General features: G+C 42.9%; 9 protein-coding genes and 2 long non-coding RNA genes across 46 annotated transcripts in view; 4 read left to right on the top strand and 7 right to left on the bottom strand.

Moving 5' to 3' along the window:
• Positions 1–44,340, bottom strand: part of LOC110521516 (nuclear factor 1 C-type) — a 126,615-nt gene extending 82,275 nt beyond the window's left edge. For 8 of the 27 annotated variants that reach the window (XM_036968480.2, XM_036968481.2, XM_036968483.2 and 5 more), the window contains exons 1-2: positions 41,156–41,641; positions 5,431–5,962 (exon numbers count right to left, since the gene is read on the bottom strand). In XM_036968480.2, the coding sequence (XP_036824375.1) occupies positions 5,431–5,962; positions 41,156–41,185 (562 nt within the window). In that variant the 5' untranslated portion in view covers positions 41,186–41,641. Of the gene's footprint in view, positions 1–5,430; positions 5,963–19,467; positions 19,641–36,694; positions 36,874–41,155; positions 41,642–43,683 lie in introns of those variants that run through there. The other 19 variants (XM_090231500.1, XM_090231502.1, XM_090231505.1 and 16 more) reach the window with 7 other exon arrangements.
• On the top strand, positions 935–3,138 carry LOC149983940 (uncharacterized). Its single transcript, XR_016495161.1, has 2 exons — positions 935–1,108; positions 1,217–3,138. It is a non-coding gene; the product is annotated as an uncharacterized LOC149983940 (long non-coding RNA).
• Positions 44,341–70,973: 26,633 nt separating the features above from the next.
• LOC118945755 (uncharacterized) lies at positions 70,974–79,705 on the top strand. Its single transcript, XR_005040848.2, has 2 exons — positions 70,974–71,515; positions 78,934–79,705. It is a non-coding gene; the product is annotated as an uncharacterized LOC118945755 (long non-coding RNA).
• Positions 79,706–91,838: 12,133 nt separating this feature from the next.
• LOC110521515 (casein kinase I) lies at positions 91,839–136,439 on the bottom strand. 6 transcript variants are annotated; one of them, XM_090231479.1, is made up of 12 exons: positions 135,536–136,439; positions 131,991–132,773; positions 109,189–109,258; positions 102,319–102,467; positions 101,836–102,070; positions 99,888–99,973; positions 97,146–97,230; positions 96,878–97,026; positions 96,527–96,607; positions 95,424–95,531; positions 94,079–94,185; positions 91,839–93,804 (listed from the first exon to the last, which is right to left on the bottom strand). In XM_090231479.1, the coding sequence occupies exons 2-12, from the start codon at positions 132,207–132,209 to the stop codon at positions 93,750–93,752; spliced, it is 1,344 nt and encodes a 447-aa protein (XP_090087605.1). In that variant the 5' UTR covers positions 132,210–132,773; positions 135,536–136,439; the 3' UTR covers positions 91,839–93,749. The 6 variants fall into 6 exon arrangements, with proteins under 6 accessions (XP_090087605.1, XP_036824789.1, XP_090087606.1 ...); XM_036968894.2 differs by having other exon boundaries at positions 136,273–136,414; XM_090231480.1 differs by having other exon boundaries at positions 96,878–97,023; positions 135,536–135,936.
• A 3,540-nt stretch (positions 136,440–139,979) lies between these two features.
• Positions 139,980–142,049, bottom strand: dmbx2 (diencephalon/mesencephalon homeobox 2). The gene is made up of 3 exons (XM_021599114.3): positions 141,874–142,049; positions 141,159–141,334; positions 139,980–141,000 (listed from the first exon to the last, which is right to left on the bottom strand). The coding sequence occupies exons 1-3, from the start codon at positions 142,046–142,048 to the stop codon at positions 140,542–140,544; spliced, it is 810 nt and encodes a 269-aa protein (XP_021454789.1). The 5' UTR covers position 142,049; the 3' UTR covers positions 139,980–140,541.
• A 7,854-nt stretch (positions 142,050–149,903) lies between these two features.
• LOC110521513 (RNA exonuclease 1 homolog) lies at positions 149,904–166,475 on the bottom strand. The gene is made up of 16 exons (XM_021599111.3): positions 164,343–166,475; positions 160,035–161,932; positions 158,953–159,054; positions 158,661–158,859; positions 158,249–158,406; positions 158,023–158,160; positions 157,648–157,771; positions 157,320–157,445; positions 157,085–157,222; positions 156,859–156,972; positions 156,665–156,738; positions 156,316–156,426; positions 156,081–156,196; positions 155,838–155,976; positions 155,614–155,734; positions 149,904–151,028 (listed from the first exon to the last, which is right to left on the bottom strand). The coding sequence occupies exons 1-16, from the start codon at positions 164,527–164,529 to the stop codon at positions 150,940–150,942; spliced, it is 3,834 nt and encodes a 1,277-aa protein (XP_021454786.3). The 5' UTR covers positions 164,530–166,475; the 3' UTR covers positions 149,904–150,939.
• Positions 166,476–168,663: 2,188 nt separating this feature from the next.
• Positions 168,664–171,232, top strand: LOC149983939 (uncharacterized). Its single transcript, XM_090231477.1, has one exon. The coding sequence runs from the start codon at positions 168,770–168,772 to the stop codon at positions 171,107–171,109; it is 2,340 nt and encodes a 779-aa protein (XP_090087603.1). The 5' UTR covers positions 168,664–168,769; the 3' UTR covers positions 171,110–171,232.
• Positions 171,233–171,925: 693 nt separating this feature from the next.
• On the bottom strand, positions 171,926–187,985 carry LOC110521512 (MAP kinase-interacting serine/threonine-protein kinase 2). The gene is made up of 14 exons (XM_021599110.3): positions 187,679–187,985; positions 186,939–187,148; positions 186,390–186,474; positions 186,144–186,245; positions 185,935–186,032; positions 183,702–183,781; positions 183,411–183,484; positions 182,980–183,084; positions 182,533–182,588; positions 181,941–182,036; positions 175,688–175,882; positions 175,327–175,491; positions 175,159–175,199; positions 171,926–175,003 (listed from the first exon to the last, which is right to left on the bottom strand). The coding sequence occupies exons 2-14, from the start codon at positions 186,987–186,989 to the stop codon at positions 174,739–174,741; spliced, it is 1,413 nt and encodes a 470-aa protein (XP_021454785.1). The 5' UTR covers positions 186,990–187,148; positions 187,679–187,985; the 3' UTR covers positions 171,926–174,738.
• A 5,969-nt stretch (positions 187,986–193,954) lies between these two features.
• Positions 193,955–197,317, bottom strand: LOC110521510 (MOB kinase activator 3A). Of its 2 annotated transcripts, none has more exons than XM_021599108.3 (4): positions 197,092–197,317; positions 195,531–195,990; positions 194,640–194,842; positions 193,955–194,442 (listed from the first exon to the last, which is right to left on the bottom strand). In XM_021599108.3, the coding sequence occupies exons 2-4, from the start codon at positions 195,946–195,948 to the stop codon at positions 194,413–194,415; spliced, it is 651 nt and encodes a 216-aa protein (XP_021454783.1). In that variant the 5' UTR covers positions 195,949–195,990; positions 197,092–197,317; the 3' UTR covers positions 193,955–194,412. The 2 variants fall into 2 exon arrangements, with proteins under 2 accessions (XP_021454783.1, XP_021454784.1); XM_021599109.3 differs by having other exon boundaries at positions 195,531–196,083; positions 197,092–197,286.
• A 5,740-nt stretch (positions 197,318–203,057) lies between these two features.
• LOC110521509 (tyrosine-protein kinase ZAP-70) lies at positions 203,058–213,118 on the bottom strand. 2 transcript variants are annotated; one of them, XM_021599106.3, is made up of 14 exons: positions 212,970–213,118; positions 212,785–212,861; positions 207,054–207,539; positions 206,747–206,907; positions 206,519–206,657; positions 206,326–206,407; positions 206,193–206,215; positions 206,030–206,069; positions 205,563–205,773; positions 205,108–205,314; positions 204,715–204,907; positions 204,446–204,586; positions 203,940–204,052; positions 203,058–203,815 (listed from the first exon to the last, which is right to left on the bottom strand). In XM_021599106.3, the coding sequence occupies exons 3-14, from the start codon at positions 207,456–207,458 to the stop codon at positions 203,698–203,700; spliced, it is 1,833 nt and encodes a 610-aa protein (XP_021454781.1). In that variant the 5' UTR covers positions 207,459–207,539; positions 212,785–212,861; positions 212,970–213,118; the 3' UTR covers positions 203,058–203,697. The 2 variants fall into 2 exon arrangements, with proteins under 2 accessions (XP_021454781.1, XP_021454782.1); XM_021599107.3 differs by lacking the exons at positions 212,785–212,861; positions 212,970–213,118 and adding an exon at positions 207,674–207,766.
• Positions 213,119–216,255: 3,137 nt separating this feature from the next.
• On the top strand, positions 216,256–283,637 carry LOC110521508 (A disintegrin and metalloproteinase with thrombospondin motifs 6). Of its 3 annotated transcripts, none has more exons than XM_036968614.2 (25): positions 216,256–217,098; positions 221,346–221,725; positions 231,341–231,711; positions 233,550–233,709; positions 233,965–234,167; positions 234,660–234,743; positions 236,178–236,323; positions 237,590–237,633; positions 239,886–239,991; positions 241,225–241,371; positions 241,543–241,684; positions 242,363–242,470; positions 242,594–242,739; positions 243,177–243,240; positions 243,670–243,772; positions 248,953–249,086; positions 269,174–269,297; positions 273,284–273,364; positions 274,811–274,974; positions 275,067–275,193; positions 278,082–278,211; positions 278,411–278,615; positions 278,910–279,086; positions 279,362–279,536; positions 279,653–283,637. In XM_036968614.2, exons 2-25 carry the CDS (start codon positions 221,620–221,622, stop codon positions 279,760–279,762), a joined length of 3,357 nt encoding a protein of 1,118 aa, XP_036824509.2. In that variant the 5' UTR covers positions 216,256–217,098; positions 221,346–221,619; the 3' UTR covers positions 279,763–283,637. The 3 variants fall into 3 exon arrangements, with proteins under 3 accessions (XP_036824509.2, XP_090087601.1, XP_090087602.1); XM_090231475.1 differs by having other exon boundaries at positions 216,882–217,098; positions 234,655–234,743; XM_090231476.1 differs by lacking the exons at positions 216,256–217,098; positions 221,346–221,725; positions 231,341–231,711; ... (5 more) ...; positions 239,886–239,991; positions 241,225–241,371 and having other exon boundaries at positions 241,553–241,673.
• The last annotated feature ends 4,721 nt before the right edge of the window (positions 283,638–288,358 follow it).

Here is a 288,358-nt window from a genome sequence, read left to right as displayed (position 1 = left end):
GATCCACTAGATTGATTACCATAGAGCTGCAATGACTTTCCCCCGTGACCTCCCTCTCCTTCTCTCTCTGTGTCTGTGTGCGCGTGTGTGGGTGTCTGTCGTGTGGCTCAGCTGGTAGAACATGGCGCTGGCTGTATACACTCGATACTGTTAGTGGCTCTGGATAAGATACTCTGCTAAATGACTCAAATGTATTATGAATGTGTGTGTGTGTGTGTGTGTGTGTGTGTGTGTGTGTGTAAGCCACGGTGGTAATAGGGAAGGATAGGGTTGTGAAGGTGACCACAGTGGAATCACAGCCACAAACTCCCCGCTCTACGTCATTCCATATTGACATATGGAGCCGGGGGGGTCAGTCCCATTTACAAGCAGAATGAAAGACTCCTGCCAGGATCATTCTCACCCAGGTGTTATTTCTGTCCACTGGGAATGGGAGCCCTAAGGACCCCAGGTGGTAGACAGAGAGTATCCATAACTACATTTACAGTAAACAAAAGGCAAACTCATATTTGACCATGTAGACTAATGACTTATTTAACTTTAAACATACGTGTTTGAATATTGGTCATTAACACCACTTCCCAATTGATTCATTCCTATGCTGAACCACGTAGCCTACCAATGAACGTAGCCGGGTTCAAGCCAACATTGACGTTGCTTCAATTAAATGTAAAGGCCATTTATACTTCATTTTCTTTCCATATCAGTCATACTATTGCACCTTCAAACTACTGGCAGTGATCTTTGATAATAACCAGAGGGGGAAGGCTGGATGCTGACAGTAACATTTGTAGCTGTCCAAGGTGATATAATTAGCTCAAGTGTCTATGACAATCTGTTTCATTGGCTGTTAAATAACTCCAGGTATGAGAGCAGAACACCTCCCCCCCGTCAGAGGAGAACAACACTGCTGAACTTGACCCTTTGGAGGCCCACTGCTCCTCCCATCCCTTCTAAATGTCAGTTGCCAGAGCCGCAGAGCACATTCCTCTGTGGCTGTGTTGACTGAACATGCGTGTCTGTGACTGAGCCTGAGAGAGCGGGATCTCTCTGAGTCTGAGCCTCTGCAGCAGGAAGCGGCCGCCACAGTGCAGGGTGCAGATTTACGGTATGCTGCTCAACGGTCACAGAGACAACTGTACAGTGTGGTAGTTTAGTGTGTGTGACATAACAGCATAATGTTACAGTGCACACACACAATGTGTTTTTTGTGCAGTGCCGTGGCAGCAGATGGAGGAGTCCGGAGATGGGAGGGGTTCACGGGCAGCTCGAGGCAGAGAGGCTGAGCTCAGATTCTCAGTAAGTGCTCACTTAGAACTTGGCACTGTCTCCTCACAAGAGTGTTTTGTGAAATTGGTCAAACCACCGTACCATCTATTGTGACAATTTTTATGCTATATTGAGTTTAATAAAAAGTCTTCAAACACAAGAAAATTTCAGAATGACAGAAGACAAGTAGAACCTGTTAAAAGAGTTGGCACAGTTACATTGGGTCATCATTTATTATTCTGCAATAAAAACTATTACCACAAATATGAGTAATAAGCCAAACAGGGGAGTTGTGTAAACACATTATTGCTGCAAATTAAACTCTGATTAACATAGAGGCAGAAAACAACAAGCTTTAACCCAGCATCATCCTTGGGGATCCAATGCATGCGGGAGTACTGCACTCTGCTCAATTAGTAAAGATACCAAAACACAGGCCAGCAAATGAGCAGAGACCAACACAGCCCAGCTGGTGTTGCTGTTTGATGGCTTAACACTGCTAACACTGCTCTCCCTGTCCAACCCAGAGATGAGATCAGGGAGGGAGGGAGGGAGGAGGTGGAGAGAGAGCTCTGATGAAGGAATCAGAGCACAACATATCCTTGGAACTGAAAGGGGGGTCTGTGCCTTTAAGAACAAATGCTGACTGGTTGCCTCTCTGCTCTCCCTCTCTCTCCCCCTCCTTCCTTTCCTTTCCCTCTCTCAGAACTAGCCTCCTCGCTCCCGCCCTCCCTCTTTCTTTGGTCTGAGTGAAAGTGAAAAGCTGCAGCTCCTTATCAGAGTGTTTACAGCCAGGAGTTTGTAGGCTATTAGGCAGGTCAGGTGACAGGGAGGCTGTGCTGCACCATGACCCAGACATCTCAGGGTGAAGGTTGCCTCAGGGAGGGGTGGGGGGGGTGGGGGGGGTGACAGGGTTTACTGGTGGGAGGGGCCATAGCCAGCCAGGCCAGAGGTAGATCAGTGGCAGACACACAGCCCAGCTAGTTTATTTGGTTCCATGGAAGTTGTGGGAACGTATGTTTTTGGTTCCATATAGGTTGTGGGCCAAAGCTATATGTTTCCTGACTTGTAAAACTGAAGTGAACATTTCGCCTGTTCTGGGAACGTTTATTTTTAGGTTGCAGGGAGGTTCTGAGAACATTTTACTCTGGTTTCTTTAAAGTTTCTTGGGAGGTTTAATTAACGCTCTGAGAACAGAAATTATAGGTTTTGGAATCACTTAAAACTTTCACTGAATGTTTCATTAAGACTTTTAATAACACTGCCAGCTTATTTTGTTTTAATTTTTTTAAACTCAAAATACAGATAGAACGAATGGAAATTCATTTCCTCAGGCATTAATCATGTAAACATATTTATTTATGTTTGTGACAAGGCATCAGTGAGAATTGAACATATAATATTTTGCTCTCGATCGATGGAATTAGTCCAATTCATCACCAGGATGAAGCTAGCATGACATGTTTTTTGCGCATACAAAGCTGTTCATTTTAGTCTCTTCAAACAGACCCCATTTCAAAGGAATCAAGCACTCATTAAGATCAGGTGTGGCCAATTACTGGGTGCGGCCAACACATGTGAACAAACGCAACAAGATAAAGGATAGAGCGAGTTATGTTGATGCTGAGAATGGAATGAATATGTTTTTAAATAACATTCTTAGAACATTCTCTTAACGTTACTAAAGTTTTTAACATTCTCAGAACAATTTGAGAACATTACTTTAAATAGAACCATGAGGAAACTAGTTTCCTAACCAGTTGACGAACGTTCCTAGAACATTACAAAATTGAAATGAAATGTAACCACATTTGAACTTTTAGCAAATGTTCTGTTATGGTAATGAAATAAAGTTTCATTAAAATAAAGTTTTTTTGTCAACTCCCGTAAATGTGCTGAGAATGTTCCAACGCCAAGCAACTGTCCTGCTCCATTCCCAGAAAGTTGTGGGAAGGTTGTATGCAAACTAACCATAGGTTAACCACGCTCTCATAAAGCTCTAAGAAACATATGGTTCTCAGAGCATTATGTGCTAGCTGGGATGGTTCTCATAGCATTATGTGCTAGCTGGGATGGTTCTCAGAGCATTATGTGCTAGCTGGGATGGTTCTCATAGCATTATGTGCTAGCTGGGATGGTTCTCAGAGCATTATGTGCTAGCTGGGATGGTTCTCAGAGCATTATGTGCTAGCTGGGATGGTTCTCATAGCATTATGTGCTAGCTGGGATGGTTCTCAGAGCATTATGTGCTAGCTGGGATGGTTCTCAGAGCATTATGTGCTAGCTGGGATGGTTCTCAGAGCATTATGTGCTAGCTGGGATGGTTCTCATAGCATTATGTGCTAGCTGGGATGGTTCTCAGAGCATTATGTGCTAGCTGGGATGGTTCTCAGAGCATTATGTGCTAGCTGGGATGGTTCTCAGAGCATTATGTGCTAGCTGGGAGCTCACAGCTGAGGACAGAAATAATTTCCAGCACTAGCTCAGCTATCAGGCTTCCCTCTCTTCTCGCCCTCTCTGTCATCTTCCTTTTTCTGTTCACCTCAGGAACAGCCATATTTATTCAATCTAAACAAATACAGCAGATTTTTTTACCTTTATTTAACTAGGCAAATCAGTTAAGAACAAAATGTTTATTTACAATGATGGCCTACCGGGAAACAGTGAGTTACCTGCCTTGTTCAGGGGCAGATTGACCAGCACAGAAAGGGGCAGGGGCAAATTGACCTGAGATTGACTAGCACAGAAAGGATTTCAGCTTTAGGCCTATCATATTGAGAGTCAAATGTGGACAAAATCCTAAATAAAAGATGTTAATAATTAAGAAGAAAATAAACTAAGCTAACAAGCTTGAAAAGTCTTGTAAAAAAAAGTATTCAGCTAAGAATGTATAGCAAAATGAAAGCAATTACTGATAATGTAACACAACACACACACACACACACACACACACACACACACACACACACACACACACACACACACACACACACACACACACACACACACACACACACACACACACACACAGGCCATAGAGAAGACCCTGTCTGTCTGCTCTGCTCACACACAGAAAGGCTGAGGAGGGTCTTCTGCAGTGCTGAGTCCCTGCATTCAGTATATCGTACAGCAAAATAATGATTTTACCTGCATATGGAGCCAATTGCTTCCCATAATATTTCCAAACTGTTTGCATTGTAACATAGGCTGACAATAGCAGAGGATTTATTTTTATGATCATAATTGTATTTGATGACAAGCTTTGCTCCTCCCTGCCACTAAAGAGGTCTAATAGAACAGCCAATTCGCTTAATAGTGACCTGGCAGGCTGGTTGAGACCTATGGCAGGGGCCAGGGAGGGGCTGCCTCCTCTGATGGGACAACTCCTCCTTGGCCTCTGCCATGGGTCCCAACCAGCCTGCCAGGTCACCCCACTCTGAGCCAAGTAGCAGAGGATGCAGAGAGTGGCCCTGTCTGATGGCTGCTGGCTCTAGCCCTGAGAGGCACCCTGCCTGCCTGTCTGTGCATCAGCTGGTGCCCAGCTTTCCCCTCTAACTACCAGGCTACACCCTTTTATTAAACACTGTACATTAACACAACTCTGAGGCTGGCGTTCGAAATCCATGCTCATTTAAAATGATTTACACTGTCAGGACTTGGCTCCAGTTCATTTCTCTCTTTCTACTTTCTTCTCTCTCGCTTGCCCTCTCTCGCTAACTATCTGTCTCTCTCGCTCTCCCGGGGTGGCAGGTAGCTTAGTGGTTAAGATCACTGGGCCAGTAATCTGAAATGTTTCTGGTTCAAATCCCTGAGCTGGCAAGGTGCTAAAATCTGCTGTTCTGCCCTTGAGCAAGGCAGTTAATCCCCATTCAGACAATCCCCCGCACCACTCTGATTCAGAGGGGTTGGGTTAAATGCACAAGACACTATTCAGTTGAATGCATTCAGTTGTACAACCGACTAGGTATCCCCTCACTCTCTCAAGACCAACTTCTACAGTGCTGTGTGACTCAGTAAAGTGGTTGTTCAAAAGATCCTCCACTGAGTCAACAGTTGTTCACTACGCCACAGCATCTGTGTAGACTTCCTCCACTGACATGACACTGATGCAAAAGGAACCGTTGATAAAACACTAGCGAGAATGTGAGTGCAGTGCAGTACCTCTCTCCTGTACGAAGTAGGCCAGGTAGAGGTCCAGCTCCTTGACCGAGACACTGATGTGGTGTGGCTGGACACAGAGGATGGGGTTGTTGCACGGCCCAGCCTTGACCAGGCGTTCTCCGTCCGTGCTCTCCAGCGGGATGCCCTTGAACAGGATGACCATGACCAGGTCCAGCCTCCATACCTTGTCGGCCTGACGCAGGCAGTCGATCCTCCTCATCTTGCCCTTCTGGTCAGGGTTAGAGAGGACACAGCAGGGGGGCTTCTTCCCCGTGATGGACAGCACAAAGTCCTCGCGGCACTCAGGCCGGATGTCCTTGCGCAGTTTGGCCAGCAGACGCGACGCCCACTTCTGCTTGACCTCGGGCTTCTCTCCCAGCAGCTCGTCCTTCACTGCCCGCTCTTCGTCCTTAGTCATCCTCTTCTCGTGCTTCTTGAAGTACTTGCGTTTGCGCGCCTGCAGGTTGAACCAGGTGTAGGCGAAGGCACGCACATGCGGCAGAAGGGCCTCGATGAACGGATGAAACTCATCCTGGATAAGTGGACAAGAAGAAAGGGGTAAGTACTACTTTCTACATAAATGTACCAGAAGCGACCATGCTGTATGAACCGTAACCTATAACAGTGTATACAGTACATGTGTATGGAACCAATTACTGTAAATAAAGAAAAGTGCAACCATAGTGGTTCTTTGTCTCCATGCTCAGTGGAACACCACCACCAACAGTAATCATTTATTCAATTATGTTTTGTTGATTATTTGCCTTCTTTTGGTCAGATTTTCAACAAACAAAATATACATCTGCATGACTTTGGGGCACCTCACAAGCCACAGTTGCTTTGCTGTTTAGCCCACAACGATTGAGCAATGTTCTCTTGGTATCTCTAATTACTTCCATATTTTCACTGAGCAAAAATCCCATATGCACCAGCCTGCCCTATAAAAGGCATTCAGAGATCATTTGCACATATAATTTGCAAAACGATATAGTCTAATATATAGGCATGGTGCCTACGTTCATGTGTTTGCATGTCTGCAGGTTTAGCCAAACAATGTATAGACTAAGGTTTGTTTATGAGCACATCATAGGCTATAAATGCATGCATATGTATGTATGTGTTTGTTCTTGCTCACGAAGGCCCATTAATTGAGTGATTGTGTGCAAAGGGGTAATCCATCCAAATGTAATACAATGTCATTTGCACATACAAGCTGAGTTAAAGATTTATTGCGAGTACAGTGCTCAAATCTGTACAACCCACTTCTCATGCTGCCCTTTAGGTTTTGTGTATTTGCCCTGGTGTCCATGAAGTTTAACCCTTTGTGGAATACCGGTGTCACAATATCAACTCTCCGGTGATCATCATCTCTTTCAATTAACTGTAACATTCCAAAATAGAACATTGTAGGATATCCTTCCTCAAAGGGTTAACGTGTTGGTTAATGGCGTCTCTATGGGCTTCTTGGTGTCCACACAGAGAGGTTGGAGTGGAGTGGAGTGTGAAGGTGCTTCAGAGAGCCCATACAGGCCCTAGGAGCCGGCCCAGGGAGCGTAATTGGACATGACTGTATTACACTGCAGATCTCATGCAATTAACAGTCTGCAATACTGCTCTCAGGAGCACAACATTTGAAATGCTTCCAGCTTTCTCAACCATGGCATCCTGCTCTGAGCAGACGACATCGGTTTCAGATATATCTATTGTTTTGTTTGAATCATTCCTCCCATACCAACATTACATTTGATCCAGGGATGGCTAGTGTATTATTTTACTACAGTTTGCATTAAATAAAAGATGCATCATGTCCTTGAGGGCATTCTGTATGATCAGGTTTATGCTTTTTGAAGTTTAATCGTAATAAAGCATCTGTGGTGGCAGAGACAGCATCCTTTATTCCACGTTTATTTAGTCTGGCTTCACTGTGTTCCTATTCAGGACAGTTATAAAACAAATATATTGAAAGCAGCGACTCCACTGAGAAGAGGAAACCAGTTGTATACATCCTATTTTAAACAGTAACAGCAGGACAAATTGTGTTTTCATGTCCACTTCACTTATGTCAACTTTATATCTAAACAGGGTTCAAAGAAAAGAGTCGGCTGTAATTTCGGGGTTCAGAGTCCTTTGTCTTGGCCTGCTGAACGCAGAGCGCACATACACAAGTATGTACAATCAGTGCCGGAAGAGGGATCATGGAGAAGAGATAGAGTTACTGTGTAAATGTTCCAAAGCTAACAAGTAGAGCAGAGAGAAACTCTCGTGATAGAAACCAGAGGCCTGGAAACCAGACAGACAATCTGGGGCTTTATGAATTTCCAAAAAGAGAAGGCAATTCAACACTGCCACGGGTACAACAAACTCACAGTATGTCTATTTAACAGTTACATAACGTTTGTTTTTAGTAGAGAACGTTTACAGCAGAGCTGCAGCTCTCCAGTCAAGATGAAGAGAGGTTCGCTTCCATTTCAGGCATTCATAATCATATGTGTTTTAGCCAAATGATAACACCACAAAACGTTTAGGAGGGAAAAAGACTCAAGATATTGTAACAATTTGAGTACAAGGCCAAGTCCATTTTCAATGTGTGGTATACTTCTCAATTGGGTGCCTATTTTGCCTATTTGTGTCTAGCTCGCACAGACAAGACTCCTGACCATGGATGTTCCCCTGTCTGGCCCATGGATAGAGTTCCTCTCATTAAACACATTGAGCTGGAATATGAACACCAACCACCCCTGCAGCAAAAGTAAACACTAACATACTTTCATTGAGGTTAGTTCCTATTTTTGAAATATTTCCATGACATTTAGAGTGAACTCCAAACGTGCATTTCTGGACTTTAGGGCATGTCCCTCTTTTCCACTTATCCCTGCCTCCCTTTTATGAGGTCCTTATGTTTTCATAGCTCCCTCCATCCACATACCCCCTAGCTACAGCATCCATCTGTGCAAACTAGACTTTTACAGGCCCCTAATGGTAGCCTCTAGCCACACAAACCTGTCCTTCTTTCACCTGTGCCCTACCGTCTCTCTGTCCCAACCCCACAGCAACACGGGACAGTTTCTTAACTGTACAGGTGAATAGAGGTCTGAGACCATCATTTAAAAGTACCCAATAACCTAGTGGTGAAACTAGTGTTGCCTTATCGAACGTTAAGGTAGTGAACGTTATGATAAGGGTTACTTACATGGAGAAAATCGGACCTCTCAAAATGGATGGCCCTCCCCCTAAACCCTCCCTGAAGCTTGAAAAAAAAGAGTGACCCTCACCTATGCCCAAAATAACACCTACAACAAAGTGGATAGCAGAAAACATGTCTATACCGTTTACCATCACTTCTTGGACAGACCAGAGCCTTAGATATGCAGTTTTAAAAACTGTTTTTTGTCCTGTAAGCATTGCATGGCAGCACAGGAATGTTGATAGTGTACAGGGCTGCAGGCCAGAACGTTGTGGGTTTGCAGACCACTGTGGACAAGGGTAGGGGTGGAAAGATCTCTTTTATAGTAAAAGCATTGCATGAGTCTATCATCGTATTTCATGCAATTCTATGTCATTTTACATATTAGCAGAATATTTTTTAATATCACACAAATTACAGAAATGACATGCTAAGAATGGACAGAGAGATAGGTCCATGTGTTCATCTTATCATATTTCTCCAATGCCAAATCAGTGTGACATGTTTGCAACGAAGCTCTCCCTGTTTGCAAATCATTAAATCTGAGACGTCATAAGGAATCTGAGCATGTTACTTGCATAGGTTAGGCCTACCTTTCCACTCCAGACAGATTAAGCCTACTGATGCAGAAGATTTTAAACTTAAACTGCTGGCTACTCTTCTTCCGTGGTTTAACCCAGCTAGTGTAGGTAACAAGGTAGGTAGGTGTTTCCCTAAATGCTGTCTGGGTTTAAACATCTTCTACACAGAAAGTGAATATCTCAATTCATAGTGACAGAATTAGATTACTTCCAAAGCAAAGTCAATTTTTGTCTCCTCGGCTATAGAAGGTTGTAGCTCAGCGTCTAAATGTCAAAGAACCGAACCAATTATATCCCCTTATGCACCGGAGCTACATCTTTCCCGGGCATTTTACAGCTTGTTTATAGCATACAGCATCGCGGACCTAAGCGCTGTTATAGATAACTTTATATAACCAATCCTTACATTATTCTAAATCTTAAACTAACAATGGGTAGGCCTGTGCTTTTTGCCATTTTCTGTAATTAAATGTAAGCCTATGGCATGCATACCTTCTCATACGCTCTCAATTCCAGTTTTGGTTTTAATTCATTTAACAGCCTTCACTGACACAGAGGTAGGCTATTTAAAGACTGCATGGTGGGTGAAGGAATTGACCGACAAAATCAATGTGTATAGCAGCCTAAAGCTTAATTTAGTCTGTAAAACAGGTAGGCCTACCTCTTATTTCTTAAATAGGAAGACATATCCTCTAACACAAAGCCCTCTTGTTGTTAGTAAAGTCTAATTAAAAATGAGTACGGTGTAAATTAATTACGCCTACTCGAATTTGCCTACTTTCAGCACCATGAGCTGTCCATTTCCGATTGATTGTGCCGCGGCTGCTGCTTCAAGTTCCAGCCCCACAATGTAAGTTATTCGAAACTGGCTTATTGTGAGGTCAATAACTATGACAAATACATAATGGGCAACAAATACATTGTTTTGAATAAAATATATTAGAGTAGTAGCAAACTATCAAAGTTGACCTCCGGTCCTCCTCATCTTTGCTCTATCCTTCTCAAACTGAACTGAACATAGGCTATAACAGGGATCATCAACTAGATTCAGTCGTGGGCCGATTTGTTCTTGAGCGGATGGTCGGGGGCCAAATTCGGACTTGGGCCGCCAGTTGGGGAACCCTGGGGTTATAGGCTAGTCTGTGCGCAAGATAATGCATTTTTGGACTAGGCCTATCCCCCAAAATAGGCACACTTAATATTGCGTGCCCAGAGTTGAATCAGAGATGAGGGGTGGCATCGGGCACACATCGATATATAGTCTAATAAGCAACTAATTCTACAACACTGAGAAATATAGACATTTCATCATTTACAAATTACATGACCCTCCCCTGGACTAGATTTAAACAATACTTAACCCTCCCCTTCACTGAAATTGAAGAAGCATGACCCTCCCCCATTTTCCTCCAGTTAACCATTCTGTAAATGTTGATCCATCCATAACTACAGAATTAAAGATGAGAATGAAAAAGCTGTGCAGAGTAAAGGAGTTGAGGGAAGGAGTTGAGAAGTGGACCCTCTCTCTCCTTTCCATATTGGGCAGGGACCCGCTCCAATGGAATGCTATGGTTTGCCTTGACTTCAGATTTGTTTACACTCTGACGATGAGAATGTTATTGATAAACAGAGGTGATTAATGAGTTCCCATATGGCAGACCGACTGCAGATCTTTGATCAGAGCCTGGGTCTGAAGGTAGCTCAGTGCAGAGCAGAGGCTGCTAAGATATCTGTCCTGTGCACCTATCAGTTTGGCCATTCAATAGTATTTACTGGTGGCTACTGACTGGAGTCAGAGTGGCCAGAAATAACCTGAATCCAGAGCCCTGCTCACAGAGGAAAGACATGGCCATCACAGCTGTGTTTGTGCAGTAATTGAATCATTTTGTTTTTGCAGAGCCCAGGGAGATGTGTTTTTATTCCTGCTCGTTGCTCGGATACCATTTTTATTATGTCTTAAACAGAGAATGTAATTTCTTTGCAAATCCTTTTCCGAGGAGACAGGAATCGGAGGGGGAGGTTGGTCTTTCTAGCAAATGAGAGAATGGTGGAGTTGTGGTCAGATGCACAATGTTGCCATGGTCACACTTTGTGCCAAGCACGTGCCACAACCCAAGCAAAGAAAGAGAGGGTGGAAAGTATTCTTACAGTTGATGAAATAACACATCTAAGCTATGGAACTTTCAAATGACTTCTACAGAACCTACCACCTTTGTCATCAGGAAGGTTGGTATAGCCTTACCCTATTTTGCATTGTGAATATTGTAGGTACGGTATTATAACATCAACTTAAACTGAAGAGCTGTATTTTTCCCCCCATATTCTCTTTATCGAGGCAAGTGTGATGTTGAATTCATTATGCTCAGAATTTACACCTTTCTAAGCTTTCATGACAAGAATTCCTCCCTCCACACCCCATCCTGCACTGTAACTACAGCAATCGCCAGAGGCTCTGAATCAAAATGGCAAAATCTCCTTCCCTCTCTCATTTCAATGCTAATGGTCGTAGAATACTAAAACAGCTGATTGCCAAGAAAGCCGAAAAATGCTCTCTGCTAGTACCAAAGGCCTTCTAACCACACTACCAGCCAACTACACCTACAAAAAGGCACAACACTGGAGAGGAGGGAACCAGATTTAGAAGGAAAGCGACGAGGGTGTGACTGGCTAAACACTGACCATCCATGAAAGTGTCTGCAGTGTCCATCTCCTCCAGACCATCAGCACAGTTCCACTCTTTTCCTTGGTCAGTTATGGTGTGAAAAGCATCGTTCCCGTCAAGAACAAACGATCAGTAATAACCCCAAGACTGCACCAATCTCACCACTCATCTCTATTACAGGAATGTCCCTGCGTGATACTGAATGTAGATATCTAAATAACTGTTAGCTCCGTTACTGAGTAATAAATAGTTAGGGAAAGTGTGTCGGCCTGTTTCCAGCAGGGCCGTGGTATGGCTGTGCATGTTAAGTGGGTCAAAGGGGATGTTGTGTTGACTTCCAGCAGTGAGTCATCCTGCCTAGTAGCTGCACAATCGCTGAGTCAGCCCTCAGCCACGCACAGTGACAATAGAGGGCAGGGAGGAGGGATGGGCACTGGAACAGAGGCAGCCAGCTACAGAGGAGGGAAGACTCACTGCGGTATTTGGGTTAGCTCACTCTGTCGATCTCCTTCGCTGCCCCACATGGAGGCTACAGCTTTGTGACGGTCTCACAACTATGGAGGTGCTCCGTCAACTGAAAGGGAACATTCTGACCTTTGAAATGTTGATCTAACAAACTGTATTTTGTGTTTCGTCGGTATAAGTTCAGAGTCAAACACACCATACTCACTATGCGGCAGTATGAGTTCAGAGTCAAACACACCATACTCACTATGCGGCAGTATGAGTTCAGAGTCAAACACACCATACTCACTATGCGGCAGTATGAGTTCAGAGTCAGACACACCATACTCACTATGCGGCAGTATGAGTTCAGAGTCAGACACACCATACTCACTATGCGGCAGTATGAGTTCAGAGTCAGACACGCCATACTCACTATGACTCAATTAAATACTGGGAAAAACCCATCTGCAATTTCCACGTCAAAGTTCTTTATTAGTGTTGATGAACAGAACACTCATTCTCTCCCAAAGTGAGAGAGATATGTGCATGTGGTGTATGTGGCCAGTGGTGTAAAGTACTTAAGTAAAAATACTTTAAAGTACTACTTAAGTAGTTTTGGGGGGTATCTGTACTTTACTTTAATATTTTTCACTACTTTTACTTTTACTGAACTCAATTCTTTAAGAAAATATTGTACTTTTTACTCCACAAATTTACCTTGACACCCAAAAGTACTCGTTACATTTTGAATGCTTAGCAGGACAGAAAAATGGTCCAATTCACACGCTTATCAAGAGAACATCCCTGGTCATCTCTACTATCTGTGATCTGGTGGACTCACTAAACACACAGGCTTCGTTTGTAAATGTGTGATTGTTGTAGAATGCCCCTGGCTATCCGTAAATAAAAAAAACAATAAAATGGTGCCCTTTGCTTTGCTTAATATAAGGAATTAGAAATTATTTATACTTTTACTTTTGATACTTAAGTATATTTTAGTATTTACTTTTGATACTTAAGTATATTTTAAACCAAATACTTTTAGACTTTTACTCAAGTAGTATTTTACTGGGTGATTTTACTTTTACTCGAGTCATTTTCTATTACGGTATATTTACTTTTACTCAAGTATGACAATTGGGTACTTTTTCCACCACTGGTTATGGCCATTGTCCACGGCTCTTCTTCTTCTTCTTAGAAAAGACTGAACATTGCATCTGTTTCCCACAGTCTCACTGAAAGTAGTGAGGGTGCATCATTCCTTGCCATTATTTGAGTGGCAAATAAACCTTATTAACTCCACTGCAAGCCATTAACAATACATGCTTTATGTTGACGGATCTACACTATAAATACAAAAGTATGTGGACGCCCCTATAAATAAGTGGATTCGGCTATTTCAGCCACACCCGTTGCTGACAGGTGCATAATATCGAGCACACGGCCATGCAATCTCCATAGACAAACACTGGCTGTAAAATGGACTTAAGGAAGAGCTCAGTGACTTTCAACGTGGCACCATCATAGGATGACACCTTTCCAACAAGTCAGTTCATCAAATTTCTGCCCTACTAGAGCTGCCCCGGTCAACTGTAAGTGCTCGTATTGTGAAGTGGAAATGTCTAAGAGCAACAACGGGTCAGCCGCGAAGTGGTAGGCCACACAAGCTCAAAGAACGGGACCACCGAGTACTGAAGTGCAAAATCGTCTGTCCTCGGTTGCAACACTACCGAGTTCCAAACTGCCTCTGGAAGCAATGTCAGCATAAGAACTGTTCGTCGGGAGCTTCATGAAATGGGTTTTCATGGCCGAGCAGCCACACACAAGCCTAAGATCCTCATGCGCAATGCCAAGTGTCAGCTGGAGTGGTGTAAAGCTTGCCACCATTGGACTCTGGAACAGTGTAAACGCGCTCTCTGGAGTGATGAATCACGCTTCACCATCTGGCAGTACGACGGACGAATCTGGGTTTGGCGGGTGCCAGGAGAACACTACTTGCCTCAATGCATAGTGCCAACTGTATAGTGCCAACTAATGTTTGGTGGAGGAGGAATAATGGTATGGGGCTGTTTTTCATGGTTCGGGCTAGGCCCCTTAGTTCCAGTGGAGGGAAATCTTAACGCTACAGATTCTAGACGATTCCGTGCTTCCAACTTTGTGGCAACAGTTTGAGGAAGGCCCTTTCCCATTTACGCATAACAATGCACCCGTGCAGAATGCGAGGTCCATACAGAAGTGGTTTGTTGAGATTTGTGTGGAAGAACTTGACTGGCCTGCACAGAGCACTTACCTCAACCCCATTGAAAATCTTTGGGATGAATTGGAACGACGACTGCGAGCCAGGCCTAATCACCCAACATCAGTGCCCGACCTCACTAATGCTCTTGTTGCTGAATGGAAAAAAGTCCCCAAAGCAATGTTCCAACATCTAGAGGAAAGCCTTCCCAGAAGAGTGGAGGCTAATATACCAGCAAAGGAGGGGACCAACTCCATATTAATGGCCATGATTTTGGAATGAGATGTTCGAAGAACAGGTGTCCACATACTTTTGGTCATGTAGTGTAATCCCTGCGTCTGCCTTGGGATTAAGTAGCACAAGCAGCCGTGTGTCTGGGCTGCTTTGAGACGGGTCTCTGTGGGCCTTCAACACATCCCATGAGAGCCCCTAACGTGGGAAAGGAGACTGTGAGATAATGACCATGCATGTCTGTGTGTACATAGGACGGTTGAACATGTGAGTGTCTGGCTGTCTAGGCTTGGCAAAGGGCTGTTATAGTAAAAGACATCCTGAGAGAGTAACTGATAATGTCGTCTTGCCTCGTCTTCAAAGGGCTGTTATAGTAAAAGACATCCTGAGAGAGTAACTGATAATGTCGTCTTGCCTCGTCTTCAAAGGGCTGTTATAGTAAAAGACATCCTGAGAGAGTAACTGATAATGTCGTCTTGCCTCGTCTTCAAAGGGCTGTTATAGTAAAAGACATCCTGAGAGAGTAACTGATAATGTCGTCTTGCCTCGTCTTCAAAGGGCTGTTATAGTAAAAGACATCCTGAGAGAGTAACTGATAATGTCGTCTTGCCTCGTCTTCAAAGGGCTGTTATAGTAAAAGACATCCTGAGAGAGTAACTGATAATGTCGTCTTGCCTCGTCTTCAAAACATCAAACAAAAGTCATTTCAACGTAATAAAACATCATTTAGTAGCATGGGAATGATGGGGGTAGGTTTTCTAATGACAAATCTCAAGATTTGAGAACCGTTCAAGAAATCACAGCATCTTAACCATTCCAGTAGTGAAAATAAACTGTGACATTGGGATCAAAATACAAATCTACAGATTTACTCTCTTAATTTGATCACTCTGTTATTTCAGAGAATTTTCCTGTGCGGCAGGAAATGCAAATTGTAGTGTATTGAAGGCTTCTGAAGTTTGTCATTTCCACTTTCACATGTCAGACTTGATTTGCCCTAAGAAAAAAATGATCAACCACTACAAAAATGTCCATTAATTAGAATCCACATAATAATTCACATTTTCTGTTGCTGCATGATTATTTTCCAGCTGTGAGAAACTGGTCAAATTAAGAGAGCACATTTGTGTAGGCAATTTCAATTTCAGTCATGACTGAATCTGAATATTTTAGTTTGTTTGTGGGAGGGAGAGAGTTTGGTGTTTCCTATGCCATTCTGAGATGTCATCAACCATATGTTTTAGATCCTCGGGTGACGAGAGACACCCAGTAATGTCATGACGAAAGATTCAAGAAGTGCAAATTAGGACTGGGCGATATATCAAATTAATTAGATTAATTCTAATGTATGTTTTTGCATGATATTCCAAATACCTGTATCACAAGAATCAGGCATATAAATTGTTTCATTTTATGAGCATTTATGTCCACTTCTTCTCATGTTGTCGTTTCGGTCTCATCTCCTTGGCTTTTTCTTGGTGTGCAGGGCCAGATTAATGAAACCACGGAGCCCTGGTCCATGGGGGGCCCCAAGAGGCAGCAAAAAATATACAAATATAAAATGTAAATAAAAACATTATTATACGTGCAGTATATATTTTTTCACTGCAAGTGCCAACCACAAGAAGACTCAGGAGCCTGCTCTCAATGAGTGTAGACTGCCTGCTGCTGCCTGCTGCCGCTCTGCTAATCTTCAGAAGGAGGGAGGAGAGGAGGTAGGGGCCCACGTGGGTAACTGGGGGGGGGGGGCTGCCTTGATTGGGTAACTGATTAATAAAATATAAAATAAAAACTGCATAAGAAATACATGTGACTGGTCAATTGTGTGAGTCAGGGGCTGGGCCCAAGAGGCAAAAACATTAAGTATTTTTTGTATTATTATATTTTATTATCCAACCACAGGAGCCTGCTCTCAATGTTCAAAATACACCAGAGAGCATCATTTAGCCACAGAGAATCAATAGTTTATAAAAAAAATAACTGTGGATTTAAGTTTTATCACAAGCACAAAATTAGGGAAACACCTACATTGAGCGCCACCATGAGCTGCCAGAACAGCTTCAATGCACCTTGGCATAGATTCTACAAGTGGACCTAAACCATGCCGGGCAAACGCACCTCATACCATAACATCCCTTGTTAACTCAAGTGTTTCCTTTATTTTGGCAGTTACAGGTATGTCTACAGTCGGGAACACTGTATTTTGGGCAGCATGCGAGACAAACATAGGCTACAGCTTGTTGCTTTGTGGCCATAGACATATAATCCATAGAAGGGTTTTGTAACCTCTTACCCTGGTAATTTGACTGGGTAGACTAGCAATGGATGCCAGTCTTGACTTGAATGGGAACTGCCATCTATGGGTTGTATTTCTAAGGTTGGTTGCAGCTGTCGGGGGCCTGCCACTCGCAACAACAAAGATGAGAAATCACTTTTTCCTCTCAGACAAGGGGTTTCAACTCGGGGTTTGGTCCAACAGAATAGATCGTTTGGACACAAAACACAATGCGACAATATTTGCCTAGTCTGTTTTATAAATGTGCAATAAGCATAAAACACAATTATGAATGGAATAGACAACTTGTTTTCATTCTGATGAATAAGCTGGGCCACTTGATTTCAACATCTGAACAAAGTGGACAGGCTAGCATGCTGTTCAAACAGTTGGAGACGGACAGAAGGGAGCGTTCATAACAATTTAACTGTTCTGCCCTGTTAGCTATAAAATATACTGAACAAAAACATAAACGCAACATGCAACAATTTAGTTACAGCTCAAATGAGGAAATCAGTCAAGTGAAATAAATGTATTAGGCCATAATTTATGGATTTCACATGATTAGGAATACAGATATGTATCTGTTGGTCACAGATTCCTTTAAAAAAAATGGGCCTCAGGATCTCGTCATGGTATTTTTGTGTGTTCAAATTGCCATTAATAAAATGCAATTGTGTTCGTTCTCAGTAGCTTATGCCTGCCCAACGCCACCATGGTGCACTCTGTTCACAATGTTGACATCAGCAAACTGCTCGCTCACACGACGCCATACATGTGGTCTGAGGTTGTGTGGCCGGTTGGACGTACTGCCAAATTCTCTAAAACAACGTTGGAGACGGCTTACAGTAGAGAAATTAACATTCAATTATCTGGCAACAGCTCTGGTGGATATTCTTGCAGCCAATTGCACACTCCCTCAAAACTTGAGACATCTGTGGCATTGGGTTGTGTGACAAAACTGCACATTTTAGTGGCTTTTATTGTCCCCAGCACAAGCTGCACCTGTGTAATGATCATTCTGTTTAATCAGCTTCTGATATGCCACACCTGTAAGGTGGATGGAGTATGTTGGCAAAGGAGAACTGCTTACAAACAGGGATGTAAACCAAATTTGTGCACATCATTTGAGAGAAATAAGCTTTTTGTGCATATGGAAAATTTCTGGGATCTTTTATTTCAGCTCATGAAACATGGGACCAATACTTTACATGTTGCGTTGATATTTTTGTTCAGTGTAGATCCAAGTAGGCTAAACCTGAAATATAATTATTCCAATAAAGATTCGCTGGTTACTCACAAGCACGTAGGCTTGTGCTTGAGAGATCTGTTTGAATTTTCTATTATGCCTACTACAAGAAGCGAATGTGCATTATGCATATGTAACAGTATAACTTTAGTCTCTCCCCTCGCCCCGACCCGGGCGCGATTCGGGGACACTCTGCACACGTCAACAGTCACCCTCGAAGCATCGTTACCCATCAAAAGCCACGGCCCTTGCAGCGCAAGGGGAACCACTACTTCAAGGTCTCAAAGCGAGTGAAGTCACTGATTGAAACGCTATTAGCGTGCACCACCTAGCCATTTCACATCGGTTACACATAGTTCTGGTTACATTTGTAACAAAAGGGGCATTTTCATAGACTTAAAAGCCAGATCAGTGATTACTGCAAAAAAGCAGGTTAAACTATTTTGATAAAATAATGACATTATTAGTGGGTCTTATGATTGTGGACACATAATTTCACAAGCCCTGAATTCATTAGATTATTGCTTACTGTTTTAAATACAGTGTATTTGACCTTATTGTATCACAAAGCTTATTTAGAGAAAACATTACAAAAAATGAGATATATATTTGTGAATCGCCCATAAGTTTGAAAATAATAAAGATATGATTTTTAGGCCATGTCGCCCAGCCCTAGTGCAAATACAGATTCACAATTACACAGTTTGAAGCAAAAAATCAAACGTATCTCTCCACCTCGGTCCGTGCCAGAATGATGAACCTAAGCTGAAAATACTCTGCTGATTCAAGGTGAAACCCCTGATAAGCCCACTTTCCTGGAAATGCTATATGATTAATTTTTTGTGTCCGTGTCTCACTTCTAATAACTTACTTTGCATCTGTCCTCTCCCACCCTCCCCTGGCTTTTTCATACTGAGAGAGATGAGATATGAGAGAGAGAGAGAGAGAGAGAGAGAGAGAGAGAGAGAGAAAGAGAGAGAGAGAGAGAGAGAGGAGAGATGAGAGAGAGAGAAGCGATGAGAGATGAGAGAGAGAGAGAAGCGATGACAGAGGAGAGAGAGAGAGAAAGAGAGAGAGAGAGAGAGAGAGAGAGAGAGAGAGAGAGAGAGAGAGAGAGAGAGAGAGAGAGAGAGAGAGAGAGGCAAGCTGTCAAGAAATTATCTGGTTTGTACCATGAGGTCCTCTACCCATGAGGACTGAAAGTCAAGTTCTGAGAGCAGGATGAGACTGCAGCTGAGACCACCACCACGGTTAGGTTGTTAGGCCCTCAGTGTGGGAACAAGACCACTGCTGCAGCCTGCCATTGAAACTGACAACACTGCTAGCCCGGCTCTCCGCAGGTGTGCTAGTAGGGCAGAAACAGACAGGCAGTCAGACATTAGCTCCATTGATTGGTGCAGCATAACAGAAAACGGCACAGTGGAGTCATGTCTCAAAATCGATAGCTTTTCAACACCTTTTGCTCTCCTTCCCAGCTCTCTTTCCCAGCTCTCTCAATTCAATTCAATTCAATTCAATGCAAGGGCTTTATTGGCATGGGATATGTTAACATTGCCAAAGCAATCTCCCTCTCTCTCTCTCTCTGGCAGTGTTTTTTCTGTGTGTTATGTAGGCTACAGAGTAGACATATGTATACTCTATCTGATCAATGATCCATTTGTTCTTCATTAAATTGTACCAAACACTTTTTTCATTTATTTAACCTTTATTTAACTAGGCAAGTCAATTAAGAACAAATTCTTATTTACATTGACGGCCTAGCAAGAAGCAAAAGGCCACCTGTAGGGACGGGTCTGGGATTATTTTAAAAAGAAGAAAGATACACAACAACTAGGCTGGGGCGATATACCGTTTATACTACATAGCGGGGTATTTCCAAATATCGACAGTATAATTTTCAATACCGTTAGGGGGGAGGGGGCTGCGGAGGTGCGTGCTACAAATCAAATCAAACTTTATTTGTCACCTGCGCTGAAATGCTTACTTACAACCCCTAACTAACAGTGCAGTTCAATAAAAAGTTACAAAATAATGTACCAAATAAACTAAAGTAAAAAATTATAAAAGTAACACAATAAAATAACAATAACGAGGCTATATACAGGACGTACCAATACCGAGTCAATGTGCAGGGGTACAGGTTAGTCGAGGTAATTTGTACATGTAGGTAGGGGTGAAGTGACTATGCATAGATAATAAACAGCGAGTAGCAGCAGTGTAAAAAACAAATGGGGAGGGGGGGGGTGTCAATGTAAATAATCCGTTGTGGTCATTTGATTAATTGTTCAGCAGTCTTACGGCTTGGGGGTAGAAGCTGTTAAGGAGCCTTTTGGTCCTAGACTTGACGCTCCGGTACCGCTTGCGGTGCGGTAGGGTGTCTCATCGTTGTCGGTGATAAAGCCTACCACTGTTGTGTCATCAGCAAACTTAATGATGGTGTTGGAGTCGTGTTTGGTCACGCAGTTGTGGGTGAACAGGGAGTACCGGAGGGGTCTAAGCACACGCCCCTGAGGGGCCCCAGTGTTGAGGATCAGTGTAGCAGATGTGTTGTTGCCTACCCTTACACCACTGCTTATAACTTTAAGTTAAGTATAACTACGACAAATCTAAGAAGAGTCAAATAAATAATATCCAGCTTAGGCTCCAGGTATACATTTGGTTTGCTAACTTGCTAGCTAAGTGGCTAGATGTCAAGATCAAGTTTCTTGGCTAGATGTCAAGATCAAGTTTCTTGGCTAGATGTCAAGATCAAGTTTCTTGGTTACAGCAGAGACCTTGTTGCAGAGATCATTGTTGCCTAAATTGTTTTGTGAGTAAAAATAAAAAAACATTTGTTTTCCTTTTTTTTTAAATAGTGCCCCTTGTGTGCACTTCTGTGTACCTCGGAATGGTACAGAAACGCTATGACGGTATAAAAATCTGAATACCACCCAACCCTAACCACAACACTACATAAAGAGAGACCTAAGACAACAACACAACACGGCAGCAACATAGCATGACAACAACACAACATGGTCGCAACACAACAGAGAGATAAAACTATCCAGTTTGAGTGATTTTTGCAGCTCGTTCCAGTCACTAACTGCAGGGAACTGAAAAGAGGAGCGACCCAGGGATGTGTGTGCTTTGGGGAATATGAGGGTTGTAGTATGTATCTCAGATAGGGAGGAGCGAGGCCAATGAGGGTTTTCTAAATAAGCATCAACCAATGGGTCTTGCGCCGGGAATACGAAGATGGCCATTCTTCCTACTGAACTACATTACCTTTGTTTTGGAGTTGTTCAGAACAAGGTTAAGGGCAGAAAAAAGATTGTTGGACACTAAGAAAGGTTTGTTGTAGAGCATTCACAAAATCTGGGGTAGGCCAGCTGAGTATAAGACTGTATCATCTGCATATAAGTAGAGAAGAGAGCTTCCTACTGCCTGAGCTATGTTGCTAATATAAATTGAGAAGAGCGGGGGGGCTAGGATCGAGCCTTGGGGTACTCCCGTGGTAACAGGAAGGGGCTGAGACAGCAGATGTTCTGACTTTAAACAATGAACTCTTTGAGGGAGGTAGTTAGTAAATCAGGCAGGAGACCCCTCAGGAGACACCAATACTCCATAGCCGACCCAAAAGAATGGAATGACCTACCGTATCGAAAGCTTGGGCAGTCAAAAAAGATAGCAGCACAACATTGCTTAGAGTCAAGGGAAGTGGTGAAATCATTTAGGACCTTTAAGTTTGCAGTGACATATCCATAACCAGAGTGGAAACCAAATTGCATACCAGAGAGAATTCAACAGACCTCAAGAAAGCCAGTCACTTGATTATTAACAAGTTTTTCCAAAACGTTTAATAAACAGGGCAAGATAGAAATTGGCCTATAACTGTTAGGATCAGCTTGATCTCCCCTTTAAATAAAGGAGGCACCGTGGCAACCTTCCAAGCACTGGGACATTAATGATTTTGTATCACCACCACATGGCTCAGAAGAGCATGATTGGTCAAGTGTCCTCAGTCATGCATTGCTGAATCTCACAGCAGAGCAAAATGTTTTAGCAATGCTACACAACCACTTGAGCCCTGACCTTGTTAAGTGCAAAACAATTGGCCTCTGATTTAGAGGATCAAAGTGCCCAAGTCCCCCTTGAGCCTGAAAATATGGGCCGTTTTATTGACTCCCATAGCTTCCTATAGACGCTACAGTTCCAGGCCTGGGAGACACGGACCAGCACGCTGAGCCCTACTTAAGCCCAGCTCATGCCTTTGCCCCAACTCAATGACAAGGTCAGACAGGGCATGACCCCGGGACTAAAATTATTTCTAAGGCCATGCACACTGACAATGAGACTGAATCGCCGGGGCCCACTCCACATTATGACATGGCTGACATCTGCATCGCATGACATCCATCAGAACACGCATTAGACTAAGTGACATCTTTCTGCGTTCAACTACACTCTAAAGGTCCAATCACAGACGCTGTTATTCGCTCAGTAAGCAATGAGTAATAATACAAAAACATATTCATGACATCATGACAGAACTTTCTAGTATTGCTGTTGCATAATTCCATTCATGCAATTGTTAGTTCCAGTTTGTTAAACTTAAAATTGGTTTTATTGGCCATTGATTCAGAGTTGATATCTGAGATGTAATTATCCTGGACTTCCCCTTGCAGTAGATATCATAAAGCACAAAACCAGGGAACCCATAGGCACACAAAGATGGCCTAGCGAACAAATAAATGAGTGTAATAGACTTCATATAACAACAGCCGGTGGCAAGACTAAAAATTCCTATGAGCTACGGCCCATCGATATCTGTCAGAGGGGGCCAATGTAGAGGCATGCAGGCATGTGGACACATCATGACTCCCCATGTGGACATGATAGCAGAAGACCCCATTGCCTCCTGTCACCCAGAGATAGGGTTGATAGGGTTCTCCAAAACATACTGTACTCACACAGACACACGTACGTCATACCCAGGAAAAACACACCTGTTAGGCCTACTGCTTGTTTGACTTCATTTGAACCTCAACTACTTGGCTATTTTACCAACTACTGCCTCGGCTGGTTCACCAACTACTTCTCTGATAGAGTTCAGTGTGTCAAATCGGAGGGCCTGTTGTCCGGACCTCTGGCAGTCTCTATGGGGGTGCCACAGGGTTCAATTCTCAGGCTGACTCTCTTCTCTGTATACATCAATGATGTCGCTCTTGCTGCTGGTGATTCTCTGATCCACCTCTACACAGACGACACCATTCTGTATACATCTGTCCCTTCTTAGGACACTGTGTTAACTAACCTCCAGACGAGCTTCAATGCCATACAACTCTCCTTCCGTGGCCTCCAATTGCTCTTAAATGCAAGTCAAACTAAATGCGTGCTCTTCAACCGTTTGCTGCCCGCACCTGCACGCCCGACTAGCATCACTACTCTGGATGGTTCTGACTTAGAATATGTAGACAACTACAAATACCTAGGTGTTTGGCTAGACTGTAAACTCTCCTTCCAGACTCACATTAAGCATCTCCAATCCAAAATTAAATCTAGAATCGGCTTTCTATTTCGCATCCTTCACTCATGCTGCCAAACATACCCTCGTAAAACTGACCATCCTACCTATCCTCAACTTCATCTACAAAATAGCCTCCAACACTCTACTCAACAAATTAGATGCAGTCTATCAGTGCCATCTGTTTTGTCACCAAAGCCCCTTATACTACCCACCACTGCAACCTGTGCACTCTCGTTGGCTGGCCCTCGCTTCATACTCGTTGCCAAACCCACTGGCTCCAGGTCATCTACAAGTCTTTGCTAGGTAAAGCCCCATCTTATCTCAGCTCACTGGTCACCATAGCAGCACCCACCCGTAGCACACGCCCCAGCAGGTATATCTCACTGGTCACCCCCAAAGCCAATTCCTCCTTTGGCCGCCTTTCCTTACAGTTCTCTGCTGCAAATGACTAGAACTGCAAAAAATCACTGAAGCTGGAGACTCATATCTCCCTCACTAGATTTAAGCACCAGCTGTCAGAGCAGCTCCCAGATCACTGCAGCTGTACATAGCCCATTTGTAAATAGCCCATCCAACGACCTCATCCCCATACTGTATTTATTTATTTATCTTGCTCCTTTGCACCCCAGTATCTCCACTTGCACATTCATCTTCTATCACTCCAGTGTTTAATTGGTATATTGTAATTACTTCGCCACTATGGCCTATTTATTGCCTTACCTCCCTTATTTTACCTCATTTGCACACACTGTATATAGACTTTTACTGTATTATTGACTGTATGTTTGTTTGTGTAACTCTGTGTTGTTGTATGTGTCGAACTGCTTTGCTTTATCTTGTCCAGGTCGCAGTTGCAAATGAGAACTTGTTCTCAACTAGCCTACCTGGTTAAATAAAGGTGAAAATAAATAACATCTGGTGCATCTTCAGAAAACTATTCTGATTCGCCAGAGTAACAAGAGTTAAGCACAGACTACTGAAGTGACCTGTTGTGTTAGGTATATGGCTTATAGGTTTTAATCATCTTGATAGCGTGGACCCGGTAAGCAACAGATACAATATAAAGGTTGGACCATCTGAATGTCATCTCATCCTAATCTCATCCCAGTCCAAATACATGAAAGGACAGTCTCTGAATGCTATTTCCATTCCAGCTGTTTCTACATTACAATATTCTTCATTTAAGTGGAGACAGATTTGAAAAATGGCAGTATTTCTACAAGTATTCAGACCCCTTGACTTATTCAGCCTTATTCTAAAATGGATTACATGTTTTTAAATACTCTGCAATCTACACACACAACCCCATAATGACAAAGTAAAAACAGTTTTTTTGAAATTTCAGCAAATGTGGCCACAGTGCATGTCAGAGCAAAAACCAAGCCATGAGGTAGACGGAATTGTCCGTAGAGCACCGAAACAGAATTGTGTCGAGGCACAGATCTGGGGAAGGGTACCAAAAAATGTATGCAGCATTGAAGGTCCCCAAGAACACAGTGGCCACCATCATTCTTAAATGGAAGTTTGGAACCACCAAGACTCTTCTTAGAGCTGGCCACCCGGCCAAACTGAGCAATCGGAGAAGGGCCTTGGTCAGGGAGGTCACCAAGAACCTGATGGTCACTCTGACAGAGCTCTAGAGTTCCACCGTAGAGATGGGGGAAACTTCCAGAAGGACAACCATCTCTGCAGCACTCCACCAATCAGGCCTTTATGGTAGAGTGGCCAGACGGAAGCCATTTCTCAGGAAAAAGGCACATGACAGCCCGCTTGGAGTTTGCCAAAAGGCACCTACAGGACTATCAGACCATGAGAAACAAGATTCTCTGGTCTGATGAAACCAAGATTGAACTCTTTGTCCTGAATGCCAAGCGTCATGTCTGGAGGAAAACTGGCACCATCCCTACGGTGAAGCATGGTGGGTACAGCATCACGCTGTGGGGATGTTTTTCAGCGGCAGGGACTTGGAGACTAGTCAGGATTGAAGCAAAGATGAACGGAGCAACGTGCAGAGGGATCCTTGATGAAAACCTGCTCGTCACACCCTGACCTTAGAGATCCTTTAAATTCTATATTTGGTAGGTCAGGGTGTGACTAGGGTGGGAAATATATGTTTATATTTCTTTGTTGGCCGAGTATGGTTCCCAATCAGAGGCAGATGTCTATCTTTGTCTCTGATTGGGGATCATACGTAGACAGCCCTTTTTCCCACCTTCTGTTGTGGGATCTTGTCTTTTTGTGTTGCATATGTTGCACTCCTAGCTTTACGTTCGTTGAGTTGTTTATTGTTTTTGGTGGAACATTTATAATTGAAGAACATTTTACGCCTACAACGCTGCACCTTGGTCTTCATTTAACGACGGACGTAACACTGCTTCAGACTGGGGCGAAGGTTCACCTTCCAAAAGGACAACGACCCTAAGCACACAGCCAAGACAAAGCGGGAGTGGCTTCCGGACAAGTCTCTGAATGTCCTTGAGTTTCCCAACCAGAGCCCGGACTTGAACCCGATTGAACATCTCTGGAGAGACCTGAAAATAGCTGTGCAGCGACGCTCCTCATCCAACCTGACAGAGCTTGAGAGGATCTACAGAGAAGAATGGGGGAAATTCCCCAAATGCAGGTGTGCCAAGCTTGTAGCATCATACACAAGAATACTCAATGCTGTAATCTCTGCCAAAGGTGCTTCAACAAAGTACTCAATAAAGGGTCTGAATACTTATGTAAAATGTATATTTGAGTTTTTTATTTGTAATAAATTTGCAAAGATTTATAAAACCCTGTTTTTGCTTTATCATTATTTTTGTTTATCATTATGTTTAGAACAGATCCATTTCTAATAATTTCCACCTCAGAGAGAGAGAGAGAAAAACTATGTAATTTTGTAAACTAGACAATTATGTCAAATATTCATGTTTTGGGATGGTTTGTTATTCTTGTAAGTTACACGCAAAGCCTGAGTCATAGTTTTTAGATTTTTACATCTGTAGGTGCACCATGTAGCATAGTCAATCATAATCCCATTGTACAGTGCAAGTACAGGATATGCAGTGGACCGAACACAGTCCCTTTCCCTTCCTGAAAATACAAAGGAACATATCTATACAATACTGATGCCACTATTACAGTGCACTGTGTATAAAAAGTTAACATGGAGTCTCGGAGGGTCGTCTGCGAGCGTCATAGAGCGCACCAAAGGGAACACTGCAGAACTACTCATGGCTGGATTAATAATGGATGTTAATCATGCTGCTAAAAAAACACAACATTTGGGAGACCAGTCAACAGCCATTTAAAACCCACCTGTGTAATGAGCCAATGAACAGTGAGCCCAGAACAATCCTCGACCAGGTCAACGGAGAATAACCCAAACAAGACAGAGAAATAAACTGACTGTGGTGAAGAGCAGACCACAGACCAACAGATGAAGCATTTCAAAGTACTGTCTACAATGTGTAACCTGTGCTTATGACAAATAAACTTGACATGACAGATCGTTCTGTTTCTACAGAAAATGTTTATGTATTGTGGGGTCATTCAGAGTATCAAATATGATTTGGAAGATGATTTATTAGAATGATGGAAAAACAGGAGATCTGGCTGGACCCAAAGATCGTCAGATTATGCCAGTGAGTAGTAAGGGTCCTCAGGAGCCTCCTGGTCCAGGGACAGGCGCGGGAGCCCCTGTCTTTTCTACACCCCTGTCCTCTCATCTCCACTGCTTTAATCACATTAGGGGGTCATTTAATTGGGTTCCGCTCTCTACTGTGAAAAATCCAGGAGAAATGAACTAGTCTCTCTCTCTCGCTGCTCTAACTCTCTCTCTCTGCTCTAACTCTCTCTCTCTATGCTCTAACTCTCTCTCTCTCTCTCTCTCTCTCTTTCGTATGTCAGGGGAACATTTATAAGAGAAAGAGAGAGAGAAAGAGAATGAGAGAAAGACAGAGGGGATGATGATGAATAATCAGTCAAAAAGAGGAGGATATGGAGCCTTTCAATTAATTAAAGTCTGACGTGAATTTCAGGAATGATTGACTGTTATCCATCCCAGTTTGAAGCTTTTCTTATCACGATCGGATAAGGCACAGTTTTTTTATAAGTAAGCATGAGAGTTCTATTCCAGCTCTAACAAACCAAGTTGCTGTCAAAGAATGCGAGTTCCCTTCCATGAGTGCTAGCAACACCTGCAGCCTCCAGCTTGGTATGGTACATTTGGTTGAGGAGCAGGTATAATGTGTTTACTAAAATAATGAGAAACGTTTTTTGAACAGGTCAGCTGTTGGTGCCAGAAGCACAGCCATTCAATATATGTTTTGCATCTTTAAAAGTTGGTCTGTAGCAAATCTGTTCAGGTGCTGTGCTAATAAACAGCAAACATATAATAACATGAACAACCCGTTAGATTGTCTATGATCATAAATACAGCTATCCTCAGGTGGCCTGACCTGTTTTACCCTCTTAACAAGCAGGATATTGTGTCCAGAAGCCTCAGGGCATAACAGAAACAGAAGATGTATGTACATTTCTATTGAATTAAAACACATAAAAGTACATTGTCGATCAAACACACTATCACAGCTTATTAATAAGCATTACTTATTTAAAATTGGTGAGGGGCACATGAAAAGGTCTTATTATATGATTTTTCTTCACAACACATTTTGTGTGTATTACACAAATTCCAATTTGTTGTGGTTAACGTTAGCTAGGTGGCTAGCATTAGCTAGGCTAGGGGTTAGGGGTTAGGGGTTAAGGTTAGGGTTAGGTAACATTCTAGCTAAGTAGTTAAAGGGTTAAGGCTAGGATTGGGTTAGCTAACGTGCAAGCTAAGTAGTTAAAAAAGTTGTAAGTAAGTTGTTGCAGAGTAGCTAATTAAATCAAATCAAATTTGATTTGTCACATGAGCGAAATACAACCGGTGTAGACCTTACAGTGAAATGTTTTCTTACAAGCCCTTAACCAACAATGCAGTTTTCATTTTTTTTAAGTGTTGAGAAAGTATTTACTAAAATAAACTGAAAAAAAAAATAATAATACAAATTTAAAATATATGGAGGGGGTAACGGTACAGAGTCAATGTGCGGGAGTACAGGTATTCGAGGTAATTGAGGTAATATGTACATGTAGGTTGAGGTAGACTATGCATGGTTAATAAACAAAGAGTAGCATCAGTGTAAAAATGGGGGTGGGGGACAATGCAAAGAGTCTTATGGCTTGGGGGTAGAAGCTGTGAAGAAGCCTTTTGGACCTAGACCTGGCTCTCCGGTACCGCTTGCCGTGCGGTAGCAGAGAGAACAGTCTATGACTAGGGTGGCTGGAGTCCTTGGCAATTTTTGGGGCAATAGCTAAAATAGTCCATAACGTGATTCAAACATATTTTCTGTCTAAAGTAACCTACAGTCTTTATCTGTGATTGAAAAGCACTCTATTCAAAATCTTGGACTTGACACAAAAAAAAACATTTTCGTGTGCCAGTCATACATTTCCAATAAGCAATTTGTGTCTATTTCACAAGAATCTGTCCCTGTTGATGGAAGTGCCAGTTCTGTATTCCATACTGGTCATTGCACAATGCAAATAGAGACAACTTGGAAGCTTATGTGGCTGATTTTCAAAAATGACAATGAGGTGAAGTCATATAAACGCACTCTGTTAGGATATCTGAAAATAATCAATGAAGTACAGTTGCCAAAAAGCATATTAAACTTAGGCCTACTATCAATGTCTGTCTATTCATAGAAATGCACTGAGTAGAATAAACATGGTTCTTTATCTTAGAGGGCATACCAGAGGGATCAGCTTCAAAACAAAATATCATTAGGACCAGCTTTGCAATGGATAAATCTCTGTTGACTTTCCACTCAATGTTTTCCAGATTTAACTAACTCTGAACCAGATTGGGAAAGCTTTTCATCCACCACGCCATTCTAGGTAAGAGAACCGAGTGACCTGATAATTGCGGGCCAACAGCCCCATCCCCTCCCTCTGGCTCTCTCTCTCTTTGTCTCTGTATTTCTTGCACTCTCTCTCTCCCTCCCTCTCTCTCTCTGTGTCTCTCCCTATCTCTGTGTCTCTCCCTCTCTCTGTCTCTCTCTCTCTCTCTCTCTGTGTCTCTCCCTCTCTCTGTGTCTCTCCCTCTCTCTGTGTCTCTCCCTCTCTCTGTGTCTCTCCCTCTCTCTGTGTCTCTCCCTCTCTCTGTGTCTCTCCCTCTCTCTGTGTCTGTGGCTCTGTGATTTCTCAAGCAGCAGTGAGTCCTGACAATGTCCCTCGCGGCTTTATCCCTAACAGTTACATTCAATTACATAACATACTAGCGGGCTAATCTCCCTAATCCCTGTCGTGCCACAACAGGGCACTGCTCTTAGCCTTGAACAAAGCCTGTTCTTTAAGCTCCCTTCCTCCTCCATAAGTGTTTTGAGGAAGAAAACCCTGCCCTGAGAGCTGTGCTGGAGCCATCAGGCCTTGTGCACCCACTCATTGAGACGTGGGCTGACTGCTCCTTGAAGATCAAACCACTGAGCCTCACTATGGCTGAATCTAACTCCCAATTGGCCTGCTTGTTACCTGGTCTCAAGTATCATTTTCTAACTGGAATCTATCAAAGTTTTTTGAAAAAGCAGGGTCGGGGGTGGACAAATGTTGTTTCAGTAACAAGTGTTCATAATCATAATATACAAACTTCAAAAATAACTGAAGAAATGTGCACCATTTCCGTGAGGAATTGAGGGAGCTAAAAGTTTTGTTTCAATATTTTCCCACTAAAAGTTGTATATGTAGACTGTTTCCTGCAGACTGAATCAAAGTGTTCTCAGAACAGCTAATATGAAACAGCTTACTGTGCTTTACCAACGTTTCATTGATGAAACCTTCAAAGGAGATTATAACATTCAATCTTTACTAAACCAGGTTATAGTATTGAGAACAAATTCTATTTGTCCATAGGTGTTCCATAGACAGCCTCCTTTACAGCTTCCAACAACCTTGACAATATTTATCAATAAATATTACACCGCCTCTGAGTTCAGTTATCTGGCAACCATAAGAGCTGAAGTAAAAGGAATTTCTCTTGTGCAATATTGCCTGTTGAGTTAAGACTGGGTGAGAGCGATTTTCTTGCCCTACTTCTGCAGCCAGGCGGTGCTGGAGTCATATTAGGTCACAGCCAAATGGCCAAACATGTCCTCATGACAAGGTGAAGAATCTGCCGATGTGCCCTTAAGCAAGGCACTTAATCGTAATTTATTCCGGTGGCGCAGTAATACTACGCTATATATGCAAAAGTATGTGGACTCCCCTTCCAATTAGTGGATTTGCCTATTTCAGCCACACCTGTTGCTGACAGGTGAATAAAATTGAGCACACAGCCATGCATCTCCATAGACAAACATTGGCAGTAGAATGGCCTTACTGAAGAGGTCAGTGACTTTCAACATGGCACCGTCATAGGATGACACCTCTCCAACAAGTCAGTTTGTCAAATTCCTACCTTGCTAGAGCTGCCCCGGTCAACGAAAAGTTATGTTATTGTGAAGTGGAAACGTCTAGGAGCAACAACGGCTCAGTAGCAAAGTGGTAGGCCACACAAGCTCACAGAACGGGACCGCCGAGAGCTAAAGCACGTAGCACTTAAAAATCATCTGTCCTCGGTTACAACACTCACTACTGAGTTCCAAACTGCCTCTGGAAACAACGTCAGCATAAGAACTGTTCGTCGGGAGCTTCATAAAATGGGTTTCCATGGCCGAGCAGCCGCACACAAGCCTAAGATCCCCATGTGCAATGCCAAGCGTCGGCTGAAGTGGTGTAAAGCTCGCCGCCATGGGACTCTGGAGCAGTGGAAATGCGTTCTCTGGAGTGATTAATCACGTTTCCCCATCTGGCAGTCTGATGGACGAATCTGTGTTTGGCAGATGCCAGGAGAACGCTGCCCATAGTGCTAACTGTAAAGTTTGGTGGAGGAGGAATAATGGTATGGGGCTGTTTTTCATGGTTTGAAAAAGGCCCCTTAGTTCCAGTGAAGGAAAATCTTAATGGTACAACATACAATGACCTTCTAGACCATTCTGTGCTTCCAACTTCGTGGCAACAGTTTGGGGAAGGCCCTTTCTTATTTCAGCATGACAATGCCCCACATGCACAAAGCGAGGTCCAGACAGAAATGGTTTGTCGAGATCGGTGTGGAAGAACTTTACTGGCCTGCGCAGAGCCCTGACCTCAACCCCAACGAACACCTTTGGGAAGAATTGGAACGCCGACTGCGAGCCAGGCCTAATCGCCCAACATCATTGCCCGACTTCACTAATGCTCTTGCGGCTGAATGGAAAAAAGTCCCTGCAGAAATGTTCCAAAATCTAGTGGAAAGCCTTCCCAGAAGAGTCGAGGTTGTTATTGCAGCAAAGGGGGGACCAACTCCATATTAATGCCCATGGTTTTGGAATGAGATGTTTGACAAGCAGGGGGTTGTAAGTGAACTGAGCAGAACCAAAAAATTAAGTCAACAAATAAAAGAGGGAGAACAGAAAGCTTGCTGAACATGGTTTATCCCCTCCAGCTTTCCTGTCAGCCCAGGCACAAGCACTCCGCCCACAGGTGTCCTAGGACACCGCCCCTGAGAGTACACTTCCCACCCCACCCTTCTGTTCCTGTCACTATTAGCATGGCACACCAGGTGAAAGGGTGAGCTTATTTTCCACACAAAGAAATGTCTCTCTAAACACAGAGTTGACTAAAGACCGACAATGACAAACATGATTGTGTCATAGATGGCCTCATTAACGTTAAAGGGATAGTTTACCAAAATTACACATTGTTTTCCTTATCCTGTAGCAGTCTATGGACAAGGTATGACAGCAATCCATGCTTTGGTTTAGTTTCCCTGGCACTGTTTCCACATGCTAACATTTTACCATTTGTGGCACAAATCCCATTCAAGTCATGGGACCGATATTCACATTTATTTTGCATTAAATCCAAATCGTCCAAAAGTATCTCTTTGATTTGTCCTAATTTTGGAGACACATTTCCTAAATGAATTTAACTGATGTCTGGGACTGGAACCAGTGTCGTGTGACGATTCTGAGCCAAGGAGAGTTGAGGTCCAGCAGCCCAGCAGCCCAGCAGCAGCCAGCCAGTGGGAGTCTCACGGGACTGTCTCCACTTCCGTACTTCCTGTAAATCTCTACACTTAGAGCAGCCTCTGCTTTGACAGTGATATATGATGTGATTCATCATTGCCTAAATACTCGCAAATCGTCTGCATTCACTGCCACAAAGAAGTTATTGCAGCTGAATACGTTCTTGCTATTCTTATGCATGGTGTATTGCTTGCTGACAATCGCAAGTGCCCAAAGCTGAATTTTCAGTCATACAGATTATAACACATCTATAATAAACTAACATATTTTTTAAATAGTGTACATTACGCAATAAGTCAACCCTGTGTAAATAGAAAACGCTGTTTTGCAGGACTGGGAATTGCCAGGGACCTCACGATAAGATATTATCACGAATCTTTTGTGCTGATACAATATGTATCGCGATTTTCACGATTCTATATGTATTGCGATTCGATAGTGTGATTTTATTCCAATTGGATGTTCCAAACATATTGCTCACCATATGTCTGCTGCAGATGGGCAAGAGAGCCATGAGAAAACTAGTTTTGATCAGCCATGGAAATAAAAGTGCTAAAAACAAATTGTCTTCTTATTTAAAAAGAAGATGGAGAACAAGCTATGAAGGAAAAACAGTTTTGGTGCCGGTACAGCCAACTAGACCAAAAAATTATATTGCGATATAGTCAAAACGATACAAGATGTGGTCAAAAATAATATACCGATATGTAACTGTATCTAATTTTTCTCCCATCACTACTGTTTTGACTGAGTGAAACTAATCAAGGGAGCAAAACCAATCACAGGCAAGGAGCAGATTCTAAGTAGTTAAGGTTCCTGCTAAACCAAATATTTAAAGATAAGTGTCACACCTTTCTAAATGTCATCTATATATCAATGTTACAATCAACAATACGTATGACTTCCAACCTGCCACACCTGTAGAACAGTTTCCTATACTGTAAACGTTTTACGCTTGTGTTCTGCTAAAGAAACATAGGCATTGATTTTGTTCTGGTTATTACAGGCAGCCTGTTATAGGTAAATCGGTGAGAAACTGCACCTACAGTATGTGCACTGGGCTCCTTAAAACTCTTCCCCCTTCTGAAATCACAAATGACCTACTGCACTTGTCCAAGAGGAACACAGGAGATGAGAGGGAGCATGTTGCACGACCATACAGTACAACACAATACCCATCCATACTGTACTGCAGGTCTGCTGGTGGACTGGGAGAAGTCCCTTAGGCCAAGCCAGAGACTACTGGGCTTCTACTGCAACAGTACAGAACCTGCTGTGCCCCCTGACTGTGATGAGACTGTGCCCCCTGACTGTGATGCTGTGCCCCCTGGATGTGATGAGATGATGGGCTATGGATTAGGCTCTAGGAAGGCTATTGTACTGTATGAACCCAGATAGGAGAGATGAAGGGACAGATAATAAGCCTATTTTCCCCTATGAGAAGCATCACTGGTGCTTCAACTGAGTAGGTTCTCAGAAGCATGCATTCTGAAATATACCAATAAACTACGTTGCATTCATTAGTGCCTCGCACACAATTAATTAGATGGCGTTTCTAAGCTACTTAGTCCTAATTTCAGCTGGTAATGAAGTACCCATATTCATATCAAGGATTGAAATAAAGTGGTGGACAAGCTACTCAAAACGTAATTTATTAAAAAATACATTTAAAAAACTGTGAAGAGAGACTGGAAGTCACACATGGCTGTCTTACATTGTCCAAAACTGAGCAAAGACATTTGAATTTCAGCTCTAGAATAAAAGCTCAAGCCATACAAAATGTGTATGATTCACCTTCTGAAAGCACCCGCAGTGGTCGTTGTGCATGACTGGATCCCAATCACAAAATACAGCTCTAGCTCCTCGCTTACCATTCCTCTCATACGGTCACAAACAACAGCCCCTTCTTCACACACTGCTAAAGCAATTGCTGTCTATACCGTTCTTTTGTATTACAGTACACAGAAGAAGAGATGGCAAATGGATCTGCCCTCTCCACTGCCACCCCTCACCTCTAACACACACACACACACACAGAGCCAAAACCCTGAATTCCCTTTCTATCCCTCTGTGTTGAGACTTGTCAAGTGCCAGAGTATTCCTGATAAACAATCAATATCACTGTCGGCTCAATATAAACTACGTGGCGTACAGCCTCACACAAAGACAACATGAAGCTCTGATGAGTTGAGCAAAATCCTTAAGAAACTATTCCCATTTTATTCATTCCATGGTACATTTAAGAATAAAGTTTGGTGGACATTAGAAAGAAAGAATAAGTGAACGGTTAAAACCCAGGAATTCAGTTCAGTGCATAACGAGGCTACATTGGCAACAGCAGTGGACCAAAGATATTTTAAATAAACACAGCGCTGTGCCACGGCAACAGTATATTTTTGATAGCCCTCCAGTTGGACCATTTCAAAAAGCCTCTCCAGCAGCACTCTGTTTGTGTTGCCAAGAACTGAGGTTCTTCTCACGTCGACCTACTACTGAACCTCAAACACCCTAACTCTGAGTCTCAAACACCCTAACTGAGCCTCAAACCTCCTAACTCTGAGCCTCAAACCTCCTAACTCTGAGCCTCAAACCTCCTAAAGCTGAGCCTCAAATCTCCTAACTCTGGGCCTCAAACACCATAACTCTGAGCCTCAAACCTCCTAACGCTGAACCTCAAACCTCCTAACTCTGAGCCTCAAACCTCCTAACTCTGAGCCTCAAATCTCCTAACTCTGAGCCTCAAACCTCCTAACGCTGAACCTCAAACCTCCTAACGCTGAACCTCAAACCTCCTAACTCTGAGTCTCAAACCTCCTAACTCTGAGCCTCAAACCTCCTAACGCTGAGCCTCAAATCTCCTAACTCTGAGCCTCAAACACCATAACTCTGAGCCTCAAACCCCCTAATGCTGAACCTCAAAACTCCTAACTCTGAGCCTCAAACCTCCTAACTTTGAGCCTCCAACACCCTAACTCTGAGCCTCCAACATCCTAACTCTGAGCCTCCAACATCCTAACTCTGAGCCTCAAAATTCCTGACTCTGAGCCTGAAACCCCCTAACTCTGAGCCTCAAACCTCCTAACTTTGAGCCTCCAACACCCTAACTCTGAGCCTCCAACATCCTAACTCTGAGCCTCCAACATCCTAACTCTGAGCCTCAAAATTCCTGACTCTGAGCCTCAAACCCCCTAACGCTGATCCTCAAACCCTCTAACTATGAAACTGCCTGCCTTGACAAGCTTTCATCCATTTCCAAGACATATACACTGATAGTAAACACAGCAAAGACTATGTCTTATCATATCCAAAACTCTGTCCATGTGGGTATATAATAATAGATATGATACATATTTGTACCAAATACAAATAACAACTGAATAGGAATTGGGAACACAACCACAGAGCTGAAGTGTAGCCTAATTGTTTGTGTTTTTAATTCCTTCTATCTCAGAATCCTAATAGCACTTCAGAGACCCAAGTCAGTTGTTATAACTGGCTCCTGTATACCAGTTCTGCGCCAGGACTTTGCAGGCCAAGGAATCCATTATAAGCATCATTCCACAAGAGAGACATTGCCAACCTGGCTGTGCCTGTCACAGACAGCTAGCTACACCCTGGTCTGGCCTGGCCCAAAGTGAAAAGCCCAGAAAGCTTCCTCAGTTCTAACCTCCCCTGGCTGCCGATGAGAGGAGTCTGCATATTCAGGTGGAATTTAAACAAGGCATCATACTGTAAATATTTAAAAATTCTGCTCACCATGCTCCCTGCCGAGGAACCTGGGTGTGATATAAAATGCAGCCAACCTTCGACAGACATCTGCAACGACGGCCACATGGAGTCCCAGTCTCTATGACAAGAGCTCTAGGTTTTATAACTGCGGGCACTTTTCAGGGCCCCCGCCCTCCCACTTTCCCCACTTTCCCCTAGTGACAATCAGACAGTCAACAGGATCAACACATGAAGGCAGCTGCTCTACTTAAGACCCGTCCCATTTTTCCACTTCCTGACATGAATAAATAAAGACTTTTAAAAAGTAGAAGACCCTCCCCCAACACTCTGGAGAGGCCAATAATCAAAATAAACTTCATTAGTATGTAGATTGGCACACACAGGCAGGGAGCGACCATCACTAGATGCAGTGCATCTGATGAGCGGTGAAGAGGGACAGCACGTCCAGGACTGTTGTGCCACTCAGGACACTGAGAGGAAAAGTGGGGCAAGCATTTCTGTTCCGAATGAACTCTCCCCACCCCCATTCCGGCAATGATGCCTTCAGAGATACCAGTCTCTACCCAGCAGGGGTTCTTTTGGAAACTGTTGGGTTTGTGAGAGCAGCGAGCGGCACTTCAAACACAATGTGTCCAACCATGGCGAGGGGTGCAGAACATTTCAGCATAAATTAAAGAAGGGCCTGCTCTGTCTGATACCCCCAGAACAACTGTTACACGCAAAAATTGTTCTTGTTGAGGCTGGGCCTAAAAATAATTGGGGGAAAACCTACATTTTACAACGCGCTTATGCAACGCAGGCACTGATTACACAAAAGCAAAACTATTATGCGGGTGGATCAATGGAAACAACCGTGCAAACTATACGTACAGCATGGACAAAAAGACAGGCCTGTGTTGAACGAGAGAGACATATCAATAGAGGTTTAGATTTCACATCCATTACAACAATACATAGACCAAAAAAGTAGAACTTGAAAAATGACAGAAATTAATGAAAGTTGGGTGCGTTTTAATATGGTGAAATGGTTGGGCTGTGTAGCGACCGGCTCAGGCCTGGCTCGGCCCGATGCTGGGTTCTCCCTCGGGGCACTAATTGCAGCTCTAACAGACTGAATGGATGAGAAATGGGGGCATGACAGTGCACTTCCAGCACAGTGGGATTTGAGACTCACAGATCTCCAGCAGACACACAACGCATCAGCGGCATGGTCTTACTAACTAATCAAAAGAATACAATATTGACAGATAATATAAGCTGACATGCTTCAAAGTACTCTACCATAAAAATGTATGCCTTTACAAAACAAAAGGTGGGTCATCATTTGATGTTATTCATGATCATGTGATTCACCATGATAAATTCAGGAAATATCTTCCAGGAATTTCACATGTATGCTTACAAGTATTAAACCCCTGCAAACTCATTGTCTTGCCCTAATCCCTCTTCAAATTGATATTATCCTACATCTCTTTTCAAATGCTGCTGTAGGAATATCCTGGTTTGGCTGTCACTTTGTAGCACAGGGCATGCACTTAGTCATGGCAAGGTTTATTGACCATACTGATACTAGCTTCGGGTTATGCCCCTTAAGCCCACTACCACAACCGAGTCCCCATCCTTCAAGCAGGGAAACTTGCTGAAAATTATTTGCTAATCACAGAGGTTTAGGGGTCAGCAAAAACTCAGTCAGACCTTAAAGGAGAATCGCTTATGATTTCATCTAAATTAAACTCAGAAGTGAAGAATCAAATCAGCTTCTTGGAAGAGGTAACAAAATGTTTGCATGTATCTGCATTTGTCAGCAACAGAGAGGAAAAGAAGCAGTAGAGGAATAATGCGTAATAACTTGTGTTTAGCGTTAGCAGTGCCACAGCCCTTCAGGTTGCCAGCAGAACCAGAGCGGCAGCAGTGTTGTCTGGCACGCTCTGCCTCCCTCTCTCCCTGCCTTCCTCTCTCCTTGCCTCAGACAGCCAGCAGACGAGAGGCCTCACACAAGTCTGGTACGGCCCTGCACCTCCCGCCTGCCTGCCTAGCTGGCTGGTCTGCTACAGCTACAGTACAGAGTAGCAGCACACTGTGGAGCTCAGCCTGGCTCACTCCCGCTATCAGACCCTCTCAGAATCCACCCCAGGAAAAGGTGCAACTTGAGCTGGACAAGAGAGCAGCTCTCATAAGGTGGAGGCAAGCGGGTAGTTCATGGCTCACAAATTAGTACGGCAAAGTCCCTCAACCATAACTCCAACTTTAGAAAACTATAGCAGAGTGCTTTTTTGTAAACAAAAATGTCTTCCCCTCATTTAGTTATTATAGGTCTATTATTCTTCAGAATTCAGATTTATTTGTACACATTGTCACAAGTGTTTAAAAGTTCAAATACATAGGAATGTATTATTATGTTGTGACCTCTCACCTCAAGGAAAAGAGCCCATCTCTGCTGTTTTAAAATGAACTATTTAGCTTTATTAGCAATCATCTAAATATTACAAACAACACTGATATTCTACTACCATTAAACAAGTCTGAATTCACTAATGTTCCAAACGTTTAAAGATATGCATATGAGCAATGCAACAACCCAGTTGGCTGCATACACTAGGAGTGTATTGCCTTCCAGACTTAATTTCAAGACCAAAAATAGAACTTCTTTTCACATCACACTTGGTTTACCAACTTCATTATTTCATTTGCATAATCTCAATGAATAAACAATACATTCATCAGCTCATTTTAACCATTCATAACTATATACTGGACATTTCAGTAAAAATATAATGCCACTACCTTAGACATCAATAAACGTTTGTAAATAAAATAGGCCAAGTCCTTAATGCATTATTATGTTTGAACTGATACTATTCATATAAGGCAACTCCATAAGCACACTAATAATACAACTGTCACCAGTATTACTACAATGTTAAGTTAAAATACTATTGAAATATACATTCAGTAAAACATATGAAACCTGTTGCATACAGCAACATGAGGAATTTAGACTAATATTCTTTCCTCTACTGAATTAGAAACAGTCCTTTTCCATAACAGTTTAGAACCATGCAAGAAAACCCAAACCCTTCTTTCCTGGATTCCTCTTGCAAGTGCATTTATTCACGGAAACTACAGTACTATTTATGTCTTCAGCTATTAAAAGAAGGTATAATATTGATTTACAATCCCTTTATTACTATGTACTTTGGAATTAAGTTAAATGTAATTCCATTTGAAAATGACCAAAAAATGATAATTTTACTGGTGAACTACAGTAGGCCTATACGAAGACTTTGTGGCTATACCTTATTGCGTGTAAATGGCAGCTAAAGGCTATCAATAAATTGAAGAGAGATTTTTTTATATTTGGACAGTTTTACCCAAGTGAAATACATCCACCTATATATTGAAATAGGCTCCTCAAAACCAGCCATGGCCTGTAATAGGCATGCCTACCTTGGAATAGAAAGGTCATAGGCTACTTGATTTATCATATAGGCCAGGCAGTGCCTTTCTTTACATATCACTTCTCTCTAAGTTTTACATTAAAATTGTATGCAATATTATCCACTCAATTACAACTTAATGAAATGTTAATTGGATGCATACTAGATCAACATTTATTTTAATTTATCTAGATGTCCAAAACCGTGCGTCAACCTGACTCAAAATAGGCCAAATTCTCATGCATACGACAAAAATACAATTAGAAAGAATCAACATCAGGTAAGAACTGTGGCTCTGACTTGTTCACTATTACATATTCTAAATAAACATGCTGATTTCACAGTCTGCTGAGTAGTGTTCTCAATAAACTGATAGACTATTTGGATACACAAAATGCCGCAAAACACAAGTGCAACACAAGTGCACACTACTTCATGAGAGAGAGAACAGACACTAATCCTTATCCAACGACAAGCTATTGGTTTGTATTCCCTTTTTTATTTCCAAAGATTATAAGCATTTAAATAATTAATCAGGCCATCAATACTAAACCGAAGTGCTCCCTTGCCTGACCACAGTTCTCGGGGTGGTTTGTTGTCCCTCCTAAACTCAAAAATGAGTAGAATACTTCGGGGAAAACGCTCCCATACACAGGGTTGATAGCCTAATTTTTGATGATACTTTATGATTAACAATTCTGATGATACTTCCGGCATGCACAGCCTGCATCGGTCACAGCTAATGAATGAAAATGCGGATACTTTAGCCTTATACTTCTCCAAGGTAAACAAATTTCATGAAAATCTGAGACTAAAAATATACGTTAAATATGATTCGGCATAATGCTATTGAGTAAAATAGTGATAACAAAAAGGCTGAAGTTAATAGAGGCTGAGAGACTCGGGTTTCCGCGTCTCGTTATGGACTGTGCCAACAACACTCATCCCGCCCTTTTCTAAACTGAAATATCATCTGCATTTCACAGCCACGTTCAGTCAAGACAGACGCACATGCATAATAACTCCCCCCAAAAAGTAAGGAATAATTTACCTGAGTAAGACAGAGAGGAGAGTACATCATGATGAAAAGGAACTTATAACAACTTGTCAGGTAGAAAAAGACAAACAAGTTAGTGAATCATTATTTTAAAGTTCATCATCATCATTGCACCTCCACCATCGCCTCAATTGACTTGCAGTTTACGTCCACTGAGATGTAAGCCCTCAAACACAGAAGAAAAGTTCAACTTAAAAAGACTGTAAAATAAAAAGAGTAGGCTAACTTTTAATACAACAAATTGGGAAAGCTGGGAAATGAAAATGCTCGGGCAATCTGTTCCATTTAGGAAATGGGGGGAGAAAAAATAATCAAAGAACGAGAAAATGAAAAAGAGGGAGGAATTAAATGACGTTATGAAAATAGCCCATCCCCAAAAAATCACTTAAAGAAGCAGTAACCCTGATTCCATGTGGCAATACCAGTTAAATCCACGAATTAAACAAAGTAATGTGCTTAGATCAGGTGCAACACTGGTACGGATGGTTAGAAAGACAAATTGCAGAGGACTTTCTCTCGCCCATGCAAGGGCGCACACTCCCTCCCTCGCATAGCCTATCCCAGCATCGAGGACAGCGACATTCCATGTGCGCTTGTAGCGTTAATTCAAAATCTTGTCTGTGGCAACTTGCTGCGTAATTGGCCTATGAACCATTTGAGTGCGTTGGTTCACAGATACAGTAGCCTGCACTACCAAGTGGCCTCATGACTAAACTACAAAATGAACTACACTTAATTGAGCTGTTATTACTACACTTCATTAAGCTGCGGTCCCGTGTGGCTCAGTTGGTAGAGCATGGTAAGAAAATGTAGGCTCTCACTACTGTAAATTACTAAAATGAAATGTAATCTAAGTTCAACAGCTTTAGGAAATGATCAGAATTGCTAAGATTTGTTTTAAAAAACTCAGATGACGTAGATATCCTAATCATGCAATTATAGCCTACCATTCAGAAAACCAAGCTTCTAAATGCATCATCCGTTATAAAGGTAACTGTTTTCTATAATATATGCATGCACGTAGGTAGGCCATGTCACACTGACATCTATACAAACTAATAATAAGCTATACAAGGCTGTGCGTAAAAACGCAGAGACGTCAGTGGTGAGCATACTGTTACTTTTCATTGAATTCTGATGTAAGCTACTTTTATCAATTTCTACAGTATTGTATTTATTATTGTCAGATGTGACTTGCACACAAAACAAGTGGTCGGTGTAATGACAATAATATTTGGAGAACTATCCAACAAAGATGATGTCTTTCGACTTTATGGACACATTCTGCTTTTGTAACTATGCACACAACAACACGTTTTAAACTAAGGGATAGTAAGTAGTCAATAAAGTGTACGTATAAAGTCATTGTAGCATTAAAGTTTGAAAAGACTCCAAATGTTACACAGTTTGATTGATATCAATGGTTGGGATTCTATACTAAAATAGGCTCAATATTCCTATATCTCTTCTTAAAAGATATATCCCCATTTCATCACGAACACAAGAGTATCAACGACTCTCCATGAAGCCAGAAGAGAAAAATTAAATATAAACTTTCTTGGTCTACTTTAAGTGAGTACCAGACCAGTTTATATCTGGCAAAGTTGAGAAAACTATTCTGAGATCAGTCTGAAGGGACAAGGTTGTCTGCATCAATATTAGTTAACACCCTGAATTGGCAATAACGTTATATAAGCCAAGTATAAACTAATAACTGAATCCAATCCATGTAGCACAAGTTTAATGTCTGTAGCGGTTCGTTGGTGGTGGGTAAATCAGCCTTCGTGAAGTGAAGTGAACTGCAGTTCAGACATAACTGGAAGAATTGGCCATTTTGTTATCTATGACATCCCAAAATATAACGCCCTGAATATATTTATTTTATATTTCCAAAACAGTAGGCCAGAGAAAATACATTGCTTTCACACAGACTCTAAATATCCCCATGCCAATTGAGTGCACTTTCAAAACACTCCGATTGCTACTATGCAAGTAGGCTATGTGGGTTATAACGGCACTAGATCCAGGGACCGAGCGCCTCTGTCGGTCTATGGTTCAAATTCAAGCCGGCGCCCCTGCGGCTCTGGCTCTGGCTGCGGCCATTTTCTGCTGAACAAACTCTAACCGGGCTCAGAGTATATTGGCTTTGAACTTCAACATCCCGTGGTGAATATACATCTGCGCTGCACTACTCAAACTGGCAACAAAAAAAACTAATAACTTTCACTGCGGAGAAGTGCCAAAACGCTTTGTAGGCTATATCAATCATTACGCGCAGGTGTAACATAAATACACCATATGTCTGCATTTCTAGCCTTTCCCACAAATACTCCTCTTGGCTGAAAACCAACAATAAAAGGAGTAGCCTGCCGAGAAAGACGGAAAGGAGCAGAACACCAAAATGCAGCTCTACGCAATCTCAATTTGACTTTACAGAGTGCATACAACTGACGCGTGATCATTCTCGCTTTGCGTCTGTTGTAACATGGACAAATAAAGATGAAATTGATTTGTAAACGTACCATTTCGAAGCGAAACTGCCAACCCCCCCAGACAAGTTATAGTTTATGCAGCACCGCGGTTCAAAGCATGGTCATCTCGTCGACGGGTTTTTATTATTATTCCATATCCATTTATCCGCGAACAGAAGTAATCCGTGGTCTTCGGAGGGGAGAATAACCCGCAGAGATCAAATAGAAACGTCCCACGCGAAGTCTGCAGCGTCAATCCCCGTAGAATCTTCGCTACAAGGTAAAATAGGACAACATAAAGATTTCCCTATAATATAGCTACGGGCTGAACGATTTCGGGTAGATTCTGTAAACTGTTCCCCGCTTGATGGTGTCGTAATGTATAGTGCTGTTATTGTTTTTATATCTTTAAATTACAAAACTGATCCTTCGGTCTCATTGATTTGCAGCATTGTAGGCTACACATAGCCTAGATGTCCTTAATATGTGGTATAAATGCTTCGTCTGTATGTGAACGTCCTTAAAGACGTCCCGAACGATGGGCTCATAGGAGATCTTACAGTCGTCTCGGAGAAGGAATAGATGAAACGCGAAGGTGGTGTGTGTGTGTCTGTGTGCGCGGGTGCATGTGTGTGTGTGTGTGTGTGTGTGCGAGAGAGAGGGAGAGCTAGTGTGTGTGGCTTAACGCATTCTATTAGTGTTGCACTTGATGGCGTAGTTTATAAAAAGCAATAAGACAACTATTGCCCACTGTGAGCCGCTATTACAAAACATGTTGTAATCTCAGAGAGATATACATTCTATAATAGAGATATAACAGCCTATAACAATATTGGTCTTGTTTTTATTGTGTGTGTGTGTGTGTGTGTGTGTGTGTGTGTGTGTGTGTGTGTGTGTGTCACATCCTCAGTATTTATTACACCTGCACAATAGTTTGAAGAGCTGTCAACGTGTCAGGTGTTGTCAAATCTGTCATTGTTTTTAACCCCACTTTGCTCAAACCTTTCAGAGGGGAGAAGGGCGTCCATCCTCAAGGAAAATACATCTGAAGTTGACTATAATAGCCTAATATTCCAAACACAAGATCATTTGTAATTAATTAATAATTATTCATAAGTCGTAGCTTAATCGTTTCTCTATTGATATTGCCTTTTCATGAATGTAGCATAAGTATTCTTATAAATTGACTTTTCCACGAAATGAACCCTGCGCGTTCAGCTGGTTTCTGCAGCTTAATAATAGATTCAGTTTATAAGTGTGACAATTTCCAAATAATTAACCCAGTGTGTTCAACTGCTTTCTGCGTTTCAGTTCATTAGGACTGATTTGTTTGAAAACTGGGTAAGACTTTATTTTTAGGGTCTGTAATAAACCATTTTTATAAGTCATTTATAAATTGTATGTTCACCATTTAGTAATCATTACCCCCTCATTAGCAAACCATTTACCAATCATTAGTAACGTATTTTGGCAGTTTCAAATCTAAAGTGAGTGCTATTTATACTTTATAAATACTTTATAAATGTTTTGAGTGACCAGTGTAACTTCTCACAAAAATATGGACATTCCTGCAGTACCTGGTAAAGAATAAGCACACAACACAGGATGTTTAAGAAAATATATATATTTTCTTAAACATGTATTTCGTTAAACATCACGTGTGAATAACTAGCTTACTAGCATTTACAAATGTGGGAGTAATGATCAATAAATGTTGATCAGACTGTTTATAAATGCCTTATAAATGGTTTATTATAGACCCTTAAAATAAAGTGTTACTGAAAAGTGTAGGCCATGAGCACATTCTTCCAAAATGATAAAGCAGTATAATATTACTACATAGTTGTAGAATTGTAACAGTGAAAATTGACCTAAATGAATATACATTCTTTGATTGAAGGATTTGGTCTTTAGTGCAATTATAGAATCTGGTTTGAAGAAATTGTCTCTCACATGCAAGCCTTTTTGTCGCTATCTAACCTGAACTAATGATTTTCAGTAGCAATGAAATCCCCAATGTATAGGCAGTTACTGGATTATTCTCCTCTTTCGATTTCCCTTCACTGTTTGACGTCAAAGGTCAAACGGCCCTGTTAATTAGAATCTTAATAGCATAATTTGATGAAGAATATTAAGGTCTTATCTAGACTAGGCTTACGAGCTTGGTTATGCAATGGGATAATACACCTGTTTGAATTTAAGTCTCAGGTTTGCATTTTAACAGTCAACTGATCATACAAAATCCATACTGGAGTATTTGTTAATATATGAGACAGAAATGAGACAATCCATTCAAGAGTTGGAGAGGCAGATTGTGTGTGTGTGTGTGTGTGTGTGTGTGTGTGTGTGTGTGTGTGTGTGTGTGTGTGTTTTCTTCCTTTTACTTTTAATGCACTTTTTATTTGTTAATGGTGCGATAATGTTTGATACAGTTAGATCTAGGCCCGACCCAGGCAAACTTGACATTATATTCTGTTTTAGAAAATGCTGGTTTATACAATTGAAAGCATGATTTCCATCAAATCTGCTAATGGAATACAACATAATTTGCCAGAGTATTTAACCCTTCATATGCTAAAATAAAATTGTAACTTGTTGCTCAACTCTTGGATAACATAAAACATTTTTTAAATCGATTGGGGTGAAATTCATGTTGTTGTTTTTTTTTTACCATGCTTTAATTATCAATAACCGTAAATGTATAATTTGAAGACAAACTTCAAACCTTTTTGCCCAAACTAGTGATATGAGGTAAAACAAAATAGTATATCTTTGAAACAAAGAGTAATATTTTTCAAATGTCACATTACTTTGACAGTTAAGCTTAATGTCCCTTAGCTACATTTTTGAAGAATAATAATTATTTTTATTTTTCCTCACATGGGATTTAAAATACTAAATCATTTCCAGGTTACCACTAATATACGCATTGGACTTGGGGCTCTGCTGGGAGTTTACCTTATATTTAGATTTTACTACTACTTTGCCACTAAAATCATAATAAACACTGACAACTAAAATATTGTATTATTGTTCTTATTGTTATTTTCGTATTATTAATAATAATAGGGGAGGGGGGTAGTTCAAAAATCGAACCCCAAAAGGTTCTTCAAAGGGGTCTTCGAGGATCCATTTATAGGAGTTCTTTGAAGAACCCTTTTTTAAAGGTTTTTTTGATGAACTTATAGGAGTTCCCTCCCAGTTTCAATTTGAAGAACCCCTAAAGATACTCCAGGATCCTTTTATTTTTAGAATGTATGAGATATTTTACATTACACTGTGGGATCAATTTTATGGTTTCTTGTTTATTTGTGGTTGGTTTGTCTATATGTTTTAGGTCTGACATCCAATCATTGTTTATTCTATAAAACCCCTAAGCAGGAGGAAATGCTATAACAATGTTTTTGATAGTTTTGTAAAGGACGACAAGAACAACATTAATTAAACAGGAAACAAACAGAAAACTCAACTATCTTTTGTTGAATAGAAAGCCTCTGGCCAAACGAATTCACTTGCTTGGACGACTGTTTGTTAAACTCAGCCTATAAGGAATGAAATCAGAATAACTAATGCAACAGGTTTTGGCTAGCTGCTGAAATGTCTAATTAACTGTCGAGAAACATTCACTGGTCCATGGTTGCACGAATCAAAAGGAGACAAAAGGGAAAATACAATTCTGAAATCACAACCATCTCTAATTGGAAAGTTATTTTAACCTCGACATACTTGGGATTGGTCACTCTGTTTTCTTTTACATGTACTTCTTTAAAAAACGATGTTGGGTAGTTATTTTTCTATCATCTCTTATCTGTAGGTTTATTTCAAATGAAATTAGCAGAAAATCAAACTGAGGATAACTTGCAGAACGGACAAAAACGTTGCTTTTGTATTTTAGCCTGAATGAGTTTTCAATGTGAAACCATGTGGCGCAAACTTCATAGAAACTCCACCATGAAGTTAGTTTTCAAATGTAAATGATGGATTTCATAAATGAGTCGTCATCAGGATACCTTTACCTCGTTACGTTCTCTCATGGATAGGCCTTACAGGCTAAATCAATTGTATTAATATAGCTTAAACCCAAGTTAGGTTTACATCAGAAATAGGCCTACTTGAATCGAACATTTCAAAGTATATTGCCTTTATTATTAAAATGTAGTGGCCTATAGTTTCCATACAGTTTCTATAAAAGTATATATTTGTTGGTTCCATGGAGGCAGATCCAGCACCAGTTCAGCACATGGACAGTCTGTACCGCACGTTAGAGAGTTGCCGTTTTTTTAGACTGCCACATCATTGCGACCGAAATCTCTAATTTGGATTTGGCCCATCAGGAGACATTATACAGCTTTTTATTTATTTAAAACAATTGTTGAATCATGAAGGAAAAAAAGTTAAGCAGAAATGCATAATCTTCTAATGCAGTGTGGGACCACTGACAGTAAACAAGATAAGTGGTTGGACCAACACATTTAGGCCATGTGCAGTAAAATATTGGTGCTGTTAAACGTTAAGATGTAGGCTATACATGTAATGCTCTGCAAAAATGATCGATATTGGAGAAGAATAACATCCTCCATCACCTGTAAAATCGGACTTGACAATGTCAATCATACATGTGGTAAAAAAAAAAACTGCTTTTGCAAGATAGAGGAAATTAAAACATATTTTAATGGAAGCAAAACGCCAACTTGATTAAATACCATACATTAGGCCAGGGGTTTCCAAACCTTTTCACTCGTGGTCCCCCTTCCATCATTGGGGAACATCCCACATCTATTTCTATGGGCACAAGCATTGTTCATGACACAAACTGTTCACACCCCTCTTGTTGGTGGAGAGAATTTGGCAGCTTTAAATCTTATTTCCTGCAATTCTACTCTCTAAAAATAAAAGGTTCCTGGAGTATCCTTTAGGGGTTTTCAAATTGAAACTGTGGGGGAACCCCTATAAATTAATGGATCATCGAATAATCTTTTGAAGTAACTTTTGGGGTTAATATCTGAACTACCAGCTCCCCTATTATTAATAATAATAGGCATAACAATAATGACAATAATACAATATTTTCGATGTCAGTGTTTATTATGATTTTAGTGACAAAGCAGAATAAACAAATCCAAATAATGGTAAACTCCCAGCAGAGCCCCAAGTCCAATGGGTATATCATCTGGTGTGTTGATGTTAATGTGTTGATGTCCTCCATATCCATAGACAGAATTATTTTGCAGTGCACCGTGATCAAACAGGTTTCCTGTTATATTCATAAGATGTGTAGTGAGGGTGAAGTCTGTGAATCCAAACATTTTTAATTATACAGATGTGTAACAAAACATGCACATGACAGTATTCAGACCATGGTTTATGTGGGGGAAAAAAATATTTGGTGATGGTTTTCATGCATTAACCTTGTCCATAATGTAGAGGCCTATGGGATTTTCATTGAAGAGGTAATGGATGAGGGTGGTACATGTGATCTGCATAACAATTGTCACACCCTGATCTGTTTCACCTGTCTTGTCCTTGTCTCCACCCCCCTCCAGGTGTCGCCCATTTTACCCATCATTCCCTGTGTGTTTCTACCTGTGTTTTCTGTTTGACAGTAGCCAGTTCGTCTTGCCTCGTCAAGCCTACCAGCGTGGTTTTTCCTCGTACTCCTGCTCTCTGTAGTCCCTGTTTTCTAGTTTTTCCGGTTTTGACCATTCTGCCCTGACCCTGCCTGCCGTTCTTTACCTTTCTGACTCTGCCCTGGATTACTGACCTCTGCCTGCACCTTGACCTGTCATCTGCCTGGCCCCTGTTTTTGTCTATAAACATCTGTGATTCGAACTGTCTGCATCTGGGTCTTGTCCTGAGTCGTGACACCAGTAGACATACCTTTGTATGCCTCCTAGTCTGTATACCTGCAGACACATACACAAAAGTGAGCAGTTCAGTCTCTGCAGCCAATACAGCTAGCATTCAACATATTCTTATGGCATACAGTACATATTCTTACCTCTTTGTTGATTGATATCCATTGAATTGTGTCCATTTTCTGTTTTTAGAAAGATTTACACAAATGTTAAGATATGGTATCATTGTAAAACAACATAAAATTTAGATCATACAAGGGACAAACCTTACCTTAAATTGAGGAGATCTTGAACTTTTTCAGTTAAGTGCCTGGGGTTAAGTGCCTGTCAAATCCAAATGTTAGGTTCCTGTAAGAACCCCCACAGTTTGGCATCACTGCATTAGGCTACTCAGTCAAGAACCACTTGTGTAATCACATGGTTACACAATGCAATTCATGAGATTCATTCACCTATTGCCAAATCAATTTACAGATTGATAATGCATGTGTGCCCTTAGGCCAACCTGGGGAGTTTGGTGGAGTAATCTGTCTTGTCATGCAATCTGTGTTTACCACAGGAAGGCTGTGCTGGAGTGAGCGGGAGAGGCATGATCCACAGTTCAAATGTGAATTGAAAGGTTCCTGTAAAATTCTCTCCATGCAGGAGTCCATTTAAATCAGACCAAATATATTCAGAGATAATACAGAGATAGAGAGAAAAAACACATTCAACATTATTTTTCTTTGTGAAATATACCAATTTCAATATACTGGTTAGCTATACTATGTTGAAAGGGGTTACATAACACAATAACTATGAATATTGCTAAATGTATATACCAAAACTACTTAAGAGGCATCAGTATCAATCCATTTTCAACTTGTTGCTAGAGTAAGCCAGTTACAGGTCCCTGAATAGTTGTGAAATGTTTTATGTGATCACATCTAAAAGGTATGTTGCCTAAAGACAGAGTCAGCCAGGACTCATGCCATGACACAACTTTGACAATGGCCTTTCATTTCATCTTTATGCAAGTGAATACGACACATGCAAAGAATGCATATATGCTGCACTCAATCGTAGTGAGTGAAGTGTAATGTTGGACATGAATAAGGTATCCTGAAGAGGGCAGTATCAGAGTGTGTTTCGTGGTGTTGCCTGCTAGTCAGCGTTCTCTCTCACTACATTATGAACATTTAAAGTGATGTTCACTTTGCAAAGGTGAAATTCGAAATACTATATATCAAATTGATTAGGAACTATCTTGAAAATTTTGACTTGAAGCAAAAAAGTATATGGGTTAATGTCAACAGTGTTAGAGATACTTTATTGTATTTGTAAGTATCTGTGAGTGATATATTTAAGTATTTCTGTGCATACATGTTGCCGAACCTTTACTGTGCTTCATTGTGAACTATTCCAAATGCTGGCAAGCAGAGGTACTATAACACACAGCTTTTGTTTTGTTTGTAGAACAGATAAATATCTAATTGGCAGTAAACAAACAGCAAGTCTACTTATACACAGCTTTCTGTGTGGTGTAATTAATTAAGTGATTTGATAGCTGTATAATGTTGTGTTTTTCTCTGCACAAATAGCCGGAGGATGCTATAGAGAATTATACAACCGGTGGGTCCAATCTTGAATGCTAATTGGTTGAAAGCTCATTCTGCCGGTGTCTATTCCACAAGTCACCAACGGCTAAATCTATGACCTTAAAATGCCTATTTAATCTGTTCCATCTGACTACACAATCCACTGTTCCATCAGCCTAGCCAGGCACTTTATAAACTTGATCTCCACTATAAAAAGCATCTAGACATTATCTCACATTTGTTTTAGACTAACATTTAGTTTCCAAAAGCGGAGCTTTGTATCTCTCCCACATTTGTAGCATTGTTTCAATATTCAAATTCGATCTCCAGCTGTCCTATAGTAATGAATGCGTCGAGAGTTGGGACGAAACAGACAGGCAGGCAGCATTTCTCAGCCAGTCGAAATCATGAATCAGCTGGTATAATTTTTATGGATACAGTTGAAGTCGGAAGTTTACATACACTTAGGTTGGAGTCATTAAAACTCGTTTTTCAACCACTCCACACATTTTTGTTAACAAACAATAGTTTTGGAAACGTCGGTTAGGACATCTACTTTGTGTATGACACAAATCATTTTTCAATTGTTTACAGACAGATTATTTCACAATTCCAGTGGGTCAGAAGTTTACATACACTAACTTGACTGTGCCTTTAAACAGCTTGGAAAATTCCAGAAAATTATGCCATGGTTTAGAAGCTTCTGATGGGTTAATTGACATAATTTGAGTCAATTGGAGGTGTACCTGTGGATGTATTTCAAGGCAAACTCCTCTTTGCTTGACATCATGGGAAAATCAAAAGAAATCAGCCAAGACCTCAGAAAACAAATTGTAGACCTCCACAAGTCTGGTTCATCCTTGGGTGCAATATCCAAACGCCTGAAGGTACCACTTTCATCTGTACAAACAATGGTACGCAAGTATAAACACCATGGGACCACGCAGCCATCACACCGCTCAGGAAGGAGATGCGTTCTGTCTCCTAGAGATGAACATATTTTGGTGCGAAAAGTGCAAATCAATCCCAGAATAACAGCAAAGGACCTTGTGAAGATGCTGGAGGAAACAGGTACAAAAATATCTATATCCACTGTAAAACGAGTCCCATATCGACATAACCTGAAAGGCCGCTCAGCAAGGAAGAAGCCACTGCTTCTTTGCAACTGCACATGGGGACAAAGATCGTAATTTTTTAAGAAATGTCCTCTGGTCTGATGAATCAAAAATAGAACTGTTTGGCCATAATGACCATTGTTATGTTTGGAGGAAAAAGTGGGAGGCTTGCAAGCTGAAGAACACCATCCCAACCATGAAGCATGGGGGTGGCAGCATCATGTTGTGGGGGTGCTTTGCTGCAGGAGGGACTGGTGCACTTCACAAAATAGATGCCTTCATGAGGTAGGAAAATTATGTGGATAAGCATCTCAAGACATCAGTTAAAGCTTGGTCGCAAATGGGTTTTCCAAATTGACAATGACCCCAAGCATACTTCCAAAGTTGTGGCAAAATAGCTTAAGGACAACAAAGTCAAGGTATCGGAGTGGCCATCACAAAGCCCGACCTCAATCCTATAGAAAATGTGAGGGCAGAACTGAAAAAGTGTGGGCCTACAAACCTGACTCAGTTACACCAGCTTGTGGAAGGATACCTGAAACGTTTGACCCAAGTTAAACAATTTAAAGGCAACGCTATCAAATACTAATTGAGTGTATGCAAATTTCTGACCCACTGGGAATGTGATGAAAGAAAGAAATGCTGAAATAAATCATTCTTTACAATTATTCTGACATTCCACATAAAGTGGAAAAATAAAGTGGTGATCCTAGCTGACCTAAAAACAGGGAATTTTTACTAGGATTAAATGTCAGGAATTATAAAAAACTGAGATTAAATGTATTTGGCTAAGGTGCATGTAAACTTCCGACTTCAACTGTATATACAAAGAAATGTAAATTAAAAAAAAGGTCAAACAAAACGAAGTGCAGCTAGTTTGCAGTCTTTCCAGCTTCAGTTTGAAGTGATTGTGTTAGCTGTGTTGTTGGCTAGCTCCTCTGAACAACAGTGTCCTGACAAGAGAGCACATTTTCTATGCCAGGCGAAATCGCGCCTCATTAGGTCGATGTTATGGATGTATCCAAATAAATGCCACTACAAAACAGCTTAAACAAATGAAAATGCTTCTACTTTGCTGTTATTCTAGCTGCACTTTTTGACGTGACTATAAGTTAGATAGCTAGCAAGCAAGGAAGGAATAAAGAAAATATGTCAATCAGTATTTGAATATGTTGGTAACACGCTGTATAAAAAGGCTAATGCCCTCGAAGCCGGATTGGCACCCGTGCCAATATATCCTCCGACCTACAATTACATCTACAACCTCTAAAAGAAATGGCATGGCATGTTTTCCCAGAGATGGATGGAAAAAAGCATCAGTAGATCTATTATTACTTCAGGGAGTCAATCTACAGTTCACGGTATGCAGCTTGACATGTGGTTTACTGTAGGGCACTCAGGTGGCTCATGAGTGACAACACATGTCAGTGTCTCTAAGTGTTATGCATCTATTAAAAGCAATACACACACAGTAGAAGGATTGCTGTTACTGTCCTGTTGCTGTATCCAATGAGATTCGCCTCACTTTCCAAAACATAAGCAAGATGAGAGTGGAAAGAGGGAAACTGTCTCCAAATTGGACCGAATCTTGCCAAGATGCAGAGTGCCAAGACCTCTCTCAATATTTTCAGTGAAAGCAACCTATTTACTACATTTGGCCTCTGAATGCTTACTAAGAGCAAATTGAGCGTAATTTTCCCATTTTGGACCATTTGTGGCACATTGCAATCGTCTTCAGAGTGAGCCAAACCATTCCATTAAAAACAAATGGTTCAAGTTAAGCAGCTTTGCTTTTATTCAGTTTCATTTATGTATGAATTTATCTGATTCCGCAACCCCACAGTAACTTTTTTAAAGACGATGTGTGTGCGGAGGAACAGTCAGGGTCGCACGTAGTCTCGTTGCACTAACAACAGTATTCCTTCATGTTTGGGATATGAACACACATTAGACATGACAAAATATGTAGAATTGCAGGAAATTCGCTTTAAAACTGCAACATTTTCTCTCCGCCCCATGGCAAAATGTGTAGAATTGCAGGAAATTAGCTTTAAAACTGCAGAAAGTTCTCTCTGCCAACAAGAGGGGTGTGAACAGTTTGGGGTCGCATGGGTTGCAAGGTGGGGGGTTGTTACTATGCTGATAAATTACAATATCCATCCGGACCTTTCACACCTAGGAGATTTGTGTGACCGGACCTTCTCAAAAATAATGTTTTTTTCTTATAGTAGTAGCAGTATTTGAATCAAGTTATGTCTGACTGAATTGCAATGTTATTCTAAATTGACGTTTAGACTATTCACAATAAGAATATATATACCTGCAGCTCACTCACAATTATTTACCAAAACATTTCAGTATGAAGAGTTGGAACTTACACATGCAAATTGTGGAAGATGGGAGAAGATTTTGTCCGATTTAGACTGAAGGACTAAAGCGTCTGACATGGTATTGAAAGTTCCTGGATATACAGTGTTTAGCTGGTGTTGGGCCAGTAGGAAATATAGTGGACAAGTCTGACCAGACAGATGTGGATGGGAGGCCATCAATGGAGGGGAACTTCAGACCTGCTGCCGGCAGGGAGACACGCGTTACATCATCCACTGGTGAGGTCCCGGTAATGACAGAAACCAACGTAGACAAACAAACCTTCAGAGAAATATGAGCTTGTTCAACTAGGAAAATGTGATGAAAAACATAATCATTGTCAGTAGAGTGAAAGTGTTCAGGATTAGACTGATAGACTGGGATAGCTCTGGAGAGGGAGGGAGCTATCTACACTAAACAAAAATATAAACGCAACATGTAAGTGTTCCAATGTTTCCATATGCACAAAAGGCTTATTTCTCTCAAATTTTGTACACACATTTGTTTACATCCTTGTTAGTGAGCATTTCTCCTTTGCCAAGTTGACCCATCCACCTGGCAGGTGTGACATATCCAGAAGCTGAATTAAACAGCATGATCATTACACAGGTGCACCTTGTGCTCGGGACAATAAAAGGCCACTCTGAAATGTGCAGTTTTGTCATACAACACAACGCCACAGATGTTCAAGTTATGAGGGAGTGTGCAATTGGCATGCTGACTGCAGGAGTGTCCACCAGAGCGGTTGTCAGAGAATTTAATGTTAATTTCTCTACCGTAAGCTGCCTCCATTTTAGAGCATTTGGCTATACGTCCAATAGGCCTCACAACCACAGGCCATGTGTATGGTGTCGTATGTATGAGTGGTTTACAACTTTGTGAATAGAGTGCCCCATGGTGGCGATGGGGTTATGGTATGGGCATGCATAAGCTACGGACAACGAACACAATTGTATTTTATAGTTGGCCATTTAATGCACAAAAATACCATGATGAGTTCCTGACGTCCACTGTGAGGTATCTGTGACCAACAGATGCATATCTATATTCCCAGTCAAGTGAAATCCACAGATTAGGACCTATTGCAATTATTTCAATTGACTGAAAGAATAAAAGCTTAACAATATGCAATAATATTGAATTGTCCCATGAGGTCCTGTAACCCTGACCAAGGAAACTACTGTGCCAGATAAAACTCTCTATCCTGCAAGAGACTTGGAAGCAGCTGCAACTGACCTGATAAGGTACAGTTTCTACAGTACAAGGTTACGATGAGTGTGGATCATAAGCTTGAATCACGTTAAAATACCTTGAGTATAAACCCAGTGTTCAAAACTACCCTCTTTAGAGGCTAAATTCATCTTTCAAACGGTATCAGCAAAAGTGTAAATGACAATGAAAAGAGCAAAGTCAACCTTCCCTCCGATAACAATAGAGAGGGCTTGTTGCAAAATGAAAATCTGAATGCTTTTACAAAGTAGGCTTAGTCAGCTTCCTTTCCCAGAATCACACCGCATCAATTTGCATAATGTAGAGGTTGAATTTATCATGATCCAAATCCCCTTGGAGACAAAACTAATTGCTATTAGAAAATGATTGCTTTGCCATAATTTGGCAAGATTATGCTGTAATAAGGGAATGTACGTATTAGATAGCAGTAGAACCCTCTGATTGGTTCTGAGTATCTCCGGAAGACTTGGAAAAAGTTAGTTTCTAGAATTCTATCTTTTCGAGAGAACAACGATAAAGGTATCTGTGTCAAGTAGGCTGTGAGTGATTTCACGAGGCAGTTTTTGAAGCATCCTGTCATCATTCTCCTGCCAAGGACATGTATGGTTATGTAGAGCCAAACCATACAGTACACATGTCTGGCTCTATGAGTTGGAGCAAGTGCTGACTAGCCTGGAAGACTCACACAGCAGCGTCAGAACACACAAGGCTGGTCTTGTTTCTGTCCTTATGTTGTCATTCTTCTTCCCATTTCACCTGAACTAGGCAAAAAAAAACATTCTATATAAATTCAGATTTCATTAATGTCTCCATACCAACAAACTAAATGCAATAAATCCGACCAATGTGCATTTGACGTAATAGGTGAATGTTTTTGCTGCAATTGTCTTTTATCAAACTAAAACGTATTGTCGAGAGGCTACATTTCCAACTATCTGCTGTCCTCTTCTCTGATCTCTGTGCTCTGTTCAAACGTCAAAGTGTGAAAGTTCAAGTGCAGGACGTCCTTATGTAAAATCGGCAATGGGACCAACCAGTTACTGCCTAAAAACCATTTGTGACTGAGCAGAACTGAAAACTTCATACGACTCTATCAGTAAATAATTAAAAAGTGCACAATAATAAACCAAAAGACAATTCAGTATTTTGGAAGCCCGCAGTCATGAAACTAGTCTACCAAGAAGTCAACATAAACTGTCATTCAAAAATGTGTATTTTGTCTTTAAGGAGATTCAGTGACTATTGAGTGATACCTGCCTAATGTTGTCTCTCAACTCAAGACTCAGAGATATCAGAAACCAAGAAGAGGTTCATTACCACCCTCTGCTGGTGATGAAAATATCATTATCTAATTGCAATGTCCTTGTCCACACATTATTGCAATTAGTGCGATTAAACAGGTTAGTTTCCCTCTCCTCAGTTGTCAACAAATGCAGTGACCTTTAAAAAAAGACTGAAGGTATCCTCTCTCTACACACATTACAATAAACTCAAGCGCTGTCAATGCTCAGTTTAAGGGTGATGTTTATAATTCAAGGTTTAAACCCTATGGCCAGGTAATATGTAAGCCTCTTCTGATAGGTGAACTATATCTGGAACCAATATACCCAGGCTCTGACTCTTACTCATCGAGGATAACCTGCACTGAACCCTTGGACTCCCTGACTACATGTTCACATTCTTCTCAAGTGCAAAGAAAGTTCTACACAAATCCTGCAAGTAATCCAAAAACGTAATCAAGCACAATTTCCAAAAAGGAGAATTACACTAACACCCAATTCAATCTAATGAAAGCTGGAATGGAATAGAAAACTGCCGAGGAAGGCCAAAATTGTACAGGCAAGTGTCCTAAAACTTTAAACCTTTCTTATTCAATCTGCTATGGGATAATCTCAATGTAAAGCAGCAAATACCACTCCCTTATTTAAGAAATCACTCAGTTCTGAATTGTAACCCTACCGTTGCTCACTTCAACACAACTTGTTTAACAGTACAAAGATCAGCCGTGAGTACTAAGGAGACCTATTCTACCCAGAAGGACTGTTTAGCTCTGTATGATAAAAATCACTTATCTATTATGTCATAAACATCCTTGTAGTCATGGACTCTACAAGGTGTCAAAAGCGTTCCACATGGATGCTGGCCCATGTTGACTCCAATGCTTCCCACAATGGTGTCAAGTTGGCTGGATGTCCTTTGGGGGGTGGACCATTCTTGATACATATGGGAAACTGTTGAGTGTGAAAATCCCAGCAGCATTGCAGTTCTTGACACCTACTACTATACCTTGTTCAAAGGCACTTTTGTCTTGCCCATTCAGCCTCTGAATGGCACAAATGCACAATTCATGTCTCGATTGTCTAAAGGCTTAAAACCCCTTCTTTAACCTGTCTCCTCCCCTTCATCTACACTGTTTGAAGTGGATTTGACAAGTGACATCAATAAGGGAGCATCGATTTCAGCTGGTCAGTCTAGGTCACAGCAGGGTTTCTTCATGTTTGTACACTCAGTGCAAATGATCAAAAGCAACTGACTGATCATCTGGGCGAACCAGCTGAATAGAACACCCTTTTTCATTATTTTCATAACAATACTACTGATAAGCAAATAACCAGTAACGTCTTACAGAACAAAGATGCCAATGTACTTTCATCATGTCACTTTTAATTAATACAGTAGATGTAGATCATATAGAATGTTAGATATTGTGTCTGTGTCATGATCAAAAGCATTTGAATACAACATTGTATTTTTTTTCCCCAGTATGTCCTGAAAGTATGTACTTCTGTCTTACAGACACCATGTTACTTAGCACAGAGTGCTGTACTTAATGAATAATGTCCTGGGCCTGAGTCAAGCCAAGACAGACCAGAAAAAGAAGGATAACATGGGATATAGTGTACAGTAACTAGGAAGGATTGCCACAACATTGCGTGCATCCTTAAGATCTGATAGCACAGATGGTGTGAGGATTATACTGGCCGATTTGCAGAGAAACTGAAATACAGGGATAATTTGTAGTTTAAAGATGGCCCTTTCTGTGCTTCTCCAGGGCTGTTAATTATGAGTAAATCAAGAAAACAGTACATCCTCGTCCAGCATCTTCTAGTCCTTCGAAGGCGATGTCAGGAAGGAAGGTTTTTATGGAAGTGTCTTAAGTGTTTGGTTTAAATTTATAATTTGTTTTTATCAATAAAGAGTAGCTAGTAATATCGTTTTGTCATGCCAGCTCCCCCCATCAGTCGGAATAGCATGTCAAGGCAGAAAAATGACCTTTACCATTTTGCCGAATGACCATTCTTTTCCCCTAATTTTAGCCTTGTTGCAGAAGCCTCTGGTTCTCAGAATAATTCATGTTAGTTTCCAGGCGTCGGAAGTCATGGCTAGGAACCACAATCCCAGGGCTGACTCTCTGCTCCCCCAGAGGATAAAGTGCTGAGGAAGACATTCACCAGCGTAGGGATATTTTACTGTCCTCTGTGGTGAACGGCAGCACCCAGAGGAATCTTTAATGACGTTGGGATGTAAAAAGACAGACACGTACAGTGTGCAAGCATAACGCACATTGTTCTAAATTCACACTGCACCGCTGAACAATGATGCAAGCAAAACAATTTGTGAGCTGTGTCATGCTGGTGAGTTGGTTGCAGAGCAACACAGTGTACAGACACTTGTCTGCGAAGGCAGTCAACAGTGAAAGTCTCTCTCTAGCTCTCTCTCTCTCAACATTCTGATAATAGCCAGTGAAGACAATATGGTACCTCTTAGGATCTCCTTCATGATATGTCACCCAGCCAGCTGCACTTTACATTATTGGGTACATTTTTTAAAAATGAGCTCATACCAACATCCGGCATTTGAAATCACTGACTGGACAATATACACAAAGACTTCAGGAGTACGATCAAAGGCCTCTCACGCACTGTTCAAAATATTATTTAACCAAATTACACTTACAGCTGAGTTACAGTACAAGACCTCTTTCATGTTGCCATTCATTATTCAATCATCACCGAGTAATTCTTCAACACAAACCCTTGTACTAAACGACATACAGTACAGGCCCTGAGAATAAACTGTCGTTAACACTTCTTTAAGTTAGATGCGAAGGCCTTAAAGAGGTCTGTCATTAATAATGTTTATAAGTTGACTGCCAGAGTGATAAGGAACTTGGAGGGAATCCTCCAGAGTGGCACAGTAGGGGTCTTAAATCCCAGCCCAAATGTGGATTTTCACTGAGCTGCAACTATAGCGTAATGCTGTGTGAGCCTGAAGAATACCAAACTTTTGGCCATGTGAATGTTGGTATTTAATTTCCCAAACCCATCAGACATTGCAGCCAAGACTAATCTCCTCCCACCATTTGGCCCCTACTTTTGGAAATCCTACATTCTGAAGAGATGTTTCTTTGATTAAGGATTTTTATTTTGTTTCCCTTAAGCTTGGTGTAGATCAGATTTGACTGAATCAAAAATGTAAACATTGGTAGTTGGGACATGTTTACATAACACAGGGGCAAGAGACTTTGGCAATAGGACTATCAAGTATCTGTCAACTGAAAGACGTTATTCAAACTTTCATTTCAAAGTAAATCAAGGCCAATTTGGAATGTCACAGTAGTCCTCCCACTTCATTTTCCATGACAAGCTTTGCACTCAGCACATCCCCAATGGTAAACTTCTATGTAAAAATGCATGTGCCGTAAACAGTGCCCTAAGGTTTGTGCTGAATGAAAACATGAAGGATGGAACATCCTTACATCCCTAATTTAGAAATGGATCCAAATGACTTTTTGTTGTGTCTCCCCTTTTGGAAGCGGAACTCCTTGTTTCCGGCTTTACTGCCTTTTACAAAACCACAAGCCAGTCCAACATATGTCGCCCACTCTCCTCCACTCCTAATGATCCTGGCCAGAGGTTTGCATGGGGGAACAGGAAGCTCCAGTAGTACACAGACATGCATACAACTGGGCATAATGGCTGTTTGGGCATGAGTTTGTTATTCAAAAGGTAAAGAAACAGGCCATTAGGGCAGGACAGTGGTTTGTACTCAGCCTCAGTTAGAGATGGCTGTGGACTGAGACCATTCAACAAACCTAAACCCCTTGTCATTCTTCAGCAATAACAATGCCGGTTAATTGTAACTGTCACATAGACATATGCTGGGTACCTCAGGAGCCTTTATTATTGAATGAAGAGAATTAATCATATCGGCCAGATTCACATTAAGAGAGGAGGACTAAACTACTCAGAAGCTCTAAAGGCTTTTCATATGTGCAGTTGGAGAAAAAAAAAACATAGATGAATTGAGAAACAAGGCGGTGTGCACGCAATTTAGATGTTATGTTTTCGAAAAGGGTACTTCCAGGATGATGGCAACAAAACTGCTCTGCACACAAACAGGCAGGATCAAAAAGGTAACTCAAGCAGCTATTGTTGATTAAAAAAAACAACGTGTGAAACACCAGTTAGTGAGACAGATACTTTCTCATAGTGAACAGCATTTTGATTAGTTATTAGTTAGGTCTCGTAGCAAGTCTTAATTGCCAAGCTAATTTAAACAAAAGTGCGGGTGGCTAATGAGGAAAGCGAGAGCGAGCGGGAGAATAGCAATCACCTTTGTTACATGGGAGAAAAAGGAGAAAAAAAACTCAATTCATTATAGATGAATAAATAAGCAAAAGTGGGAACTTGGACATTAAGAAACTACAGACCATTCTGGAGGAAACTGAGAGAGGAAAGGAGTGGGACAGATATTACTATACAGTAAATTAAGTGATATACTGTAGAATGTATGAATATTGTGAAGTGCATTCGCATAGCACAGTAAGAATGATATGGTAGAGACTCAGCATAATGATAACAACTTAACAAAAACTAAAAAACTTGAGAACTAGATTATTTACATAACTATTTGATATTGTATATCATTACCAAATTATGACAAGATTCACATCGCTACAGTGAGGATGTAGTCCGCTCTTACTGAAACTGAACACGAGACGCGAGTTTTTGTGTATAGATTTACAGTACATTTATCTTCTTCTCCTTTCTCCAAAATGTTGGGATAGAAAAGAAAGTGTCTGTGGCCGACTGCATTTGACAGTGTATGTAATACAATATAGACAGACGCTCAACACAGATTGGTCACAATTGAGCTAACACAACAACATAACATGAGGAAATGTGTGAATGTGTATATCAGGGTGGTTTTGGGAATCAGCTTGCTAGTACTTATGATCTACATGATAATGTAAGCAAACAGATCTTTTTCAGCTGATCAGTTGCAAGAGCGTTTCTCACGAAGAGAGATGTCATGCATTTATGTCAATAGAAAAACCTTGGCCTAGTATATTCTGCATCTGTAAATGAAAGTGATGAAGCAAGCAATGTTAATTGTTTTCCCTGAAACAAATACTGAAATAGAGATTTTAGTTGATATTTTGTACACGTGTTGTGTGATCATGATTCACCAGTAATCAATCGATGAACTACAGTGCAACTACCATCTCTATTAGTTGACTGTGTACTGTGTGTGTAGTGATGCATGTAACATCTCTGAAGACATGGGGATACCTGCTGCCCACATGTTTGTGAAGATTCATCAACACACTGACTTTCATAATATAAAATATAAACTATTATGACATTTACTCAGCACGAGCTATGAACTAAGGTGATTGGTGGCCCCAGAAACTTAGATAAAAACTCAATTTTTGCAAAGCACAAAGTTCTGTATGTTTGCACAGGACAGCACAGTGAAGTTCATGATGTTAGTAAAGACATTCTCACTCACTGTTGCTTTGTCCACTTGTATGACATTAGCATCCCAAAATGAAGTTGCCGTATAAACAATTAGTGTAGGCCTAACAATTTGTTAATCCAGTTCCAATCGTTTTTGGGAATACAATACACACCAAACAAGGATGTTACGAATAATGGAGATGTGTAATGTCATTGTTGTTTAAATGTTAATACATGTGTAACCTACAGAACTGAAACCCATCTGGACGCACCAAAATATTCAATGACCTATCAGATATAACACCCAACTTTTTATTTTCAATTTTTAACCGTAGTTTTAACAAAAGCGGCAGACCATGGCAAACACATTATGATTTCAGGAATAGTTCAAACGAGTACCATAGAAGAAAAATCTAAAATCATTTCCATTTGTACTCACCATCCACCAGGTCTTGGCCGTCATGTCATAGCACAGCTGCCATTTGACAGAGTTGTCTGCTGCCTTGCCACCCATATGTGTGATGCTGGGGAGCTCCATGGAGAGAGCCAGATTGTAACGATACAGTGAAGCACAGACGCTCAGCACAACTCCACAGTCTCACAGTCAGGCAGGAGTCACTGACACACAACTTCCAACTCTCCCCGGCATCTCCCTGTCTCTCATCCTTCCTTTACTCCCTGTGAGGCTCTCAGAGAGATTGGGTAGCCTGAAGAGAGTGGGTAAGACCAGGAGGATTAGGATACCAGCAGCTACACACACACACACACACACACACACACACACACACACACACGACCATACAGACACCACCCCCACCACAGGCTGCTAGACTGCCTCCCCAATGCCAGCTGTACTAACCCACACACAGACACACACATTCACATGCTTGAATAGTATATCAAGTACACGTTTGGGGAAATCATCCTAAAGAGACAGATAGGCTGACCTTTGAGCAATTCCACTTTTAACGGACTCAGATGTCACTTAAAATGTATGCAAAACAAAAACATTGATTTCAAATTTAACAAATTATACAACTCTATGCACAAGGACTACTTTTAAGAATTTACACTGACCATTCTACAAAAACATATTTACTGGAAGAACTGTGTGGAGATTCAACGTTTCAGTAAAATCTCCCTCAGTTTACAGTATGTGACCAAGTTTTTCAAAAACCCTGTTAAATATTTGTTCTGAAATAAGATTCAAAGATGCCTGCAGAAAGGGGATCAGCTATGACATGACAACTTCAGTTTGAAAAAATCTCTTGGTTATTGAACTACTGTAAGTGAAGTGGATTTACACCCGGTAACTGAATTGCGGTAACATAATTTCATCATAGGTCCATGATCTGTACTACACAGAAATGCATAATTATGGATATGAATGTCATTCTATTCATGGTGATGTATCCTAAACAGGTACATAAAGGTAGAAATATTCAATACCCTTCTCTGCGTATGTGGGTATTCTACACGCTTGCTATTATTTTAATGAGCTCCACCACCAAATTTGGTTGTTCTGGATTGGATTAAATCTGAACCATAGACATCTACAGTATGTTTCACAAGTTTGGACATCAAAGTACAGCACAGTAGAGCTCATTAGAGTACAGGAAAGCACAGCACAAAACAGTAGAGTTTAGTTCAGTACAATACAGAGTTCAGTACAGCACAGTATAGTCAAGTAAAGTATAGTTCAGTACAGTAGAGTTCAGTACAGTACAGTACAGTATAGTTGCTCCACTCTACTGTACTGTGCTGTCCAAACTTATGAAACATACACTACCGTTCAAAAAAGTTTGAGGTCACTTAGAAATGTCCTTGTTTTTTAAAGGAAAACACATTTTGTTGTCCATTAAAATAACATCAAATTGATCATAAATACAGTGTAGACATTGTTAATGTTGTAAATGACAATTATAGCTGGAAACGGCAGATTTTTTTATGGAATATCTACATAGACGTACAGAAGACCATTATCAGCAACCATCACTCCTGTGTTCCAATGGCACGTTGTGTTAGCTAATCCAAGTTCATCATTTTAAAAGGCTAATTGATCATTAGAAAACCCTTTTGTAATTATGTTAGCACAGCTGAAAACTGTTGTTCTGATTAAATAAGTAATAAACTGACTAGTTGAGTATCTGGAGCATCAGCATTTGTGGGTTCGATTACAGGCTCAAAATGGCCAGAAACAAATAATTTTCTTCTGAAACTCGTCAGTCTATTCTTGTTTTGAGAAATTAAGGCTATTCCATGTGAGAAATTGTCAAGAAACTTAAGATCTGAAAACATGGTAAGCATTGGAGTCAACATGGGCCAGCATCCCTGTGGAATGCTTTCGACACCTTGTAGAGTCCATGACCCAACGAATTGAGGCTGTTCTGATGGAAAAATTGACACCCAATTTGACATCAAATGTTGGCACTCATGGGTCCTTTTACATGGAAATGACCCTTTATTGAACAGAAACGACCTGTGTTCAAACGACCCCATCCCAAAAAACAATTATCTCAAAGTTATAAGCAAGAGTCTGTGCTTTAAATGTTGCAAGCCCCTTGCTCTATGGCTTTGAGGGGCATCTGTTCTGAGTGGTTTTTCTCCTAAGACACACTCACACACACCCTGACCAGGTAACACGCACCTCCCTGCCCTGACCAGGTAACACACACCTCCCTGCCCTGACCAGGTAACTCACACCTCCCTGCCCTGACCAGGTAACTCACACCTCCCTGCCCTGACCAGGTAACACACACCTCCCTGCCCTGACCAGGTAACACACACCTCCCTGCCCTGTTACATTTTTTCATCGGAGTGTAGTCAGCAGGCATTCTGCAATGGCTTTGGATTTTTCTTTCAAAGAGTGTGGTAATTAAAATGTCTGTTGCACAAATCCTCCACATCCCCCGGTCTTGGGGTAACCAGCCGTTGACCCAATGACATATGGTTTGACCACATAAATGCTGAATGTGCATAGAACAGATGTAGAATACTCTTTTTGTCTTGTTATTGTTTCTCTCCCAACTGTTTCTGTGGTCAAAGATATCAAAGGCCAAAGAATATGTTGTTGTATGTTTTTAAAATTGTGGCAAAAAAAATAGTTTTTTTTATCAAGAACACATAGGCCTAACATATCCATTATGAAATATATACCGTGCATTCTGAAAGCATTTAGACCCCTTCCCTTTTTCCACATGTTGTTACATTACAGCCTTATTCTTAAATGGATTAAATAATCCCCCCCCCCCTCATCAATCTATACACAATGCCCCATAATGACAAACGAAAAAAGAAAAAAAAAATTGCACATTTATTAGAAGAAAAAACAGAAATACCTTATTTTCATAAGTATTCAGACCCTTTCATATGAGACTCAAAATTGAGCTCAGGTGCATCCTGTCTCCATTGATCATCCTTGAGATGTTTTCTACAATTTTATTGGAGTCCACCTGTGGTAAATTCAATTGATTGGACATGATTTGGAAAGGCACACACCTGTCCCACAGTTGACAGTGCATGTCAGAGCAAAAACCAAGCCATGAGGTTGAAGAAATTGTCCGTAGAAATGAGATAGGATTGTGTCAAGGCACAGATCTGGGGAAGGGTACAAAAACAATTTCCCAAAAACACGGTGACCTCCATCATTCTAAATGGGAGAAGTTTGGAACAGCCAAGACTTCCTAGAGCTGGCCGCAGGGCCAAACTGAGCAATCGGGGGAGGAAGGCCTTGGTCATAAGGTGACCAAGAACCCGATAGTCACTCTGACAGAGCTCCAGAGTTCTTCTGTGGAGATGGAAGAACCTTCCAGAAGGACAACCATCTCTGCAGCACTCCACCAATCAGGCCTTTTTGGTAGAGTGGCCAGAAGGAAGCCACTCCCCAGTAAAAGGCACATGACAGCCCACTTGGAGTTTGCCAAAGGGCACCTAAAGGACTCTCAGACCATGAGAAACAAGATTCTCTGGTCTGATGAAACCAAGATTGAACTCTTTGGCCTGAATGCCAAGCGTCACGTCTGGAGGAAACCTGGCACCATCCCTACATTGAAGCATGGTGGTGGCAGCGTCATGCTGTGGGGATGCTTTTAGCGGCAGGGAGACTAGTCAGGATCAAGGGAAAGATGAATGTAGCAAAGTACAGAGAGATCCTTGATGAAAACCTGCTCCAGAGTGCTCAGGACCTCAGACTGGGGTGAAGGTTCACCTTCTAACAGGACAATGACCCTAAGCACACAGCCAAGACAATGCAGGAGGGGCTTCGGGACAAGTCTGTGAATGTCCTTGGGTGGCTCAGCCAGAGCCCGGACTTGAATCCAATCAAACATCTCTGGAGAGACCTGAAAATAGCTGTGTAGCAACTCTCCCCATCCAACCTGACAGAGCTTGAGATGATCTGCAGAGAAGAATGGTAGAAACTCCCCAAATACAGGTGTGCGTTTCAAGCTTGTAGCATTATACCCAAGAAGACTCAGGGCTGTAATCGCAGCCAAAGGTGCTTTAACAAAGTACAAAGTAAAGGCTGAATACTAATGTGATTATTTTATTTATTTTTTATACATTTTTTTTGCATTGTCTTTATGGGGCATTTGTGTGTAGATTGACGAGGGGAAAAAAACATTAAACCCATTTTAGAATAAGGCTGTAATGTAACAAAATGTGGTCTTAATACTTTCTGAATGCACTGTAGATCTAAAAGATCATTGGAATGTAGACAGAAGACTGTAACGACTACTTTCACAGTGCTGGAAAATGTAGACTTCCTTCTCATAATCTAAAACTGAAATTCTTCAACTATCACTGTGTTTTTGACAACCCTAATTGTTGTGATGAAAAATACAAGTGATCATAAACGAGGCAATGGCATCAGTCCAACCACAGTGGCTCAGAGCATGACATTGGGTCCGACACTTCAGTTAGCATCTACCCAGTAGAAAACAGAAGGTCTCCATAAACCACTGTCTAAACTAACCACATGCTTACTCCGACTTTAAGAGCAAGGATGACCATAGAAAAAGCGCAAACCTCAGACGAGGATGACATTTCACCAACCTTCTTGGGGACAATTGGCTGAAACAGACTCATATTGTTTTCAAATTATATTTCAGGCTTGAAAAGTAGCAAAAGCTGTAATTATTCAAACATATTCAAAACCACAACAACTAAACCATAGTGGTACTCTGCAATTAAACCAGTCATTCGGAATATTGTCATAATGTAATATCTAACTTCTAATGGGGAAAGGCTGGTGAAAGCTCTTTCAGGGTAACAAAGTGAAAACAACTCATGTACATGATGTTTTAAGTGTCTATCCTGGAGTAATAATACTGTAGTAAATGTTCCATGACTTTTTGAATTCTAGCTTCAGCAGGTCTGATCTGGACTTCTGCTGGCTGAGTTGGCATCAGAACTCGTGCACATTCTTTGGCCATCCACAATGAATCATGACCTATCCTTACTCTGACAATAATGACATGCTCTGCAACAGTAACCTTTTCCCTCCTCTAATTCTCTCTTTTCTCCCAACTTCTCAGAGTTTCATCAGGACCGTGTGGTGATATTGTGGCAACCCTCTCCCCATACCATGAAGAGATTTTTCCCCAACCAGAAAAACATTAATAGTTTTAAAGGGTAGGATAAAAATTTAGAAATTGTTGTGCCCACAAAAAAAGGCATCAGGTCATTCCCAAGACTCACAATTGTAACCCCACTCAACCAGGCACTCAACAAACAACATCCATAACTCACTAGAAAAGAAAACACCTCCCACAGTGCTTAGACATCAATATACCCCTCAGTAGTCTTCAACTGTAAATAAAAGACAAAACAAGTATCTAAACATAGACCTACTGTATGCTTAGTAGTAGGCTAACCCATTACTAGTGCTAACTACCTTTAGCTCCTATTGATGAAGGTACACTACATGGCCGAAGGTATGTGGACACCCGCTCATCAAACATCTCAATGCAAAATCCTGGGCATTAATATGGAGTTGGTCCCTCCTTTGATTCCATAACAGCCTCCACTCTTCTGGGAAGGCTATCCACTAGATGTTGCAACATTGCTGTGGGGACTTGCTTCCATTCAGCCACAAGAGCATTAGTGAGGTTGGGCACTGATGTTGGCGATTAGGCCTGGCTCGCAGTCGGCGTTCCAATTCATCCCAAAGGTGTTCGATGGCGTTGCGGTCAGGGCTCTGTGTAGACCAGTCAAGTTCTTCCCACCGATCTTGACAAATTATTTCTGTATGGAACTTGCTTTGTGCACGGGGGCAATGTAATGCTGAAACAGGAAAGGTACTTTCTCAAACTGTTGCCAGAAAGTTGGAAGCACAGAATTGAATGTAATTGTATGCTGTAGTTTTAAGATTTCCCCCTTCACTGGAACTAAGGGGCCTAGCCTGTACCTTGAAAAACAGCCCTATACCATTATTCCTCCTCCACCAAACTTTACCGTTGGCACTATGCATTGGGGCAGGTAGCATTCTCCTGGCATCCACCAAACCCAGATTCGTCCGTTGAACTGCCAGATGAAGTGTGATTCATCACTCCAGAGAACGCGTTTCCACTGCTCCAGAGTCCAATGGCAGCGAGCTTTACACCACTCCAGCCGACGCTTGGTATTGCACATGGTGATCTTAGGCTTGTGTGCGGCTGCTCAGCCATGGAAACCCATTTCATGAAGCTCTCGACTAACAGTTATTGTGCTGACGTTGCTTCCGGAGGCAGATTGGAACTCGGTAGTAAGTGTTGCAACCGAGGACAGATTATTTTTACACACTACATGCTTCAGCACACGGAGGTCCAGTTCTGTGAGCTTGTGTGGCCTTCCACTTTGCAGCTGAGTCGTTGCTGCTCCTAGACGTTTCCACTTCACAATAACAGCACTTACAGTTGACCGGGGCATCTCTAGCAGGGCAGAAATTTGACAAACTGACTTGTTGAAAAGGTGGCATCCTATGACAGTGCCACGTTGAAAGTCACTGAGCTCTTCAGTAAGGCCATTCTACTGCCAATGTTTGTCTATGGAGATTGCATGGCTGTGTGCGTGATTTTATACACTTGTCAGCAACGGGTGTGGCTGCCAAATCCACTAATTTGAAGGGTTGTCCACATATTTTTGTATATACAGTGACATAGGGAATATTCAGATCCTTTAACTTGTTTCACATTTTGTTAGATTAAAGCCTTATTCTAAAACGTATTAAATCATTTTTTTCCCCTCAATCTACACACAAAACCCCATAACGACAAAGCAGAAACTCTTTTTTAGAACTGTTGGCAAATGTATATATATTTAAAAAAACACTAACTAGCTGTAGCTCAATGACTTGAAGCATTGGCTTGAGAAACTACCCCTAACTTCCTTCATATGGACACAGAGACATAAAAATGGTACCCACAAGTTAATCTGACTCTGTATATAAAGGACTCCATTGCCATTGTATCTCTTATGGTATGTTTCATTTAAAGGTGTAAAATGCAGAAATCGCTCTGCCATTTCTTGGTTGCAAAAATTCTAATATTACCCTTAATTTCAGTTTGTGACAAAACAAGAAATGTATAGTGTAGAGAATCATTGTACCATCTAAACCGCTGTGAAATATATTTTCCATAACCAAAAATATTGTATTGTGTACAAAACCGCAAACTCTAAACTAAAGAAGGGGAAGCATAGAAATAACTCACATAGAAAAGATCTACCACTTCTTAGACTTGCTTTCTATGAGAATGAGATGTATAACTCAAATTTCTATGTGAATTTGGTCAGATCACTCAAAAAGTGACATTTTGCAGCATTAATTTATATTCAAAATGTTAGCCATGTTCTAGTGGAAGGCTGCCAAATAGCCTACTTTATCTTCATGGCTAACTCACCTGTGTATGCCTACCATCAACTTTCAAGTTGGAGAGAATTTTGCGATGCTAGAGATTCAATTGAATGAGCATGTGCGAGCGCTCAGTCTGCCTGTTTCGGCCATGCAATGCATTTGAGCTTACAATCGCCCACATTTTTACTGCAGCACCTGATCCGAGCGCCTTTTTGCACTCACCACTAATGAGTTATCACCTAAAAATCGAACCAACTTCCCCAACGTCTTCCTGTTTCCATGTGCAATATAAAAAATATATTATCTAAAAATAAATATCTACTTCATCCACAGTAGTCTGTGGTTTAACTTTAAGCTGTATGTCCATTGTCCAATGCTTTGTTAATCATTGGAGAACAAATGAGTCTCAAAGTTAGTCAACTCAAAGCAGCAGAGGAACCACACAGGAATAGGTCAGTATGTCACAGATCCAAGAGCAGAAGCATCTGTCATGACTTGCCACAGTTATGTTGGGACACAAGAAATTATGTGAATGTCAAGTTACTGTTTTTAAATCATGAAATATCTTCAGGCACAGAGATGTTGGCTATAATTACATATGTTTGAGAGAATTTGATAGCCACGAGGAGCCACAGAGCACAAAAGGGACATAGTATTGACATTGGAACACTGAACACCAGTAGTTCTTATGATCAAGAATAGATAGGTCGGCCTAATTCATTTTCAAACATGCAACTATCCTAAAATCAAGCCTCCTTACATAATAGCTGGCCGAGCACTTAGTAACAGTGTGACACATTGGGGGAATGTATGCTTTTTGCATACATCAGTTAACACTGAACAACATCCCCCCCAAAATGATGGACTCCCTCTAACTCCATTGGAGGTATGTATCTGTGTGTTTGGCACGCTAATTAGATGGTTTGTAGGAGTTGGTTTATGGTCCACCTGACACATTAATGAGAAAGAGCTCATATTTAATGGGATTTATCCACTGATTAAATATTCATCCTGAAGGAAGCATGATAGCTGTAGTTGACAAGTAGGCCTACAGTTGACAAGTAAATGACTGTGTGATATGTGTCTTCTCGGTAGGAGGTGGTTTATTTTCCAAGAAACAACTGAAAAAAACACTAACTGAGGAAGCAACTGGTGGTGTAGAATGGTGAGTAGATTATCATAATACATAACATTGAAATGAGACAATGAAAACGTTACCTAAAAAATGAGTTTGTCGTATGGACTGATGACAAAGAAAAGGAAGGGTGTCAGTCCTGGACAAGCATTATGATAATGGTATGCTTTCTGTACAACACTGTTCCAAATCTATAGCCCCTTAGAGGACCACAGCGTACCACTGCTCCCGCCCCCCACCTCCCACCAATTGCCAGCACAGACTCCAATTACTGGTTCAACTAACAAGCAGTGATGACGCCCACTCTCCAAATTACCAAGACCGCATTTCTAAACAGTGCTTTGGGGAATCAGTTAGACGGCTGTAGGCTGAGCAACAAGCCCATCTCACAGAGAATAATGAAAGGACCTTTTCTCTATTTGTTTCTCTTGATTATATTTCATAACAACCTTTCATATTGGACTGAACTGACTGTACTCCCCAAATGGTTACAATGTGTGACTCACAACATTGAATTCAACTTTACAACAACATAAATCCAACTTGCAATGTGGTTCATTGCGATTTCTACCCAGGGAACCCACCTGTGGAAAATCGTACGTACAGTTGAAGTCAGAAGTTTACATACACCTTAGCCAAATACATTTAAACTCAGTTTTTCACAATTCCTGATATTTAATCCAAGTAAAAATTCCCTGTCTTGGGTCAGTTAGGATCACCACTTTATTTTAAGAATGTGAAATGTCAGAATAATTATTTCAGATTTTTTTCTTTCATCACATTCCAAGTGGGTCGGAAGTTTACATACGCTAAATTGACTGTGCCTTTAAACAGCTGTGAAATAATCTGTCTGTAAACAATTGTTTGAAAAATGATTTGTGTCATGCACAAAGTAGATGTCCTAACCGACTTGCCAAAACTAGTTAACAAGAAATTTGTGGAGTGTTTGAAAAATGAGTTTTAATGACTCCAAAGTCATGACTCCTAAGTTTCTGTAAACTTCCGACTTCAACTGTAACTGTACTGACGATGAATTGTCTCATGTCCCTCAGTGAAGATGTGAGTGAGATGTAAATGTTGACTCCTCTGAGGTAACTAAAGATTTAGATACAGTGCATTGGGAAAGTATTTAGACCCCTTGACTTTTCCACATTTTCTTACATTACAGCCTTATATAAAACTGAAATATCTTATTTACAGAAGTATTCAGGCCCTTTGCTATGAGACTTGAAATGGAGCTCAGGTACATCCTGTTTCCATTGATCACCTTTGAGATGTTTCTACAACTTGACTGGAGTCCACCTGTGGTAAATTCAATTGATTGGACATGATTTGGAAAGGCACACACACCTGTCTATAGAAGGTCCCACAGTTGACAGTGCATGTCAGAGAAAAAAACCAAGCCATGAGGTTGAAGGAATTGTCCGTAGAGATCCGAGACAGGATTGTGTTGAGGCACAGATGGAGAAGGGTACAAAAACATTTCTGCAGCATTGAAGATTCCCAAGAACACAGTGGCCTGCATCATTCTTAAATGGAGAAGTTTGGAACCACCAAGACTCTTCCTAGAGCTGGCCGCCCGGCCAAATGAGCAATCGGGGGATAATTGTTTTTATTTTTTATGATTTAACCTTTATTTAACTAGGCAAGTCAGTTAAGAACAAATTCTTCAGAGATCTTCATCTGAAGGCCTGGTACAAGCAAAACATCTCTCCAACTACAGACACCAGTGTCTCTGGTCAGGCAGTTTCTGTGCCCTCAAAAACACATTTTATGCCGAAGTTCACCTTTTGTCCCATCGTCCAGAATACCACGCTAAATACATTTGTCAAGCAGGTAAATGTTGATGTGGAGAATCTGTTTAAGGGTAAAATTGACTCTAACCAAACACAACATAGTCTAAGATAGAGAGGGATGTAATTCAATCATTGTCCACAAATGGACAATTGTGGTTAAAAAAAATAAATCAGACAAAAGGTGGTGGTGGACTCACTACAGTAGTGTGGAGTAAACACATATGTGACAGAAGCCTACCGTCAATAAGATTTCCACCAATCTCTTACCTTCAACCCTACAGAGGACCTAAAAACTGCATTGAAAGGGATCCTCACAGAAGCTAAGGAGAATGGCTACATTTCAGACATTGAGTTCAAATGTCTTTTCAATGGCAGTCTGAGTCTGATTTCTTTTTATCTTCTTCCAAAGTCCACAAGAATCTTGAAACCCCCCAGGCAGACCAGTCATTAGTGGTAAGACCAGTCATTAGTGGTAAGACCAGTCATTAGCAGACAGACCAGTCATTAGCGGTAAGACCAGTCATTAGCAGACAGACCAGTCATTAGCAGACAGACCAGTCATTAGCGGTAAGACCAGTCATTAGCAGACAGACCAGTCATTAGCAGACAGACCAGTCATTAGCAGACAGACCAGTCATTAGCAGACAGAACAGTCATTAGCGGTAAGACCAGTCATTAGCAGACAGACCAGTCATTAGCAGACAGACCAGTCATTAGTGGTAAGACCAGTCATTAGCAGACAGACCAGTCATTAGTGGTAAGACCAGTCATTAGTGGTAAGACCAGTCATTAGCAGACAGACCAGTCATTAGCGGTAAGACCAGTCATTAGCAGACAGACCAGTCATTAGCAGACAGACCAGTCATTAGCAGACAGACCAGTCATTAGGGGCGGCAGGGTAGCCTAGTGGTTAGAGCATTGGACTAGTAACCGGAAGGTTGCGAGTTCAAACCCCCGAGCTGACAAGGTACAAATCTGTCGTTCTGCCCCTGAACAGGCAGTTAACCCACTGTTCCTAGGCCGTCATTGAAAATAAGAATTTGTTCTTAACTGACTTGCCTAGTTAAATAAAGGTAAAAAAAAAAAAAAATCAGCAGACAGACCAGTCATTAGCAGACAGACTAGTCATTAGCAGACAGACCGGTCATTAGCAGACAGACCAGTCATTAGCAGACAGACTAGTCATTAGCAGACAGACCGGTCATTAGCAGACAGACCAGTCATTAGCAGACAGACTAGTCATTAGCAGACAGACCAGTCATTAGCAGACAGACCAGTCATTAGCAGACAGACCAGTCATTAGCAGACAGACTAGTCATTAGCAGACAGACTAGTCATTAGCAGACAGACCGGTCATTAGCAGACAGACTAGTCATTAGCAGACAGACCAGTCATTAGCAGACAGACCAGTCATTAGTGGTAAGACCAGTCATTAGCAGACAGACCAGTCATTAGTGGTAAGACCAGTCATTAGCAGTAAGACCAGTCATTAGCGGTAAGACCAGTCATTAGTGGTAAGACCAGTCATTAGTGGTAAGACCAGTCATTAGCAGGCAGACCAGTCATTAGCAGACAGACCAGTCATTAGCAGACAGACCAGTCATTAGCAGACAGACCAGTCATTAGCAGACAGACCAGTCATTAGCAGAAAGACCAGTCATTAGCAGGCAGACCAGTCATTAGTGGTAAGACCAGTCATTAGTGGTAAGACCAGTCATTAGTGGTAAGACCAGTCATTAGTGGTAAGACCAGTCATTAGTGGTAATGAAGGTCGGACAGAACCCATCTCTAAGTACATTGATTACTTTATTAAGCCTTTTCTGACGTCACTCCCAGCCCATCTTCAAGATACTACAGATGTGTTTAACAAAATTAAGGAATTGAACAATATAGGTACAGCTTCCTTTTTAGTCACCATGGATGTGGAGTCTCTATACACCACCACTGAGCATGAACAAGGTTTGGCAGCTATGGACCATTTCTTGAGTAACCGGCCTGAGACTGAGATGCCTCCTACAGAATTCATCGTCTCACTGACTGAATGGATTCTTAATCATAACATCTTTAAACAGGTCAAAGGATGTGCCATGGGAGCTACAGCCCTTCCTACCCTGGTTTGTACTTGGGTAAATGGGAAAATGACTTCATTTTGGATCCTTCTAATAACCATTTCTTTGACCGGATTATATGGTGGGGATTCTATATTGATGATGTTTGCCTGTTTTGGTCCGGCTCAGAAGATGAACTTATTTCCTTCCACCAATACCTTAACAGCATTAACCCTAACATCAAACCAACTATGGAGTACAGCAAGGATAACAATCATTTTTTGGACTTTGACATCAGTAAAAATTACAAATGTTGTTTGCACACATCAATCTTTAGAAAGCCTACAGATAGGAATACCATTCTGAGGGCAGACAGCTTTCACCCCCAAAAGGCTAAAAGAGAATATTCCATATGGCCAATTCCAAAGAGTCCGCAGAATTTGGATCAGGAAACAGTCTACAGTGTCAAATCTGCTGAATTGCAGAATCACTTCTTGAAATCGGGGATACAGCGCTCAGGTCCTGAAAGATGCAGGTATAAGGGCCAGACAACATGACAGAGAGAACTTGTAGCGAAGAGGAGTGCCTCGTGATACATCAGAGTGTATTTTGTTACGAAATACAGTACTGAAGCAGAGAACATTAAAATAATATTTTTAAATAATTGGGGAATCATCCAAAGCAATATGCTACTACGCCAAGTCTTCCCAGAACCACCAGTCAGTCATAAGCTTTACGAGATGTCCTACCCTAAATGACAAATTAGTCCTCAGTTATCTTCCTGGTGACTCAAAAAAACGTGGCTAGATGACAAACCCAGGGGTTCTTCTAAATCAGGGGTGTCAAAGTCAAATGGACGGAGGGCCAAATAAAAAAATCAGCTACAAGACGAGGGCCGGACTGTTCGAATGTTCATTGAAAAATTTTTAAATGACGCATATAGTCTAGTGAACCTAATTGAACCTACTGAAAACCTAACAAATATATTACAATATGATCAGATAAATAAAGCAATATTTTCTTATGGCTCTGTCAGTAATCTTTAATTTTCAACAGACACAAAAGACAAATTTCCTTTATATAAATATCCCCATAACATGAACATTAAATGAAAGAAACCGGTATTCAAGGCACCATCAGTAGACTATATTTTCTATTTTAGCAAAAGTGGGCTAAATTTACTTCAAAGAAAAAACAATAATAGCAATTTTCTATCATCCACTCAACTGAAATATTTTTAAAATATAATTGGATTGAAATACAAAAAAATAAAGTGCAAAAATCTATTAATCAAAAACAACACTTTGTTTAAGGAGAAGTAACATGCAGTGAAAACAAATATTAAATTTTAACTTTTAAACTTGAACTGAGTAAAAACTCTAAATATGTGATTGCACAGTAATGTTCACTTGTTTGAGGTTGAGGGTGATACTTGGTGGTGTCCCATCTTTTCCACAAGTTCATCAATGTTCGGGGTAAGGCTCTGAGCTGAAGAAATCCTCAGAATTGAGTGGAGGTGTTCAGCAGTAAGTCGACTTCTGTGTGATGTTTTGTTCAGGTTCATCAAAGAAAACAGTTGTTCACACAGGTATGTGCTGCCAAACATAGACAACGTTTGAGCAGCCTGGATGCGCAGCTGGGGCATTGTGCCGGGGAGGAAACGGGCAAACTCCGCAGCACCCACTGCCGCATATTTTTCCCTCAGTGCATCATTGCATTGGAGGTCAATCAACTCCATTTGGAGGTTTGGTGGTGAGCTTTCCACGTCAACAGCAAATGGGTTACCGAGCAGTTCCAACCTGCTTTTTTGTGCTTCAAAGTCAGCAAATCGGCGTCGAAAGTCAGTGGTAAGCATACCTATTTTATCAGCCAACTGTGTGCTCGGGAACGCACTGGTAGAGAGCTTCTCTTTCATGGTCTGGCAGCTGGGAAAGTGGCTCAAATTTTCTTTCCGCATCTGCGTCTCCCACAGAGTCAGTTTGGTTTTAAATGCCTTCACTGTACTGTACATATCAGAGATGACACGATCCCGACCCTGCAGCTGCAAGTTTATTGCATTCAGATGACTCGTAATGTCACACAGAAAAGCCATTTCACACAGAAACATTTCGTCTCGGAGTTGTGTTGTGTCTTTCCCTTTGCTGTCCAAGAATAGACAAATCTCCTCACGAAGCTCGAAACATCTTTGAAGCACCTTTCCCTGGCTTAGCCATCGCACCTCTGTGTGATAAGGCAAATCACCATGCTCCGTTTCTAACTCCGTCAGAAACGCCTTGAACTGGCGGTGATTCAAACCTTTGGCTCTGATAAAGTTAACTGTGCGCGTGATGATGCTCATTACATGCTCCATTTTCAAGGCTTTACCGCACAACGCTTCCTGGTGTATGATACAATGATAAGCTGTCAGCTCACCTGTCGCGTTTTCCTCTTGCATCTTTTCCCGTATCTTCGCCACCAGTCCGCTCCTGTGTCCACACATCGCAGGTGCTCCGTCGGTTGTCAAACCCACGAGTTTTTCCCAAGGCAGCTCCATCTCATTTACACATCTTGACACCTCTTCATACAAATCATGCCCCGTAGTTGTGCCATGCATAGGACGTAAAGCCAAAAACTCCTCTGTCACGCTTAGGCTGGAGTCCACTCCGCGGATGAAAATTGACAACTGGGCAATGTCAGAAATGTCGGTGCTCTCATCCACAGCCAAGGAATATGCAATAAAATCTTTTCCCTTTTTCACAAGCTGCTCTTTTAGATTGATGGACAACTGGTCTACTCTCTCGGCAATGGTGTTTCTGCTCAGACTCACATTTAAAAAGAGTTGCCTTTTTTCTGGGCAAACTTCGTCACAAACTTTAATCATGCAGTTTTTGATGAAATCCCCCTCCGTAAATGGCCGGGCTGATTTAGCGATCTCTTCTGCCAAAATAAAACTGGCCTCGACAGCAGCCTGGCCTTGTGATTTGGCTTTTTTGAACAGAGCCTGTCGAGATTTGAGGCCTCGTTTTAATTCCTCTGCCTTTTGTAGCCTTTGTTCCATGTCCATATTCTTGTTTTTGTCCGCGTGTTTCGTTTCATAATGTCGTCTCAGATTATACTCTTTCAGTACCGCCACACTTTCTCCACACAGAAGACACACAGGTTTTCCAGCTACCTTCGTGAACATATACTCCGACTCCCACCTTGTTTGAAACCCCCGGTTCTCAGTATCCACCTTCCGTTTTGCCATTTTTGATGGGTATCTGAAAGTTAATTTTACTGTGATGCTGACGACTGCTGTGCCAATAAATATTGAAATGAAGCAGCCTACTGCTCGGTGCGTCACCTTTGCATTGTGGGAAATGTAGTATTGGTGCGTGTAAAAGATCTGCGGGCTGCCGGCTTGCTGCGGGCCGGTTCTAATAATAAATCAAGATCATCCCAGGGGCCGTAAAAAACCTTCTTGCGGGCCGGATGTGGCCCGCGGGCCTTGACTCTGACATATGTGTTCTAAATGCAACCATTGCAGTAATATTGCACAGAAGAAGTATTTTGTTGACACAGCTTCTAAAATGGAGTATTACGTCAAGCATTTCATTAACTGTAAAACCACTCATGTCATCTATAGATTGGAATGACCACAGTGCAACGTGTTCTACATTGGACAGACAAAGAGACGCCTTCAAGACCACTTAGCGGAACACAAGTACGCCAGTACGTAGGCAATGAAGACTACCCCATGGCAAGGCACTACAAGTCCCTACACCATGGCAAGACACTACAAGTCCCTACACCATGGCAACCCTGCCTCCCTACAAGCTATGGGTATTGATCATGTTCTGGCCTCAATTAGAAAAGGGGACCGTCTTTAACAGCTGAACCAAAGGGAACGTTTTTGGATTTACAAACTACAGGCCACTAAGTACCCTGGTTTAAATGAAGATATGAATTTCTCACCTTTCCTGTAGGGTCGTGATAGGTCCATTTACTGTCATCTAGTGGACATTTTGCTCTATTGCCCTCAGCTATGTTTAAACTGTTATTGTCCATGTTCGCTGTGTTCTAGTGTACTATGAAATAGATTGCTTTCCTATTCTTGGCACTTTGCCCAGTCATATTTAAGGTTAGAACTACCTTTCTAGGCATTCTGATGCTTCTAGCTTGGAGTTGAATCTACAGTATTTCACTTTTTAATGTGTATAGTATTGCTTACTAGGTGTGTCCAATCCTTTTTGTAACCACTCCCTCTTCAATTAGTGCTGATTGGAAAAAGTTGTTCAAAAGAGGAGAGGAGTACAAAGAAATTATAATACAAAGGCCATGCAGCCGAAACTCAACAGATTTTTTAAACTTTGTTTCCACTGAACATGCTATACAAATAAAGGAATTTTAATTAATTATATGAAGAGTCCCCTGGTCCTCCTTTCTTTTTGATAACCAATTTACCCCTTTTACCAAAGAGCACATTCTGTCTACCAGAGATGTGGACTCGAGTCCATTGACTTGGACTCGAGTCACAAATATGATGACTTGCAACTCGACTTTGACTTTAACACCAATGACTAATGACTTGAATTGGACTTGAGCCTTATGACTCGACCTGACTTGATACCCTCCCCAAGCCCAAATATTAAAAATGATGCTATCAAAAAAGTGCGCAGCTCATCAACTCTTCATTTAACGGATTACAGTTTGAATCGGACAGCAGCCAATCAAATTGTGCCAGCTGAGAAAAGGTTGTGCGTGGCAGTGCAGAGGAACGTCGGCGGGTGAATTCAGATGGAGCCCTTGGAAAGATGATACTCAAAATTATTATTTTCGGATATAAAGAAAACGCTGTATCAACAAAAAACAGATTGCAACTTGAAAAACATGCAGAAAGAAAATTACTGACGGAGGCGCAACAATTTCCAACTCTGTTCGACATTTGAAGCTGCACAAAGAAAGCTATGTTGTGGCTAATATAGCCGGCAGCTATATATTTTATTACTTTACTAGTGTATCATGTAGGCAAACGTAACGTTAAATCAATGAGCCTCCACACAGTCAGTCAGTGCGCGAACGTGATCATTGCATCCAAGATTGAGTTACAACTGGCTAGGCAGTTGGTAGCCTAAATCCTGCCTGATGTTACTGCTGTTCCTAAAACTATTGACATACGTTAGCCTACGGTAACCACACAGAGTGTGTGTGTAAGGTTGGGCGATCGTGTACAAGCCTACATCACCCGATTGCTCCCCCATAGTCTTTCTCATGGCTACCCATGTATTTCCATGGAAATGTCATGTTTATTTGGAAAGTAATAAATACAGTGCCTTGCGAAAGTATTCGGCCCCCTTGAACTTTGCGACCTTTTGCCACATTTCAGGCTTCAAACATAAAGATATAACACTGTATTTTTTTGTGAAGAATCAACAACAAGTGGGACACAATCATGAAGTGGAACGACATTTATTGGATTTTTCAAACTTTTTTAACAAGTCAAAAACTGAAAAATTATTCAGCCCCCTTAAGTTAATACTTTGTAGCGCCACCTTTTGCTGCGATTACAGCTGTAAGTCGCTTGGGGTATGTCTCTATCAGTTTTGCACATCGAGAGACTGAATTTTTTTCCCATTCCTCCTTGCAAAACAGCTCGAGCTCAGTGAGGTTGGATGGAGAGCATTTGTGAACAGCAGTTTTCAGTTCTTTCCACAGATTCTCGATTGGATTCAGGTCTGGACTTTGACTTGGCCATTCTAACACCTGGATATGTTTATTTTTGAACCATTCCATTGTAGATTTTGCTTTATGTTTTGGATCATTGTCTTGTTGGAAGACAAATCTCCGTCCCAGTCTCAGGTCTTTTGCAGACTCCATCAGGTTTTCTTCCAGAATGGTCCTGTATTTGGCTCCATCCATCTTCCCATCAATTTTAACCATCTTCCCTGTCCCTGCTGGAGAAAAGCAGGCCCAAACCATGATGCTGCCACCACCATGTTTGACAGTCGGGATGGTGTGTTCAGTGTGATGAGCTGTGTTGCTTTTACGCCAAACATAACGTTTTGCATTGTTGCCAAAAAGTTCAATTTTGGTTTCATCTTACCAGAGCACCTTCTTCCACATGTTTGGTGTGTCTCGTGGCAAACTTTAAACGACACTTTTTATGGATATCTTTAAGAAATGGCTTTCTTCTTGCCACTCTTCCATAAAGGCCAGATTTGTGCAATATACGACTGATTGTTGTCCTATGGACAGAGTCTCCCACCTCAGCTGTAGATCTCTGCAGTTCATCCAGAGTGATCATGGGCCTCTTGGCTGCATCTCTGATCAGTCTTCTCCTTGTATGAGCTGAAAGTTTAGAGGGACGGCCAGGTCTTGGTAGATTTGCAGTGGTCTGATACTCCTTCCATTTCAATATTATCGCTTGCACAGTGCTCCTTGGGATGTTTAAAGCTTGGGAAATCTTTTTGTATCCAAATCCGGCTTTAAACTTCTTCACAACAGTATCTCGGACCTGCCTGGTGTGTTCCTTGTTCTTCATGATGCTCTCTGCGCTTTTGACGGACCTCTGAGACTATCACAGTGCAGGTGCATTTATACGGAGACTTGATTACACACAGGTAGATTGTATTTATCATCATTAGTCATTTAGGTCAACATTGGATCATTCAGAGATCCTCACTGAACTTCTGGAGAGAGTTTGCTGCACTGAAAGTAAAGGGGCTGAATAATTTTGCACGCCCAATTTTTCAGTTTTTGATTTGTTAAAAAAGTTTGAAATATCCAATAAATGTCATTCCACTTCATGATTGTGTCCCACTTGTTGTTGATTCTTCACAAAAAAATACAGTTTTATATCTTTATGTTTGAAGCCTGAAATGTGGCAAAAGGTCGCAAAGTTCAAGGGGGCTGAATACTTTCGCAAGGCACTGTATATGGATATTTTTAAAAGCATTCATGATTACTCTTGTTAAAATATGAAATGGTATTACATTTGGTGAAGAGCACATTATGAATTGTTTAGGACTCGAAACTCAAAGTTTAGGACAACCATTTATGCCGCACTCCACCAATCAGGCCTTTATGGTAGAGTGGCCAGAAGGAAGCCACTCCTCAGTAAAAAGCCCATAACAGCCAGCTTGGAGTTTGCTAAAAGGCACCTAAAGGGCTCTCAGACCATGAGAAACAAGATTCTCTGTTCTGATGAAGCCAAGATTTAAATCTTTGGCCTGAATGCCAAGCGTCACGTCTGGAGGAAACCCGGCACCATCCCTGCGGTGAAGCATGGTGGTGGCAGCATCATGTGGTGGGGATCTTTTTCAGCGGCAGGGACTGGGAGACTAGTCAGGATCGAGGGAAAGTTGAACGGAGCTAAGTACAGAGAGATCCTTGATGAAAACCTGCTCCAGAGTGCTCAGACTGGGGTGAAGGTTCATCTTCCCAACAGGACAACGACCCTAAGCACACAGCTAAGATAACGCAGGAGTGGCTTCGGTACAAGTCTCTGAATGTCCTTGAGTGGCCCAGCCAGAGCCTGGACTTGAACATCTCTGGAGAGACCTGAAAATTGTTGTGCAGCGACGCTCCCCAACCAACCTGACAGACCTTGAGAGGATCTACAGAGAAGAATAGGAGAATCTCCCCAAAGGTGTGCTAAGCTTGTACCCACGAAGACTTGAGGCTGTAATCACTGCCAAAGGTTCTTCAAAAAAGTACTGAGTCAAGGGCCTGAATACTTACGTAAATGTGATATTTCCTGGGTGGTTTTATTATACATTTGCAAACAATTCTAAGAACGGGTTTTGTATGTCATTACGTGGTATTGTGTGTAGATTGATGAGGGAGAAAAAAACTTTAATACATTTTAGAATAAGGCTGTAACGTAACAAAATGTGGAAAAAGTCAAGGGGTCTGAATACTTTCCCGAATGCACTGTAGACAAGGGGGTGATAACGTGCAGATTTGTTACCTTTGCATCTCCAATGGGTATACTGTAGGTTTCCTGGTCTTTGTCATGTGAACAGGCACAATGTTTTCCCCACAGATGAGTCAGTGTAATGGTGAATCTCCGTACTTCAGTTGACTGCTGTGTAGTCTCATTCTCTAACTTCTGCCAGAAGGGTGCAATTGCATAATTTCTGCATCTGCAGGAAACCCTCTTTATACTTATATCGGTCAATTTTAAGATAGAACAACGTTGGATGCCAGCCGCCGATAAACCCAACAGAAGAAGGGGCGGGGGTGACAACGGTATCTAGCTTGCCGTATACGGGTAAACAATGCCCCCACCTGTTGGCACTGTTTTCGCGCAGTTCGGTTAATGACGGTGAGGGCAGGTGTTCGACAGGGCAGGTGTTCGCTCCAGCTAGCTAGCAAGTAGGACTCTGGGAGGTGGGGTCGAAAAAAACTCAGTCAATACTTTTAGGTCCCTTTCGACCGCATTCAAAAGAGTCACAAGCATAAGGGTGTCATGCGTGAGCGTGGAGAGTGAAAGGGGGGTGTTCCTGCAGGCTGCAGTTGCACACTATTGATCTGGACAGGAGCACTGGGGAAACCTATTGAGGAGAGAACAATTATAGGAAGGGGATAGAAAACTCAGATATTATATTCAACCAGTGTGCCCATGTTTGAGTGCTGTTGTGCGGAAGGCCCATATCAAACAGATGTAGTTCAGCATGTTGACACTAGAGGGAGGCGTGGCTTTATTTTATGGCAGAAAAAAAATTGTGCGGCAAAGACCAAATTTGCAAGTAGCAAATACAAAATAAAAGTCTAAATATTTCTGGAATTAGCAGCGCCAGTTTGTCGGAATGAAAAGCAAAGAATATTAGCTAAATGCCCTCAAGCTGCCGACTGGTTTTCACCCTTCACCTGTCAAAAATGCTTCGATCGCAAAAAAAACTTCACCTGTCTATAGAGCAGATCTCCCACTGTTTAAATGATATTCCAGTAAGACTGGAATAAAGAGCAGTAAATTACAACACCACCACCATACCCTCCAACAAAACCCAATAACCAAATACTGCAACCTCACAAATAACAGTCGCAATCCTCTGCTCAGACGTTGCATTTATCAACCAATTGTTGTGTGCCACGTCATCGACTGTTCTGTCAAGGCACCAGTTTTCATTAACATATGATGTGGTTCATTGATACTTAAAATAACTATCCAGGCGTTGTAAAGATCTGGCATGCGTCAGCAACTTCTAAACAGGGGAACACGGCCAACAATTTATTTGGACGCTTACGTTGGCGGATACTAATAGGCCAGATAAGGAGGGTGCAAAGGGAAATTGCTGCTGCTAAGGACACACCACCGGTCACAATCACCACGGTAGAACCACACATTGGTCCACACATTGGTCGCGTTCCCCTGCACTGACGTTGCATGCATCAACCAACGGTTGCGTGTTACGTCATCGACTGTTGCCGTCTGGTACCAGATTTCTTTTAAATACGATGCTCTTAGCTGATACTTAAAATACCTATCCAGGCGTTGTAAGACCTGGCATGCATCAGCAACGCCTGTGCATAGGATCGCGACCACTGTCTGAACAGCTGTCCTGTGAACGTATACAACAACACAGAGCAACACAGTTACTCATAAAGTCGCACCCTGGTTTTTATGGATCGCCGTGTGTCTTTGTGTGTCAAAAAAGATAGAAGTCAAATAAGCTTGTTGACCAATCATGACCTAAATATGACTGCACACCAGATAATAATTTAACACGTTCATTTTTTTTACGTAGTTATTACACAAATTACACTATCACTTTTATTTCATATGTTTCAGCGATCCACGGATACGTATGCTATGATGCTGGTAAAGTGGTGTGTCCCGCACCTGCAACTTCCGCACTTCAGCTCAGACACACTTCCCCAAGCTCTGGGAAAATGCTGGTCATTAAAAAAAAAAGCTAGCTAGCTGATTTAAACAATGTTCTAGAAAAACGAAAATCTGTTTCAGTAGCTATAGCTAGCTAGTTATTTAGTTAATTAAGTGTCATAATCTAAAATACCCCTAATTTATGACAGTTCTTATTTGATTAATGTTGGTCAGACCCACCTGTGAAACTAGACACAATAAGGATTAGATTAGTCACAATAGTGGAATTTACGGTTCGCCTCCAAAATAAAATTATCATTGACGGTGATGCAAATGAATACAAATAGTGCCACAATTGAACAGATCACACTAAACGACGTTTGAATGTTGTTATGTAAATTAATCAAGACATAATGTATTAATTTGGCAAAAATCTGTTAATCGCACTGTGGATGTATTAGACTTTAAAATTGCATTGGGGACATGCCTAGTTAAATAAAAGGTTAAATAAAATGAAATCACTGTACAGCCTTACCTATGGATTTTGGATCAATGACATGGGGTACCAGTTTACTCATTGACACCCACTGAACATTAGCGTTGTAGCTCTTATTGCGGGACTCTGAAACCACTGTGAAATGAGCCACGTTTATTTTACCAGTCAACCGACTGTATTGAACACTATTCCAGAGGAAAAACAATACAAACATGGATGATTTGGAGTCTGAAAACTCTGAGGACTATGGGAAAAAAAACACTTAGGTACTGAGTGGACTGCTTCCCCATTTCATTGATCCCAAATCCTTAGGTAATGCTGTACATTGCGATTTGAATGGCAATACGCACAAAAGGCTGACTGGGGAGGTGATTTCACACAGCTAAAGTCCTGCAATAAGAGCTACGATGCTAATATTTGTGTAAACTCCTCACAGTTGTGTTCTGTGTGTGTCACCGAGTAGACTGATACGGCATTTCATTGCTCCACATTCCAGCACTCTAACCTTGTTTAACATGATCTAGTCTAATATGGCATGATTCCACCAATACTAACTATTTGCATCACTTTCAAACGTAGACTTTTATTTTGAAAGTGAACCCCAAATTCCACTTTTATGGCGAATCCTTATTGTGGCTACCTTGTTAAGAATATTGATAATGACTGCAGTTTCTACTGGTCATTGTTTTCAGTCTGCTTGTATTGGTGCCAGCTAGGATGGTACCACGCTTAAGCTAGATAGCTACCCACACCCAGGAGTTTCTAATAACATCTGTATTAAAGATATTTCAAACATTTTTGATCCTGATCTTATTTCAAATGCTCACACAGACATTTTCCCATTCGATCGAACAAATATAATATTGCCAACGCTGTATTGTAAACCCATTGCGGCTGGTGTGTGTGCTTGCTTTCATAATTATTTTTTGTACAGCATTGACAGTGCTACTGATTGTAGTGGTGGCGCTTGGCTTCTGCGTGCAAATTTAGCACACCCAACATTCTACAACAAAATTGTGTTATTTGACGTGTCAAATTAAAAGCTTATTTGATGCATCAAATAGTCTTATTTTAGGCGTATCTTTTTCGACACGGGGGAGGTGTTCGTGTACGAACAAATGGGAAGTGCTAGTGGGCATTCTAGCAGTAACCAATGGGATGTTCGAGTGGGGCGTACCTGCAGATTGCCCCGCATTGTGGGCTGAAGTTACACCCTCTTGCTTGTAATAATAATAAATAATTAGATAGAGGACTCATTATAAATATAACCCATTTTAGCTTGGCCATTACTATTGAGGGCTTCCACCATTTTAAAGTAGTCACCAGGGTGGTGATTCCTATGATTTGGGAGCAATCAGCCAATGAAGAAGAAAATGTACTACTTTAAAATGCCCATTCTGTGACGTGAGTAAAACCTGCAAGGCTGCTGGCCCAGACGGCATCCCTAGCCACATCCTCAGAGCATGCGCCGACCAGCTGGCTGGTGTGTTTATGGACATATTCAATTGCTCCCTATCTCAGTCCGATGTCCCAACATGCTTCAAGATGGCCACCATTGTTCCGGTACCCAAGAAGGCAAAGATAACTAAACTAAATGACTATTGCCCCGTAGCACTCACTTCTGTCATCATGAAGTGCTTTGAGAGACTTGTCAAGGATCATATCACCTCCACCTTACCTGCCACTATAGACTCACTTCAGTTTGCATACCGCACCAACAGGTCCACAGACGATGCAATCGCCAACACACTGCCCTATCCCATCCGGACAAGAGGAATACCTATGTAAGAATGCTGTTCATTGACTACAGCTAAGCATTCAACACCATAGTACTCTCCAAGCTGGAGGCCCTGGGTCTCAACACTGCCCTGGACTTTGAAGGGCCGCCCCGAGGTGGTGAAAGTAGGAAACAACATCTCCACTTCGCTGACCCTCAAGACTGGGGCTCCACAAGGGTGCATGCTCAGTCCCCTCCTGTACACCCTGTTCACCCATGACTGCATGGACATGCACACCTCCAACCTCAATCATCAAGTTTGCCAATGACGAGACAGTCTACAGGGAGAAAGTGAGTGTGGAGTGTGGAGTCAGGAAAACAACCTCTCACTCAATGTCAACAAAACAAAGGAGATGATCATGGACTTCAGGAAACAGCAGAGGGAGTACTCCCCTATCTACAATGAAAGGACAGTAGTGGAGGGGGAAAGGTAAGTTTTCTCAGCGTACACGTCACAGACAAACTGAAATGGTACACCCACACAGACAGTGTTGTGAAGGCGCAACAGCGCCTCTTCAACCTCAGGAGGCTGAAGAAATTTGGCTTGTCACCTAAAACCCTGACAAACTTTTACAGATGCAAAACTGAGAGCATCCTGTTGGGCTGTATCACCACCTGGTACGGCAACTGCACCGCCGTCAATTGAAAGGTTCTCCAGAGGGTGGTGCGGTCTGCACAACGCATCACCAGGGGCAAATTACCTGCCCTCCAGGACACCTACAGCACCCGATGTCACAGGAAGGCCAAAAAGATCAAAGACATCAACCACCCGAGCCACTGCCTGTTCACCCTGTTACCATCCAGAAGGCGAGGTCAGTACAGGTGCATCAAAGCTAGGACCGAGAGACAGAAAAACAGCTTCTATCTCAAGGCCATCAGACTGCTAAACAGTAATCACTAACTCAGAGAGGCTGCTGCCTACATAGACTCACTAATCACTTTAAACAATGCCACTTATAATAAGAATGTTTACATATCTTACATTACTCATCTCATATGTACATACTGCATCTTATACCATCTTGCCTATGACGCTCGGCCACCGTCATCTATATATATGTACATATTCTTATTCCATCCCTTTAGATGTGTGTGTATTAGGTAGTTGTTGGGGAATTGTTAGATTACTTGGTAGATATTGCTGCACTGTCGGAACTAGAGGCACAAGCATTTTGCTACACTCCCATTAACATCTGCTAACCATGTGTATGTGACCAAAAAAAATTATTTGGCTCGAGGAAACTGTGCAGACACAGTGATCTGAGCTATCTGATTGGCCAGTGGTAGGCCTATAGGTGCACTCAAATTTGCTCTCTGGGCTTGTTCAACATTCAGACAGATGAAATAGATAAAAATTGGAACACTTTGCCTTTCCGGCGTTAGGGCTGCTGAATCAAGTGCACCTACCGCCAACATGGTGAATAAATTAATAAAAATACATTTTAAAAAGGCTTTATCTTATTAAAAATGGTTTTTTTTTACAGAAATGTTTGGTGATAGGAACGCCTTGGAGATTGCTATCAACCGGCTGGTGACCACTGCTCTAACTCATATGATACAGTGCATGGCCAAAAGTATGTGGACACCTGCTCATTGAACATATTCCAAAATCCTGGGCATTAATATGGAGTTGGTCCCCCCTTTGATGCTATAACAGCCTCCACTCTTCTGGGAAGGCTTTCCACTAGATGTTGGAACATCGCTGCGGGGATTTGCATCCACTCAGCCACAAGAGCATTAGTGAGGTCGGGCACTGATGTTGGCGATTAGGCCTGACTAGGCGTTCCAATTCATCCCAAAGGTGTTCAACGGGGTTGAGGTCAGGGCTATGTGCAGGCCAGTCAAATTCTTCCACACTGATCTCGACAAACCATTTCAGTATGGCACGAGGCATTGTCATGCTGAAACAGGAAAGGACCTTCCCCAAACTGTTGCCACGAAGTTGGAAGCACAGAATTGTCTAGAATGTCATTGTATGCTGTAGCGTTAAGATCTCCCTTCACTGGAACTAAGGGGCCTAGCCCGAACCATGAAAAACAGCCCCAGACCATTATTCCTCCTCCACCAAAAAATACTTGGCACTATACAGTAGGCACCATGCATTGGGGCAGGTAGCATTCTCCTGGCATCCGCCAAAACCAGATTCGTCCGTTGGACTGAGATGGTGAAGACTGATTCCTCACTCCAGAAAATGCGTTTCCACTGCTCCAGTCCAATAGATGCTTGGCATTGAGCATTGATATCTTAGGCTCGCATGCGGCTGCTCGGCCACGGAAACCCATTTCATGAAGCTCCCGAGAAACAGTTCTTGTGCTAACGTTGCTTCCAGAGGCAGTTTGGAACTCGGTAGGGAGTGTTATAACCGAGGACAAACCATTTTTATCCACTGTGCGCTTCAGCGGTCTCATTCTGTGAGCTTGTGTGGCTTACCACTTCGTGGCTGAGCCATTGTTAATCCTAGGTGTTTCCACTTCACAATAACAGCACTTAAATTTGGCCTGGGCAGCTCTAGCAGGGAAGACATTTTACGAACTGACTTGTTGGAAAGGTGGCATCCTATGACAGTGCCAAGTTGAAAGTCTCTGAGCTCTTCCGTACTGTCAATGTTTTCCTATAGAGATTGCATGGCTGTGTGCTTGATATTTTTACACCTGTCACCAACAGGTGTGGCTGAAATAGCCAAAACCACTTTTGGCCATGTAGGCAGGGTATGTAACAAATTACAAGGTTAGCTAACATGCTAAGTAGTTGCAAAGTAGCTAAAAAGTAGTAAGTTTGTTTTTACTAAAGTAATCTGTCTTATGTTACCCTACCATACTAATTTGAGTGTCCTGGTTTTACGTTTACTATGTTACATCTAGTCTATGAGACCAGGCTGCTTGTGTGGGTGGTAAATGTGTGTTACCAAAAGGGCTTTTTTCTCTTTTATTACCCACATGGTGAGTTAGGTATATGTAGTCCAGTTCTAGCCTAATACTAATGGCAGTTGAACAGGCTAAGCCTTCTACAGTATGTTTCACTTCCCCATCTCACATAACACGTCAAGAACGGAGGTTAGTTCGAACTCCAAACAAGACATGACCAATACCATACAGGTTGATCAACAGCATCGCGATTACAATCAGTGATATTTTCATATTGAAAAAGTTTAGCATAATTTGAGTAAAGCATAGTGACAAATACTGCACCAGAATCATAATGGAATTTGCCCTGTTAAGAATCAGAATGACCATAAGTATAAAGCTTCTTGTATTGGTGAAAGTCATATCCATTCTGTTGCATTGAATACTGTATCACTTGAATATTGTATCACCAGAGCACTCACAGTATAGCCAGGGGTTAAACTAGGAGGAAAGGAATTGGAAAAGAGTTCTACCAGCATGGTGGCAGACAGCAAAGTGGGAATTAAATAGATTTCTGATTTTAAAGTTATGGGAAAACAACCAAACTGGAAACAGTTCCACTACATGTTAAAATCCCAATTTAAAACTATTGCTATTTACAAAAGAGACTAATTATTTCCTTAATTTAACTCCATCACATTTTTAGCCCAATATGTCTCCCCTGCTCTTCTTAGTTTGAGACGTTTATAAACATGTACATAGCTGCTATTGATATTTCCATTTTTTTTTTAGCAACCCTACTACCCCAATGCCCTCATGTTAACATCTACAGGGAAAAAAAACACAGAAAAAAAACAGAACATGTATGACTGACCTCATGACAACAATACATTCTGGGTCACATGGCATTGACTCATAAGCACAATGATGACACAAGCATATGGAATGCTATTTTAAAGGGCATAGTGATGTCTTTCGTAGAAGGGGATATTTACAGTATTACAATCAAGGGGGTTTGGGGGCTTCGCTTGTGAACTAATGTTTGCGACCACACACTGCAGCCATCTTTGATTTAAAAAATAACTATTTGGGACCGCTGTACCTATTACCTATTGTGTGTGTGTGTGTATATATATATATATATATATATATATCCATATATATATATCCATTACAACGTTCAAGCAGATTCATAAAACTACTGCAGCGAGGAACTTCAAAAGAAAAACAGTTTTGTATCCAATTCAAGTCTTGTGGCAACTTCAGTCATTGATGGGAAAATCGCTTCATTTTCATCTTTAACCATAAACTTGATGTATTTGCATGCTGGCCCTAACTTTGATCAGCCACCACCAATGACTAGAATTGCTTAGCTCACAACGCACAAGCTTTCAAATCTTTCCTCTTTTTTTGTTGTCGAGTGCACCTAGAGAGTTAAACTGTAAAGATCTTTTGATTGTCCTAGCAGAGGAGATGGACACGGTGGTTGTGAGACAGTAGGACATGTCAGAAAGACGATGCTTTCAGAGAGATACACACACGCCCGCACACACAGTTAATGAGCAACATTTGGAACAGTTCAGATAAAATGTCATTGCAGGACACTTACTTGAGCTTTAAACATTTTACTTGGAAAGGCACAAACTATGATTTCCTGGTAAATTATTCTGATGTAGAAATAAAACTGAAAGATATCTTGTTTCATGTAAATTGACATTTCAGCCCTTACTCAGATATGCACTGAGTGTACAAAACATTAAGAACACCTGCTCTTTCCATGACAGACTGACCAGGGGAATCCAGGTGAAAGCTATGATCCCTTATTGATGTCACTTGTTAAATCCACTTCAAAATCAGTGTAGATGAAATAGAGGAGACAGGTTAAAGAATAATTTTTAAGCCTTGAGAAAATTGAGACATGGAGTGTGTGTGTGTGCCAGGGTGAATAGGTAAGACAAAATATTGAAATGCCTTTGAACAGGGTATTGTAGGTGGCAGGCGCACGAGCTGGTGTCAAGAACTGCAACGCTGCTGGGCTCAACAGTTTCCGGTATGTATCAAGAATGGTCCACCACCCAAAAGACAACCAGCCAACTTGACACAGCTGTGGGAGCATTGGAGTCTACATGGGCCAGCATCCCTGTGGAATGCTTTCAACACCTTGTAGAGTCCATGCCCCGATGAATTGAGGCTGTTCTGATGGCAAAAGGAGGAGGGGAGGCGCAACTCAATATTGGGGAGGTGTTCTTAATGGTTTGTACAGTCAGTGTTAGCCTTGTATAGGACTCTTCCTAGATAAGTCTTCAGTTGTTTTCCTGTTTGTTAATTTCAAACCTAGAATCCCATTGTACTTTCTTTTTGTTTCCAAAAGTGCAACAAGAAGAAGAGAGCTTAATATCAGTTTCTCTCCATCTTCCACAGTACCTGAGGCCAGTGACTGTGCTACAAAGTCCACATTGACAGACATGAAAGCCAGAGAAGAAAAAAGAATACAAAATGAATTCCAGTACACTAAAACAAACATTTGTTTTCAACCCAGGGAGTTGACTTTGAAAACAACGGAGGATTAAATAAAAAACTCAACAGCATAAACATCCTCCAATTCTGATTTAGATGAAGTGTTTCCTGTTGCGCTCAGTGATTCCAGAGTTATCATTAGTATAGTTCAGTCTTGCTTCTTACCTTGATCCCACAAATAAAGGACTATTTCTATGGAACAGATTTCTTTCCCTCGACTCATTGACATTTCTCTCAGATCAATGGCTGTTGAACAGTAAATGCTATGTATGGAATCTAGAATACAACAACTGTTTCAAACAGTATCCATTTTTTCTATTCACGCCACGATATTCGTGTTTCTTTGTTACAGCTTTTAAACGTTCTCTCTTTATTATGCAGGTACTTTAACGGTTTCTTTCTTTTGGAAGCCAGTGTCTGTTGTGATGCCCACAAAGTCTGTAGGACAACAGCATTGCTTTACACGCCTGTAGCAGAAGAGCGCTGAGAAAGATGGAAAAAAGAGAGAGAGAGAGATTGGGAAAGGAAGAGAGAGAGAGAGAGAGAGAGCGCACGAGAGAGAGATTGGGAAAGGGAGAGAGAGAGATTGGGAAAGGGAGAGAGAGAGATATTGGGAAAGGGAGAGAGAGAGATATTGGGAAAGGGAGAGAGAGAGATATTGGGAAAGGGAGAGAGAGAGATATTGGGAAAGGGAGAGAGAGAGATATTGGGAAAGGGAGAGAGAGAGATATTGGGAAAGGGAGAGATATTGGGAAAGGGAGAGAGAGAGATATTGGGAAAGGGAGAGAGAGAGATATTGGGAAAGGGAGAGAGAGAGATATTGGGAAAGGGAGAGAGAGATATTGTGAAAGGGAGAGAGAGATATTGGGAAAGGGAGAGAGAGATATTGGGAAAGGGAGAGAGAGAGAGGGAAAGGGAGATAGGATGGGTGATCGGTGTGGTTCCTTCCATTTAAAACTTGAAAGTGAGCAGAATGTTTCAAGTTCCCTCCGAGGTCGTCTCTTCACTTGTGCCGCTGGAGAGTTTTCCTCTTTCTCATTTTGAAGAAACAGCAGCACCTGCAGGCAAGGACACACACTCATTTAGTTTCAAAAGGAAATTAATGTTGCATATCAAAAAATGCAATGTTTTAAAGCAAAAAAAAAAAAAAAGAGGCTAAACTGAACATTAGAGGCCGTAAACATGTGGAACCTGTTAAGTGTTTTGTTTTGACAGACTGGGTTCAGATATCATCTGACAATGTGTTTCTGGCAACGACTGCCAAAGGTAGTGAGACCGAGCAGAGCATGGTGAGCCACTGCAGTCAACGCCAGGGGCAGACAGCTGTCTTACTTTGTATCATCAGCCACCTCCACCTCAGTGGGAGCAGTGATGGGAGCGTTGGAGTGTCCCGCCGTCGGGTCGTCAGTGTTCAGCTCTCCATTCGTCGAGCTCATCACCTGTACAGGTGAACACAAGGAATTCAGACAGGATGTCTGTGCATGACTAATTATCTGTCATTTATCCTTCATATGAAGTGAGAGATTGAGCATTAGCTTATGACTCTTACCTTTGACGACATTACATTGTAAAAGAGCTGTCAAGAAAGGCATTTCCCTGTACTTGTGCACGTGACATTTAAACTTAAAATGGATCTATTAGTTGGTAAAAAAAGAGGTCATTATTTCAAAGGACGCAATTCCCTTCCAAAACCCTAGATGGCACATTTGCTCTAAAAAATAATCTTCAAAACGTAATCATCTGAGACGGCAGACTGTACATCACATTAAGAGAGTCATAATTGCGCCATAAAGGACTCTAGATGTGAAATATCCACTTCCGAATTGTCATGTTTTCATGTGAAGGATGTAGATAACAGGCATCTCCTGAGATGCTGTTGCCCCTTCATCCCTTTAAAGGTTGAGTCCGTTCTGAGACAGTGCATGCTCAATCAGATCCTATATCACACCCTTTTCCAGGGAGAGGGGAGGGGGGTTCCTGTCCTGATAATGGCTTCAACGGCCGCAGGTTTCCCGACTGTGCTTCCCTCCCCTGTTATCAGCCTGGATGAGTGAAGCAGAGCAGGCAGACAGAGAAGGAGACAGAAAGACAGCGACAGACAGACAGAAATACTGCGACACAGACACACAGACAGAAAGACAGCGACACAGACACACAGACAGCGACACAGACAGAAATACTGCGACACAGACACACAGAAATACTGCGACACAGACACACAGACAGAAAGACAGCGACACAGAAAGACAGCGACACAGACAGACAGCGACACAGACAGACAGCGACACAGACAGACAGCGACACAGACATCGACACAGACAGACAGAGACAGCGACACAGACAGACAGCGACACAGACAGACAGCGACACAGACAGACAGCGACACAGACAGACAGCGACACAGACAGACAGCGACACAGAGAGCGACACAGACAGCGACACAGACAGCGACACAGACAGACAGACAGCGACACAGACAGACAGCGACACAGACAGACAGCGACACAGACAGCGACACAGACAGCGACACAGACAGCGACAGACAGCGACACAGACAGCGACACAGACAGACAGACAGCGACACAGACAGACAGACAGCGACACAGACAGACAGACAGACAGAGAAATCTAGAGTGAACAGACACAGCCATGCAGCACCATGCGCAGCAAGCAGTACCTGGACAGAGCCCCCCAGCCTTTCGGCCACAAGATGTGACCCCAGTGTCTCCGTATTGGTCATTGGAGACAGCTGACGCTGAGCCTCATCTCCTTTGGCCTCAGGCAACTGACAGGGGGGCAGGGTGTATGGGGGGCGGGAGTCAAGAGGTGGGAGGTAATGTGGTGGTGGTGGGAGAGTGGGATGGGGAAGTGAATGAACAAAAACAAAAAAACAAATGGAAATAAATACAGAAGGCAGGCTTGTTAAAACTATGTTAACAGAAGAAAAATAGAGCAAAACATAAAGCAGAGCCAACTGACTGATGCAAGAGTAAAAACAGCCTTGATCGGAAAAAAACAAAGCATCTTGACTTCTATTCCAACATTATTTTTTCTACTGATCTGACTGAATTTGCTAATATTTGTTCTGATTCTATTCCTGGTTTCTGCAACAACAACAAAAATCTAACTGTTTGTGCTATGCAACGTGTTGCATGTTTATACTCATAAATGATGATATGTCCTACTCATGACATTGTTCTGGAGAGCCATAAATAAAGACCAGAAGTCCACAGCAATCAGAAAACCTTAGAGGAAAAGATTATGACTAATAAAGTTCAATTAATCATCGTGAATTGGCAAAAATGTAAACATGTTGGTGACAGTGTAGTAGGACCAAGGCTGAAATAGCATGCTGATAGAACAAGGAAAAGAAAGCAATTTTGCCACACACTAAGCAAACTGCTTTGTCATTGCTGATGTGAACAATGCATTTTCAACTCATGCATGAAATAACTAGTTCTTCGGGAGGCAGGCTGAAGACAAAACCGTCCCATGCGAAAACAGTTCCAACTTTCAAAGATGTTGCTACACCATTTAATGACAAGTATAATAAGTTCATCAGTTCCCCATCTTTCTTGCTCAATCGCCACAACAGAGTAAAGAGTAAATTGAAGAGGTTGGATTGGACAAAGGTGACATTGTAAAAAAAAAAAAAAAAAAAGAGGCCATATTGTTGAGGAAGCAGAGATTAAAGATAGGAGGCTTGGCGGCTGCCTCTGAGACACGGGGAACTCGACTGACGAGGTGGGTGGGTGTGGCGGGCGGCGGTGGCGAGCTCACCTGGTTTTTGGTCTGCTGCTGTGCTTTGTCTCTGCTGGGCTGAGCGGGCGTGTCACTGGGGATGGGGCCTACCGGTGTAGGCTATGGTGGGGGGACAAAATTACAGCATTTTACCTAGGACATCAAAATCGTGGCTGAGAATACTTTACACTCACCACAAGATGAAGATACTCATATATTATATAATAAAAAAGAAAGGCCCTTGAATCACTGAGAAGTCACAGGAAATCTCAATTTTGATCCCTTTGTGATTATTTACAGAAAAAGACTAATGAAAGTGTGCAGATAAAGGGGTCAAGTGCTCCACTCAAAACGTTGAATAAGAAGAAAGAGCAAGTGATGGAGACTCACAAGTGGCTTGCCAACCCAGTCATATTCATAATCAAAGACGTAGCCGTTCCTGTCAAACAGCTCCGTGAAGAGTTTCCGTAAGTAGTCATAATCTGGTTTCTCAAAGAAGTCCAGCCTCCTCACGTAACGCAGATATGTGGCCATCTCTTCTGCAGCAAAGGACAAAGGCACACAATCATTTCATTTGCATAAACTGAACAAGATCTAGGCCTAAAGAGTTCTGAAGATTCCAAATAAAACCAAATCGAACCAAAATGGCAGTACTGACCCGGGAAGCTTTCACAAAGCACTTCAATTGGGGTAGCTCGCTTGGTATCGCCAATCTTCTGATACCTCTCCTTCAACGTGTCCGCCTGGAATCAACAGACAGTGCAACAATTATCCTCCCATGTGTTTAGCTTTAATTACCACAAAACACAGTAGAGTTTAAAAACTACAGCTTTGCAAAATGCACAATATAACAGCCAAATTTGGGGCAATACACAGCTGGAGGCAGCATGACTGAATGGGCATAATGTTCACATGTAGAATATTTAAGGTGTTTTAGTTTGCCTCCACATGCATATCCTCTCTTAAGTACACATTCTTATTCAGAATAACTGCCTACCAAGAGGCAAAAGGCCTCCTGCGGGGACGGGGGCTGGGATTAAAATAAAAAATGTAGGACAAAACACATCATGACAAGAGAGACACCACAACACTACCTGCATGGCAGCAACACATGGCAACACGGTAGCAACATAACATGGAATCAGCACAAACATTGTTAGGCACATACAGCACAAAGGTCAAGAAGGTAGAGACAACAATATATTACACGAAGCAGCCACAACTGTCAGTAAGAGTGTCCATGATTGAGTCTTTGAATGCAGAGATGGAGATAAAACTGTCCAGTTGGAGTGTTTGTTGCAGCTCGTTCCAGTCGCTAGCTGCAGCGAACTGAAAAGACGAGCGACCAGGGATGTATGTGCTTTGGGGTCCTTTAACAGAGGGCTGCAGTAGATATCTCAGATAGGTGGGAGTGAGGCCTAAGAGGGTTTTATAAATAAGCATCAACCAGTGGGTGTTGCGTCAAGTATACAGAGATGACCAGTTTACAGTGGAGTATAGAGTGCAGTGATGTGTCCTATAAGGAGCGTTGGATATGAAGCTGTACACACCCCTTGACTTTTTCCACATTTTGTTGTGATACAGCCTGAATTTAAAATGGATTCAATTGAGATTTTCTTTATCACTGGAATATCAAAATGGAATTATATTTTTAGACATTTTTTACAAATTAATTAAACATTTAAATCAATAAGTATTCAACCCCTTTGTTATGGCAAGCCTAAAGTTCAGGGGTAAAAATGTGCTTCACAAGTCACATAATACTTTGCATAGACTCACTCCGTGTGTCATAATAGTGTTTAACAAGATTTTTGAACAACTACCTCATTTCTGTACCCCACACCTACAATTATCTGTAAGGTCCCTCAGTTGAGCAGTGAATTTAAAACAGATTCAACCACCAAGACCAGGGAGGTTTTCCAATGCCTCGCAAAGACGAGCACTTATTGGTATAGGGGCAAACAAAAAAGAAACTTGAAGATCCCTTTGAGCATGGTGAAGTTATTAATTAAACTTTAGATGGTGTATCAAGAGAGGAAGGAATCCGCTCTAGGATTTCACTATGAGGCCAATGGTGACTTTAAAATAGTTACAGTGTTTGATGGCTGTGATAGGAGAAAACTGAGGATGGATCAACAACATTGTAGTTATTCCACAAAACTAACCTAATTGACAGAGTCAAAAGAAAGACGTCTGTACAGAATAAAATATTCCAAAACACGCCTCCCGTTTGCAATAAAGCACTAAAGTAAAACAGCAAAACATTTGGCTAAGAAATTAACTTTATGTCCTGAATACAAAGCATTATATTTGGGTCAAATCCAACACATCACTGAGTACCACTTCATATTTTTAAGCATTGTGGTGGCTGCATCATGTTATAGGTATGCTTGTCATCGGCAAGAACTAGGGAGTTTATGATAAAAAGAAACAGAATAGAGCTAACCACACACAAAATATTAGAGGAAAACCCGGCTTAATCTGCTTTCCAACAGACACTGGGAGACAAATTCAACTTTCAGCAGGACAATAACCTAAAACACTAGGCCAAAAATACACTGAAGTTGCTTACCAAGACGACATTTAATGTTCCCGAGTGGCCTAGTTACATTTTTTTATTAAAATCGTCTTGAAAATCTATGGCTAGACTTGAAAATGGCTGTCGAGCAACAACTAACTTAACAGAGCTTGAAGAATTCTAAAAAGAAGCATGTGCAAATATTGTACAATCCATGTGTGGAAAACTCTAAAGAGACTTACCCAGAAAGATTCACAGCTGTAATCGCTGCCAAAATGTGATTCTAACATGTATTGACTCAGGGGGTTGAATACCTATCTAATAAAGATATGTTAGTGCGTTATTTTTCATAAATGTTTTACAAATGTTCACATTTTTCTTCCACTACAGAGTATTTTGTGTAGATCGTTGACAGAAAAGGACAATTAAATCCATTTTAATCCCACTTTGTAACAACAAAATGTGGAAAAAGAAAAAGGTTTCTGAAGGCACTGTATATACTGCCATGCAGGTCCTCTTCCTGACACTAGCCTGGGTGGAGAGGACCTCACAGGGGAAAATGTGGAAGTGACTTATGTTATAATAGGATGACATTTAAATCTCAGGAAGTGAAAATCCTTTCAGTGTATGGTTACAAAAGCACTATTGACATGGCATTTTTCCTAAGCATGTTTTCTTCTTCCTTAAAGGGACATTAAAAAAAAATTAAAAAAAACTTCATACCCATCTCAAGCACCACCTCAGCATCAACATGTGAAAATAATACGATTCTATATTTTGTATATAAACAGAAATAGAGGAACATCTGTTTTCAATGACATCGGTTATTTAGCAGCAGGGTGAATGTGCCTGAAGTCATGTAGATATCATGAAACTGTATACCTTCAGGCCTTGCCAGGGAAGACTGCCTCGCAAGAAGTACATGAACATGTGACCCAGAGCCTCCAGGTCATCCCGCCTGCTTTGCTCTGGAGGAGAGGAGAAGAAGAGTTCATTAACGACACATGCAGAAACAGCACACACACAAAAAAAAAACTATAATCTCTCAATTATCCACCCTGTCAACTATATACACTGCTCAAAAAAATAAAGGGAACACTTACACAACACAATGTAACTCCAAGTCAATCACACTTCTGTGAAATCAAACTGTCAACTTAGGAAGCAACACTGATTGACAATAAATTTCACATGCTGTTGTGCAAATGGAATAGACAACAGGTGGAAATTATAGGCAATTAGCAAGACACCCCCAATAAAGGAGTGGTTCTGCAGGTGGGGACCACAGACCACTTCTCAGTTCCTATGCTTCCTGGCTGATGTTTTGGTCACTTTTGAATGCTGGCGGTGCTTTCACTCTAGTGGTAGCGTGAGACGGAGTCTACAACCCACACAAGTGGCTCAGGTAGTGCAGCTCATCCAGGATGGCACATCAATGCGAGCTGTGGCAAGAAGGTTTGCTGTGTCTGTCAGCGTAGTGTCCAGAGCATGGAGGCGCTACCAGGAGACAGGCCAGTACATCAGGAGACATGGAGGAGGCCGTAGGAGAGCATCAACCCAGCAGCAGGACCCGCTACCTCCGCCATTGTGCAAGGAGGAGCAGGAGGAGCACTGCCAGAGCCCTGCTAAATTACCTCCAGCAGGCCACAAATGTGCATGTGTCTGCTCAAACGGTCAGAAACAGACTCCATGAGGGCCCGACGTCCACAGGTGGGGGTTGTGCTTACACCCCAACACCGTGCAGGACGTTTGGCATTTGCCAGAGAACACCAAGATTGGCAAATTCGCTACTGGCGCCCTGTGCTCTTCACAGATGAAAGCAGGTTCACACTGAGCACATGTGACAGACGTGACAGTCTGGAGATGCCGTGGAGAACGTTCTGCTGCCTGCAACATCCTCCAGCATGACCGGTTTGGCGGTGGGTGAGTCATGGTGTGGGGTGGCATTTCTTTGGGGGGCCGCACAGCCCTCCATGTGCTCGCCAGAGGTAGCCTGACTGCCATTAGGTACCGAGATGAGATCCTCAGACCCCTTGTGACACCATATGCTGGTGCGGTTGGCCCTGGGTTCCTCCTAATGCAAGACAATGCTAGACCTCATGTGGCTGGAGTGTGTCAGCAGTTCCTGCAAGAGGAAGGCATTGATGCTATGGACTGGCCTACCCGTTCCCCAGACCTGAATCCAATTGAACACATCAGGGACATCATGTCTCGCTCCATCCACCAACGCCACGTTGCACCACAGACTGTCCAGGAGTTGGCAGATGCTTTAGTCCTGGTCTGGGAGGAGATCCCTCAGGAGACCATCCGCCACCTCATCAGGAGCATGCCCAGGCATTGTAGGGATGTCATACAGGCACGTGGAGGCCACACACACTACTGAGCCTCATTTTGACTTGTTTTAAGGACATTACATCAAAGTTGGATCAGGGTTGATACATTTGATTTTCATTGATCATTTTTGTGTGATTTTGTTGTCAGCACATTCAACTATGTAAAGAAAAAAGTATTTAATAAGAATATTTCATTCATTCAGATCTAGGATGTGTTATTTTAGTGTTCCCTTTATTTTTTTTAACAGTGTATGATACCGTTAGGCTTAAGTCCTAATGTGAAAATCTCAAATCCAATCAATGAATGCAAGATCCACATGGAAGTAATGTTGTACAGATATGCATACAGTTCTCAAGTTAGGATGTGGCCCTTCCTGAACATAACGGAGAACTTGATAATCAACAGCCCAGGACACATTTACAGGATTAGGAAAGAAAAGGTATATCTTTAGGGTTTAAAAAACAGCTTATTTCCAATGATCATTATAATTTCTCACCTTTCCCCAGGTGTGTGTTGATGCTCATGTAGCGTGCCGTTCCCGTAAGGCTCTTGTGCTCCCGGTACGGGATGTGTTTTTTGGTCTCAGGGTCGATGTATTCTTTGGCCAGCCCGAAGTCGATAATGTGGATTGTGTGCTGCCTCTTGCTGCCCGGCCGCCCCACCAAAAAGTTCTCTGGCTTGACGTCTCTATATATCAAGCTCTTTGTGTGGACAAATTCCATCCGCGTTATCTGAGAGGCAGAACACAGAGCATTTAGACAAGACAGGATCTCAAACTCTTTCAAGACACTTTTCCAAATGCTGTAAACATATGGAGAGCCACAGCGATAGGAATAGAGATGTCTGACATTGTGGTGACCCCATAATTCACTATCTAATTATGTGTCTGACATACTGTGAATATTCACTGAAAGTAGTCTTATAAGCTCTGGGTTGGGCACCAGTAGGACACTCAAGTAAACAACTATTACATTCTTACCAGCTGTATGGCTATCATGAGGACGGTCTTGAGGGAGAAGGTGCGGTCACAGAGATCAAACAGGTCTTCCAGGCTGGGCCCCAGAAGCTCCAGCACCATGGCATTGTACTTCCCACATGGCCCAAAGTAGTACACCTGAGGAATACCCTCTGCAACAAAGAGACAGGCAAGGACACATGTTATATATGAATGGGACCACACAACCTACAGGGAGCATGCTAGCATCATAAAGGTTTTAAAAAGGGTTTCATTACTAACCATCTGTTTTAGTATCATACGAGCCACAGATATTTCAAAAGCATTAGGCCCCAGCTAAAGAAGTTTGAGGCAGAGGATGGCATGAAAGGTCGTAGTTAAAAGAAGGCATTGGGGCTTTGATTTGCTGACATGAATGAGCCTAGAGGCATGTTGATACAGTGCATTCGGAAAGTATTCAGACCCCTTGACTTCTTCCACATTATGTTACGTTACAGCCGTATTCTAAAATGGATTAAAATGTTATTTTTTCATTACCCCATAAATGGCAAAGCAAATACTGGTTTCTAGAAATTTTTGCAAATGTATAAAAAAAACTGAAATATCACATTTACATAAGTAAATCAGACCCTTTACAGCACCTTTGGAAGCGATTACATCCTTGAGTCTTCTTGTGTATGACGCTACAAGCTTGACACACCTGTATTTGGGGAGTTTCTCCCATTGTTCCTTGCAGATCCTCTCAAGATCTGTCAGGTTGGATGGAGATGTTTGATCGGGTTCAAGTCCAGGCTCTGGCTGCGCCATTCAAGGACAGGAGTGAGTGCCTTTTAGCAAATTCCAAGCTGGCTGTCATGTGCCTTTTTACTGAGGAGTGGCTTCCATCTGGCCACTCTACCATAAAGGCCTGATTGGTGGAGTGCTGCAGAGATGGTTGACTTTCTGGAAGGATCTCCCATCTCCACAGAGGAATTCCGGAGCTCTGTCAGAGAGACCATCGGGTTATTGGTGACCCTTCTCCCCCAATTACTCAGTTTGGCCAGGAGATCAGCTCTAGGAAGAGTCTTGGTGGTTCCAAACTTCTTCCATTTAAGAATGATGGAGGCCACTGTGTTCTTGGGGACCTTCAATGCTGCAGAAATGTTTTGACACAATCCTGTCTCGGAGATCTACAGTCAATTCCTTAGACCTCATGGCTTGGTTTTTGCTCTGACATGAACTGTCAACTGTGGGACCTTATATAGACAGGCATGGGTGTGTGCCTTTCCAAATAATGTCCAATCAATTGAATTTACCACAAGTGGACTCCATGTTGTAGAAACATCTTAAGGATGATCAATGGAAACAAGATGCACCCGAGCTCAATTTCAGGAGGGGGGGGAGGTTATATACATTTGCAAAAATGTCTAAAAACCTGTTTTTGCTTTGTCCTTCAGGGGTATTGTGTGTAGATTGATGAGGATTTTTTAAAATCCATTTTTGAATAAGGCTGTAACGTAACAAAATGTGGAAAAAGGGAAGGGGTCTGAATACTTTTCGAATGCACTGTATACTGTAGAGCAGCCTACGTGTGTGTGGGAAGTCAACACGGGCGCTATGGCAACCATGACAGCCCAGGAGGCAGTTTCGATTAGAACAACAAGATGGCTAAACAAAACAAAATTGTCAATGTTGATGATGCATTGTGCCGGCAAATTCTTTTTTGACAACACACCCTGTCATGTGGTCTCATGTGTGACCTGGGAGGAATTTAGGAGTTTATCATCACAGTAAAATGCCCTTCTGAAGAGGAGACTTCTGGTTGAAGTGACTCTGTTCCCTATGCGGTATAGAACAAAGGGTAATGGCCATTTATGACCCCCATGGCCTTCTGGTCCAGCCTCCAAGGTCACATACAGTTCCAGGTTATGCCTCACCAGTCCAGACCAGTACCCGACGCCAGGGACCTTCATTCCATTCCTTGGCCGGCAGTTGTGCCAACGTGACTGCATGCTCCTTTCCCGGGAGGCGGCCCCCGATCCCGCCAGAGAGAGGAGCGGTATGGCAGCTTTAGTAGTACTGCAGGCTGGCCTTTGGGGTGTGCGAGTGTGGGGGGGACGGGGGGTGACTAGAGCAGAATTTACCTGATCACCCCTCACGTCACTCCCACAGAGAAGCAATGCAGATCTCACACAGCCACACACCTGTCCTGGGCCTCTTTAGACAGCAGAATTTGCCTGGCAATAATGGTGATGATGGATAAGGCTGAAGCGACAAGCGATCAACCAGGAAGCTGACTCATCAAAGCCCGCCCACATCTGGAGTGAGGGCATTCAGCCCTGCCAATGCACTGACCAACAGGAAAGTGCCTATTCTATAACAGCCCGTCTCCCAACTAGAGATATGTAAATACAGCAAGGACAACTGCTGAGGAAAATATTTACCTGACATGGAATAGGCCTAGAACAAAATGACTATTTCAGAGAAACCATTCAAAAAGAGAATGATTTTATTCTTTACAAAAGCTAGACCTAATCATGTGGATGTGTTATTCCAGTGTAAAAATAACCCAGGCCAATCATGCCTGTTATAAAAGCACTTATGCAAGGAATGAGTGGTTTTCTAGAAGCCATTCTTTATTGTGAATCATGACAGATATACAGTGGGGCAAAAAAGTATTTAGTCAGCCACCAATTGTGCAAGTTCTCACACTTAAAAAGATGAGAGAGGCCTGTAATTTTCATCATAGGTACACTTCAACTATGACAGACAAAATGAGAAAAAAATCCAGAAAATCACATTGTAGGATTTTTAATGAATTTATTTGCAAATTATGGTGGAAAATAAGTATTTGGTCACCTACAAACAAGCAAGATTTCTGGCTCTCACAGACCTGTAACTTCTTCTTTAAGAGCCTCCTCTGTCCTCCACTCGTTACCTGTATTAATGGCACCTGTTTGAACTTGTTATCAGTATAAAAGACACCTGTCCACAACCTCAAACAGTCACACTCCAAACTCCACTATGGCCAAGACCAAAGAGCTGTCAAAGGACACCAGAAACAAAATTGTAGACCTGCACCAGGCTGGGAAGACTGAATCTGCAATAGGTAAGCAGCTTGGTTTGAAGAAATCAACTGTGGGAGCAATTATTAGGAAATGGAAGACATACAATACCACTGATAATCTCCCTCAGTCTGGGGCTTTACGCAAGATCTCACCCCGTGGGGTCAAAATGATCACAAGAACAGTGAGCAAAAATCCCAGAACCACACGGGGGGACCTAGTGAATGACCTGCAGAGAGCTGGGACCAAAGTAACAAAGCCTACCATCAGTAACACACTACGCCGCCAGGGACTCAAATCCTGCAGTGCCAGATGTGTGGATGATCCAGAAGAAGATTGGGAGAATGTCATATGGTCAGATGAAACCAAAATATAACTTTTTGGTAGAAACTCAACTCGTCGTGTTTGGAGGACAAAGAATGCTGAGTTGCATCCAAAGAACACCATACCTACTGTGAAGCATGGGGGTGGAAACATCATGCTTTGGGGCTGTTTTTCTGCAAAGGGACCAGGACGACTGATCCGTGTAAAGGAAAGAACGAATGGGGCCATGCATCGTGAGATTTTGAGTGAAAACCTCCTTCCATCAGCAAGGGCATTGAAGATGAAACGTGGCTGGGTCTTTCAGCATGACAATGATCCCAAACACACTGCCCGGGCAACGAAGGAGTGGCTTCGTAAGAAGCATTTCAAGGTCCTGGAGTGGCCTAGCCAGTCTCTAGATCTCAACCCCATAGAAAATCTTTGGAGGGAGTTGAAAGTCCGTGTTGCCCAGCAACAGCCCCAAAACATCACTGCTCTAGGGGAGATCTGCATGGAGCAATGGGCCAAAATACCAGCAACAGTGTGTGAAAACCTTGTGAATACTTACAGAAAATGTTTGACCTCTGTCATTGCCAACAAAGGGTATATAACAAAGTATTGAGATAAACTTTTGTTATTGACCAAATACTTATTTTCCACCATAATTTGCAAATAAATTAATTAAAAATCCTACAATGTGATTTCTGGATTTATTTTCTTCTCATTTTGTCTGTCATAGTTGAAGTGTACCTATGATGAAAATTACAGGCCTCTCATCTTTTTAAGTGGGAGAACTTGCACAATTGGTGGCTGACTAAATACTTTTTTGCCCCACTGTAATTCTCTGCTCTCCTGTCCGTTATAACACCACAAAGCTTCAAAGTCTATTCTGCCGCCTAACAAGTGCCATTCTGTGCACCGCTCATAACCCACTCTCTCCAAACACGAGTGAAACGTGCCGTGAACAAACCAGTGTATTGTCTCAGTCTGAGCACTGTGGCAGACAACGTCACCCTACAACAGGGCTTCCCAAACTCGGTCCTTGGGACCCCAGGGGGTGCACATTTTGTTTTTTGCACTAGCACTACACAGCTAATTTAAATAATAAACTAATCATCAAACTTTGATCATTTGAATCAACTATGTAGTGTTAAGGCAAAAAAACAAAACGTGCACCCATTGGGTTTCCGAGGAGAATTAGGAAACGCTGCCCTACAATGAAATGTCAAAGTTTAGGCCAAGCCCGACAGGGAGGCAGTCTCTATCAAACATTTAGAATGCTGAGTGCATCGGGGAGAGAAGAGGAGGCGCTGATTCCATTAGGCCGAGTGGGCGATGCTGTGGAGATGTAGCCAGGCTGAAACGTGATCGTCCGGCCAGCCTGCCTCTCCTGCAGAGAGCCTGTGTGACTCAGTGTTAGATCATGTTATCTATCACCAGGCAGGCAGTACATCAAATATCCAGACTGCTCTGGACTGGATGAACAGGGTGGACCACAGAACATCACTGCAACCTCACACTCAAAATGGCACTGATTTATCACTCCCAAGATACCAGTGCAGTAGGCATGGCAGAAGGACACACACGCAGGCGGCCATCTGACCGACAGTCTCACAATGCTTTTAAGCAGAGCCTTGATGGTTCACTAAATATTCACACGTACTCATATCAGTGAAATGTTAATCATCTCATAAGGAGACAGGGTCTCGTACACTGCTTTCAAAAGAGAAGACCATCCAGGCGTATCCGGACTGTGAGCTCAGTCAACCAGTCATCCAGTTCAATTATTGATAGAGACATAAAAAGTGGATGATGTCTCACTTCCGACGCCCCATGCTCAGTGGTGAATGGTGGAGTTGGGGCGTGGCCAGGCTAGACCAGCTAGTGTGTGTAACTGAACATGTTGTTCTCGTGTTTGGGTTCTTTCCAGGGCAAGAGAGAATTAACACTAGATAAGCTCTTCAGCTTTAAGCACCATGTAGAGCTGACATTGCAAAGACCAGGACTTGACCCTTATGTTGCCACATTCATATTGTAAAAACAACTACATGCCTGTATCCATCTGTACCATAGGGTTTACAGAAGGCTCAGCAGAAGCAAGTGGCTTGAAGAAGACTTTCATAATTCCTCACGTGCATTTTTGAATGAATGTAGCCACCAGTTGGAGGAACACTTCCCTCTATTCTATAATGTGGGGGAAGCTGAAGCACCATAATCTGTGGTTCCATCTATAGCTCAGCCTATTAGATTGTAGCAGGCCTCTGGTGGTCCCTCTGCCACAGTGGCCGGGGGAGGAGAAGGGAGTGGAAGTCAGGATGTGTTTAACGCACCAGTGCAAACGCCAGAAGGGCAGCTGCCTGAACTCGTCCAATCGTTCGGCCCAAGGGGTGGGGATAAAGACTCAATATCCAATGAACGGACCAGGATCAACAAGCCACTTTGAGTGACACTGTTCGCAAATAGGCGTAAGGCAGCTAAATACTAGTGTGCTGTAGTGCTGCCTGGGATTGGAAATACAACTTCTGGTCCAGTCAGACAGATCACACGAAGGAGAGCTGACAGAGAGAGATAGGCCAGGCCTTTCCCTTTGCATCATGGGAGAGTTTCCCTGGGCTTTCTTCTCCAGGCAGGCCGGAGACAGTGCTGAGACCAGACATAGAAGCAGAAATACTCTAATAATGGCCCTACTGCATGGAGACGGCCATCTATAAATAGACTAGCCTAGGACACCCCTAATGCCCTGCACTCCAACTTCCTATTAACACAGTGGAGCTGCTGCCCTGGCACAGGCACAGACAGACAGCTGGCAGGTGATCAGCTCACTACGAGAGAAAAAGAGAGAGACACTTGTGACAGAGAAGATCACTGGGCGCAGTGACATGCACTCTCTATAACACAAGCGTGTGTTTGTGTGTGTGTTCTGCCTTCCACTCCAGTGAACAAATGGGTGCAGTCAGGCTTTGTCCAAGCTGTTCATCCTTTTCCTTTAAAAAGGCTAAAAGGATCAATGACCAGTGTCCTCAGTCAGTAGGCCTAATTAGAATACAAACATTTAGCTTACCCCTTACCTGCGCTCAAATACAATACAATCTATTTACGTACAGTAAATATTCACTTTCTTGACAGATCAGATGCTCATAAAAAGTGACTAACTAATGATGAAAAGTATCACCTTTGGTTAAAAAAAAAGGTTCTAGTGAGAGGATGAAAAACGAAGGCTGGCCGAGCTGTACTGTGGGCTGTTCCAAGTCCCTGTCCCTCCCCACCATCTGATCTTACTGCCCCACCTCTCCCCTCTGAAGCCAAGTGGCCACATCAAAGGGCTGGAGGCACAGCACAGCCCCATGGACCACAGCACAGAGTGAGCACACAGCCATGTTGGGCCTGCGCCTGCTAGGGATCAACCAACGACACAGAGGGGGCAGAGCCATCACATCTTCTAGCTACAGAGAAGAGCTCCATCCATCCAGCTGATTCTACTAGCTAACACAGTGTTATTAAAACAGTAATAGATAAAGTATCAACAACAACAGTTTTATGTGCTTACCTGAACTTCCCAACTGTTTATAAAATCTATATTCCAAATGAAGCTGTGGCGCACGGGACTTTATTGGTTCCTGAAAAAGAAGAAAAAGAGAAACCAATTAAAAAAACAATTAAAATGGTAATTAAACATTATATAGGTGGATCATTACAGCAATAAAGGCTGTATGATGGCAAAAGGTTGAAAAATAATTATATAATGTACGTTAAGAGTATAGGAACTTCTGGGAAATTCCAAGACGCAGCTTGGCGATGCATTTATGTTTACTATAACATTCTTAAGATACCTAAGACTTAAACACTGAGCTAAGAACCTAAAACTCAATCATCGGCTTAACACAGCATCCTTCCTCCTCTATGACACAAGCCAGAGCATTATGTTAACTAAACTTAGCTAGCAAGATCTTGAAATGCACGTTTGAAGTCTGGGATTTAGCCATTTCCCATGATTGGATGGAGAGCATTCTGTACTGTCAGCTAAACCACACTCATACTCCCGGTCTTGTTCTCTCCCATGCCATAATAGCAGGTTAAGCTGGTTTGTGACTGCGGAACACACGGCCAGAGATACAGAGGGCCACGCTTCAATCAGCTGCTCATCACATTACAGGAATAACTATAGGGCTGGGAGACAAATGTATTACAATGTATGTTTTTGCACAGCATTTAGAACGCCTGTATCGTAGATTAATTTTTGTTCTGCTTTTATGAGCGTTTATGTCCACTTGTTCTCATGTTGTCTTTTTTGTCTCGTCTCGTTCACACCTTCTGTGCTGTGCACCTTCCCATTTACACCAGAGATCTGTATATAATGACGAGATGCTCATGTCTCTGCCCTAACAATGGGAGTCGTTGTCCCGGGGGGGAGATACAAGCTTAGGTTCAAAATAAGCACATAGAAACGCAGTGGGCTTATTTTGGCGAGCGTGAAACCTCTCGCATCGCCTCTTTCCCCCAAGCCCCTCCCACTACCACTCAAAGATGAGAGATCACTTCTTCCTCACTGACAAATGGTTTCAATTCACTATTTGCATTTGAGGTTTTTATTTTACTGTACTAGACAAGTTAACCTTTTGAACCATATGTTTCAACTCCTCAAATTCTGAGCAGAGCAGACACTACCAAAACAGAAGTACCAATGAAAACTAATTCTGGAAAATGTATGCTCAGTTCGTTGCGCACACATTACAGTCCCACATATCGCTACCAGCATTTTAGTCAAACAAAGATTGTTATACTAGCTGTTTAGTCTGAGGTAGTCACCTCATTTGTGGCAGCAGGGTAGCCTAGTGGTTAGAGCATTGGGCTAGTAACTGAAAGGTTGCAAGTTCAAATACCCGAGCTGACAAGGTACAAATCTGTCGTTCTGCCCCTGAACAAGGCACTTAACCCACTGTTCCTAGGCCGTCATTGAAAATAAGAATTTGTTCTTAACTGACTTGCCTAGTTAAATAAAAGGTAATATAAAACATGTATTTAAAAAAAAAATGAGCCAATCAGTTGTGCTGTGACAAGGTAGGGGTGGTATACAGAAGATACTCTATATTATGACAAGAACAGCTCAAATAAGCAAAGAGAAACAATCCTTACTTTAGGACATGAAGGTCAGTCAATACGAAACATTTCAAGAACTTTTAAGGTTTCTTCAAGTGCAGTCGCAAAAACCATCAAGCACTATGATGAAACTGGCTCTCATGAGGACCGCCACAGGAAAGGAAGACCCAGTGTTACTCTGCTGCAGAGGATAAGTTCATTACAGTTACCAACGTCAGAATTTGCAACCCAAATAAATTAAATTCTTCAGAGTTCAAGTAACTGACACATCTGAATATCAACTGTACAGAGGAGACTGTGTGAATCAAGCCTTTATGGTCGAATTGCTGCAAAGAAACCACTACTAAAGGACACCAATAAGAAGAAGAGACTTGCTTTAGCCAAAAAACACAAGCAATGGACATTAGACCAGTGAAAATTTGTCCTTTGGTCTGATGAGTCCAAATGGGAGATTTTTGGTTCCAACCGCCATGTCTTTGTGAGACGCAGAGTAGGTGAACGGATGATCTCTGCATGTGTATTTCCCACCGTAAAGTATTGAGGAGGTGTGGTGGTGCTTTGCTGGTGACACTGTCTGTGATTTAGAATTCAAGGCACAAAACCAGCATGGCTACCACAGCATTCTGCAGCAATATGCCATCCCATCTGGTTTGGGTTTAGTGGGACTATCATTTGTTTTTCAACCAGACAATGATCCAACACACCTTTACCAAAAAGGAGAGTGATGAATGCTGCATCAAATGACCTGGCATCCACAATCCCCCGACCTCAACCCAATTGAGATGGTTTGGGATGAGTCTGAAAAGCAGTCAACAAGTGCTCAGCATATGTGGAAACTCCTTCAAGACTGTTGGAAAAGCATTCCAGGTGAAGCTGGTTGAGAGAATGCGAAGAGTGTGCAAAGCTGTCATCAAGGCAAAGGGTAGCTATTTGAAGAATCTCAAATGTATTTTGATTTGCGTAACACTTTTTTGGTTACTACATGATTCCATATGTGTTATTTCATAGTGTTATCTTCACTATTATTCTACAATGCAGAAAATAGTAAAAAGAAAAGAAAAACCCTTGAATGAGTAGGTGTCCTAAAACCTTTGACCGGTAGTGTATAACGTGAATCGCCCATAAATTTGAAAAAAATAGAGACACTCAGGCCAGCACCAGCCTACTCAACACCTCTCATCCACTCAGCACCAGCCTACTCCCAGACAAACACCTATCAGGGTGGCGATGCATATCAATAGTCTAAAGCACAGCTCCTCTCCTTCCTCCAAACTGAGTAGTAAGAATAAATGCAAATTCTCTGTTGGCCTCTGGCATACTGCTTCGCTTCCACCTATCCTGTTTTCAGATTAGTCCGAACATTGTGCACATCCAGAGAGGAAAAGGCAAAGCGAGAGGATTTACTCCACCCAAAATCTGTCCCTGTGAGATAAGCCCTTTTTTGTATGGAGGTCTATGAGAGTGTCTCGAATTACACAAGGCTTAATGGATTGACTAGAAGTTTCGTAATGTGGCCTCCCGAGTGGCACAGCACTCTAAGGAACTGCATCGCAGTGCTAGAGGCGACACTACAGACCCGGGTCCGATCCCGGGCTGTATCACAACCGGCCGTGATAGGGAGTCTGATAGGGCGGCACACAATTGTCCCAGCGCAGTCCGGGTTAGGGGAGGGTCTGGCCGGGGAGGGAGTTTACTTGGCTCATCGCGCTCTAGTGACTCCTTGTGGCGGGCCGGGTGTCTGCAGGCTGACCTCGGACCCGGGTCTGTAGTGTCGCCTCTAGCATGGTGTTTCCTCTGACACATTGATGCGGCTGGCTTCCAGGTTAAGCGGGCGGGTGTTAAGAAGTGCGGTTTGGCGGGTCATGTTTCAGAGGACGCATGACTCAACCTTCCCCTCCCAGTGGGGAGTTGCAGCAATGAAACAAGATCGACATTTGGGAGATGGGGGTAAAATACAAAATATATATATATATATGTTTCGTAATGTTAAGGCTGTTACAAATGTACTAATATAAGTGGACGCACGTTGCAACTTTGAGAAAAACAACTTAGTTGTGCCTATTGTTCACACACGTATTTGCCCTCATTGGCTAGAATGGTCCCACCTGATCTCGCCTGCCTTCAATTATTGAGGACATGCATTTCCATTGTTAGAGCGGTCACTCGGCTATGTTGTTAATATCATCTTTAGCATATCTCATCCATCTTAAGTGGAAATCTGAGGAGAGACAGAGACTGGTTGAGTGAAGCTGAACTGGACATGACTGAGCAGGGAGGAAGGCCAGGGCGAGGCACTGTCTGTGACATGAGTAGAGGAAAGCTCAGCCTCCCTACTAGGGAGGGGAATGTGGGAACAATATGTAAATAAAAAACAGATGGCACAAAACCACAGGACCCTCTAAAACGCTTACAGTGGAAAATGGAGGCTTATGGCGGCTTTACCTGCTTAGATTCAGATTCATCCCTGCAGATAACTGTGCAAATAACCAAACCAACCCAGGAAATAATATCTACAGCACCAGTAGGTAACTTCCCGGGTTAAAGGGTTCATTTACTTCCTTTTCATTGCCTCTCCAAAATTATAGTGACCCTCTCGATGCCCAATCACCACACCCAACCTTATAAAAGAAAACACTGGAATAAAGTGCTTATGCACCAACGCTCAGAACCTGAAGCGTTTAAGGATGTCCCTACAGCTGCTTTTTTCAGGAAATTAGCAGGCCAAAAGCAGATTGTGTAACGTATGGTTACCGCTTATTCTCCATAAATCTAATATCCAAATAAAATCACGCTCTTGTGCTTGTAAAGACTAATGCATAGGCTGCCTAATGGATAATGCACTTACATTAAACAAATGTATTCTTCCTCAAAATGTCCTCTGGACTAGACACAGGTGTCTGTTAAAAATGGGTTGTGGGTGGGGTAGGAGGGTGCTTCAGTCCCTTTCAGACAATTTTTGTGAACAGATTTCCATATCGTCATTCCCTTCCCGTACCATACTGGGGTATACAGCATTACCGGTAGTGCACACAAGGGGCGCCATTTCTTTCTAAACATATATATGTTTAATGATGCTAAGAAATTGCTAGCAAATTCCGATAGCAGACCCCTAGATAAATACTAAAAACCCAAGTGAACATAAAACAAAATCAGAGATGGTTGTATAACTTGAGCTGGGTTGACTATCTCAAAAGGCTACTCACACTTGTTCCAGGAGGGGATTGACTGTCTCTGCTGTAACCAAGAAGATTGATTTTGCAAGCTAGCAAACCAAATGCATAACTGGAGCCCTGAGCTAAAGAAAATGTATTTGACACTTAGATAATTAACTTATAGTTAAGATATTTAGCTCAGCAGTGAATTTTAAGTGTAACTTAATCACCTCTCATGCTACTCAACAGTGGATGTCACATCACAAAACGTATCCCATGTGCTCTGAGAAGATAAAAACAGCTCATCTACAAATAGGCTAACTAGTAACAATGCATTTTTTTGTCAATATCCTTTTCATGAATTGTGATTTTTTAGAAACATTATAGTATAGCAGATATTTTGTTTTGTGTGTGTTTTACAAATGTTGGAGTGTGACGAGGCAGGGCTGGTGTCCAGGGCAGCTGACCTGCAGGGCTAAAGGGCACTTCAGACCTGCTGCTGCAGCCTCTCTCCTCCTCAGCTGCCACCGCCACACCGCTCTCCAACAAAAGGACTAACTAAAAAGGATCAGCCAATTAGTTTCACAGCCAAGCCTGAAGTAGCCTAGTAGTTGGAGTAAGGGAGATATAATTTCCCTGTCAAGCTTGCCCTATTAGCATGTTAATTCCAAGAAAGATGCTTTAGGCTCGTCAACATCTTGTTATGTCATAAATCTCATGATCAATGGCGGGTTTTAATTTGAACCATTGTGTTCCTGAGCTCGCCTGAACACTGTGCTACCAACGGAGCACTGGGTGGATTATGGTTGCAGCTGATCATCAAGCTCCATCACAGCTGACAGACAGAGAGAGAGAGAGAGAGAGAGAGATCAGACGAGGCCTGTACCGCCCTGCCAAATGACACGCCTTCCTGGGCACAAAGGACAATATTGCCACAGCTCCCAGGAGATTGCCCCTTGACCCCTCTCCGGGAAGAATCTCAGCGTAATAGAGCATATTACTGAAACAGTCATCATGTAAGACATGGGAGACAAATACACAACTGTGTATTCTCATCTTGGCTGTCAATCAGGCCCTGCTGCAGTTTTTTTCTGGATCAAAAAGGGGCTTAGGTTGTGGGTGTGGCAACGGGAGTGGTCGGCTTGTTGGCGCAGCTGTATTTGGGACGACATTTTAGAGGCCTCCCTATCTTGGAGGTGAAGAGAAGTCTTAGCATTTCTCTATGGAGCGGAGAGAAACTTGAGAGTAAAGAACATTTCCAGCGATTCTACTTATTCTGCCATGAAGCAGAGAAAATGTTGCCGTTTTAAAGCTAATTTACTGCAATGCCATGCATTTTGACATGGCTAATGATGTTATTCTGCACGAACATAGTCAATACTGCTAAATTCATTGTTTTTGGAATTTTCAATTCACCCTGACTGTCTAGCTTTTATTTTGGTGACTGTTAGTCCTCAAAGATTATATTTAAAAATTTATAATAAAATGAATTTAACTTATATAGCGCTTCTCTAGACACCCAAAGCGCTTTACATTGTAAAATGGAAGCTCACCACCCACAGTTAGTGTTCTGACAAACACTAACTAGGGGTCTAGTTAGTGTTTGTCAGAAAAGGATTTCAATGGCAGAAAAAGTCCCTGTGCTGGCACCGTAAGTAGTGCAGAGTTCAGAGAAATGGGCATCCCTGATTATAACCTACAGTTCAATATTAAACCATACAAATGGGAATATGATATTTTCTCATTCAGAGAGCAGAGTGAACAGTCAAACAGCGCAGAAGCCCAGCTATCGTCACTTTGGCCAAACCTGCATAAGGAAATTAGTGATGCTAAAATAGTAAACAGGGTGCAAGGGGCAGGTCCATCAGCCTTTATGGCCAGAGGTGTGGAAGAGGCAAGAGAGCAACAGCTGGCCTGTGACCAGCCCTTCTCCTGTTTCAGATCAGGTTTCAGGCCCCAGATGGAGCCAGCAGCTGCCCCCACGTGATAGCAGCACTTCAAACATGTCTGTGACAGCTGATGAGACACAGAACACTGGTACCAGTTACTCAGGCAGCTCCGCTGACATGAGATAGAGGAGTGGACCTCCATAGCTAATTTTTTAATTTTTATTTCCCCTTTATTTAACCAGGTAGGCTAGTTGAGAAAGAGTTCTCATTTGCAACTGCGACCTGGCCAAGATAAAGCATAGCAATTCGACACATACAACAACAGAGTTACACATGGAGTAAACAAAACATAGTCAATAATACAGTAGAACAAAAGAAAACAAAATGTCTATATACAGTGAGTGCAAATGAGGTAAGATAAGGGAGGTGAGGCAAAAATAGGCGATGGTGGCGAAGTAATTACAATATACCAATTAAACACTGGAATGGTAGATGTGCAGAAGATGAATGTGCAAGTAGAGATACTGGGGTGCAAAGGAGCAAGATAAATAAATAAACAACGTATGGGGATGAGGTAGGTAGATAGATGGGCTGTTTACAGATGGGCTATGTACAGGTGCAGTGATCTGTGAGCTGCTCTGACAGCTGGTGCTTAAAGCTAGTGAGGGAGATATGACTCTCCAACTTCAGATTTTTGCAGTTCGTTACAGTTACTGGCAGCAGAGAACTGGAAGGAAAAACGACCAAAGGAGGAATTGGCTTTGGGGGTGACCAGTGAGACATACCTGCTGGAGCGCGTGCTACGAGTGGGTGCTGCTATGGTGACCAGTGAGCTAAGGTGGGGAATTACCTAGCAGAGAGTTGTAGATAACCTGTAGCCAGTGGGTTTGACGTCGAGTATGAAGCGAGGGCCAACCAACTAGAGCGTACAGGTCGCAATGGTGGGTAGTGTATGGGGCTTTGGTGACAAAATGGATGGCACTGTGATAGACTGCATCCAGTTTGTTGAGTAGAGTGTTGGAGGCTATTTTATAGATGACATCACCGAAGTCGAGGATCGGTAGGATGGTCAGTTTTATGAGGGTGTGTTTGGCAGCATGAGTAAAGGATGCTTTGTTGCGATATGGGAAGCCAATTCTAGATTTAATTTTGGATTGGAGATACTTAATGTGAGTCTGGAAGGAGAGTTTATAGTCTAACCAGACACCTAGGTATTTGTAGTTGTCCACGTATTCTAAGTCAGAGCCGTCCAGAGTAGTGATGCTGAGCAGGTGCGGGCAGGGATCGGTTGAATAGCATGCATTTAGTTTTCCCTGCATTTAAGAGCAGTTGGAGGCCACGGAAGGAGAGTTGTATGTTATTGAAGCTTGTTTGGAGGTTTGTTAACACAGTGTCCAAAGAGGGGCCAGAAGTATACAGAATGGTGTCGTCTGCGTAGAGGTCCACCAGAGAATCACCAGCAGCAAGAGCAACATCATTGATGTATACAGAAAAGAGAGTCGGCCCGAGAATTGAACCCTGTGGCACCCCCACAGAGACTGCCAGAGGTCCGGACAACAGGCCCTCCAATTTGACACACTGAACTCTATCAGAGAAGTAGTTGGTAAACCAGGCAAGGCAATCATTTGAGAAACCAAGGCTGTCGAGTCTGCCAATAAGAATGTGGTGATTGACAAAGTCGAAAGCCTTGGCCAGGTCGATGAATACGGCTGCACAGTAATGTCTCTTATCGATGGCGGTTATGATGTCGCTTAGGACCTTGAACGTGGCTGAGGTGCACCCATGACCAGCTCTGAAATCAAATTGCATAGTGGAGAAGGTACGGTGGGATTCGAAATGGTCTGTAATCTGTTTGTTATCTTGGCTTTCGAAGACCTTCGAAAGACAGGGTAGGATAGATATAGGTCTGTAGCAGTTTGGGTCAAGAGTGTCACCCCCTTTGAAGAGGGGGATGACCGCAGCAGCTTTCCAATCTTTGGGAATCTCAGACGACACGAAAGAGAGGTTGAACAGGCTAGTAATAGGGGTTGCAACAATTTCGGCAGATAATTTTTAGAAAGACAGGGTCCAGATTGTCTAGCCAGGCTGATTTGTAGGGGTCCAGATTTTGCAGCTCTTTCAGAACATCAGCTATCTGGATTTGGGTAAAGAAGAAATGGTGGGGGTTTTGGCAGGTTGCTGTGGAGGGTGCCGGGCAGTTGACCGGGGTAGGGGTAGTCAGGCGGAAAGCATGGCCAGCCGTAGAGAATTGCTTATTGAAATTCTCAATTATAGTGAATTTAAATCGGTGGTGACAGTGTTTCCTAGCCTCAGAGCAGTGGGCAGCTGGGAGGAGGTGCTCTTATTCTCCATGGACTTTGCAGTGTCCCAAAACCTTGAGTTAGTACTACAGGATGCAAATTTCTGTTTGAAAAAGCTAGCCTTAGCTTTCCTAACTGCCTGTGTATATTTGTTCCTAACTTCCCTGAAAAGTTGCATATCACGGGGGCTATTCGATGCTAATGCAGAACGCCACAGGATGTTTTTGTGCTGGTCAAGGGCAGACAGGTCTGGAGTGAACCAAGGACTATATCTCTTCCTAGTTCTACATTTTTTGAGTGGGGCATGCTTATTTAAGATGGTGACGAAGGCAATTTTAAAGAATAGCCAGGCATCATCTACTGACGAGATGAGGTCAATGTCATTCCAGGATACCCCGGCCAGGTCAATTAGGAAGGCCTGCTCGCAGAAGTGTTTCAGGGAGCGTTTGACATTGATGAGGGGTGGTCGTTTGGTCGCAGACCCATTACGGATGCAGACAATGAGGCAGTGATCGCTGAGATCTTGATTGAAAACAGCAGAGGTGTATTTGGAGGGCGAGTTAGTTAGGATGACATCGATGAGGGTGCCCATGTTTACGGATTTGGAGTTGTACCTGGTAGGTTCATTGATAATTTGTGTGAGATTGGATTGTTGAATGGCCTGGGTGTTAAGCATGTCCCAGTTTAGGTCACCTAGTAGCACGAGCTCAGAAGATAGATGGGGGGCAATCAATTCACATATGGTATCGAGGGCACAGCTGAGGGCAGAGGGAGGTCTATATCAAGCGGCAACAGTGAGAGACTTGTTTCTGGAAAGGTGAATTTTTAGAAGTAGAAGCTAGAATTGTTTGGGTTCAGACTTGGATAGTAATACAGAACTCTGCAGGCTAACTTTTCAGTAGATTGCAACATCGCCCCCTTTGGCAGTTCTATTTTGGCAAAAAATGTTATAGTTAGCAAAGGAGATTTCAAGGTTTTTGGTGATTTTCCTAAGCCAGGATTCAGACACGGCTAAGACATCCGGGTTAGCAGAGTGTGCTTAAGCAGTGAGTAAAACAAACTTAGGGAGTAGGCTTCTAATGTTAACATGCATGAAACCAAGGCTTTTCCGGTTACAGAGGGCAACAAATGAGAGCACCTGGGGAGTGGGAGTGGAGCTAGGCACTGCAGGGCCTGGATTAACCTCTACATCACCAGAAGAACAAGTAGGATAAGGGTACGGCTAAAGGCTATACAAACTGGCCGTCTATCACGTTCAGAACAGAGAGTAAAAGGAGCAGGTTTCTGGGCACGATAGCATAGATTCAAGGCATAGTGTACAGACAAAGGTAGGATGTGAGTACATTGGAGGTAAACCTAGGCATTGAGTAATGATGAGAGAGATATAGTCTCTAGAGACGTTTAAACCAGGTGATGTCATCGCATATGTAGGAGGTGGGATAACATGGTTGGTTAAGGCATATTGAGCAGGGCTAGAGGCTCTACAGGGAAATAAGACAGTAATCACTAACCAGAACAGTAATGGACGAGGCATATTGATTATTAAAGAGAGGCATGTGTAGCCAAGTGAACATTTGGGTCCACGGCGATTCAGACAGTTAGCAGGCCGATGCTAACACGCTAATAGTTAGTAGGCCGGGGCTAAACAAGCTAGCAGTTAGCAGACCGGGTTAGCAAGCAAGCAGTTACCAGGGGCTAGCAGTTAGGAGACCGGAGCAGGCAAGCTTGCAGTTAGTAGACTGGGGCTAGCAAGTTAGCCTTTGGGGGACTTCGCGATGGGGGTAAGTCTTTTTTTGCCTCTTCGTGCGGTGACGTTGATAGACCAGTCGTGGAGTTAGTAGGGTTCCAAGTAGCTCTAGGTAGCTAGCAGGCCTAGCAGGTTAGCAGAATGGGCCTTCAGCGGGCGTCGCGCCTGAGGGGCCTGTTGGAATCCTCGGGCAGATTATGTCGGTATTCCAGTTGTAGAGGATCGGCGGGGTAGAAGGTGTCCGGATATTGTAGCCCAGGAGTGAGCCGGGAGATGGGTCTAGCATGGGCTTGCCCCAGGAGTAGTCAACCCGGGTTGCGGTTAGCTAGCTGTGATGATCCAGATGAAAAGGTTCAGAGTTTGTGGTAGGAATTCGGGGATATGGAGAGAAAAATAGGTCCGTTATGCTCTGGTTTGAAACGCGTTTCCGAACTGGCGAGAGCTTTCCGAGCTAAAGGTTAGCTGATGACCGCTAGCAGTGGTTAGCTGACTGATAGCTGGTAGCTAGTTAGCTAGCTTCAGTTGAGGTATTCCAGTTTGGAGGTAAATAGAAATACTTAAGGATTTTTTGGGGGATCCACACCACATTGGGGCGGCAGGGTAGCCTAGTGGTTAGAGCGTTGGACCAGTAACTGGAAGGTTGCAAGTTCAAACCCCCGAGCTGACAAGGTCGTTCTGCCCCTGAACAGGCAGTTAACCCACTGTTCCTAGGCCGTCATTGAAAATAAGAATTTGTTCTTAACTGACTTGCCTAGTTAAATAAAGGTAAAATCAAATTAAAATAAAATTGGGTGAGGCGGGTTGCAGGTGTGTATTTTGAAGTTGAGGGTTAGGAAAAATATTAAAAAGAACGCGAAGAAAAAGATATATACACACGGGACGAGACAGGACAAAGACGTCTGACTGCTACGCCATCTTGGGAGTGTACTAATGGGATGACTACTACTACTGCTGCACCCAGTCCCCCTGCTACTACACAGCTCTCTCCCCACATAACAGCACTGGGTTTTATAGTTCATTATAAATACTTTCTAGTAGGGATGCACAATATATTGGTGAACATATCGGAATCGGATGATATTAGCCAACATCGGTATCGGCCCGATGTCTAGTTTAACGCCGATGTGCAAAACCGATGTCAAAGCTACCATGCATACCTATATAAACGTAGGTACATGACGTAATGATGCCACGTAAAATGTTCCGCTACACGTGCAACACATCATTCCTAACCTAGCCCACAATGTCTGCTGTGTGGATCGAGTAGTCAAAAGTCGAGCCCTCATTTGAAAGAGTAAGAACATTTCAGCGAGACAACTCAAAGACGAAATACATTAACGAGAAGATAATGGAATTAATTGCCCTTGATAATCAACCATTCTGTCATGGGTGATGTTGGCTTTCACCAACTGGTCGAGCACCGGTACACGTTGCCCTACCGGAGTTACACAGAAATAGCGTCACTGCTATTAGCTTTATGACATACTATGGAATGCCGTTTGGGTCTTTGCGTGTCATAAAAGATACGTCCAACAACACTATTTGACGCGTCAAATAACAATTCTATTATAGAATGTTGTGTGTTCTGAATTTGCACGTGCAAACCAAGCACCACGACTACTATCAGTACCACTGTCAAAGCTGTACAAAAAAGTCCGCAAACAAGCAAACACCGGCCACGAACGATGGGTTTACAATACCGTGTTGGTAATAAAGTATGATTTGTTAAACCGCAACTTCCGGGGTAGCTAGCTAGCTTTAGCTTGGTACCTAGCTAGCAACAATACAACCAGCCTGAAAACAAAGACCAGTAAAAACTGCAGTCATTTTCATTATTCTTAGCAATAATTTAGGAATCCTATGACCAGCACTGTAGGTGCACGAGACAACTTTACCAGTATCATAGCATACGTATCGATGAATCGTTATGACATCAAATACGAGTGATAGTGTAATCAATGTGTATTAACTACATATTTTTTTTTTTTTTATGAACGTTAAATTATAATGTGACGTGCAGTCATATTCAAGTCCTGATTGGTCAACAAGCTTATTTGACACGTCAAATAGTGTTATTTGACACGCAAAGACCCAAACGGCGTTCCATAGCATAAGAAATCCTGGTTGAGAATGAAACGACTGAACAAATGAACAACGAAACAGCACAGCAAGTAAGTGAAAGAAATAGGTTTCGATTATGTTTTACTGGTCATGGGGACATACGTAAATGCCAACAAAATAACTTTTTAGTCGGTGTGTGTGTAACCTTTATTTAACTAGGCAAGTCAATTAAGAACAAATTCCTATTTACAATGACGGCCTACCCCGGGCGACGCTGGGCCAATTGTGCACCGCCCATGGGACTCCCATTCACAGCCAGATGTGATACAGCCTGGGTTCGAACCGGGGACTGTAGTGACGCCTCTTGGACTGAGATGCTGCATCCATGTGTGTGTGTGTGTGTTAACTATTTAACTGTACTAGAATGCTTAAAAGGCTGCATGTCGGTATAGGGTTTTTTTTTGGCAAGGAAAATATTGGATAAGGTTATTGGCCAAAAATGTCACTACTTTCTAGAACAACAGCTTGATATACAAGATGGGCATTGGTTAATTAAGCCAGTAGCCTGTACACTAACAGCAGACTTTTTACATCACAGGGTTACTTGGTTGGCATGCTGATCAATCGATTGTACTTTAACACACTTCAACCACCACCACAAGCTGCAAAGGGAGTGGTACAGTAAAATGTGGAATAGGATACTGCAACTCTGGTTTCCATGATATGGTTGACCACAATTCTGTCTCTTCACATGCCACAGCATGTCCTCTGTGTCAAACAACTATCTGTTTTCACATAGCTACATATCATATCCACTAAGTAGTAATGAGCACTACAAGGTCATTCCAATATCAGTCAGACTTGTATAGAGTCCCATGGAAGTGTATTTCACTTACAGATGTAGGATCTTACATTTTAGCCAGTTTGCTTGTGTATTATGTGTATTATGTGTATTATGTGTATTATGTGGATAATAAATTGACATTTTTGTAGGGTTTGACACATTTTCACAAGGTAAAATCAAGTCAAATGTAATTACAAAACTTCAGAAGCCTTTTTAAACCTCAAATGTCCTGCATTGAAGGAAAGTTCTCCTGCAACAGGGTGATCAAATTAAGATCCCACATCTGTAACACTCCTTCAACAGCACTGAGTTATTGCTAGGGGGATGTGCATCTTTCCCTTTGAAGATTCAATTCAATACATGGGCTCTGATATGATACAGGAACAATACGCTTTAGTTTGAAACGATTCAATGTGATTCGGTTGGATTAGACCAAAGAGTCTGTGCGATTCGGTTCGATGCACTAACATTTGTTGCATAAAAATTAATTTTCCATTCTAAATTTAAAAAATCTGAGCTGGGCTCTCGGAGCGGACTTGCGTGTGCTTGTATGTGTGTGAGACGTGTAAATGATGTATACGTCTATGGTGTAGAACAGTGGGCTCCAAAAGTATTGGAACAGTGACATTTTGTTGTTGTTTTGGCTCTGTACTCTAGCACTTTGAAGTTGAAATGATAGAGGGTATTTCTATCCATTTCGGGTGAACTGTTCCGAAATTACAATACTTTTTGTACATAGTCCCCCACATTTCTGGGGACCAAAAGTATTAGGACAAATTCACTTATGTATTTTTGGTCCCATATTCATAGCACGCAATGACAACATCAAGCTTGTGACTCTACACATTTGTTGGATACACTATTTACCAGTCATTTCTATTGGGCACAAAATGGGGAGACTATGTACAAATGCTGTAATTTCTAAAAACTGTTCACCTGAAATGGATTAAAATACCCTCAAATTAAAGCCGACCGTCTGCACTTTAACCTCATAGTCAGTGTATCATTTAAAATCCAAAGTGCTGGGGGTACAGAGCCAAAGCAAAAAATGTCACTACCCCTATACTTTTGGAGCTCTCTGTATGTCGGCACCTGAGCTGAGCCATAAGGGAAAATAATCTGTTTGTCATTTGTGCAGATTAAAACTGTTAGAGCTAATAATATATCAATATTTATCTTTAAAATTAGCTCTGACCAAGTGCATTGATTACTGCATTGTTGGGAGGGCTTGCAAAAAAGGAATTTCACTGTACTGGTACACGTGACAAAACTTGAATATATAGCAAAACTTTGGATTTCATCCAATCTTATAATTGTTTAGACTGTCTGGAAGTTGACTGTTGGGAGTGAGCATCTCTTCTGCTCCCACTGTCCTCGTTATGAAATGATCTACTTTATCCTGTAAAGTTAAGGAAAACTACCAAAACTGTCACTGATGGTGAACCTGAACAATCAAAATAAAATGTAATGTAAGCCATGATCAGCATGTCTAGCCCGATGAGAGTTGTGCCTCCGGCGGTAGTTTAGGCTACTTTTATTCCGGTAAAACAATTTAACAGTGCATTTGATCAAAATCACCGTACAAATTATATTGGTGGTCACTCAACTAATAAAGCCTTATTTTGAGGTGACAGGCAGATGTGCAAGATCAGGAATAGGCCTTCCTCTCGTTGGTGAGTGTGCAGTTTTAGGCTAAATGACTTGTAGATCAATGACTGTCAACACAATTACATGCTTAGTTCGACATTGAAGGAGAGGAATCAGTTATCACAAAATATTAGGTATTTTCGGAAGGTAGAAAGTCATTTGAGCAACAAATATTAGTGAACCGGCGATCCGTAAAATTTAAATCTATTTCCTGACCGATGCATGCTACATTTAGATTGGTTTGGGGTCCCATGGACCGATGAACTCATATCTTAAACATTTCAACCGGGGACCAATTCGTATCAGTTAATGATTACATCCCAAGTTATTGCTAGTGAAAGCAGAAGCTGTCCATTCAGTCAACAGCAGGTCCAGCCCACTAGTAGTAGAAAACAATGCCAGTGGTGTAAAGTACTTGAGTAAAAATACTTTAAAGTACTACTTAAGTAGTTTTTTGGGGGGTATCTGTACTTTACTATTTATATTTTTGACAACTTTTGCTGTTACTCTACTACATTCCTAAAGAAAATATGTTTTACTCCATACATTTTCCCTGACACCCAAAAGTACTCATTGCATTTTGACAGGAAAGTGGTCCAAGTAACACTTACACTTATCAAGAGAACATCCCTGGTCATCCCTACTGCCTCTGATCTGGCAGACTCACCAAACACAAACGCTTCATTTGTAAATTATGTCAGAGTGTTGGAGTGTGCCCCTGGCTACCCGTAAAAAAAACTAAAATAATGATGCTGTCTGGTTTGCAAAAATAAGGAATTTGAAAAGGTTTATACTTTTGATACTTAAGTACATTTTAGGAATTCCATTTACTTTTGATAAGTATATTTTAAACCAAAATACTTTATTTTATTCCAAGTAGTATTTTACTGGGTGACTTTCACTTGAGTCATTTTCTATTAAGATATACTTACTTTTACTCAAGTATGACAATTGAGTACTTTTCCCCACTGCACAATGCTGTGTAGTAGAACACAACGCTGTGTAGTAGAACACAATGCTGTGTAAGCCTCATAGGTGGTACGTTTAACAACCCCCATCCACCGTACCTCCAGCTGTCAATAAATGACTGTACATGACGGAGAGAAATGAAAGACCAACTACCGCTCCTTATGGAAGGATAGAAGCCGGTTTCAATTTACTGTCCTCGCCCGAAGCACGAGTGTGTGTGCGTGACGGGGAGCAGGGGTCCCTCATCTCTACATCCACAGCGGGGTTATTGAGGGGGCACCAGGGCATTGATGACCTTGACTGCCAGGTCCCTAGTCCACAGGAGAGCAGAGGAAAAATGGTATGGCTATATTTCAAGTAAATGGCTTGAATGGGAATTATGAGCTGCCATTACTGTAAAACTGTTAGAATTTGTTTCTTTAACGCTCGGGATCCCCCCCCCCCCCCCCAGTGTGTAAGCCTGCAGTGTACTTACAGGAGCGGGCTCCTGCTTCCATCACTGAGGGGTTTGTCAGTGTGAGAGAGCGCACAGCTGAACCAAAGACTAGACCACTGTGTGTGGACAAGGCTGGCTAACAAAGACGACCTTTCAGCGCTCAGCAATTTTTCGCTCTGCTTTTTTTCCTTCTGTCCATGAACGTGCAGTGCAGTTCCAGATACTCTGACAGAGGGCTGTGACTAATACGTATCTTTCTGTTCTCATAAGTCTGGGAAGGGTGACACTGGCCTTCACCTTTGTCCCAGGTGCAGGCGTCGCCCAATAGCACGCACCCTGCTCGTGCAACTTGGTACGAGGCAGAGAAAATACACAAGACACTTGTCAGTCCATAATGAACCGAGGCGAATTAATCCTGACAACACAGGAACCATATTAGACTGGGCTGTAACGTTCACTGGGTATCCAGGGCCTGCCTGAGTGAGTGACCAGGGAGGTGAAGGCACAAACCTGTGGGCAGCTGCACTAGACTGGAGGTCAGCCAGCAGAGTTAAAGCAGCACTCGCCACTCATGCCCAAACTGAGGTCAGGGCCTGAGAGGAGAAGACACAAGTCAAACCAGCAGCACATAAAAGTCTACATTTGACAGGAGAAAACAACATACTCCTGGCAGTTTTAACCCAATCAGTCCCGAGTCCCCAGCAAAAATCAGCTTTTCATTTATCTGCATGTCCAGCCCTTATATTTAACCTCACAATTAAGTGTTTTACAATTTTCTTTTCAGGACAACCAGGGCTACTAGTACAAACAATATGAAATAAAACAGTTGCATTCATGAGTTTTATTGACAAATAATAAAGGTCCACCAAAGCAAAAACCTGATAATTAATTTAGATGAATGCTGTAAGTACATAAATTGCTTGCTTAGTGGGAAATTAATATCCCACTAGTCAGTGACAACTGTGTGGAGTTTGACAGCAACTATGTGAGCTTACAGTATTATAGACACTGTCCTGGGATTCCCTATGCTCTTCTATGTAAAACCCCTTACCTTCTAACCACTGGTGTAGCTTGTGAGCATCATAAAGCAAAACATAATACACATGCTCGTGGGAGTCTCAGCTTTTCAAAGATACACTATGTGGACACCTGCTTGTCGAGTAGGTACCCCTTTGCTGCTATAACAGCCTCCACTCTTCCACGAAGGCTTTCCACTAGATGTTGGAACATCGCTGCGGGGATTTGCATCCACTCAGCCACAACAGCATTAATGAGGTCGGGCACTGATGTTGGGCGATTAGGCCTGGCTCACAGTTGGCGTTCCAATTCATCCCAAAGGTGTTTGATGGTGTTGAGGTCAGGGCCCTGTGCAGGCCAGTCAAGTTCTTCCACACTGATCTCAACAAAGCATTTCTGTATGGACCTCACTTTGTACAAAAGGGGCATTGTCATGCTGTAACAGGAAAGGGCCTTCCCCAAACTGTTGCCACAAAGTTGGAAGCACGTCATTGTATGCTGTAGCGTTAGTTTCCCTTCACTGGACCATGAAAAACAGCCCAAGACCATTATTATTCCTCATCCAAACTTTAGTTGGCACTAAGAATTGAGGCAGGTAGCGTTCTCCTGGCATCCGCCAAACCCAGATTTGTCCGTCGGACTACCAGATGGTAAAGCGTAATTCATCACGCTACTGCTCCAGAGTCCAATGGAGGTGAGTTTTACACCACTCTAGCTGACACTTGGCATTGCGCATGGTGATCTTAGGCTTGTGTGCGGCTGCTCGGCCATGGAAACCCATTTCATGAAGCTCCTGACGAACAGTTATTGTGCTGACGTTGCTTCCAGAGGCAGTTTGGAACTCGGTAGCGAGTGTTGCAACCAATGAAGCGATTATTACGCGCCTCAGCACTCGGCGGTTGCGTTCTGTAAGCTTGTGTGGCCGAGCCATTGTTGCTCCTAGACCTTTCCACTTCACAATAACAGAACTTACAGTTGACCAGGACAGCTCTAGCAGAGCAGAAATTTGACAAACTGACTTGTTGGAAAGGTGGCACCCTATGATGGTACCACGTTGAAAGTCACTGAATCCACTAATTTGAAGGGGTGTCCACATACTTTAGTGTAGCTTTGATTGTTTGCAGCTCCTGGCCCCGGGCCCCTTCGGGATCCACCCTTGTCTCACAAACATAGCTCTAGCTCAGTCCCTGTTAATCACATTGGTACCAACCGACAAGATAGAAATAGATTAATCCAAAATGGTACATCCCAGAAGTCAGTAGCTCACGTAATGTTTAAAAGGGGTTAGAAGTCCTAAATCACACCAGTGCGGCATTGGGACGGGCATGGAATTTTGGATGACTACGTGGTCAGCCAAATGACGTGGTCTGCTTAATAACCAACCGTTCGAAGATTAAAAATAATGTAAAACATTTTCTGCTTTACTCTGCCCCTGAACGCATGTGCTACCATAGAAATAGAATGAAAAGAACAGGCGTCGGCCTCCCGGGTGGCGCAGTGGTTAAGGGCGCTGTACTGCAGCGCCAGCTGTGCCATCAGAGTCCTGGGTTCGCGCCCAGGCTCTGTCGTAACAGGCCGCGACCGGGAGGTCCGTGGGGCGACGCACAATTGGCCTAGCGTCGCCCGGGTTAGGGAGGGCTTGGTCGGTAGGGGTGTCCTTGTCTCATCGCGCACCAGCGACTCCTGTGGCGGGCTGGGCGCAGTGAGCGCTAACCAAGGTGGCCAGGTGCACGGTGTTTCCTCCGACGCATTGGTGCGGCTGGCTTCCGGGTTGGATGTGCGCTGTGTTAAAGAAGCAGCGGCTTGGTTGGTTGTGTATCGGAGGACACATGACTTTCAACCTTAGTCTCTCCCGAGCCCGTACGGGAGTTGTAGCGATGAGACAAGATAGTAGCTAGTACACAGTAGCTGTGTACAAGATAGTACACAATTGGATACTACGAAAATTGGGGAGAAAAAGGGGTTAAAAAAAATAAAAGAACGGGCGTCCCCATTCAAGTCAATGATGGTATAATGGGTGGACTGGCGGCCATTGCAAGTGTACTCAAAGTAACAAAGCTATGTTGAAGATGACAAAGTTTAAAACAAGGGATTCTAATATCCCATAACTCTTCACAACAATGGGACTATGCTGGTCAACGTTGTCTAAACCTGTATATTTTTTGACCTAGAAGCAAAGCGGGGAGTAAAAGCAGGAAGTGTACCCATTAATATCTGCTTTGAAATGTTGATTCAACTGACATTACAAAAAAATACATTCTAACGTAATTTGAATGAACATTCTACATTACCATGGAAATTATTGCATCACAATACCGGGCAGCCATTGCGGGTTTACCAGTCAAATAGCCAGGGTTGTCTCACTTCAGATGGCGTCACTCCTATGCAACACTCATCCCTCAACTGATCTGTCTTGTAGAACATGGAACATCTCTAAAAATGTAGATTTTGCTCATCCGCCTAACACTAGTTCCTAATTCTAAAAATCACTCCTCTCTCGGTAGCTATGACGCATTGGCTAACCATGCAAAAAGCAAACCATGCTTGATCAGCTGAGCAAACTTGCAACAGCTAGCAGCCTAGTGCAAGCTAGTTTGAATGGCCATATGCTAGCTAGCTACCAGCATGTTGATTAAGTTGTACGGCACCAAAGTTAGGGGATGGTACTAAGAAATCGGCATGTATCTGACTGACTGCTGGCACTGTGCCTCACTACTTTGTAACATTTGGCCAACCCGATGTCGCAAAGAGCAGTGCTGTAATGCTAGAAATCTGCACAATAATAAAGGCAGAAAAGAGGTCATGAAAACAAGGGCTGGAAATGTCCAGGGACCTCAAGATAAGAAATGAACACAATACTTTGGTGGCAATACGATATGCATTGCGATTCGATCATGTGATTTTATTGCGATTCTTTATTCCAAACATATTGCTCACCATAGGTCTGCTCCCTATTTAAAAAGGAGATGGAGAAAAAGCTATGATGGAAATATACTGGAGTTTTGGGGGCAGGTGCAGCCAAGTAGCGCAAAAATATTGCGATAGCCAAAACGATGAATCGTAAAAATAATATCCCGATATGTAACTATCGACCCCCGCCCCAATCACTAATGAAAACTAATTTATGCATTAGCTAGAACTTTACTACACTAGCTAGTTAGAGGGAGTATTCAGCATTGAATGTGTGAACTGTCGATGTTAGCATCCCTCCCTGCCTTGCGTTTCATATGGATTCATTGGCTTAGCCAGCAGGCAGACACTATCTAGCTACTTTTCACTTTTCATGCACATTTCAAATGTCATAAATACTGATTCTCATTATACCACCACAAAACAACTTAGCTAGATGTAGAATTAGGTAGTGAAGAATTGCTCATGAAAAAAAACATCAATATTACAGTTCTATTGTTTATAGTAAGATTTAACTTGCATGTTTTGAGGATGAAAGGAGGTTCAGTGGCCGATCTTGGTAACATTTTCAAATGTTAGGACAGCATATTGTACCCAAACGCATTTTTAGCTATCCCATGAGTGTTATCAGACAGATAAGTAAAGACAGCCGCGTGCTATCTGATGTGAGAAAATGGGTTTAAAGGTCCCACGCCCATTGTATTCATTGTTTGCTACAAGACCTTGCATGTTTTAGCAAGGGTCAATAAAGTTATCCCGTTGTTTAGAGTCCATGTTAATTCAACGGCGCAAATGCCCGGCCGTCCCGTCTTCTGCTAGCTATTCGTTCCACAGAAGAAGAAAAAGATGGACGGTTATTAAATTAAATGTTCATGACGGTCTTCATCCAGAACTGTCACCAACACCGTTATATGGTAATTGTGTCAGTCCTAGTTAATTAAGATGCCCAGTAATGCCTTTAAGTGTTGCCTGGCCGAACAGGTCCAAGTTGCTAGCTAGCTGATGAGAGCAAATCAACAGGGAACCATGCCATTGCCCTAATTATGAGAGTTGAGGGAGTAGTTAACTAGTAACTACTACAATTGAAACAGGGCCAAAAGATCCAGTGATGTCACGGAAATAATTCCATTATGCAGAATACCCCAAAAATACCCAAACTGATGGGATGCCTCACAGACAGAGGAGAAGCAGCATAACAGAGGACTTCAGGAGTAGAGATTCAAATTCAGCGCTAACCTCTGACGGGTTTGCTAACCTCATTGAAAGCAATGTGCCTAGTCAGAGATCATGACCTCCCCGGGAGATCCAATGTAAAGATAATCATACATCGTCCAGTGTGGCTGTGTAGGTAGTGACGTCAAGCCCACACTCGAGTGCAGCGTTCAGACGCTATCTAGGACAACCTTCGTAGGGTGCAGAGTTACACCAAGGCCTTTTCCCAGGAGATTTCTAATTGGCAACTTCAAACGACCCCAATAAAACACACAGATACCAGTGTTTATGGTGACATTCAAGCGTACACTGATCCTCTGTGTAGGACTGACATGACTGGAGGAGGAAAACAGAAACTTAAATATGTTGCAGAGGAAGCTCAGTTTCTGTCTGGGCCTCCCTTCACCAATCTGAAAATAAACAAGCCTTGCCGTTTCATGTGGTTTCCCAGACCAACCCTCTGCGTGCTTCAGAACTAAAATCTTGACTTGCAACCTCTTCGGTTTCTATTTCACTTTTGAGCTAAAAAGGCAAGAGCTCTGCTGTGTGTGGCTCAGTTTGTATTATATTAAAGAGAAGGAAGAAGAATCAACTTCCCAGGTCATGACGTGTACAGTATATCATGACCTGGGCAGTTGATTCTTCTTTCTTCTCTTTAATATAATACAAACGGAGCATGGTTGACTCATTAACAGTGCATGGGTCCAAGCTACAGATATGTAAATATTTGCCTGTTGGGGGAAGAAACATTGTCAGCACTCAAATGTTTCCTGTCTCTTAAAGGTCACCAAGCCATCAGGGATGGGGTGTTCTGCTGCTATTAGGAAACTGGATTGAATTACCTTGGCCAAACTACAGTAATACTAAAACATTTGTCACAAAGCCGAAAACCAATGGCAAACTGCACTAGTTGTTGTAGTGAAGAGAAATGTTAGATGGGAGAGGGTGGCAAAATATACACCTACGGTATAATTTACAAAAAATAGTGGTGAGGATGATTAATGTAGGAGTGCATCCAAACAGAAACACATCACAGCCATGCTGTTTAGTCAAGCATGTTGGCCTTACCAATTTGATGGCCACATATTCGTTGGTGTAGAGGTTTTTCCCCAGCCGCAGCTCTCCAAAATTGCCACAGCCGATTTTTTTCCCGACGCGGAAGTTTGGGCCAACCATAAGAACCCCAGAGTTGGTCCCTGTACCCCGGACAGTCCTGCTGCCAGCTGCCTTAGACATATTTTTCCCTTCCTCCGTCTCTCCCTTACCCACCTTCTTGTCAAAATCCATAAGCTTGTGATACCCTGGCCTCTCCACGATTACTCCCCGGCCATGCAAATCACAGAGGCGCCAAAACAACAAGGACTCTTAGGGGGGAGGGAGGCGATACAAAGACAGAGGAAAGGTGTTGTATAGAAATGTGCAGTGTATTAAAAGCCACTTCCACTGGGTTAAACTGCAGCCAAAACACACAGTTTTTATATCTGGCAATGTTGTACTGCATGCGCTCTTCTCTTCCTTCTTCTCCTCGTTTATGGAGGTCGACTCCTTTCTTCTCCAACTCCAATATCAGAGTAGCATGTCCCTGCCTGAAAGGGGCAGGTTGTGCTAGCAAGCACCCACGCACACACAAACACACACTCATACACAACAAGCACTCTGAATCCCAGCTACTGGATCCACAACGCAGCTTGGCAACTTCCCCCAAAGCCCCTCATTGCTTCCTTCTGGTCAGTCTTTGGTAATACAGCAGACATTCTTCATGTTCCAGTGCCACGGCAGAAGAGGCAATGGTGGAGGCAGTGTCAACAATGATGAGGTACTGCAGTAGTCCTGTTTGGTTTAGTTGGATATCTGAAAGAGATGCAAACACATACTAAATTAGCCATTAGGTGTAACCGAATCATTACGGAACATCTTGCCAAATACTTTTGAAAACACATTTGCAGTGATCAGTTATCAATTACATGTATTTTTTTATGATAAGCCTGAAAGACTGGAGAAATCTGCATGACATCTCCAAACAAGTCTGAGATAAGATCTTATAAAGGTTAGTAGGCTACTCATCTTTCATACATTTCCAGCCTGAAGTAGAAATGGGATCCATTTTCAGAGTAGCACATGCAGTGAATTCAATAAAACAATCAATACGGGTGGAAACATCACATACTAGATGGAGTTTTAAGATGAGAACACCACATCTTTCCATGTTGTACCATCTGTGAATGCCCGAAAAACCTGCATCTAAACACACTATAGGGCCATGGCTTTGGACAAAACATGGTCCTTGCCTATTAGCTGTAAAGGCTAAACCGTGACTGATTCATAGGGCTTTTTGAATGGACAAATTCAACTGTAGTGTGCTACATAACCTAAGCTTTGTACAAGTTCATCATCATATCAGTATTCACTGGTAGCATTTGAATAGTTCATAGCATACATGAAGGTTTCTGTATAACCCTGAGGCCCAGCTTTCCTCCCTCTCCTCCCCTTGGGACCTGTGATGTTGTGGATACTCGTGGAGAGCAGGTAATGCCAGCAATATTGTCAGACAGCTATGGTTTCCTCAGGCAACGAACTTAAACGTATCAATGACTGCCAAAATGCCTCTCCTAATCCATGTAGCTTGGGAAACGGATTCACATCATAGAGTAAAGGAGATGCATTGAAATAGAGGGAGGAAAGGAGGATACCCAGTCAGTTGTACAACTGAATGCATTCAACTTAAACCACATGGCTTACCTATAATATCCATGTTAATCATTCAAATTATGAAAAAGTATTAGATGTAAAGAAAAAGAAAGTAAAACAACTTTCCCAATACCCAGAAAGCTTCTTACAGTAGTTGTAGAATAAACTAGGCTAACTTACACGAGTAGAATAGGCTAAATGTCTGAATGTGTGTTTCTTCACCTGTGCAAAGATTGAAACAATAAGCAAGTGTTCAATCATTGTCTACTTACAGTAACAACACTGGTCAAGCAATGAAATGAAAGCCCCTTTAGTTGTATCCACCACCACAAATGATGAAATAGAGTACTGAATAGAATCAATTCTTCTTCCATCACAGTCATGTAAACACAGATTTTTAAAAAGAGGGAGTTTTGTTTGGAGTGGGGTAGCAAGTGTGGCTAGTTTGAATTGGGAAACCAAATTTCAATCTGAAAGTAAAAATAACTAATTAAGTCAGTGTTTATGAGTCTATCCAATCTACTTGGAGAAATTGAAAAGCCACAGAAACAGATTACACTACAACGATTAACGTTAGTCACTAAATACCACTCTGTAATGTCCAAACAGTTACCAAATATTGTATTGTCACAGTTTTCACCTAACAAGTTGCCAACAACATGTGGTGTTATGAGTCTTTATTTACAATATAGTTATCCTTCAAGCAATATAGCTAAAGATACTAGCTAGCTATAAATAAATAGTACCGCTGCAAATGACAAGATAGTGGTTGAACCATTGCACTGAACCCTTTTGGTAGGCATTTGACAAGGAAATTAGACAATGAATGCTGGGCATGTTTGCTAGACGAATTTTTACGCAATGTTGCTTGTTAACTAGCTAGCTACTGGCCTAACCTGCTATTCTCAATTTTTATCCAGAGAGTTGAGTCGTTAGCTAGATAACAGTGACAGACCAACTAGACGATAGCGTCTAATGAGTTAGCTAGCTAACAAGTAAGCATAAAGCGACAAACTAAAGCTATCTTCTGTGACGAAGGCAACTGGCTAAAGAAGGCCTCACATCAAGCTACTGCTGTAGCGAGCTAATTTAGCTCACTCTCGTCCTCTCCGTGCTAACGGTTCTATGGGCAGCACCTGCTGTCAAGTTGTGTGGGAAAGGCATCAGCTAGCTACCTATAAAAACCTCTACCTGTACGAAGAGGACAATACTTATAATCAAGCTGTGGTTTTAATCTTTTTCTACTTGTCAACTCCGTAAATACTTCGTGACAGTGAAAACGTGAGTCGCTTCAACCGTGGAAAATGTATCAAATCGACTTGCAAACTAGCTACTAGTATCGCAGCTGAGCTGCTGCTAGCACTGCAGGTCATTTGGGAAGTGGCCAACAGTCTCTGAGATAGTGACTTATCAACAGTTTGTCGTCTTTCTACGCTAGGTTACCACTTTGTAAACTATGAAAAGTGTTAGTATACTCATCGGGTAATAATTGAAAATAACATCGTTTAACGTTACTGATTGCTCCCAAAACACACCGATCAGTCCCGTACAGCTAAGCAAGCTAATGGCGCCGAGTAGAACAAGCTAAAACTGGGCAGAACATCTAATATTAATTACATAACCTTCATTTCATATCAATCAAGACACACCCTTCTAATAGAGTTAGATAGCTATCAGACATAGCTAGATAACATTATACGAGGCTTGTAGCCGTACGTAAAAGAAAGTGCATTTCACAAAAAAAAAATGCGTTTTGTATTCAGTTCCCAAATATATCAGCGGGCAACTCCTTAATCTTCACAACCGAAATCCATTTGCAGCTAGCTAGCTAACGTTAGCTAGTTAATATACGGGTAAATGCCTTCGGGAAAAAAAACACCCCTATTTAAACGTGTATAGTATCAACAAAGAACATATTTACTTGCCTTTATGTTCAAAGTGGATGCATCAACATGTTCACGTATTTATGAGATGTAATATCTTCGCCCCTCGCTAGCTAGGGCTTGATGTTGTTGTCTCGATTTAAGCCTCCCCAGCCGATAACTAAGTAAGCGTTCGATAATTCAGCGTCACCTTCTTCCTCTCCCATCAGCGCTGGTTAACTAGCGCACCTCGCTTGGAGAATATGACTAAATCCGTACTACAGATCAAGCTACCATGAAATATTCGTGCGTAGATGCTGAGTCAGTTTCCAGCCGTACAATTTACGGAGATGTAAATGTTGATCTTTTGTGAAATACTGGTATGTAATTTGGTAACGCATACCAGCATTTATTTGTCTAACTTTGGTGTCTTGAGGGTGCTTTCTATGTAACCCACTACCACTAGACATAAAAGTAGGTGAGAGTGGGGCAAATTGAGTAGCCCTTGTTTTTAGGAAACCATTAGCTCTTGAAAACCACAGTTTAGTGCCTCCAGTTGACGACCTACACCTCCTCCCCAGTCAGCTAAAATCAGATTTATGGGCAATCTGATGTCTGGATTGGTTTACATCATTTACAGAGATGCGGCCTCTTTAGAATTCGGAACATTCAAACTTTGTGTGCTTCAGAGAGCTATCATATGCTTCCATTAAACTGGTCTGCACCACTCAGTGATTCCGGGCTAATTTCTATAGCCATCCAGCTATATACAAGCGACTGGCTAAACGAAAATACCTTACTTCTTCTGAGACGTTGGAGTCTGTTTCCCGGTGCTTGATATAGGAGCTCAGCCAACATAGCATGAAATAAAAAGGCAGCACAGTTTTCCCATGGGACCCCACAACCATCATACCGATCAGGAAGGAGACGCGTTCTGTCATCATGTTGTGGGGGTGCTTTGCCTCAGGAGGGGCTGGTGCACTTCCCAAAATAGACTGCATCAGGAAGAAAGAAAATAATGTGGATATATTGAAGCAACATCTCAAGACATCAGTCAGGAAGTTAAAGCTTGGTCGCAAATGGGTCTTCCAAATGGACAATGACCCCAAGCAAAATGGCATAATGGCTTAAGGACAACAAAGTCAAGGTATTGGAGTGGCCATCACAAAACCCTGACCTCAATTCTATAGAAAATGTGTGGGCAGAACTGAAAAAGCATGTGTGAGCAAGGAGGCCTACAAACCTGACTCAATTACACCAGCTTTGTCAGGAGGAATGGTCCAAAATTCACCTAACTTATTGTGGGAAGCTTGTGGAAGGCTACCTGAAACGTTTGACCCAAGTTAAACCATTTAAAAGCAATGCTACCAAAAACTAATTGAGTGTATGTAAACTTCTGACCCACTGGGATTGTGATGAAAGAAACACAAGCTGATAGAACAATTTATATCTACTATTATTCTGACATTTCACATTCTGAAAATAAAGTGATGATCCTAACTGACCTAAAACAGGGAATTTTTACTAGGATTAAATGTCAGGAATTGTGAAAAACGAAGTTTAAATTTATTTGGCTAAGGTGTATGTAAACTTCTGACTTCAACTGTATATCTTAATCAGATTTTAGTAACCACGTTGTGGCCCTTTTACAAATCATCAATCATGATGGATTTGACAAATATCCACATTGTTAGATCAGATTTGTTGAATGTGCACCAATCCAGTGTCCTTCCATTCCCCATGGTCTGCATTCCAATCAACTCTTTACCGAATCTCTTTCCAGAGTTCAAATTCATTTTTGTGTCTTAGAAATCCCTACATGACTTATCATAAAGATCAATTTTATTAATTTCATGAACTTGTTCTGATAGTCTTTTGTCAAAGTTCTCCATGTTTATTGTCAAGGTAGTAAGTTTGTGTGAGGCGCATGGCATTGCTGTATGTAGTTCGATTTGGCCTCCGCAATTGCGTCACACCCTCCTTATGGACCTTATTGGATCAAGCGTAACATGGCTTTTACACACAGGTGTTCGGTGCACGCTTGATAGCTATGAAAGTGCATCCTTGTAGCTGTGTGGGCTAATATTGTCAAAAGGTTTGCTTTACCCCATATGATAAAACTCATGCTATATACAGTGTCAATGTTTATGATCACTATGTTTGATGTACAGTTACAAGATGACATTGCGTTATACCCTGGGTTGTCCTGAACAGAATGACCCTAATTTGCTGCGGACCACACATTTGAATGCAGTCCATGACTCCATTCTATGTGCACCAAAATTACAATCCGATTCCCTGAATTGCATTGTGAAAGCCTAACACTGTAAAATCGTATTTGGTAATTTAGCTAGTCATGTTGACATTAGAGCAAGCTTTCAAATTATGCCCACCCGACCCAGATTGCGATTTATAATGGACCCTTTTTGGATTGCATAAACAACAATAATTGTTTGATGGCGGGGATGCAGGGCTGTGTTCCAAACAAAATAACTGGAAGTGTTCTTGCTCTAGTTCCTCGACTGCACACCTAGGAGAGCTCAAAAAGCACCTTATAGTTGAAGACTCTTCTTTGAGTCTTAGAAGTGCATTGAAATTACTTAGGAACTGTGTACATATTGGAGAGGTGTGTGGCCACTTGGAGACACCAGTTTGACCGTTCTCTCAAACCCTTGGAATTGTTTTGTCTTATGTTGCACCTACCCCAAATGTTCAAATAATATTCTGATCATATACTTAATGTATCCAGAGTATTCTCAGATTTTGTTATCAACAATAAATGTAAAATCAACAATGTAATGTTTGTATTCAGTCTTGTCAGGTGAACTGTTGTGTCCTCACCTTTAGTCTATTAATTTCCCCATAATTTCCAAATGGTTCCCTTTCAATTGCTACCATGGTTATGCATATTCTTTCCATATTTATTCTGTAAGACACATTTAAATTGAGCCCTATCCATATAGGCCAATTCCCACAGGTAACTGGTTCAAATGTATGCCAAACAAAAACCAAACATTGCAAAGTTAAACAATACAACTCTATGCATAACAATTTTACAAAAACATGTAATCTATAAATATAGGACAAAACACACATCTCGACAAGAGATACACCATAACACTACATAAAGAGTGACCTAAGACAATAACATAGCATGGCACCAACACATGACAACACAGCATGGTAGCAACACAACATGACAACAACGTGGTAGCAACACAAACATTGCAGCACGCCAATATTGTAGCAGAACAAAACATGGTGCAAACATTATTGGGCACAGACAACATCACAAAGGGCAAGAAGGTAGAGACAACAATACATCACATGAAGCAGCCACAAGTGTCAGTAAGAGTGATTGAGTCTTTGTATGAAGAGATGGAGATAAAACTGTCCAGTTTGAGTGTTTGTTGCAGCTCGTTCCAGTCGCTAACTGTAGCGAACTGAACAGAGGAGCTACCCACGGATGTGTGTGCTTTGGGGACCTTTAACAGAATGTGACTGGCAGAACGGGTGTTGTATGTGGAGGATGAGGGCTGCAGTAGATATCTCAGATAGGTGGGAGTGAGGCCTAAGAGGGTTTCATAAATAAGAATCAACCAGTGGCTCTTGCGACAGGTACCCAGAGATGACTCGTATACAGAGGAATATAGTGCAGTGATGTGTCCTATAAGGAGCATTGGTGGCAAATCTGATGGCCGAATGGTAAAGAACATCTAGCTGCTCAAGAGCACCCTTACCTGCCGTTCTATAAATTATGTCTCCGTAATCTAGCATGGGTAGGATGGTCATCTGAATCAGGGTTATTTTGGCAGCTGGGGTGAAAGAGGAACGATTACGATAGAGGAAACCAAGTCTAGATTTAACCTTAGCCTGCAGCTTTGGTATGTGCTGAGAGAAGGACAGTGTACCGTCTAGCCACCCTCCCAAGTACTTGTATGTGGTGACTACCTCAAGCTCTAAACCCTCAGAGGTAGTAATCACACCTGTGGGGAGAGGGGCACTCTTCTTACCAAACCACATGACCTTTGTTTTGGAGGTGTTCAGAACAAGGTTAAGGCAGAGAAAACTTGTTGGACACTAAGAAAGCTTTGTTGTAGAGCATTTAACACAAAATCCAGGGAGCAGCCAGCAGAGTATTAAACTGGATCATCTGCATATAAATAGATCCTACTGCCTGAGCTACGTTGTTGAAATGTTTTATACATATGCGTCTTAGTGTGACCGGTGTGAAATGGATAGCTAGATAGCAGTGTGCGAGCTAACAGCGTTTCAATCGTTGACGTCACTGAAGTAGTTGTTTCTCTTGCTCTGTAAGGGCTGTGGTTTTTGTGGAGCGGTGGGTAACGATGCTTCATGGGAGGCAGTTGTTGATGAGTGCAGAGGGTCCCTGGTTCGAGCCCAGGTAGGGGAGTGGAGAGGGACGGAAGCAACACTGCTATTTCAGCATTATTCTGTTACCAGGGAACTTCCTATATGCAGAATAAACAAATTTAAACTAAAAAGACATTCAAAAATAATTTTATTCATAATACATTTTAAAATTCACATACAGTTGAATTATGGTTTTGTTGTGTATGACCATAAAATGAACATAGGATAGGAATAAAGATTCCTACTGTGAGACATTACAGAAAATTGTCTTGAACAAATGGATATTCGATTTGAAAAGTGAAAAGAAAAGTGCCCCAAACCACATCACAATTCTCTATTCTCCTAAGTGCTTGTGATAAGTGAGTAAAAACTGAAAGTAGCATCTTTATGCAAATGAAGCATGTACCAATCCACTCCAGGTTGCAATCCCGAATGCTCACAACAACACAACATACTAGCCCTTTTGAGTGTTTCTTAATCAAACTTATCTACAGACATATTCACTTGTCAGATGCACTCTACCAGGACAATTAGCAAAGGCTCCTTGTACTCACAAAGTTGTACAGAGTCAAAGTATAAAATCAGTAGTTTATCTGTGTTCATGTTGACACCAGTGCAGCAGTGTACGATTTCCTCCTTTGAGTCCCTTTTTGCCAACACACACTGAAGAGAAGTTGTTGTTGTTGGTAGTGCAGTTATAGACCCAGGTTGGGGGTGGGTACAGCTTTACTGGGACAGGAAGTCTGAAGGGAAAGGCTGCAGTTTTTACCAACCGGTGGGACAACTCCTATAGCCGGGCTGTGTTGCTGTAGAATGGGCCAGAATGTGGGGGTGAAATGTAGGCCAGCTGACAGCATCCCTAAAGCCTGATGATGTGGAAGGTGGTACCGTTCTCCACCCACAAAGGGAAAAACGGGAGGAGAATGTAATCTTGAGTGGTTCTGAGATACAATGGAGTCTCCAGGACAAGAAATGGTAGGAGCATCACTGACTTCCCAGAGAGGAGCTATTTCACTTTGTGTTTTTGAATCCTTGGTACTCCTCTCTTCCCCTCCTGCCTTGGTTTGATATGGTTCCTCCAGGCTTTGCTCTCTGGGAAGAGGGGAGCATCTCTGTCCCTTACGGAACTTTGCTCTTCTGTTCTTAAACCACACCTGGAGGAGCATATTATTTTGTTATTGGTGAAGGGTTGACGTGGTGAAGGGTTGACGTGTCTATATATATCACAAGAATAAAGTTCCTAAAAGCAGCAGTTCAAATAAATATTATGAATGAAAGCATGCACAGGCTTCGAAGAGCGACCTTTACTGACCTGAATGCGAGCCTCAGGCAGATTGGTACAGACAGCCAGTCTCTCTCTCATACCTACATCAGGGTACTGGGTCTGCTGGAAGGCTTTCTCTAGAGCCTGTAACTGAGACACAGTGAAGGCTGTGCGGCTCCGACGCTGCTTCTGCTGGTTCCCATAACGGGCCTCCAGTATCAACTCTGTGGGGACAGAAGACAAGCCACAACAAGATTAGAGGTGGTGAAACAGTCGGAGGGATGGGAGATATCAGGCTACACTGAAAATACCAGCATGACAATTATCAATTTCAACAACTTTTTCAGGTGGGAAACAGGTCTTTTGACAATAGAATGCCAGTTCAGCTGCAATGTTTTGAATGACAAATTATTTTATTTTAAATGTTGTGATTTTTAAAATATAAACTTTATTTAACTAGGCAAGTCAGTCAAGAACACATTCTTATTTACAATGACGGCCTACACTGGCCAAACCCTCGACGACGCTGGGCCAATTGTGCGTAGCCCTATGGGACTCCCATTGGGCTGCGCACTGTATGCCGATTGTGATACAGCCTGGATTTGAACCAGGCTGTATGGTCTGTAGTGACGCCTCTAGCACTGAGCTGCAGTGCCTTAGACCGCTGCGCTACACGGGAGCCCTAAAATTATAACAAGAACACTTGTTTGATTGCATGCATCGATTATAGACACAGTCATAAATGACAGTCTACTCTAAATACCTGCAAGTCTTTCAGCAACAGAGAACGTGTGGACCGAGGAGGGATTGATTGATGGATAAACCGGGTACTGGTCTGCCATCTGGTGGTGGAGGTCGAAAAAGACGGAGTTGACGCTGTGCAGAGGATAGACTCCGTTGCCACTGTCGGATCCCCCGCAGAAATTTAAGGCATTCATAGCGGACCTAAATCCATAGGGTAAAACTGTTTAAGTTATATGTGCCTTACACCATTCTAACTAGGCATACAATGGAAAGAAGTATATAGCCTATAGCTTACTGTACAATTTATGTAGGACGCTTACACTGTGCAATTTGGATTTAGGCTAGTCTGAAATCATTTAAATAAAAACAGAACAAATGGTAAACATAAGCAACTTTCTTGATCATTAAAAGTAATTGAAAGTTATTATTCTTTACGCAGAAACCATTGCCAATTTACTTCAGTAGGCTACCAACATCCAGAAAACAAATTTCAAAACAAAGATCAGATTTTTTTTTTTTAAGTATAATATCTGCAGTCTTTTTTCTTTTACCTGAGAAGCACACAAAACAGCAGAAATTAACCTATTCTCGTGAGCTTTTAGAAGTCCACCTATACAGTCCAATAGTTTGAAATGCAGGCCTTATCCTCGTACGCCGCTACCCTTTGTCGTGGCATGGATCTAATTATCTGAAGACCATTCTTACCCACGACTTTTTAAAGAACCATTTACTCCAGCTCCCCTCAACCGTTAGCCAATAGAAAGAAAGGTATTACCCTGGATTAGGTGGGATGAGGGAAAAGAGGGGGTCCAATGGCTCAAGTTTTTTAAACTATTGAATTTGGGGAGATTTACGCAAAGGATCCCCCCTCAATAAACGAGCGTTTCATTCGCTCCTGTTAAAACAATTAAAACAATGTGGTCTGCTAATCTCAGTGGCAGGCCAGATTAAAATAACAACCGTTGATTGTTCCCTGTTCTCAGCCTCCTTTCTCCTAAATTCCCTGCTTTGTCAATCTCCACTTGGAATGGGTTTGCTTTGCAGTTTGTTTTGCTAACAGGCTACATATTTTGCCCATAAACTGTCAGCCTGTGAAATACAATTTGGACATCGGCCATTGAGACCAATTTCCTAAGGTTCAACTGAGCCAGATTCAAAATCTCCTCAAAGAGAACTATTATCCCACCAAAATAAGGAAAATAATGATAACACACAACATGCAAATGGTTTTTCCTAATTTGCAAATAGGTTAGGTGGAGTGTGTTTTTCAGTAACACTTGAATTAAACTCAACTTTTTTTCACAAATGCAGTAAACATGACATTACACTTTGTGAAAGTAGGCTGCTGTACTGCACACCCTGAGAAACTTTCAGAACTTCAGTGTCCATGACTAAATCATGCTCTAAACCAAGGGTGTGTACAATATATTGTCATATAAAGTAGTATGTTGGAATTAAATATGTATCGGAATAGAAATATGATATCCAAATGTTACTACTGGTGCAATGAAATCTGTATCTTGTGGAATGAAAATATGAAAACCCAATTACTAGTATGGATATCACAGACCATCTAACAAAATGTATTTCTCCTCACCCCAAAGTCCTGGCACACCTGTGCATTGACACATTTCAAATTGTAACACTCTCCAATAAGATCATCTCCAATAACCCAGCTCTAGCTTTAGGCTGAAGGGTTTAGACATGTAAATTCCACTAAGGCCTTAGCAGAGGTGCGAAGGGTGGAAAGGCTAAGCATTCAGTGACAGATTATGCTTCCCACGAGTATCAGTTGTGTCCCAGAGTCAGGGTAAAACACACACCAAGTACACCAGCCATACAGTCAGGAGAGGGGCCATTACCACAACTGGAGCGAAAAGCAGCCACCTCAATGTTTTTAACAGCCCTCTGTGTTCTCATCTTCAATTTGTTACTGAAACGTTCATTCTTCCCTTTTACTCTGAACCTCAAGGAAAAAGTCTGGCCGGCGATAAATTAAGATGTTTTATTTTTTGCCCCTCGATTCAGCTATTTATGTAGGAGTTTAATTGCATAATACCATGACTAAAAGGTCAAATCAAATCAAATGTTACTGGTCACATAGACGTGATTAGCAGATGTTATTGTGGGTGTAGTGAATATATTTCTTAGACCTCTTGGGTGGTTCCCTCACTATCAGGCACATTTCTGTTCAAATGTCTGCTTCATTCTATCAGTGACCCACACAGTCAGTCTCAGGGGTCACACAATCCCATGCCTTTTTCTTTGGCAATATATACACTCACCACCATGTGTATTTGTACAGTGAAGCTACATTTTTTCATTTGGCTCTATACTCCAGCATTTTGGATTTGAGATCAAATGTTTAATATTAGGTGACAGTATACTTTTATTTTGAGCGTATATTTTAATATATTTTGTTTTATGTTTAGAAATGAAAGCACTTCATGTATCTAGTCCCCCATTTGAATAATGACTTTATCAAGCTAGTGACTACAAACTCGTTCAACACTTGTCTGATACATTATATTTTTGTAGTTGTTTTGCCCAATAGGAACTGAACATTTGGCATAAAAGGTAACATTTTTGTTCATACTTGTACAGTACTTGTTCATACATTTAGAGTCCTAAAATATGTGGATATGTGTTTTCTTAGCTTTTTTCCCACTGTTCTTGGCTATCAAGCTATATAAGTGTCTGATAAAAATAAGAAATTTAGAAGAGGCCAGCCCCAGAACCTCACTAAAAGGTCCAGGATTAGGTCCCAGAGGCCTTTGTCTCCTCAGCCCGCAGGATTAGGGGAGATTTACTGCTAAGAAAAAAAAGTAGTTATTTCATGGCACTTTCATGATGAAACCTGGCCAAAGCTGTGTTGGCTGGGGGGATTAAAGACACAAAGACTCTGGTTGTGTGCATCCCCCTCCCCATAGCCACCACCCCAACCCACTGTCCTCCTGGAAATCCCCACAGAACTGGGTTCCAATCTAAATAAGGGATGTCCTTACTGATTTCTTCCACTGTTCCAAGTCATCCAAAGGGCTCCTCACTGATTGCTCTGTTTGTTTTAAACCGCAGACACCTCCATTAAGTAGTAGGTGATAGAACTGGAAGAATACACAGTACGGATGTCCAATGAGGTGTGTCTGTCTGTAAGCAATGTCTCAAAATTCACAATTTGAAACTGGATCTATCAGCAGGCATTATGATTCACATGCCATGTCTTTTCAACACAGTTGAGAATATAATTTCTGCAAATAACCTGGATTACTGTGAGAACAGAGGCAAAAATAAGTTACTGGCTTGCAGTCCCTCCCGAAGTGTTTAAAAGATCTTAAGGGAGTTATCCTCTTCCTGGTGGATCCACTTACACATGCACGGATTACTGGAACTAAAAGACAAAGGTTATCCTTAGTTAGTCACGTCACAATGGTTTCACCATTAAGCAGCTAGGAGCATGTACAGTGCCTTGCGAAAGTATTCGGCCCCCTTGAACTTTGCAACCTTTTGCCACATTTCAGGCTTCAAACAAAGATATAAAACTGTATTTTTTTGTGAAGAATCAACAACAAGTGGGACACAATCATGAAGTGGAACGACATTTATTGGATATTTCAAACTTTTTTAACAAATCAAAAACTGAAAAATTATTCAGCCTCCTTAAGTTAATACTTTGTAGCGCCACCTTTTGCTGCGATTACAGCTGTAAGTCGCTTGGGGTATGTCTCTATCAGTTTTGCACATCGAGAGACTGAATTTTTTTCCTATTCCTCCTTGCAAAACAGCTCGAGCTCAGTGAGGTTGGATGGAGAGCATTTGTGAACAGCAGTTTTCAGTTCTTTCCACAGATTCTCGATTGGATTCAGGTCTGGACTTTGACTTGGCCATTCTAACACCTGGATATGTTTATTTTTGAACCATTCCATTGTAGATTTTGCTTTATGTTTTGGATCATTGTCTTGTTGGAAGACAAATCTCCGTCCCAGTCTCAGGTCTTTTGCAGACTCCATCAGGTTTTCTTCCAGAATGGTCCTGTATTTGGCTCCATCCATCTTCCCATCAATTTTAACCATCTTCCCTGTCCCTGCTGAAGAAAAGCAGGCCCAAACCATGATGCTGCCACCACCATGTTTGACAGTGGGGATGGTGTGTTCAGGGTGATGAGCTGTGTTGCTTTTACGCCAAACATAACGCTTTGCATTGTTGCCAAAAAGTTCAATTTTGGTTTCATCTGACCAGAGCACCTTCTTCCACATGTTTGGTGTGTCTCCCAGGTGGCTTGTGGCAAACTTTAAACAACACTTTTTATGGATATCTTTAAGAAATGTCTTTCTTCTTGCCACTCTTCCATAAAGGCCAGATTTGTGCAATATACAACTGATTGTTGTCCTATGGACAGAGGCTCCCACCTCAGCTGTAGATCTCTGCAGTTCATCCAGAGTGATCATGGGCCTCTTGGCTGCATCTCTGATCAGTCTTCTCCTTGTATGAGCTGAAAGTTTAGAGGGACGGCCAGGTCTTGGTAGATTTGCAGTGGTCTGATACTCCTTCCATTTCAATATTATCGCTTGCACAGTGCTCCTTGGGATGTTTAAAGCTTGGGATTTTTTTTTGTATCCAAATCCGGCTTTAAACTTCTTCACAACAGTATCTCGGACCTGCCTGGTGTGTTCCTTGTTCTTCATGATGCTCTCTGCGCTTTTAACGGACCTCTGAGACTATCACAGTGCAGGTGCATTTATACGGAGACTTGATTAAACACAGGTGGATTGTATTTATCATCATTAGTCATTTAGGTCAACATTGGATCATTCAGAGATCCTCACTGAACTTCTGGAGAGTTTGCTGCACTGAAAGTAAAGGGGCTGAATAATTTTGCACGCCCAATTTTTCAGTTTTTCATTTGTTAAAAAAGTTTGAAATATCCAATAAATGTCGTTCCACTTCATGATTGTGTCCCACTTGTTGTTGATTCTTCACAAAAAAATAGTTTTATATCTTTATGTTTGAAGCCTGAAATGTGGCAAAAGGTCGCAAAGTTCAAGGGGGCCGAATACTTTCGCAAGGCACTGTAGGTCTAACTGCAGTAAGCGTATTATCGGGCGTATATGTAAAATAAAAATACTGGTGAAAAATATAAATCACGGACAAAACATGAAAACATTTTCCTGTTGCATGGTATGTTGCACAAGGAGAAAGCAATCCTGACAGCAAAATTGTGTGTGATAGATCACAAGAAATGATTGTTTGGTAAAAGCTAAAATTCTAATGCTATGAATGAAACAAGAAATGGCAAGTTCATACTCCCACTATCAATCACTTTGGAGTAGGAACAGTTTGAAGAACAAAAAGCTACCAGTTTCTCCAATGTGTTCCATCCTGCCCATCCACTGAATGTTGTTTTAATAATATTCAGATTGGTACAAAAAAAAAAACTACAGGGGAGCCTGGAGAGGGCAGAGGGGGGCTGGTTTTGTATTCTAAAAGTGTTTTTGTTAATGTCTCCAGTTGAGCAGATGTTTCCGTTTGAGAGCAGCAGTCCGAGGAACAACCCCTAAAGCACCTCTCTCTTTAATTACTTATCAATAGTGGAAATTTGTATTGACAAGTGGCTATCAAGACAGGAGCTTTGTAGTTGTCAGTTAACAGTGGGAGAGCATCTCAAAGGAGAGGCCCCTTGGACACTAACTGGATCGATCGGCACGCTAACACATTAGAGGCCTTCAGGACTGGGACATTGGGACCAGAAGAAAGCGGGTAAGGGGCTGAAGACTTCTTCATTGGGGGAAATCGATGGGGCCAGCTGCCCTTTCACCCATAGGGGACAGGGATAGCGAGCGGCAGGTCAGTAGCTCTTGTTAAGCCCCAGTGTGTGCCAGGATCACGCGTGAGCCCTGACACTAGCTATGACACACAAATAATAAATAGGAGCTATAGGGGTATCGGTGTTGTCCCTTTACCATTGAATAACTGCTTTAGAATAAAAAATAGAATAAAACACATTGCGTAATACTGAATGCTAAGGACATAGAACCTGAACAGCATATATTAATATAATTTGAAAAATGTTTAACTCATCCCTACCAGTTGCTCTCATAACTATCAGCCATTGAAATCGTCCAACCAGCCTCAAACCAATCTATCAAGCTCATCTAATAGATCTGAAGTGGAGCATTGGGATCTCTGAAACTCATTGATTTTGGTTAACTGGGCATTAGTAATTCCATTCTTATGAGGCCTAGAGGTATTAACTTCATATGATCTCCACCCAACCCCCGGGGAGATTTGCCACAGGCAGCTCCTCTGGCAGATCAATACGAGAAACTGAGTAAAGATCAGTCACTTAATTGGGCAGCATGAGTCTGAGTTAATGACAGTGAGAGGGACAGGCGGCTGCTAGGCCCGCCTGGGGGGTCAAGGGAAGCAGCGGAGGGCCAGGTAGAGGCTGGCGAGGACCAAAGAGAGCACACACAGATCTTTCAAATGGACTCGCCTATTATGGGCCATAATCCAAAGTCAAAACAAAGGCCTTAGTCAAATTGCAAGCAGCCGCAATGATTCACACAGATTCATTAAGGTAACTGCAGAAAATCATTTACATTTCAACGCATGAAAAAAATAACTGGTTTTCAGGTCAATATGAAATGTTTATTCAGGAAAGGTCGAGCACTTTTCAGTCCTAAGCATCAAACACTATGCTGTCCTGTCACAATATGTCATTGATACACAGTACAACTGGGATCATACAATAATAAGTTAACAATATACTTTCAAGGAACCTAACCAAAGTAGAAAAAGTTCAAAAGAATTCAAAGGTCATGAAACAAATTATCTCAATAAGTTTGATAGGGATGTGGTTAGTGGGTAACTTCTGTTCAGTGTTTTGAGGGATGAACCAGACTTCTCCCAGCATGGGGTAAGCGTGAGTGCTCCCGCCTGCACAGAGCCAGCACCAACCCTGGCCCCTATCGACCCCCATCAGTCAAAGGTGAACAGAGGGAGCACACTGATCGATTTTGATAATGAAGAGCTCTAGACGCTCTTAGAGATGCTTCTCCCCACATGCTCAAATCTCTGCTGCATTCAAACACTAGGTATCCCCCCTCCCTGTCAGTAGAATACTGTGTGGTTATTGATCTGTGCTAACTAGGTCTTTATTACCTGGGGTCAAGAGATCTCTGGCCTCAGTTGGGGAAATGCATGGTGACATGTGACGGGAGGAGCTCAAGAGGCAAAAATGTGGAGCCTGGTGAAAAATAAAGAATGGGCCTCTCCACTTAGCATTTCTGTCCCGTTTTGTATCCCTAACACATCTGCGAAGAAAAGGAGACAATACCAACGCACCTTCCGTCAGAGTACACACAGGGTAGAGAGATATGACCGCTGCAATAGCAATAATGTACTGTACTATAAACACACATGATATGCACTAACATAAATAAACCTTAACCTACATTTGGAAAACTATACATTACACACTGTGTACAAAACTTTAAGGACACCTTACTAATATTGAGCCCCCCTTCACCTCCCTTTTGCCCTCAGAACAGCCTCAATTCGTTGGGGCATGGACTCTATAAGGTGTCGAAAGCGTTCCACAGGGATGCTGGCCCATGTACCATGTAGACTACAATGCCTCCCACAGTTGTGTCAAGTTGGCTGGATGTCCTTCGGGTGGTGGACCATTCTTGATACACACGGGAAACTGTTGAGCATGAAAAACCCAGCAGCGTTGCAGTTATTGACACAAACCAGTGTTTGGAACTTAAGTCTTGTCATGTCCATTCACCCTCTGAACGGCACACATACATTCCCCCATGTCTCAATGCTTAAAAATACTTATTTAACCTGTCTCCTCCCCTTCAGCTACACTGATTGAAGTGAATTTAACAGGTGACATCAATAAGGGATCTTTCACCTGGTCAGTCTATGTCATGGTGTTCATAATGTTTTGTATACTCAGTGAAGAAGGCACTTCTTGTTAGTGATGTTATGTTTATCCTGCTTTGACATGGGCAGAAACTTTACTTTGAAATTATTAAGTAAACCAGATCTTTTCAATCTTTTTAATTGAAAAAGATAATACAAAGGAAAACAATTTACAGCAGAAGTTTTCTACCAGTATATGTTATACCATATAAAAAAAATTATAGGCGTTATTTAATATAAACGGTTTCATATCGGTCTACATTGAATAACTAAATTGCTGCATAATGTGGGCACAGGCAAAGATAGAACTAAGTTACTTTAATGCCATGTACAGAACAGAGATGGTGAAGCTCATGGTCAAGCTATTCAACACAATATCTCTAATCAACCACTCCAGGACAATTTTAGACATTCATATTTCTGGTTTGGGTTCTGACCAAGTCCGTCATGATGAATTAAGTTTGAGAGCCACCAAAATACTAAGAGACTGACCACATTTAATGTAACGTGAGAACAGAGTGCAAGTTGGGCCAAGAATGCAGCTCGGCAGCAATAGCATTTTCACCCTAACAATGTGAACAAGTCCAATGCCCTGACAAGTCTGTCATTTTCATTTGATAGAAAGGTTATATTTGATGGGAGCCATCGATGTAACCCCCCCACCCTCCCGTCTTTCAGAAATAGATGGCGGGAGGAGAAGAATAGATACCAACAAAAACTGGTGACAGTCATGATCATGGATCTTATAAATGAAATGCCTAAACAGTAAATTAAAACACTGCTGATTTCTGCTCTTTCCCTGCTTGCTCCAGCGAGGGCTCTGGCTCTGCTGTATTCCAACAAGGCCGGAGCAGCACCTGTTCACTTTGGCCCACCTGTCCAGGCAACGTAGTGATTTGGCTGTCTGTGCAGATCTCTGCAGAGGAGCCTATTCTCACCCTCTGTCAAGGTCCTATCCCAGTCAGTGGAACACATGTGCTGTGGCTGTTTTGGAATACCTGAAGCGTTCCTGCTACTTCTTTCTTGTCAAGTGCTGGGCTGATGGCTTCTCAGACTGACAGTTCTTTCTCCGGGCCTCCAGCACCCCGCCTCTCTCCCTCCCTGTCTGTCTGCAGCAGTCCGGTTAGAGGGGAGGTGGGCGGTGAAGAGAAGGCAGAGGTCACCTCTTCACCTTGGCGTCTTCTCGGATCTTCCACATCATAAGCTCCATGCAGGCGCAGGCATCCTCACTGGAGTCATGACCTTCAACTGAAACCAGAGAGAGGGAAATGGCCTACATGACCTTCAACTGAAACCAGAGAGAGGGAAATGGCCTACATTACCTTCAACTGAAACCAGAGAGAGGGAAATGGCCTACTAAGGATTTGTTGACATGTGACCAAAAATATAAAAGCAACAATCTCAAAGATCTTACTGAGTTACAGTTCATATAAAGGAAATCAGTCAATTGAAATACTGTAAATTCATTAGGCCCTAATCTATGGATTTCAATATGACCGACTGGAAATACAGATATGCATCGGTGGGTCACAGAAAATGTACCAAAAAAGTAGGGGCATGGATCAGAAAACCAGTCAGTATCTGGTGTGACCACCATTTGCCTCATGCAGTGCGACACATCTCCTTCCCATAGAGTTGATCAGGCTGTTGATTGTGGCCTGTGAATGTTGTCCCACTCCTCTTCAATGGCTGTGTGAAGTTACTGGATATTGGAGGGAACTGGAACACGCTGTCGTACACGTCAATCCAGATCATCCCAAACATGCTCAATTGGTAACATGTCTGGTGAGTATGCAGGCCATGGAAGAACTGTGACATTTTAAGCTTCCAGGAATTGTGTACAGATCCTTGCAACATGGGGCCGTGCATTATCATGCTGAAACATGAGGTGATGGTGGCGGATGAATGGCACGACAATGGGCCTCAGGATCTCATCACGGTATCTCTGTGCATTTAAATTTACATCAATAAAATTAAATTGTGTTCGTTGTTCATAGCTTATGCCTGCCCATACCACGGGGCACTCTGCTCACATCAGCAAACTGCTTGCTCACACGCTGTCTGCTATCTGCTCGGTATAGTTGAAACCGGGATTCATATCTCCAGCGTCAGTGGCCATTGAAGGTGAGAAATTGCCCACTGAAGTCTGTGACAACCCTGGTGAGGACGACGAGCACACAGATGAGCTCCCCTGAGACTGTTTCTGACAGTTTGTGCAGAAATTCTTCAGTTGTGCAAACTGTCCGGGTCGCTGGTCTCAGACGATCCTGCAGGTGAAGAAGCCGGATGTGGATGTCCTGGGCTGGTTACACGTGGTCTGCGGTTGTGAGGCCGGTTAGAAAATACTTGCCAAAATCTCTAAAACGACATTGGAGGCAGTTTATGAAAGAGAAATTAACATTCAATATCCTGGCAACAGCTCTGGTGGACATTCCTGCAGTCAGCATGCCAATCACACTCTCCCTCAACTTGAGACATCTGTGGCATTGTGCTGTGTGACAAAACAGCGCATTTTAGAGTGGCCTTTATTGTCTCTAGCACAAGGTGCACCTGTGTAATGATCATGCTGTTTAATCAGCTTCTTGATATGCCACACCTCTCAGGTGGATGGATTATCTTGGCCAAGGAGAAATGCCCACTATCAGGGATGTAAACAAATTTGTGCACAACATTTGAGAGAAATAGGATTTTTGTGCATATGGAACATTTCAGGGATCTATTATTTCAGCTCCTGAAACCAACACTTTACATATTTTGTATTTTTTTTACATTTCCCAGTATACAGTTGAAGTCGCAAGTTTACATACACTTAGGTTGGAGTCATTAAAACTAGTTTTTCAACCACTCCACAAATTTATTTTTAACAAACTATAGTTTTGGCAAGTTGGTTAGGACATCTACTTTGTGCACGACACAAGTAATTTTTCAAACAATTGTTTACAGACAGATTATTTCACTTAAAATTCACTGTATCACAATTCCAGTGGGTCAGAGGTTTACATACACTAAGTTGACTGTGCCTTTAACTTGTTTGGGATAGGGGGGAACATTTTCACTTTTGGATGAATATCGTGCCCAGAGTGAACTGCCTCCTACTCAGTCCCAGATGCTAATATATGCATATTATTATTATTAGTATTGGATAGAGTATTGGATAAAACTGTTTGAATGATATCTGTGAGTATAACAAAACTCATATGGCAGGCAAAAACCTGAGAAAAAATCCAAACAGGAAGTGGGAAATCTGAGGTTTGTAGTTTTTGAACTCAGCCCCTATCGAATACACAGTGGGATATGGGTTATTTTGCACTTCCTAAGGCTTCCACTAGACGTCAACCATCTTTACAACGTTGTTTCAGGCTGCTCATGTGAAGGGGGGCCGGATGGGAGCTGTTTGACTAAGGGGTCTGCCTACAGCCTCGTTCTCAGTCACGCGCTTTCACGAGTGACCTGCGTTCCATTGCTTTTCTACAGACAATGAATTCTCCGGTTGGAACATTTTGAACTTTTATGATAAAAACATCCTAAAGATTGATTCTATACTTAGTTTGACAAGTTTCTTCGACCTGTAAAATAACTTCTAGAACGTTTCGTCCGAATGGACCAGATCGCGCTTTTGGATTTTTTTTACCAAACGCCCTAACAAAAGAAGCTATTGAACATAAATGGACATTATCGAACAAAACAAGCATTTATTGTGGAACTGCGATTCCTGTGAGTGCGTTCTGATGAAGATCAAAGGTGAATGAATATTTATAATGCTATTTATGAATAATGTTGACATGGCGGATATTCATCTGGCTGGTTTGGGCGCCATTCTCAGATTATGCTTTTTCCGTAAAGTTTTTTTGAAATCTGACACAGCGGTTGCATTAAGGAGAAGTGTTACTAAAGTTCCATGTATAATAGTTGTATTTTCATCAACATTTATAAGTATTTCTGTGAATTCATGTGGCTCTCTGCAATATCACTGCATGTTTTGGAACTACCGAACCTAACACGCCAATGTAAAATTAGATTTTTGGATATAAATATGAACTTTACCGAACAACAAATACATGTATTGTGTAACATGAAGTCCTATGAGTGTCATCTGATGAAGATCATCAAAGGTTAGTGATTAATTGTATCTCTATTTATGATTTTTGCGACTCCTCTCTTTGGCTGGAAAAATGGCTGGGTTTTTCTGTGAGTTGGTGGTGACCTAACATAATCGTTTGTGAAGCTTTCACTGTAAAGCATTTTTGAAATCAGACACTGTGGCTGGATTAATGATAATTTTATCTTTAAAATGGTGCCTAATACTTGTATGTTTGAGAAATTTGATTTCTGTTGATTTCTGTTGAGTTGATTTGGCGCCCTGCAATTTAATTGGCTGTTGGTGAGGGGTTCCGCTAGCCAGTCCTAGACAGGTTAAACAGCTTGGAAAATTCCAGAAAATTATGTCATGGATTTAGAAGCTTCTGATGGGCTAATTTACATAATTTGAGTCAATTGGAAGTGTACCTGTGGATGTATTTCAAGGCCTACCTTCAAACTCTGTGCCTCTTTGCTTGACATCATGGGAAAATCAAAAGAAATCAACCAAGACCTCAGAAAAAATGTTGTAGACCTCCACAAGTTTGGTTCATCCTTGGGAGCAATTTCCAAACGCCTGAAGGTACCACGTTCATCTGTACGTTCAATAGTATGCAAGTATAAACACCATGGGACCACACAGCTGTCATACCACTCAGGAAGGAGATGCGTTCTGTCTCCTAGAGATGAACGTACTTTGGTGCGAAAAGTGAAAATCAATCCCAGAACAACAGCAAAGGACCTTGTGAAGATGCTGGAGGAAACAGGTACAAAAGTATCTATATCCACAGTAAAACAAGTCATATATCGATATAACCTGAAAGTCCGCTCAGCAAGGAAGAAGCCACTGCTACAAAACCGCCATTAAAAAAGCCAGACTACGGTTTGCAACTGCACATGGGGAACAAAGAAATGTCCTCTGGTCTGATGAAACAAAAATAGAAATGTTTGGCCATAACGACCATCGTTATGTTTGGAGTAAAAAGGGGGAGGCTTGCAAGCCGAAGAACAACATCCCAACTGTGAAGCACGGGGAGGCAGCATCATGTTGTGGGGGTGCTTTGCTGCAGGAGGGACTGGTGCACTTCACAAAATAGATGGCATCATGAGGAAAGAAAAGTATGTGGATATATTGAAGCAACATCTCAAGACATCAGTCAGGCAGGAAGTTAAAGCTTGGTCGCAAATGGGTCTTCCAAATGGACATTGACCCCAAGCATACTTCAAAAGTTGTGGCAAAATGGCTTAAGGACAACAAAGTCAAGGTATTGGAGTGGCCATCACAAAGCCCTGACCTCAATCCCATAGAAAATGTGTGGGCAGAACTGAAAAAGTGTGTGCGAGCAAGGAGGCCTACAAACCTGACTCAGTTACGCCAGCTCTGTCAGGAGGAATGGGCCAAAATTCACCTAACTTATTGTGGGAAGCTTGTAGAAGGCTACCTGAAATGTTTGACCCAAGTTAAACCATTTAAATGCAATGCTACCAAATACTAATTGAGTGTATGTAAACTTCTGACCCACTGGGATTGTGATGAAATAAAAGATGAAATAAATAATTCTCTCTACTATTATTCTGACATTTCACATTCTTAAAATAAAGTGGTGATCCTAACTGACCTAAAAAAGGGAATCTTTACTAGGATTAAATGTCAGAATGGTGAAAAACTGAGTTGTAAGGTGTATGTAAACTTCCGACTTCAACTGTATATCATAGGAACAATAATAAACATGGTAATGAGGTTTTAGCTGCTCACCGCTGTCCTGTATGATGCGTTTGAGGTGGTCTGCCATGAGGTTCCTTAGGGCCCGCTTGTAGGGCAAGCCCAGGCGATGGGGGAACACGATCGCTGTGTCCACTACAGTGCTGTGTATGACCTATGAAGACAGCAGAGAGAGGTACAGAGTGAGTGGGCCACATCACAACCACACACACATAATGACCAGAGGGCAATCAGTTTAGGGGAGTGTGTATGTTTACCTTGAGGGCAAAAAGGTCACTCTCCAGGCTGTGTCCTATGAGGATGGATTCAGCGTTGAACATGTTGAGCATCACCGCCTGCACGTCTCTCAGGGTGATGCTGGCATTCTCCAGGTCCTCCTCCGTTACACCCGAAAACCTGTGCAAAACATGATGAACATTGTTATTTTGTCCTTGTGTGCGCGCGCATGCTAGCTATATCTCCACACTAAAGACTGAACAAAAATCTTCTGTATCCATTACCGTGTGTTGTAGTCTACCACTTTACTTTCAGGTTTAACAAATGTGTCATAGATGACTTTCAGCTCAGAGTTGATAACAGTCACCCTGGTCAGCTCCAGACCCTGCTTTGTGTAGCACTGTTACAGAGGAGTGAGAGAAAGAGAGAGAGGACACATTATATAGGGTATTGAGAGCCACTCTCAGCACTCAAACAGCTAATTGTGCCTGAAGGAAAGCAGCGCAGCAGCCAGCTCACCATCTCACAGTCCAGGGCATAGACTCCACAGTTTCCATCCGGGGGCAGCTGTTTCTCAAAGGTCTGAACGTAGCCACCCAAAGACTCTTTGCGGCCGTCCTGAACATGTTGCTTTGAACAGAGAAGACGCAAGGTGGACCACCTTTTAAAAATAATGGTGGAATTTACTCATTCTTAAATATCAGCACAGAGATGGGATTCTGAGGAGGCATCAGGTCTAATGAAGTAGCACAGTCACGACGTGCCATGGACAACACTGCCCCCTTCTGTTCCCATAACAGTTCAGTATTCACATTATTACTGGGTTCTGATTGCATAAATGCAATGCAGAGGAACTGCGTGGTGTTACCTTAGACACGGAGCAACCAGGAGAGCCCACAGTTCCTGAGCAGCAGTTGTAGTTGGTTTCCCAGCCTCCCGACACTATTCATAGACGGATAGAAGCCCTTACTAGTTCCATCCAAAATGGGCAACTACATTCAAATCCTAACATCTTGCAAAAATTAAAACAACGTACAAGTTATTAGACAGAAAAAAACAGACCTTTATGTCTGCGCAGACGGCCCCAGTGGTGATTACACTCCTCCTTGCGAACACAGTTGCCGTTGGCATTGATCTTATACTCGGCCCCACATCGACAGCACACCTTGGCAAACGCTTGGAACGAGAAGAGATTAGTGGAAGAACATTTTTTTTATGTGTCTGGTTGAGAAGGATTGGATCCACCCCCAGACTGAGGAGGGTTTGTAGGTGCTCTGTAAAGACTTACGGTCAACGTTGTTCTTCTCTGGGACATTGTGGACCACGGCTCGACCTGAGCGCTCAGGGTGTGGCCTAGGGTATCCATGCTCCTGCAGCCGTTCCTCTGTCATCAGATAGTCCCTCAGCTTCCGGTACAGAGTAGCACCTACAGCAGACCAGATAACACATAGCTAGGATACAAACCCCCACTGCCTCTGCCGCCAGTAAAACCAGCTCCAACCAGACGAGGACTAGCTACTCACCACTGAGTTTCTCTGCTTGTTGCTTGCCCGTCCTGTTTAACGTGAAGCTGGTCTTGGCAGCGAGGCGTCCCCCCAGCACTTCTTCATGGGACTGGGACTTCCTGTTCCCCACCACTGCAGGGTTCACTGAAAGACAAGCAAGCTGATAAGACTCTGATATACAGTTAGTTTGGTGTTTTTCACCTAATGGTAAAAAATTTGAATTTTGGGGGGAAATGTTTCTCCTAGATCTGTGCCAAATGGCAATGACTAACATGAGCACTGCAACTACACCAAACACCATCCGTTTGTAATTGCTACATGGATACTGTATGTATCAGTGACATACTGGCAACGAGTGAGTTAGGGGAGCTGCTCTTGCTGCGTAGCTTCTTCAGGGAGTTGACTGCCACGTTGAGGTAGATGTTCTTACTGCTGCTTCGGTCATACACCACCTTCTCCTCCTCCAGGGCCTAGAGAGACCGTCAGCTGTTACAACCATCAACCCATATATACAAGTAAAGAGAGTGGCACACTATGAATAAGCACCTAAAAATGTGTACGGGTAAACCAACTGAACCCACATCAAAGATTTCACAAACATAACTCATCCACCCTTCTCTGAAATGGGATACCACTAGCTGTGCTATGAGCACACATACTTTACTGTAGACATGGATCGATTTGATGATGAATCAGTTCAACCCTGTGTGGTCTCACATACCATTTGGAAGGCCAAGTCTTCAGAGGGGCAGAACTTCATACACTCGTCTATAAATGTGTTGAGGTATCGCTGGCGGACGTTGGTGGGAACTTTGGCCCCAAACGCGGTGGGAATAACTGGCCGCTTCATTGCAGAGCTCTGAGAAAAGAAAAATCATGTCAATTACAATGGACGCTAAGATCCATTTTATGGGTTATTGTGGCATAATATAAATGTCTGGCGTTACCTTCATTGTGGGAGTGTGTGCCACCCTCTTCTGTACAATAGTGGTGGTGGTCTTTGACAGGATGCCGGCTGATGTTTGGGCCTTCACAGAGAGACCTGCTGGGAGGGTACTGGTGGGCGACAACACTCTGCTGCCCGCCGACTTCGCCACGGCAAGACCTTCAGTCAGATACAGAAAGGCTTCTCAACAACACACCTTAAATTACACTTCTCTGGTCTCATATTGTTTGTGCAATCGTAATGTATGTAAACTGTGTTAGGTAACATGGCCTACATGGTGTGGAAGATAAAACGTGAAACTACTATTAGTCGTATGTACAGGATACACATGATATACACCGTCCAACGAAATGCTTACTTGCAGGTTCCTTCTCGACAGTAAGAAATAAATAAGAACGGACAAGCTTTCCTACCAGATTTGGAAGAGGATGGTAAAGGCGTGGGGCGGTGGGCTACTCTCTTCCTCTCCCCAGGGAAAGGGCTGGGTGTGGAGGCAGTCTTTACAGCTGCAGCCAGCTGGGCAGCCTGCTGCTGTGCTATCTGCATACGCTGGTAACAGATCTCCTGGGCAGTCAGTCTCCTGTATGGTGGAGGCTTCGGGGTTGCCTCAGTCTGAAACACAGAATCCAGTTTGTAATCAATGAAAGGCTTTTTGCTACTTGAGTTACCATAGAGAGGTAGGTAAATACCAGAGAACAAACTCACACTTCCTTTGGCTGAGAAATGTGAAACCCTTTTCCTCTGACCGGGGAAAAGAGTGGTTTGATTGCTCTCTGTGGAATCCTCATCCTCCGAATCTTTAGAGGGCTGGGAAGGGAGAGAAACCTTGAGCAAATGTACAGTACATTTCATACAATATTCTACGAATACATACTGAACAAAAATATAAACGCAACATGTAAAGTGCTGGTCCCAAGTTTCATGAGCCGAAATAAAAGATCCCAGACATTTTCCTTATGCACAAAAAGCTTATTCCTCTCAAATTTTGTGCATAAATGTGTTAACATCCCTGTTACTGAGCATTTCTCTTTTGCCAAGATAATCCATTCACCTGACAGGTGTGGCATATCAAGAAGTTGATTAAACAGCATGGTCATTACTCAGGTGCACCTTGTGCTGGGGACAATAAAAGTCATTAAAAATGGGAAGGTGTGTCACAAAACCACAGATATGTCAAATTTTGAGGGAGTGCGCAATTGGCATGCTGACTGCAGGAATATCCACCAGAGCTGTTCCCAGATAATTTGATGTTCATTTCTCTACCAAAAGCCACTTCAACGTCGTTTTAGAGAATTTGGCAGTACATCCAACCGGCCTCACAACCGCAGACCACATGTAACCACGCCAGCCCTGGACCTCCAAATCCGGCTTCTTCACCTGCTGGACCGTCTGAGACCAGCCCCCCAGACAGCTGATGAAACCGAGGAGTATGTCTGTCTTTAATAAAGCCCTTTTTGTGGGGAAAAACTTCTGATTGGCTGGGCCTGGCTACTCAGTGGATGGGCCTATGCCCTCACAGGCCCACCCATGGCTGTGCCCTTGCCCAGTCATGAGATGAATGAATGAATTTAATTAAATTGCCGGATTCCTGTAACGGAGTAAAATCGCTGATTTTTTTTTTTTGTTCAGTATGATATTGGAGACAAAAACATTAGATTCCGTCCCATTCTTAAAATAATGACACCATTACTGACCTGAACTAACAGAATAAACAGCAGTGAATGCTAAACCAAGGAAATATTATACAAAACAAGAAACAATGATGGGACATGGCAATCTATGGGTACCTTGGCTTGCCTTCCCTTGTCCTCAGTCTTCACATCCTTGGATTCATTGAAGATCCGTAAGCACTCCTCCATTGGGTCATCATCCAGGTCAAAGTCTATGTCCACCTGCAGACTGGAGTAGTCCACCCCACAATCATCCATGTCACCATAGCCTCCGTCATCTTCTGCACCAACATCTTCATCCTCTGAGGATGAGGGGGTGAGCTCTGAGACATTCCTCCTAGTCAAACTCCCCCTCTTGAAAGGAGCAGCTGACTTCCTCACAATTGTCTCCTCTTCCTCATCCTCCTCACTTTCCTCCTCTACACTCTCATCACCAAACAGATCTACGTGACTCAGAGATCTTTGTTTCACCTTTCCTGTTTTGCCATCAGAGGAGCTACTGCTGCTTTTCTTCACCTTGTCTTTACCAATTTTAGAACTCCCTTTGCCTACTTTCTTTGAATCATTTTCTCTTTCATTGCTGTCATATTTACCATTCTTGTGTTCTTTAAACTTAGAGTCCTTTCCCTTGTCTGAAGTCTGCAGTGTACTATCCCCACCTCCCTTTTCTCTCTTATTCTCCCGCTTGCTTGACTCCCCTTTAACTTTAACTGTCCTAATCTTACTCTTTCCATCACTTCTCTTTTCTCCCTTTCCCTCCTTGCCTTTGTCTATAGATGTATCCTTTATCTTGCCTTTTTCTTCTTTCTTTCCCTGATTCTTGCGGTCTCTCTTTGCAGGTTCGTGGCTTGATTTCTTTGAATCACTTATTTTCTCACCATCCCCTGCTCCTTTTTTACTACTACTACCACCACCAGCACCACCACCACTCTTTTTACTGGACTCCTTTTCAGATTTATGCACATTCTTTACTTTGCTGCTCTTCACTTGGCTGGTTTTACCTGCCACTATTTCAGTCTCTGGCTTGTCTTTCTGCCTAGCTACTATTTTCTGGTTTTCCAAGTCCTCTGACTCCCAGTGTGCGGCGTCCTGCTGCTTTTTAGACTCCTGACTCCTCTGTTGTTTCAGCCCACCTACGGCTCCTTCCGTCCTCTCTCCTTTCCCTGGACCTGAGGCTTCCTCCACTGACCCACTGCTGCTTTTCCTCCTCTGCAGACGGCTGAGAGAGGTGGGTCGATACTCTATCCCAGAGCTCTCTTCATCAGACTCAGAGAAACTGGCAGTGTACTTCAGTGGGTCTGGTATTACCTGACGAGGCTTCTTAATGGTTGGCACATATTCCTCATCTGTTGACTGCTTTCCTGTCCCTGACAGGTGAGGTCTCTTTTTTCCTTCACCCTTAGTAGTTCCTGTCCTCTGGTGTTTCTTATTCTTGACAGCTATTTTTGCTGAATAGTTGCAGAGAGGGTCATATTCCATGTCTGTGGATGGTTTAGAATGATCCACTGTGTACTTATTCTTGGAGCAGGATGCAATAGTGGAGTATTTAAGACTAGTAGGCAAAGAGTGTAGATGAGGAGTTTGTGTTCGAGGAACAGGCTTTTTCACAGCTATTTTGGTAACTGAGGTGGGCACATATTCCATGGAGCTGGCATGGTTGTCTTTGCTGTCGGAATCCAAGGTGTACTTACTGGAGCGAGGGGTAGGGTTGTAATCAGCTGTTGTAGTCATCTGATAACTGCCTGGGTCATATGCCAAGTGTGATGTCACGGCCAGTGGTTTTGGCCATTTAGTAACCACTTTGGGGGAACTGTCGGTAGGGTCATATTCCTGATCCCCGATTTGTGAGAGTTTCTTCTTTTCCCGCTCCACCTCACTGCGTACCTCCTCGATGGCGCGATTGACCAACTCAAGCTCCAAGGCACCCATGTCCACTGTTGCAGCAGCAGGCTCCCCATCCTGTTGCTCCTCGGGTCTCACTACCTCTGGTTTGAATGGGTCATAGCCGCATTGCTCTGGAGAGAGCCATGAGATACAGATTAGAATGAGCAAATTGTCTATACTTTTCAACTGTAAGAATAATGTACAGTTTTACAGTACTGTAATAGTTCAATTGAATATGTTCTAGTCGGTCTGCCTTGGAGTGAAATAAGGTTTCAAATGCCGTTGTCAACCAACCTGACTTAAGACGCAGAAATATTCCAATCTAAAGGGTTAACATCCGTACACCACTTACCCTCTCCCCGTCAGAGAGAGACACATCCCCCTCAGAGAGACACAGCTGCATCCCTTAATGTTGAGGACGTGGTAGTTACTGACAAGAAGCACATGGCTGAGCTCTTTAAATCACCACTTAATTAAGTCAGGATTCCTATTTGACTTAGCCATGCCTCGTTGCCCGTCCAACATTTCCTCATCTCCCACCCCTTCTAAATGTGACTATCCCCGATGCTTCTCCCTCTTTTTCCCCTGCCCCGCTACAAAGTTTTTCCCTGCAGGCAGTCACAGAGTGAGGTGCTGAAGGAGCTCCTTAAACTTGACCCCAAAAAAACATCTGGGTCAGATGGTTTAGACCCTTTCTTCTTTAAGGTTGCTGCCCCTGTCATCGCCGAGCCTCTCTCTCCTTTCGGGGGTGGTTACCATTGCTTGGAAGGCAGCAACAGTTCGTCCTTTATTTAAAGGGTGAGGTCAAGCTGATCCTAACTGTTATAGGCCTATTTCTGTTTTGCCCTGTTTATCAAAAGTGTTGGAAAAACTTGTTGATAATCAACTGACTGGCTTTCTTGATGTCTATAGTATTCTCTCGGGTATGCAATCTGGTTTCCGCTCAGATTATGGATGTGTCACTGCAACCTTAAAGGTCCTCAAAGATGTCACCATTGCCCTTGATTCTAAGCAATGTTGTGCTGTTTTTTTATTGACTTGTCCAAAGCTTTTGATACAGTAGACCATTCCATTCTTGAGGGCCAGCTAAGGAGTATTGGTGTCTCTGAGGGGTCTTTGGGCTGGTTTGCTAACTACCCCTCTCAAAGAGTGCAGTGTATAGTCAGAAAAGCTGCTGTCTCAGCCACTGCCTGTCACCAAGGGAGTACCCCAAGACTCGATCCTAGGCCCCACGCTCTTCTCAATTTATATCAACAACATAGTTCAGGTATTAGGAAGCTCTCTCATCCATTTATATGCAGATGATACAGTCTTATACTCAGCTGGCCCCTCCCCGGATTGTGTTAAATGCTCTACAACAAAGATTTCTTAGTGTCCAACAAGCTTTCTTGTTCTGAACATGGTCATGTGGTTTGGTAAGAAGAATGCCTCTATTCCCAAAGGTGTGATTACTACCTCTGAGGGTATAGAGCTTCAGATAGTCACATCATTCAAGTACTTGGGAGGGTGGCTAGACGGTACACTGTCCTTCTCTCAGCACATATCAAAGCTGCAGGCTAAAGTTAAATCTAGACTTGGTTTCCTCTATCGTAATCGCTCCTCTTTCACCCGAGCTGACAAACTAACCCTGATTCAGATGACCATCCTACCCATGCTAGATTACGGAGACATAATTTATAGAACGGCATGTAAGGGGGCTCTTGAGCAGCTAGATGTTCTTTACCATTCAGCCATCAGATTTACCACCAATGCGCCTTATAGGACACATCACTGCACTCTATACTCCTCTGTAAACGGGTCATCTCTGTATACCCGTCGCAAGACCTACTGTGGGGTGCTTATTTATCAAATCCTCTTAGGCCTCACTCCCCCTTTCTGAGATATTTACTGCAGCCCTCATCCTCCACATACAACACCCGTCCTGCCAGTCACATTCTGTTAAAGGTCCCCAAAGCGCACACATCCCTGGATCACTCCTCTTTTCAGTTTGCTGCAGCTAGCGACTGGAACGAACTGCAACAAACACTCAATCTGGACAGCTTCATCTCAATCTCTTCATTCAAAGACTCAAATCATGGACACTCTTACTGACAGTTGTGGCTGCTTTGCATGATGTATTGTTGTCTCTACCTTCTTGCCCGTCCCCGCTGGGGGCCTTTTGGTAGGCCGTCATTGTAAATAAGAATTTGTTCTTATTAACTGAGCTGCCTAGTTAAATAAATAGTTCAATAAAAATAAATAAAACCCGGTTTATCACTTTGACTTTACTCTAGTTAGTTAGCTAACTACGTGCAACTAGTAGCTAGATAACTAGTTAATGCAGCTAAGAAATTACACAGTATAGCCGATTCAGAGGATACATGTAATGTGCAAGTTGCAATTGTGTTGTCAACCCTTCAGTAAGGGAATAATTTAGCTAACTCAATGTTTTCACATATAACTAAGGTAAACACTATGACGCCACTGTATAATAATGTACACTCGCTAGCTAGCTAGCTAACGTAATCCATTTAATATTAATATAATAGAATTGCAACTCACCCTTTTGTTTGGAGTAAAGCTCGTTTGATTTTCTTATGTCATTTGATCCATAAGACGCCCGTCTCTGTTGGCTGTGTCTGAAGTGACAGTACGGTCTTTTGCACCCATCTTTGACACTTTTCACGTTGCAACTATCCGTGTAAAACGGGCAGTCAATCCCAAGGAAGAAACCGGTGGATCTCAGCATAGTCTTCCCAGACCTCTCTCATACCCGCCGAATCGAGACCGACACTATTTAATCTAGTAGTTAGTTGTTTAGTTTGAATAAATGGAGATGAATCCACTTGGGTTCCTTCACATAACTACGTGCAATACAACAACAACAGAATCCCTACGACGCCATGTTGGATGGCCAAAGAAACTCTCGCAAAAAGCCCCACGTCGCACATAACTACGTAATTTAGAACTCTAAATATTTGCCTGTGCAAATTCAGCCCAGATGATCAGCGTGTAAGGTATCCGCGGTCTGCGCTTGTTTGTTTGTTTAATGTCTTATCTTTAAAACATGAGCGATCTAATATTGTTAAAATGTAACTAACGACTTACAAAAGTGACTATGAAAATGAACCCATTAGGTCATCCTGATACCTCAAGCTTCTAAGAATATTGTAACATACACTAAGTTGGCCTTTGAATTAGTATGTGCAAGGTCCAAGTTTAGACTAACTTGTTCAGTTCTTATACACATAATTGGTTCTATTGGGCTGCAGCATTGCATAGCCTAACACTTGTTTGACTCCGATCAGATCTTAACAAATAAGAGCAATGAAACCTTTTTTTCTCACAATAAGTTTCCATCACATTTTTCCCCAGTCCTTATGGTCCTCAGAACAGCTAGCAGCTTGAAGATAAACTGCACTCATCCTAATCAGACATAAAATGTAGAAGATAATTAAAGAGTGAGAATGAGTTTACCAGAATCATTGTACCGATTTGATAGATTGAAACAGACATTTTACAGCCTTTCTAAAAATGTTCAATCAACCCCAAATGGGCCATCAAAGGCCTGATATCGCATCAAAATACCTGTGCGTTTAGTCTGATTCAAGCAGGTTTTTGTAGCCAAAATTGTACAAGAGAATTTTGCACAACATTTATGCCTAATAGGGCTACAATGTAGGATATGGTCTATAAAATCAACCTAGCCTAACCATATCAAATCAAGCTTTATTTATAGAACATTACAAACATTAACTCAACACGCTTCACAGGGAAAAATAACTAATACAATTCAAATAAAAACAAATGTTTACTACTCAAACATAAGAGCCTATGAAACTCAATTATAAACAGACAACAACAAAAAAAATCACACTACGGAAATGCAAAGCTAAAATGGTGTGTTTTAAGATCTTTTCAAAATATCTCCAGTGTCCACACCCATCAGGTTCTCTGGCAGGCTATTTCAGAAGTTGGGGGCATAAAGGCTGCCTCTCCATTGCCTCTTGGTCCTAGGCTTTGGGATAGTTAAATGGCCAGTGCCTGATGGACCTCCCCAGTACATAACTTTAAAGCATGTCTGACATGTATTGGGGTTCACAATCATGGATTGATTTAAAAAACAATCGAAAACCCTTACAAGTAATTCTAGAACTCACAGGTAATCAGTGCAGAGATATTAAAACCGGTGTAATGATTGTTTTCCATCTGGTCTTGGTCAGAACCCATTTTGCAGCATTCTATATGTTTTGCAGTTGACCAATGGCTTGCTTGGGTAGACCAGACAGGGGAGAATTACAACAGTCAAGTCTGCTTGTAATAAAAGCATTGATGAGTCTCTGTATGAGCCTGAGCTAGAAACAAATAAATCAAAGCTCCCTCTGTTAACAAAATACGCCTACATAATGGGGACGAGACCAGTATATTTATGGGAGGGAAGAAACACACACACACACACACACACACACACCTTCCTGAGCGCCAACTCAGTCACCAACTCGCTGATACAAAGTAAACTCTCCTCATGTATAGCCTGTAGTGCATCTGCGCGTCAAGCCGATCGATTAATTAGGATAGAATAGGGGTTTTCAAAGTCATTACACGGAGGGCCGAATGTCTGCCGGTTTTTGTTTTTTCCTATTAAATAAGACCTAGATAACAAGGTGAGGGGAGTTCCGTACTAATTAGTGACCTTAATTGATCTGCTTCAAATGGCTTTTGTGTCAACTGTGTCACAAATTAGAACGCATTACGCAATAGTTTATGACGCTTTAACTGTAGCATTATAATCATGATTAGAGCGGTCCACTTTATGCTCTTGCTACATTTGCTCACTGTTAAACCAACCTTCAAACGCGCCATTAACGGGGCAAATGCTGAACACTACATGTAGCAGGCCTAGATGATAGCTTCCATCGCCAGTATGTTTGCTACAGCAAATAATTATTTCAGGAACGGTGAGAATTTCTCTTCTCGGCCTCTGTTCCTAGGTCTTGATGTGACAATCCTTGTCAAGACAGTTGTGTTTTTGTTCTGCTCGGGCATCATACTGTGGTGCTTATGGGATCTATGGAGAGGAAATGATGACGATGATGACACAGATTTTTTGTAAGTTTAGAAACATGTTTGTGTGTGAGTGACAGAGGCGGCTGGTGGGAGGAGCTATACGAGGATGAGCTCATTGTTGTCTCTGGAATTTAATTAATGAAACGGTATCAAACACATCATACATACAGTTCCATTCGAAAGTTTGGAAACATCTACTCATTCCAGTTATCTTCTTTAAAAAAAAACAATTTTCTACATTGTAAAATAATAGTGAAGACATCAAAACTATGAAATAACACATATGGAATCATGTAGTAACCAAGTGGTAAACAAATCAAAATATTGTTTATGTTTGATATCCTTCAAAGTAGACACCCTTTGCCTTGATGACAGCTTTGCACACTCTTGGCATTCTCTTAACCAGGTTCATGAGGTAGTCACCCTGAATGCATTTCAATTAACAGGTGTGCCTTTTAAAATGTTAATTTGTGGAGTTTATTTCATTCTTAATGCATTTAAGACAATCAGTTGTGTTGTGACAAGGTACGGGTGGTATATAGAAGATAGCCCTATTTGTTAAAAGACCAAGTCCATATTATGGCAAGAGAAACAACAAAATAAGCAAAGAGAAACGACAATCCATCATTATTTTAAGACATGAAGGTCAGTCAATGCGGAAAATTAAGAACTTTCTTGAAAGTTTCTTCAAGTGCAGTCGCAAAAATCATCAAGCTATGATGAAACTGGCTCTCATGAGGACCACCACAGGAATGGAAGATCCAGAGTTACCTCTGCTGCAGAGGATAAGTTCATTAGAGTTGCCAGCCTCAGAAATTGCAGCCCAAATAAATGCTTCACAGAGTTCAAGTAACAGACACATCTCAACATCAACTGTTCAGAGGAGACTGCGTGAATCAGGCCTTCAATGTCAAATTGCTGCAAAGAAACCACTATTAAAGGACACCAATAAGAAGAAGAGACTTGCTTGGGCCAAGAAACATGAGCAATGGACATTAGACTGGTGGAAATCTGTCCTTTGGTCTGATGAGTCCAAATTTTAGATTGTTGGTTCCAACTGCCGTGTCTTTGTGAGACGCAGAGTAGCTGAACGGATGATCTCCGCATGTGTGGTTCCCACCATGAAGCATGGAGGAAGAGGTGTAATGGTGCTTTGCTGGTGACACTAAGTTATTTATTTAGAATTCAAGGCCACAGCATTCTGCAGCGATACGCCATCCCATCTGGTTTGAGCTTTTGTTTTTCAACAGGACAATGATCCAACCCACCTCCAGACTGTGTAAGCGCTATTTGACCAAGAAGGAGAGTGATGGAGTGCTGCATCAGATGACCTTCACAATCACCCGACCATCAACCCAATTGAGATGGTTTGGGATGCGTTAGACCGCAGAGTGAAGGAAAAGCAGCCAACAAGTGCTCAGCATATGTGGGAACTCCTTCAAGACTGTTGGAAAAGCATTCCAGGTGAAGCTGGTTTAGAGACTGCCAAGGGTGTGCAAAGCTGTCATCAAGGCAAAGGGTGGCTACTTTGAAGAATCTCAAATCTTAATTATATTTTGATTTGTTTTAGACATTTTTGGTTACTACATGAATCCATATGTGTTTTTTCATAGTTTTGAGGTCTTTACTATTATTCTACAATGTAGAAAAGAGTATAAATAAAGAAAAACCCTTGAATGAGTAGGTGTGTCCAAACTTTTGACTGGTACTGTATGGAAACCACACATTGGGCTCATTCTATTAATTCTATTCCAGACATTACAATGAGCCCATCCTCCTATAGCCCCTCCCACCAGCCTTGTGTGTGTGTGAGCAATCGAGCGAGAGTCTGTGTGTGTGCTCTGGCCAACACTTGAGGAATTTCATAAATTTCTTGTCTTTACATTTTTTTTATATCAGTGGTATCTTTTCTCACAAGGGACATGCTGAAGGATTTGACCACCCAGCGCTACACTCTATACAGTAGCTGCTTAGACCATGTGAATGAACTGGATGATCTTCCGGAGAACACTGTGCACAAGGTCAGCTGTGGGAGCAGAAGACAGAGGAAGCCACGGCGGAGGCAGCCTCCAGATTCCTATCTTGACTCCAGCCCAGATTATAGCCCTGCTACTAAATGTGACTCTGAATACAACAATGAATATGACTTTTTCTATGACAGGGCCAGTGAATTGGAAACAAAGAGAAAACCTTTATTTTCCTCCAAACGTCATGTCGAGTTACCGTCTGACTGCAAACAGTGTGGGTCTATGCACCTGTGCAACAACGATGATGACAGGTGTGTCAACATCAGAGTGGACACTCCAGAGTCCAGAAACGACACCGCCACCAGCAGTGAGACGGAGTACAGCTTTTGGCCTCTGAACATTATGGGGTCATCTGATTCTATCAGCTCATTTACCTCCTGGTCCTCTTTCAGCTCAACATCCAATCCATCTACTCTTGTGTCTGAGATGAGTGAAACAGTCCATGCTACACCAGTGGTTTCTAAGGATGAGCCATCCTCTACTAACAAAGGTCCTGCTGGCAGGTCAGAGTTGAATAACCCACTGTCAGTAAAAATGCAAGAGAGGCACAATCTAGAGCACAGCATCCGCCGAAAGATCATACGCAGGTTATGGAGACGTGCCATATTGTTGGTTCGAGTTATTGGGATGCTACTCCCAGAAAGACTGAAGCAGGCCACAAAAAGGATTCCTGAAATTCTTTTAATTGTTGAAGAGGAAAATCATAAACCAATGGTATGTGACAAAGTTACAGATCCCAACCAGCACGACAACGCAAAGACCACATTTAAAAAAGATAACACTACTCTTATATCCCAGGTGGCAATCAATGGTCAGAAAGATCTGAAACGAGAAAAGATGGAGACTAGAACATCTAGCAAGCCCTTAGGTTTGAAATTATGTCCAGGGTTGGTGAAGACTCCTCGTCCTCAATGTTTTGTCCATCTTTTTGCATATCCCAAGCAAAGATCATTTTTAATCCGTATGATTGGAGAGGAAACAACTGATTTCCTTGAGATGACTCTGAAGCAAAACCGACAACACCACCTACTGGGAGTGCCTACTCTCTACTCAGACTCCCTGGAGAAGACGGCAGCCGAGGAGGTCACACCACAGCCAGTTCAGTTGGATTTCCATGGTGTAGAAACCCCATTCCTCCCCCAGGAGGTAAGGAACAGACTTGAGTGTCATGTGAAGCATAAAGTGATAAAAAAGCAGTGGGCTCTTCCCAAGCTTGCTTTGAAGTATATAAAAGCCTTTAGGTCAGAAGGCGCTAAGTGTCAGAGATATAAGAGTAAGGACAACGGAAATCTGATTCTAGACAGTAACGCTGAAACAATTTCCCAGCCTCTGATCACTTGCCAACAACTTCAGGATGAGATAGGGCCAATAACAGTAACATCACTGGAAACAGAGGGGGAGAAATCCCTCTCTGCTACATCAAGTCAGTCTGATTATTCTACTGAGAAAAGTGTATGTAGCAGCGTTCTTGTCATAGATACATCCACTCAACCTGATGCGTTGGAAGTTAAAACAACTTATCCCCGGACCAAATTTGAAATAGAACTGAAAAGCAAGTGCCTGGAAATCAGATTGTCTATGCCACAGGGAAGGGTTCCTCCGAAGAGGTTGGTAAAGAAGCTAGTCGGACCAGGTATGCGCATCCCTATACCCAGAGTGACAAATATTTTATTCATGAGAAAGGCATCCATTAAACTTCTTGAGATTAACCTGAAACAGAAGCATTTGGCAAATGCATTGGGAGCACCTACCATCTTCAGCAAGTCTATGGAACTGATCACACCCAAAGAAACTCCTCAGCCTAAGGAAGTGTCAGAGGTAGAGTTTGAATTTAATTGTTCTAAGGCACTTATCAGCAAAGAAATGAGAGACAAGCTAGAGTTCCACATCAAACGCAAAAAAATCCAACACCTCTGGGGTCTGCAGGAATCTCTCAATGCCCTCATACCCAAGGCACCAAAAATGGATCCCAGCAGGGTTTTCCCAAAGCCCAAGTATGACATTGAGGTAGTGACAAGTGACATGCCGTTTTTGATTGACGAACAGAAAGAGGCTTTAGAGGGCAATGTGAGGAAAAAGAAAACTAACAAGAACTGGGGTTACCCAAAACTGATAATGGACTCTCTGAAGGCATTTGAGGTTCCTGAGGCCAAAAACCTGGACAAGAGACACCCTCCAGCAGCTTCTAAGGATGTCCCTGTGGAGCCGATGTCATCAACGTCCTCACAGAACTGAGTAACAAACACCAGAACAACTCCCACAGCAGTCCTGAAGGGAGAAGTGTATCTTGCGCCACAGGTTTGCTCTTAGTTTATTTTGACCCACATATCAAATAAATACCCATTTGGTTGTGTGCAATATTTTTAGGTGAGCTGGAGTAGTTTAAAGTCAACACTAGGGGGAAGACTCAGAATTTGAGCAATGCTCTGACACTGGCATACCGAGCCAGATATAACTCCGCTCCAAGCAAAATAACATTGCATCATTTCCTTGAAATCCCTGGTGAGGTTTGCGCAATCGGTTAGTAGTGCATCTTATGTAATACAATATATTTTAGGACTTAAGTTGACATTCCTTTTCTGCATTCTGTTGAGCAAATGGAAAATTGCAGTATCAGATTGAGCATATGACTCGTGTGCTGAGTATTAACAGGAATTCAGTGTCCCCAGCCCCTGGATTGATAAGCAACACTGCCAGACCTCCTGGGGAAACAGTGGCATCACTTGCCTTGTGTATAGACAGTCATGAATCCTTAACACCTCCGACTCTGGACCAAACCAATTACATGTGACTAGGTTGATAGTAAATATTACTTAACTGCCCCCAAGCAAAGAGCATGTGTCCTTTACTCTGCGTTGTATCTGAGAGTCATTTACAGTAGAATAGATCAAGACTTAAGCCTTGGCCAAGTGATGAACTGGCAGAGTAAAACTATGGTGATTGTGCCAGTTTACAAGTGAAAACATGTTGGAATGGTTCAGCAGTTACATCCTTGAACTGGCCCCTAGGCTTCTAACTATTCCTCAGACAAATAGCAGAATAAGTGGAGAATACTTGTTCAAAGCAATTTATTGTATTTAGAAAAAAAACAATAAAAAAATTCTGCAAGTCATGTTTCTTTGCGTGAACTGCAAATCAGTCCCATGTTACAGTAAAGTGCTTATTTCAATTCAATGTCTCAGAAGTATGATTTGTAAAAAATAAAATAAATCCCGTTAATATTTTGGGCTGGGACAAGAGTTAAAAACAAGGGGCAACAACTCCGAAGAGAAGGCTTGAGTAGAGAACCACGTAGATAAACATTTACGTTACCTCCCTCGAACTGAAATATTTATACATTTGTTCCAATGTTGTTAAAATCTTAAATGCGTTCCCTGTGAGCACCATTCAAATAGTGGGGGAGTGGATTATGACTGTCCAGTTGAAGGTCTCATTTTACACATTGTTGCAAGATCATTTACAAAGTCCAAAACTACTGCATTGGGCAAAAGTAGAAATGGTTATGACTAAGAACACACTGTAGATGTAAGTACTACATCTGCATTTCAGAGAATCACAACCCTAACAAAATAGGGAGACACTTGTCTGATAGAGAAAAAAATAAAAGGCAGGTAGAAACTCAATTGAAAAGGCATTTTCACAACCCCCCAAAAATGCCTTACGCAGCATAATGCTTTTTCTCATATTCTTGATAGCTAGTTAGTTTCCCCAAACAAAGAACAGCTGCATACACAAATTCAAGTAAGTCTTACCATAAGACATAAAACCCCAGAAACATACATTGGTAGAAAGGTTTCAAAAAGATCACAATCAGTGTCCCATGAATCAGCATAATGGGCCTTTTGACACTAAGGGAGCCATTTCTTCCAAGATTACCAAACTGCAGTGGTGGTAACACTACATGGACAGTCATGAGTTTAGTCATTGTACTCCTTGGTGATGAGAACACGCACGTTGTCACTTGTTTTCATGACTTTTTGGCATTGGCTACAGTGTCTTGAGAACCCATCACTAATATAAATTTGTAAATTTCCTAACAGCCAAACTGGTTTCCAAACAGATTGTTGCCAACACTTTCGCATTACAAAATAACATTAAAATAACTGTCACTGGGCATTAATTTAGCTCCAGATAAAACTTCCCTCACACTTTAAAAAAAGGAATAAAAAAAAAGGAACATCTGGTGTTCCACCTGAACAGCACCTGCATGAGGTTGACATCAAAAAATAAAAGCTTAAAAACACGTGTAAAAAAAAGATTTAAAAAAAAGTGGCACAATTAAACATTAACATGGAGTTAAACATTAGTTAACTTTTTAAATAACTCATTAATACAGCTACATGTCCTCGGAAGACTTTTCTGGAATGCTATTCCATTTAGACTTTTCCATCATCTCCGTCACCATGTTAAATGCAAATTATTTCTCCCAAAATGATTTTTTTGCAGTTGTGATGCAATTTGGAATCATTGAGGGTGTCACATTATAGAGGTCAATAGCAGGTTAACCTCTTAACAGAAAAGCCTGATTAAACCCTGAACAAATCCAAGTACATTAGCCAAGTCACGTCGGCTAAAATTTGCATTTCTAACTCTGCTAAATTAAACAGATTATTATGACAGCCATGGCATATTTCCTTTACATAGCAGTCAAATAACTTTAGATGTTTACATTAATACATCTTATGGTTTGATGACAACACTTAGTACACCATTTGGCATGGGAAGCTTTGGCATGGGGAACCAAATTTGCAATTTTCCTGCTCCATGTTTATTGAGGGTAGCATCAGGACAACAAAGATCATGTTCTGGTATCAAATGAGTTGCATGTGCCAAGAACTTTAGGTTAGTGCATAAAGCAACTTCCGCAGAGGCAGGCGCAACATTTAATTCAACCCCTATTGCATTGTAGAAATTCAGGAGGAATTCCCTGATATCAGAAAGAAGAGATGAAAATTGAATGATGCATGGCGATTGGTAGTTTGGCATAATTCATGTCACCTATGAAACTGCATTGTAGCGTAATAAGGGCTGGTTATAGATACATTCTCTGGTACTAGAGGCTCATGGGCACAGCCACAACATTTTGTACTGTGGGCTTAGACCTTCCACAGAGGAGGCTCAGTTGAAGAGTAATTTATCCAAACAATGGACTGCGACAGACACTGGCAGCATTGGCTTCCAGCCTTCTGAACTCCTTCCACTGAATACCTCCACATGTAAAACCCTTCATGTTGGCCATTGCATCAGCGTGTATGCATCTGCTGATGGGACATTCAGACATGGAGAACATTCCAGATAAACTTCATTCACAGTGGATCCAGTTGTAACATGTGGAAGCAGCACAACAGGTAGTCAGTCATTTGGTGTCTGAGCTTGGTTCAACCGTTCTGCCATAGACTCAAAAGAAAAACAGCTTGAAAAGGGCCCCCCCCCTCAGCCTGGATGTGCCATGTATGCAGGCCCTGGCTAATGTGCTTTACAAGTGCTGCTATGGGGCAGAAGGCAGTGAAGCATTTAACAGAGTCCAAAGTGTAAACAGCAGTGTTGTACTTTTCTAATTCTCAGCGCAGCTCAAGCCATTTCTCCAACTGCCATCACATTTCAATTAATAGAGGACACATACGTGGAGCTGCACTGATCAGGAATTTTGGGGATGTGTGCATTTGGGCTGCCGGCTCTGCATCTTTGCCCTCCGAAATATACTTTAGGAGCCAGGCATGGCAGCGGTCTCTCCTGTTAAAGAGGGGGACAAGCCTGCAGTCAGTAAAAGTGTGGTTGAGTTGGGGCCAGGGCGAGGCAGGGGCCAGGCTGAGCGGTCATCTGGAGATCCGAATCAGTGGGTGCGGCTGGTCAAAGGCGGTGATTCAGGCAGATGACGTGATGACGAGGGGGGCGAGGAGCTGGCAGAGCTCAGCGGCAGAGACAGGCCCAGTCTTTAGCAGGCTCTGCCTGCGCTTGGACAGCTTGGAGTTGGATGGAGGGGAGAGGTGCATGGAAGTGGAGCAGGCTGTGATGACAGTGGGAGCCTCGTCAAGCTGCTGCTGCTCTGCCATCACAGCCTGCTCAGCCAGCTGCCGGTTCATGGCCACTGCCTTGCCAGCAAAGAACGTCAGGTCCTTGGCACTGTTCCTGAAAGGGTAGAAGGCACAACCAAACAAATCTTAATGCAGAAGTTGACATTTTAGTTACACTAGTTGTACTTTTATAATGGCGGTGATCAGGCTAGGCTACACTACACTAAATAACATAGCCCAAATCCCTCAGGGACCCAAAGATTAACTCACCTTTGAGGTAGGATGGATGTTGGCAGTGTGTCAGAGAATCCCTAAAAAAAAAAAAATGTTTTAGCAGGTGGTTAGACAAAGGAAACCCCACCCATTCTACCCACTGAAATGTATGTCGAATTCAAAGAGCCTGGGGGGGGGGGGGGGGGGGTTGAGAGTGAGACTTACCCCCTGCACCCAGGGGTGCTGCAGAACCTGGCCGGCACTCAGGCGGTTCTTGGCATCTCTAACAAGAAGTTTGGAGATCAGGTCTTTGGCACTTGAGGAGATGTGAGCCCAGTCCTTCTCTGGAAACTCATACTTCCCTTCCTGGATACTCTCAAACAACATGTTCTAGTGATAAAGAACTTTCATTACCATCAATAAGTAAGGAAACCCAGAGCTTGAATTTCACAATTGTGCGCAAGTCAGTGTAGTTAATGTGCACCTAGGAATATGCCACTATTCCACAAACAGGATACAGTTTCTGGAAAGCACACTAAACAAATGAAAGAATCTGGGTAAGCCAGAGGTGTCCTTTCTTCCTTACCTGGCATGTGTGGCAGGGTTCTCCCATATCCCAGCCACAGTCGCTGCCGCAGCGGCCTACAAAGGGTGGGTAGCCACTCAACAGGATGTAGAGGATGACCCCCAGGCTCCACAGGTCACAGCGCTTGTCATAGTTTGTGGCCTCCTCACTGAAGGCCTCCACCACTTCAGGGGCCATGTACTCTGCCGAGCCACACTGCAGGAAACAGACCGAGACAGCAGGGTTAGTTAGCTCTGGGCTGGGCGCAGTCAACGCCCCGAGGCTACTGCGGAGGTTAAACAGAGCCGAGTGTAATGCTGTGGGTACAACAGTGAAAAGGAAAATATGTCTATGCTGTCCAATGTCCCTGAACAAGTCATTTTTTGGACCGCAGCATTCCTCACTAGTGGGAAGGATTATCCACACTGATGGGAGTCCTTTAAGTGCCCCTGCTTTCCAAAACATCTGTTCTGTAGAAAATGTAAGGAGGCATGGAGAACATATACAATGATCTAGGTAGGGTAGGGCAGTGAGTGATGACTAGGGCCCTGTGCGACAGCCTGTTCTTCGCACTCAAAGCTCAGTGGACTGACTGAACAGGCTATGATTGCCTGCGTAGGATGTGAAACTAGGCCCAACACCGAGCTAGGAAAAGAACGCAGTTGCATAACGGCGACAAACAAATGACCAAATGGGGTTAATACTTTCTAAAACACAGTGAAGAGATGTGGGTCACTGCTGGTTTTTGCAGGACAGGAGAACAAAGACATTCCTTAGGAGTTGGCTTGCCCTACTCTGATCAAATGATCTTCTCTTCGGCTTACTTTCAGAGAAACTGAACAACCGCTGGGAAAATGCTGGCGTTTGAAAGATTCTAGCTTTAGTTCCACTAGGGCCAAAACTTTGTTTAACCTTTCAAGGAACTAGAGTCAAAAACACATTTCTGAACAGATTAAATATGTTGTGTTAGAATGACCAGACCACAGAAACTAAACCCAGAGCTCAGGTCAGCAGAGGTATCAAGGATGCACTTAATACTCCTGATTGGCTAGTTTTATAATGGAAAGTGCTCTGGTTGAAGGAGACCAAAGCACCCCTCTAGTAAAAAAATAAAACATGCTATGGAATGAGAGCCTGCTAAAGCACCAGGGCTCTGAACAGCTCAGTTTTGTGGGGTGGTTTGAAGCATAATTGTGTTCTTCACTTTAAAAATATCCCATTCCTCGGTCCGAGGAGAGGGGTCTGTTTGCACACAGCTAGCCTCTTGTCAGATGAAGCAGATCCTAAGCTATAGGACTTTTGCTAGCAGACTGGAATATGTTCCGGGATTCCTACAATGGCATTGAGTACACCACATCCGTCTTCATCAATAAGTGCATCGATGACGTCGGTCCAACGGTGACCGGACGTACATACCCAACTAGAAGCCATGAATTGCAGGCAGCAGCCGCATTGAGCTAAAGGCTAGAGCTGTCACTTTCAAGGAGCGGGACCCTAAACCGGAAGCTTATAATAAATCCCGCTATGCCCTCCGACAAACCAGCAACAGGCAAAGCGTCAATACAGGACTAAGATCGAGTCGTACTACACCGGCTGCGACACTCGACAGAGGTGAAAAGTCCTGCAAACCAATTACAGACTACAAAGGAAAGTAAAGCCGAGAACTGCCCAGTGACGCAAACCTACTGGACGAGCTAAACTTTTTCCATTCTCGCTTTGAGGGAAATTACACTGAAACATGCATGAGAGCACCAGCTGTACCGGAAGACTGATCATCGCCGCAGCTGATGTTAGTAAGATCTTTAGACAGGGCAACATTCACAAGTCCTCAGATCCTCAAAAGGTTCTACAGCTGCATCATCACTGCCTGGTATGGCAACTGCTTGGCCTCCGACCACAAGGCACTACAGAGGGTAGTGAGAATGTCCCAGTACATCACTGGGGCCAAGCTTCCTGCCATCCAGGACCTCTATACCAGGCAGTGTCAGAGGAAGGCCCTAAAACTTGTCTGACTCCAGCCACCCTAGTCAGACTGTTCTCTGCTACCACACTAAGCGGTAGCTGAGCGCAAAGTCTAGGTCCACGAGGCTTCTAAACAGCTTCCACCCCCAAGCCATAGGTCTCCTGAACAAATGACCACCCAGACTATTTGCATTGCCCACCCCCCCACCACTCTCATCTATCCATAGTCCCTTTAATTAACTCTACCTACATGTACATACCACCTCAACTAACCAGTGCCCCCCGCACATTGACTACTGGCACACCCCATATACACATACGTTATTTTTTTACTGCTGCTCTTTAGTTACTTCTTATTCGTATCCATATTTTTATTTTCTTTAACTGCACTGTTGGTTAGGGGCTCTTAAGTAAGCATTTCACTGTAAGGTCTACACTTATTGGGAGCGGAGTTGCTGTGCAGGAGATTGACCATCCTAAGACAAGTGACTAAAGAAAACTAAAGCAAAAAAAAAAAGGTTTGAATGACCATTTATTTTGATACCAGAACTCACCAAAATGGGCTTGCCCTGCCTAGCAACAGCATCATGGAACAAAATATGTTTGTTCACCAAGGTGCTTGAGGAGTATGATAATCAAAAGAGTACTCGTGTTTCAGAGCCCCCTTCAAAAACATGGCTAAGCCCAGTAGCCAGCTTATGACTGCTCAGGGCATGACAAGGATATGGGACAGCCAAAGGGGATAAGGTGAGGGAGCTCTGCTCAACTGATTTGTAGAGCAGCAGATATACTTCATCCTGCTGGTGCAATACTATTGAAGACTATCAGTCTTCGACTCTTTAATCCTTCCTGCGGTGACAGAGATGGTGGCTAATCAGCCGACATTGATTTCTGCCAACAAATTCTCACCGCAACCTGGAGCTTTCCTAACCATATGACCAGTCAACTCATAACACAGCTGCCTTTGCTTGACCGCTTAAAGAAAGAGGTCTTTCATTAGCACTTCAGCGCCTGACAAGTCAGAAAAATTGGGAATTCCCCTTAAAGCTGCAGTAAACAGAATTCCTGCCCCATTTCCAGTTTGTTAAAATAAGTGTTAAAATTCCAGTTTCCTTAATTTCAGTTTGTGACAAAGCATTGTATAGTGTTTACAGAACCATTGTATTAGCTAAATCGCTATGAAATAACTTTTCATTTAACCAAAAATACTGAATTTCAGCTTGTGTACAAAATCAAAAGACAGAAAACAGGGAGCATAGAAATAGACCACAGAGCAGATCTACCGCTTCTTAGACTTGCTTTCAATGAGAATGACAAATCTATAAAACTCACAAATGTGAGTTTGGTCAGGAAGCCCAAAAAGTCACATTAAAGCTTTAAGTTGCACCACATGCCTGTATGTGTTCACTGCTGCACACAGCCTCATGCAGACCTGATTACACCACTAAATTCTCAGGAAACCACTTGAACATGATTCTCAGAAAAGAGACCATTCCCTGAAAGTAAACCCCCTTAAGGCTCAACCGCTACAAGTACAGTAACCACAACATTTCCTAAGTGTGCTTTCTATAGGACTGACCAGATAGTCGACAGGCTGTTGGCAACCAAGAATATTTGCACTTATAAATAAATCCCATCGTGCACAGGACTTGTCTGATTCATGCATGTCTCAGTGGACACTTCCATTGCAGAGGCCAAGAGGAAGACACGATACTGAAATATTATATGGTTATAGTATTTCTAATTATGATGCAACACAATAAATCAAATATTTTATAACAAATGTACACTCCAATGTTGGATATGTTCCCTGTCCGGTTCTGAAACAATCTTCAGTGCACTGTAAAATTGGCACCTTTCCCTGTATTGCTATGTGCATAATTGCAAAGTTAACCAGGATATTGGAACGAGAACAATTCAGAGGCAGCAATGAGAAAACAGCCCTTGCCTTACAAAAATGTTTGTTAGAACAGAATGGTAGTTATAATTGTGTTTACCTAGTTCCAAACTGGCAGACTTCCAAACTTGTTTTCTAACATAACCTCATAACACATACATGCAGCGCTTGCTCCGACACCATCCTTTTTCTTGATCTCATTGTTGTTAGAATTATGATTATAATACATAATGTTATCATTAATAGGCTTAATACCTTAACTTAGTTATACCCGTTTTTCAATATATAGGCTACTGAATTAATCATTTACGCTTTGAAATGCAATCACATTTTGTTTTTAAATGAAACTAAAGTTTACCTAAAATAGTCTAAACAATAAACCGCAATTCAAGAATGCATGAAACTGTTTAGTCTACTGTAATAAAGGCTTTATACATTTATTAGAACAGACTGGCACACTAGTATTTAAGTTGTTCCAAATGGTCAGGAAAAAAAATATTGTAATCTAACAGCAACTGTTTGGCACAACGCTCACAACACTTCAGCCTTTACCCTCCTTTTCCCCTGATCTCCAGTAGTTTCCACAATAAGTAAAATGTCATCCACACATCGGACTTCTTTAAACATGTGCCAGTCACAGGCTGTCATTTTATTTAACAGTGACCATCAAGCGGTAGTCAGTGACCATCAAGCGGCAGTCATTAATCAGTGTGCTTAAAGCATCAGACAAGCTCAGTGCATATGTAGTTAACACAGAAAAATACATTTAAACATTTCGACCAATCGATTGGTGGAAAGAACAGGACGGCTTTTGGTTGACCAAGGTTGTTTTGTGTGTGTAAATACTATGAAACATTGGGGAATAACACACTAAGTGTGGGGATGTGGGGAAAAGTATGTCAGGAAAGAAAATCAGATAAGAATGGCCTGAACAGAGACTAGGAAAAACAAGGGAGAGGCGCATGAGCAGTGCTGGGTACACACCACTCCCCCGCACTCTTTCACTCTCCCCCTGGCTCAGCCAATCAAAGCACAGTTGCTAGTAGGCACAAGGGCAATTTATCTGGAACAACCGTTAGACATGAGGCTTTTGTGTTATGAATACAAAGAGAAATGCAGGCTTGCACACATGTGGTGAGAAAGTGGGTAGAGATTACAGTGCAAGAGCAGAGACCAGAGGGTGGGCGGCAATGTTATTTCAGTTTCTACATGTTACAGCTCAAGTGCTACCAGGGGAATGTAGCAGAAGATCAGTGACAGGAGACATGGTCTCGTTCCGATTACTGTTAAAATAAGCTTCTCATTCAACCACTTCCACATACTGTAGCATGGTTTGGCCTCGCGGTCTGCACAAACGTGCAATCTGTTCCCTGTAGCCTTGCCTCAAGGATATTATATCTAGTTCTTCACACAGGAATTACAAAATATATTTATTCAAAGATGTCCAGTCTGACCCAGGGCCAGGTCAATCTCTCTCATAACAAAGACCAGTCTGAAACCAGAGGGGGGGGGGGGGGGGGGGGGGGGGTGCAGACAAGGCTATCCTCAGACTGCCCTGAGAGCTGAGACCCAAGATCACAGAGGAGACCACTCAGCACTCACACCACCCTGTCTGTCTCCAATATGGGCCAAACTATAATTCCCACAAATAGTCAACAGCCTGCCAACAGGCTACCCAAGCTAGGTCAGGTTACAATGAAAACACCCCCACATTTCTCCCTCTAACTAGCCTGGTTATCTGGGTCACCTGCTCACATCCATCTCCCTCTGACAGGAGAGGCACAGAATGGGATAGTTGCCCTTTACATTTGAAGAATTCCAGTAACATTGTGCCAGTCAGGGTTTAAAAGTAGTTTTTTTTTTAATGAAACTTTGGCTTAACCCATCATGGCCTAGCCCCAGGTGCCTCACCATTTCCACTGATAAGTAGCAGGATGTGGACATTAAACTTTCAGGAATCTGAATGGCGCTGATAAGTGCTTCTCAGATACCTAAGCATAGGAGCTGCCAGATAGGAGAGCGTGCCAAAGGTGTGTGTGTTTATACACGGGCTGAGAGTCAATCCCCATCATTACAATGAAACCAGCCGACAGTTAACTTTGTCCCTGGCCTTAGATACCAGCACACCTTCTCCCTGGTTCCCAATGAGAGGGCTTCCTGCAAGTGACACCACCTGGGCTTGTCCAATACCGTACAGGCAAGCCAATCTACATAGGGAGCAGAATTGTAAAACCACCCTGCCTCAGACAAAGGCACAAGAAAGCCCTCACTGGGGCTTTGCTGTACCATGTCCTAATAGTCACACCACCTCTGCTTTCCATAGAATTTCAGTTTCCTGCCCAAAGCCTTGCCACAGGCCTATTTACATGGAGTCAAAACTAGACTGGCTAAACAGAGTGTAGTAGACAGACTTACTGGAGTGAGGAGCTCTGGGGTGGAGATGGGAGAGCTGTCGCTGTTTAGCTTGATCCCACTACCCAGGTCAAAGTCACAGATCTTCACTGGCGAGATCTACAAAGGAAGGGAAATGGGCACGTTTTAGAAATTTTACAAAACAATTCTACTGTTTCTCAAAATATTTGACCAGGGTGCTGGTTATGGTCTACAGCTCCATTGAGTGATGGCAGAAGGCGATTTATGGCCAAATCAAACTGGGTGGATTGAGCCCTGAATGCTGATTGGCTGACAGCCATAGTATTCAGACCATATACCACAGTATGACCAAAGTTATTTTTACTGCTCTAATTACATTGGTAAACAGTTTATAGCAGTAAGGCACCTCGGGGGTTTGTGATATATGGCCAATATACCACAGCTAAGGGCTGGGTACAGGCACTCTGCATTGTGCCAGACATTAAGAACAGCCATTATCCGTGGTATATTGGCCATATAAACCCCCCCCCCCCCCCCCAGGCCTTATTGTGTACTCATACTTCCAGATTAGAGTGGCCAATACGCCAGTGGCTACAGATATCTACAAATCAGACACCTGTAAATGGAAACGTACTTTGTCCGCATGCTCACATAAGATGTTCTCCGGCTTCAGATCTCTATGTGCCATTCCTGTAAAAATGAAACGCAGAGTCATTCTGATGCATGAATAATTAGGCAATAGACAGAAGAGGGGGGGGGGTTAGCATGTGTCAAATGACCAGCCTGGGCCACTGCTAGGGATCACATGGGAACCATGGCTTTGACTTAACAGCCCAGGTGTTGAGGGAACACGCGAGACCTTTGAACCATTTGTGATTCTACCCAGAAGTAGATTAGTGGGCCGAGCCTTTTATCTGCTGAAACCAGATCAGTAAAAGTTGCATTGTAAAGCCCTTATGATAAATGCCAGCCAGCCCATCTCCAGATGCCAGCGCCCTTCCCAGTCCCCATATGAAACCCCATCCCTTGGCCTGCCAAGCAAGCCCTGGTCTGTGGCTCAACCTGGTTGTAGCAGACTTACCTTTGTTATGCAGGAAATCCAGAGCGCTGGCGATGTCCTGCACCACAACGCAGGCTTCCTGCTCACTGAAGTGTAGTCTCCTGTGGATGTGAGCCAGGACTGTACCTGCAGGTTAACGCCACACTTGTTACCCTGCTCAACCCTATCACCCTATGTGTATTAAAAGTGCCTGTATTAAGATTAGGGTTGCTTAATTCCTGTAACTTTCAATAAATTCCAAGGTTTTCCAGAAATCCTGGTTGCATGATACCAGATTTCCTCCTCATTCCAGGAATCCTCTAACCGGGATTTCTGGAAAACCAGGGAATTTATAGAAAGCTGCAGGAATTTCCACCCTAATTAAGACACACTAAGAAATTCAATGAGAAGCATGCAGAAGGAAGTGGTGCAATTTACTTTTAAAGCCTTTAAACCCTGTTAGAAGCACTCACCCCCTCTCAGCATTTCAAACACCAAGTAAAACTTGTCTTCCTCCTCAAAGAACTCCACCAGCTCCAGGATGTTTCTGCAGTGAAGGACAGGACACTGGTCAAAACTAATCACACGACAGTCATTACTTAAAAAGATTCTTCAGTCAAGGAATTTAATTGAATAACTATAAAGACTTTGCTCAGGGCATTGCTCATTTACAGTGCCATGAAGGTGTAATGAGGTAAGCTGCTTTCTACTATAATATATTATTCAGAGGTCCCTGTGGTTGGGCGTCTAAGTAGTAATCTTACCTGTGACCCTGGCACTGGTACAGCATCTCCACCTCCCTGAAGACGCGACTGCGGCTGTGACCGGGTCTCTTCTCAATGATCTGCAATGGAGAAGTCTGGGTTAAGGGCCACTGGGGTAACAATCACACATGCATAAAATCCTATTAATATACTGTGTAAGGACTGGAAATATACCATTGAGCCCTTAGGTTCACCTTTCTCAACTTCCAACCTTTAGGCACAGTTAGGATGAAGGGTTAACCTACTTCTGGGGTCTGCCAAGTGCCTAACCACCCAGAGAGCCAACGGGTGGAGAATCAAGGCCCCACACCTCTAAATATTGTATACCATATTCCAACCTTCCATGCTTGTGCCGTGAAATTACAAGGCAAAGGGTTCCCAAAGACTTGTATTGACAATAGAGCAACGACTAAATATAGTTCTAGTGCTGCTGTGGGTTGCTGCCTGGCAGCCCAGCTTGTTGCACAGCCAAGGGAGACTGCTGACACCAAAAGCAAAGGCCTGAATTTTCCAGCCACCCCCTCATTGTCTGAGGGTGTACGTGACGCTCTTCCTGCTAGATGGATTAGGGCTGCCATTGAACCCCACCGGGTCAGAGCACAATGACTGTCTAGGATTAGGGGCCTGTGTGTCCCCAAAGCCTAGGGACTATTTTAAAAGAGTCCGCACCCAACCAGTGACTTTCTCCTGATCACAACCTCCAACGAGTAGCCTACATGTAGCAGAGCAGACACCAGTATCGATTAACTGATAATGGAAAAATTGACAGCTAAATGAAGAGCTAACGCTGTGGGGGTGAGCGCCCTTTGTCCTTGGAGGGTTGTGGGGGTTTTACTGTCCTGTTGCAAACAGTCACCGATCACCTCCAGGGGCTATAAATCCCCACAGCATGGCTTTAGGAGGGCCCCATTGAGTCATACTGCAGGTTTGTAAATCAGATGCATGAACGCCCAGGAGCACTCCTTATGCAGGACCCGAGGACGCAGCTAGCCAGGCAGGCCCCTTTGGGATTGTTTTCCTGCAGTTTTGGATTTTGTTGGGATTGCAACACCAGGAGCCCCAGCCCCCCATCCAGCTGTCGAGAGGGGGAGGGGTGGCTGGCAAGGACATCTGGGCAGTTGAGGTCTAGGCGGGGACTTCAAGTACTTGGTTCTCCCACACCCCTCCCCATAGAATCCTCCTCAAAGGATTCCTCTATAGTAAACTATTTAACACCAGTATGTTTATTAGAAAGGGAACAAATACCATTAATATACTGGATGCAAAAGTAACAGTCTTGCAGCAGTATACAAGGAATCCATACCAAATATGGAACAAACTCAATCTTACGACACTTCTGCAAAGTGAAAAACTGCCAAAATTGAATTTCACAACATTTACTTGCTCAATGCAAAAGAGAGAAAAAGCAGCAAGGCACAGGAATCCAAAACATTATCAATCTGCATCCCTTTATGTAAAAAAAATAATGAATTTTAAAAAATTCTAGAGGAAAAAATAAATAAATTTTTTAAAAAATTTAAAAAAGTGTAAACACCCTAGGTCATAACCCTCAACATGTTTTGGCACTGCTGCCAGTACACAATGTTCTCACCACTAGGAGCCTGGCTGACAAATGAGAGCAAAGAGGATGTAGCCTTCCGCTGGCTCGGATTGGCTGGCAGAGTCAGAAAAACACTGGGGAAGTTTCTGTGCTAGCAGTAGCTAGGCCCCCAGTGCCCATAAAACCACAGCAGAAGCACAACACTGAGTGAGAGCCTCAGACATCCGTTTCAAAGGGCTGAACAGAACAAACATGACGACATCTGTCTAGGGAATTGAACAATGTCCCAAACAAGTACATTTCCAAGAGTACATGCTACAAATTTAGATGCCGGAGAGGACATTGATGATTCAGGGTCATTAAATTGATTCAGGGTTTACATTTCAATAGCAATTCCTCCCAGTGGGGCTAATGATCAGGTGACCATGTGCAGTTATCTTCATATTGATCAAATGCCAAAGCAGCAAGGAAGTGAAATGTAAGATGACAGCAGTCACAGGCCCTTGTCAGGAGCGTGACACACTTCAAACATTATCCTCTGAGGGACGCAATATCCTGGGAGAGCTTTCAACCATTCCTAAAAAAAAAATCCTCATCCACAAATTTTAAACAAGCCACTCAAGACAATAACATGTTCAGGCACATATTGGGGTTCCTTTTTACAGAACTTGTGCAGCATGAGAAACATCTTACCTTGACAGCATATTCTTTATTGGTGATGAGGTTGATGCAGGTCTGTACTCTTGCATAAGCCCCCTCTCCAAGTACCTCTGACTGCAGGCTGTAGACATCTGGTGGGACAAATTTATATTTAAAAAAAAATAAATTCACCAGATAGATTAAATATGTTGTACCATAATCTAGAGAATCTGTCCTTTAGATGAGATAAGAAAATTACTCACCCTCAAATCGGCCAGAGAAGCTGTCAGTTGCCCTGCAACGCTTTTTCTTCTTATTTCTCTTCTTGGCATCAGGGATGTCAATAGGCTTGCTGGAGGTAATATCTACACAATCAGAAACATCTGTATGAATACTAGGGTGCTACTTAACATAGGAAATGCTACTACTGAGTTGGTGTCCCAGGATGCTGACATTGGCCTCTTGTAGTAAGTGATTAGTAAAAACAAAACAAAAAAAGGAACACTTACCATGTCTATTTGACAAATCAAAATTGAAGTCTGAATTAAGGAGGGAACCATTTGTGAATTCATCACCCACAAAGGGATTTGGGCCCTAGATGAGAACACATGTGTGAATTTCAACTAATAACAGTTCAGCATTCAAAATGACCCATAAGACTGTGATAAAATGATCAACCCATTAGCTCCAGTGGCCATGGTCTCATGGCATCCACTACAATATTGGAATCAATTTAAGAATTTCACAGTTGATACAGTGTCCAGTGAAAAATTATGTGCACTGCCCACTTGTACAAGGCTTCATATCCAATAACAGCATCTGAACCAAATTTCACTCAATTGTCCAAGTAGACCCGTTCCCTAGACAACTCAGTCATTACCCATATTTGCATTTGTGAAGACTGAACATTGGTGGCAAGGACACGTTTGTCACCCAAATGTGAAGACAGACGTCATTAAATATAGAAGGATGTGGTTACATACTGCAAGATGCAGCCTAGTCCCACTTCTCCATCTTGTAACCAACGCAACCTAATAGAAACAGTAACGTTAACTAACCTTGAAAGAGCGATGGAATCCAGTGACTTCGGTGATCTTATTTTGCACCATTTTGCATCGATTAAAGATTACTATGAAGGACTGATGGCGGCTGCAGCATGTAAGTACTATCAAATTGTACTCTCTCCCGAAACAGAATGTTTCTTCAGAGACTGAAGCAAATGATCCCTGCGTTCTCTGGTCAAGATGATGCAGGGCTTAACCGGAGCACTGTTAAAAACATGTATAGCATAACGTTAGACAACAATCGGGAATTGTGGTCAATAATAGCCTAAACCATAGATCAAGATAGATAAGCGGTGAAACAATTTAAGAATACTTAAGATAGTTCACAAGTATCGCAGCATGCCCGGTTGTCTGACATTAAAAACACGCTAAATGAACACTAGTCAGACTAGAAGAAAACACTGCACACTGGACACTGCTGGATCACTGCACAGTAACACGAATACGCAGTTAGTCAACTAGCTAGCTAAAATGAATCAATTACATCAATATCCTACCCATAATTAAATACTAACGTCACCCGACAAAAAATAATAAGCGTGAAACAATATGGTATGACATTTTAAGTCAATTAATCGACTTGGCTAGACAGATAGCTAACGTTAACTGTTACTGTAGCTATGCGAACGCTGTCAAAAGCCACCGCCAGAAGCATTCATTTCGCTTAACGCCGAACAGAAAGGACGTCAAGCAAAAGTAACTAGCCTATTATCGACAAACTACGTTTAATTTACCCTCTTGTCTTTTTTCAGAGCTCCAGCGTAAACACGGTTGTTTGACACACTGCTTTCGTTAAAGCCGCAGCGATGGTCGAGGATTTGCCAGATCGTGAGTGGGTGGAAGGTGGAACGAAATGCAGCCCAACAAGTATTTATAATCTCACGATTGTCTCCGCCCATTTCTCGAATAATCCAGTCATTTTAGTACTCGCCCCCGAAACACAGCAACAGACAGTTTATCATATGGGCTGGGGTGACGTGTGTATTTTACAGGTCTGATTCAAATTCAGTACATATAGCTTCCGTCTTTCCTAACACCGTCTCGTCTCCTTCACCCTTCACAGAACTGATATTACTAGTTATATGAAATCTGAGTGATTGGTTTAGGGAGAAGGGACAGGGGACAGAAATAGAACTGGGCGAGAGTGGATTGCTTTCATTTTTTACGTTTTAGTAATTTAGCAGACACTTATCCAGAGCAATTTACAGTACATTATTCTTACAATAGCTAGGTGGGACAACCACACATCACAAGTATAGTAAGTACTCATTTCCTCAATAAAGTAGTTATCAGAAAAGTCAGAGCTAGGAGAGTTCAAGTGCAAGTGTTGTTTAGGAACGTTTTTTAATTTTTGGTGAGGAGTGGGATTATTGCATTGGGAAACATCCCACGTCTATTTCTATGAGCACAAGAACTGTTCATGACAAAAACTGTTCACACCCATCATGTTTATTTCCTGCAATTCTACACATTTTGTCACAGGTGCAGAGAAAGTTTAGCAGTTTCAAAGTAAATTTTCTTGCAATTCTATACATTTTGCCATGTCCAATGTGTATTCATGTGATATTTGTCTTCATCAAGTACAATGCTATCTTGAGAGTCGTGACGTAGCATCGACACATTTCAGAAACGGCTGAGGTGATACACAGCCAATCAATGTTCTCTCACAGCAGTGATAATGAAATAACTCTCTATTTTCAAATGTGTTATCTTCCCTGTTGCTTAAAGAGCAAGTTAAGCCCAAGCAACATTGACACAATGAGTAAAATAGTGATTCCATTTATTTTGGTCATGTGCAATGGATTGCTGTCTCACAATGTTTAAAACAAGCTTGAGCAAGTTCTAAAAATTGATCATACATATACTACACTAAAAATATTTGATATGTTCAAATTCAATGGTTGTGCAAAATATGTTGAATTATTGCCATGACCCATACTTGTAGGTCATGTTCTTTCTATTGTTTACCTATTTGTTACCAACTGTAAAGTTGCCATGAGAAGCATGCTTTGTGCTAGTTTTCTTGTAGGGCTTGTGTAATGGAACATTTAAGATGAATGAAGTTCATATTCAGTTAATTGATTATTAGCACATTGTAATGTACTTTTTCTTTCTGTAATACACATGATTCTGTTTGTGCAAGGTTGATGGTCACTAGACTTGAATGTTATGGACAGTTCTATCTGCTGATGGTGTTGGCGCCAGTCTAAAGGTGCCAGTTCTGAGGACACACGGGTTATTATTGTATTCTGTGAGACTGTGGTTCACTTCCTTGTGTTATGTCTTTTGTTATGTTTACAGAATGTGTGTGATATAATGGCCTGCTCAGAGATGGCTCGTTAGACATTTTTCTATGCTCCCATGCTGGAGGTTGTCTCCCTGTTGCAACTTGTATTAAAACAGGTTGATTTTTGTTTGACTTTACCAAAGACGGCTCTCCTTTTTGTTTCACCTGGAAATTCCCTTTACAGCTTCTTCATGAGGGGAGGAACATCTTGTGTGACTGTGTTCTCTCTCCTTTCCTCTCCCAGGGCCCTCAGTGTATTTTGCCCCATAAACGTTGGCCTTAAACTGCAGCGAACATTACGCAAAAGGCTGGGTTGCTACTCAATAGGGCCAGGACCACATGACACAATCCCAAGTTAGGTTGGAAAACAAACCATGGGGCTGAGGAGGGACACTGTTTATACAGGGTAACAGTAGCAGCCTCATTCCTGAATGAGTTTCAAAATCAATAACTACATCCTAGTGTAGGTAGTCTTTTAGAGGGGATATTTCTGCCTGTTCACAGATTGGCTGAGTTCAGGAGGTGTGGCTTACAGGATGACAATAACAATGGATTGCATTTATATAGCACTTTGTGTTCTACAGTCATACAAATTATTTTGGTATTTTTTAGGATCCCCATTAGCCGTTGCAAAAGCATCAGCTACTCTTCCTGGGGTCCACATGAAACATGACATAATAGATAATACAGAACATTATTAGTCAGACTGAAATACATACATTCAAAACATCACACATAGCCTACATATCACTACATACATATACTATTTAGTTCTAATATATAATAAAGTGCAAATTACAATACAATATATATAAAATGTCTGTCTCTTTGCAGTCCCCTTTGTGCACTAAGGTGTTCTTTTATCAGTTTTTTAAAACTTGTTTTATTGCTAGCTTGAGTTACCTGGGGTGGCAGAGAGTTCCACATAGTCATAGCTCGATTTAATTCTGTGCGTTTCCCAGCCTCTGTTCTGGACCTCGCAACCGGAAGGTCTCTTCACAGTGCCATGTTTTGTGTTGTACCAATTAGTGTCCGAACTGTGTGTCAACTGCTTGAACAGACAGTTTGGTACTTCCAACACATCAATACCTTGCACAAATACCAATAGTGATGCAGTCAATCTCTCCTCAACTTTGAGCCAGGAGAGACTGACATGCATGTTACTGACACTTTCCCTTTGTGTACATTTAAGTGCGATACATGCTGCTTTGTTCTAGACCAACTTCAATTTACCTATGTAAATCCAGGTGCAACAAAACTAGGTCCTATAGTACCTGTCTGGACGACTGAGATGTCCAGAAGGCAGAGCAGCGCCATATTACGAACAGAACTCTTCCCATTTTAGCAACCATTGAGTCTAAATGTTTTGACCTTGGCAGTTTGCTACTGTATCTAGGGTTACACCCAGCAGTTTAGTCTCCTCAACTTGTTCAATAACCACATTATTCAATAATAGATCTAAATGAGGTTTAGCATTGAGCGAGTGATTTGTCCCAAAAATTATGCTTTTCATTTTTGTAGATATTTAGCACCAGCCTATTGCTAGTTACCCATTCTAAAACTGACTGGAGCTCTGTGTTAAGTGTCTCAATTATTTATTTTACTGTTGCAGCGGACATGTATACTGATGAGTCATCTGTAAAAACAGAAAACAATAATGGCCCTAGCCAGCTGCCATGCGGTACACCACACTCAACTGAATTTGCATGAGAGGCTTCCATTTATGAAAACCCTCTGAGATCTATTAGATAGGTATCTCTCAATCCATAATAAGGCAGAGGATGCAAATCCATAACACCTATGTTTTTTCAGCAATGCGTAATGATCAATGACATCAACAGCTGCACTGAATTGTAACAAAACAGCCCCCACAATCTTCTATCAGTCATTTGTGTCCAGTGCCGAGCATGTTGAGTGCCCTTCCCTATAAGCATGTTGAAAGTCTGTTCTTATTTTGTTTTCTGTAAAATAACTTTGTATTTGATCAAACACAGTTTTTTCCAAAAGTTTGCTAAGCACTTGTAACAGGCTAATCATTCCCTCCCAATCACCTGAGTGATGTATGACTGACATGAATCAGAACGCTCACTATACATTAACATCCAGCTGTCTGTACACTGACACTGTTTTTAATGTGTAGTAGCTCACAACATAGTGACATAACTAATTAATTTAAATAACATACTTGCAGTAAGTACTTACATCATATAGACCTACAACTACAGTAATAACTGTGGAGGAATTAAAACCAAAACAAACATGTAAGTGTGTCTCTTGTGTTTTGTTCAGGGGGGTCTACATGTCCACTAATGTATGTGTGTATGTATCGTGGTTGTGGGACAGCACTGTTTATTGAAACGAACTACACGTTTTAAGCTAAATCATGTTATTATAGTAAGTTGTAGGTACCAGAGACAACACATGATACAGCCTGCCGACCCAATACCCTCTCCACGAAATTCCCACCAGGGAAATGTACAATTGCTCAAATGTGCACTGAATGGGTATATTATTGGTCAGCCCACCCCATATCAGGGATCATCAACTAGATTAAGCCGCAAGCCGATTTTTGGCAGATGGTCAGAGGTCCGGAACGTAATTACAAATAATTTGTAGACAGCGAATTGACCACAAGAAGATGATGCAGATATACCATTTGACTAAAACCTAATAATTCCAAACCTTGCATACATTTGTATACGATCACACAAATTATATTTTATTGGTCACATACACATGTAGCAGATGTTATTGCGGGTGTAGTGAAATGCTTGTAAGAAATATAGGAGCTAGAAGCAGAGCTGCTCTATCTGTCGACGCCATCTTGCACATGTGCAGTTGAAGTCGGAAGTTTACATACACCATAGCCAAATAAATTTAAGCTCAGAAGTTTACATACACTGAATTAGTATTTGGTGGCATTGCCTTTAAATTGTTTAACTTGGGTCAAATGTTTTGGGTAGCTTTCCACAAGCTTCCCACAATAAGTTGGGTGAATTTTGGCCCATTCCTCCTGACAGAGCTGGCGTAAGTGAGTCAGGTTTGTAGGCCTCCTTGCTCGCACACGCTTTTTCAGTTCGGCAAACAAATTTTCTATGGGATTGAGGTTAGGACTTTGTGATGGCCACTCCAATACCTTGACTTTGTTGTCCTTAAGCCATTTTGCCACAACTTTGAAAGTATGCTTGGGGTCATTGTCCATTTGGAAGACCCATTTGCGACCAAGCTTTAACTTCCTGACTGATGTCTTGAGATGTTGCTTCAATATATCCACATAATTTTCTTTCCTCATGATGCCATCTCTTTTGTGAAGTGTAGCAAAGCACCCCCACACCATGATTCTGCCACCCCCATGCTTCACGGTTGGGATGGTGTTCTTTGGCCTCCAAACATAATGGTCATTATGGCCAAACAGTTCTATTTTTGTTTCATCAGACGAGGACATTCCTCCAAAAAGTATAATCCTTGTCTCCATGTGCAGTTGCAAACCGTAGTCTGGCTTTTATATGGCGGTTTTGGAGCAGTCTTCTTTCTTGCTGAGCGGCATTTCAGGTTGTCGATATAGGACTCGTTTTACTGTGGATATAAATAATTTTGTACCGTTTTCGCGTCTCCTTCCTGAGCGGTATGACGACTGCGTGGTCCCATGGTGTTTATACTTGCGTACTATTGTTTGTACAGATGAACGTGGTACCTTCAGGCATTTGGAAATTACTCCCAAGGGTGAACCAAACTTGTGGAGGTCTACAATTTTTTTTCTGAGGTCTTAGCTGATTGCTTTTGATTTTCCCATGTCAAGCAAAGAGGCACTGAGTTTGAAGGTAGACCTTGAAATACATCCACAGGTACACCTCCAATTGACTCAAATTATGTTAACTAGCCTATCAGAAGCTTCTAAAGCCATGACATAATTTTCTGGAATTTTCCATGCTGTTTAAAGGCACAGTCAACTTCTGACCGACTGGAATTGTAATATATTATTTTACTTATAATTGACTGTCTGTAAACAATTGTTGGAAAAATGACTTGTGTCATGCACAGAGTAGATAACTTGCCAAAACTATAGTTTGTTAACAAGAAATGTGTGGAGTGGTTGAAAAACGGGTTTTAATGACTCCAAACTAAGTGTATGTAAATTCTGACTTCAACGGTCTCTCTTTATTGTGCGTGGGAATACTTTGGAAAAGATTTCCAGAATTAAAATGACAAGGAGCTGCGTTGGTGTGTTTAAGTCTTTTAGGTCCAACAACAGTTGGGGAACCCTGCAATATGGCATTCATTTCATTTCTCCTTATTCAAACTGGGACAATAGTAACAAAGGAGATCAGTGAACAATCAGCACACGTGGATGAAACATTCAGTTCACTTCAGGACTACTATGTTTGGTATATTATTTGAAGAAGCTTTTACTCAAACATAGGGCTAGTCCAGATCAAATCACTTCCATAAGGTGTCCTTAAAACTGTATTTCCATAGTACTAAGGTAGGCAGATATGTTTTTCATTTGCGTTATGGGGTATTCAACACTGAATGGACTTCCTGCTACAATATAAACTCAACCCTTTCCTCAGCAGTATTTTTGTGTGCTCCTTTGCCACCTTGTGGACTAACTTAAGACCTGCATGACTGTTTTACTACGTTGATTGGCCTCACTCCACAGGCCTTGTTCTCAGTTATTTTACAAAACAACACCATTGAATAGATGTAATACACAAACAATAAACCAGTTTGAATGTATATTCTGAAAAAATACAAATGTATGACAATACTGCACGGCTTCGAACGCTGCTTGTCTAATCAGCATCCATTTCATAATTAAACATGACACTGAGTTTAGAGCAGGAACACGGAGTACATTTAATGTCTCCACATACTACAATCTTAGATATGTACAAAAACATATATTCATTTTAGATAAGAGAACAAGAACTAAATTACAGGACTGATTCAACTTTTTTTTTAAAAGTAAAATCTCTTAATACTGTGCTCATTTTCTAAAAATTAAAATGAAGAGAATGCCTTACAACGTTCCTGGTTAGACAAACCTACATGGTTAAAAAAGATAACATTACTTGTTTATAAAAATAAAGACTATTTTAGATTTGGTTTCCTGTTTCAGTCTTCTATTTGGACAGAACTAGTCTTCAAGCTGGAATTTATCAGGTGGTCAATGGTGCGCCCTTAGTGGCACATCTGTGATGTCATCTCTTTCTGTAGGGGCAGGAGTGATGGCAACATTATGATAGCAAAAGTACACAAATGTGCTTGTAAACATCACAATTCTAGGGTGCAATATTGTCATCATAACTTCCCTTTCAGCTTCATTTGCAAAACAAACATGTAATATGTAAGAAAATATATGAAAATTACAACAAGACAGACAATTCAATCATTTTTTTATCACTCACCAGTGGCTCGAGCTCCTTGTGGTCTGTGAGGTTAAACTCCGTTACAAAGTAATAGAAGTGCTTGTAACAGGTGTTGACGTGGGCCTCTGCACCCATCTGGTTCACACGATCAAAGTGATGGATGTAGACGTGGACGAACACACGGAACAGGCGAGACAAAATCTTCTTAGCTACCTGCATGAAGGTCTTTGGGAAGGGAGTACCTTCAAAAACCAAACATAAGATGACAAAAAAGATTAAGACGTGTCCTCCTGTGACATGTAAAGTAAACACAAATGTGGTCATGCTCTCAACCTCATCTCTGTGGTTGGTTCAGTTTAATTGTCAGATTAATTCTCAACTTTAAATATTACATTGGGTGCAAATACAATTGGTATAAATATTCTATGTTTTTGTGAATCAAGTGAGGGATGTTATTTTCTTGTGTACTGGAGGATCATGCTTGTATCACTTGATTGAGATATGTGAGCCTTGGAAAATACCACACCTAGGGCAGAGGATTCATATTTCACTTCATCCATCAAGAATAGATGAAGTTATCAGTCTATCCTCTTACACTAATCTAATAGCATTTTAAAATGCATTCCTGGGGACATGTGTACATGCATTCCTATTTATACCCTACTGTAGATTGTGTGACCATTTCTAAAGTCATTGCTTGGCTGTTTCTACAGCTAGTCAGACGCAAAGTTATGTGTGGTGGGAGGAAGTGAAGAACGGAAGGTTAATAATTTCTGAATTATAGTAGATTAACTGATACAGCTGTTGCACTTTATAATGACAGAGAACTCAAGGAATTCAGCCCATAAAGATTATTCAGACCTATTTATCATCATCATGAATAGCCAAATAACAGATCCCATCTACCTAGTTATCATTCTTTGTACATACCAACGTTGGTGGGGAAGATGTGCTCGTTGTTGATCTGTACCTCGATCCAGTCCATCAGCAGGCTCATGTATTTTGGGGCTGGCACGGCTGTAGGCTTCTTGTACTTGTGCTCGTCCTGCCAGCGGTACTCGTACTTGGGCCCTCCGGACATGACGGGGCAGGTCTGGTCGGTGCAGGAGTCGCTGATGGTGCCGTAGATGAGGTTGATGCGGTTGAAGAAGTCCACCACGTGAACAGCCACCCAGTCATTAAGGTCCTCTCCATGGGGCAACGCCACCGCCTGCTTCAGGTCCAGGCCTGCATTCAGAGACGCCTGGGCCTTCTTGTGCAGCTCAAAGCGCTGTGTCCCGGGCTCAAACTTACGCTTTGGCCGGAATGTCCTCTCCTTGTTGAAGACTTGCTTCAGGGCCATGGACATTGTTGCATGTGTCAGTTTGTTTATGTCTTAATGAATGATTTACTGGTTAGAACAAGGAGATATAAACAACAGTGGAGCAGTTATACAATGGTTGTATTTTTCTCACAGATGGTTTTGGTCCTGTGGCTGAAGGGTCTAATCAGAGAGAGGGGGGGGGGGGGGGATTATTTTGTGTCAGATTCACATATATTCCATATTGTCCAATTTAGCAGTAACGTGCAGTATTCAGTCTGGTGCTGCAATGCCAACAAAGTAGGCCCACAATGTATTTATTGGTGGCGCTTCTATAAATCTGTAACATTTCACAAATCTGCATCACCATTATTTCTGTTGTTTGGTACAAATGCATAATAGTGTAAGTGTTTGTGGTGTCTCAATCCATTATTGAAAATGAATAACAAATGTAAAAAAAAATCTACGGATTAATCAGTTAATCAAATTAATAAAACTATATTTAACTAACCAAAATATATAACACATCTATGACAGCTGTCCAAAGAGTGGTAAATTCAAGGAAGTCCTCCAACATAACCTGAACATCAACTTCGAGAAGAATAACCCCAATCACTTACAATGTTGCAAAGTGAGTATCGTCACAGAGTTAGTTAGTTACCACGTTGCAAAAAGTGAGGGTTGTTAGAATGTAGTTACAATTTGTTGCAAGCTATATGAGTAATTTCCTACTTTTCACAATACATTAAGGCCTGGTTCAGGAAAGCGAGACAGCATGTACAACCTAGCACAACTTTATGAAGTGACCTCAGACAATAACGACATGTCATATATTGAGGTTATTAATATGACTATATCTAGCCAGCAGACAGATAAAGTGGTCAGGAGCAAAAGTGAAACAAACTAAGTATAGAAGCTAACGTTAGTCCATGATGTATCCTAGCGGTAGCCGGAGCGCTGATGCTACGATGCTTCAAAGATGACGGCGCCAAGTTTATTCATGAGAGAAAAAAGGATACAATCGCACTTCTTGCTTTTCGCATGATAAAGGTAACCACAAACTACTCCTTAAAACATGTTATTCATTATATAATTTAACGTAGAAATAATGGGAGTAAATTGCTCCCAAACGAGCTGACCGTAAAAGCAACCACTTTCCCCGAACTTAGATAGGCTAACGTTATCACTTACTTGTTACGCTTTAATGTCCCTTCCCTTGCTGTGTTCTCTTGAATATAATAAACTTTGCTAATCCTTTTTAAATATATAACAACGGCTACATTTGAATTAATGTATAACGTCAGTAGTTCTGAACATAGCGCTAAGTCTTTACTAAGGCAACTAAAATAAGCCCCTCCCTACCAAAAAAAAAAAGAAATAACAAGCACTTCCTCTGATTTTACGTCACTTTACACGGACCAAGCAGGCGCACATACAGTATTTCGTATGGAACTAATTGAGTTACAAAATAAACTGGATAATATATATAGATTAAAAGCAGAAGGAGCCTTTATTAGATCTAGGAAAAAATGGATTGAGGAGGGAGAACAGAATTCATCCTATTTCTTTAGACTTTAGAAATGTCACTCTAAAAATAACACTATCCATAAATTAAACATTGATGGTGTTATTACAGATGACCAAAAATGAATCGCTAAATACTGTAGCAATTTTTACAGAAAATTGTATAGCTCTACGTACTGTCAGGAATCCATAGATATGTTTTTTAACTCACTGAATAATGTTCACTCTATCAGTGATATAGAATCTAAACAGTGTGATGAACCCATCAAAGTTGAAGAGATTATAGAGTATATCAAACATCTAAAGAACAATAAATCACCAGATGTTGATGGAATTACATCAGAATTTTACAAATTATTTTCTGAACAAGTAGCTCCCTTCGTATTTGAAGTCTTTTTTTTTAGAGAGTATTAAAAACAATGTTCTCCCTCCTACAATGAGTCAGGGGTTAATAACACTGATACCTAAGCCTAAAAAAGAAGTGGTGCTCATCGATAACTGGCGTCCAATTTGTCTTCTTAATAATGACTATAAGATAATGACTATAAGCCTTACTACTTGCAAAAATAATTAAAGAAGTCCTGGATGCAATCATTGATGAAACAGTCTGGCTTCATGAGGAACAGACATATTTCTAACAATGTCAGACTAGTATTAGACATACTTGACTACTCAGATCTAATAACTGAGGATAGCTTCATATTATTTTTAGATTTTTATAAAGCATTTGACACAGTAGAGCATCAGTTTCTCTTCCACTCCCTTGAGAAACTTGGCTTTGAGGATTTTTTCTGTAAGGCTATTAAAGACTCTCTATGCAAATGGTAACAGCTCCATCAAATTGAAATATGGCACCTCACCTAGATTTGAGTTAAAGAGGAATAGGCAAGGTTGTCCTATCTCCCCGTACCTGTTTTTATTAATCACCCAACTTCTTGCAAATTATTTAAATAATATTACAAGGTATTTCCATAGCTGGTAAATAAATTATTATAAGCCATTCCCTCTATTGTTATTATAAGCCATTGTTTTAGATGCCATTCCCTCAGGTGTTGCTCTGTTATTCAGGAACGTGTCAAGACCTGACCCTCCGAGCCTACCTTCTATTGACCCTGTTGACTCATCAGTAGGAAAGATTTGTTTCTCTTTTGGTCCATTCAACAACAGAGCGATACGAACCTTGTTTCAGCAGGATGTTGTATCTATACCCAATGCCATGCCTTATTGGAATGGATTTATTGATAATATCTGTTGGGAAAAAGGTTGGATGTTGCCACACACATACCTACTTGTTAACAAAATTAAAGAAGTTTCCTTTAAAATTATTCATAATGTTTATCCTGCCAACTACTATATGAAGAAGTTTAAGGAAAACATCAACTCAAATTGCTCCTTTTGTAATGACCACCCAGAAACAGTGTTGCATCTTTTTTGGCATTGTATTCATGTAAGAAAACTGTGGCAAGACATCAGTAGATTTATAATTGAACACTTATATGAAGGTCTTACACTATTGTGGAGAGATGTACTGCTTGGATTCTTTACATACGATAGAAATAAGCTGAAACATTTTTATGTAATTCATTTAATTATTCTTTTGGCCAAATTTCATATACACAAATGTAAATTTACAAACAAAAAAACACATTTTCTCACCCTACAAAAAGAAATTGAACTGTATTTTAAGACAGTTAAATACTCTTCTAACAAAAAAGCTGTTAGAATTGTAAGTGTATGTACAGTGAGGCAAAAAGTATTTAGTCAGCCACCAATTGTGCAAGTTCTTCCACTTAAAAAGATGAGAGAGGCCTGTAATTTTCATCATAGGTACACTTCAACTATGACAGACAAAATGAGAAAAGAAATTCCAGAAAATCACATTGTAGGATTTTTAATGAATTTATTTGCAAATTATGGTGGAAAATAAGTATTTGGTCAATAACAAAAGTTTATCTCAATACTTTGTTATATACCCTTTGTTGGCGATGACAGAGGTCAAACATTTTCTGTAAGTCTTCACAAGGTTTTCACACACTGTTGCTGGTATTTTGGCCCATTCCTCCACGCAGATCTCCTCTAGAGCAGTGATGTTTTGGGGCTGTTGCTGGGCAACATGGACGTTCAACTCCCTCCAAAGATTTTCTATGAGGTTGAGATCTGGAGACTGGCTAGGCCACTCCAGGACCTTGAAATGCTTCTTACGAAGCCACTCCTTCATTGCCCGGGCGGTGTGTTTGGGATAATTGTTATACTGAAAGACCCAGCCACGTTTCATCTTCAATGTCCTTGCTGATGGAAGGAGGTTGTCACTCAAAATCTCACGATACATGGCCCCATTCATTCTTTCCTTTACACGGATCAGTCGTCCTGGTCCCTTTGCAGAAAAACAGCCCCAAAGCATGATGTTTCCACCCCCATGCTTCACAGAAGGTATGGTGTTCTTTGGATGCAACTCAGCATTCTTTGTCCTCCAAACACGACGAGTTGAGTTTTTACCAAAACGTTCTATTTTGGTTTCATCTGACCATATGACATTCTCCCAATCTTCTTCTGGATCATCCAAATGCTCTCTAGCAAACTTCAGACGGGCCTGGACATGTACTGGCTTAAGCAGGGGAACACGTCTGGCACTGCAGGATTTGAGTCCCTGGCGGCGTAGTGTGTTACTGATGGTAGGCTTTGTTACTTTGGTCCCAGCTCTCTGCAGGTCATTCACTTAGTCCCCCCGTGTGGTTCTGGAATTTTTGCTCACCGTTCTTGTGATCATTTTGACCCCACGGGGTGAGATCTTGCGTGGAGCCCCAGATCGAGGGAGATTATCAGTATGTCTTCCATTTCCTAATAATTGCTCCCACAGTTGATTTCTTCAAACCGAGCTGCTTACCTATTGCAGGTTCAGTCTTCCCAGCCTGGTGCAGGTCTACAATTTTGTTTCTGGTGTCCTTTGACAGCTCTTTGGTCTTGGCCATAGTGGAGTTTGGAGTGTGACTGTTTGAGGTTGTGGACAGGTGTATTTTATACTGATAAAAAGTTCAAACAGGTGCCATTAATACAGGTAACGAGTGGAGGACAGAGGAGCTTACAGGTCTGTGAGAGCCAGAAATTTTGCTTGTTTGTAGGTGACCAAATACTTATTTTCCACCATCATTTGCAAATAAATTCATTAAAAATCACAATTTTTTTTCTCATTTTGTCTGTCATAGTTGAAGTGTACGTAAGATGAAAATTACAGGTCTCTCATATTTTTAAGTGGGAGAACTTGCACAATTGGGGGCTGACTAAATGTTGGAGTTACGGTTTTGGAGCAGTGGCTTCTTCCTTGCTGAGTGGCCTTTCAAGTTCCAGTCCCCCCCAGATAAAGGAAAACTGGAGGGGTACTCCCTGTCCTATCGTACATTCTCAGAGTTATAGCCGGGTCGGTTCAACCATAGTTTAATTGTTTCTAGGTGTTTTCTTAGGCATACACACACATTCCTCTCTTTCCCAGTCTAACCTAACTTATGTTTAATATATTTAATTACTCCTTATCCATGTTACATAACCTCTCATCCCTAATGGTTAAGTTTCCGGATATAATTATTTAATAATTTATCTTAAATCTTATAAATTATTTTATCAGAAGTCGATAATTTTTTTCTGGGGTCTTGGCTGATTTCTTTTGATTTTCCCATGATGTCAAGCAGAGGCACTGAGTTTGAAGGTAGGCCTTGAAAGACATCCACAGGTACGCCTCTAATTGACTCAAATGATGTCAATTAGCCTATCAGAAGCTTCTAAAGCCATGACATAATTTTCTGGAATTTCCGAAGCTGTTTAAAGGCACAGTCAACTTAGTGTATGTAAACTTCTGACCCACTGGAATTGTGATACAGTCAATTATAAGTGAAATAATCTGTCTGTAAACAATTGTTGGAAAAATTACTTGTGTCATGCACAAAGTAGATGTCCTAACCAACTTGCCAAAACTATAGTTTGTTAAAAAGAAATTTGTGGAGTGGTTGAAAACTAGTTCAATGACTCCAACCTAAGTGTATGTAAACTTCCGACTTCAACTGTACATGCTGTGTTTCCCCCTTTGAATTGTCTTATCAGTGTCTATGTAGCCCGTTATCAGCTACTTCTATCGTTACTTCATAAAGAAGAACCTTCACTTGGGGAAAGTACACTTAACAAAAATATCAAAGCAACATGTAAAGTGTTGGTCCCATGTTTCATGAACTGAAATAAAATTTCCCAGAAATGTTTCATACACACAAAAAGTTTATTTCTCTCAAATGTTGTGAACAAATTTGTTTACACCCCTGTTAGTGACCATTTCTCCTTTGCCAAGACAATTCACCCACCTGACAGGTGTGGCATATCAAGAAGCTGATTAAACAGCATGGTTATTACACAGGTGCACCTTGTGCGGGGAATAATAAAAGGCCACTAAAATGTGTAGTTCTGTCACACAACACATTGCCACAGATGTCTCAAGTTTTGAGGGAGCGTGCAAATGGCATGCTGAATGCAGGAATGTCCACCAGTGCTGTTGCCAGAGACATTAATGTTAATTTCTCTACCATAAGCTGCTTCCAATATCGTTTAAAAGAATTTGGCAGTATGTCCAACCGGCCTTACAACCTCGGACCATGTGTAATCCCGCCAGCCCAGGACTATCCATTTTCTTCACCTGCCGGATCGTCTGAGACCTGCCACCCATACAGCTGATGAAACTGTGGGTTTGCACAACCTAAGAATTTCTGCCCAATCTGTCAGAAACTGTCTCAGGGAAGCTCATCTGCGTGCTCGTCGTCTACACCAGGGTCTTGACCTGACCGCAGTTCGGTGTCGTAACCGACTTCAGTGGGCAAATGTTCAACTTCAATGGCCACTGGCACACTGGGGAAGTGTGCTCTTCCCGGTTGAATCCCAGTTTCAACTGTGCCGGGCAGATTGTGTTGTGTGGGTGAGCGGTTTGCTGATGTCAACGTTGTGAACAGAGTGCCCCATGGTGGCGTTGAGGTTATGGTATGGGCAGACATAAGCTACGGACAACGAACGCAATTGCATTTCATCGATGGCCATTGTCGTGCCTTTCATCCGCCGCAATCACCTCATGTGATTCACAGCCCCATGTCACAAGGATCTGTACACAACTCCTGGAAGTAGAAAATGTCCCAGTTCTTCCATGGCCTGCATACTCACCAGACATGTCACCCATTGAGCATGTTTGGATGCTCTGGATCGACGTGTACTACTGCGTGTTCCAGTTCCAATATCTAGCAACTTCGCACAGCCATTGAAGGGGAATGGAACAACATTCCACAGTCCACAATCAACAGCCTGATCAACTCTATGCGAAGGAGATGTGTTGCGCTGCATGAGGTGGTCACACCAGATACTGACTGGTTTGCTGATCCAGACCCCAAAGTATCTGTGACCAACAAATGCATATCGTGTTCCCAGTCATGTGGAATCCAGAGATTAGGACCTAATGAATTTATTTCAATTGACTGATTGCCTTATATGAACTGCAACTCAGTAAAATCTTTGAAACTATTGTGTGTTGCATTTATATTGTTGTTCAGTATAGTTTTAATCATGTTTTGAGGCTATATAGTGTTTGTTTACATTTACTTTGTTTACAAACATTGGAGTAAAACAAACTTTTATTTTGGATCTGGTACGACAGTTGAGCTAAGCTCATGAGGAATTTACAAGATATATTCTTCAAGAATCAAAGGGTACATATCATTAATTTACAAGTCCAAAAATGGATGTACTGTAGCAACTGCAGATTGCCCGTTTGAGCCGATGTTTCTTGCCTTCTTACTTTTCATAATTCATTCACAAATTCTTTTCACAATTACTTGATATAGATACACCATATTCTGTGAAAATGTTTAATCATGACATATTAAGGAATGTATATAGCGCTGAAGCACTTAAATATAATTCACATTTGACCTATAGTATAAGTACTCCCAAGGAATCATTACACTTTCAAATTGTAATTTTACCATGCACAATTCTTCGTGAAGCGTTTCTTTCAAACTATTCCAAACCTCGGATGATGGAGTCTTGAGCTACCTTTCAGAAGAGGAGCATCCTCACAAGAATGACTTTAATTACAAACTCACATTTGTGTCAATAAGGCTTGTTTAGCTGTTTACTGTAGCTGCCTGTTGCTGAAGCTGTTAGCTAGTGGCCAGACTAGTTCATAAGAATCTCTTTGTCTATCTCAAAGAATGCATTGTATGGCGGGGGGACAGAGTGTCTGTTGTCTCTGGTCTACTTGAGAGGCTCAGCAGCGTCTGCGGTCACCTCAGGAGGAGTTTTGTTGGATATGGAGTAATAAAAGACTCGCATGCACTCCTCCACCTTCACAAAGCCTGGCCGGTCCTCGTGTCTGAGAAGAGAAAGGTCAGACACTTTACATGTGATGCATCTACTTTTAAATGGGCAGCGGTGTGGCCTAGTAGCCTACTTCCCATGTGGTGTGAAAATGAATAGGTCTCTAGTTTCTCACTTACTTGTATGTCCAGCAGTCCTTCATCAGTGCATACATTCTATCTGGACATCCAGACGGACATTCCATCCGGCTCCCACTGGCAATGAAACTGATCACCTCCGGACCTTTCATTTTCTGATCATATTTGGTGAAGACGCAGATTAAGTTAATCTAGACAGCACTGTGTTGGAGGTTGTTATTTAAGCAATAAGGCACGAGGGGATGAGGTAGATGGCCAAGGGCTGTTCTTATGCATGACATAACACGGAGTGCCTGGATACAGCCCTTAACAGTGCTATATTGGTCATATACCACAAACCCGAGGTGCCTTATTGCTATTATAAACTGGTAACAAATGTAATTAGACCAGTATAAAGAAATGTTTTGTCATACCCGTGGTATGCGGTCTGATATACCACGGATTTCAGCCAATCAGCATTCAAGGCTCGAACTACCCAGTTTATAATACAGTATAAACATTTAACTATATTGTGGTTATATGTCTTGCGGGTGCTATACAGATTGTACCTTGTATGGTTTTCCTCCATAAGAAAAGGCTTCCCACATGGTGACACCAAAGCTCCAGACATCACTCTTGCTGGAGAACTTGTGGAAGTTCATGCATTCGGGAGCATACCACTTCAGCGGCCATTTTCCTGCTGTGCGTGCCTATGTACCCATGCACACACGCACGCACACACACACACGCATACCATACCACATGAATAATGTTTTAAGAACTGACTATATAAAACAGACCAAGATTATAGCACATGACACGTGCAAGAGACTCCTACCTTGTAATAGTTGTCATCAGCACCCAAAGCCTTGGACAGACCAAAGTCACTGATCTTGGCAAACTGTTGGTTGACCAGCAGGACGTTGCGAGCTGCCAGGTCTCTGTGCACAAAGTTCTTCTCCTCCAGGTACTTCATTCCCATAGACACCTGGTGCATCAGACCCACAATGTTCTCCACTGTGACTTTATCCCTGAGAGGTAGAAGGACAGAAAGGGAACTCAAATAAACCTTTTGAGAAATTACAGTATGTCATGGTATTGTTTGAGTATTAGTAGTGCTATCATTAATGGAATTTCCGTTACTCTCTATGATCAATGTCACTACTAAGAGAATAACATGCCTTATGAAACTGTATATATTGTACTACACGTGTCAAATAATTGACCTTACTTATTGGTGGAGAGGAACTTGTTGAGTGGCCCAACAGAAGCCATTTCCATCACCAGCATCAGGCACTCAGCCTGGCAGAGCCCCAGCATGCGGACGATGTAAGGGTTACTCAGCTGGTGCATGATCTCCGCCTCCCTCATCATCTCATCTTTCACCAGCTTCTCATTCTCACTCTTCAGCACCTTGATGGCCACATCAGTGTGGCCCCTGGAACCACACAGGAATTATTGGTGTTATGAATAGGGCCACATGTTTTTCCTAATTATAACCTATAACTGGGGTCCAGATTTTTTCCTGATCAGCTAATTTTGTCAGTAAAAATAATGAGTAATCTCTGACCTAAAAGGTAGTTATCAATTGTTATAAATGGCTCTAGGCTGACGTTATAGGTTCTAAACTCAGGATCTGATGTTCTGGTTTGATTCATCCAAAAAGCAGGTCAACCCCCCTCTCACTTATTTGTTTTGAAGACTCCTTTCTTGACACAGCCAAAGTTTCCCGAGCCGAGCTCCACCTCGTCAATCATCAGCTGATCCCTATTGATGAAGAACTTCTTCAGGTCATTAGGGTCATGGTAAGGGTTGACAAATTCACTGCAGTCCATGGGCAACATCGGACGGTCTGTGGGTGGGGAAGTCTTGATTTCCTTGGAGCCCCCCAGAGGTACTGTAAGAAAGGGACAAACCACAGGGAAATGTCTTAAAGACTTTGGTTGGGTTGTGTATTGGAGGACGCATGACTTTCAAACTTTCAACCTACCAGATAGTAGCTACTAAAAACAATTGGGTACCACGAAATTGGGGAGAAAAAGGGGTAAAATCAAAAATAATAAAAACATTTAAAAAGACAAATTTAGTGATTTGTGTATGTGTGGGTTTTGGTAGAAAGACCATGTGTGTCTGTTGTAATGTTATTGACCTACCCCCAGGTGGCGGTGTGTATCCATTTGTTCTGGGCCGCCTCTGAAAGAAATTTACTGTATTTAATAGTAATATAATAATAATAATAATAAGCCATTTAGCAGATGCCTCAATAAATACATTGGAAAGAGAGTATCTACCATGGAGAATGTTCTTGATACTCACCCACGAGGGCACAACAGGAGTCTCTGAAAAAATATTTGAGAAATAAGAAAATGAATTCAATGCCATGAGGGACAAAGTTAAGTGAAACAATAAGAATAATTTGATAATTGTCAACAAAATGTTAGTTAAGTACGTTTGGTGTTGCTGCGGTTCACACACGGTTCCCTCAGAACTGTCACTAGCCCATCAGGTTTCATCTTCAGATACTCAACCAGCTGCAGAAGGGAGGGAGAGTGGCAGGGAAAGATAACTCTCTTTGTCTTAAACATTAGGTAGCAGACATAATAAACTTGGACTCATTTATTGGAGAAGAGAGAACAGCCTACCTGCCACACAGTGTCAAATTTGGTTCCCTCTGGCATGGAGTACTTCCCTGATTTGTCATGTAGGATCTGGTAATGGTAGGCCGTTTTTCCGTACATCAAAGAAAGGGCAAAGGTTCCAGACTCTTCCCTGTCTCTGACTCTGATTAATAAAAACTCAAATCAAAATATTTTTGGGGTGTTTTTAGAACCTTTGTGTAGTGTTTGACTAAAATGCATTTCATGACTCACAGGAACTTTCCATCTGGCTGTGCCCCGGAGTAGAGCCGCCTCTCCCCTTCCTGGCGAGGTATCTTGCTGTGGTACCAGGGCATCCTCTCATGGGCGGTGGTGGCGATCAGCTTCTCCAGCTGTGGAGCCTGGCTGATGATAGCCTGCTCCATGGCCTCCCCCTGAACACAGATACAAAATCAGACAGGAAACTACATCAGAGACAGTGTTTATGTGACTTCAGGCCCTGCTGCCTCTCATCCTGTGATAGTCGCTCTGGTTAACAGCGTCTGTGAAATTACTCAAATGTAATTTAGCCAACCCTCACCTCCAGGTTCCAGGTCTGTCGTACATACTCCCTCAGCATGTTGTCCCTCAGGTTATCAAAGACGCCTGCTCTGATGGGGTTGTCTGGGGAGCGCAGACAGGGCTTCCTCAGGGTGCACACCAGGCCATCTGAATCATTACTGTAAAACTCACAGAGCTCCGCTGGACCACAGTGCGGCTTTCCACCTGCAATACAGTAGGTGCTGTTGAGCTGTTTCTCCACAGAGTAGTGGTGGAACTCCACGTTCCACACCAGAGAGACCACGTAGCCGCCCAGGCTCCGCAAACACTGGCGCAGCAGGAACAGCCCGTCGGCCATGCCTGCCAGCTTCAGGTGCTCCTCAGCCTCCGAACGACTGATACTGCCGTAGAAGAAAGGCAGCTCTGCCGCAGGGTCTGTCGCCATGTCTGAGTCTCCTCAGGCAGTACGAGGGAAGACTCCTCAGTTAAAAGGGTTGGAGATGGCTGGAGGCTCCTGGTTAAAGATCTATATAAGGAGAATGGAAAATAATCATGGATGACCACTATTTAAAAAAACAATATTCAAATTACTACAGGATATGTGTTTTTCTAATTGAGGTTGTTGATGAGGTACAGTCTTCAGCCTTTATTATAACTCACATTGAGCCTCCATCTTATGGACCCAGATGAGTGACTGAGGTATTTGTGTGGTTGGGCTGTTCAGTGTGCAGTATTTGAGATAGGGAGTGTGTGTTTCTCTGCACCGGCACAGGCTGGTGTTAAGCACAGCCACAACAGGAAGTTGACAACCGCCCCCATCCTCCTTCTCCAACCTCTCTTTAGTTTCTCACTCTTCCGTTGAGCAGGTGCTGCTGTTTCCAAAACTTTTCAACACACTAGTGACTAATTTAAATGAAAATTAAGGGAATATATATTTTTTAGATGCATGAAAATAAAAAAACAAACAGATGTAAAGCCCCCAACTTGTGCTTTTAACTGACTATCAGGAAATGTAAAATAAACCAAGTGTAGACTACAGGTTAGCATCACAGCATTTTGTGTCTGTTCTACTGTGAGCTAGCTTTATTTGATAACAAGTGAGAAAAGCCTGTTGGTGGGAAATACACAGATGAGTATCATGATAACTTTCAAAACATGGATACCATGATACCATGTCACACACACTTACAAAAAGGAGCTTGGTAGACAAAATAAAGATGGGCATTGAATCAGTTAACATAGTGATACTTTGATGCAGTTTTCTATTTGCGGTCGTCATATAACTTCCCCTTTTTCTTTTCAATTGACACCCCCATTTTGGAAAAAGAAAGCTTTAGCTAAACATGTTTTCCAATCTGTTGGTGTGAGTCATAGGTTAGGGTGGTTTTCCTTGGTTTGGTTTGCAGTTAAATGACCTGCCAAAATTAAACTTCAGTTAATTACATGATACACAATTACTACTAGCTCCTTATGGGAACTCTTCATGGCCAGTATTTGATTTTTGTTTCAGAGATCTGAAGTCTTGTGCTTGGTGAAATGATTCTCTGAGGTGGTGGTATGTCAAAAGGGGAGAATGTAAGGACTATCACCTGAAGCTTGTGTCTATGCTTAAAAGTGTAGTGTGATTCAACCACAGTTTCCTGGGCGTAGCTGTGACAGACTGCCCACATCCACGGCGGACACACAGACAGAGCCACAGAGAGCCGCAATGAGCCACAACGCACATAGACTCCACCATGGCCTGAGAACTTCAAACCCCCCCACCTCACCACACGGTTAAAGGACAGTGGCCTTTACATGTTGTGAATGGCTCAAACTGAACTGACTAGTGTTTACAGTGCCTTGCGAAAGTATTCGGCCCCCTTGAACTTTGCGACCTTTTGCCACATTTCAGGCTTCAAACATAAAGATATAAAACTGTATTTTTTTGTGAAGAATCAACAACAAGTGGGACACAATCATGAAGTGGAACGACATTTATTGGATATTTCAAACTTTTTTAACAAATCAAAAACTGAAAGATTGGGCGTGCAAAATTATTCAGCCCCTTTACTTTCAGGGCAGCAAACTCTCTCCAGAAGTTCAGTGAGGATCTCTGAATGATCCAATGTTGACCTAAATGACTAATGATAATAAATACAATCCACCTGTGTGTAATCAAGTCTCCGTATAAATGCACCTGCACTGTGATAGTCTCAGAGGTCCATTAAAAGTGCAGAGAGCATCATGAAGAACAAGGAACACACCAGGCAGGTCCGAGATACTGTTGTGAAGAAGTTTAAAGACTGGTTTGTATACAAAAAGATTTCCCAAGCTTTAAACATCCCAAGGAGCACTGTGCAAGCGATAATATTGAAATGGAAGGTATCAGACCACTGCAAATCTACCAAGACCTGGCCGTCCCTCTAAACTTTCAGCTCATACAAGGAGAAGACTGATCAGAGATGCAGCCAAGAGGCCCATGATCACTCTGGATGAACTGCAGAGATCTACAGCTGAGGTGGGAGACTGTGTCCATAGGACAACAATCAGTTGTATATTGCACAAATCTGGCCTTTATGGAAGAGTGGCAAGAAGAAAGCCATTTCTTAAAGATATCCATAAAAAGTGTCGTTTAAAGTTTGCCACAAGCCACCTGGGAGACACACCAAACATGTGGAAGAAGGTGCTCTGGTCAGATGAAACCAAAATTGAACTTTTTGGCAACATTGCAAAACGTTATGTTTGCCGTAAAAGCAACACAGCTGAACACACCATCCCCACTGTCAAACATGGTGGTGGCAGCATCATGGTTTGGGCCTGCTTTTCTTCAGCAGGGACAGGGAAGATGGTTAAAATTGATGGGAAGATGGATGGAGCCAAATACAGGACCATTCTGGAAGAAAACCTGATGGAGTCTGCAAAAGACCTGAGACTGGGACGGAGATTTGTCTTCCAACAAGACAATGATCCAAAACATAAAGCAAAATCTACAATGGAATGGTTCAAAAATAAACATATCCAGGTGTTAGAATGGCCAAGTCAAAGTCCAGACCTGAATCCAATCGAGAATCTGTGGAAAGAACTGAAAACTGCTGTTCACAAATGCTCTCCATCCAACCTCACTGAGCTCGAGCTGTTTTGCAAGGAGGAATGGGAAAACATGTCAGTCTCTCGATGTGCAAAACTGATAGAGACATACCCCAAGCGACTTACAGCTGTAATCGCAGCAAAAGGTGGCGCTACAAAGTATTAACTTAAGGGGGCTGAATAATTTTGCACACCCAATTTTTCAGTTTTTGATTTGTTAAAAAAGTTTGAAATATCCAATAAATGTCGTTCCACTTCATGATTGTGTCCCACTTGTTGTTGATTCTTCACAAAAAAATACAGTTTTATATCTTTATGTTTGAAGCCTGCAATGTGGCGAAGGGTCGCAAAGTTCAAGGGGGCCGAATACTTTCGCAAGGCACTGTAGTTTTATTTCCTGTCTTTTTTATCCTGGTATTATATGAGCTGAATTTAACAGCTAAAACCCTGAATGACAGAATAAAGTACTTGAGAGTAACCATAAAAGTCAGTTACCATGAAAATTGAAAGATGTTAAGCATAAAAACCAATCTGTCAGAGAAGAAGACGTATTGTCAACAAGAGAGTTGTTGACTAGGAAATGTCCACATTTTATTTTCTAGTTTCCTGAATTTATGAGTGAACACAGACAAATCCATAAAGGTCTCACCACTACTTAATAATTGGAGCATAAATATGCTGTTTGCTTTTGAACACACCAATTCTCTTCCCTCATCTTGCTTTCCTTCCACCTCAGAACAGACATTAGGACCACATAGAAAACAGCTGTAGGTCTATACTCTCTGTGCTTTGCCTGGAGGTTGGTTGTGGTTAACAGCTGAGCCAGTACAGGGCATACAGTACCAGCCTCGGCAGGCTGAAGGCTGTAGCTTTAAAGAGCGGGGAGATAGCAGAGCAGAAACCCTTCTGTGTTCTGACGCACAGCTTTTCCCATGCAGGTACAAGTGGCTTTGAGCTCTACAGACGGAATGCCCTATCCACTGCGGCACAGAGGATAACACGGAGGGTCTTTGGTTTGGCTATAAAACATGACATTCATCAACTATTAACAGTTGACTCAGGGTTGCTAAATTAGTTCACTGGCTCATGGTCATGAACTGTAACAATAATAATGCATATTTGCCTTGTATTTCATATAATCATAGTAAGACCAAACAAAGTGTGGGTTATTATTTGTCTTTGAATTGGATTCAATTGATCATACAAAAGACACTTTATATATCAGGAGGGGCATCGGTTTTGTAAGTTACTCTAATAAAAACATTCCTAAATCATTACATTACTTTGGCTACTATGCACTTAGCAACATTTTTAAAATCAGGCGAACATCTAATAAGTTAGGCTTATCAAAACATGTCCAGATATATACATGTGTTCAATGCAGCAATTCTTTATGTTGTTATCATTCTAGGCCTCTAGAACAGATAAACCACACCATGTTGCTTAATAACACCTGCAGTGTTTTGTAGAAACAACCACACAAATAGGCCTACAAACATCAAGCGTAGGTCTACATTAAAATGATGGGAGGTTAATGTACAAATGAAGTCAGTGGGCCAGACTGCTACCTTATAAATTGCTTACGTCAATGGAAAATCGAAGAGACTCCAATGCGCATATTTTTCCTATGGGCCTACGTAGAAGATTATTGTCGATTTCAAATCAAGCTTTTTGAATTTCGTTTCCTGTTTTTGTTTCATGAACATGTAACCCGCAAAGTGCTTACTGTTGCCTTGTTGGGTTTCGGACAGTGGTCCCTCATCCAACTATATTTAGCCAGTCGAGCTTAAGACCAAACCTAAGAGTATAATTAAGTATTTGTAAGCCCTAACTCTTTCCCTGGAACGACAACACATCAGTCTCAGTGATCTGGGTTGTGGCATCTCTATAAAGAGTTGAGCTACACATGGGCCCAGAAGTCCTCAGATCCTCAAGACACTAGTTTAGCCAGTCCTGTTTAAGCCAGGGACCTATCTAGACAGGCAAATCATGTTGTATTTTATAGATATTCCATTGCATTGGTTGAACTGGATTACAGTAGGTCCGTAAATGTCACAGAAGGTTGGTCTGTCATCTAGATGAGTCTCTTAAAAATAATATAGAAAGACAGCCCCTTATTTTCATACAAAGCACAGTATTGGTAATCTATTTTGTAATAATTATCTGATTACACGTGCCAACAAGTCTCAAAATAGAATCTATAATTCAAAAAGAAAGTTACAAGCAATAAACAACACACATAGAACCCTTGGGTGTGTCCACTTGAAAACCGTACCCCCGTTTGGCTTTCTATTCATATACACAATGAAAATAACTATTTATAAATATAATCTCTACTTTTGAAGCCACGGCTAGAATGTCTTTGCCACACTGTGGTGAACACATTTTGCATTTGTTACAGCATAAACTCTGCTAATAGAAACGTATTAACACTTAAATGTGTTCAAGGCACTGGTTACAAGGGGACACACATTTCCAGAACAGTCTATAGTTTATTTATATATATCATTGATATAAATTCAGTCTAAAATATTGTATTAGTATACTTCAAAGTAGATTAAAGTAATAGCATTTCAACTGACGTTTTTTCCATCTCTGAAAGACAATAGCCTTGTTATATAAAGATTTAAAAAATATAATCCTATTTACTCTATTGCCAATAAGTATATAAAAAACACAGGACTGACTTAAGATGCACTCACCATAAACGATTTAACTGGAACCAAGGGAAGAGAAGTCAGAGCTAGACAGGTTGACCTCAGAGAGAGAGTAGCTGAGTCTGGTGACAGAGCAGAGGCATCAGTGATCGTGTGAGGTTGCAGGAAAACTATGTCGGTTGATCGATACAGTCTGGAATCTTCACAGAGAAACTAACCTACTTCCTTACCTCAGCTACATGAAGTGACAGCAGTTCTCTATACAGCTATCTGAAACAGCAGCCCCAATCTTCTGTCTCCACCTGTAGCCTGCCACCACGACCCTCCAGCAGTGAGTCTATGACGGAGGTTTTAATGGTTAGATGAAACATTCAAATACATTGCATTCGGAAAGTATTCAGACCCCTTAACTTTTTCCACATTTTGTTAACGTTACAGCCGTATTCTAAAATTGATTAATTTGTTTTTTCACTCATCAATCTACACACAATACCCCATAATGATGAAGCAAAAATAGGTTTAGACATTTTTGCTAATTTATATTTTAAAAAAAAGTGAAATATCACATTTACATAAGGATTCAGACCCTTTACTCAGTACTTTGTTGAAGCACATTTGGCAGTGATTACAGCCTTGAGTCTTCTTGGGTACGACGCTGCAAGCTTGACTCATTTGTATTTGGGGAGTTTCTCCCATTCTTCTCTGCAGATCCTCTCCAGCTCTGTCAGGTTGGATGGGGAGCGTCACTGCACAGCTATTTTCAGGTCTCTCCAGAGATTTTCGATCAGGTTCAAGTCCGGGCTCTGGCTGGGCCACTCAAGGACATTCAGAGACTTGTCTCGAAGCCACTCCTGCATTGTCTTGGCTGTGTGCTTAGTATCGTTGTCCTGTTGGTAGGTGAACCTTCACCCCAGTCTAAGGTCCTGAGCAGGTTTTCATCAAGGATCTCTCTGTACTTTGCGCCGTTCATCTTTCCCTCGATCCTGACTAGTCTCCCAGTCCCTGCTGCTGAAAAACATCCCCACAACATGATGCTGCCACCACCATTCTTCACCGTAGGGCTGGTGCCAGGTTTCCTCCAGACGTGATGCTTGGCATTCAGGCCAAAGAGTTCAATCTTGGTTTCATCAGACCACAGAATCTTGTTTCTCATGGTCTGAGAGTCCTTTAGGTGTCCAAACTTCTTCCATTTAAGAATGATGGAGGCTACTGTGTTCTTGGGGATCTTCAATGCAGCCAAAATGTTTTGCTACCCTTCCCCAGATCTGTGCCCCGAGACAATCCTTTCTTGGAGCTCTTGGAGCTCTACTGCTGGTGATTCTCTGATCCACCTCTACGCAGACGACACCATTCTGTATACCTCTGGCCCTTCTTTGGACACTGTTAACAAACCTCCAGACGAGCTTCAATGCCATACAACTCTCCTTCCGTGGCCTCCAACTGCTCTTCAATGCAAGTAAAACTAAATGCATGCTCTTCAACCGATCGCTGCCCCACCCGCCCGCCCGTCTAGCATCACTACACTGGACGGTTCTGACCTAGAATATGTGGACAACCACAAATACCTAGGTGTCTGGTTAGACTGTAAACTCTCCTTCCAGACTCACATTAAGCATCTCCAATCCAAAAAATGTTCTAGAATCAGCTTCCTATTCCACAACAAAGCACCCTTCACTCATGCTGCCAAACATACCTTCGTAAAACTGACAGTCCTACCGATCATTGACTTCGACGATGTCATTTACAAAATAGCCTCCAACACTCTACTCAGCAAATTCGATGTAGTCTATCACAGTGCCATCCATTTTGTCACCAAAGCCCCACCAATGCGACCTGTATGCTCTCGTTGGCTGGCCCTAGCTTCATATTCGTCGCCAAACCCACTGGCTCCAGGCCATCTATAAGTCTTTGCTAGGTAAAGCCCCGCCTAATCTCAGCTCACTGTTCAACATAGCAGCACCCACCCGTAGCAGGTATATATCACTGGTCATCCCCAAAGCCAACTCCCATTTGGCTGCCTTTCCTTCCAGTTCTCTGCTGCCAATGACTGGAACGAATTGCAAAAATCACTGAAGCTGGAGTTTTACATCTCTCTCACTAACTTTAAGCATCAGCTGTCAGAGCAGCTTATCTGTACACATCCCATCTGTAAATAGCCCACCCTACTACCTCACCCCAGTAACTCTACTTGCCAAATGAATCTTCTGCACTATCCATCACTCCATTGTTAAATTGCTAAATTGTAATTATTTTGCCACTATGGCCTATTTCTTGCCTTACTTTCTAATCTTACCACATTTGCACACACTGTATTTAGATTTTTCTATTGTGTTATTGACTATATGTTTGTTTATCCCATGTGTAACTCTGTGTTGTTTGTGTCGCACTGCTTTGCTTTATCTTTATCTTTATCTTTATCTTTATCTTTATCAACTGGCCTACCTGGTTAAATAAAGGTGAAATAAATAAATACAATTTTAAAAATTCCTTCGACCTCATGACTTGGTTTTTGCTCTGACATGCATTGTCTACTGTGGGACCTTATATAGACAGGTGTGTGCCTTTCCACATCATGTCCAGTCAATTGAATTTACCTCATGTTTCAAGTTGTTTCAAGTTGTAGAAACATCTCAAGGATGATCAATGGAAACAGGATGCCCCTGAACTCAATTTCGAGTCTCATAGCAAAAGGTATTTCTGTTTATTATTTTTAACAAATTTGCAAAAATGGTTAAAAACCTTGTTTTCGCTTTGTCAGTACATGGTATTGTGTGTGGATTGATGAGGGAAAATGTGGATAATGTAAAGGGGGCTGAATGCTTTCCGAATGCACTGTATCTTGTTAGTCACATTTCAAAACAGGGCCAATGCATTGTCTACCATACCTTACAAAAAAAAGTTTGAAGAAGGCCATGCTCCAAATCAACTACAGAGGGCGGTCTGGATTAAAGGAGACGTTCACTATATTTGAACCAAATCTCTATTTCCAATGTTAATGGTATTATTATAGAAGTGCCTAGATATTTGTGATCTTAATTGTTTTTGAGAAACTTACCCTACCAGTGATATACTTCTTCATGCTTGTTCAGAAGTTATAGGGGCTCAGGAAAATATGAACAAAGGCTTTAAAAACACCCAAATACTTCCTTTTAGAAACAACAACGCAACCAGTATAGTGAAGCAAGTCTTTAGATGTTGTACACATGAAATTGTGTCACTCTGACTTTATCCGTAACGCTATGATCCATTCTGTGCAAATCAAACGGTTTCCCCTACCAGCTCTGCAGCAAAATGGAATGTAACATTGCAGATAAATTTACATTGCGGATACATTTACAATTCAGATATTTTTCATATTTTTTATTACATTGCAGATCAAATATACATTGCAGATAAATGTACATTGAAAATAGAGATTTGGTTCAAATAAAGTGAACTTCTCCTTTAACTATTCAGGTAACTACACTGTCATCATAAAATTACCCACTGGTACTACTAGGTCATATAGAACCTACTACAGCAACGTCTCCACACCAGACCTGACAGTGCAATCTCATTCTGGGTTTACGTGTATGCCGGCATTAGTCATGTAAATGGTATAGGCCTATGTTGGGTAAAGTCGTAATTGATGAGTACTCCGATTAAAACATCTCCTTTTATCTAGCTAATCGGAGTGTCTGCAGTGTTTAATCTGCGAATGTTCTATAGCAAACTGCACCAGTGAAAACGAAGAAGTGAGTTCGAAAAATCTGAAAGTAGGAAATCCAACACATTATAGAAATGTTTTTCACAAAATGAATGTGGCTTCTCAAAAATAACATTGTCGTTGATAAAACGTTTATTTTGATTAGAATCCCCATAAGAACCAGATGTAGCAGCCTCTCTCCCGTCTCTTAAACCAGGTTATTATGGAAGTCGCTTTTCTTGCAAGCATGATGTATAGTTGAACTTATCATCGACATATCATATTGTAAACGTCAAATGGAACAAAATGTATGTCTTTATATGTTGTTGCATACGTTTGGTTGTAGTTGTGTTATAAACATCACATTGGGCCCCCTCTGTTTTCTGTAGCCAAAAATCTTTGGTGTAGCTCCTCCGTGCGTACAGACGCTACCATTAACATTTTCACTTCCTGGTCTAGTACGCAGCTGTGAGAGCGAGCGGACGAGCAGGCATCCACCGCGTTGCTGTGGCAGTGGGACCCTGGGAGCAGGAGAGGTCCACTCATCTACGATCCTCGGCTCAATACAGACATAACTTTTCAAGGCAACTGACACGTCTCAAAGGAGGACAGGAGAAAGACATCGGAAACCCCGAGAGGCAACCATAGTGAATCTGGACAGGGACAAGAAAAAGGTACTGGACTCTCATTTTTAAACTTATTTTAAACGTATCTTTCGTAAACCTAGTGTGCACTTCTCTGTAGGCTGTATTATGAGAGCATAGTCCATTCCGCAAAAATGCTTGACGGCTTCTTTAGAAGTCTTCCATATCGATTTTACAGATATTTAAAGTAATTTTTCACAACTCGAAAATGACCATGGAATTATCAGGTCGAGTCAGACCATGATATTTTGTGATGGGGTTGATTTCTCAGTAAAGTAGAATATTTAGAATTGTATATTAACACCATTTGTTGGTGGTATTTCTTTGTTTAATTGCGTTGAGGTTAATGAAGAAACTGTCATGGATCCAAAACACTTTCCCCATATAGTTGAGTGAAATTGATACTGTTATTTGAAAAGCTGAACCCATAGGTTGCGGGCGTTGAGAGACTGTGCTTGTCTGATGCCTGGGAGCAGCAGCATGTAGTGTCAAATGGCACATGCCCATGGTCTTATGAGGTTTTCTGACGGGCGAGGGAGCAAGCAATGCTCCTGCAAGAGTTGGAGAAAGAATAGGCAGAAGTGGATTCTTCAAGACATCAGTGAACTACTGCACTGTTTAAACGTGTTTGATGAATATTTGTGTGTTTGGGTGACATCTGTCTGTCACTCTCTGTCTCTCTCTCATGCACACGCACACCTCAAACAAATATTTTTCAAAAAAATCACAAATCAAGTACCTTGAAGGAGTTGCATAGTGATTCATTGAACATTGAACACAGAGTTGTATATCTGGTACAAGCAGTCCATACAGACCCCCCCCCCCCCTCCACATAGTGCTCCTCTTCCTCAGCCAATGATCAGATTTATGAGACTGACCCAGAAGTGAACTAGTGCTGACATTAGGCTTGTGGCGTCTTTTGTAACAAAATCCAATGTTGGTGTTGCTTGGTTAAATCAAAAAAAATGTATGGAAAGGATTTGTGTCACAAAACGTATTGATGTTTTGGTCATATTGTGAATGCCTTTCACATCCAGTAGCTTCACCATGGTAGGGCTGCCCAGTGTTTGATCTGCATGTGAGGTTCCTAGGTCTCTCTCAACTGACTTAGGAGAATGGACAAATCTGTAGTCTTTCTTTGTCTGTGAGTATGTAGCATGAGAAATATGAAACTCAAGAACTCAAGGCTTAAACTGCCTCTCTTCTGTATGGTCTACAGTTGCTGACTGAGTCAGCCCACCTGAAGCCAGCTCTCAGAAAATATTGTCTTAGACTACGGCTCATTTTCAGAGTGCGCATCCTTGGCTGTCTGACAAGCCTAATTGTTTATGTTCACACTTTTCATCTCCAGATTGTTTTTTTTTTGGGGGGGGGGATTGAAGGAGGAATGCCACTAGTGTTTAGACTGAGATCCCTTCCTTTATTCTCCCTATTATTTGTATCACCTCATCTGTTGTTTGTTGTGGAAGGCTTAACATGGAGGAGTCATGTGAATTGAGCTTGTTTTTCGAAGCCACTTCTGAGGGAATGACTGCTGTCAGGGGGATACAAGTATCTAGGCTATGTGTTGCATGAGCTCCCAGCTTTCACTTAGTGTTGATGTGTTTACAGTATAGTGAAGAGGCGAGGCCACACTCTCCCCTACTTGAATATAACTCAGAAATGACATAATATGAGGGAGTGAAGAGTCAGTCTGATATCAGAAAAGAGAGAGAGGGGGAGTGGAAAATCATAGTGGTGTCTTCAAAGGAGCACAGTGAGGGTGGTGTTAGGAGCAGGGGACAATTAGCATCTGCATTTCTTAGAGAGACTGAGAGCCTTTGCTTTGAGCAGGTCATATGGGTTTGTTTAGTATTTTAAATTCTGTCTGGACGCTTCCTGGCAACATCACTATAGATAGTCTGCAAAAACATACTTTTCACTGCCTTTTCCAATGCAGTAGATATGTTGAAAAGCTTAACACATCAACATTATCTTTCTGAAAGGAAAACTGTTGCAAAACAGACCCCCAAAGACAAATGACAAAATCACTTTCAAGAGATTGTGAAAATCCCCATTCAACCAAATTGTTGTTATGTTTCCTAACTGAGCAAGGATTTAGTTAGTGTAGGGAGAACTTGAAGACAGTCAGTAAAGCTTTTAAGTAGCCTTGTTTGAAAACACAAAGGCAATCTTAGGGGGTCTGATTAAGTAAACAAGATGAGAAATAGTTTTAATGGACACATTTGCTATATTGCTGCAAGTGTAATAACCCCACAATAAAATTAGACTCCAACAAAAAGTAATGAAAATAAAAGAGAGTTTGGCCAAGCAGGAAATTACTGAAAAAAGCCTGGAGGGAGGGGTCGGAAGGGGCGAAGAGAGGGAGTGAGGGAGGGCTGTGGAGATGGAGAGAGGAGAGGGGTTTACAGTTGCTCCACATTTAAGTTGGAACACAAAGCCCCCTTAGTGTTTTAGGACTGTATTATACCATGAACTGCTGCACTGCTGCACTGGGACCCAGGGAACCAGAGGCACATTAAGCCTACATCTACCCCACTTACCTCTCTGTGTCGGGAGGGGCGGGGACTGCCCCCCCCTCTCTCCCTCTCTCTCTCTCTCTCTCTCTCTCACACACACACACATACTTTTTTTTACTATTCTTGTGGGGACCAAACAATTAATTTTCATTCAAAATCATATTTTCCCTAACCCTAACCCTAAACCTAACCCTTAACCTAACCCCTAACTCCTAACCCTAAACCTAACCCTTAACCTAACCCCTAACTCCTAACCTTAACACCTAACCCTAACACCTAACCCTAACTCCTAACCCTAACACCTAACCCTAACACCTAACCCTAACACCTAACCCTAACTCCTAACCCTAACACCTAACCCTAAACCTAACCCTTAACCTAACCCCTAACTCCTAACCCTAACCCTAAACCTAACCCTTAACCTAACCCCTAACTCCTAACCCTAACACCTAACCCTAACACCTAACCCTAACACCTAACCCTAACTCCTAACCCTAACACCTAACCCTAAACCTAACCCTTAACCTAACCCCTAACTCCTAACCCTAACACCTAACCCTAAACCTAACCCTTAACCTAACCCCTAACTCCTAACCCTAACACCTAACCCTAAAATAGCTTTTTTCCTTGTGGGGACCGGCGAAATGTCCCTACTTTCCTTGTTTTGCTATCCTTGTGAGGGCTTCTGGTCCCAACAAGGATAGTAAAACCAAACACACATACACACACACACACAAATACAAATATACACCTACACATACAAATACAAACACACACCTACACGTATTCATAACCGGTGTGTTAGTATTCAAGAATGTCTCTCCCAGCTGGACTGAACAGCACACTCTCTCCCATCTCTCTTTCAGCCCCTTGAGCTTTGAACTCCCTGTTAGTAATTTTTTTGTCAGGAGGCAAGCAACTTGTTCCCTCACGCTCGTCGCCAAATAATTTCCCATCTGCTTCCGATTACCTTTGCCTACAGTTGGTTTGCAGCCAGCCATCCCATCTGAGCCAGTGTCTCTGCTCTGTTCTTTACTCAGACACACTGAGAGAGCGATTAGAGGGGGAATGGAGGGAGGTGGGCAGTGTGGCAGGGAACGGTATCAAATATTGGGTTTGGGCCTCTCAATGACATTGCCAAAATGGCTTAGGAACAAAAGTCACAATGTTACTGTTAGTAAGCTTTTAACTCCTCTGTACACTTCAAAGTGCGATGGTGAAAAGGACATCTTCAGTGTTTTAATGTAATAATAACCAATGTTGCTTTTTCAAAGGCCATTTTTTGATTTCCCAACAATTGCCTGATCTGTGGCTAATGGCCTATTCTCGCTGTGTGTCTGCCTCAATCCTGTAATGGGGCCAGGCCACATTAGGCCCAAAGTGAGTGTGGGTGATTTTCCTCCACAGCCACTGACATAGCACCCACTTCCAACCCTACTCAGCCTAAGCACAGCGTTTTAAAAGATCAATGTCTTCCATTCTGCTTTAACTCATTTCAGACCACTAAAATAGACACAGTGGCCCCCAGGTCGAGACTTGCAAACCCTAGTCGTCAGATTGTCAGCCACAGTTTTCCTGTGACAGGAGGAATGATTGATTAGCTGAAGACGCAGTGGGAGATGGCTGTTTATGAGGCACTGACTACAGACTAGATATATTTGTGTTGTCAGAGGGGAACCATTTGGGTCAGGTGGATCTCATGCCCTCTCTCTCTCCCTCCCCACTCTCCCCTCACACTAACCTGTTTCTCTTCCACAGAGAGGCCACAGTACATTATAGAGTCCGCTGTTGCTGCTGCTGTACTCAAGAGACAGTCTCTCTATCAGAATCTTCTCCTGACCGTGGTTCTACCAGAGAGACAGAAGCAGAGAGGCTGTGTGTCCAGAGCTCTCCAGTACAGTCTCTGGAGCTCTATCCTGCTGCCATGGCCCTTGAGTGCACTGCGTCCCATTGGTGAGCGAGGGGCATCAGAGGGCAGAAGACATGTTGGGACAGAGGCCTGGGGACCGCACTGAAGCTTGCTGTAGTAACCATGGAAATGCTATGGAGGACCTTGGCCTGCATTGTTGTCATCATCGTCATGGTTGCCACCGAGGTCGCAGAAAGTCAGACTGCTGAAAAGTTCACCCAGTCACAAGGTGAGCAGAGATCGGGTCGACTCCATTCTTCTCTTCTGTTTGACATAAATGGACATGTTTAAATGTATAAATGTTGATCCTGAATATACAGTATGATTGCAGTATGTTATTATTACTATCATATTGTATTATTCTCTATCCTGAACTGTGAAAGTGCTTCAACATTTCTAGTCCTGGTGCCTCACTCAAACAGGTAAAGAACCAATTCAATGAGCTGTTCCATACAGTGGGGAGGGTGTCTTCTAACCTGACCCACACACCAGGGCAGAGTGGCCCTGCTAAACTTGAACCCTGCTCTCACAAATCAACTCCAGAGACAGAGAGCCATGCGCCAACCCCCTAACACTAACCCCACCACTCCTCAGCCAGACCAATCCCATTTAGGCTCGGACGTAAATACCCAGAGTGTCCATGGCTTGTCATGCAGAACAAGGCACTGATTGTGTATTTCCTATGCTTAACCTCTGCACCCTGTACATCATGTTTCCAATTGTCTGCCACACTGCTTCCTTAAAAACCACCACAGGCCATGTCACGAACGTTGTTGTAAGAATCGGACCAAGGTGCAGCGTGGGTTGGGTTCATCATCTTTATTTAATGTGAACCAGCAAAAAACAATAAAGAAGAAAGAAACGAACGTGAAGCTATGTAGTAATAACCAGCAACTATACACAAAATAAGATCCCACAACAAACAGGTGGGAAAAGGCTGCCTAAATATGATCCCCAATCAGAGACAACGATAGACAGCTGCCTCTGATTGGGAACTATACCAGGCCGACATAGAAATAATAAAACTAGAATGCCCACCCGAGTCACACCCTGACCTAACCCAAAATAGAGAATAAAGGATCTCTAAGTTCAGGGCGTGACAGGCCCATTAATTTAGGTTCTCTGTTTAAACTGAGCTCTCGAAGGACACTTTTTTTTGTATAATTTTGTTGTTGTTGTATTTTACCCCCTTTTTGTGATATACAATTGTGATCCAATTACGATCTTGTTTCATCACCGTATCTCCCCAAAGGGCTCAGGAGAGGCGAAGGTCGAATCACGTGTCCTCCGAAACATGACCCACCAAACCACGCTTCTTAACACCTGCCAGCTTAACCCGGAAACCAGCTGCACCAATGTGTCAGAGGAAACACCGTTCAACTGACAAGCACTGTCAGCCTGCAGGCGCCTGGCCCGCCACAAGTAGTCGCTAGAGTGCAATGAGCCAAGTAAAGCCCCCCCCCCCGGCCAAACCCTTCCCTAACCCGGACGACACTAGGCCAATTGTGTGCCGCCCTATGGGACACCCGATCACGGACGGTTGTGACACAGCCCGGGATCGAACCCGGGTCTGTAGTGACGCCTTAGACCGCTGCACCACTCGGGAGGCCAGAAGGACACTTTTCTAACACAAAAATGAAACCAGCTTCATTGATGATTGACGGTAATATTTTTTTATTAGTTAGCATTTATCACAAGTATTCACTGGAAAATGCAACAAGTAGGTCATAGCTCAATTTGTTAATGGTTTGAAATTCAATTGCAGTACGTCTGGCCTTATACATTACAGCACCACTGTTAGATTCCTCCACGCTAGTCATGTCTCCCAAAATGGATATTGACTCCTGGCCAAGTGTAAGTTGTTATCTCACAGAATGGTAACCCCTTTAAGTCATTCTAGATTAAAACCTTCAACAAAAACAGAATTAGAAAATTGGAAATTTGCTGAGGGCATGAAATCTGCCTATATTTGCTGCTGCAATTCTAGACAAGCTGCAGAGTATATTTGGCTAGTGTCTTTGTGTTTATTTAAAAGAAAGAGAGGACAAATATGCAGACATGGCGTAGTTGGAGAATTGTTTTATTTTACAAATAATATTCTATCCCTTTTCCCTTGAAATAAGTGAATAATGAGGTAAGCCATTGTGGTAGTGGCATTAAGTCATTTAGTTCAGGGTTATTAAACCATTTCATGAAATGTATACAGTACCAGTAAAAAGTTTGGACACACCTACTCATTCAAGGGTTTTTCTTTATTTTTACTATTTTCTACATTGTAGAATAATAGTGAAGACATCAAAACTATGAAATAAAACATATGGAATCATGTAGTAACCCAAAAAGTGTTAAACACATCAAAATATATTTTAGATTTTAGATTCTTCAATGTAGCCACCCTTTGCCTTGATGACAGCTTTGCACACTCTTGGCATTCTCTCAACCAGCTTCACCTGGAATGCTTTTCCAACAGTCTTGAATGAGTTCCCACATATGCTTAGCACTTGTTGGCTGCTTTTCCTTCACTCTGCGGTCCAACCCAAACCATCTCAGTTGGGTTGAGGTCGGGTGATTGTGGAGGCCAGGTCATCTGATGCAGCACTCCATCACTCTCCTTGGTAAAATGGCCCTTACACAGATTGGAGGTGTGGTGGGTCATTGTCCTGTTGAAAAACAAATGATAGTCTCACTAAGCGCAAACCAGATGTGATGGCGTATCGCTGCAGAATGCTGTGATAGACATTCTGGTTAAGTGTGCCTTGAATTCTAAATAAATCACAGATAGTGTCACCAGCAAAGCACCCCCACACCATCACACCTCTGCCTCCATGCTTCACGGTGGGAACCACACATGTGGAGATCATCCGTTCACCTACTCTGCGTCTCACAAAGACAAAGCGGTTGGAACCAAAAATCTCAAATTTGGACTCATCAGACCAAAGAACAGATTTCCACTGGTCTAATGTCCATTGCTCGTGTTTCTTGGCCCAGGCAAGTCTCTTCTTTTTATTGGTGTCTTTGAGTCGTGGTTTCTTTGCAGCATTTCGACCATGAAGGTCGGATTCATGCAGTGTTCTCTGAACAGTTGATGTTGAGATGTGTCTGTTACTTGAACTCTGAGAGGCATTTATTTGGTCTACAATCTGAGGTGCTGTTAACTCTAATGAACTTATCTTCTGCAGCAGAGGTAACACTGGGTCTTCCTTTCCTGTGGCGGTCCTCATGAGAGCCAGTTTCATCATAGCGCTTAATGCTTTTTGCGACTGCACTTGAAGAAACTTTCAAAGTTCTTCAAATTTTCCGTATTGACTGACTTTCATGTCTTAAAGTAATGATGGGCTGTCATTTCTCTTTGCTTATTTGAGCTGTTCTTGCCATAACATGGACTTGGTCTTTTACCAAATAGGGCTATCTTCTGTATACCACCTCTACCTTGTCACCACACAACTAATTGGCTCAAATGCATTAAAAAGGAAAGATATTCCATAAATTAACTTTTTACAAGGCACACCTGTTAATTGAAATGCATTTCAGGTGACTACCTCATGAAGCTGGTTGAGAGAATGCCAAGAATGTGCAAACTGTCATCAAGGCAAAGGGTGGCTAACTTTGAAGAATCTGAAATATGAAATATATTTGATTTGTTTAACACTTTTTTGGTTACTCATGGCTTGGTTTTTGCTCTGACATGCACTGTCAACTGTGGGACCTAATATAGACAGGTTTGTGCCTTTCCAAATTGTGTCCAATCAATTTAATTTACCACAGGTGGACTCCAATCAAGTTGTAGAAACTTCTCATGGATGATCAATGGAAACAGGATGCACCTGAGCTCAATTTTGAGTCTCATAGCAAAAGGTGTTAATACAGTGCCTTGCGAAAGTATTCGGCCCCCTTGAACTTTGCGACCTTTTGCCACATTTCAGGCTTCAAACATAAAGATATAAAACTGTATTTTTTTGTGGAGAATCAACAACAAGTGGGACACAATCATGAAGTGGAACGACATTTATTGGATTTTCAAACTTTTTTAACAAATCAAAAACTGAAAAATTGGGCGTGCAAAATTATTCAGCCCCCTTAAGTTAATACTTTGTAGCGCCACCTTTTGCTACGATTACAGCTGTAAGTCGCTTGGGGTATGTCTCTATCAGTTTTGCACATCGAGAGACTGACATTTTTTCCCATTCCTCCTTGCAAAACAGCTCAAGCTCAGTGAGGTTGGATGGAGAGCATTTGTGAACATCAGTTTTCAGTTCTTTCCACAGATTCTCGATTGGATTCAGGTCTGGACTTTGACTTGGCCATTCTAACACCTGGATATGTTTATTTTTGAACCATTCCATTGTAGATTTTGCTTTATGTTTTGGATCATTGTCTTGTTGGAAGACAAATCTCCGTCCCAGTCTCAGGTCTTTTGCAGACTCCATCAGGTTTTCTTCCAGAATGGTCCTGTATTTGGCTCCATCCATCTCCCCATCAATTTTAACCATCTTCCCTGTCCCTGCTGAAGAAAAGCAGGCCCAAACCATGATGCTGCCACCACCATGTTTGACAGTGGGTATGGTGTGTTCAGCTGTGTTGCTTTTACGCCAAACATAACGTTTTGCATTGTTGCCAAAAAGTTCAATTTTGGTTTCATCTGACCAGAGCACCTTCTTCCACATGTTTGGTGTGTCTCCCAGGTGGCTTGTGGCAAACTTTAAATGACACTTTTTATGTATATCTTTAAGAAATGGCTTTCTTCTTGCCACTCTTCCATAAAGGCCAGATTTGTGCAATATACAACTGATTGTTGTCCTATGGACAGAGTCTCCCACCTCAGCTGTAGATCTCTGCAGTTCATCCAGAGTGATCATGGGCCTCTTGGCTGCATCTCTGATCAGTCTTCTCCTTGTATGAGCTGAAAGTTTAGAGGGACGGCCAGGTCTTGGTAGATTTGCAGTGGTCTGATACCTTCCATTTCAATATTATCGCTTGCACAGTGCTCCTTGGGATGTTTAAAGCTTGGGAAATCTTTTTGTATCCAAATCCGGCTTTAAACTTCTTCACAACAGTATCTCGGACCTGCCTGGTGTGTTCCTTGTTCTTCCTGATGCTCTCTGCGCTTTTAACGGACCTCTGAGACAATCACAGTGCAGGTGCATTTATACGGAGACTTGATTACACACAGGTGGATTGTATTTATCATCATTAGTCATTTAGGTCAACATTGGATCATTCAGAGATCCTCACTGAACTTCTGGAGAGAGTTTGCTGCACTGAAAGTAAAGGGGCTGAATAATTTTGCACGACCAATTTTTCAGTTTTTGATTTGTTAAAAAAGTTTGAAATATCCAATAAATGTTGTTCCACTTCATGATTGTGTCCCACTTGTTGATTCTTCACAAAAAAATACAGTTTTATATCTTTATGTTTGAAGCCTGAAATGTGGCAAAAGGTCGCAAAGTTCAAGGGGGCCGAATACTTTCGCAAGGCACTGTACTTATGTAAATAAGGTATTTTCCTTTCTTATTTTTAATACATTTGCTAAAATGTCTAAAAACCTGTTTTCATTTTGTCATTATGGGGTATTGTGTGTAGATTAGAGGTCGACCGATTATGATTTTTCAACGCCGATACCGATACCAATTATTGGAGGACCAAAAAAGCCGATACCTATTAATCAGCCAATTATATATATATATATATATATATATATATATATATATATATATATATATATATATTTGTAATAATGACAATTACAACAATACTGACTGAACAATGAACTCTTTTATTTTAACTTAATAAAATCTATTTAGCCTCAAATAAATAATGAAACATGTTCAGTTTGGTTTAACTAATGCAACAACACAGTGTTGGAGAAAAAAGTAAAAGTGCAATATGTGCCATGTAAAAAAGCTAACGTTTAAGTTCCTTGCTCAGAACATATGAAAGCTGGTGGTTCAATATTCCCAGTTCTTCAATATTCCCAGTTAAGAAGATTTAGGTTGTAGTTATTATGTGAATTATGATGTGTCGACTATTTCTCTCTATACCATTTGTTTTTCATATACCTTTGACTATTGGATGTTCTTATAGGCACTTTTGCCAGCCTAATCTCAGGAGTTGGTAGGCTTGAAGTCATCAACAGCGCTGTGTTTCTAGAATTGCTAAGAGCTTCTGGCAAAATGCAGTAAAGTGCTGTTTGAATGAATGCTTATGAGCCTGTTGCTGCCTACCACCGCTCAGCCAGACTGTTCTATCAAATATCAAATCATAGACTTAAATATAATATAATAAACACAGAAATACGAGCCTTTGGTCATAAATATGGTCTAATCCGGAAACTATCATTTCGAAAACAAAACGTTTATTATTTCAGTGAAATACGGAACTGTTCCGTATATTTCCGAACGGGTGGCAACCCTAAGTCTAAATATTGCTGTTACATTGCACAACCTTCAATGTTATGTCATAATTATGTAAAACGCAAGAGAACGCAAGAGAAATGACACAATTCCTTTAGTTAATATTGCCTGCTAACATGAATTTCTTTTAACTAAATATTCACGTTTAAAAAATTATACTTCTGTGTATTGATTTTAAGAAAGGTATTGATGTTTATGGTTAGGGACATTTGTGAAACGAGTGTGCTTTTTTCGCGAATGTGCTTTTGTTAATAAATCTTCTTAGGGATAGCCCCCTTTTTTTCAATTTTCACCTAAAATGACATACCCAAATCCAACTGCCTGTAGCTCAGGCCCTGAAGCTAGGATATGCATATTGCATAACTTGAAGTATGAGCAAACTACATATCATTTAGTGTGAAGTCATCCAGGTACATTTGGGCAAATCGTGAAGGAGACATTTACATTCATATTACATTTTTCTGCAAGAATATCGTCAAATCTGTATACTTGGACTTTGATTGAGCTTTTCCAGTATTAGTAGCCATATTATAAGTTCAACATTTGCAAACAACCAGTTTTCATAACTTCATAACTCTCCATTTTCTTATAATTTTTGTCCAAAACTAAAAGGCTGGCTGTCGCACAAGGTTAGCAGCTACATTTTCCCGACAGACACAGGGTTTCTGGATACTCCCGTAAAGCACAGCTCATTGCCTATCTAGCTAGCTTTATTTGACCCCGATTGGTGCTTATTTGACAAAATTACAGTCGATCAAGTGAAGACCACCCGCGTCATCGTCGTGCCATGAAGGCGTCGCTCTCTGACCAAATTTGGTGTCCTATAGGATATACTGCACCCCAAATGTTATAGTGAAGTCTGGTTACGTTCTAGGATCTCTGAGGAATACATACAAATATGATTTGATTGGTTGAAACAACATTTAGGGTTAGATTTTCAGATTCCTTTCTTTGCAAATTGAACGAGTGGAAATACAAAATCGATCGTGCATGCTATATGGACCTTTTTAGGCTATGAAAAAGGATTTGATCTAACAAAACGACACTTCATGTTATCTCTGGGACCCTTTGGATGATAAATCAGAGCAAGATTTCAGAATGTATGTACACATTTCACCTTCAGAGGTGAAAAAAGTGTTTTATTGTTAGGAGCTCTCCTCAAACAATAGCATGGCATTTTTTCACAGTAATAGCTACTGTAAATTGGGACAGTGCAGTTATATTAAGAAAAATGTAAGCTTTCAGCCGATATAAAACTCTTGTATGTACCGACATGCGCCCAATAAGGCCCATTACTGATTGTTATGAAAACCTTTTATCGGCTCTAATTAATCGGCTATGCTGATTAATCGGTCGACCGCTAGTGTAGATTGATGAGGAAAACATGTCATTTAATGCCTTTTAGAATAAGGCTGTGATGTAACAAAATGTGGAAAAAGTCAAGGGATCTGAATACGTTCCTAATGCACTGTATATGTGTACAACTTTTCCCTCAGAGTGAAGATCCGCACCACAGTCTTATAACTCAGACAGTCAACTGTCCCAGGTCGAGATGTGACAGACAGACAGACAGACAGACAGACAGACAGACAGACAGACAGACAGACAGACAGACAGACGGGCCGACAGACAGACAGGCCGACGGATACAGACTGGCAGAAATACTGACAGACAAGGAGACATGGAGGGAGACAGAGATGGTGACAGACAGGGAAGACAGAGCTGAGAGCAGAGTTATGAGCATTGAGTAGAGGAACTGTTGACAGGGCCCTATGGTGACTGAGGCTGAGATTGACTCTTTCAGCCAGGCATGGATGACAGACTGGAGAGAGAGACCAGAGAGCCTCTCACCACTCTGCCCAATCTAGAGACAGCTGCAGCACATCTGGTGCAGAGAGAGAGAGAGAAAAAGAGAAGTAGCCTCTCTGGGAACGTTACAGTAAAAAGGGCCACTGTTCTCGTTTCCTTTTCTATTTTTAAAGAGGCTAATTAAAGGTTCCTTTCTTCTAAAAGCTCAAATAAACCAAATCCTGGGTAGTGCGTATGGCAGTTTATTTGATAAAAGGTGAGCACTCTTTTATGGGCCTCTCTGTTTTACCGGTTGTGTTTATTGGTAAGTAATGATAGTTTCTTCCTCCTGGGGATTAGATAATATATCAAAAATAATCTGAAGAATGGTTCTGTGGTGTCATAGAGCTGGGAGCAGCTTTCCATCAGGTTTATGCCCAATGTTGTCTTGTGATAACATGAGCACTGTGTGATGACCTATAGATGGCTGGGCCTCTGAACCAGTAGGGGGCCTGGGAGAGGATCAGACGCCATGCGACCCTTCAGACCAGACTAAGACTTACTGTACTCTTATACTGTACAGACACATTTGCTCCCCTCATTTCCATTGTACCAACCATATTTCCCTTTTGAAGTACCCTGCACATGTGGGCACAGTTCATTGGGAGAGGACCGACAGCCATATGGCAGCCTTATGAAAACAGTGGTGGAGCCAAGTCAGCCCACTAGCTGCCTCACACTCATTAATTAGACAGGCTTATCAGGTGGCTGTGTCTGGACAGATTACTGCTGCGCTGCAGAGAGAGAGCCACAGAGCAAAGCAGGCAGGCAGGCAATCAGGGCACGCGGAGCAGCTGTACAGCTGTGGATACACGTAGGGGTGGAGGGGGTGATGGAGGAGGCGAGATTGGGGGTACAGTAGACTTTTGAAACAATCTATTTTATCTGAATGCTGACCAGTCCACTCCAGCCCTCTATGAGGCTTTCCTATGTAATTACCATGAAAATACTACTTTTTATTTGGGGAAATTTGTGTATGTTGTCTAAAATGGTGTAGGGGAGTTATTCAAAGCTCCTATAACTGGCCGTTGCAGAATGTGCTGAAGGATGTGAAATGGGTCTAGGGGTTGGAGGGGTCTGGGGAGCTGTAATGGTGCTTGCTGTTTGTTTATGCTGGCCTGGCCATGTATACAGAGAGGCCGGGCATAGACTTAAGGTACAGACACTAATCCCTGCCTGTTTACTCTCAGTGGGGAGGGCTGTTTCTCCACAAAACAAGGCTAAAGGCCTTGATGAAAACTGGGCTCATTTCTGTTTACCTTTCCCCTGTTAGTGCAGTGTTTGGAGCGTCGTGTTTGGACAATAAATCTCCGGGCGCAAAGCCGGAGACAGGAAGTATACGATTTCAGGGTTGCCATGGAGACATCCTTTGGCCTTGGGAGGGATAGCGTAGACTGAGAAGTCCTCAAGAATCTCACTAATCACGACTGACTCTGGCCTGTCCTCGAGAGCTTTAAGCCTTGATGATAATGCACATACTGTATATTTTACCAAAGTTTAATTGAAATGTCAAATTTGACATTTGTGCTCTGTCGCTCTCTCTCTCTCTCTCTCTCTCTCTCTCTCCTCTCTCTGTCTCTGTCCAGCTACGTTCCTGTCCAGCCTGGGCCAGTATGAAATTGTCATCCCGGTTCGTGTGGGGCCGCAGGGCGAGACCCTGGACACAGAGGATGGCGGTGCAGACAGCCCCAACCACCACCGGCGGAGCCACCGCAGTGCTGAGGACCAGCAACAGGACCTGTCCCAGCTGTACTACCAACTCTCCACCACCAAAACTAACTTCTTCCTCAACTTGACCCTGCAGGGGGGCCTGCTGTCCCACCAGTTCCGTGTGGAGTACTGGAGGAGGGGCCGTCTGGCCTGGAGCCACCCTTATGCCCCCCAGTGTCTCTATGTAGGCCACCTGCATGGTCAGCCCCACTCCAGCATGGTGGCTCTCAGCAACTGTAACGGCCTGGTAAGAACCTGACCCATCTAGTACTGCTAGCACCACTGGCCTGTTGTCCTATAGTCTCTTGTCTTGTTGTCCTGATTTCCTGTTGTCTTGTTGCCCTGTTGTGCTGTTGTCCTTGGCCTCAGGGGACCCAGGGCTAATGGAGCTCCAGAGGATTCCGCTGAGTGTAACATTATGATTCTGTGTACTAGGTTAGCTCTGACCCTGGACTAGACCAGGGCATCTGTCTGGCCACATGCTATTCTAGGCCTGGAACAGTAATGCACCTGCGTAAACAAGGTATTCCCAAAGCCCATTCTTATCACCAGACTTCCCCTGCTGGTCACAACTCAGAACATCACTAAGGCATGTTCACAGCTGTACGTCTCGACCATTCAGTAGCCAGCTAGCACCACCGCCCACGGCAGACCTTTTTGATTTAATGAAATCAGTCAAATAATACAATTCCAATATGCCTTTTGACAGATAAAAGCATTCTCCTTGTCCATTGATTCTTGTGATGTCTTTACAGCTAATAACTAATTGGGCCCATAATAACAGGGGTAAATACAACCAAGGATTTAATCTGCTCACAAAGTGTTAATAAACCCCACACATAATTACTTGTGGTCAGACTAGCGTAACTTAATTCAGCAGGGAATCCGCTGTGTGTCCACGAGAGCATCACTAAACACATTACAGGATTAGGTGCACTCTGAAAGTGCGCCGCTATTGTAGAGACTCAGTGTGACCCTCGGAGGCTGCAGCCAAAAGATCTAATCAGGGGAAGTGTTACAGCGTCTCCCCATCTCCTCTCTGTGGAAAGACTCATGAATCCCCACTCAGATAGGATCACTCTCCCTATGTATCTGACCTACAGAACAGTTTAGGAGCGAGGTGAGAGCCTGTGTTTGTTTAGGCCCAGGCTGATGAGAGACTGATATGATTATCATCCAGGCCAGGGATAGTTACAGTATGTACTATATCAAATCAAGTAAAAATGTATTTGTCACATGCGCCAGATACAACGGATGTAGACCTAACTGTGAAATGCATGCTTAAGAGACCTTCCCAGCAACGCAGAGTTAAAAATTATAATACAAATAAAAATAAAAATAGCAACACAAGAGGAATAAAATAAAATACACAAGAATAGAGCTATATACAGGGAGTACCAGTACCAGATCAATGTGGAGCTATATACAGGGAGTACCAGTACCAGATCAATGTGGAGCTATATACAGGGAGTACCTGTACCATATCAATGTGGAGCTATAAACAGGAAGTACCAGTACCAGATCAATGTGGAGCTATATACAGGGAGTACCAGATCAATATGCAGAGGAACCAGGTGTTTGAGGTAGATATGTACATGAAGGCAGGGTATAGTGACTAGGCATCAGGATAGATAATAATAAGGTATTTGAGGTAGATATGTACATGAAGGCAGGGTATAGTGACTAGGCATCAGGATAGATAATAATAAGGTATTTGAGGTAGATATGTACATGAAGGCAGGGTATAGTGACTAGGCATCAGGATAAATCATAATAAGAGTAAAATAACGAACAGAGTAGCAACAGAAAGTAATGAGTGTAAAAGTGTGTGTGTGTGCGTGTATGTGTTGTGTTGGTATGCATGTGTGTGTTATGTGTGTGTGCGTATGTGCTGTATGTGAATGTGTGTGGGTTTAGTGTGCGTGTCAGTGTAGTGTATCCACTGAGGGGAGATGAGGTGTCACAGGGCTGGCTGTAGACAGTGCTACTGTAAATGGCCTGACAGACAGCAGAGATAGGGACTTCCGTGCATGTCAGTTCTTGTCCCGTCACCACCAACCTTCAGAGGGCCCCTGGCTTTTCCAGCAGGGGGTGATCGTGGCGGGCGGTGAAGAGTACCTCGTCGAGCCTCTGACCCCGGCCGAAAACCTCACTAGGGCGGAGAGGGGGAAGGGCCGCCCCCATGTGGTTTACAAGAGGTCATCTCTTCGCCACCAGTACATGGACCAGTCCTGTGGTGTCATCGGTAGGTAGAGCTGTCTGGGTACTGGGCACAACAGGACCTTTTAAACTTCCAACTTACGATTGTATTAGCATAGTTTATGATACTCTGTACAGCAGTCTCAGTTTACAGGGAATAATAACCTCATTTTAATACATTCACCTTAATATTACTCTTACCATCAGTCAAAATGTTGTGGAGTGGCTCTTATCAGGTAGTGTACCCTTTCCTCTATCAGTACCATCAGCCCCTATCTCTGTCTGTGTGACTGTGTCTCAGATGAGAAGCCAGGTAAAGGCATGGCCTGGTGGCAGAGGACTCTGAAGACTCCTCCCAACCCCATCAGCCGAGGCCAGCTGCCCCTGAAGAGGTCTGTGAGCAGAGAGCGCTACGTAGAAACACTGGTGGTGGCCGACAAGATGATGGTGGGGTACCACGGCCGCCGGGACATCGAGCAGTACATCCTGGCTGTCATGAATATTGTAAGTTTCACATCGAGTCAGATCACTACAACTTGCAGGGTGGAAAAATCAGATTTTTTTTTTGAAAAAGCCCCATAATCTCCTATTGTCCTACTTTATTGTGACTGTGTTGAGGATTGAGTCTAGGATTGTTGTTACTGTGTTGAATGGTTCTCCTGTCTTCACCTGCAGATAGTGTAGCTGAGGTCATGACATCTGCAGTAGTAGTTCTTTTACAGGATATCACTTCACACCCTGTCGCTCAGATGGCTACACACACACTCATGTCTGGAATGCCTTTAATGAATGGTTGGCCTTATTTTACTGTTCTGCATCCATCTTGTCACAAAAGCCCATTCAGAGGAAACTACAGAAGCACATTGTAAAGTAACCCAAATTACACGAGTTGTGTCAATAATGACAAGTGTCTTTCCCTTGGGTTGTAAGTGGTAGTGATGAATGATGTGTCAGCTCTTTTTAAGACTGGTCTTTTCTTGTTTCCCTGGAGGTCAGGTTGCCAAACTGTTCCAGGATTCTAGCCTGGGGAACGCAGTGAACATCGTGGTGACCCGCCTCATCCTGCTCATAGAGGACCAGGTATTCTTTTCTAGAACCATTCTGGAAAAATCTCTGCCTTTCAATGGACTCAGTGGAGTCTGCATCCATCCACCTTGCCTCTGCTCTGCTCCGCATCCCAGTCCAGTCCAGCTTGGTTTCCCGGGCCAGCATCTATGAGCTCCTTGTTTGTGTCAAATTCTTGGCTTAAGTGTCTTTCCTCCCCTGCTCTCGGTGGAAATTTGTAAGCGGAGCCGTTTGTGGCAGTGGAGAGAGAGCGACCTGCCAAGCAGCCCAGCCATGACTGCATTTGTTGTTGCTGGTGACCTCTCGGGTCGTTGATATGACGCACATTAGTGCTCTAGAAAAAGGGTCTCTAGAAAAAGTGCAGGCAGGCAGGGCAGGCAGGCAGGGCAGGCAGGCAGACAGACAGGCAGACAGACAGGCAGACAGACAGGCAGGCAGGCAGGCAGGCAGGCAGACAGGCAGGCACGCCTCACTGTGGCCCAATGTCTTATCCACCTACTGCCTGGGGATTGACATGAAGGTCATGTCAGTGCTTGGTCCCGGTCCTGTCCACAAGGCCAGTCAGCCAGGCCCCGTGCTGCTAACGGCATGCGGTCAGACTGAGTGCCAGGACAGGGTTACACTTTCTGACGTAATGTGGACCTAATAAGCCTTCCTACGGAGGATTCAAATGGTATCTGAGGGAGACTAGTGGTTTTGCGGTGAAGACACCGTGGCAGTCTAATAACAACCTGTATGATTCATACTAGACAGCTGAAAATAATCCCCTGTAATTTGCCCCGGGCATATGCCATCTGACAAAGAAAGAAATGAATAAATAAATGTTATGATCATTAGCAGTAGTATTAGTATTATTCTTGCTGTTCGGTCTGTTGAGGTTGGGGTAAGACCAAAAGTAGTCTCGCTGAGAAGAGTGGAGCGGGTCTGTCATTTCCAGCTGAAAGCTGCCCCTGGAAAACAAAATAGACTAGCCAGCCCACTGAGCCCAGAGATGAAGGATTGTGGGATGAGACAATTACTAGTTATGTCACCACCATGGGCATTCCTGTGTTACGAGCCTTACCCAGCTGTGGCCAGGAGAGCATTCCCTCACCTCTGCCAAGGCGGCTAATGGCAGCGAGAGAGCAAAGCAGAGGGAGCTCCTGTCCTCATCAGCTCAGTCCAATAGTCCCGTGGCAGAGGGCTGGGCTGCTTAATACTAGGCTCATTGCACAGCTATGGTTGAACTGGTCAATTCTGTTCATGTAGTGAAAATGTATTATTGTTCCACATGGGGAATGTCTGTCTCATTACTCCTTCAGGCCTGTAAATTATTGTCAGGTCGTTGCAGATAGTAAAAGTGGCACATCTATGAAAACCTGAAGGTGATTATACAGTCATTTGATTATTTCACTGTACACTTCCAGATTAGGTTGGTTTCAGTTTGCATTCCCTCTCTGTCTCTGTCAGCCGACTCTAGAGATCAACCACCATGCAGGGAAGTCCCTGGACAGCTTCTGTAAGTGGCAGAAATCCATCCAGAACCGGAATGGCAACGGGAATGCCATCCCAGACAACGGCATCGCTCACCACGACACTGCCGTGCTCATCACCAGGTCAGCACTCCCAGCACCGGAACATTCTTAGTGATTCAGTGTGATAAGCATGCACAACTCAGACTTTCACATAAGTCATTCATTGACCTCAATGGGAGACTTGCTCAAGAATTCGAGATAAGTGCACAGATCTTAAGACCGAAAACAGCTCTTAGTACCAAAGGGCACAAGCTAGCATTGTCAATACACATAATTAAACCCTCTCTAGCCTAATTCCTTAACGATCCACTATTGAGTCTATTGGAAAAGATAATATATTGTGCTCAATTTATTATTCTTTGGATTAGGGTTTTAGTAAGAACTGACTCCATATCCTGCCCTCTGAGTTCACTGGCTCTTTCTCTTGCCCCATGGCCTCTCATTTTTGCCAAGTGTGCGTTTGTGTCTGGTCCTGTCTGGAGTGACGAAACTTAGGCTGTTCTGCTCAACTGAGCATCTGGAGGGAGAACGCTGTGGAGCGGGAGGGAGAACGCTGTGGAGAGGGAGGGAGAACGCTGTGGAGAGGGAGAGAGAACGCTGTGGAGAGGGAGGGAGAACGCTGTGGAAGAGGGAGGGAGAAAGAACGAAAGAGGTAGTGAGAGAAAGAGAGAGAGAGAGAGAGAGAGAGAGAGAGAAGGAATCAGAGTACAGCTGCCTTGAATCTGACAGCCCTGAGCCGGGCCAAGGAAGCAAAGTATAGTTTCAGAAATAGAGAGGCGCTCTATTTAGGGGGAAAACAGCAACAGCAGTAACACAATACTGTAGAGAGATACAACAGAGCACCATTCACTGAAAAACGCTGCTCTGCCCATGCATGGGCCCCTGTTCCTACCCGCTTGTATTCTTTTCTTGGAGTGTCTTGGGATGTTAGATCTGTGAAAATAGGTTATTTATATGAAAACTTTTATCAAATAGGGATTGAAAATGTCCAGAGGACACTGCAGTAACCATCCTTTTATTTCCTGCCATTGTTCAGACCGTATCAGTCACTTATCAAGTCTGTTGTGTGTCCATAACTGCCTCTGAGAGAGAGAGGAGAAAGAGAGGGAGGGAGAGACAAAGAGAGAGGAGAGAGAGGAGAGAAAGAGTGGATGTCTGTGTGCATGCGCACGCGCGTGTGTGTGTGTGTGTGTGAGAGAGAGTCTGTGTGTGTGATTACGTGTGTGAATGCTTTTTGCTCAATGTACTGTATGTTTAAGTATCAGTACCTGTCAGGGTGTGGAAGCACCGACTGCCAGACTATTCATTTGAGTAAATGGCCTGGTTTATTTTCCTTGCTGTTCCCAGGTACGACATCTGCATCTACAAGAACAAGCCATGTGGAACCCTAGGTAGGACATCTGGTCAAACCTGCCCACGCCCAGCCCAGGAGAGGGCTAACCCTGGTTACACACACTGCACACAGGTCGCTTGTTGGGAAGCACTGGGCTTCAGTGTCAGACTATATATAATCTAGAGCAGCCAGGGGAGGGGATGTGACTCAGAAAACTGCCCTCATTTTCACTTCTCACTCCCTCACTATTAAGTACTTAACTACCACATCTCTGCTGCAGCTGACTGACCAGCATGACTGACTAGCACAGTCTTAAGGCGTCCGCATGCTTCCCAGCCAAAACAGTTTGGTAGAGTTTGTGCATATATTATAACGAGATTTAGTGACGTTTTTGTTCGTTTTTGACTTAGATTCGTTTTTTTTTTGGTTGTGCAGGCACATAAATTTTTTTCTGGAGGCATGCCAGAGTTTTCAGCCGAAGTCTACGCCCCCGTCAGTGATTCGTCAATAAAGTCTTTGTTGTCATGCAACGAGAGACGACTCGTTTTCATGCATATTTTTTAAATGGAAAAATACTGCACTGAACATCTTAGTTAGATGTAAAATTGCGCAGCTAAGATCATTTCGGCAAACACGTCAAATTTAATGACAGATTTCTTGAGTTATCTTAGATTAATTTTAGACTTTTTTAACAGACAAACAATACTATTGCTGTTTTTTTCTCGTTTTTCAAGCGATCTTTTAAAGGAGTATGCGAGCGCACTCGTTCTGTTTGGCTAGTCGAGTTCCGCTAGCCGCCAGCCAAACTAAAGCATGCGGATGCCTTTAGAGTGACATGTAGATGCAGAATTTTAGGTTTTGGTTAAGTTTATATAAATATATAAAGTAACTGCCAAAATAAAGGAAACACTTGAGTAACTGAGGGATACAAAGTAGATTGAAAGCAGGTGCTTCCACCCAAGTGTAGTTCCTGAGTTAATTAAGCAATTAACATCCCATCATGCTTAGGGTCAAGTATAAACATGTCCAGTTGCCCATTATTTTCACTACCATGGCTACAAGAAGAGATTTCAGTGACTTTGAAAGAGGGTTCTCAAAGGGGGTTTAAAGTGTGTGTGTCAGTCACCAGATCTCAACCCAATTGAACACTTATGGGAGATTCTGGAGCGGCGCCTGAGACAGCGTTTTCCACCATCATCAACGAAACACCAAGAATGGTGTCGCATCCCTCCAATAGAGTTCCAGACACTCGTAGAATGCCAAGGCACATTGAAGTTGTTCTGGTGGCACAATGCCCTATTACACTACATTACCTATTACCTATTACCTATTACACTCCATGATTGTATCTGGACACCTGCTCTTTGAACATTTCATTCCAAAATCCTGGGCATTAATATGGAGTTGGTCCCCCCTTTGCTGCTATACCAGCCTCCACTCTTCTGGGAAGGCTTTCCACTAGATGTTGGAACATTACTGCGGGGACTTGCTTCCATTCAGCCACGAGAATTAGTTAGGTCGGGCACTGATGCTGGGCGATTAGGCCTGGCTCGCAGTCGGTGTTCCAATTCATCCCAAAGTTGTTCAATGGGGTTGAGGTCAGGGCTCTGTGCAGGCCAGTCAAGTTCTTCCACACCGATCTCGAGGTCGGGTAGCGTGATTCATCAATCCAGAGATCGCGTTTCCACTGCTCCAGATTCCAATGGCGGTGAGCTTTACACCACTCCAGCCGACGCTTGGCATTGTGCATGGTGATGGCTTAGGCTTTTGTGTGGCTGCTCGGCCATGGAGATCCATTTCATGAAGCTCCCGACGAACAGTTCTTGTGCTGACGTTGTTTCCAGAGGCAGTTTGGAACTCGGTAGTGAGTGTTGCAACCGAGGACAAACTATTTTTAAGCATTATTCGCTTCAGCACTTGGCGGTTCCGTTCTGTGAGCTTGTGTGGCTTACCACTTCGCCACTTCACAATAACAGCACTTACAGTTGACTGGGGCAGCTCTAAGGCCATTCTACTGTCAATGTTTGTCTATGGAGATCGCATGGCGGTGTGCTCGATGTTATACACCTGCCAACAACGGGTGTGGCTGAAATAGCCAAATCCACTCATTTGAAGGGGGGTCCACATGCTTTTGTATATATAGTGTAAGACACTTTATGTTGTTTCTTTTATTTTGTCAGTTACCTGTGTATGTTATGTGTTAGCATGTAACTGTATGTATTTTGACATTTGCATAATCTCTGTATGTATGAATGTGAATGGACATGTATGGATATGTTAGTGACAGTATTGTGTGTCTCTCTGTTCCAGGTCTAGCACCAGTGGGAGGGATGTGTGAGCCAGAGAGGAGCTGCAGCATCAACGAGGACATTGGCCTGGCCACAGCCTTCACCATCGCCCATGAAATAGGACACACGTAAGGAGCTTGCCCACATCACCTATATTACCCTTTTACTGACCACGGGACCTGACCAGGAAAATCATCAGAGCCCCAGTTCTAGCCTTCGTTGCAGTCATCATAAACACACCTTTGACACACACACCCTTTGGCGTTAGGCTCTGTTTCTTCTTCATGGACCTGCGCTGTTTCAACAGACCACTCTTTCACTGGTGTTACCTGTGACCCCACACAGGAGACCCTGCCCCTGTACCTGGCTTCTGGTCCTGCCTTTCTTCCCTTACACCCCCATGCCCCCTGCCCTTACCCAAGCACCCCTGGGCTGGACTGACCTGAGCTAAACTTATCCAAAGCCCAACCTACTAGCGAGATTGCTGTTAGATTAGAGCCGTACCAGAGGGAGAAGTTACGTAACTACCTCCATGAGTAATTTCCATCAATTGAGAACGTGTTAATAACTTTATATTTTCTTTCAGTCATGTGCTATTTATAACAAGTGGAACAAGTTACGAGTGTGGCCGGAACAGTATTTCATTCTGGGCCTACCGCAGTGCCTGGCAGTAGGCATTTCTTTTGTACCTTCCCTCCAAGACATTTTGTTTTACTTGCTGGCCTGGCATACCAGCCGATCTGCCTCACTTACTCATGCATACATATTTATCTAGGTGTATGCTCCACCGGACATTTCCAAGCCTCTTCATTCCCTGCCATGAAAGAGGATTCTGATGTTTTCCTTTCGAAAGCCATTACTTTGTATCATTTTTGAAAATCCACAATTTCTGCTAAGTAATTGAGTGTGCCATTTACCTACGTGCGCACACAGGCCTCAGAGGTATTTTCACAGGTGGCAAACCCATTGGTGCTCCCCCCTAATGGCTAGTCCAGGTACCTTTGAACTGGATGGGGTGCTTATACCCTGGGGCTGTCTAGACGGCGGGCCTAGTCTTTAACTGTGTGTGTGTGTGTGTGTGTGTGTGTGTGTGTGTGTGTGTGTGTGTGTGTGTGTGTGTGTGTGTGTGTGTGTGTGTGTGTGTGTGTGTGTGTTTGTGTGTGAAAGCACATAGATACTTTGCTGTCTGTTAAATCTGCACAGACCTCAGAGACAGAGCTCATGGTGTTAATACGAGTTTAACAGAGATGATATATGAGTAAAGAACTTGCCTTTTGCCTGATACCAATACCCCAATATTTCACACATACTCAGTTAACCAGGTGATATATCAACACAGTACCATCTCTCTCCCCCTGCAGGTTTGGGATGAACCATGACGGAGTTGGCAACGGCTGTGGCTCCCGCAGTCAGGAGACAGCCAAGCTGATGGCTGCACACATCACCATGAAGACCAACCCTTTCGTCTGGTCCGCCTGCAGCAGAGACTACATCACCAACTTCCTGGAGTGAGTGTACAGCACATACAGTACAACAAAGTGGAAGCATAAGGAGTTATAAAGTTGATAATGAGTTTATTGTGGGGTAGATTAACTGGGTGCATTCCAAGTGAGGTGACGTCCATCTTTGTTGTGTTGGGACCTCTTTTTCAGTGTCTTCTCTTGTTTGTATCCCTGTAGCTCAGGCATGGGTTCTTGCCTCAACAACGTCCCCCCCAAGCAGGATTTTTTGTACCCCACTACGGCCCCCGGCCAGGCCTACGATGCAGATGAGCAGTGCCGCTTCCAATATGGAGTGAAATCTCGGCAGTGTAAATATGGGGTACCTAATCACCTTCCTCATCTTCTTCCTCCTCCTCAAACTCGCTTGATAAGGCTGTATGGTCATTTTTACCAGGCAGATACATTCAGTACTGTATGTGTGGCCCGTGTAGGAATTAAACTCCCAACTCTGGTGCTGCAAACGCCATGCTCTAATCAACTGTCTGATCCATTAGTACCATGTGCAGATTGTCCTCTGGCATATCTTTGGCTCTCTGCCCACCCTGACCAGGGCAGCATGATGGCAGACAGAGTAGCCCCTGGATTTTGACTGATATTTATTTGTCTCCCAGCTAGAGTTTTTTCCCCCTTTTTGTTATCTAGTCCCACTGGATTTTGTCCCCATGTGTTAAGAATTTCTGAAGAAGTCTTGTGCTACCTTTATTTTATTAGACAGTCTATTTTATTGGCCCGACAGCTGAGTGAACGGACATCTGGAACAAAATAGCACTTTATAGTGTCATTATCATTGATACTATGTAGTCAGAGCATATGTATACAATAAAATACAACGCCATAAGTCTTAAATACATTAAGACCACAGAGACCAGAGGTAGTTGAACCAACCTGGTTCCGTCTGCTCCGTGTCAGTGGGCCCTCCTGGCTGGGCTCATCAGGGCCTGTTGTCTCTATATGAGCTGAAATGGACGCACTCTAACAGCTCTCTCTGTGCCTGCAGGAAGTCTGCAGTGAGCTGTGGTGCATGAGCAAGAGCAACCGCTGCATCACCAGCAGCATACCCGCCGCCGAAGGAACCATCTGTCAAACCAATACCATAGAGAAAGGGGTAAGCACTGGGATGTTCCATTACCAGCAGAAATGGGGGTGTTTGGTGTGCAAATGTCAATTTGAATTTTTTATTTATTTCAATAGTTCCACAGCTTGTCCCTCCCCTGTGTGTGTATTTTAGTGGTGCTATAAGAGGGTGTGTGTGGTCTACGGGACGAGGCCAGAGGGGGTGGACGGCGGCTGGGGTCTCTGGACTCCCTGGGAAGAGTGCAGCCGTACCTGTGGGGGAGGAGTGTCCTCCTCCATCCGCCATTGTGACAGCCCCAGGTGAGTGGTGCTGCAGATGGAGGGTGATGTGGATCTCAACTCTGTCTATAGGGATTTGCCATTGGATTCCCAGCCACTGTACGACTGTAAAGTCATAGGACTGTTTCTGACTGGCTCTTCCTAACTTCCAAGCACAACTGTTTGTTGAGGATGAGAGACATCAGTCTACCACCAATAATTTTAACACCCCACTATAATCACCCACGTGCGACAATGACAGCCGTAATAAAGTTTTAACACAGATAGTGGCAAACTGACTTCTCTCTGGTGTTTGATTGGCTTGGATAGCTAACTAATAAAAAGACAGACTGTTTGAGATTGAAACAGGGTGGTAGAGCCCGGCCAGCCAGGCGGGAGGAGAATAGATGCCAGTGTCATTGGGGAGTTTTTGTTAAATTGCACTCAGATGTGTTTCGCCTCTGCTTTTCTGGTTCCAGGCCAACCATTGGTGGAAAGTATTGTCTGGGAGAGAGGAAGCGCTTCAGATCGTGCAATATTGACGTGAGTGGTGGAGCAGAGCGAAGCAGCAGCTCTCTCTGAAAGGCCTACAGTTCCATCACATACTCATCCTGGCCAGGCCCAGCTCTCAACTCAGATCTACAGCTCTCAGACTGACCTAATTAACCGCAGCCTGCCCAGCCCCAAACTAAAGCCCTCACTTTGTGTGTGTGTGTGTGTGTGTGTGTGTGTGTGTGTGTGTGTGTGTGTGTGTGTGTGTGTGTGTGTGTGTGTGTGTGTGTGTGTGTGTGTGTGTGTGTGTGTGTGTGTGTGTGTGTGTGTGTGTGTGTGTGTGGTGGAGTGTAGAGGCTACTGTGAGTATTACTGTAAATGACTGCTGGCAGCGAGAGAGACAAGGGAGGGATACAGTGGGGGCCTGAGATTTGACTGACATACAGCTGTTTTGTGCCACTCGGTGTGTGTCTGTTTTAGGAGTGCCCTGCAGGCTCTCAGGATTTCCGGGAGATTCAGTGCTCCGACTTCGACAACGTTACTTTCAGAGGGAAATTCTACACCTGGAAACCCTACAGGGGAGGTGGGTACAGTATGTGCGTGTACCCCCCTCCACAGCAGGCTGTGTTACATCATTACAGAGGTGTCTGCTCGGTGGTCATTGCAGGCTGAAAGCGTCTGTAGATATGGAGAGAGCTGATATTAGAGCAGACACACCTGGAGTTTCCAGATAGAGAACAGAGCAGCAGCAGATGGAGGGAGCTGAGCAGCAGTAGATGGAGAGAGCTGAGCAGCAGTAGATGGAGGGAGCTGAGCAGCAGTAGATGGAGGGAGCTGAGCAGCAGTAGATGGAGGGAGCTGAGCAGCAGCAGATGGAGGGAGCTGAGCAGCAGTAGATGGAGGGAGCTGAGCAGCAGCAGGTGGAGGGAGCTGAGCAGCAGCAGATGGAGGGAGCTGAGCAGCAGTAGATGGAGAGAGCTGAGCAGCAGTAGATGGAGGGAGCTGAGCAGCAGTAGATGGAGGGAGCTGAGCAGCAGTAGATGGAGGGAGCTGAGCAGCAGCAGATGGAGAGAGCTGAGCAGCAGTAGATGGAGGGAGCTGAGCAGCAGCAGATGGAGAGAGCTGAGCAGCAGTAGATGGAGAGAGCTGAGCAGCAGTAGATGGAGGGAGCTGAGCAGCAGTAGATGGAGGGAGCTGAGCAGCAGTAGATGGAGGGAGCTGAGCAGCAGCAGATGGAGAGAGCTGAGCAGCAGTAGATGGAGGGAGGGAGTTGAGCAGCAGCAGATGGAGAGAGCTGAGCAGCAGTAGATGGAGAGAGCTGAGCAGCAGTAGATGGAGGGAGCTGAGCAGCAGCAGATGGAGAGAGCTGAGCAGCAATAGATGGAGGGAGGGAGTTGAGCAGCAGCAGATGGAGAGAGCTGAGCAGCAGCAGATGGAGGGAGCTGAGCAGCAGTAGATGGAGGGAGCTGAGCAGCAGTAGATGGAGGGAGCTGAGCAGCAGTAGATGGAGAGAGCTGAGCAGCAGTAGATGGAGGGAGCTGAGCAGCAGCAGATGGAGGGAGCTGAGCAGCAGTAGATGGAGGGAGCTGAGCAGCAGCAGATGGAGAGAGCTGAGCAGCAGTAGATGGAGGGAGCTGAGCAGCAGTAGATGGAGGGAGCTGAGCAGCAGTAGATGGAGGGAGCTGAGCAGCAGCAGATGGAGGGAGCTGAGCAGCAGTAGATGGAGAGAGCTGAGCAGCAGTAGATGGAGGGAGCTGAGCAGCAGCAGATGGAGAGAGCTGAGCAGCAGTAGATGGAGAGAGCTGAGCAGCAGTAGATGGAGGGAGCTGAGCAGCAGCAGATGGAGGGAGCTGAGCAGCAGTAGATGGAGGGAGCTGAGCAGCAGCAGATGGAGAGAGCTGAGCAGCAGTAGATGGAGGGAGCTGAGCAGCAGTAGATGGAGGGAGCTGAGCAGCAGTAGATGGAGGGAGCTGAGCAGCAGCAGATGGAGGGAGCTGAGCAGCAGTAGATGGAGAGAGCTGAGCAGCAGTAGATGGAGGGAGCTGAGCAGCAGCAGATGGAGAGAGCTGAGCAGCAGTAGATGGAGAGAGCTGAGCAGCAGTAGATGGAGGGAGCTGAGCAGCAGCAGATGGAGGGAGCTGAGCAGCAGTAGATGGAGGGAGCTGAGCAGCAGTAGATGGAGAGAGCTGAGCAGCAGCAGATGGAGGGAGCTGAGCAGCAGTAGATGGAGGGAGCTGAGCAGCAGTAGATGGAGGGAGCTGAGCAGCAGTAGATGGAGGGAGGGAGTTGAGCCGCAGTAGATGGAGGGAGCTGAGCAGCAGTAGATGGAGGGAGTTGAGCAGCAGCAGATGGAGGGAGCTGAGCAGCAGTAGATGGAGGGAGCTGAGCAGCAGTAGATGGAGAGAGCTGGGCAGCAGTAGATAGAGAGAGCTGAGCAGCAGCAGATGGAGGGAGCTGAGCAGCAGTAGATGGAGGGAGGGAGTTGAGCAGCAGTAGATGGAGGGAGCTGAGCAGCAGTAGATGGAGGGAGCTGAGCAGCAGCAGATGGAGGGTGCTGAGCAGCAGTAGATGGAGGGAGCTGAGCAGCAGTAGATGGAGGGAGTTGAGCAGCAGCAGATGGAGGGAGCTGAGCAGCAGTAGATGGAGGGAGTTGAGCAGCAGCAGATGGAGGGAGCTGAGCAGCAGCAGATGGAGGGTGCTGAGCAGCAGTAGATGGAGGGAGCTGAGCAGCAGTAGATGGAGGGAGTTGAGCAGCAGCAGATGGAGGGAGCTGAGCAGCAGTAGATGGAGGGAGTTGAGCAGCAGCAGATGGAGGGAGCTGAGCAGCAGTAGATGGAGGGAGCTGAGCAGCAGTAGATAGAGAGAGCTGAGCAGCAGAGTACTGCCAGACAGTGGGCCCAGAAAGGGAAGAGGGGAGAGCAGAAAATAAGAGAGGAGAAGAGGGGAAAGCTGAAGAAAGTTTACTGTCTGGCTCCCATATGCTTGTTCTGGAAAGTCTATCCCCAGCTGGAATTCCTGTGCTTGATGAGCGCTGCGCTGGACGCAAAAGATAAATACTTTCGACGACATAACTGCCTTTAATCTACCAGTCCAATAACATAATGGCTTACAGAGAGGCCCTCTCCAACTCCAGGCAACAAGTGCTTCTTTCATCAAGTCAGCTGATTTTACAATGGAAATCCCTTGCAACTGTTAAAATACTAGCTGTGCCATGGTCTGCCCTGCGTTATGGCCAGATCCCACATCCCAGCCCCCTTCTCTCCCCTCACTCACTCACTCACTCCTTCACTCCCCATTCCTTTTTCTTTCTCCGTCTCTATCCTGCTTTCTTCCTACTCTCTTTCTCATTTCCTCTCTCCTTCTCTCTGTCCTGTACTCAGACACCTCTAGCAAGCCGTCGGGCTTGACTCAGGCAGCCAAGGACAGTTCATTAAATAAAGCGTGCAGCGTTTTAGCAGTCATATTTGTTTTTTGAGAGGCATGAGCCATTCACATTGTTGCACTCAGTCCAACAACCTTCGCAGGCAGCCTTCCTCCAGCAGGCCCCGCAAGTCAGTCAGTCAGCCAGCCTCCATCCATCCAGCATCCAAACCTGTTTCGCTTCAGACTGGAAGCAGGCATGCCAAAGCACAGCACCATGGGAGTTAGAGTTTTCCATCATCCCACCACTTTATCGTCCGCTAGCCTCGCAGGCACCAAATAGTGTACCTGTACCTACAGTGCCAGCACAAACAGAGCCCAAAGTGAGCTTTTCAAACAGTGGAACTAGCTTGAAATGGGTATATTTGGCTAGTGCACAGCCGTGGCAGTATTAGATTACTTGTTAAGGCCCATAAACTGATATGTTAGTGCACGGCTGCTCACCCAGTCTGCAGGGGGGTTGTGAGGGGGGTTGTGGTGGGCTATGACACCCTGGCTGAGAGAGGCTTCCTGGGAGACTTGGTGGAAAGTCTGCTTCCTGGTCCTGGTTGTGACTGCCAGTTGTTTAGGGCATGATTAGCACTTTATTCCTGCTCTCACATGACCAGAGCCTGGCCAGGTTATAATGCTGACCAAAGGGTGGTGATGGTGAGTAAAGTGAGACCATGTGTGTGGTTCTGTTGTGTTGCATTGTGTGGATGTGTGTGTATGTGGGAGCAGGTGTGCTGGTGTGTTTCCGTGCTGAGACATTGATTGGCCTTGTCAGCCAGTAAGATAGCTCAGTGTGGTCGCTGGCATGCTCAGTAAAGTGACAGAAATGAGAGCACCTGTCAGTGCACAAATAACCCCGCCCCCAGTCCACCCCTCTCTCTCTCTCTTTCCCCTCTCCCTCTCTCTCCTCTCTCCCTCTCTTTCCTCTCTCTCTCTTTCCTCTCTCCCTCTCTCCCTCTCTTTCCTCTCTCCCTTTCTTTCCTCTCTCCCTCTCTTTCCTTTCTCCCTCTCTCTCCTCTCTCCCTCTCTCTCCTCTCTTTCCTCTCTCCCTGTCAGTTTTTGTGCTAGTCTGCATGATAACCACATTCCTCTTTCACAGGGAATCTGCTGAGAGATGCACTATTTCTGTTAGCTCCCTCTGTTTTTTTGTTGTGAGCTTTTGTGTGGTTGTGGGTGAGTGTGGGGGGGACTTAATCACATTCAGCTGCTTGTTCTCTTGATGTTAGCAATCCAAACTGTGCTCTCCTCCCTCTAGACCCCGTCTACCTCCCCCTCTGCTTTTGGCACCCGAGTCCTTACAGCTGTGGGAGAACAAATTAACTGCATCGAACATAAAACCCAAAAGCTCATTAAAATACCATGCGTGGCCATCAGACACATTAGATCAGCCTGTGGGGTTTCTCAGTAATGAAGGTGAACGGATTCATTGTATTGTGCTTCACCCAAAAGTAGGTATCAGGTCTGGAAGTGCTAAAAAAAGCTATTTGTTATTGTGTTGGCGTTAATGTTGCTAACACGACACGGCAGCAGAGCAGCATACGTGTTTGAGCAAAGAAATTATGTGGAAAACAGTGTGTGTACTATATAAATGGCTGAGTTTGGTGTTGTCTCTGCTGGCTGCTGCAGATGAGATTCTATAGGGGACCTCCACAGCTGCTAGTTTTTTTTTTTTTTTTTTTACCCTCCTTTTTCTCCCCAATTTAATTATTGTCTCATCACTGCAACTCCCCAACTGGCTCGGGAGAGGCGAAGGTAGAGTCATGAGTCCCCCGAAACATGACCTGCCTAACCGTGCTCCTTAACACCTGCCAGCCAGCCGCACCTATGTGTCAGAGGAAACGCCAGCCAGTTGGCAACCGGGGTCAGCCTGCAGGCACTCAGCCTGCCACAAGAAGTCGCTAGAGCGCGATGAGCCAAGTAAAGCCCCACCCTCCCCTAACCCAGACGTGCCTGGCCAATTGTGCACCGTCCCGGCGCAGCCCGGGAATGAACCCGGGTCTGTAGTAACTCCTCTAGCACTGCAATGTGCCTTAGACCACTGAGCCACTCAGGAGGCCCTCAGCCAGATTAAAAAGCTAGATTGTGTTGTTTACCAAGAGTATTACATGACACCTAATGAAACGTACAGCTCTTAATAACCTCTGACTTATTTATTATGGTATTGTCAAGTCCATGCCAAAACACATGGGCTCTTGTCAAGATCTTTTTGTAATGGCTTAGATATTGGACTGACAGACCAGGTTGCGGGTTCAAGTCCCACTTGGGCTTACCTCAGAAATCTAAATTGAATGATGGATCTGTTACTGTTTGCCTGTATTGATTTGTTTCATGTTCCTCTTCTCTGTTGACCAGGTGGAGTGAAGTTCTGCTCTCTGAACTGCCTGGCGGAGGGATATAACTTCTACACAGAGCGTGCTCCGGCTGTGGTGGACGGGACGCCATGTCGAGACGACTCTCTGGATGTCTGTGTGAACGGAGAGTGCAAGGTGAGACTGTTCTGTCCTTTCTATCCCTCATTTATCTCCCTCTTTTCCTCCCTCCCATCCTCCTACTAGTCTTGCTGAATGGTAAATCCATTTGAATTCAATAACTTTTTGACAGCACCCCTTTTGAACGAATTTGAACAAAACCTTCCATACATATTTGCCCATTGTAGAAGTGCTCAGAAAGTGACTTTTCATACCTGAATGCCAAAACAATCAGGAGATAAAGGTGGTCAAAAACATTTTGCATACCCCACCATCCTTGCCTTCATCACTGGAAAAGATAAACGGTTGAGATTGATATAATTTTAAAGCTTACAGACATGGTTGTCAAACTATTTTATAATTGCTGGAAATAAGTTATTTAATACAAATTTGGTTATTTTATTTTTTTTACCTTTAATGTCAATTGTCTAACAATGTGTAATTATCTAATAATGTTCGCATATGTTGTAGCTTAGACCATGTTTTACATTATCTACGTTTTTTGTGTCATGTTTTGGCTGATAAATTTACATTGAAATGTTTGTCATTTAACAGACTCTCTTATCCAGAGCGACTTACAGTAAAGTGTGTTCAACTTAAGATAGCTAGGTGGGACAACCACTTCTCAGTCATAATAAGTACATGTTTCTTCAATAAAGTGAAGTCAGCTACACAGTCAAGGGTTTTTCTTTATTTTTACTGTTTTCTACATTGTAGAATAATAGTGAAGGCATCAAAACTATAAAATAACATACGAAAAAAATATATGTACACTGCTCAAAAAAATAAAGGGAACACTAAAATAACACATCCTAGATCTGAATGAATGAAATATTCTTATTAAATACTTTTTTCTTTACATAGTTGAATGTGCTGACAACAGAATCACACAAAAATGATCAATGGAAATCAAATTTATCAACCCATGGAGGTCTGAATTTGGAGTCACACTCAAAATTAAAGTGGAAAACCACACTACAGGCTGATCCAACTTTGATGTAATGTTCTTAAAACAAGTCAAAATGAGGCTCAGTAGTGTGTGTGGCCTCCACGTGCCTGTATGACATCCCTACAATGCCTGGGCATGCTCCTGATGAGGTGGTGGATGGTCTCCTGAGGGATCTCCTCCCAGACCTGGACTAAAGCATCCGCCAACTCCTGGACAGTCTGTGGTGCAATGTGGCGTTGGTGGATGGAGCGAGACATGATGTCCCAGATGTGCTCAATTGGATTCAGGTCTGGGGAGCGGGCGGACCAGTCCATAGCATCAATGCCTTCCTCTTGTAGGAACTGCTGACACACTCCAGCCACATAAGGTCTAGCATTGTCTTGCATTAGGAGGAACCCAGGGCCAACCGCACCAGCATATGGTCTCACAAGGGGTCTGAGGATCTCATCTCGGTACCTAATGGCAGTCAGGCTACCTCTGGTGAGCACATGGAGGGCTGTGCGGCCCCCCAAAGAAATGCCACCCCACACCATGACTGACCCACCGCCAAACTGGTCATGCTGGAGGATGTTGCAGGCAGCAGAACGTTCTCCACGCCGTCTCCAGACTGTCACGTCTGTCACATGTGCTCAGTGTGAACCTGCTTTCATCTGTGAAGAGCACAGGGCACCAGTGGCGAATGCACATTTGCACATTTGTGGCATGCTGGAGGTCATTTTGCAGGGCTCTGGCAGTGCTCCTCCTGCTCCTCCTTGCACAAAGACGGAGGTAGCGGTCCTGCTGCTGGGTTGTTGCTCTCCTACGGCCTCCTCCACATCTCCTGATGTACTGGCCTGTCTCCTGGTAGCGCCTCCATGCTCTGGACACTACGCTGACAGACATAGCAAACCTTCTTGCCACAGCTCGCATTGATGTGCCATCCTGGATGAATCAAATCAAATCAAATGTATTTATATAGCCCTTCGTACATCAGCTGATATCTCAAAGTGCTGTACATAAACCCAGCCTAAAACCCCAAACAGCAAGCAATGCAGGTGTAGAAGCACGGTGGCTAGGAAAAACTCCCTAGAAAGGCCAAAACCTAGGAAGAAACCTAGAGAGGAACCAGGCTATGTGGGGTGGCCAGTCCTCTTCTGGCTGTGCCGGGTGGAGATTATAACAGAACATGGCCAAGATGTTCAAATGTTCATAAATGACCAGCATGGTCGAATAATAATAAGGCAGAACAGTTGAAACTGGAGCAGCAGCACAGCCAGGTGGACTGGGGACAGCAAGGAGTCATCATGTCAGGTAGTCCTGGGGCATGGTCCTAGGGCTCAGGTCCTCCGAGAGAGAGAAAGAGAGAAGGAGAGAATTAGAGAACGCACACTTAGATTCACACAGGACACCGAATAGGACAGGAGAAGTACTCCAGATATAACAAACTGACCCTAGCCCCCCGACACATAAACTACTGCAGCATAAATACTGGAGGCTGAGACAGGAGGGGTCAGGAGACACTGTGGCCCCATCCGAGGACACCCCCGGACAGGGCCAAACAGGAAGGATATAACCCCACCCACTTTGCCAAAGCACAGCCCCCACAACACTAGAGGCATATCTTCAACCACCAACTTACCATCCTGAGACAAGGCTGAGTATAGCCCACAAAGACCTCCGCCACGGCACAACCCAAGGGGGGGGGGGGGGGCGCCAACCCAGACAGGATGACCACATCAGTGACTCAGCCCACACAGGTGACGCACCCCCTCCAGGGACGGCATGAGAGAGCCCCAGTAAAGCCAGTGACTCAGCCCCTGAATAGGGTTAGAGGCAGAGAATCCCAGTGGAAAGAGGGGAACCGGCCAGGCAGAGACAGCAAGGGCGGTTCGTTGCTCCAGAGCCTTTCCGTTCACCCTCCCACTCCTGGGCCAGACTACACTCAATCATATGACCCACTGAAGAGATGAGTCTTCAGTAGAGACTTAAAGGTTGAGACCGAGTTTGCGTCTCTGACATGGGTAGGCAGACCGTTCCATAAAAATTGAGCTCTATAGGAGAAAGCCCTGCCTCCAGCTGTTTGCTTAAAAATTCTAGGGACAATTAGGAGGCCTGCGTCTTGTGACCGTAGCGTACGTGTAGGTATGTACGGCAGGACCAAATCAGAGAGATAGGTAGGAGCAAGCCCATGTAATGCTTTGTAGGTTAGCAGTAAAACCTTGAAATCAGCCCTTGCTTTGACAGGAAGCCAGTGTAGAGAGGCTAGCACTGGAGTAATATGATACATTTTTTGGGTTCTAGTCAGGATTCTAGCAGCCGTATTTAGCACTAACTGAAGTTTATTTAGTGCTTTATCCGGGTAGCCGGAAAGTAGAGCATTGCAGTAGTCTAACCTGGAAGTGACAAAAGCATGGATTAATTTTTCTGCATCATTTTTGGACAGAAAGTTTCTGATTTTTGCAATGTTACGTAGATGGAAAAAAGCTGTCCTTGAAATGGTCTTGATATGTTCTTCAAAAGAGAGATCAGGGTCCAGAGTAACGCCGAGGTCCTTCAGTTTTATTTGAGACGACTGTACAACCATTAAGATTAATTGTCAGATTCAACAGAAGATCTCTTTGTTTCTTGGGACCTAGAACAAGCATCTCTGTTTTGTCCGAGTTTAAAAGTAGAAAGTTTGCAGCCATCCACTTCCTTATGTCTGAAACACATTCTTCTAGCAAGGGCAATTTTGGGGCTTCACCATGTTTAATTGAAATGTACAGCTGTGTGTCATCCGCATAGCAGTGAAAGTTAACATTATGTTTTCGAATGACATCCCCAAGAGGTAAAATATATAGTGAAAACAATAGTGGTCCTAAAACGGAACCTTGAGGAACACCGAAATTTACAGTTGATTTGTCAGAGGACAAACCGTTCACAGAGACAAACTGATATCTTTCCGACAGATAAGATCTAAACCAGGCCAGAACTTGTCCGTGTAGACCAATTTGGGTTTCCAATCTCTCCAAAAGAATGTGGTGATCGATGGTATCAAAAGCAGCACTAAGGTCTAGGAGCACGAGGACAGATGCAGAGCCTCGGTCCGATGCCATTAAAATGTAATTTACCACCTTCACAAGTGCCGTCTCAGTGCTATGATGGGGTCTAAAACCAGACTGAAGCATTTCGTATACATTGTTTGTCTTCAGGAAGGCAGTGAGTTGTTGCGCAACAGCCTTTTCTAAAATTTTTGAGAGGAATGGAAGATTCGATATAGGCCGATAGTTTTTTATATTTTCTGGGTCAAGGTTTGGCTTTTTCAAGAGAGGCTTTATTACTGCCACTTTTAGTGAGTTTGGTACACATCCGGTGGATAGAGAGCCGTTTATTATGTTCAACATAGGAGGGCCAAGCACAGGAAGCAGCTCTTTCAGTAGTTTAGTTGGAATAGGGTCCAGTATGCAGCTTGAAGGTTTAGAGGCCATGATTATTTTCATCATTGTGTCAAGAGATATAGTACTAAAACACTTGAGCGTCTCTCTTGATCCTAGGTCCTGGCAGAGTTGTGCAGACTCAGGACAACTGAGCTTTGAAGGAATACGCAGATTTAAGGAGGAGTCCGTAATTTGCTTTCTAATAATCATAATATTTTCCTCAAAGAAGTTCATGAATTTATCACTGCTAAAGTGAAAGTCATCCTCTCTTGGGGAATGCTGCTTTTTAGTTAGCTTTGCGACAGTATCAAAAAGGAATTTCGGATTGTTCTTATTTTCCTCAATTAAGTTAGAAAAATAGGATGATCGAGCAGCAGTAAGGGCTCTTCGGTACTTCACAGTACTGTCTTTCCAAGCTAGTCAGAAGACTTCCAGTTTGGTGTGGCGCCATTTCCGTTCCAATTTTCTGGAAGCTTGCTTCAGAGCTCGGGTATTTTCTGTGTACCAGGGAGCTAGTTTCTTATGAGAAATGTTTTTAGTTTTTAGGGGTGCAACTGCATCTAGGGTATTGCGCAAGGTTAAGTTGAGTTCCTCAGTTAAGTGGTTAACTGATTTTTGTCCTCTGGCGTCCTTGGGTAGACAGAGGGAATCTGGAAGGACATCAAGGAATCTTTGTGTTGTCTGTGAATTTATAGCACGACTTTTGATGATCCTTGGTTGGGGTCTGAGCAGATTATTTGTTGCAATTGCAAACGTAATAAAATGGTGGTCCGATAGTCCAGGATTATGAGGAAAAACATTAAGATCCACAACATTTATTCCATGGGACAAAACTAGGTCCAGCGTATGACTGTGACAGTGAGTGGGTCCAGAGACATGTTGGACAAAACCCACTGAGTCGATGATGGCTCCGAAAGCCTTTTGGAGTGGGTCTGTGGACTTTTCCATGTGAATATTAAAGTCACCAAAGATTAGAATATTATCCGCTATGACTACAAGGTCCGATAGGAATTCAGGGAACTCAGTGAGGAACGCTGTATATGGCCCAGGAGGCCTGTAAACAGTAGCTATAAAAGGTGATTGAGTAGGCTGCATAGATTTCATGACTAGAAGCTCAAAAGACGAAAACGTCATTTTTTTTTTTGTAAATTGAAATTTGCTATCGTAAATGTTAGCAACACCTCCGCCTTTGCGGGATGCACGGGGGATATGGTCACTAGTGTAGCCAGGAGGTGAGGCCTCATTTAACACAGTAAATTCATCAGGCTTAAGCCATGTTTCAGTCAGGCCAATCACATCAAGATTATGATCAGTGATTAGTTAATTGACTATAATTGCCTTTGAAGTAAGGGATCTAACATTAAGTAGCCCTATTTTGAGATGTGAGGTATCATGATCTCTTTCAATAATGACAGGAATGGAGGGATGAGCTGCACTACCTGAGCCACTTGTGTGGGTTGTAGACTCCGTCTCATGCTACCACTAGAGTGAAAGCACCGCCAGCATTCAAAAGTGACCAAAACATCAGCCAGGAAGCATAGGAACTGAGAAGTGGTCTGTGGTCACCACCTGCAGAACCACTCCTGTATTGGGGGTGTCTTGCTAATTGCCTATAATTTCCACCTGTTGTCTATTCCATTTGCACAACAGCATGTGAAATTTGTCAATCAGTGTTGCTTCCTAAGTGGACAGTTTGATTTCACAGAAGTGTGATTGACTTGGATTTACATTGTGTTGTTTAAGTGTTCCCTTTATTTTTTTGAGCAGTGTATATATTTCAGCTTTATTTAACCAGGTAGGCGAGTTGAGAACAAGTTCTCATTTACAACTGCAACCTGGCCAAAGCAGTACGACACAAACACAGATTTACACTTGGAAAAACAAACTTACAGTCAATAACACAATAGAAAAGTCTATATACAGTGTGTGCAAATGAAGTAAGATTAGGGAGGTAAGGCAATAAATAGGCCATAGTGGCGAAATAATTACAATTTAGCAATTAAATACTGGAGTGATAGATGGGCAGAAGATGAATTTGCAAGTAGAGATACTGGGGAGCAAAGAAGCAAAAAAAAACTATATGGGGATGAGGTAGTTGAGTCATGTAGTAACCAAAGAAAGTGTTAAACAAATCAAAATACATTTTATATTTTAGATTCTTCAAAGTAGCCACCCTTTGCCTTGATGACAGCTTTGCACACTCTTGGCATTCTCTCAACCAGCTCAATTAACAGGTGTGCCTTGTTAAAAGTTAATTTGTGGAATTTTTCCCCAAACTTGGAACTCACGCGCCACCTATATGGACTACACCGGTTGTAAAGTGGATTAATGTGCTTCATTTTAAGAATTAAGCAATAAACATAGCAGCATGAGAAAGCTGGGGTCCTCTTATAAATAGCGACCAGTCAAAACTCTTGTTTTCACACGCAATTTGCTTACCGCCCTAATAGGTCCGCAGACGACGCAATCACACTGCCCTAACCCATCTGGACAAGAGGAATAGCTGTGTAAGAATGCTGTTCATCGACTACAGCTCAGCATTTAACACCGTAGTACCCTCCAAACTCGTCATTAATCGCGAGACCCTGGGTCTCAACCCAGCCCTGTGCAACTGGGTCCTGGACTTTCTGACGGGACGCCGCCAGGTGTTGAGGGTAGGAAACAACATCTCCACCCCGCTGATCTCAACACTGGGGCCCCAACAGGGTGCGTTCTCAGTCCTCTCCTGTACTCCCTGTTCACCTATGACTGCGTGGCCATGCACGCCTCCAACTCAAATCATCAAGTTTGTAGACGACACTACAGTGGTAGGCTTGATTACCAACAATGACGAGACAGCCTACATACAGGGAGGAGGTGAGGACCCTCGGAGTGTGGTGTCAGGAAAATAACCTCACTCAACGTCAACAAAACAAAGGAGATGATTGTGGACTTCAGGAAACAGCAGAGCACCCCCCTATCCACATCGACGGGACAGTAGTGGAGAAGGTGGGAAGTTTTAAGTTCCTCGGGGTACACATCACAGACAAACTGAAATGGTCCACCCACACAGACAGCGTGGTGAAGAAGGTGCAGCAGCGCCTCTTCAACCTCAGGAGGCTGAAGAAATTTGGCTTGTCACCAAAAACAAACTTTTACAGATGCACAATCGAGAGCATCGTGGCGGGCTGTATTGCTACGGCAACTGCTCCGCCCACAACCGTAAGGCTCTCCAGAGGGTAGTGAGGTCTGCACAACGCATCACCGGGGGCAAACTACCTGCCCTCCAGGACACCTACACCACCCGATGTCACAGGAAGGCCAAAAAGATCAAGGACAACAACCACCCGAGCCACTGCCTGTTCACCCCGCTATCATCCAGAAGGCGAGGTCAGTACAGGTGCATCAAAGCTGGGACCGAGAGACTGAAAAACAGCTTCTACTGTATCTCAAGGCCATCAGACTGTTAAACAGCCATCACTAACATTGAGTGGCTGCTTCCAACATACTGACTCAAATCTCTAGCCACTTAATAATTAAAAATTGGATGTAATAAATGTATCACTAGTCACTTTAAACAATGCCACTTTATATAATGTTTACATACCCATCTCATATGTATATGCTGTACTCTATAACATCTACTGCATCTACTTGCCTATGCCGTTCGGCCATCGCTCATCCATATATTTACATGTGTCACGTTCGTCATATTGATGAGACCAAGGCGCAGCGTGATAAGCATACATGCTTCTTTTAATGAAGGGGAAACCACAAAACAAACGCGACGCTATCTAACAACGAGTGCTGACATACAACTACACATAGACAATAACCCACAAAACCAACATGGGAAAATGGCAACCTAAATAGGTTGATGATTGGGTCCCCAATCAGACACAACGACAAACAGCTGCCTCTGATTGGGAACCAATTTAGGCCACCATAGACCTAAATATACCTAGACAAATCAAAACCCCATAGATGTACAAAAAAACTTAGACAAGACGAAAACACACATACCACCCTCGTCACACCCTGACCTAACCAAAATAATAAAGAAAACAAAGATAACTAAGGTCAGGGCGTGACAATATGTACAAATTCTTATTCATTCCTTTACACTTGTGTGTATAAGGTAGTAGTTTTGGAATTGTTAGGTTAGATTACTCGTTGGTTATTACTGCATGGTCGGAACTAGAAGCACAAGCATTTCACTACACTCACATTAACATCTGCTAACCATGTGTATGTGACCAATAACATTTGATTTGATTTGAAAGGGCTTCTAAGAATATATGTTTGACTAGGTTCTGTAGGCTATTTGTGATACAAACTTTGGCAAAACATATAGGTCTATGGGCTAGGCTATATGATGTGTACCGCTATGATTTGAAAAAGTAGCACAAAGGCATGCGCTTATTCTTGCCTTAGAGTGCACTCGCTGGGCATCAGTGATAATAAGTGATAACATTAGTGATGATAAGTGATAATACATCATTCACAAGTGATAATATTGTCACCCATCAGACTGTTCTCAATTTAATCTTGTCTTTACATATACTAAATAATATACGTGTGAAATTAGTTTTGATTGGACCATTATCATGCACCTGTCGAAAACATACATTTCAACCTATGCACTTAAATAGCAAATGGAGGGCGCTTTTCCCACAGTTACTCTTCATGCCAGCCAGGTAGGCTATACTCCTGTTGTAAAGCAAAGCAACGTGCTTAATATTTGGAAAGTTGAGAAATGAATATAGTAGGCTTAGCCTATAGGAAGCTGATGGGATCCTCCTGTTTTTATACTGTTTTCTCAAGCCCATACAAATGTTGAGCAACATGAACTCATGGGCTCTCGAAGTGTTTGATTCGATTTTCGATTACATTTGCATTGATGTCAGAGTGATTAGAGGAACAACAAAGGGAGGCCATGCATGACTTAAACGTAAAAAGGAATACATTTATTAAACAAAATAATAAATACAAAACATAACATAAGCTGTGGACATCTGTAGGATCAGTAGTGTATGCAGTGTGTGGATGAGTGGAGAGGGCATTGTCTGGTGAAAACAGACCAAAAAAACAAAAGATGGACAAAGCCAGCCTGCCAGTCAGGGAAGAGAGTGTTGGCTGATGTGGCCACCCTTTATAGCCTGCAGACCAAGACTTCTGCATCTAAGTGCTTGCGCTTGTCAGGAGAAACACGTTAGAAGTGCTGCCTTATTGGCTAAGCATCTCCAACATCCGCATCATGCTCAATGAGATGAGTATCAGACAACAGTGCAGAATAACTTTCACTGAGTTCAATTAACTCAGCACGTTTACCGTTTACCGTGTTGTATGGTGAAAACAGACCAGAAAACCAAAAGGTGGTGGAAGCCAGCCTGCCAGTCAGGGAAGAGAGTGTTGGCTGATGTGGCCACCCTTTATAGTCTGCAGGCCAAACCTGCCCAGGTGTGCCATATCAGCTGACAATCCTCCCAGCTCTGCCCACTGGCCTCCTGCAACAACAGACTACCAAACAGGAGATCCCAGCAGACAGAGTGGGAGGGACGACCCCCCCCCCCTTAAGAATGGTGTTCCACCACAAACCTGAAACAAAAACAAAACAGAAACAACCCTCCCTCTCCCACCTCAGCAACCTCTGATCCTAAGGAACATTTTAAGAGGGAGAGAAAGAGAGACAGAGTCGGGGAAGCAAGAGGGATACAGGAGAGGACAGGCAAGTTGCCCAAAACAATAACAAAGAACTATGGCATGAGAGCGTGGGACAAAGCATCAGCAAGGACATTTTCTTTGCCCTTAATATGGTGAATGTCCAAACTGTACAGCTGCAAAAACAGCGCCCACCTCATAAGCCTCTGATTAGGGTTCTGCAAGGTCCGCAGAAACATCAGGGGATTATGATCTGTGTACACCATGAGAGAGGTGCCACCTGAACCAACAAACAATTCAAAATGTTGGAGAGCCCAAATAAACGCAAGTGGTTCCTTCTCTAACACAGAATAATTGAGCTGGTACGAGTTAAACTTCTTAGAGAAGTAACTAATTGGACGGTCCACCCCTTGGACATCAGCCTGCAACAGAACAGCGCCAGCACCTACATTACTAGAATCTACATGGAGTATGAACGGATCATTCAAACAAGGGGCAACAAGCACTGGGGAAGAGCACAAGTGTCTTTACATTCTCAAACGCAGCTTGACATCTGTCTGACCAAATATACTTCACCTGAGCCTTAAGCAAGTCGGTCAGGGGTGCTACCACTGAGGAGAAGTTCTTACAGAAGCTTTGAAAATAACCAACCATACCGAGAAAGCGCATAAGCTCCTTCTTAGTCATGGGAGGCGGACACTGCTCAATAGCTTCAACTTTGGCATGCACTGGGTGAACCACACCCTGACCGACCACTTTGCCCAGATAAATGACCGCTGCCTTAGCAAACTCACATTTGGCCGGATTACCTGTCAAACGCGCCCAAGCCAACCTATCAAACAATGCTTGAATACGTTGGACATGCTGAGACCAGGTGTCACCATAAATTACCACGTCTTCCAAGTACACCGCACATCCATCCAGACCAGAGACAACACGGTTCATGAGGCGCTGAAATGTTGCAGGTGCATTACGCAAACCAAAAGGCATAACTATATAAGAATACAGTCCAGACGTTGTGATGAAAGCACAAATCTCCCTTGCTCTAGGAGACATGGGGACCTGCAAGTACCCTTTTAGAAGATCAAACTTGTTCACACATTTTGCAGAATCCACTTGATCAACACAATCTTCCATAAGAGGAAGAGGAAAGGAATCAGGCTTTGTAATGTTGTTAACTTTGAGATAGTTTATGCATGGCCTTAAAGATGCATCAGGCTTCTTGACTAACAGACAAGGGGAAGCCCAACTGGAAAAAGAATATTCAGCAATATCGTTATCCAACATGTACTTGACTTCTGCATCTAAGTGCTTGCGCCTGTCAGGAGAAACACGGTAGAAGTGATGCCTTATTGGCTAAGCATCTCCGACATCAACATCATGCTCAATGAGATGAGTACGAGAGGGCGTATCAGACAACAGTGCAGAATAACTTTCACTGAGTTCAATTAACTCAGCACTTTTAATGTTTACCGTGTTGTATGGTAAAAACAGACCAGAAAACCAAAAGGTGGTGGAAGCCAGCCTGCCAGTCAGGGAAGAGAGTGTTGGCTGATGTGGCCACCCTTTATAGTCTGCAGGCCAAACCTGCCCAGGTGTGCCATATCAGCTGACAATCCTCCCAGCTCTGCCCACTGGCCTCCTGCAACAACAGACTACCAAACAGGAGATCCCAGCAGACAGAGTGGGAGGGACGTCACAAGCGTGAACCTGCAGGAGCGAGTCACTGCTTTGATGTTTGCAGAGAACAGCAGGATGTTGTCCAGGGTCACGCCAAGGTTCTTTTCACTCTGGGAAGGTGACACCATGGAGTTGTCAACCGTGATGGAGAGGTCTTGGAGTGGGCAGGCCTTCCACGGGAAGAAGCGCAGCTCTGTCCTGTTGGGGTTGAGCTTGAAGTGGTGGGCCGACATCCAAGCTGAGATATCTGCCAGGCACACAGAGATTTGTGTCTCCAGCTGGGTGTCAGAAGGGGAGGCGGAGAAAAGTAGTTGAGTATCATCCGCATAGCAATAACAGGAGAGACCATGTGAGGATATGACAGAGCCAAGTGACTTGGTGCATAGAGAGAAGAGGAGAGGGCCTTGAACCGTACCCTGGGGGACACCAATAGTGAGAGTACGTGATGCAGGTTGTCGGTCGGCCGGACGTCACTAGTCGCAGGATTAGTGAGGTCATAGGATGCAGAAAGGGAGGATAGTAGGATCAAAGAGGCAAAATCAGGAGACAGAATATTTAACCAGTCTAATACATCTATTTAATATACACCATAACAATAAATCCATGGGCCTCCCGGGTGGCGCAGTGGTTAAGGGCGCCGTACTGCAGCGCCAGCTGTGCCATCAGAGTCCCTGGGTTTGCGCCCAGGGTCTGTCGTAACCGGCCGCGACCCGGAGGTCCGTGGGGCGACGCACAATTGGCCTAGCGTCGTCCGGGTTAGGGAGGGATTGGTCGGTAGGGATCTCCTTGTCTCATCGCGCACCAGCGACTCCTGTGGCGGGCCGGGCGCAGTGCGTGCTAGCCAAGGTTGCCAGGTGCACGGTGTAGCCTCCGACACATTGGTGCGGCTGGCTTCCGGGTTGGATGCGCGCTGTGTTAAGAAGCAGTACGGCTGGTTGGGTTGTGTATCAGAGGACGCATGACATTCAACCTTCGTCTCTCCCGAGCCCGTACGGGAGTTGTAGCAATGAGACAAGATAGTAGCTACTACAACAATTGGATACAACGAAATTGGGGAGAAAAAGGGGTAAAATTCAAAAAATAAATAAATAAATCCATTATTATTTTAAGTAGGTCTAAAGAAACATTATGGTATCAAGAAAATGTATTTCAGAAGAACAGAATATGATTTGGCCTTGTGTATGTTATCTGGCTATGCACCATGATATAGGCTGTAGGCTTGTTCCTTTAGCTGACAAGATATGCTTATAAGTCCCGTGTCATTGGTTTATATTAAATAATTTTATAGTTAGAAGAATATAATTTAACTTAGCTGATCCTTCTATTTTAAAGGATGTTTTTCCCATTCCGGAGTGAGTATGAGGGTTGAATGAAGGCATATGAAGGTCGAATGAAGGCATATGAAGGTTGAATGAAGGCATATGAAGGTCGAATGAAGGCATATGAAGGTCGAATGAAGGCATATGAAGGCTGAATGAAGGCATATGAAGGTCGAATGAAGGCATATGAAGGTCGAATGAAGGCATATGAAGGTTGAATGACGGCATATGAAGGTTGAATGAAGGCATATGAAGGTTGAATGAAGGCATATGAAGGTTGAATGAAGGCATATGAGGGTTGAATGAAGGCATATGAAGGTCAAATGAAGGCATATGAAGGTCGAATGAAGGCATATGAAGGTTGAATGAAGGCATATGAAGGTCGAATGAAGGCATATGAAGATCGAATGAAGGCATATGAAGGTTGAATGAATGGTGAACGTAAAAGTGATGATTTGAAACAGGTCCTAAAGGCTACGCTAGATTTAGAGTTATTTGACAACTTTAGATGTTCATGATACAAACTTTAGAATGACTTAGAAAATCAAAACATACTGTATGTGGACTGCATGATGCGAGTAAAGGCTATTGATGATTTCAGAAAATTGCAAAAAAGCTTGAGTTGTGTTCGTTGCCTCAGGCTGCACACACTGTTCTCTAATCAAGTGACCATATTATCACCCATCAGACTATTCTCAATGCAATATTGTCTTCACTAATATGTTAAATTAGTTTGGATTTAGAATGGCCCATTATCAAATGGGCATGAACAGGAGCAGGAGAAAAAAAAGACCTGTCATCTGCCTGTTAGTTCAGGTAGGCTACTCCGGTCCGGTTATTTAAAACCTCTTCAGTCTTCCCCCTCCTTTTTCAAACATTCTGTTAAAAATCGCGCAACATTTCAGCGTCCTGCTACTCATGCCAGGAATATAGTATATGCATATGATTAGTATGTGTGGATAGAAAACACTCTGAAGTTTCTAAAACTGGTTAAATAATGTCTGTGACTATAACAGAATGTGAACAGCAAGCGAAATCCCCCGAAAAACCTGGTCACAAAAACCACAGAAAAGTATTAATCCGCCAGTCTCTGAGTTGTTTATGGCAAGCAAAAATATATAGCAGGGAGCTTGCAGTTCCTACAACTTCCACACGATGTAGCCAAAAACGTCATTTTCATTGACAAAAATCCTTTGTGTCATGACAAATAGATCTTCATTCCGTCCAGCATACAGCAATCGATTTTGGAGGAGAGAAAAAGGGACATTGTTTTCTTGAGTAGCTGCTATTGAATACAGATCGCCCAGTGATCAATTTGATCGCTTATTAACGTTTACAAATACCTAAAGTTGGGTTACAAAAGTAGGTTGAAGTGTTTTGTCAAAGAATATAGGCAACTTATATAATTTTAAAAAATGACGTCGCGTGTTGGAAGAGAGCTTTTTTCCTGAACCAGACAGGCTATACAAATGGATATTTTGGGCATACATGGACGGATTTAACCGGGAAAAAGACCCAATTGTGATGTTTATGGAACATATAGGAGTGCCAACAAAGAATATCATCAAAGGTAATGAATGTTTTATATTTTATTTCTGCGTTTTTGTGTAGCGCCGGCTACGCTAATTATTTTGTTTACGTCCCCTTCAGGTATATTGGGGTGCTGCATGCTATCAGATAATAGCTTCTCATGCTTTCGCCGAAAAGCATTTTAAAAATCTGACTTGTTGGCTAGATTTACAACGAGTGTAGCTTTAATTCAATACCCTGTATGTGTGTTTTAATGAACGTTTGAGTTTTAACGAGTACATTTAGCATTTAGCGTAGTGCATTTGCATTTCCAGGTGCCTAGTTGAGACGTCTGCGTCTCAAGTAGGATCAACATTAACTCAGTGCATCAACCACATCAACCAAGCCTCTCACTGCGTGACAGGTGATATTCTGTCCTGTATGCAGTGGTGGAAAAAGTACCCAATTGTCATACTTGAGTAAAAGTAAAGATACCTTAATAGAAAATTACTAAAGTGAAAGTCACTCATTAAAATAGTCTAAAAGTATTTGGTTTTAAATATACTTAAGTATCAAAAGTAAATGCTAAAATGTACTTAAGTATCAAAAGTAAAAGTATAAATAGGGGGCGTAATATATGGGGCGTAATATGCGGTAGGCTATGTATTGTATAACGAACTCCACAATCATTATTTCAATTCTGTTTTTTTTTCAGACTTGGGCTCATATAGACCTTTGCATATGTATAAGCTCTAATATGTGTATTGTGTTTTGAATGAATCTTCACCTTACAAAGCGCTGGCCTTTCTAGGGAGTTTTTCCTAGCCACCGTGCTTCTACACCTGTATTGCTTGCAGTTTGGGGTTTTAGGCTGGGTTTCTGTACAGCACTTTGAGATATCAGCTGATGTACGAAGGGCTATATAAATACATTTGATTTGATTTGATTTGGCCATTTCGTTGTGTTAGGCTTTGAAACAACATCCACAATGACCATGTTTTCCACTCAGTTTCAACCTGTTGTTGAATACAGTGAGGTGAGTTTTGAAACCACAATACTGTTTTGATGATAAGTGTTTGATGTGATTTTTTTATTGCATTGATGTCAGAGTGGTTAGAAGGACAATAGAGCCCTGAGTACCAGGCCATTAGGACCCTATGGAGGGACAATAGAGCCCTGAGTACCAGGCCATTTGGACCTGATGGAGGGACAATAGAGCCCTGAGTACCAGGCCATTAGGACCCTATGGAGGGACAATAGAGCCCTGAGTACCAGGCCATTAGGACCCTATGGAGGGACAATAGAGCCCTGAGTACCAGGCCATTTGGACCCTATGGAGGGACAATAGAGCCCTGAGTACCAGGCCATTTGGACCTGATGGAGGGACAATAGAGCCCTGAGTACCAGGCCATTAGGACCCTATGGAGGGACAATAGAGCCCTGAGTACCAGGCCATTAGGACCCTGCTGGAGGGACAATAGAGCCCTGAGTACCAGGCCATTAGGACCTGCTGGAGGGACAATAGAGCCCTGAGTACCAGGCCATTAGGACCTGATGGAGGGACAATAGAGCCCTGAGTACCAGGCCATTAGGACCCTATGGAGGGACAATAGAGCCCTGAGTACCAGGCCATTTGGACCTGATGGAGGGACAATAGAGCCCTGAGTACCAGGCCATTAGGACCTGCTGGAGGGACAATAGAGCCCTGAGTACCAGGCCATTAGGACCTGATGGAGGGACAATAGAGCCCTGAGTACCAGGCCATTAGGACCTGGTGGAGGGACAATAGAGCCCTGAGTACCAGGCCATTAGGACCTGATGGAGGGACAATAGAGCCCTGAGTACCAGGAGTTGGATACTACCCACACATGTCCAGACTGCATAAAAGGAGATTATCGTGACTCAATGGTCATGTAGAATTTTACTGCGGTCATGACTCATGAGTGCTGGTTTGGCGGTAATACGGTCACCACAACAGCATAGAATTAAAATGACAAGATGGAAAAGTGAGTGAGGGAGAAATGAGCAGCCCTGTGCAACCACCGCGATGACCAGATGCTCTCGGACTATGAAAGAAAACGTAGTCAGATGAAGAGAGAGCAGCTGGAGTAGCAGTGTTCTCTAGGTTGATCCATGTCTCCATCAGGGCCAAAAGGTCTAGGGACTGAAGGGCAGCATAGGCTGAGATGAACTCTGTTCTTGACCGCAGATCAGCAGTTCCAAACGCTGCCAGAGGCTAGGAATTCCACATGGGTTTTGCGCACAGGGTGCAGTAAATAAATGTACTAAAACGGAATCAAATTGAAATTTCAATGTTCAAATGGTACCACAAAGAAGGTTGGAGTTCCACACAGAGAATCTTGACTTGAATGGGAATATCTGTTGTTTTAAGTTATACTGTCAATCTTCCATAGGAAACCTATTGAAATCATAGAAATAAAGACAATAGAATAGACATGACCATTTCAGTTAACATTTGATGGTAGGTGGATCAGCAGTCATCTTTGTGGTAGTAATTAGAAGTTAAAAGTTCAATTCACATTCCAATGGTGTACCAACTAAATTGCAGTGGTCTAAAGGGATAGGTCCATTCTATTAATTATATTTCTATTATTGAAATGACACCCGACCTGTATTCAAGAGCATGTTGTGTCCCAACCGGCAAAACACAAAAACTTAGATGATGGGAAAAAGGGTTTAAACTAAAACAATTTTAAACAATCTGTGTTTAACGTCACTTTAAATATTGGCGTTAAAGGTTTAAATACTACACAAAAAATAAAAAAAAATCCTAATGTTTTTCAATAAATAATAAAATAGCTTGACAACACTGTTTGTAAGCTTTTAAATGATATAAAACTCAACTGATGATCTTTTCCAGTGATGAAGACATGGATGTCTCATGGTATGGTTTGAGCATCTTTATCTCCCGAATGTTTTGGCATTCAGGTCCAAAATGTCACTTTCTGACCACTTCTTCCATGAGGAAACATCTCTGGAAAGTTTTGTTTCAATCAATCACTGCTCACACAAACAATGCCAATTATTCCCCCGTCCTGTTGTTTTTGGATGGCTTCAGAGCCTGTCAAGAAGCGGAGTGGCTTTGGGCCAGGAGGGGAGGAGGAAAAAACAAGATACACTTGCTGCAGTGAATGACACCAAACCACAAAACATCTGAATTGTTGTTTTGTGGCTTCCTGCAGCTATGTGGAGCAGAGCTGGATTTCATTAGGCAGTTGAACGTCCATCACTCTGCTCTCTTGTGCTTTGTTTGGAGCAGTCTCAGGGCCTGGGCACATGGAGGGGTTGGGAGTGGAGTCTCTGGGCTCGTCCAGACTCAGAGAGAAGCCTGTTTATCAACAGCTCAGCTCTGTTCTTTCTTCTCCTCTCCTGCTCTCCTCTCCTCTGTTTTGCTCTGTTCTGTTCTGTGTGCAGCAGGAACTCAGTGACCCACCAGCTCAGCTGTCTGCACTGCTGGCTGTTACACACATTCACAGCAGCCGCTGGCCACTCTCCCTCTCTCTCCCTCTGTTGCTTTCTCTCTCTCTCTCTCTCTCTCTCTCTCTCTCTCTCTCTCTCTCTCTCTCTCTCTCTCTCTTTCTCTCTCTTTCTCTCTCTTTCTCTCTCTTTCTCTCTCTCTCTCTCTCTCTCTCTCTCTCTGTGTTTCTTACTCTCTCTGTCTCTCTCTGGGTCTCTCCTATTCTGGAATTCTCACTTCTCATCTCTCTTATCTGGCTCTTTTTCTAGCTCTCTCTGTTTCTTTCCCTATCAAATCAAATCAAATGTTATTTGTCACATGCGCCGAATTCAACAGGTGTAGTAGACCTTACCGTGAAATGATGAATTCAACAGGTGTAGTAGACCTTACCGTGAAATGATGAATTCAACAGGTGTAGTAGACCTTACCGTGAAATGATGAATTCAACAGGTGTAGTAGACCTTACCGTGAAATGATGAATTCAACAGGTGTAGTAGACCTTACCGTGAAATGATGAATTCAACAGGTGTAGTAGACCTTACCGTGAAATGATGAATTCAACAGGTGTAGTAGACCTTACCGTGAAATGATGAATTCAACAGGTGTAGTAGACCTTACCGTGAAATTATGAATTCAACAGGTGTAGTAGACCTTACCGCGAAATGATGAATTCAACAGGTGTAGTAGACCTTACCGTGAAATGATGAATTCAACAGGTGTAGTAGACCTTACCGTGAAATGATGAATTCAACAGGTATAGTAGACCTTACCGTGAAATGATGAATTCAACAGGTGTAGTAGACCTTACCGTGAAATGATGAATTCAACAGGTGTAGTAGACCTTACCGTGAAATTATTAATTCAACAGTAGACCTTACCGTTAAATGTTTACTTACAAGCCCTTAACCAACAATGCAGTTCAAGAAATAGTTAACAAAATATTTACTTAATAAATTAAAGTACAAAATAAAATAAAAAGTAACACAATAAAATAACAATAAAAAGGCTATATACAGTGCCTTGCGAAAGTATTCATCCCCCTTGAACTTTGCGACCTTTTGCCACATTTCAGGCTTCAAACATAAAGATATAAAACTGTATTTTTTTTGTGAAGAATCAACAACAAGTGGGACACAATCATGAAGTGGAACGACATTTATTGGATATTTCAAACTTTTTTAACAAATCAAAAACTGAAAAATTGGGCGTACAGAAGCCTGAAATGTGGCAAAAGGTTGCAAAGTTCAAGGGGGCCGAATACTTTCGCAAGGCACTGTACTGGGGGTACCGGTACCGGGTCAATGTGCGGGGGTACAGGTTAGTGGAGGTCATTTGTACATGTAGATAGGGGTAAAGTTACGATGCATCATACTCTCTTTCATTATTTCTCACAGTTTATTATATATCTCCCTATTTCTTTCCCCCATCTTTCTCTTATGTATATTGTGAACATAAAAAGACGAAAACAGTGAGGATAAAAATGTAAGAATTGTTTGCAGGATCCATAGAGTTTGATTTGAGGCAAGAGAGACAGAGAGGGAACAGCGAGAGAGAGATGTGGGCTTGGAAACACATGGCGTTTAGTGGTCGCTCAAAGAACACATGTTCCTAACATGGGCAGGCTGAAGTAGGCTGCCTGGCCTGGCCCAGGCTCACCAGGGGACGTGTCCCAGAGCCCAGAGTCTAGCAGTCTGAAGGGCTGGGGCCCGGCTTGGAACAAGTGTCTGTCCTCCCATTACTAAGGGGAAATGGCTTCCACATTGGTAGTTAATGGAACTAAGACCTGCCTGGGTCAACAGGGTTTGAAGTGCCCCAGGGTTGCTCTATCCATCCATTCACATGTTAGAGTTACTGTACAGCGCAGGAGTTAATTTAGACCTACATTTGTGTTTATGTTGGCTTGAACCGACTCTTGGTAGTACAGGTTGTGTTTTAGGAACGTTTCCTGGCATCCTGTGGTGTCAGTGTTTTAGTTAGGCACCTGGGAAACATTGCAATCAGTCTCACTTCTGCTGCTGAAAGTACTATGTGCCGTGTGCTATTCTCTCTATAGAGGCTAGTGGTTGTGTCTGTGTCCCTCTGTTTTCCTTCTGCCTGCTCCCTCTGACCTGTGACCCCTGTCTGTCTCCCTGCAGCACGTGGGCTGTGACCGGATCCTGAGCTCGGACGTGCGCGAGGACCGCTGCCGGATGTGCGGGGGTGACGGGAGCAGCTGTGAGGCCATCGAGGGCCTCTTCAATGACTCCCTGCCTGAAGGAGGTACGGTGTGATATACAGAGCAGGAGTCCCTTCACCACAATACTGCTAGGAAGAAATCTTAATCATGTTCTTTGAAGCTTACTGCACTATGGTGGTCTCTACAGTAAGAGTTACACTATAAACCCCAGCATACAGTACAGTATGTGGGTACAGTTACAGTAGTGGTAGTGCAGTGGCAGGAGGTATCAATAACTCTCTGAGTAAGGGGGTTGTGGGCTGAGGAGTGGGGGGTTCAGAGAGCCCAGGGCTGGGGGGGGTGGTGGTGGGCCCCTCTCTCGGGCAGGGCGGGCATGGACTGACAGACACTGAGGGGACTGTTCTTTTCCAAACCTTGGTAGCAGGACACGTCTCTCCTTTTAAAAAACCCTGATTGCTGCGTTTCTCTCCTCGCACGCTCCACTCCCTCCAACACCACTTCTAGAACAGGCCAATAGCACATACTGTACCTCAATTAGACTGGGGAATAGAACTGAAAAACACAAATAAAACGTCAAAGAAAAAAGGGCCTGTGTTTTGGACCAGGGAGCTCCAGCAACGTTCTTAGAATGAGATGTAGTTACGTTTGAGGCATCCACAAGAGAGATTATGCAACCTAATTGTTTTATGGAAATTCTAACAACGCGTGCATGCATTTGTGCATTTGGATTCTGACACAAGCTAAATATGTGTTGGACTGCTGCCTTGCAATGTGAGTTAGGAGTCCTCAGACATTCTGAAAGTAATGTATAATTATCTGTTCACATGCGAGCTCTCTAGTTGCATGAGCTACTTAATCTAACGGTTAATCATATAGAGTTACTGGTGAATATCTATAGTACACGTGCCTTGCCTTGCCCTGCCAACACCCCTTCCCTCCCTCCTGTAGGTGCAGAATGACCTTTTTTTCCGGTACCTATTCCAGTCTAAACACTTTGGCCGTGATTAATGGTTCGTGATGAATTCTGTGGAAGCAAGTCAGGGGAAAACTGATACAGCCCAACCAGATGACACAGAATTAACCATCAGAGTCTCTTAGAAAACCAAGCGGTTGTCGAGGGCTTGAGGAAGGCTCAGCCTATAGCTGCTCAGTTCTGATCAGGAGACACTCCCGAGGTCTCGGTTCCATCATTCCATCATAGTGACGGTTGGAAGGCTTGTGGTCCTCTGTCCAATTATAGAGCCGTGGGTCATACGTGATACTGCATAAACCTTATGCCTTCTTTTATTTTTTGTTTTACTGAACCTTTATATAACCTGGCAAGTAAGTTAAGAACAAATTCTTATTTTACAATGACAGCCTACCCTCGGCCAACCCTCCCCTACCCCCGGCCAACCCTCCCCTACCCCCGGACAACCCTCCCCTACCCCCGGACAACCCTCCCCTACCCCCGGACAACCCTCCCCTAACCCCGGCCAACCCTCCCCTAACCCGGACGACGCTGGGCCAATTGTGCACCACCCTATGGGTCTCCCGATCACAGCCAGTTGTGATACAGCACGGGATCGAACCAGGGTCTGTAGCAATGCCTCTAGCACTGAGACGCAAGGCCTTAGACCGCTGCACCACTCGGGAGCTAAATATGCTCTTATAATAAGGGGACCATGAACTCTCTTTTCCTTTGGGGGGAAGGCTGCAGGGAGGGAGGGGTGAGTGGGTTTTTCCTGCACCCGCTCGGGGGGGGGGGGGGGGGGGATTGCAGGTGGGCACGTGGCAGACAGTTTTAGGTGAAGTTCAGCCAGTGTGGGTTGTGGTAGCCCTGCGACTGCGGAGCCAGACAGGTCTATTCTAGGCCCTCTCCCTCCACGACAGCAGCAGCTCTCCTCACTCCACCCATCTACCTCCCCCCTCTGGAACCCTCAGAGTGGACACACCCTCCTGAGGTGGCCGCAGCTCAGTGGCTGGGACCACAATGGCCATCTCAGCCTGGGCCTACAGCCTGCCCGACCGCCTGACAGGTCTATTCTGGGTCTGGGCTGATTTATGAGCCACAGAGTGCTCAGTCATGTCTACAGGTTTTTTTTTATGTCTCTGAGGCTCAGACCAATCCTCAATCCTAGGAGGGTTTAAATAGGGTTAGTTGTCAGGCACTAACCAAGCAGCAAAGCTGGTGTTCTGGGGAGGTTGTTCTGGGCAGGTGTTCTGTGCTGGTGTTCTGGGGAGGTTGTTCTGGGCTGGAGTTCTGGGCTGGTGTTCTGGGGAGGTTGTTCTGGGCTGGTGTTCTGGGCAGGTGTTCTGAGGAGGTTGTTCTGGGCTGGTGTTCTGGGGAGGTTGTTCTGGGCAGGTGTTCTGGGCTGGTGTTCTGGGGAGGTTGTTCTGGGCTGGAGTTCTGGGCTGGTGTTCTGGGGAGGTTGTTCTGGGCTGGTGTTCTGGGCAGGTGTTCTGAGGAGGTTGTTCTGGCCAGGTGTTCTTGGCTGGTGTTCTGGGCTGGTGTTCTGGGGAGGTTGTTCTGGGCTGGTGTGCTGGGGAGGTTGTTCTGGGCTGGTGTTCTGGGCAGGTGTTCTGGGCAAGTGTTCGTGTTCTGGGGAGGTTGTTCTGAGGAGGTTGTTCTGGGCTGGTGTTATGGGGAGGTTGTTCTGGGCTGGTGTTCTGTGCTGGTGTTCTGGGCAGGTTGTTCTGGGGAGGTTGTTCTGGGCTGGAGTTCTGGGCTGGTGTTCTGGGGAGGTTGTTCTGGTCTGGTGTTCTGGGCAGGTGTTCTGAGGAGGTTGTTCTGGCCAGGTGTTCTTGGCTGGTGTTCTGGGCTGGTGTTCTGGGGAGGTTGTTCTGGGCTGGTGTTCTGGGGAGGTTGTTCTGGGCTGGTGTTCTGGGCTGGTGTTCTGGGCAAGTGTTCGTGTTCTGGGGAGGTTGTTCTGGGCTGGTGTTATGGGGAGGTTGTTCTGGGCTGGTGTTCTGGGCTGGTGTTCTGGGGAGGTTGTTCTGGGCTGGTGTTCTGGGCAGGTGTTCTGGGCAAGTGTTCGTGTTCTGGGGAGGTTGTTCTGGGGAGGTTGTTCTGGGCTGGTGTTATGGGGAGGTTGTTCTGGGCAGGTTGTTCTGGGCAGGTGTTCTGGGCAAGTGTTCATGTTCTGGGGAGGTTGTTCTGAGGAGGTTGTTCTGGGCTGGTGTTATGGGGAGGTTGTTCTGGGCTGGTGTTCTGTGCTGGTGTTCTGGGCAGGTTGTTCTGGGCTGGTGTTCTGGGCAGGTTGTTCTATCTAGTGATTTACACCTAAGAGTGATGATGGTGCCATATTCTCCTGTGCCTCTGCAACCTTACTACTCCCATCTGGTGTCTGCATTCTCACCTGAGTTATCACCTCCTCCATCTCTCTGTCAGCTGCTCTCTCTCATCTATCTTTCTAGGTTTTCTCTTTCTCCTCTCCATCTGTGTAGTCTACCTGCTCTTCATCTCTCAACCCCCCCATATCTCTCTCTCTCTCTCTCTCTCTCTCTCTCTCTCTCTCTCTCGCAGTCTGTGCAGTCTGTAACTCTGGCAGTGGTGGAGGGTTACTCAGGGGTTAAGGGCTGGGGGTTTATTGCTCTTTGGCTCTCTGTTTACCACACAGGCCCCTGATTGTTAACAGAAAAACCTCTCCCTCTCCGGCCGCCAGGAACCGCAAGTACAGAGCTGGGTTACTGAAATTACTCACAGCACCGACTGCTACTCCAGAGAGGGGTCAAAAGCCAAGCCTCTCCTTTCCTCAGCGGTCGCACCATTGGAATGGATTATTAAATTATTTCTTCTGTTTTTTTATGCAAGGCTGAAGTTATTTACAGGGCTGTGGTGGCTGGCTGGATAGCACAGCCTGGCTTCAAACATGGTTACTGTACTCTAGCAGAGGAGCTGAACGTTGCCCAGGAATTTGGTTGGAATCCGAAAGGCTCTGCTTATTCCATTGAAGTCCCACAGAGTAAAACACTACTTATACATCATTCTCCCTCCAGTATGTCAGTGAATAAAACCTCCACCTCTTGCCTTTCTCTTCTTTCTTTGTGTGTGTGTGGGTGTGTGTGTGTGTGTGTGATCCCATCCCAGGTTATGAAGAGGTGGTCAGAATCCCCAAAGGATCCGTGTTCATTCACATCCAGGAGCTCAACGTCTCCCTCAACTTCCTAGGTGAGAGTTCATGTCTCTTCTGTGTCACGCAATGTGTTATACTGTTATGACTCATGTTCTATTCTCTAGTGTGCATTCAGACTCTCAAAACTAGAATTAAAATGTAAGTGCATCGTCACATCATCAATGCTGTTATTATAATTGACTAATACTTACCTGCCCGAATTGTTCAGTCTCTTAGATTAAATACCATGACTGTTTTCTCATTAGCTGGGAATGTTGTATGAAATGTCTGATGCAACATACTTCAAATTAGTGGATTCGGCTATTTCAGCCACACCCGTTGCTGAGAGGTGTATAAAATCAAGCACACCGCCATACAATCTCCATAGACAAACATTGGCAGTTGAATGGCCTCGCTGAAGGGCTCAGTGGCTTTAAAAATGGCACCGTCATACGATGCCACCTTCCCAACAAGTCAGTTCATCAAATGTCTGCCCTGCTAGAGCTGCCCAGGTCAACTCTAAGTGCTGTTATTGTGAAGTAGAAAAGTCTAGGAGCAACAACGACTCAGCTGCAAAGTGGTAGGCCACACAAGCTCACAGAACGGGACCGCCGAGTGCTGAAGAGCGTAGCACGTAAAAACCATCTGTCCTCGGTTGCAACACTCACTACCGAGTTCCAAACTGCCTCTGGAAGCAATGTCTGCGCAATAACTGTTCGTCGTGAGCTTCATGAAATGGGTTTCCATGACCGAGCAACCACACACAAGCCTAAGATCACCATGCGCAATGCCAAGCATCAGCTGAAGTGGTGTAAAGCTAGCCGCCTTTGGACTCTGGAGTGATGAATCACACTTCACCATCTTGCAGTCCGACGGACAAATATGAATTTGGCGCATGCCAGGAGAACCATACCTACCCAAATGCATTCCAACTGTAAAGTTTGGTGGAGTAGGAAGAATGGTCTGTGGCTATTTTTCCTGGTTCGGGCTTAGTTCTAGTGAAGGGAAATATTAACTCTACAGCATACAATGACATTCTAGATGATTCTGTGCTTACAAATTTGAAGCAACAGTTTGGGTAAGGCCTTACATACTTTTGGCCATGTAGTGTACTTTGGCGATATTGTTATCAACCTACTGCATACCCCTTAAATATATACATATTTGTGTGCAGGGTGTGCTATTAGCATGCTATCACTCATAAGGGCAGAGTGGTAGAATAGCTAGCCATTGCTAGCATTCACTGGTTTAAGTTGAAGTAACTTTTGAGTGTAATGGAGTTGACTGGTGACTATGACATGACTATATATCATTCACGGCATTTGGACTGGAGCTATAAACATTATTTTAAACTATGAGTGCCATTATTGCTTGAGATCAGGCTTGGCTGAACTGCTTTCAATGGGGGAAAATTGCTTCCTTTCCCCGCTTCCGTGATTTGATTTGAAAACGTCACTTCTCCATGTGGACCTATACATGCTCTCGTTTCTTCTCTGCTCCAGTGCTGAAGAGTAAAGGAGAACAGTTCTTCATCAATGGGAAGCTGACCATCGACACCCCTCGTAGGTTCGACATCGCAGGGACAACCTTCCACTACCGCCGGCCCACTGACCAACCTGAGACCCTGGAGGCCCTGGGGCCCACCAACATGACCATCATCGTCATGGTAACAGGCTAGCTGTGTGTGTTACTATGTGTGTGTTACGCTAATCATTCTATGTGACAACATATGTGACGTGTGTGCGTGTGTGTGTGTAGGTACTGGTGAGGGAAGAGAACCCAGGGATCCACTACCGCTTCAACCCTCCAGTCAGCAGAAACCTTTTGAGTGGATATGCCTGGCACTACACATCCTGGTCCCGCTGCTCTGCACTCTGCGCTGGGGGTACAACCACTCCTGGCTCTAATACTCTTTACTGTACTATACATTGGCTCTATCCCTACTCATTGATTGATTGATGATTTTACTGCATTATTAGGAGCTAGTAACATAAGCATTTCACTGCAACCGCTATGGCATCTGCTAAATAGTGTACTCTACCATTAAACTTCAATTTAATTTGATTTTGAGGGTTGAGAAATACATACAAAGCCATATTTATACAGATAAATCTCTTAGCCAATATTAATTTCATATTCTTGAGCTGCAGGACGCCTCGTGGTTAGAGTGTTTGGCCAGTAACCAAAACGTCACTGGTTCAAATCTCTGAGCTGACCAGGTAAAAAATACAATTACAAGTCTGTTGCTGTGCCCTTATAAATCTCAGTCTGGGTTAGGTTGGCATAGGGATGTTACGGTGACTGTATTACTGCCACACCTGTGGTCATGAGTCATCAAGGCAATCAAATTCCACGTGACCGTTTAGTCACGGTAATTAGGCTTCTCCTAACTGTTGCTGCTGATGATTATTAGTAACCTACCAAACTTGCTAACTGCCTGGTACTCAAGCACTCTATTGTCCCTCTAATCACTCTGACATCAGTGCAAATGTAGTCGAAAATCTAATCAAACACTTCATGAGAGCCCATGAGCTCATGTTGCGCAACATTTCTATAGGCTATGCAATTACGTGACAAAACAGAGTGATGGCCTCTTAAAAAGTGGAGGATCCTATCAGCTTTCTACAGGCTAAGCCTACTATATTTCATTTCTCAACTTTCCTAATATTAAGCACGTTGCTTCTCTTTACAACAGGAGTATAGCCTACCTGGCTGGCATGAAAATGAACCACAGGAAAAGCGTCCTCCATTCACTATTTAAGTGCATAGATTACATGTCTTTTTTCCCTCTGCCCCTGTTTCCAGACAGGTGCATGATAATGGTCCATTCTAAATCAAAACACATTTCACACATATAAAATGTAGATGTTCCAAAGGTCTGCATCAGTGATTGTAGGCTATTCGTGGAAACCAGGAGTTGCTAAATGTGTTTACGTTAATTAACGGTCAATTACCGTGAGACCGTCAGTTATTTGCTTGACAATCACTGACTGACAATTTTATGACTGCCGCAGGCCTACCGTGGGCATAATTTGAAAGCTTGTTCTATTGCCAACATGACAAGCTGAGTTATAAAATATGACCTTACAGTCTTTCAAAGGGCAATTCAGAGAAACGGATCGTAATTGTGGTGTGCATAGAATGGAGTTCAGGTGAGTGTTCAGCAGCAAATCGGTCACCGTGGCAAATTTTCTTCACAATAGACAAACATAGGCTCATTCTGTTCAAAACAACATAGGGTATGACAGCATGTCATCTTGTAACTGTACATCAAACATAGTGATCATAAACGTTGACACTGTATATAGCATGAGTTTTATCATATGGAAATATGAAGTGCACATTTGGACTCGAGGGTGTTCTGCCACAAAATCTGAAAAAAAACACTTCATGAGAGCCCATGAGCTTGTATGATATCGAAGCAGTATTTATTATAATCCTCAACGTCTCATCTTTCAAAATAAATTGAATCCTCTTAATTTACAGCATTTCTCTCACTCAGCCAAGAAAACATTTTCAAAAGTTGCCGAATTAGGGGTAGGAATTAGGCAACTTCTTGTCGTGTGCGGCGCTCAAGTTCAGAACGGCCTTCAGTCAAAACCCATACAGAGCTGTGATGTCGTGTATAGAATGTTACTGTACTGCCAATGCTGTTCAATTTAGGCGTTTATCAGTGACCAAATCTGCCATTTATAACCCGTATGCAGGTACGAGTGTAAAGGGTTAACCCCAATTGCTCCAGGGGCACTGCACAATGGTGACCCTGGCAGTGACCCACTCCCTGCGCGATTCTCAGGGGGGAATTGGGTTAAGCAAGAAACACATTTTTTTTAATGCTTGTACAACTGTATAACATGACAAATATAAGCATATTATTATTATTATTATTATTTTTTGACTAATGATCCATTTAGCTGCTGTGCAGGGCTGGTTACATTATATAGACAGTACATTGACCCAGTGGCTCACTCAGGCACATACTACATGGAACACTATTCCACATCAAGTAACTGATGCCAGCAGTAAAATTCTATTTAAAAAAACAGATAGAAAAACACCTTATAGAACAGCGGGGACTGTGAAGCAACACAAACATAGGCACAGACACATGCATATACATATACACACACACACAATAACATACGCACCATACACACACATACACATTGATTTTGAACTGTAGATATGTGGTAGTGGTGGAGTTGGAGCCCTGAGGGCACACAGTGTGTTCTGAAATCTGTGTATTGTTTTAAAATGGTATAAACTGCCTTAATTTTGCTGAACCCCAGCAGCTAATGGGGATCCATAATGAATACAAATACTAATACGTGCACAGTGCATACCCCTCACTTTCTCATAGGCTTTCTCATATTCCCTCTCTCATACATACACATTACACACACACACTGGTACATGGTGGCTTCAGAGTTTTCCTAACGTAACACTGGCCCTGGGGAAACATGGGAATGGAATGTCCATGAACAGAGGAACTGTGGGGTTGGTGAAACTGCAGGCGTTCATGTGGGTCTTAGGTAAACGTTGCTTTCTTTCTGTCGCGGGTTAATGATCCAAAGCAGCCAGCCTGATAAGAACTCATTCACTTTGCTTAAAAGCACATTTACTTGACCTTATGTCAGCAAAACAAGTGAATGGAGGAGGGCTTGTACAAGTTCTACACGGTGAAGAATACACAGGGTGAGCTGCATCAGATGAACGACCAAAGGAGTTCTGACTGTATTCTAAAAGTGTTCTAAACCTCCCTCTGTCTGTCAGGTGGTCAGACCCAGCAGGTCGTGTGTAAGAAGCAGACGGATCACACCGTGGTCTACAACCACTTCTGTGACAAGAAGAGCAAACCCAAAGACAAGAAGCGAGCCTGCAACTCTGAGCCATGCTCCCCAAGGTGAGTGTCAGTGTATCAGTCCCACGGCCTGTGTGAAGCTCCTCTGTGTGAACGTAATTGGTAACGTAATTAACCTATATACGCAGTTTAAGTATGTGTGTGTGTGTGTGTCTATGTGTGTATGCACGCACGTGTGTGGTAGTGGGACAGTATGGCATCCTGCTAGACTAAGATCTGTCCGGGTGTCTGTCTCCCCAAGCTGGTGGTCTGGGGTGTGGTCTGAGTGCAGTCGCAGCTGTAACGGGGGCCTGAGGACCAGAGAGGTGTTGTGTAAGAGGAAGATCTCTCCTACAGAGGAGAAGGTCCAGGACGACAGCGCCTGTACTCCTCCACGACCACCTCTCACTGAACCCTGCAGCAACCACACCTGCCCCCCCGAGTGGCTGGCCCTGGACTGGTCAGAGGTATACCCAAAATAAACTAACCCTACTATTTTGTATTTAATCTAACTAGTGGAATCTAGAGATTTTAAGAAAAAAAGTGAGTAGTTGCTGACCTTGACACTTTCTGTACCTATGCAACATTTCTGTGTGTAATCAATGCCACCTGCTGGTTGGGCTTTGTACTGTACGGGTGTGCTCTGAGGCTGTAGAGGTTAGAGCTCTCAGACTTGAATAACCTCTGCCCCATATCTCTCTCTCTCTCTCTCTCTCTCTCTCTGTCTCTCTCTCTCTCTCTCTTCCCCCCCACCCCCCCAGTGTAATCCCAGTTGTGGTCCCGGGTTCAGGCACCGTGTCCTTCTGTGTAAGCGTGGGGAGAGTGGAGACGTACTGCCAGAGTCCCAGTGTCCCAAGCATGGGCGTCCCACCACCAGGGTGCGCTGTAACCTGCAGCGCTGCCCACCACCCATGTGGGTCACAGGGCCCTGGGGAGAGGTAAGGCTGGGGGGCTTGCTGGGACTAACTTGGGCTCTGCTATGTATTGAACTACTCTCATTCAACTATACCTCCTAGGTCCTCTTGTTTTATCTAGTGAAGTGAAGAAAAAATACTTGACAATGTTAATCATTCCTGTTCAGATTTGTAAAGTGATCTATTATCCATCTTTGCTCTGGCTTATTTGTGTGTACTCCTAGTTTGGTGACCTCTCTCTCTCTCTCTCTCTCTCTCTCTCTCTCTCTCTCTCTCTCTCTCTCTCTGTTGTGTGTCAGTGCTCGGCCAGGTGTGGTCTGGGTCAGGAGAAGCGCTCTGTGCAGTGTCTCGCACAAACCGGCCAGCCGTCCAATGAGTGCCCAGACCTCCAGCGCCCGGCAGCCATGCAACAGTGCAAGAGCAAATGTGACCTCAGTAGCCTACCCATGGACATCCCCGAGGGTGACCCTGAAGGTCAAAGTTCAACTCTCTATTAGTTACCTTCTCACTGTATTCTCCTGCAGGCTAAATATCCATCTAAGTGGTTCATTATTTTAATTTTGAGTATTTTATATATTTTTCCCTTCCAGAGTGCAAAGATGTGAACACAGTGGCGTACTGCCCCCTGGTGCTCAGGTTTAAGTTCTGCAGCCGCCCCTACTTCAGACAGATGTGCTGTAAGACCTGCCAAGGACACTGACCCCTGAACCAGACCGAGAGCCAGACCAGGAGGCATCCCCAGCGGGCCCAGACCAGACCAGGAGCCACTCCTAGCGGGCCCAGACCAGACCAGGAGCCACCCCTAGCGGGCCCAGACCAGACCAGGAGCCACCCCTAGCGGGCCCAGACAAGACCCACTGAGCTGCACATTCCACAGGGGGGAGGGACAGCCCAGCCAACGCACCGCAGAGCATCCTGCCTGACATCCGTGGACAGAGAAGTAGATGGCGGGAGGGTGAGAGAGAGAGAACTGTACTTTTATCCCGCACTCTGAAAGTGCCCTATCTTATACCAGCTTTGGGGGCACTGCTGTGAAGACCAGATGAGCTGCTGGGATATCTCTCTGTTGCTATGTACGTACACTATATATGCAAAAGTATGTGGACACCCCTTCAAATTAGTGGATTCGGCTATTTCAGCCATAACTGTTGCTGACAGGTGTATAAAATCGAGCAAACAGCCATGCAATCTCCATAGACAAACATCAGCAGTAAAATAGTCTTACTGAAGAGCTCAGTGACTTTCAAGATGGCACCGTCATAGGATGCCACTTTTCCAACAAGTCAGTCAGATTTCTGCCCTGCTAGAGCTGCCCCGGTCAACTGTAAGTGCTTTTTTTGTGACGTGGAAATGTCTAGGAGCAACAACGGCTCAGCCGTGAAGTGGTAGGCCACACAAGCTCACAGAACAGGACCACCGAGTACTGAAGCGCATAGCGAGTAAAAATCATCTGTCCTCGGTTGCAACACTCACTACCAAGTTCCAAACTGCCTCTGTAAGCAACGTCAGCACAATAACTGTTTGTTGGGAGCTTCTTGAAATGGGTTTCCATGGCCAAGCAGCCGCACACAAGCCTAAGAACCCCATGCGCAATGCCAAGTGTCGGCTGGAGTGATGTAAAGCTATCCGCCATTAGACTCTGGAGCAGTGGAAATGCCGTTCTCTGGAGTGATAAATCACGCTTCACCATCGCAGTCCGACGGACAAATCTGGGTTTGGTGGATGCCAGGAGAACCCTACCTGCCCCAGTGCACCTAACCAACTGTAAAGTTTGGTGAAGGAGGAATAATGGTCTGGGGATGTTTTCATGGTTCGGGCTAGGCCCCTTAGTTCCAGTGAAGGGAAATCTTAACGCTACAGCATACAATGACATTCTAGAGGATTCTGTGCTTCCAGATTTGTGGCAACAGTTTGGGGAAGGCCCTATTTCAGCTTGACAATGCCCCCGTGCACAAAGCGAGGTCCGTACATAAATGGTTTGTCGAGGTCGGTGTGGAAGAACTTGACTGACCTGCACAGAGCCCTGACCTCAAACCCATCGAACACCTTTGGGATGAATTGGAACGCTGAATGCAAGCCAGGCCTAATCGCCCAACATCAGTCCCCGACCTCACTAATGCTCTTGTGGCTGAATGGAAGCAAGTCCCCGCAGCAATATTCCAACATCTAGTGGAAAGCCTTCCCAGAAGAGAGGATGCTGTTATAGCAGCAAAGGGGGGGACCAACTCCATATTACCATATTAATACCTGTGATTTTGGAATGAGATGTTCGACAAGCAGGTGTCCACATATTTTTGGTAATGTAGTGTATATCCTTTAAGGGTTTGGTGCTACTACTATTGCCATGCTGGCCACAGGACTGGCCAAAGTACATTGTTCAGCTTAGTTGTGTTTCTCTGTTGTTTATTCAGTGGCTCAGTCTTACCCTGAGCCACTATGTCCATACAGACCTTTACTTGTATATTTACAGACGCTATTCCATGTGTACACTAAATCTACACTGTACAATTGAAACTGTTCTGATACTTTACTATCACTTACCCAATGTAATGTTTATTATCTGGTGGCTGTTGCCAACTCACTTGGTCTTCTAAGTTATCTTGTCAATGCTTTGTCTCAGAACAAAATCTTTTTGAAAAGGGTTTGAATTGCACACAAGTCTGACTAGTCATAGGGATAATGTATGTTCATTATTTGGGACTTGTCTTGAAGACTCTACTTAACACTCTCGATCCACGGTCCGGTCCGTGTTCATAACAGTTTACTCGCCTCTGTCTTGCCATTTTACGGGACCCAGCGAGGGCTGGTAAATGATCGGTTCAGTTCACGTCTAGCAGCAAACCTCAACACTTCTCTCATACTGTAGTACTTACTGTACATGTTTAGATACAGGCAAACCTACCATAGCCTCATCAATGTGAACAATGCTACATGGTAGTCTGTATTAGTCACGTATACAGTGAGTGGAAACACACCTCTGATTACATCGGAACAGAGACCCTCCCATGCACCCCATGCACCCTGGCCTTGAGTGATCATTCTCTCTGATAGCATGGCCTTCCTACTGTGCCTTTAATGGTCAACCAGTTTACTTGTCTCTAATATGCTACATGTACAGTAACTGCCTTCTTACAAATTCATCCATCTACTGGGCTCACACTCAGAACCAGCCCTTAATGTCAGCTCTCAATGAAGGAACTGATTTCTATTGGAGAAACTAGGTTGCTATTACTCTCCTGATGGTGCTTCTGAATGGTGCTATTTCTTAGCTAATTGTTGTCGTTGTTGGATGTTATTCTGTTGAATATTGCATGGTGGTAAGACTTTACTTGACACCCAGTGTCATAACACATTATGACACGGTCATAATCATGTCATAATATGGTCATAACACTGTCATGACCCATATATTTACACCTGTTGTGACATATATTGCATTATTTTATGGCTGGTTATGACACCTACATAAGAGTGTCAAAACCAACGTTTATTCAAATGATTATTTTCTGCCAAGAAGTTTCCTTTCATTTGAAAATGTGTTTCTTAAATCCTTTGTTGTAATAAATTCTTTACAGTCATGTTTTTTTCATCATATTTTAAATCACTTTATGACACTGTCATGAAGCATTATGACCATCAGAATCATAAATGCCCTTATCAGTCATCAGTCAAAAAGAGGGTGTCTTGTCCTGCTCCTGAAATCTGGTCCTGCATTCATCTCAGTCATCAGCAACAGAGCAATGGGGTAGGTGCATCAATGTGTGCGCAATTACAAAGAGAATTGAATATGATACATTTCAACAACAAAAAATATATAACATTAACATAGTGTTGACACGTAGGCTATGGTGTAATGGAATGTTTTGCCTTGTGTGGTAGGTTTTGTGGGTTCTGACACTCTTATGTAGGTGTCATAACCAGCCATAAAATAATGCAATATATGTCACGACAGGTCTAAATATATGTCATGACAGTGTTATGTCCATATTATGACAGGTTATGACAAGTTATGTCAGCTGTTCTGACATATGACATGGATATGATCGTGTCATAACTTGTTATGACGCCGGGTGTCAAGTAAAGTGTTACCAAAATGGTTTTGTTTGAGGTTGGTGCCAAAGTCACAGTTGTGCTATATCAGTTTATGAGAAGATAAGGTAAACCTTTATTTCCCCACCTTTAGTAACTGGGTATGGGACCCATATCTGTTAACAATTTCTGATACAACTGGTTGTCAGCACACTACCTGATGCTTTGCTACACTATCTGACCGATAACATAACAGAACTGTTTTAATGAAACAAGGTGTCCTATTTGACTGTCTGAATATGTAAACGAAGTACGTTTTGCCTTCAATTTTGAACCATTTGTGTCCATGGTCATGGTGTGACCTCAGAGACAAACTGTTTTATCAAATAAGAGGGATAATATTGTTTGTTTGTTGTTGTTTTCACATGCTAAGTGTTACAGATGTGTACTGTATTTGAATTACTATAGAAACATGCCCCCGTTCCCCATCTAAAACCTTTGAAATGAATATATTACAGTGAATAAATATGCCGCATTGTTAATAAATGCATCGAGAATTGTGTGCTTTACTCTCTCGCCACAGATTTGCCCGTTTTAAACCCTGACATTATGTGATTATCCATCTATTTCTGTATCTCATAGATTCTTAATGAATGCTCGTTTGATTTAATGGCACTGACCATACAAGAAGTGACAGCACAATTGTGCACGACTAGAGATCAAGTGACACAACTAAATGTTGATCTAGAAAGAAAGTTCACCGATAAGGACAAAAGAGAGAACTTTGTGACCAATGTGGAAAACGTTTGTGATTAACTTGAAGAGACAAAGACAAGCATGTGGGAAAAGGTTAATCTTGGCACTGTGGAGTACAAGGAGCAGAAGGCATATTTCTGGAGGGAAGGCCGGAGACAGCTGATTGCCGCCTCCCCCCTCGAGCAAACTGGAAGGGTGAACGCCAGCCCAGCCGTAATCCTAGAGGCCCACTGATGTGGCAATCAACCTACTCCCTCACATCTGACTCCAGTGACTAGACACCAATCAGCATCTAGTCACTGGACTCACCGGCCATGATATGTCAATCAAATTTATTTTATAAACCCTTTTTACATCAGCAGTTGTCACAAAATGCTTTACAGAAACCAGGCCTAAAACCCCTAAAGCCCCAATGCAGGTGTAGAAGCAGTAGCCACGAAAAACTCCCTAGAAAGCAGGAACCTTGGAAGAAATGTAGAGAGGAACCAGGCCCAGTAATTTCACTGTGATCACAATTTAATGATGGAGATCACATTTTTTCTATATATATAAATATAAATATTTAAATACACATTACACACTCAATTTGATGAAATGTCTCGCTTTTTTAAAATGAAAAAGATTTAAGTCAAAATTGTGCATTGTAGATTATTTGATAATAATTCAGAAGTTTGAAACGAGTTGAAATTTGGAGGAATATGAGTGTTGAAATCATAGGTCAGAGGAATTCTTTCAATTTCATGAGAACCTGCTTGTTTTAGGCCTTGTAGTGATACATGCATACATTATACTGATATACACTTTTTAAAATGAAAGTAAAAACAAAAAAAGTATTAAATGCAGCTATACAGAGTCTTTAGCTATTCCCGGGGAGAAAGGACAAGAGGTGGAAGGTCTGATGTCAGAAAGGGGATTATGGATTCATGACTGCCCCATCATGTTGATTTGCCAGTATGTCAATCACATTTCAATTCAGTTTCAATTCAGTTACAGTTCATTGTTACACTCCCTCCTCTTAAAATCAGTGAAAAAAATCTGATGCCTGGACCAGAAACAACCTAATATTGTTTAACAAAGCATAAAATAATAAATATATATAAAAAAATAAAATAAAATAAAAACAACCTAACAAACAAACATCTACACCACAGAACACCATGGCAGACAAATTTCACAAATTGTAAAATAAAGATATTAGTAGATAGTGTGTGTGTTAAAATGCTGTCAAGGAGGTGTGTAAACAACTCATTAACAATTTGGCAAGATAAGAAGTTGGGGTATGGGGGAGACAAAATACTGATACCTACATATGGAAAAAAAGATGATTGCTATGGTGTGTGGTCATCCAGAATGGAAATTACAAGGAAGAGTTGTTAGAAAAACAGCATCAACTCTCATGTTAATTACATTGTTTTTTATTCAGGAATGGCGTTTACAAAGAATAAGTGGAAAACCCCTAAATTAACACATGATGAAAATCATGAAATCACAACCAATAACACTTTCACATTTGTGTGAAAGGCAGACTACAAACAAATTAAAAGGCAGAGTACAAACTAATTAAAAGCCAGACTACGGAAGTGGGACACAATAACTAAATGGAGCAGATATATATATATATATATATATATATATATATATATATATATATATATATATATATATATATACACACTTGAAACTTTTCCATTTCCCTGTGCTTAACTCCATTCCGTTTCCCGGTGAACAACGTCATCGACTGTACGGTCATCACAACCACCCTACTTCACCGCAATACATGGTTTATTTTATTTAACTAGGCAAGTCAGTTAAGAAGAAATTATTATTTACAATGACAGCCTACCGGGGAACAGTGGGTTAACTGCCTTGTTCAGGGGTAGAACAACATATTTTTACCTTGTCAACTCAGGGACTTGATTTAGCAACCTTTCAGTTATTTGCCCAACGCTCTAACCACTACGCCACCTGCCGCCACAGGAGAGGACAAAGTAGGAAGACGGCAATACCCGAAATCCCCCCACAAACGTTTTGACCAAACCCCCTGGTCTGCCACAAGTGGTGGAGAATGCGGGAAATCTGATAACATGGTCAGATCAGGGTTGACGTTTACGCAGCATCAGCATGGACGAGTTGATAGCTCAGTTCGTCCGGGCCCAACAAGGACAACAGGCGGTTCAGGAACGAACGCTGGAGGAACAGAGATTACAAAACGTCCACCTCGTTGAGGAAATCAGGAAGCTGCAAGGAGGAGCGTCTCCTGAATCCCATCCCAACCAGTTTTTACTCAAACTAACGGAGGACGATGACGTCGAAACCTACCTCTGTACGTTTGAACGGACAGCTCTACGGAAAGGATGGCCAAGGCCGAAGTGGGCCAGTCTGCTGGCATTGTTCCTCCCAGGGAATGCCCAAAAGGTATATTGGGACCTGAACGACAAACAGGCGGCTAATTACGACGGACTCAAATGGGAGATACTCAGCTGCTATGGGTACAGCCTGGCCCATCGGGCTCAACGGTTCCACGACTGGAGGTTCGTAGCCGACGCATCCCCCCGAGCACAGATGAGTGACCTACTGCGCTTCACCAGGGCATGGCTCCTAACCGACGTATACACCCTCTCCATCCTCGACAAAGTGGTCCTGGATCGCTTCTTACGTGCGCTACCCCACAACATGAAGAGGGCAGCGAGTCTATGCGTGCCCCAGACCTTGGAGGGCCTCCTGGAAGCAGTGGAGATGCATCATAACACGCAGGCCCTGCTGAGTGGGAGCCGGGACGAGTCGGCGACCCGTCCGAGGGGACGGAAGGACAGCCCAACCGCGGTGTGCCCCGAACCAACAGTCGGCAGGGCCAAAGGACCGCAAACCCATGGAGAAACGGCTGGGGTAGGGCCGACCCATCCCCGACGACCCCAGGAAGATGGCGACCACAAGAGGTGTTTGGAGTGTGGCACCCGGGGGCACATTGCCTAGAATTGCCCGGCTCAGCTTGCCCCGGTGGCGAGGTGGATCACGCCGTGAACTATGTCACCTCCTGTTGGGGCACCCCGAATCAACTGCACCATGGTCCCGGTGAAGGTTGACGGACACGACACGGAGGCACTATTGGACTCTGGAAGTATGGTTACGCTCGTAACCACGAGCCTGCTGAACCAGGAGACCAAAAGGGGTAGGGAGATGTCCATTTCCTGTGTTCACGGTGACACAAAGCGGTATCCAACCGTATGGACCAACATCGTGACGCCACAAGGGAGCTGCCAGATGACGGTGGGTGCAGTGCCAGAGTTCCCGGGACCTCTCCTAGTGGGACGCATTGTCCTCTGTTTGCTGCCTTATGGGGGCACGAGTTGAGGAAGAAGGTACGAGCCGCCCGAAGAAGAGAGCGGGGACGACCAATAGCCTGTGCGGCCCGGAAGCAACCGGTTAACCAGCATGTGTCTACGGCTCTGGAGTCGGAGAGGGCGCTGGAACCCGAACCCCCTGGGGAACCCCTGGAGGAGGAGCATGGTCAAATCATGGCCCTGAAAGCTCACTTCCGAAGCCCATTGGTCCCCCTACTGATCAGCGGGGTGACCTTTGAACGCATCGCCATGGACATAGTGGGACCCCTGGTAAGAACAGCATGAGGACACCGGTACATCCTGCTGATAGTAGATTATGCCACCCAGTATCCCTAGGCCATTCCCCTACAGGTGGCGGTATCCAAGGGAATCGCTCGGGAGCTGTTCCACCTCTTTAGCCAGGTGGGCATCCCGAACGAGATCTTGACAGACCAAGGTACGGAGTTTATGTCCTGCCTCATTAAAGAGTTGTGAGCCCTCCTGCAGATCAAGCAGATCCGGACCGCTGTTTTTCACCCTCAGACAGATGGTTTCGTCGAGCGCTTTAATAAAATGCTCAAACAGATGCTGTGGAAGGTCATCGAGCAGGACGGGAAGAACTGGGACCAGCTACTACCCCACCTAATGTTCTCAAGTACCCCCATCCTCTACTGGGTTTTCCCCGTTCAAACTCCTCTACTGGATGAGGCCACGCGGCCTACTTGACCTCGCTAAGGAGGTGTGGGAAGCCCAACCGACCCCATTACGCAGCGTGGATACGATGAGTGGATGACAGCCATATGGCCCGTCGTGAGGGAACATATGGAGAAGGCCCAATGCGCCCAAGCCCAGGTCTACAATCAGAGAGCCCAGCCCTGAGAATTCCAGGTGGGAGACAGGGTGCTGGTCTTGAAGCTAGGGGGCACTATTTTTATGTTTGGAAAAATAACGTTCCCAGAGTAAACAGTCTATTTCTCAGGACCAGATGCTAGAATATGCATATAATTGTCAGCTTAGGATAGAAAACACTCTAAAGTTTCTAAAACTGTAAAAATATTGTCTGTGAGTATAACAAAACTGATATTGCAGGCGAAAGCCTGAGGAAAATCCAATCAGGAAGTGACACTTATTTTGAAACCCCTGTGTTCCTATACATCCCTATTGCCCATTGAAAGGGATATCAACCAGATT

Source organism: Oncorhynchus mykiss, chromosome 4 (assembly GCF_057628025.1).
Source record: "Oncorhynchus mykiss isolate SJ-2025 chromosome 4, ASM5762802v1, whole genome shotgun sequence".
Classification (NCBI taxonomy): domain Eukaryota; kingdom Metazoa; phylum Chordata; class Actinopteri; order Salmoniformes; family Salmonidae; genus Oncorhynchus; species Oncorhynchus mykiss.
This window is presented reverse-complemented; position numbering and strand designations above follow the sequence as displayed.

Bases quoted from the DNA above. Each gene is read 5' to 3' on its own strand.
- dmbx2 (XM_021599114.3), bottom strand. From the start codon at position 142,048: ATGAATGCCTTAAATTTCTGCGGGGGATCCGACAGTGGCAACGGAGTC. The intron at 141,335-141,873 runs GTATTTAGAGTA...CTGTCCCCACAG, and splicing joins TGTTGCTGAAAGACTTGCAG to AGTTGATACTGGAGGCCCGT. The intron at 141,001-141,158 runs GTCAGTAAAGGT...ATGCTCCTCCAG, and splicing joins TGCCTGAGGCTCGCATTCAG to GTGTGGTTTAAGAACAGAAG.
- LOC110521510 (XM_021599108.3), bottom strand. From the start codon at position 195,948: ATGTCCATGGCCCTGAAGCAAGTCTTCAACAAGGAGAGGACATTCCGG. The intron at 194,843-195,530 runs GTATGTACAAAG...TGGTTTTTGAAG, and splicing joins CATCTTCCCCACCAACGTTG to GTACTCCCTTCCCAAAGACC. The intron at 194,443-194,639 runs GTGAGTGATAAA...CTGCCCCTACAG, and splicing joins ACAAGGAGCTCGAGCCACTG to AAAGAGATGACATCACAGAT.
- LOC149983939 (XM_090231477.1), top strand. From the start codon at position 168,770: ATGCTGAAGGATTTGACCACCCAGCGCTACACTCTATACAGTAGCTGC.
- LOC110521509 (XM_021599106.3), bottom strand. From the start codon at position 207,458: ATGGCGACAGACCCTGCGGCAGAGCTGCCTTTCTTCTACGGCAGTATC. The intron at 204,053-204,445 runs GTACAATCTGTA...AAATATGATCAG, and splicing joins ATGGAGGAAAACCATACAAG to AAAATGAAAGGTCCGGAGGT. The intron at 203,816-203,939 runs GTAAGTGAGAAA...TTCTCTTCTCAG, and splicing joins AAGGACTGCTGGACATACAA to ACACGAGGACCGGCCAGGCT.
- LOC110521513 (XM_021599111.3), bottom strand. From the start codon at position 164,529: ATGCTGAGATCCACCGGTTTCTTCCTTGGGATTGACTGCCCGTTTTAC. The intron at 158,860-158,952 runs GTGAGTTTGTTC...TCTGTGTTTCAG, and splicing joins ATTTCTCAGCCAAAGGAAGT to ACTGAGGCAACCCCGAAGCC. The intron at 156,427-156,664 runs GTAACACCACGC...CTCTGTTCAAAG, and splicing joins CTGGTTGCTCCGTGTCTAAG to CAACATGTTCAGGACGGCCG.
- LOC110521508 (XM_036968614.2), top strand. From the start codon at position 221,620: ATGGAAATGCTATGGAGGACCTTGGCCTGCATTGTTGTCATCATCGTC. The intron at 233,710-233,964 runs GTAGGTAGAGCT...ACTGTGTCTCAG, and splicing joins CCAGTCCTGTGGTGTCATCG to ATGAGAAGCCAGGTAAAGGC. The intron at 243,773-248,952 runs GTGGGTACAGTA...TCTGTTGACCAG, and splicing joins CTGGAAACCCTACAGGGGAG to GTGGAGTGAAGTTCTGCTCT.
- LOC110521512 (XM_021599110.3), bottom strand. From the start codon at position 186,989: ATGGTGCAAAATAAGATCACCGAAGTCACTGGATTCCATCGCTCTTTC. The intron at 186,475-186,938 runs GTTAGTTAACGT...GTTCTCATCTAG, and splicing joins GATTCCATCGCTCTTTCAAG to GGCCCAAATCCCTTTGTGGG. The intron at 183,782-185,934 runs GTAAGATGTTTC...TCTCCATTGCAG, and splicing joins ATAAAGAATATGCTGTCAAG to ATCATTGAGAAGAGACCCGG.
- LOC110521515 (XM_090231479.1), bottom strand. From the start codon at position 132,209: ATGGATTTTGACAAGAAGGTGGGTAAGGGAGAGACGGAGGAAGGGAAA. The intron at 99,974-101,835 runs GTGAGAAATTAT...CCTCTCCTCCAG, and splicing joins CAACACACACCTGGGGAAAG to AGCAAAGCAGGCGGGATGAC. The intron at 95,532-96,526 runs GTGAGCTCGCCA...CCCCCCTGTCAG, and splicing joins AGCAGCAGACCAAAAACCAG to TTGCCTGAGGCCAAAGGAGA.